Genomic DNA, 288,358 nt, shown 5'->3' with positions numbered 1-288,358 from the left:
CTCACAGACCTCTAGCACACTGCTAGTGTCTTCCACAGAGAAGACAGATGCAAAGTACCATTAAGTTCATCTGCCATTCTTTGTCCCTTATTACTATGTCACCAGCATCATTTTCCAGTGGTCCAATATCAACTCTCATCTCCATTTTACTCATTATATAACTAAGAAAACTTTTGTTATTCTGCTTTATATTATTGGCTAGTTTGCCCTCATATCTCATCTTTTCCCTTCTTATAGCTTTCTTCGTTGTCTTTTGTTGGATTTTAAAAAGCTTCCCAATCATCCAACTTCCCATTCACTTTTCTTACCTTACGTGCCCTTTCCTTGGCTGTTATGCAGTCCTTAGCTTCCTTTGTCAGCCACAGTTGCCTACCTCTACCATTTAAGAACTTCTTCCTCTGTGGGACATACATATCCGGCAACTTGTGAACTATTCCTAGAAACTTCAGCTACCTCTGCTCTGCCGTCATCCCTGCCAGTATCCTCCTCCAATCCACCTGAGCAAGCTCCTCTCTCATGCCTCTGTAATTCCCTTTATTCCATTGCAAAACTGATACATGTGAGTTATGCTTCTCCCTCTCAATCTGCAGTATGAATTCAATCATATTATGATCACTGCCTCCTAAAGTTTCTTTTACGCTAAGCTCATTAATAAGATCTGGGTTGTTACACAACACCCAATCTAAGATAGCCTTTCCCCGAGTAGGCTGAAGCACAAACTGCTCTAAGAAGCCATCTCATAGACATTCAACAAATTCCCTCTCTTGCAATTCAACGCCAACCTGATTTTCCCAATCCCATTGCATATTGAAGTTCCCATTACAATTGTGTCATTATCCTTATTATATGCCTTTTCCAGCTCCCTTTGCAATCTCAACCCCACAGCTTGGCCACTATTTTGAGGCCTATATATGCTTCCTATAATGGTATGTTTACCCTTGCAATTTCTTAACTCCACCCACAAAGATTCAACTTTCTCTGACCCTGTGTCACCTCTTTCTAAAGAAGGAATTCCATCTTTTACCAACAGAGCCACACCACCAGCTACACCTTCCTGCCTGGCCTTATGATACAAAATATATCCTTTGATGTTAAGCTCCCAACTATGGCCCTCTTTCAGCCCATGACTCAGTGATATCCACAATGTCATACCATCCAGTCTCTAATTGCACCCTGAGTTCATTCACCTTATTCCAAATGCTAAATGCATTTAAATACAGCACATTCAGTCCTGCCTTCTTCACTGATTTGAATTTTTTTCTCTGTAGTATAATTTAACTCTTTTCTCTGACTGCATTTGTAACCAGTCATTGGCTTGTTCTTCCTTGCATTCATGTTACATCCATCATCTACTTGTAAACCTGCTGGCTCACCCTCAGTTCTATCATACTGGTTCCCATCCCCTGTCATATTAGTTTAAACCGCTCCCAACAGCTCTAGTAAACCTGCCCACAAGAATATTGTCCCCCTCAGATTTAAGTGCAACCTATCCCTTTTGTACGGGTCCCACCTGCCCAGAAGAGGTCCCAATTGTCTAGAAATCTGAATCTCTGGCCCCTGCTCCAAATCTTCAGCCTCGCATTTATCTGGCATCTCATTCTGTTCCTATCCTCACTGTCATGTGGCAAAGGCAGCACTCTTGAGACTACTACCTTTGAGGTCCTCCTTCTCAGTTTCCTTCCTAACTCCCTATGTTCTTTTTTGAGGACCTCCTCCCTTTTCCGTCCCGTGTCATTGGTACCAATATATACCACGACTTCTGGCTGCTCACCCTTCCTTTTCCGGATATTGTGGACGCATCCAGAAACACCTCAGCCAGTGCCATCACCTATTTCATTTGTCTCTAGTAAGAGCACCGTGCACAGCAGCAGAATGCATTTATAATAATTAATTAAATATTTTCAAAAGAACCGCATATGATGCTGCATATGCTGAAGCAAATATTCTGCTGCTGGCTCCGCTCTATGACTTTGATCTACAGATGTCCTCACATTTCATTGTATTTTCCTTTGCAGGTCACAATCAGAAGCAATACCACTTTTAAATGACACAATAGGGATCTTCTCTTCTTCACTCTACAAATGGCTGCCATAAAAACCAGATTGCCATCTTCTGTTCTCTGCCATAGATTTCACCAACCTTTCCAGGTTTTGGAAATTAACTTGATCCTCCATCAAGTGGAAAAAAGCAATTTCTTTTTCAAAAATTCACTTATATCAAAATCGCACTCATAACGTTGCACTCAGTGCACTGTGGCAACAAACAGATCTAGTGATTGTTGTGACTGAATTGATGAGAGTTGTGCACTATGGCCCAAGTACAGAGGGAGAGATACTGAAGCAGATGAACAGTTCATTGCAGAATTAAAAGAAAAACAATAAGCACCATGCCAACAAGACTATTAATTAAAACTCTCAAACTGAAAGCTAATGCTGACATATGGTTCGGAAGCAGTAACTTAACACTAAATAAATACCGCTCCTTTAAAGTGTCAATCTAGATTGCAGTCTTCTTTCCTGGAACAAGGACAAAGAGGGAGCATTGATGTTGCTGTGCTATTGAATAAGACTCAGCAAGACTGAAACAAGAGGAAGGGAGTTAAATACCACCACAATGAAACACTTATTGGCTGGAACGTGCATACTCAGCGAGCACGATTAACGACACTATTTAACAGCCCATTTGCAAGGGCACCCAGACCCTCCACAACAGAGTCGAATGGACCATGCAGATGTAAATAGTCTTTATTCAGCATGACAAACAAATGTTCTTTTGGTTGTGCGCTCTTAGGACTATAGAACTATAGTTGTGTTTTGTACTTTTTAAACACAAAGAAAACAATAAATGATTAAATAATATTTTGATGGCTATATATTCAACAACATGGGTGTAAATAGATAACATTGCAGGATTACATAATTACAATGAGAACACATCTCAACTGACAGAGCCACGTTGAATATGCAAGTCAGTCGCTGGTCCAAAGGATTCTGAGTACAAAACATTAGATGCCCAAACTATGCTTTATTGGTTACTCTCTTCAATGAGAGGTCCCTGGATACATCAACAGCCAGAACATAAATTGACCTGTCCTGAACTAAGTAGCAGAGATATGTCTTTAATGATACGTTAATAGAAGAGATGGCTATTTAGTTCCTTCCTTGATCTCATCATGGGGCTTTAAGTGAGGGCTGAGTACACAAATGTTGAGTGTTTGTCTTCCCCTGCCCCACACTGAATGGTTATCAATGGATGTTGCACTATGAAAAGTTTTTTTTTAAAAACTGGTTCCTCATTGCATTAGTTGGCCGTCAACCTTATCCCATAGTTCCTAAAAATATCTCATGTAAAATTCAAAGTAACTTTATTATCAAAGTACATACAGTATATGACACCATACAACCCTGAGATTCATTTTCTTGTCAGTATACTCAATAAACCCATAATAGAATAATAACTTTAATAGAATCAATGAAAAACCACACCAACCTGGGCGTTCAACCAGTGTGCAAAAGACAACTAACTGTGCAAATGCAAAATGAAAGAAATAATAATAACTAAGCAATAAATATCAAGAACAGGAGACGAAGAGTCCTTGAAAGTGAGTCCATAAATTGTGGCAACATTTCAATGATTGGGCAAGTGAACTTGAGTTGGATACTGCATACATACTCCTTTGGTTCAAGAGGGGTAAAAACTGTTCCTGAACCTGGTGGCGTGAGTCCTGAGGCACCTGCATCTTCTTCCTGATGGTAACAGTGAGAAGAGCACGTGCCCTCAGTGGTTGGGATCCCTGATGGTGGATTCTACTGTACTATGTCCAAGTTTCACGTAGATGTGCTTAATGGTAGGGAGGGCTTTACCCGTGATGGACTGGGCTATATACACTACTTTTTGTAGGGTTTTCCATTCAAGGGCATTGGTCTTTCTATAGCAAGCAGTGAAGCATCCAGTCAATATCCTCTCCACTACAGATTTATAAAAGTTTTTCAAAGTTTTAGATGTCATGTTAAATCTTTGCAAACTTCTAAGGAAGTAGAGGTACTTCATAATTGTACTTACATGCTGGGCCCAGTACAAATCCTCCAAAATAATAACAGCAAGGAATTGAAAGTTACTGGTCCTCTCCATGAGAATGATTTATGGAGCTTCGGTTTCCTCAGCTTGGTCAATGGTCAACTTCTTGGTCTTGTTGACATTGAGTAAGAGGTTGTTGTTATGGCACCACTCAGCCAGATTTTCAGTCACCTTCCTATATGCTGATTCATCACCACTTTTGAGTCTTAGGTTCAAAGGTTCATTTGTTATTAAAGTATGTATGCAGTATCCAACTCTGAGATTTGTCTTCTCCAGATAGCCACAAAACAAACAAAACCACAAAATGTGCAAAACAAAACAACACTGTTGGCCTACAGTGTTAGCCTGATTAGGGTTTGAAACATGTCATGTATATCAATTCCTAACAGTGATGCTGATGATGAAGAAGAATGTGGAAATTTTATGTGTTCTTTCAAGAAATATGTGGTATGGCCTATTCACTCATTGCAAACTCCAAGCTAGATACCACACACATTGTTAAGGCCCTCTCTATGGTTTGATTACCAAAGATCCAGTTCTATGTATAGTACTCACATTTGCCTTCACAAATATGTTAATATCATAAATTCATTTAATAAAAAAGAACAGGGGTAAAAGAAGTATTTTTAAACAACATTGTAGGGAAGCACACAGGTATCTTCTCTGATGCTGATTGAAGTTCATTGCCATTGCTTATGTATTGTATAAAATTATTCATACAGTCTATTTTGTGCAGTTTTAATCACCTACTCACAGGAAAGATGTCAACAAGGTTGGTAGGAGTAGGCAGTTTAAATGGTTTCAGCATGGACTAGGTGGAACAAAGGGCCTAACTGTGCTATAATTCTCTATGACTCTAACAACAATGTTGTTATTGCTCACTCATTTAGTAAAAATATCAACAATGGCATCATACAAAGGATTACATTTATCCTCCAAATATCTCTCCCAGTCATGACATGGGAAATGATAAAGTTGGTAAATTTTCATTTTCTAACCACAAAGTGATTATTGTCACATGCACCAAAGGACAGTAAAAATGGTTTTGCAAGCCATCCATCCAGATTATTTCATTACATCAGCACTTTGAAGTAATACAAGTGAAAACAGTAACAAAGTGCAGAATAAAGCATTACCATTACAGAGAAAGGGCAGTACAGGCAGGTGCAAGGCCAGTAAAAGTTAAGTTGTAAGGTCAAGAATCCATCTTATCATACTGGAGACTATTCAGTATTCTTATGGCAGTGGCAAAAAAAGCTATCCTTGAGCCAAATAGTACACACTTTCAGAATTTTGTATCTTCTGTCTGATTATAGGGAGCAAAGGGAGAATTCCCATGGTGGGTTGGGCTTTACCATGGCCAGAAGAAGTGTAGACAGAGTCTATGGAGGAAGACTGGTGCCTGTGATGTGCTGTGTTTCCTCTATAACTCTCTGCAGTGTCTTGTGGTCATAGGCAGTTGCCATATCGAGTTTGGATGTTTACTATGGCACACCCATAAAAATTATTGAGGGTCAAAGGGGAGATGCCATATTTCTTTAGCTTTCTGAAGAAGTAAAAGCACTGGTGAGATATTTTTGGCAGAGGCATCTACGTGATTGGTCCAGGTGAGGCTATTGGTGATGTTCACTTCTAGTAACTCAAAGCTTTCAACCCTCTAAAGTCATGACTAGTTCTTCTGTTTTACTGATTTGGAGGGAAATGTGCCATATCACTAAGCTGTCTATCTCCTTCCTGTTCTCCAACTCAGCATTATTTGAAGTTCAATTCACTACTGTGGTATCATTTGCAAGCTTGGAGATTGATTTAGAGCAGAATCTGGCCATGCAGTCTGTGAGTGTCTAGGGAGTGGAGTCAGGGGCTGAAGATGCAGGCTTGTGGGGCACCAGTGTTGAGCATAACTGTGGTGGAGGTGTTGCTGCCTCTCCCTCCATGTTAAAATTTGTTCATAGCGTATGGACTCAATACAAAAACATTAATATGTTTGGCAACAGTTTCTATAAGACCATTATTAAAGTAATATAAACAACCATCTGTAATATACAATGAACATAGTATTATTAAGATCAAAAAACAAACTAGAGTTCTATATATATATATAAAATTTGAAAACCTTTTTTCAGAGATGCCCTCTTATGACTATGCCTCTGGCAAGTACAGTAACAAGACAGTATGAGTTCATCTTCAAGGAGAAAACTGATGAATAGAACTTTGTTACTTAAAAATACTTTATTCTCTTCTCCTGCTCCAATAATGAAAATTTAAAAGGCAAATCTGTTTTAAGATAACTTACCAAATCCTATCTTCTTCATTTCATTTCATGAACTTCCAGACATCCATCAGACTCAGTTTTAAATGAAATAAAATGACTAAGGCTCCACTGCTACCTGCAGTAAAGAATTTCAAAGCCTCATCATTCATCCATGGAAAAAAACACTGGAATTTTTTTTCATTTACTATTAAGTATACAACTCTGAAATTCTTCTTCTCCAGCTAGCCATGAAACCAAGAAAGTAAAGAAGGCAGCCTGATCATCAAACCCACACCCCCTCAAATCCCCCCCTCCCCACACAAAAAAAAAACCAAAAACAGAATGGGCATATCGACCCCCAAATTCTCCTCCCTCCCCACACAAAGAACTGTAAGTGAAAAATGTCTATTGACCAAATCCAAAGCACAGAAAACTTGGGTAGCCTTCTCTGAGCACAACAGCAGCCTCTCCTCACTTGAATAGCAGAGCGATTCCCCAGTGACCAAACGGCAGTCTCCTCTCTCCGGGAGCAGAGCAATCAAAAGGCAGGTAGCCCGCACTCCCCTTCTGCATTCACCTTGATGTAAAGTGCTCAGCAAAAGTTACAGAAGTGGGTTGGGGAGGAAAGAAAAGCATTTCAGCCAATTAATGGACTTCAAGTATATTGTTTAATAGAGATGAAGATCGAATAGTCATCTTCTTTTCATCAATATCTTGGGATTGAGGATGACTTGCTTCCATTCTGGTTTCATGTGTTCTCAGGTGATGTGAGGCTAAGATGGAGACTGCAGGCTCTTCCATAGATGGATCAGGAGGTGAGTGACTGGCATGGGTGGGTAGGTCTCTGAGATGGGCTGCTCTTTCTGTCATTTATGCAGAGCTTCTGTATGTTTCTCAATTCACTGCCCTAACTATTTCAGCTCCATGGCAAACACTGTTCCACTTTCATCCATCATGGGTAAAGGCTCTGTGAGTCACTGCGTTTCTTCAAGGAAGATTTGTGCACATCCTTGAATCATCTACTCTCCCTCCCTGCTTACTCTTTTCAAGGTTGTCCTGAATCTTTCTTTCTGTCACATGAAAGAACAGTGTGCCAGCTTCAGGAATGTGGTAATATACGTGCTTTCAACATTTCTTGCCTAAGGTAGCTGATTGAGAGTGCCTAGCACCTCAGTTCTGGGGAACTTGGGCAGGGAGAGGTCGCTTATCCTTCCAGTCAATTTAGAGCATTTTGGGGATACAGCATAGGTGATACTTTTCCAGTATCTTGAGATGTCTGCAGATTTTGAAAGCATATAGGAGCACAGGGAACACAGCTGTCCAGCAGAGCATATGTGTTTGAGCAAGTCTTAGCAGTTCCCAAATGAATACTAGGAGGAAAATTACTGGATATGTAACTTGTAAGAACAAGCTGTAGAAGTAAATGGCATGAATTGCAAAACTGTTTGCATACACGCTGGGTTAAATAGCTTCCCTTTGGTACAAATAACATGGCAAAACCTGGAAAGTCACTGGGGGTAACACACACGGGAAAGTGGAATAGTTTTTGCAAAGCATCTTCACTGGCTCAGTCACACGGCTCCGAGATGCTAGGGAGAATTTTGTGGTGCATTTCAACTGTCGATTCAAAGCAAGACCTAACAATTTGCTCAGAGCAGAGAGCAGATGCAGAGGAAACATTTGTCGGCAATAAAGTAAGAAAGAGGCGCATGAGTTTTGCAAATGGCTTGTAGAGGGGGAAAGATAAAGGTAAAGGAAAGAAAATTCTCTGACTGTTCTTGTTAGCAACAGAGGGAGTTCAATACGTTTGACTAGATGCAGTCTCAATAGTAGCATTCAACATCAGCTTACATGTGGTTGAGTGTCATTGAAGGGGCATCTTTGTGGGTGCAAATGAAGATGAATATCTAAAGCACAGAACCATTAAAGTCACTGTTTTTTAAAATATTTTGCACTAAACGCACCTAAATCTGAGATCTAAAATGGAACAACTCTATCTTTGGAGAATAAAACATCTAGGTAGTTGTCAACGTGTTACAGACCTCAAATATTTATAAATAGTTATGATGTAAATAGCTAAAATACAATCACTTCATGTAGCAGATTAAGCCTAAAAATATCTTTAATGTCACTGAAACAAATCAGCTGAACTGGTTGTGAGCTGCACACAACCATTTCCATTGCGAATCGGGTTTGCTGTTTCTTCAGCAGAACTTGAACAAGCCCGAAGGCATGTTGCAAGAAAACTTCAAAAGGCAAATTGACTAAGTTCCACATGCAAAGTAATTCGTTCAGCCTGAAGTTGCAAGATTCAAATTATACCTTAGGAAAGGAAATTATCAGTAAGAGAGGAAAAGAAGTTGTTGTTTGTTATGAGAACGTGGGGTGAAGATGACACCCAAGGATCTGAGGAGGGAAACATTAATGATAATGCTAAGCATGTGGCATACTGTGACTGAACATAGCCACAAGTTACGCTCAGAGAGAAAGAGAGAGTGGAGTATTGTTGCAACAACAACACACTCAAAATGCTGGTAGAACACAGCAGGCTAGGCAGCATCTATAGGGAGAAGCGATGTCGACGTTTTGGGCTGAAACCCTTCGTCAGGACTAACCGAAAGGAAAGATAGTAAGAGATTTGAAAGTAGTGGGGGGAGGGGGAAATGCGAAATGATAGGAGAAGACTGGAGGGGGTGGGATGAAGCTAAGAGCTGGAAAGGTGATTGGTGAAAGTGATACAGAGCTGGAGAAGGGAAAGGATCATGGAACGGGAGGCCTCAGGAGAAAGAAGGGGGGGGGGGGCGGAGGGGAAGCACCAGAGGGAGATGGAGAACAGGCAAACAACTAAATATGTCAGGGATGGGGTAAGAAGGGGAGGAGGGGCATTAACAGAAGTTAGAGAAGTCAATGTTCATGTCATCAGATTGGAGGCTACCCAGCCGGTATATAAGGTTTTGTTCCTCCAACCTGAGTTTGGATTCATTTTGACAATAGAGGAGGCCATGGATAGACATATCAGAATGGGAATGGGATGTGGAATTAAAACGTGTGGCCACTGGGAGATCCTGCTTTTTCTGGCGGACTGAGCGTAGGTGTTCCACGAAACGGTCTCCCAGTCTGCGTCGGGTCTCGCCAATATATAAAAGACCACACCGGGAGCACCGGACACAGTATACCACACCGGCCGACTCACAGGTGAAGTGTCGCCTCACCTGGAAGGACTGTCTGGGGCCCTGAATGGTGGTGAGGGAGGAAGTGTAAGGGCAGGTGTAGCACTTGTTCCATTTACAAGGATAAGTGCCAGGAGGGAGATCGGTGGGAAGTGATGGGGGGGACGAGTGGACAAGGGAGTCGCGTAGGGAGCGATCCCTGCGAAAAGCAGAAAGGGGGGGGAGGGAAAAATGTGTTTGGTAGTGGGAGCCCGTTGGAGGTGGCGGAAGTTACAGAGAATTATATGTTGGACCTGGAGGCTGGTGGGGTGGTTGGTAAGGACAAGGGGAACCCTATCCCGAGTGGGGTGGCGGGTGGATGGGGTGAGGGCAGATGTGCGGGAAATGGGAGAGATGCGTTTGAGAGCAGAGTTGGTGGTGGACGAAGGGAAGCCCCTTTGCTTAAAAAAGCAAGACATCTCCTTTGTCCTGGAAAGAAAAGCCTCATCCTGAGAGCAGATGCGGCTGAGACGGAGGAATTGTGAGAAGGGGATAGCATTTTTGCAAGAGACAGGGTGGGAAGAGGAATAGTCCAGGTAGCTGTGAGAGTCTGTAGGTTTATAGTAGATATCAGTAGATAGGGCGTCTCCAGAGATGGAGACAGAAAGATCAAGAAAGGGGAGGGAGGTGTTAGAAATGGACCAGGTAAATTTGAGGGCAGGGTGAAAGTTGGAGGCAAAGTTAATGAAGTCGACGAGCTCAGCATGTGTGCAAGAGGCAGCGCCAATGCAGTCGTCAATGTAGCGAAGGAAAAGAGGGGGATGGATACCGTATAGACTTGGAGCATGGACTGCTCCACAAAGCCAACAAAAAGGCAGGCATAACTGGGACCCATGCGGGTGAACATGGCTACACCTTTAGTTTGAAGGAAGTGGGAGGAGCCAAAGGAGAAATTATTGAGAGTAAAAACTAATTCCGCTAGACGGAGGAGAGTGGTGGTAGAAGGGAATTGGTTAGGTCTGGATTCCAAAACGAAGCGAAGAGCTTTGAGACCATCTCGGTGGGGGATGGAGGTATATAGGGACTGGACGTCCATGGTGAAAATAAGGCGGTGGGGGCCAGGGAACTTAAAATCATTGAAAAAATTCAAAGCATGAGAAGTGTCACGAACATAGTTGGGAAGAGATTGAACAAGGGGGGATAAGACAGTGTCAAGGTATGCAGAAATGAGTTCGGTGGGGCAGGAGCAAGCTGAGACAATAGGTCTACCTGGACAGGCAGGTTTGTGGATCTTGGGTAGGAAGTAGAAACGGGAAGTGCGGGGTGTGGGAACTATGAGGTTGGTGGCAGTGGATGGGAGATCCCCAGAGCTAATAAGGTTGGTGATGGTGTAGGAGACAATGGCCTGGTGCTCCTTAGTGGGATCATGATCAAGGGGTAAATAAGAGGTGTTATCAGAGAGTTGTCACTGTGCCTCAACCAGGTAGAGGTCAGTACGCCAGACAACAACAGCTCCCCCCTTATCAGCAGGTTTTATAGTGAGGTTTGGATTGGTGCGGAGGGAGCGGAGAGCAGAGCGTTCGGAAGGGGTGAGGTTAGAATTGGAACAGGGTGTGGTGAAGTCAAGATGGTTGATGTCCCGTCGGCAATTAGCAATAAAGAGATCCAGAGCAGGTAGAAGACCAGAGCGGGGTGTCCATGAAGAGCAGGAGGGTTGATGACAGGAGAAGGGGTCATCAGTGGGTGTAGGAGAGTCCTTGTCCAAGAAGTAAGCTCGGAGACGGAGCCAGCGGAAGAAGAGTTCAGCATCATGGCGTACGCAGAACTCACTGAGGTGTGGGCGAAGGGGGACAAAGCTGAGGCCCTTACTGAGGACAGAGCGCTCTGCCTCAGAGAGTTGAAGGTTGGAGGGAATGGTGAAGACCCAGCACAGATGAGAGATGGGATCAGAGGAGGGAGGGAGGCTGGTAGTGTCAGTGGAGAGGGAAGGGTTGGGGTGAGAGGAAGATGGAGCCTCTGAGGGCCCAGGTGCTGATGATGGGATCTGAGGGAGAGGGGATTGCAGAGTGGTGGTGGGGGAGGGGGAGACGGGAGACACAATCGCAGCACATGAAGTCCTGGCCTGGAGTTCAAGGCTGGAGTCGCAGTCAGTGGTTGCGCAATCGCTTTGAAGCTGTCCATGGTCGTTGGAACACGCGGTGATGGTGCTGGAATCCGGAGTTTCAAAATCCCCTGGGTCGCTGGGGCAGCCCAGATCGACAGCCGGGGCGAATCCATGGCCGTTGGAACCTGCGTTGATGGTGCTGGAGTCCGGAGTTTCAAAATCCCCTGGGTCACTGGGGCAGCCGAGATTGACGGCTGAGGCCAATCCATGGCTGTTGGAACATGCGGTGTTGGCGCTGGAGTCCGGGTTATGAACATGCCCTGGGTCGCTGAGGCAGCCGAGATCGACTACCGGGGCCGGGGACGCGATACGAAGACCATGCTCTGGGGTTTGCAGATGGAAGATCTTGCGATCCTTGCAGGATGTGATAAAGTCAAAGAAACGGCGACTGCATAAATGGATCCGACAGAGGATGAAATAACGGACAGGTCCATTACCAACGGAGAAAAAGGTGTCTCGGAGGCATGGAAGGGATTGTGATAGGGACACCAGGTAACTTCACATAGCGGAGAGTGTCGCCCTCAGAGCTCGACGGGAGAAACAACAGGAGGCAGAGTCAATTAAATGTGAGTACCTGGGATCCTCTGAAGGTCCAAATTGAGAAGCTCGAAAATGGATCCTGAAGCCAACTGGAGTCAGTTGGCGTCGGAGACACGTTCCAAGGAAGGATATATGGCTGTAATAGCAGGTCTGGGTCAAAATATGATCAAAAAGTTGAAGGGCTGAAGGAATTATAGATGGGGAGCAGCGAGAGAGGGTTTCACTGAACCATCGAAGAGAAGATTTAAACTTCTTCAGCGTAGGCATCACTGGCAGAAGCTTCGCAGTAGTGAATTTAAAGAGCAAACACGAGGAAATCTGCAGATGCTGGAAATTCAAACAACACACTCAAAATGCTGGTAGAACACAGCAGGCTAGGTAGCATCTATAGGGAGAAGTGATGTCGACGTTTCGGGCCGAGACCCTTCATCAGGGCTAACCAAAAGGAAAGATAGTAAGAGATTTGAAAGTAGAGGGGGGAGGGGGAAATGCAAAACGATAGGAGAAGACTGGAGGGGGTGGGATGAAGCTAAGAGCTGGAAAGGTGATTGGCAAAAGTGATACAGAGCTGGAGAAGGGAAAGGATCATGGGACAGGAGGCCTCAGGAGAAAGAAAGGAGGGGGTGAGAAGCACCAGAGGGAGATGGAGAACAGGCAAACAACTAAATATGTCAGGGATGGGGTAAGAAGGGGAAGAGGGGCATTAACGGAAGTTAGAGAAGTCAATGTTCATGCCATCAGGTTGGAGGCTACCCAGCCGGTATATAAGGTGTTGTTCCTCCAACCTGAGTTTGGATTCATTTTGACAATAGAGGAGGCCATGGATAGACATATCAGAATGGGAATGGGACGTGGAATTAAAATGTGTGGCCACTGGGAGATCCTGCTTTTTCGTCGTGTTTTTCCTGTGTTTGGTCGTGGGATCCCGTTGGAGGTGGCGGAAGTTACGGAGAATTATATATTGGACCTGGAGGCTGGTGGGGTGGTAGGTAAGGACAAGGGGAACCCTATCTCGAGTGGGGTGGTGGGTGGATGGGGTGAGGGCAGACGTGCGAGAAATGGGAGAGATGCGTTTGAGAGCAGAGTTGGTGGTGGACGAAGGGAAGCCCCTTTGTTTAAAAAAGGAAGACATCTCCTTCATCCTAGAAAGAAAAGCCTCATCCTGAGAGCAGATGCGGCGGAGACAGGAATTGTGAGAAGGGGATTGCCTTTTTGCAAGAGACAGGGTGGGAAGAGGAATAGTCCAGGTAGCTGTGAGAGTCTGTAGGTTTATAGTAGATATCAGTAGATAGGCCGTCTCCAGAGATGGTTGTGTGATGCAGTGTGTGTAGGTATATACATCCCTGTGTACATGACCTGGTTGCTTAAATTGTTTACAATATAGTCAAAGAAAAAATGCAGCATGCTAACAGGCACTTCAGCCCATCTAGTCCAGCCAAACCACTTAAATTTCTTACTCCCATCAAACTGCCAGGCATAGTTCAAGTGCCATCAATAAATTTGCTGATGATCGAACCATTGCTGGCAGAATCTCAGATGGTGATGAGTGGGCGTACAGGAGTGAGACATACCAACTAGTTGAGTGGAGTCACAAAAACAACCTTGCACTCAACGTCAGTAAGACCAAAGACCTGATTGTGGACTTCAGAAAGGGTAAGATGACGGAAGACACATGAGTCATCATAGAGAGATCAGAAGTGGAGAGAGAGAGCAATTTTAAGTACCTGGATGCCAATATTTCTGAGGATCTAACCTGGTCCCAACACATTGATGCAGCTATAAAGAAAGCAAGATAGCAGCTGTATTTCATCAAGAGTTTAAGGAGATTTGTTTTGTCACCTAAAATGCTGAAAAGCTTTTACAGATGTACTGTAGAGAGAATTCTGATGGCCCTATCACTGTGTGGTATGAGGGGGGGGGGGGTGTGGGAGTGGCTACTGCACAGGATCGTAGCAAGCTGCAGAGAGTTGTAAAATTAGACAGCTCCATCATAGATCCTAGCCTCCATAGCATCCAAAACATCTTCAAGGAGTGGTGCCTCAGAAAAGTAGCTTCCATCATCAAGGACCCCCCACCACCCGTGACATGTCCTTTTCTCACTGTTACCATCTGGTAGGAGGTACAGAAGCCTGAAGGCACACACCCAGTGATTCAGGAACAGCTTCTTCCCCTCTGCCATCTGATTTCTAAATGGACATTGAACCCATGAACATTACCTCTCTACTTCTTATTTCTGTTTTTTTTTTGCATGACTTACCTTAAATTAACTATTTCACATACATATATAGACTTAATGTACTGTAATTCATTTTTTTGTTTATTTATTATGTTTTGCATTGCTGCTGCAAAGTTAACAAGTTTTATGACATATGCTAGTAATAGTAACCTGATTCTGATTTGGATGTGCATTGTAGTCTGTTTCTGAAGTCCAGCTCCATTGAAGAGTTTGGGTTACATCTATAAACTGCTTTCAAATATCCTTCTTTTGTACCCTTCTTTAAGTAGAGGTACTCCTCTGTAAGTAGACTGGTTTAATTTACTGCCCCATGCATTACAACATGACCATACCCCTATGAGCTCCTTTTACAGATCGAACAGATGAAACTCAGAATTTAATCCTGAGAAGTGCCAAGAAATGCATTTTGGGAAGTCAGATAGGGGTAAGACATAAATAGTGGTTTTGAAGGACACCAAAGAATGTTGAACAGAAAGGCTTGTGGTTCAATTTCCTAATTCCCTGGAAGTGGTTACACAGACTGCTATGCCGTTGGCCCCCTCCTTTGTGAAAATCGCAAGAACTCTAGTTAAGGGGGGTCAACTGACCCAAGAGAGAGAGACGTGCGAAAGACCACGTTCTCCCAAGAAGCAGAATAAAGGTGACTTTGACTATTGTCTCATGGAGACCACGTGAAAAGCCCTCGGGCAAAGTGGGCTGGTTGAGAGAGAGATCGCATTACCTGCAACTTGATTGACACCTGCGATCCCGTGAAGAAGTATAAAGGCGGGTCTGAGGGGAGGACCCTCAGAAGCACCCAGACGCACCCAGTAGACACGAGATCGATTCCCGTGGGAGCGGGACGCCATTTTGAAGGAAGCCACGTGCGGTAGATTCCGAATTTGAATCTGTGGCTAAAACCAACGAAAGACTGCTTTTAAACAACAACGGGGAAGTCTGCTCCCCTGGTTCCAAGGATTTGCTCTGCCAAGACGACGGGCAAGTGTGTATCTTTTCTAAGTCGTCTCTCTCTCTCTCTCTACAACGTGAAAATCCCAGCGGTTCCCAAAAGGAAAAGCCGGCAAACTTCTGAGTGACTCTTTATATTTCCGTTGGACTCAGTATTAACCCCTAGACAACTGTAGAGCTTATTTCTGATTGCTTATGGTTACACCGGTGTTTTAGATTGAGTTTTGACGACGTGTATGATCTGAATGTTTTGTATTAACCATACGTTTGTGCCCTTGTTGAATAAAACGTTTGAAAATAGTAGCATCCGACTCAGCTGATCCATCTATCTTTGCTGGTAAGTTACCTGGTTACGGGGTTTTCATAACAAGATTTACGATCATGAAGGTGCTATATACTTCTGGGGCGCCTAAGCGCAACTTGACTAGCAGCAGTACTCTCAATGGATACGATTCAAAATACCCGTTTTAGCCTGATGCGGCTAAAAAGCACAACTACTTCCAAGGTCAGTACAATCAACAAAGATGTGTTAATTTGTTTAAACAAGCTATAACTGCTTGAAACCGATGGAAACAACAGCGATTGTGGTCATAAGTGCCCACGGAGGAGGACACCTCAGAGGAAGCTTGGGAATCGATCGGGTTACAAGTGCGTTTAAGGAAATTGGGTTTTAATCTCCCTATACTGACTATCTTGCTGGCGAACATGAAGTCTCTGGTGAATAAAATCGATGATCTCAGAGCTAGGGTGCTGAATCAGAGGGACATTAGGACCGTGTGTGTCCTTTGTTTCATGGAATCCTGGTTAACCCCTTCCGTACTGAATGCAGCGATCCAGATCAACGGGTTTACTATACACCATCGGGATAGATCTGTAGAGTCTCTCAAAAGCAGAGGTGGAGGAGTAAGCCTCATGATCAACTCTTCCTGGTGCACAAATATATCAGTGCTGTCCTAATCCTGCTCACCAGACCTGGAATATCTAGCAGTTAAGTGCCATCCTTTTTACCTACCACGGGAGTTCACTGGGGTCATTTTGGTAGCAGTTTACATTCCACCTCAGGCCAATGTCAAGCAGGCTTTAGATGATCTGAGTAATGGGATCAACAGACATGAAACAGCGCACCCTAACACCTGTACCATCGTTCTGGGAGATTTTAACCAGGCCAGTCTGAAAAATCACTAAGCAACTACCATCAACAGATCACTTGCAATACTAGAGGAATCAAAACACTGGACCATTGCTACATTACCATCAAGAAAGCCTACCGTGCTCTTCCACGCCCTCGCTTTGGGAAGTCTGATCACCTGGCTATACTTCTACTCCCTGAGTACAGGCAGAGACTGAAGACTGCAGCACCAGTAGTGAGGACCAAGAAGATATGGACAAGGGAAGCAAAAGAGCGCCTACAGGACTGCTTTGAATCGGTGGACTGAACTGTATTCAGGGATTCATCTTTGAACCTGGATGAGTATGACACAGCTGTCACCAAATTCATATAAACCTTTGTGGATGAATGTGTGTCCAGAAAGACTTACTGTACATTCCCAAACCAAAAACCGTGGATGAACCAGGAGATACGCCGTCTGCCGAAGGTTAGATCTGTGGCTTTCAAGTCTGGCAACTGAGGGCTGTACCAGAAAACCAGGTATGATTTGCGGAGGGCTATTTCAAGGGCGAAGAGACAATTTCGAATGAGGTTGGAGGCGACATTGGATACATGGCAACTCTGGCAGGGTTTGCAAGACATTACTTCCTACAAAGCAAAATACAATAGCATGAATTGCAGCGATACTTCACTACCAGATGAACTCAACATCTTCTATGCACGCTTTGAAAGGGAGAACACAACTACAGCTGTGAAGCTCCCTACTGCACCTGATGACCCTGTGATCTCTGTTAGGCTGTCTTTAAAGAGAATGAACCCTCGCAAAGCAGAAGACCCGATGGAATACCTGGAAAGGCTCTGAAAACCAGTGCCAGTCAACCAGTGGGAGTATTCAAGGACATTTTCAACCTCTCACTGCAACAGGCGGAGGTTCCCACTTACTTCAAAAAGGCAACAATTATACCATGCCTAAGAAGAATAATGTGGGCTGCCTTAATGACTATCACCCAGTAGCACTCACATTGACAGTGATGAAATGCTCTGAGAGATTGGTCATGACTAGACTGAACTCTTGCCTCAGCATGGACCTGGACCCATTACAATTTGTCAATTGCCACAATAAGTCAACAGCAGGCACAATCTCAATGACTCTCCACACAGCTTTAGACCACCTGGATAACGCAAGCACCTACGTCAGGATGCTGTTCATCAACTATAGCTCAACATTTAGTTCCATCATTCCCACAATCCTGATTGAGAAGTTGCAGAACCTGGGCCTCTGTACCTCCCTCTGCAAGTGGATCCTCGACTTCCTAATCAGAAGACCACAATTTGTGCGGATTGGAGATAACATATCCTCCTCTCTGACGATCAACACTGGTGCACCTGAGGAGTATGTGCTTAGCCCACTGCTCTACTCTCTATATACACATGACTGTGTGGCTAGGCATAGCTCAAATACCATCTACAAATTTGCTGATGATACAACCATTGTTGGTAGAATCTCAGGTGATGACGAGAGGGCATACAGGAGTGAGATATGCCAAATACTGGAGTGGTGCCACAGCAACAACCTGGCACTCAATGTCAGTAAGACAAAAGAGCTGAATGTGGACTTCAGTAAAGGTAAGATGAAGGAATACATACCAATCCTCATAGTGGGATCAAAGGAGGAGAGAGTGAACAGCTTCAAGTTCCTGGGTGTCAAGATCTCTGAGGATCTAACCTGGTCCCAACATATTGATGTAGCTACAAAGAAGGAAAGACAGCAGTTATACTTTATTAGGAGTTTGAAAAGTTTTGGCATGTCGACAGATACAGTCAAAAACTTCTATAGATGTACTGTGGAGAGAATTCTGACAGCTGCATCACTGTCTGGTATGGAGGGGCTACTGCACAGGGCCGAAAGAAGCTGCAGAAGGTTGTAAATCTAGTCAGCTCCATCTTGGGTACTAGCCTACAAAGTACCTAAGACATATTCAAGCAGCAGTGTCTCAGAAAGGCAGCGTCCATTATTAAGTACCTCCAGCACCTAGGGCATGCCCTTTTCTCACTGTTACCATCAGGTAGGAGGTACAGAAGCCTGAAGACACACACTCAGTGATTCAGGAACAGCTTCTTCCCCTCTGCCATCCAATTCCTAAATGGACATTGAACCTTTGAACACTACCTCACTTTTTTTTCAACATACAGTATTTCTGTTTTTGCACATTTAAAAAAAAATCTATTCAATATACATAATTGACTTACTTGTTTATTTATTCATATTTTTTCTTTGCTAGATTATGTATTGCATTGCACTGTTGCTGCTAAGTTAACAAATTTCACGTCACATGCCAGAAATAATAAACCTGATTCTCATTCTGATTCTGATTTTTGGCATATTTGCTTTCAAAGGCCAGGGCAGAGTATATAGAACTGGGATATTATCTTTCAACTATTTTGCACGGACACTGGTTGATATCTGTAACACACTGCAGAGGAAGTGGTGGAATCAGATACAATTTTATATTTAAATGACATTTAGGCACACACTCAGATAGATAGGACATAGAAGTTAGAGTCGGAAGGGGGAAAACAGGATTAATGTAGATGGGTATTGTTGTGTTTGTTCTTTAACAAAAATAAACTTACGTGGGTAAAAATGTTAGAAATATTTTATTTACAGATTTACGAAATGGCTTCAGTTCAACCTGCCCAGAGCATGAGTGACCCATTCACTTCACATTCTGGGTGAACCATTCACATTGGACGCTGGGAACTGAGGTTCTTTATTAGGTACAAACATAATAACATATTTTCCTCCTTTAAAGAAAACAAACACTATGATATATCCTCATAAACTTACAAAATGCAACGATGCTTTTCTACAAAGATATTTACATTGACTTCAATTGTAATGAGCAAATACAATCCCTTTTTCACTCAACAACTCTCAATTCATCTCTGTGGTGGCTTAATGATACCTTTTGCACTCATATATGTTTCCACAGATGTCTTGTTTTCACTCATTGCATTAACACCAGTGTCCTTTTAAGAATTTTGACCTATGTGTATGTTTCTTTCATATCCTTCTGCCAAAATCCTATCTGTTCTTGTTCTTGCTGTGTGACCGTAATTTACTCCATGTGTATCATAATGGAGTCCTGGACTACATCCATGTAATCAGTGAGTCTTTGCACAGGTTTCAACTGAGTCTGTCTCAATTCACTGAGCACCTGTTGGTTGCATATCGTAAATAGCAACTTCTGTTTGTTTGTGTTAAACTGGTGCTGTTGTTCTGACCTTGGTGGTCTGTGTGTTCTTCCTTTTCATTTTGCTGTTTCAACATTGGAGAGGATCGTGGAGATATTTTTGTTCTCTCCAGTATTGCCTGTCACTTTGAACTTCACTAGGTAAACCTTGCTCTTTACTTTGAGAGTCCTGTAATCATCCACGCAAAGCAGATTTATCTGGCCACCAGTGTCAAACTTGGATGGAATTACCATCTCATTCACAGTCATTGGAACAGTCGATTCTGTTTTACCAGCATCAGCAGTCTGTAGAGAATTTACAAAGACTCCCTGACTTCCTCCATTTCCTCAACAACTGTGTGCACCTTTCTCTTGGTAGCCTTGAAGCAATTTGCAAAACAATTCCTCTTCCCACAATAATTGCAGGACTTTCCATAAGCAGGACACTGCTTTGGGATGTGCCTCACTCCAGATTTGCTGCATTTACTGTTTGAGCCGACCTTTTTGCTATGCTGTTGCTTTGGGAAACACATTGTGCTCTGCCCCGCTGTTTTCACAGCATGCACTGTTGTTTCAGCTCTGTACAGCTCCTTAGCATGTGCTCATATGGTCTTTGCTGTCCTACACATATTCACAGCCTTTTCTAGCATTAAATCTTTGTCACGTAGCAAACTTTCTCTAAGTCCATTATCTGGGATTCTGCAGACTATTTTATCTCTGACTAATGAGTGTCTCAATCTCCAAACTCACAGGACTTACTCAATGTGTGAAGCTCAGCTCAAAGTTAACACCTCGTTTCTTTTCACAGAAGAAGAGTTTATATCTCTCAAGCATGACGTTTTTACCTGGGATAAAATACTCGTCTAATTTTGCCATCAGTGTGTCCAACATCAAGGTCGTCTCATCCATTTGAAAGCTGTTATAGGTGTCCAAAGCATCTTTGCCAATTATGTGCAGGAAGATTGACACCTTCAATTTTTCATCTGCCCGTCCAGCTCTACTCGCTACTAAGTATATGTCGAATCACCGTTTGAAGTGCCTCCAGTTATCGGTTAAATGGCAGGTGAATTGTATAGGTGCAGGAAGACAAAGATTATCCATTGAGGGGATTTTAAGGCTCACACCTCAATTTCTTGGTGAACTTCAAGACATTGTGCTCTCTTGCCAATAGATAATAGACAATAGACAATAGGTGCAGAAGTAGACCATTCGGCCCTTCGAGCCTGCACCGCCATTTTGAGATCATGGCTGATCAATTCCTATCAATACCCGGTTCCTGCCTTGTCCCCATATCCCTTGATTCCCCTATCCATAAGATACCTATCTAGCTCCTTCTTGAAAGCATCCATAGAATTGGCCTCCACTACCTTCCGAGGCAGTGCATTCCAGACCCCCACAACTCTCTGGGAGAAGAAGTTTTTCCTTAACTCTGTCCTAAATGACCTACCCCTTATTCTCAAACCATGCCCTCTGGTACTGGACTCTCCCAGCATCTGGAACATATTTCCTGCCTCTATCTTGTCCAATCCCTTAATAATCTTATATGTTGCAATCAGATCCCCTCTCAATCTCCTTAATTCCAGCATGTACAAGCCCAGTCTCTCTAACCTCTCTGCGTAAGACAGTCCGGACATCCCAGGAATTAACCTCGTAAATCTACGCTGCACTTCCTCTACAGCCAGGATGTCCTTCCTTAACCCTGGAGACCAAAACTGTACACAATACTCCAGGTGTGGTCTCACCAGGGCTCTGTACAAATGCAAGAGGATTTCCTTGCTCTTGTACTCAATTCCCTTTGTAATAAAGGCCAACATTCCATTAGCCTTCTTCACTGCCTGCTGCACTTGCTCATTCACCTTCAGTGACTGATGAACAAGGACTCCGAGATCTCTTTGTATTACTCCCTTACCCAACTCTATACCGTTCAGATAATAATCTGCCTTCCTGTTCTTACTCCCAAAGTGGATAACCTCACACTTATTCACATTAAACGCCATCTGCCAAGTATCTGCCCACTCACCCAGCCTATCCGAGTCACCCTGAATTCTCCTAACATCCTCATCACATGTCACACTGCCACCCAGCTTAGTATCATCAGCAAATTTGCTGATGTTATTTTCTATGCCTTCATTCAAATCGTTAACGTAAATGGTAAACAGCTGTGGTCCCAGTACCGAGCCCTGTGGCACCCCACTAGTCACCACCTGCCATTCCGAGAAACACCCATTCACCGCTACCTTTTGCTTTCTATCTGCCAACCAGTTTTCTATCCATGTCAATGCCTTCCCCCCGATGCCCTGAGCTTTGATTTTACTCACCTATCTTCTATGTGGGACCTTATCAAATGCCTTCTGAAAATCGAGGTACACTACATCCACTGGATCTCCCCCGTCTAACTTCCTGGTTACATCCTCGAAAAACTCCAACAGATAAGTCAAGCATGATTTACCCTTGGTAAATCCATGCTGGCTCGGCCCAATCCTATCACTGCTATCTAGATATGCCACTATTTCATCCTTAATAATGGACTCTAGCATCTTCCCCACCACCGATGTCAGGCTGACAGGTCGATAGTTCTCTGTTTTCTCCCTCCCTCCTTTCTTAAAAAGTGGGATAACATTAGCCATTCTCCAATCCTCAGGAACTGATCCTGAATCTAAGGAACATTGGAAAATGATTACCAATGCATTCGCAATTTCCAGGGCCACCTCCTTTATTACCCTAGGATGCAGACCATCTGGACCTAGGGATTTGTTAGCCTTCAGTCCCATCAGTCTTCTCATCACCGTTTCCTTCTGAATGCCAATCTGTTTCATTTCCTCTGTTACCCTATGTCCTTGGCCCATCCATACATCTGGGAGATTGCTTGTGTCTTCCTTAGTGAAAACAGATCTAAAGTACTCATTAAATTCTTCTGCCATTTCTCTGTTTCCCATAACAATTTCACCCAATTCATTCTTCAAGGGCCCAACATTGTTCTTAACTATCTTCTTTCTCTTCACATACCTAAAAAGGCTTTTGCTATCTTCCTTTATATTCCTGGCTAGCTTGCGTTCGTACCTCATTTTTTCTCCCCGTATTGTCTTTTTAGTTAAGTTCTGTTGTTCCTTAAAAACTTCCCAATCATCTGTCCTCTGTTATGAATGTACCACAGCTCTGAGGGGCCGAACAGTGCGGGGGTAGCCCCCTCCTTTGTGAGAATCGCAAGATCACTATTGAGTCAATTCAGGAGACCCAGGAAATGAGAGAAAGTCATGCCGAATCCACGAGGCATTGGAATGTGCCTTGGCCTCCGAGAGGCAGACCCATTGATGCTGGCTATTGTCTCTTGGAGACGGACTTGTGTATTGCATCCTGGACGATGCATCAATGCCCCAGGCAATGAACCGAGGGGGAGGCTGGTGGAAAGATTGCATCATCATCTCAACCTGATTGACATCTGAGACCCTGTGAGTCAGGATAAAAGAGGGTCTGTGGGAACAGCCCCTCAGATGCACCAGAAGAAACGCTAGTGATCCCGTAATAGCGAAAGCCGGTGGAAGGCCACGTGCATCCCCTTCCATTTGCCCGGAATCGGTGACCTTTGCCACGGAAAAACGGTTTTTAGCTAACAATGGGGAACTCAACTCTCAACGACTCTCGAAGGATTGACATCATAAACCGAATGGGCAAGTTTTAACCCGTCTCTCTCTTTCTCTCTCTCCAACAATTGCCACACAGGGTCCCCAACGGCGGCAGCCTGTATGAACTGAACAAACTATATATTTCCATCGGACAATTCATTATCCCCTAGACAACGATACAGCTTATTTCTTATTGATTATTATTATACCCGCGCTTTTAGATTTAGTATTGACAACGTATATTAACTGTGTGTTTGCATTGATATTATTTTTGTGTATTTCTATCAATAAATACTGTTAAAAATAGTACCATCAGACTTCAACGGACCTCTCTATCTTTGCTGGTAAGTGACCCAGTTACGGGGTACGTAACACCTCCAACTCACCTTAGCTCTGTCATATTTCCTTTTTTTTAATGCTATGCAGTCTCTGACTTCCTTTGTCAACCACTGAGGCCCCTTTCCCCCCTTTGAATCCTTCCTTCTCTGGGGGATGAACTGATTTTGCACCTTGTGCATTATTCCCAAGAATACCTGCCATTGCTGTTCCACTGTCTTTTCTGCTGGGCTATCTGTCCAGTCAACTTTGGCCAGCTCCTCCCTCATGGCTCCATAGTTTCCCCTGTTCATCTGCAACACTGACACCTCTGAGCTGCCCTTATCCTTCTCAAATTGCAGATAAAAGCTTATCATATTGTGATCACTACCTCCTAATGGCTCCTTTACTGCGAGATCGCTTATCAAATCCTGTTCATTACATAACACTAAATCCAGAATAGTCTTGTCCCTGGTCGGCTCTTGTACAAGCTGTTCCAAGAATGCATCCCATAGGCACTCTACAAACTCCCTATCCTGGGGTCCAGCACCAACCTGATTCTCCCAGTTCACCTGCATGTTGAAATCCCCCATAACTACTGCGACATTACCTTTGCCACATGCCAATGTTAACTCCCTATTCAACTTGCACCCAATATCCATGCTACTGTTTGGTGGCCTGTAGACAACAGCCATTTGGGTCCTTTTGCCCTTACTGTTCCTCAGTTCTATCCACACAGACTCTACTTCTCCTGACCCTATGTCCCCCCTTGCAAAGGACTGAATCTCATTCCTCACCAACAGGGCCACCCCACCCCCTCTGCCCACATTTCTGTCCCTACGATAGCACGTATACCCTTGTACATTCATTTCCCAGGTCTGATCTCCCTGCAGCCATGTCTCCGTTATCCCAACAACATCATAGTTACCCATTCACACCTGGGCTTCAAGCTCATCCGCCTTATTCCTGACATTTCGTGCATTCAGATATAGAATTTTTAACCCATTTCTCCTCTCTCTGTTTGAATTGCTGCCTATTGTGCTTAACCCAGCTCCCCGAACTCCCATCGGGCTATACGCCCCTAGAATTTTGTTGTCCGTCCTACATTTACTTATTCTTTCAACACATTTAACTCCATGTTCTGTCAGACCATCCCTCTGTACACGAGTCCTCCTTATCACTTGTTCCGCCCCACCTTCCTCTACTACACACTTAATATTCCGGAACCGTGTAGTCCTCACCTGTCCTTTATTCTTCCTCTCGCTATCCTCTCTCACATTCTGGATCCCTGTCCCCTGCAAATTTAGTTTAAACCCCCCCCCCAAGAAGCTCTAGCAAACTTCCCTGCAAGAATGTTAGTACCGCTCCAGTTCAGGTGTAAACCGTCCCTTCGGAACAGATCCCACCTTCCCTGGAACAAGGCCCAATTATCTACAAACCTGAAGCCCTCCCTCCTGCACCATCCTCTCAGCCACGTATTAATCTTTATAATCCTCCTGTTCCTTGCCTCACTCGCACGTGGCACAGGTAGCAATCCTGAGATTGTTACCCTGGAGGTCCTGCTCTTCAGTTTCGCACCTAACTCCCTGAACTCCCTACGCAGGACCCCCTCACTCATCCTACCCATGTCATTGGTCCCTACATGGACCACAACATCTGGATTCTTGCCCTCCCTCTTGAGAATAACCTGCACCCGATCTGAGATGTCTCAGACCCCGGCACCAGGGAAGCAACATACCATCCGAGACTCCCGATCTTCCCCACAAAATCTCCTATCCGCCCCCCGACTATAGAATCCCCTATCACTACCGCTCTCTTCTCTTCCCTCCTCCCCTTCCTAGTCGCGGGTCCAACCTCAGTGCCGGCAGCTTCTCTCCAGCATCTCTTTCTTAGTTGCTCGCGATATTGAGTTATGCTTCATATTTAGACCTCACCTGACTTCTGATACCATGTTATGTTTGTTCTTTAACAAAGACAAACTTGCAAGGGTAAAAACGCTAGACCTATTTAATTCCAGATTTACAGAATGTGTTCAGCTTGACTACATTTTACTTGGAACACTTCAGCAGGCCCAGAGTGTGTGTAACCCTGTCCACCAATGTCACTTCCAGTTCCGGGTGAACGATCCACCTTGCACATTGGGAACTGAAGTTATTAAGACCAGAGGACATCGCCTTAGAATAGAGGAGTGGCCTTTTAGAATGAAGAATTTCTTCAGCCAGAGAGTGGTAAATCTGTGAAATTCTTTGCCAAAGGCAACTGTGGAGGTTAAGTTTTTATGTATATTTAAGCAGAGGTTGATAGATGCTTGACTGGTCAGGGCATGAAAGGATATGGGGAGAAGACAGGAGACTGGGCCTGAGAGGAAAATTGGATCAGCCATGATGAAATGGTGGAGCAGACTTGTTGGGCCAAATGGCCTAATTCTGCTCTTATATCTTATGGTCTTCTGGTCTTTATTATGCACATACAAATGAGCCCAACAGGTAAGGTCAGCAGTTATACGATAAGTTAAAGGACTTGTTTCAATGTTATACAACTCTGTGACAACCTCCCCAGGCCTCAGAAGATGCACTGCCAGAGAATGAAGTGACGTGTCACTGTATCTGATTCACACAGCCTATGGTTCAGATCCTGGGACATCATAAGCAAGAGCGGCAGTCTCTGTTGATTGTGTATCACTGACGACATTGTCTGATGTTATATTGCTGTAGGTGAAGACCAATCCATTTCTGCAGAGGAGGATGATACAATAGCTTTTCCCTAGATTATTCAAGAAAGTATTAAGATGGATAAGCTAAAGATGAAGACAGTGGATAATGCAGATGGAACATTACCTGACCTGCATGTATTGTGTTTTGCACATTGATCCCAGAGGAACATTGGTTTATTTAGCCACATCCATAAAGGATAACAATAAACTTGAGCCTGAATTTGAAATGTCTGGGGGGGGGGGGGGGGGAATCTTCTGCTTCAACCTTACACGCAGATATGTTTCAAGCCTGTTGTCAACCCTTTCCAGCATAGTGATTTTCAGCTCCAGTTTAAAAGTTCATTTCAAAACTTAGTTCCCAACGATGGTGGCCTTCACCTATACAGACAGAACATTGGACAGCTGGGTATCTGAAATGGCAGTGGAACCAGGAGTCAGTCATTGAAGCTCCTCACAAAGGGAGGATGATGGATTACTGAGCTCCTTTTTGCTAATGCCTCAAGTAGCGGAAATATTGCTATTGGCCCCTCTCCTCCAGCTCCTTGTGGTGCAGCTCACAATTCACACACCCATTTTGTTATCAACGGATAGGAGGTGTCAACCTTCAAAATGCTCAGGACGCTAACATTGTTGCAGTTCGAAGTTTCTACATGCTTCCCTCCAACCAGCTCAAAGGATCATTTTACATTATAGATATGAAGGTATGACTTTGCTACATGGACCTGGTTCCCTTTTGTGACTGGGACCATTTGTTGGCAGCCTATGGATGAATTAGCTTCACAGGGTGCAGCTAGGTAGCTAACTTTAAGTACATACTTTATAATGAGTAATGTAATCACCATGAGCTCTGAATGCTCCAGGCATATGCATGTGATGCACATGCAGAAGTGTTATCCTGGTCTGTTATAAATTACAGATAAAGTTTACAGTACAGTTTATACCAGGGGCACAACTGAAGTTCTCCAGACATGAATCAGTGATGTCACAATGCTATTGCTAAGTTGTTCTAGTTTCATGGGTTGTAAATATTTGCCACTTCTTCACTTCAAATTCTACTACTAAGTATTATTTTAAAATAAATTAACTCAATAAGCCAAATGTTGAGACTTTATAAAGCACTGTTGAGGCCTCACTTGGAGTATTGTAACGGGTTTGGGGTACTCTCTCTTTATTCAATGAAGAAGTGGGACAGAGTTGATAGTTGCTCTGCTGGCTACAGAAGCCCTAGAAGAGGTATTGAATCAGATTTCTGAATGGACATTGAACCAATTCATAAACACTACCTCACTATTTTGTGCTTACTTTTTGCATTACATTTAATTTAATTTTAATATACTGCATATGTTTATTATTGTAGCTTATAGTTTTTTTTTAATGTATTGCACTGTACTGCTGCTGTAAGACAGCAAATTTTACAACATACACTTAGTGGCCACTATATTAGGTACACTTATACTCCTGAAAATACCTAATCAGCCAGTCACGTGGCAGCAACTCAGTGCATAAAAGCAAGCAGATATGATCAAAAGGTTCAGTTGTTGTTCAGACCAAACATCAGAATGGGGAAGAAATGTGAGCTCATTGACTTTGACATTGAATGGTTGCTAGTGCAAGCTGGAATGGTTTGAATATTTCAGAAACTGCTGATCTCTTGTGATTTTCATGCACGGCATTCTCTAGAGTTGACAGAGAATGGTGCAAAAACCCAAAAAAAATCCAGCGAGCACTAGTTCAATGGGTGAAAAGACCTTGTTGATGAGAAAACTCAAGCTGACGGAAAGGCAACAGTAAGTCAAGTAGCCATGTGTTGCAACATGGTGTGCAGAAGAAATTCACTGAACGCACAACATGTCGAATCTCGAAGTGGATGGGCTGCAGAATGAAGCAGAGTGCAGAATGACACTCAGTGTCAGCTTTGTTAGGGACAGGGGGCCAGTGAGTGTATGTCAGTGATATGAAACCAGGTCCTGATTTCCTTCAGTCAAGAGTGGAGGAATCAAGCACTGTTACATACTGCTGAAAGAGGAGCAAAAATTGAGACTATTTGCTGGTTCATTCATTTTGTGCAGAATAATTTACTCAAGGGTTGTTATGCCCTATGAGCTCAGTCAGAATATGGAAAGCCAACCTGGTTGGCCCAGTGTATCCTGGAGTCCAGCAGCACGGACTGAATTGTGGTCAGGTTTCCGCCAGTACAGTGAAGAGAACCTGTCATCAAAATCCCCGCTGGCAGCCCATGACAGTGAACAGATTTCCACTTCACTTCACAGAATATCAAAGTTTGATTTTTAACAGCTTTTAAATGTCTCCAGCTGAGGCCTCGGCTTGAGAAAAAAAAAGAGGTGCAAAGCAATTATGAAGTATAATGAATGCAAGAACTTCATGGACCCCGTACAGATTACAGAGGAGGAGGTCTTTGCTATCCTGAGGCAAATCAGGGTCTGACCAAGTGTTCCCTTCGAGAGGCAAGTGCAAAAATTGCCAGGGCCCTAGCAGAGATATTTAAATCATCTAGTGACAGGAGAGGTACCAGAGAGAAGTTGCAGAGGACTGGAGGATAGCCAAAGTTATTCCACTATTTATAAAGGTTCTATACAAAAACCAGGAAATTATAGGCCAGTAAGTCTGACATCAACTGTGGCAAAGTTATTGGAAGGTATTCTAAGGGACGGGATATATAAGTGTTTGGATAGACATGGACGGATAACAGATAGCATGGTTTTGTGTGTGGTAGGACATGTCTCACAAGTCTAATAGAGATTTTTGAGGATGTTACCAGGAAAGTGGATGAAAGCAAGGCAGTAGGTGTTGTCTACATGGACTTTCGCAATGCATGTGACCAGGTCCCACATGAGAGGTTGGTCAAGGTTCAATCACTTGGCATTAATGATGATGTATTAAATTGGATTAGAGAGGCCAGAGAGTGGTAGTAGGTGGTTGCCTCTCTTACTGGAGGCTCATGACTGGTGGTGTGCTGCAGGGGTTAGTGCTGGGTCTGTTGTTTTCCATCTATATCAACAACCTGGATGATACTGTGGTCTCTCCAACCCTTCAAGCCATGCCACTCCAGCAACGCCTGACAACCCCGGTTAAACCATAACCTAATCACAGGATAACTTACAATGACCAATTAACTTACCTGGTACGTGGACTGCAGGAGGAAACCTGATGGAGCTCCTGGAAAATAATGCACATATTTCACAGGGAGGGCTTATTTCACAGACACTCCTTACAGATGACACTGGAAGGAATTGAACTCCAAACTCTGACGCTCTGTATTATAATAGCGTCACTCTATCTACTACACTACCATGGCACCTAGTCAAATGCTAGTGGCATTTCAAAATAGTTTCTGGCAACGCAGAGGGAGGAAATGATACTCAGCCCCTTTCAAAAGAAGTTATTTTCACAAATTGCAACTGTTGTGCAGATGATATAAAACACGCATTCTGTCTCACTTAAATTGGACAGTCTGCTGTATTAAGCAATGTCACTGCTAAAGTACATCCAGCGTACACCTTATGTACAGTTGGCCTAATGTGCCATCTGTTTGATACCATTTCCTCACTACTTCAGTATTCTGATGCTGATGATATTCTGGTTGAATATAACTTTCAAAGCAATTGGTATCCAGTGGTTAGTCAATCTTTTCAAGTTTTGATCATGATAAGTGCATTCTGATTGCCAGATGCACTCAGGGACTTGGGCTATATTATATTTTTCTGTGTGTGCTCACTTATATGTGCTATATGTGCCTTGTGCTGTGTGTGATTGTTGGTAATGTGTTTTGCAACTTGGCCCCGGAGGAATGCTGTTTCATTTGGCTGTGTTCATGTGTGGTTGAATGACAAACTCCACCTTGAACTTGAATACCACCCTCAAGGATACGTAACAAATTAACATTAACATACTGGACAAGTGAGAGAATCCAGCAGAGTGCAAGTCCCGGAGACTTACCAGCCAAGCTTTGATCAACTTTTTGGAAAAATGCCCAGATATGTGCAATTCATAAAAAAGCAGAACAAATCTGATCTAACTCATTAATGCACAATCTGTCTACTTTCAATCATAAATCAACGAAAAATGTCATCAACAATACTAACAAGCAACGCCTCTTCATCAATACTGAGCTTGTGTTTTGCAGGGATCAAGCCCAAACCTCATCGTGGCCTTAATCCAGAGGTGTGCCAAAAGACAACAGGACAGCAGATGAATGTGTTTGTGCCTTCCAGGAACCATGGAAAAACTGAAGTTGAAAGGCCATCATGATTAAACACATAAGCGTTTTGAATCAGATGCTGAACACAGAATGATGGTTGTAATTGTCACAGGCTAATGATTCCAGTCCTTGGCACCATCAGCAATTTATTCCTTTCTCTCACTTAGCCAGTAGAAACATTAGAGTTTACCTTGCCTCATCAACTAAACATCAAAGGATCAGAGATTAAATGAACTTTTGGGGAAAATGGAAAAGTTTACTGATCATCAAAATCTTACTGAATGGTTGGGCAGGCATAGCTGATGGTAAAATTTGCTCCCACCTCTAATACTTACATTATACTTTTGGAGTCTTTTTCAGTCCTGGATTTTAGAATGTACAGTATCTTTCCAAATTCAGTAATGGCATTTCCGCATCATAAACAGATGATTCATGTGGCAGCGATCACGTAATCTGTACATAGCTGCAAATACATATTATTCATGAGCCTATACTTGTGAATAGTTCTCCTTTTCATGACAAGGTTACTCTGCAATGTCACAGCCATGGTGATCTTCTACTATAAATTACCTCCAACAGATACCCAGGATGTAGCAAGACTGGTTTTCCATAATGTACATAATTCAGGTTTACTCTATCACCCTGACCTCATTGTATACTTCCAAATGATTTCACCCCTTCCATGTTGTCCTCCACCAGTTGCATGAATCCAAACTAGCAGAGGATGGACAGAGAATTAAGGCTCCACCCCCAATCTCTGTGAATCTTCTTATTCAGCTTCTCTTTCATCTTCACTTTGGTGAAAATAGAAAGTGCCATGATTGCCATAATTGGTAAATGCATTGAAGTCACAGAGCTAAAGAATACTATACAGCCCTGCACAGAAATACCGCTTTAAATCTGATAACCATTAAATCTCTTCAGTAACCACACATAAATATTTGTATTATATACACACACATTCAGCAGACCACTTAAAAACCTTGGCAAACTTCTATAGATGTCTGGTGGAAAGTGTGCATTATGGTCAGGTATGGGAAAACCAATGCTTTTGAGTGGAAAATCCTATAAAAGGAACTGGGTTCGGCCCAGAACATCATGGGTAAAACCCTCCGAATCATTGAGCACCTCTACATGAAACATTGCTATAGAAAAGCAGCGTTCGTTATCAAAGATCCTCACAACCCAGGCCATGCTATTTTCTCGCTGCTGTAATCATGTAGAATCCTACCCAATGGAAAATCCCGGCAACTCTGGACAATGTTTCTCACCCTCTGCATGCTACCTTGGCTGAACAGAGGAGGACTGTTCATCTGTTCATCTGACTTCCAATATAACTCGGAGTCCTGCCATGTGCAGAAGTTCGCTGATGACACGGCCATAGTGGGGTGTGTCAGGAATGGACAGGAGGAGGAGTATAGGAAACTGATACAGGACTTTGTGATATGGTGCAACTCAAACTACCTGCGTCTCAATGTCACCAAGACCAAGGAGATGGTGGTGGACTTTAGGAGATCTAGGACTCATATGGAGCCAGTGATCATTAATGGAGAGTGTGTGGAGCAGGTTAAGACCTACAAGTATCTGGGAGTACAGTTGGACGAGAAGCTAGACTGGACTGCCAACACAGATGCCTTGTGCAGGAAGGCACAGAGTCGACTGTACTTCCTTAGAAGGTTGGCGTCATTCAATGTCTGCAGTGAGATGCTGAAGATGTTCTATAGGTCAGTTGTTGAGAGCGCCCTCTTCTTTGTGGTGGCGTGTTGGGGAGGAAGCATTAAGAAGAAGGACGCCTCACGTCTTAATAAGCTGATAAGGAAGGCGGGCTCTGTCGTGGGCAAAGTACTGGAGAGTTTAACATCGGTAGCTGAGCGAAGGGCGCTGAGTAGGCTACGGTCAATTATGGAAAACCCTGAACATCCTCTACATAGCACCATCCAGAGACAGAGAAGCAGTTTCAGCGACAGGTTACTGTCGATGCAATGCTCCTCAGACAGGATGAAGAGGTCAATACTCCCCAATGCCATTAGGCTTTACAATTCAACTGCCAGGACTTAAGAACTTTTTAAAGCTATTATTAATGCTTTTTGAGCTAGTGATTTAGATGCATATCATATTATTACTGAGTTAAGTATTGTATTGTATGTAATGAGTTTTTGCTACAACAAGTGTATGGGACATTGGAAAAAAATGTTGAATTTCCCCATGGGGATGAATAAAGTATCTATCTATCTATCTATCTATCTATCTATCTGTTAGTGATAGACTGAGACAACTGCTCTACTCCCAACAGCGCTATATGAGGTCCTTCTTACCCTCGGCCATTAGGCTCTATAATGAGTCAACCTACAGCTGGGGAAGTGATGACCCTCTCCTGTTAAACTAGTTGAGGTAACTTATTTTTTATTCTTTCTTACATCTTTTCTAATATTTGTATATTTGTATATCTGTGCACTTGTACTGCTACAGTGACACTATTTTTTCTTGCGATCAATAAAGTATCATCTATCTACCTAGAAGGTACAGGAGCCTCAGGACTTGCACCACCAGGTTCAAGAACAGTTACTATCTCTCAACCATCAGGGTCTTGAACAAAATGGACTAGCTTTTGGAGGAGCATTTAAGGACTCTGTTATATTGTTATTTCATGCTCATTATTTATGGCTAATTGTTTAGATCTGCATTTGCCTACTCACTTCTCAATTCGGACATGAAGTTTCATAAGATGTGGGGACCTTTTCTTGAATATTTTCATAACTCCTCTTTAGCTTAAGTCTTTTTTTTCAGTCCCTTACTTTCAGCTCTTTTTTCTTTCTTTGGTAGTAGGCATTATTATTTTTTGTTCTTATTTTCATTTACAGTTTTGGGGGTTTGAATGCTCCGATTAATATTTCCTACATCTTGTAGTGGTTGGTCTGGAGTTTTTTTCTTTTGCGGTGGGGGGGGGGGGGAGGATACTAACTTTACATGACAACACACACAAAATGCTGGTGGAACACAGCAGGCCAGGCAGCATCTATAAGGAGAAGCACTGTCGACGTTTCGGGCCGAGACCCTTCATCAGAACTAACTGAAAGGAGAGATACTAAGAGATTTGAAAGTAGTGGGGGGAGGGGGAAATGCAAAATGATAGGAGAAGACCGGAGGGGGTGGGATGAAGCTAAGAGCTGGAAAGGTGATTGGTGAAAGTGATACAGAGCTGGAGAAGGGAAAGGATCATGGAACGGGAGGCCTCGGGAGAAAGAAAGGGGGAGGGGGGAGCACCAGAGGGAGATGGAGAACAGGCAGAGTGATGGTCAGAGAGAGATAAAAAACAAACAACTAAATATGTCAGGGATGGGGTAAGAAGGGGAGGAGGGGCATTAACGGAAGTTAGAGAAGTCAATGTTGATGCCATCAGGTTGGAAGCTACCCAGCCGGTATATATGGTGTTGTTCCTCCATCCCAAGTTTGGATTCATTTTGACAATAGAGGAGGCCATGGATAGACATATCAGAATGGGAATGGGACATGGAATTAAAAATGTGTGGCCACTGGGAGATCCTGCTTTATCTGGCGGACCGAGCGTAGGTGTTCAGCGAAAAGGTCTCCCAGTCTGTGTCGGGCCTCACCAATATATAAAAGGCCACACCGGGAGCACCTGACACAGTATACCACACCAGCCGACTCACAGGTGAAGTGTCGCCTCACCTGGAAGGATTGTCTGGGGCCCTGAATGGTGGTGAGGGAGGAAGTGTAAGGGCAGGTGTAGCACTTGTTCTGCTTACAAGGATAAGTGCCAGAAGGGAGATCGGTGGGAAGGGATGGGGGGGACGAGTGGACAACGGAGTCGCGTAGGGAGCGATCCCTGCGGAAAGCAGAAAGGTGGGGGGGAGGGAAAAATGTGCTTGGTAGTGGGATCCAGTTGGAGGTGGCGGAAGCTATGGAGAATTATACGTTGGACCCGGAGGCTGTTGGAGTGGTAGGTGAGGACAAGGGGAACCCTATCCAGTGTGGAGTGGTGGACAGATGGGGTGAGGGCAGATGTGCGCGAAATGGGGGTGATGCGTTTGAGAGCAGAGTTGATGGTGAAAGAAGGGAAGCCCCTTTGTTTAAAAAGGGAAGACATCTCCTTCGTCCTGGAATGAAAAGCCTCATCCTGAGAGCAGATGCAGTGGAGACGGAGGAATTGTGAGAAGGGGATAGCATTTTTGCAAGAGACAGGGTGGGAAGAAGAATAGTCCAGGTAGCTGTGGGAGTATGTAGGCTTATAGTAGATATCAGTAGATAAGCCATCTCCAGAGATGGAGACAGAAAGATCAAGAAAGGGGAGGGAGGTGTCGGAAATGGACCAGGTAAATTTGAGGGCAGTGTGAAAGTTGGAGGCAAAGTTAATGAAGTCAACGAGCTCAGCATGCGTGCAGGAGGCAGCGCCAATGCAGTCGTCGATGTAGCGAAGGAAAAGAGGGGGACGGATACCCGTATAGACTTGGAACATGGACTGTTCCACAAAGCCAACAAAAAGGCAGGCATAACTGGGACCCATATGGGTGCCCATGGCTACACCCTTGGTTTGGAGGAAGTGGGGGGAGCCAAAGGAGAAATTATTGAGAGTAAGAACTAATTCTGCTAGACGGAGGAGAGTGGTGGTAGAGGGGAATTGGTTAGGTCTGGAATCCAAAAAGAAGCGAAGAGCTTTGAGACTGTCCGGGTATAGGGACTGGATGTATTAACTTTACATAACTTTATTTTGGGTACTTTTTCATCATTATTTTGAACTATATTATTGTATGTTTATCTTGCACTGTATTAATCCTTATTTTGTATTTGGGCTTTTGTCGTAGTAATTGTAGAAATGCATTAAAAAATTTATTTAAAAAAAGATCTGCATTTGCACAGTTTGTTTAGTTTATAGTTTCTGATGTTTACAGTTACTGTTCTATACATTTACTAAGTATACCTAGAGAAAAAGAATCTCAGGGTTGTATGTGTGTGTATTCTAACAATAAATTTTACTTTAAGCATTTTACTTTGAACTTTATACTTGGTACACCTGCTCATTAATGCAAATACATAATCAAGTGGCAACAACTCAATGCATAAAAGCATAGAGGCATGCTCAAGATGTTCAGTAGTTGTTGGATTGATTTAAGTGCTGGCCCTGTTTAGAAAGGTCCAGTATGGGCCAGAATGTGGTTGCGGCCACAGGCTGGGCCCACAGTGTATCGCTGCGGCCACGGTCTGGGCCCACAGTGTATCCCTGCGGCCAGGGGCTGGGCCCACAGTGTATCGCTGCGGCCACGGTCTGGGCCCACAGTGTATCGCTGCGGCCACGGTCTGGGCCCACAGTGTATCGCTGCGGCCACGGTCTGGGCCCACAGTGTATCGCTGCGGCCAGGGTCTGGGACCACAGTGTATCGCTGCGGCCAGTGTCTGGGCCCACAGTGTATCGCTGCAGCCAGTGTCTGGGACCACAGTGTATCACTGCGGCCACGGTCTGGGCCCACAGTGTATCACTGCGGCCACGGTCTGGGCCCACAGTGTATCACTGCGGCCACTGTCTCGGCCCACAGTGTATCGCTGCGGCCACGGTCTGGGCCCACAGTGTATCGCTGCGGCCACGGTCTGGGCCCACAGTGTATCGCTGCGGCCAGTGTCTGGGCCCACAGTGTATCGCTGCGGCCACGGTCTGGGCCCACAGTGTATCGCTGCGGCCAGGGGCTGGGCCCACAGTGTATCGCTGCGGCCAGGGTCTGGGACCACAGTGTATCCCTGCGGCCAGGGTCTGGGACCACAGTGTATCACTGCGGCCACGGTCTGGGCCCACAGTGTATCGCTGCGGCCACTGTCTGGGACCACAGTGTATCCCTGCGGCCAGGGTCTGGGACCACAGTGTATCACTGCGGCCACGGTCTGGGCCCACAGTGTATCAATGCGGCCACGGTCTGGGCCCACAGTGTATCGCTGCAGCCACGGTCTGGGACCACAGTGTATCGCTGCGGCCAGTGTCTGGGCCCACAGTGTATCGCTGCGGCCACGGTCTGGGCCCACAGTGTATCGCTGCGGCCAGGGGCTGTGCCCACAGTGTATCGCTGCGGCCACGGTCTGGGCCCACAGTGTATCACTGCGGCCATGGGCTGTGCCCACAGTGTATCGCTGCGGCCAGGGTCTGGGACCACAGTGTATCGCTGCGGCCAGGGGCTGTGCCCACAGTGTATCGCTGCGGCCACGGTCTGGGCCCACAGTGTATCACTGCGGCCAGGGGCTGTGCCCACAGTGTATCACTGCGGCCACTGTCTGGGCCCACAGTGTATCACTGCGGCCACTGTCTGGGCCCACAGTGTTTCACTGCGGCCACGGTCTGGGCCCACAGTGTATCACTGCGGCCACTGTCTGTGCCCACAGTGTATCGTTGCGGCCACTGTCTGGGCCCACAGTGTATCGCTGCGGCCACGGTCTGAGACCACAGTGTATCGCTGCGGCCAGGGGCTGGGCCCACAGTGTATCGCTGCGGCCACGGTCTGGGCCCACAGTGTATCGCTGCGGCCACTGTCTGGGCCCACAGTGTTTCACTGTGGCCACGGTCTGGGCCCACAGTGTATCGCTGCGGCCACTGTCTGGGCCCACAGTGTATCACTGCGGCCAGGGGCTGGGCCCACAGTGTATCACTGCGGCCACGGTCTAGGCCCACAGTGTATCGCTGCGGCCACTGTCTGGGCCCACAGTGTATCGCTGCGGCCACGGTCTGGGCCCACAGTGTATCCCTGCGGCCAGGGGCTGGGCCCACAGTGTATCGCTGCGGCCACGGTCTGGGCCCACAGTGTATCGCTGCGGCCACGGTCTGGGCCCACAGTGTATCGCTGCGGCCACGGTCTGGGCCCACAGTGTATCGCTGCGGCCAGGGTCTGGGACCACAGTGTATCGCTGCGGCCAGTGTCTGGGCCCACAGTGTATCGCTGCAGCCAGTGTCTGGGACCACAGTGTATCACTGCGGCCACGGTCTGGGCCCACAGTGTATCACTGCGGCCACGGTCTGGGCCCACAGTGTATCACTGCGGCCACTGTCTGGGCCCACAGTGTATCGCTGCGGCCACGGTCTGGGCCCACAGTGTATCGCTGCGGCCAGTGTCTGGGCCCACAGTGTATCGCTGCGGCCACGGTCTGGGCCCACAGTGTATCGCTGCGGCCACGGTCTGGGACCACAGTGTATCACTGCGGCCACGGTCTGGGACCACAGTGTATCGCTGCGGCCACTGTCTGGGCCCACAGTGTATCACTGCGGCCACTGTCTGGGACCACAGTGTATCGCTGCGGCCAGGGGCTGGGCCCACAGTGTATCACTGCGGCCACGGTCTGGGACCACAGTGTATCGCTGCGGCCACTGTCTGGGCCCACAGTGTATCACTGCGGCCACTGTCTGGGCCCACAGTGTATCACTGCGGCCAGTGTCTGGGCCCACAGTGTATCGCTGCGGCCAGTGTCTGGGCCCACAGTGTATCGCTGCGGCCAGTGTCTGGGCCCACAGTGTATCGCTGCGGCCAGTGTCTGGGACCACAGTGTATCGCTGCGGCCAGTGTCTGGGCCCACAGTGTATCGCTGCGGCCAGTGTCTGGGCCCACAGTGTATCGCTGCGGCCAGTGTCTGGGCCCACAGTGTATCACTGCGGCCACTGTCTGGGCCCACAGTGTATCGCTGCGGCCAGTGTCTGGGCCCACAGTGTATCACTGCGGCCACTGTCTGGGCCCACAGTGTATCACTGCGGCCACTGTCTGGGACCACAGTGTATCACTGCGGCCACTGTCTGGGCCCACAGTGTATCGCTGCGGCCAGGGTCTGGGACCACAGTGTATCGCTGCGGCCAGGGGCTGGGCCCACAGTGTATCGCTGCGGCCACGGTCTGGGCCCACAGTGTATCACTGCGGCCACGGTCTGGGCCCACAGTGTATCGCTGCGGCCAGGGTCTGGGCCCACAGTGTATCGCTGCGGCCACTGTCTGGGCCCACAGTGTATCGCTGCGGCCACTGTCTGGGCCCACAGTGTATCGCTGCGGCCAGGGTCTGGGCCCACAGTGTATCGCTGCGGCCAGGGTCTGGGCACACAGTGTATCACTGCGGCCACGGTCTGGGCCCACAGTGTATCGCTGCGGCCAGGGTCTGGGCCCACAGTGTATCGCTGCGGCCAGGGTCTGGGCCCACAGTGTATCGCTGCGGCCAGGGTCTGGGCCCACAGTGTATCACTGCGGCCACGGTCTGGGCCCACAGTGTATCATTGCGGCCACTGTCTGGGCCCACAGTGTATCGCTGCGGCCAGGGTCTGGGCCCACAGTGTATCGCTGCGGCCACGGTCTGGGCCCACAGTGTATCGCTGCGGCCAGGGTCTGGGCCCACAGTGTATCATTGCGGCCACGGTCTGGGCCCACAGTGTATCGCTGCGGCCAGGGGCTGGGCCCACAGTGTATCGCTGCGGCCAGGGTCTGGGACCACAGTGTATCCCTGCGGCCAGGGTCTGGGACCACAGTGTATCACTGCGGCCACGGTCTGGGCCCACAGTGTATCGCTGCGGCCACTGTCTGGGACCACAGTGTATCCCTGCGGCCAGGGTCTGGGACCACAGTGTATCACTGCGGCCACGGTCTGGGCCCACAGTGTATCAATGCGGCCACGGTCTGGGCCCACAGTGTATCGCTGCAGCCACGGTCTGGGACCACAGTGTATCACTGCGGCCAGTGTCTGGGCCCACAGTGTATCGCTGCGGCCACGGTCTGGGCCCACAGTGTATCGCTGCGGCCACGGTCTGGGACCACAGTGTATCGCTGCGGCCACGGTCTGGGACCACAGTGTATCGCTGCGGCCACTGTCTGGGCCCACAGTGTATCACTGCGGCCACTGTCTGGGACCACAGTGTATCGCTGCGGCCAGGGGCTGGGCCCACAGTGTATCACTGCGGCCACGGTCTGGGACCACAGTGTATCGCTGCGGCCACTGTCTGGGCCCACAGTGTATCGCTGCGGCCACTGTCTGGGCCCACAGTGTATCACTGCGGCCAGTGTCTGGGCCCACAGTGTATCGCTGCGGCCAGTGTCTGGGCCCACAGTGTATCGCTGCGGCCAGTGTCTGGGCCCACAGTGTATCGCTGCGGCCAGTGTCTGGGACCACAGTGTATCGCTGCGGCCAGTGTCTGGGCCCACAGTGTATCGCTGCGGCCAGTGTCTGGGCCCACAGTGTATCGCTGCGGCCAGTGTCTGGGCCCACAGTGTATCACTGCGGCCACTGTCTGGGCCCACAGTGTATCGCTGCGGCCAGTGTCTGGGCCCACAGTGTATCACTGCGGCCACTGTCTGGGCCCACAGTGTATCACTGCGGCCACTGTCTGGGACCACAGTGTATCACTGCGGCCACTGTCTGGGCCCACAGTGTATCGCTGCGGCCAGGGTCTGGGACCACAGTGTATCGCTGCGGCCAGGGGCTGGGCCCACAGTGTATCGCTGCGGCCACGGTCTGGGCCCACAGTGTATCACTGCGGCCACGGTCTGGGCCCACAGTGTATCGCTGCGGCCAGGGTCTGGGCCCACAGTGTATCGCTGCGGCCACTGTCTGGGCCCACAGTGTATCGCTGCGGCCACTGTCTGGGCCCACAGTGTATCGCTGCGGCCAGGGTCTGGGCCCACAGTGTATCGCTGCGGCCAGGGTCTGGGCACACAGTGTATCACTGCGGCCACGGTCTGGGCCCACAGTGTATCGCTGCGGCCAGGGTCTGGGCCCACAGTGTATCGCTGCGGCCACGGTCTGGGCCCACAGTGTATCGCTGCGGCCAGGGTCTGGGCCCACAGTGTATCACTACGGCCACGGTCTGGGCCCACAGTGTATCATTGCGGCCACTGTCTGGGCCCACAGTGTATCGCTGCGGCCACTGTCTGGGCCCACAGTGTATCGCTGCGGCCACGGTCTGGGACCACAGTGTATCATTGCGGCCACGGTCTGGGCCCACAGTGTATCGCTGCGGCCAGGGGCTGGGCCCACAGTGTATCGCTGCGGCCACGGTCTGGGCCCACAGTGTATCGCTGTGGCCACTGTCTGGGCCCACAGTGTATCGCTGCGGCCACTGTCTGGGCCCACAGTGTATCGCTGCGGCCACTGTCTGGGCCCACAGTGTATCGCTGCGGCCACTGTCTGGGCCCACAGTGTATCGCTGCGGCCACTGTCTGGGCCCACAGTGTATCGCTGCGGCCACTGTCTGGGCCCACAGTGTATCGCTGCGACCACTGTCTGGGCCCACAGTGTATCGCTGCGGCCAGTGTCTGGGCCCACAGTGTATCGCTGCGGCCACTGTCTGGGACCACAGTGTATTGCTGCGGCCAGTGTCTGGGCCCACAGTGTTTCACTGCGGCCACTGTCTGGGCCCACAGTGTATCACTGCGGCCACTGTCTGGGCCCACAGTGTATCACTGCGGCCACTGTCTGGGACCACAGTGTATCACTGCGGCCAGTGTCTGGGCCCACAGTGTATCGCTGCGGCCACGGTCTGGGACCACAGTGTATCGCTGCGGCCACGGTCTGGGACCACAGTGTATCGCTGCGGCCACGGTCTGGGCCCACAGTGTATCGCTGCGGCCACTGTCTGGGACCACAGTGTATCATTGTGGCCAGGGGCTGGGCCCACAGTGTATCGCTGCGGCCACGGTCTGGGACCACAGTGTATCGCTGCGGCCACGGTCTGGGACCACAGTGTATCATTGCGGCCAGGGGCTGGGCCCACAGTGTATCGCTGCGGCCACGGTCTGGGACCACAGTGTATCACTGCGGCCAGGGTCTGGGCCCACAGTGTATCATTGCGGCCACTGTCTGGGACCACAGTGTATCACTGCGGCCAGGGTCTGGGCCCACAGTGTATCGCTGCAGCCAGGGTCTGGGCCCACAGTGTATCGCTGCGGCCACTGTCTGGGCCCACAGTGTATCGCTGCGGCCAGGGTCTGGGCCCACAGTGTATCGCTGCAGCCAGGGGCTGGGCCCACAGTGTATCGCTGCAGCCACTGTCTGGGCCCACAGTGTATCGCTGCGGCCACGGTCTGGGCCCACAGTGTATCACTGCGGCCACGGTCTGGGCCCACAGTGTATCGCTGCGGCCAGGGTCTGGGCCCACAGTGTATCGCTGCGGCCAGGGTCTGGGCCCACAGTGTATCGCTGCGGCCACGGTCTGGGACCACAGTGTATCACTGCGGCCAGGGTCTGCGCCCACAGTGTATCCTTGCGGCCACTGTCTGGGACCACAGTGTATCACTGCGGCCAGGGTCTGGGCCCACAGTGTATCGCTGCGGCCAGGGTCTGGGCCCACAGTGTATCGCTGCGGCCACTGTCTGGGCCCACAGTGTATCACTGCGGCCACTGTCTGGGACCACAGTGTATCACTGCGGCCAGTGTCTGGGCCCACAGTGTATCGCTGCGGCCACGGTCTGGGACCACAGTGTATCGCTGCGGCCACGGTCTGGGACCACAGTGTATCGCTGCGGCCACGGTCTGGGCCCACAGTGTATCGCTGCGGCCACTGTGTGGGACCACAGTGTATCATTGCGGCCAGGGGCTGGGCCCACAGTGTATCGCTGCGGCCACGGTCTGGGAACACAGTGTATCGCTGCGGCCACGGTCTGGGACCACAGTGTATCATTGCGGCCAGGGGCTGGGCCCACAGTGTATCGCTGCGGCCACGGTCTGGGACCACAGTGTATCACTGCGGCCAGGGTCTGGGCCCACAGTGTATCATTGCGGCCACTGTCTGGGACCACAGTGTATCACTGCGGCCAGGGTCTGGGCCCACAGTGTATCGCTGCGGCCAGGGTCTGGGCCCACAGTGTATCGCTGCGGCCACTGTCTGGGCCCACAGTGTATCGCTGCGGCCAGGGTCTGGGCCCACAGTGTATCGCTGCGGCCAGGGTCTGGGCCCACAGTGTATCGCTGCAGCCAGGGGCTGGGCCCACAGTGTATCGCTGCAGCCACTGTCTGGGCCAACAGTGTATCGCTGCGGCCACGGTCTGGGCCCACAGTGTATCACTGCGGCCACGGTCTGGGCCCACAGTGTATAGCTGCGGCCAGGGTCTGGGCCCACAGTGTATCGCTGCGGCCAGGGTCTGGGCCCACAGTGTATCGCTGCGGCCAGGGTCTGGGCCCACAGTGTATCACTGCGGCCAGGGTCTGGGCCCACAGTGTATCATTGCGGCCACTGTCTGGGCCCACAGTGTATCGCTGCGGCCACTGTCTGGGCCCACTGTGTATCGCTGCGGCCACGGTCTGGGACCACAGTGTATCATTGCGGCCAGGGTCTGGGACCACAGTGTATCATTGCGGCCAGGGGCTGGGCCCACAGTGTATCGCTGCGGCCACGGTCTGGGCCCACAGTGTATCGCTGCGGCCACTGTCTGGGCCCACAGTGTATCACTGCGGCCACTGTCTGGGCCCACAGTGTATCACTGCGGCCACTGTCTGGGCCCACAGTGTAACGCTGCGGCCACTGTCTGGGCCCACAGTGTATCGCTGCGGCCACTGTCTGGGCCCACAGTGTATCGCTGCGGCCACTGTCTGGGCCCACAGTGTATCGCTGCAGCCATGGTCTGGGCCCACAGTGTATCGCTGCGGCCACGGTCTAGGCCCACAGTGTATCGCTGCGGCCACTGTCTGGGCCCACAGTGTATCGCTGCGGCCACGGTCTAGGCCCACAGTGTATCGCTGCGGCCACGGTCTGGGCCCACAGTGTATCACTGCGGCCACTGTCTGGGCCCACTGTGTATCGCTGCGGCCACAGGCTGGGCCCACAGTGTATCGCTGCGGCCACTGTCTGGGCCCACAGTGTATCACTGCGGCCAGGGTCTGGGACCACAGTGTATCGCTGCGGCCAGGGGCTGTGCCCACAGTGTATAGCTGCGGCCAGGGTCTGGGACCACAGTGTATCGCTGCGGCCAGGGTCTGGGACCACAGTGTATCGCTGCGGCCAGGGGCTGTGCCCACAGTGTATCGCTGCGGCCACTGTCTGGGACCACAGTGTATCGCTGCGGCCACGGTCTGGGCCCACAGTGTATCACTGCGGCCAGGGGCTGTGCCCACAGTGTATCACTGCGGCCACTGTCTGGGCCCACAGTGTATCACTGCGGCCACTGTCTGGGCCCACAGTGTTTCACTGCGGCCACGGTCTGGGCCCACAGTGTATCACTGCGGCCACTGTCTGTGCCCACAGTGTATCGTTGCGGCCACTGTCTGGGCCCACAGTGTATCGCTGCGGCCACGGTCTGGGCCAACAGTGTATCGCTGCGGCCAGGGTCTGGGACCACAGTGTATCGCTGCGGCCAGGGTCTGGGACCACAGTGTATCGCTGCGGCCAGGGTCTGGGCCAACAGTGTATCGCTGCGGCCAGGGTCTGGGACCACAGTGTATCGCTGCGGCCAGGGTCTGGGACCACAGTGTATCGCTGCGGCCAGGGTCTGGGCCCACAGTGTATCGCTGCGGCCACTGTCTGGGCCCACAGTGTATCGCTGCGGCCACGGTCTGGGCCCACAGTGTATCGCTGCGGCCACTGTCTGGGCCCACAGTGTTTCACTGTGGCCACGGTCTGGGCCCACAGTGTATCGCTGCGGCCACTGTCTGGGCCCACAGTATTTCACTGTGGCCACGGTCTGGGCCCACAGTGTATCGCTGCGGCCACTGTCTGGGCTCACAGTGTATCACTGCGGCCAGGGGCTGGGCCCACAGTGTATCACTGCGGCCACGGTCTAGGCCCACAGTGTATCGCTGCGGCCACTGTCTGGTCCCACAGTGTATCGCTGCGGCCAGGGGCTGGGCCCACAGTGTATCGCTGCGGCCACGGTCTGGGCCCAGTGTATCGCTGCGGCCACAGTCTAGGCCCACAGTGTATCACTGCGGCCACGGTCTGGGCCCACAGTGTATCGCTGCGGCCACGGTCTGGGCCCACAGTGTATCGCTGCGGCCACTGTCTGGGCCCACAGTGTATCGCTGCGGCCACGGTCTGGGCCCACAGTGTATCGCTGCGGCCACGGTCTGGGCCCACAGTGTATCGCTGCGGCCACTGTCTGGGCCCACAGTGTATCGCTGCGGCCACGGTCTGGGCCCACAGTGTATCGCTGCGGCCACGGTCTGGGACCACAGTGTATCGCTGCAGCCACTGTCTGGGCCCACAGTGTATCGCTGCGGCCACGGTCTGGGCCCACAGTGTATCGCTGCGGCCACGGTCTGGGACCACAGTGTATCACTGCGGCCACGGTCTGGGCCCACAGTGTATCGCTGCGGCCAGGGTCTGGGCCCACAGTGTATCGCTGCGGCCAGGGTCTGGGCCCACAGTGTATCGCTGCGGCCAGGGTCTGGGACCACAGTGTATCGCTGCGGCCACTGTCTGGGCCCACAGTGTATCACTGCGGCCACTGTCTGGGCCCACAGTGTATCACTGCGGCCACTGTCTGGGCCCACAGTGTATCGCTGCGGCCACTGTCTGGGCCCACAGTGTATCGCTGCGGCCACTGTCTGGGCCCACAGTGTATCGCTGCGGCCACTGTCTGGGCCCACAGTGTATCGCTGCGGCCACGGTCTGGGCCCACAGTGTATCGCTGCGGCCACAGTCTAGGCCCACAGTGTATCGCTGCGGCCACTGTCTGGGCCCACTGTGTATCGCTGCGGCCACGGTCTGGGACCACAGTGTATCATTGCGGCCAGGGTCTGGGACCACAGTGTATCATTGCGGCCAGGGGCTGGGACCACAGTGTATCATTGCGGCCAGGGGCTGGGCCCACAGTGTATCGCTGCGGCCACGGTCTGGGCCCACAGTGTATCGCTGCGGCCACTGTCTGGGCCCACAGTGTATCACTGCGGCCACTGTCTGGGCCCACAGTGTATCACTGCGGCCACTGTCTGGGCCCACAGTGTATCGCTGCGGCCACTGTCTGGGCCCACAGTGTATCGCTGCGGCCACTGTCTGGGCCCACAGTGTATCGCTGCGGCCACTGTCTGGGCCCACAGTGTATCGCTGCGGCCACTGTCTGGGCCCACAGTGTATCGCTGCGGCCAGGGGCTGGGCCCACAGTGTATCACTGCGGCCAGGGGCTGGGCCCACAGTGTATCGCTGCGGCCACGGTCTGGGCCCACAGTGTATCGCTGCGGCCACAGTCTAGGCCCACAGTGTATCACTGCGGCCACGGTCTGGGCCCACAGTGTATCGCTGCGGCCACGGTCTGGGCCCACAGTGTATCGCTGCGGCCACTGTCTGGGCCCACAGTGTATCGCTGCGGCCACGGTCTGGGCCCACAGTGTATCGCTGCGGCCACGGTCTGGGCCCACAGTGTATCGCTGCGGCCACTGTCTGGGCCCACAGTGTATCGCTGCGGCCACGGTCTGGGCCCACAGTGTATCGCTGCGGCCACAGGCTGGGCCCACAGTGTATCGCTGCGGCCACTGTCTGGGCCCACAGTGTATCGCTGCGGCCACGGTCTGGGACCACAGTGTATCACTGCGGCCACGGTCTGGGCCCACAGTGTATCGCTGCGGCCAGGGTCTGGGCCCACAGTGTATCGCTGCGGCCAGGGTCTGGGCCCACAGTGTATCGCTGCGGCCAGGGTCTGGGACCACAGTGTATCGCTGCGGCCACTGTCTGGGCCCACAGTGTATCGCTGCGGCCACTGTCTGGGCCCACTGTGTATCGCTGCGGCCACGGTCTGGGACCACAGTGTATCATTGCGGCCAGGGTCTGGGACCACAGTGTATCATTGCGGCCAGGGGCTGGGACCACAGTGTATCATTGCGGCCAGGGGCTGGGCCCACAGTGTATCGCTGCGGCCACGGTCTGGGCCCACAGTGTATCGCTGCGGCCACTGTCTGGGCCCACAGTGTATCACTGCGGCCACTGTCTGGGCCCACAGTGTATCACTGCGGCCACTGTCTGGGCCCACAGTGTATCGCTGCGGCCACTGTCTGGGCCCACAGTGTATCGCTGCGGCCACGGTCTGGGCCCACAGTGTATCGCTGCGGCCACGGTCTGGGCCCACAGTGTATCGCTGCGGCCACTGTCTGGGCCCACAGTGTATCGCTGCGGCCACGGTCTGGGCCCACAGTGTATCGCTGCGGCCACGGTCTGGGACCACAGTGTATCGCTGCAGCCACTGTCTGGGCCCACAGTGTATCGCTGCGGCCACGGTCTGGGCCCACAGTGTATCGCTGCGGCCACTGTCTGGGCCCACAGTGTATCACTGCGGCCACTGTCTGGGCCCACAGTGTATCGCTGCGGCCACTGTCTGGGCCCACAGTGTATCGCTGCGGCCACTGTCTGGGCCCACAGTGTATCGCTGCGGCCACTGTCTGGGCCCACAGTGTATCGCTGCGGCCACGGTCTGGGCCCACAGTGTATCGCTGCGGCCACGGTCTAGGCCCACAGTGTATCGCTGCGGCCACTGTCTGGGCCCACAGTGTATCGCTGCGGCCACGGTCTAGGCCCACAGTGTATCGCTGCGGCCACGGTCTGGGCCCACAGTGTATCACTGCGGCCACTGTCTGGGCCCACTGTGTATCGCTGCGGCCACAGGATGGGCCCACAGTGTATCGCTGCGGCCACTGTCTGGGCCCACAGTGTATCACTGCGGCCAGGGTCTGGGACCACAGTGTATCGCTGCGGCCAGGGGCTGTGCCCACAGTGTATCGCTGCGGCCACGGTCTGGGACCACAGTGTATCGCTGCGGCCAGGGGCTGTGCCCACAGTGTATCGCTGCGGCCAGGGTCTGGGACCACAGTGTATCGCTGCGGCCACGGTCTGGGCCCACAGTGTATCACTGCGGCCAGGGGCTGTGCCCACAGTGTATCACTGCGGCCACTGTCTGGGCCCACAGTGTATCACTGCGGCCACTGTCTGGGCCCACAGTGTTTCACTGCGGCCACGGTCTGGGCCCACAGTGTATCACTGCGGCCACTGTCTGTGCCCACAGTGTATCGTTGTGGCCACTGTCTGGGCACATAGTGTATCGCTGCGGCCACGGTCTGGGCCAACAGTGTATCGCTGCGGCCAGGGTCTGGGACCACAGTGTATCGCTGCGGCCAGGGGCTGGGCCCACAGTGTATCGCTGCGGCCACGGTCTGGGCCCACAGTGTATCGCTGCGGCCACTGTCTGGGCCCACAGTGTTTCACTGTGGCCACGGTCTGGGCCCACAGTGTATCGCTGCGGCCACTGTCTGGGCTCACAGTGTATCACTGCGGCCAGGGGCTGGGCCCACAGTGTATCACTGCGGCCACGGTCTAGGCCCACAGTGTATCGCTGCGGCCACTGTCTGGGCCCACAGTGTATCGCTGCGGCCAGGGGCTGGGCCCACAGTGTATCACTGCGGCCAGGGGCTGGGCCCACAGTGTATCGCTGCGGCCACGGTCTGGGCCCACAGTGTATCGCTGCGGCCACAGTCTAGGCCCACAGTGTATCGCTGCGGCCACGGTCTGGGCCCACAGTGTATCGCTGCGGCCACGGTCTGGGCCCACAGTGTATCGCTGCGGCCACTGTCTGGGCCCACAGTGTATCGCTGCGGCCACGGTCTGGGCCCACAGTGTATCGCTGCGGCCACGGTCTGGGCCCACAGTGTATCGCTGCGGCCACTGTCTGGGCCCACAGTGTATCGCTGCGGCCACGGTCTGGGCCCACAGTGTATCGCTGCGGCCACGGTCTGGGACCACAGTGTATCGCTGCAGCCACTGTCTGGGCCCACAGTGTATCGCTGTGGCCACGGTCTGGGACCACAGTGTATCACTGCGGCCAGGGGCTGGGCCCACAGTGTATCGCTGCGGCCACGGTCTGGGCCCACAGTGTATCGCTGCGGCCACAGTCTAGGCCCACAGTGTATCGCTGCGGCCACGGTCTGGGCCCACAGTGTATCGCTGCGGCCACGGTCTGGGCCCACAGTGTATCGCTGCGGCCACTGTCTGGGCCCACAGTGTATCGCTGCGGCCACGGTCTGGGCCCACAGTGTATCGCTGCGGCCACGGTCTGGGCCCACAGTGTATCGCTGCGGCCACTGTCTGGGCCCACAGTGTATCGCTGCGGCCACGGTCTGGGCCCACAGTGTATCGCTGCGGCCACGGTCTGGGACCACAGTGTATCGCTGCAGCCACTGTCTGGGCCCACAGTGTATCGCTGTGGCCACGGTCTGGGACCACAGTGTATCACTGCGGCCACGGTCTGGGCCCACAGTGTATCGCTGCGGCCAGGGTCTGGGCCCACAGTGTATCGCTGCGGCCAGGGTCTGGGCCCACAGTGTATCGCTGCGGCCAGGGTCTGGGCCCACAGTGTATCGCTGCAGCCAGGGTCTGGGCCCACAGTGTATCGCTGCAGCCACTGTCTGGGCCCACAGTGTATCGCTGCGGCCACGGTCTGGGCCCACAGTGTATCACTGCGGCCACGGTCTGGGCCCACAGTGTATCGCTGCGGCCAGGGTCTGGGCCCACAGTGTATCACTGCGGCCACTGTCTGGGCCCACAGTGTATCGCTGCGGCCACGGTCTAGGCCCACAGTGTATCGCTGCGGCCACTGTCTGGGCCCACAGTGTATCGCTGCGGCCACGGTCTAGGCCCACAGTGTATCGCTGCGGCCACGGTCTGGGCCCACAGTGTATCACTGCGGCCACTGTCTGGGCCCACTGTGTATCGCTGCGGCCACAGGCTGGGCCCACAGTGTATCGCTGCGGCCACTGTCTGGGCCCACAGTGTATCACTGCGGCCAGGGTCTGGGACCACAGTGTATCGCTGTGGCCAGGGGCTGTGCCCACAGTGTATCGCTGCGGCCACGGTCTGGGACCACAGTGTATCGCTGCGGCCAGGGGCTGTGCCCACAGTGTATCGCTGCGGCCAGGGTCTGGGACCACAGTGTATCGCTGCGGCCACGGTCTGGGCCCACAGTGTATCACTGCGGCCAGGGGCTGTGCCCACAGTGTATCACTGCGGCCACTGTCTGGGCCCACAGTGTATCACTGCGGCCACTGTCTGGGCCCACAGTGTTTCACTGCGGCCACGGTCTGGGCCCACAGTGTATCACTGCGGCCACTGTCTGTGCCCACAGTGTATCGTTGCGGCCACTGTCTGGGCCCACAGTGTATCGCTGCGGCCACGGTCTGGGCCAACAGTGTATCGCTGCGGCCAGGGTCTGGGACCACAGTGTATCGCTGCGGCCAGGGGCTGGGCCCACAGTGTATCGCTGCGGCCACGGTCTGGGCCCACAGTGTATCGCTGCGGCCACTGTCTGGGCCCACAGTGTTTCACTGTTGCCACGGTCTGGGCCCACAGTGTATCGCTGCGGCCACTGTCTGGGCTCACAGTGTATCACTGCGGCCAGGGGCTGGGCCCACAGTGTATCACTGCGGCCACGGTCTAGGCCCACAGTGTATCGCTGCGGCCACTGTCTGGGCCCACAGTGTATCGCTGCGGCCAGGGGCTGGGCCCACAGTGTATCACTGCGGCCAGGGGCTGGGCCCACAGTGTATCGCTGCGGCCACGGTCTGGGCCCACAGTGTATCGCTGCGGCCACAGTCTAGGCCCACAGTGTATCACTGCGGCCACGGTCTGGGCCCACAGTGTATCGCTGCGGCCACGGTCTGGGCCCACAGTGTATCGCTGCGGCCACTGTCTGGGCCCACAGTGTATCGCTGCGGCCACGGTCTGGGCCCACAGTGTATCGCTGCGGCCACGGTCTGGGCCCACAGTGTATCGCTGCGGCCACTGTCTGGGCCCACAGTGTATCGCTGCGGCCACGGTCTGGGCCCACAGTGTATCGCTGCGGCCACGGTCTGGGACCACAGTGTATCGCTGCAGCCACTGTCTGGGCCCACAGTGTATCGCTGTGGCCACGGTCTGGGACCACAGTGTATCACTGCGGCCACGGTCTGGGCCCACAGTGTATCGCTGCGGCCAGGGTCTGGGCCCACAGTGTATCGCTGCGGCCAGGGTCTGGGCCCACAGTGTATCGCTGCGGCCAGGGTCTGGGCCCACAGTGTATCACTGCGGCCACGGTCTGGGCCCACAGTGTATCATTGCGGCCACTGTCTGGGCCCACAGTGTATCGCTGCGGCCACTGTCTGGGCCCACTGTGTATCGCTGCGGCCACTGTCTGGGCCCACAGTGTATCGCTGCGGCCACTGTCTGGGCCCACAGTGTATCGCTGCGGCCACTGTCTGGGCCCACAGTGTATCGCTGCGGCCACTGTCTGGGCCCACAGTGTATCGCTGCGGCCACGGTCTGGGCCCACAGTGTATCGCTGTGGCCACGGTCTAGGCCCACAGTGTATCGCTGCGGCCACTGTCTGGGCCCACAGTGTATCGCTGCGGCCACGGTCTAGGCCCACAGTGTATCGCTGCGGCCACTGTCTGGGCCCACAGTGTATCACTGCGGCCACTGTCTGGGCCCACTGTGTATCGCTGCGGCCACAGGCTGGGCCCACAGTGTATCGCTGCGGCCACTGTCTGGGCCCACAGTGTATCACTGCGGCCACTGTCTGGGACCACAGTGTATCACTGCGGCCAGGGGCTGTGCCCACAGTGTATCGCTGCGGCCAGGGTCTGGGACCACAGTGTATCGCTGCGGCCACGGTCTGGGCCCACAGTGTATCACTGCGGCCAGGGGCTGTGCCCACAGTGTATCACTGCGGCCACTGTCTGGGCCCACAGTGTATCACTGCGGCCACTGTCTGGGCCCACAGTGTTTCACTGCGGCCACGGTCTGGGCCCACAGTGTATCACTGCGGCCACTGTCTGTGCCCACAGTGTATCGTTGCGGCCACTGTCTGGGCCCACAGTGTATCGCTGCGGCCACGGTCTGGGCCAACAGTGTATCGCTGCGGCCAGGGTCTGGGACCACAGTGTATCACTGCGGCCAGGGGCTGGGCCCACAGTGTATCGCTGCGGCCACGGTCTGGGCCCACAGTGTATCGCTGCGGCCACTGTCTGGGCCCACAGTGTTTCACTGTGGCCACGGTCTGGGCCCACAGTGTATCGCTGCGGCCACTGTCTGGGCCCACAGTGTATCACTGCGGCCAGGGGCTGGGCCCACAGTGTATCACTGCGGCCACGGTCTAGGCCCACAGTGTATCGCTGCGGCCACTGTCTGGGCCCACAGTGTATCGCTGCGGCCAGGGGCTGGGCCCACAGTGTATCGCTGCGGCCAGGGGCTGGGCCCACAGTGTATCGCTGCGGCCACGGTCTGGGCCCACAGTGTATCGCTGCGGCCACAGTCTAGGCCCACAGTGTATCACTGCGGCCACGGTCTGGGCCCACAGTGTATCGCTGCGGCCACTGTCTGGGCCCACAGTGTATCGCTGCGGCCACTGTCTGGGCCCACAGTGTATCGCTGCGGCCACGGTCTGGGCCCACAGTGTATCGCTGCGGCCACGGTCTGGGCCCACAGTGTATCGCTGCGGCCACGGTCTGGGACCACAGTGTATCGCTGCGGCCACTGTCTGGGCCCACAGTGTATCGCTGCGGCCACGGTCTGGGCCCACATTGTATCGCTGCGGCCACGGTCTGGGACCACAGTGTATCGCTGCGGCCACTGTCTGGGCCCACAGTGTATCGCTGCGGCCACGGTCTGGGCCCACAGTGTATCGCTGCGGCCACGGTCTAGGCCCACAGTGTATCGCTGCGGCCACTGTCTGGGCCCACAGTGTATCGCTGCGGCCACGGTCTGGGCCCACAGTGTATCGCTGCGGCCACGGTCTGGGCCCACAGTGTATCGTTGCGGCCACTGTCTGGGACCACAGTGTATCGCTGCGGCCACTGTCTGGGCCCACAGTGTATCGCTGCGGCCACGGTCTGGGCCCACAGTGTATCGCTGCGGCCACGGTCTGGGACCACAGTGTATCGCTGCGGCCACTGTCTGGGCCCACAGTGTATCGCTGCGGCCACGGTCTGGGCCCACATTGTATCGCTGCGGCCACGGTCTGGGACCACAGTGTATCGCTGCGGCCACTGTCTGGGCCCACAGTGTATCGCTGCGGCCACGGTCTGGGCCCACAGTGTATCGCTGCGGCCACGGTCTAGGCCCACAGTGTATCGCTGCGGCCACTGTCTGGGCCCACAGTGTATCGCTGCGGCCACGGTCTGGGCCCACAGTGTATCGCTGCGGCCACGGTCTGGGCCCACAGTGTATCGTTGCGGCCACTGTCTGGGACCACAGTGTATCGCTGCGGCCACTGTCTGGGCCCACAGTGTATCGTTGCGGCCACTGTCTGGGCCCACAGTGTATCGCTGCGGCCACGGTCTGGGCCCACAGTGTATCGCTGCGGCCAGGGGCTGGGCCCACAGTGTATCACTGTGGCAGGGCCCAGGTCGTAGTGTGGGGAACAACCTTCAGTTTGGACATTTTAAATGCCAGAGCAGATAGACTGATAGGGCATGGTGTTGGGACTGGAGGTAAGGATGGGACTGATTCCACTCACTCTCCCATTACATTTACTCCTCTTCCCACGGTGCTGAGGCTTTGTGACTGCTCCAGCTGCTCCAGGCCTCATCTGCACAAATTTCACAGCAATATGCCCTGTTGTGTGATGAACTGAGACAGAGGCTATGGGCTTCGGGTGTATGGATTTAATTTGATTCTGAATGCTGTTGCTTGCTTTTATTGTTTGCACATGAAGCACCATCAATAACTCTCTCTGAGACGTGAGGCAAGATATCAGCTTTTATTGACTGGAAGAAAGAACAAGCAGTAATTGACCACCATACTACATCCTGGAGACTGAGGGCAGGGCTCAGGCCTCAATCGCCTTTATACCGGGGTCAGTGGGAGGAGCCACGGTCAGTGGGAGGGGCCACAGGAGCCATCAGCAGGGGGGCGTGTCCAGACAGGTATATGTAGTTCACCACATTCACCCCCCCCTTTGTTTTAAAAGGGAGTCCCCATGGGGTGAAGTTTCTTACAAGTATATTTACAGGTTAAGTCTATCAGGTGGTCGAATCTGTCGCTGCGATCTACGTAGCACCGGCTGTGATTGTACAGGTGCCGGTGGTGATTGCACCGGAGACGGTGGTTGTGCTGGTTCCGGCCTAACTGGAGGTGTCAGCACCGGTGCCGGTGGTGATAAGCGGATTTCAGATCTATTGTCGAGTACACCTTGTACTGAGCTATCTGGTTGACCATATCCGCGATGCGGGTTAGGGGGTACGCGTCAAGCTGCGTGAACCTATTGATGGCTTGACTATAGCCCACGACCATCCTATTATTCTGCCCGGTCTGAACAACAACCACCTGGGCCCTCCAAGGGCTTGTGCTTGGCTCAATGATCCCCTCCCTGAGCAGCCGCTGCATCTCCAACTGAATGAAGGCCCTGTCCCCCGCACTGTACCTCCTGCTTTTAGTTGCCACAGGTTTACAGTCGGGGGTCAGGTTGGCGAACAGCGGTGGGGGAGGGATCTTGAGGGTGGAGAGGCTGTAAGTGGTGTCAGTAGCGCAGCTGTCGGCATGGTGCTGGGTGGGATGTGTGGTTCAGTGTGTGTGTTTGTGGTCAGTAGCGAGGTATATGGTAAGTCCCACAAAACTGAGGGTTCCTGACAGTGAGTGGTGGGAGGGGCCCATCATATGCCACAGTCCCATTTTCGAGGTGGCTCTGGAAGTCCAGCCCCAATAGCACAGGCGCGCACAGTTGAGGCATGACCAGTAGTGCAAAATTCTGATATTCTGTGCCCTGCACCACCAATGTCGCTACACAACCGACCCGGATGTCTGTGGAATACGACCCGAAGCCAAGGTGACCCTCTGGCTTACCGGCCGTGTCACGAGTCCGCAGCATTGCCCCGTGTCCGGGTCAATAAAACTCTCAGTGCTGCCCGTGTCAAACAGGCAGCTAGTCCTGTGCCCCTCCACCAGGATGTCCATCATTGACCTTGCAAGTTGGTGTGGGGCGCTTTGGTCGAGGGTTACGGAGGCCAGAGTTGAACCGCCGTCTTGGTGCCCGGTAAGCACCGGTGGGTAGGGGGCGGGGCATGTTGGCACCAACAAAGATGGCAGCCCCCATGCCTCGCACGAGGCGGGCAGGCAAGATGGTGGCCCCCATGCCTCGCACGCGGCGCTGCCCGACCCCGCTCGTGGTTTAGACTTACAGACCTTGGCGAAATGGCCCTTCTTCCCGCAGCTGGAACAGGTCGCTTCTCGGGCTGGGCAGCGTTTTCAGGGGTGGTTTTCGAGACCGCAGAAGTAACATTGCACAGGCTTGAGACTGGCAGCAGCTGTGGTCGGGTTTGGGGAGTTCATGGAATCGCGACTGGCAGCGGCGTTGGCGAATTCGCTCGCGGGAACCGGCGGCTGCGGGGTCTGAGGTGTCCACGGAACCGGCGGGGGATCGCGCGGCTGGACAGCATCAGCGTTGTGCAGAGCAGCCTCCAGCGTGTTGGCCGTCTCGATCGCCGAGCGTAAGGTAAGATCGGCATTTTCCAGCAGCCGCTGGCGCACCTACACTGACCTGATCCCTGTAACAAAGGCGTCTCGTACGAGGAGCTCCGCATGCTGTTCCGCCGTGAGAGTTTTGCAGTCGCAAGTTCGCACGAGTGTTTGTAGGGCTCGGAGAAACTCGGCACTCGACTCTCCAGGCCGCTGTCATCGCGTAGCTAAGCGATGTCTTGCGTAGACGGTGTTCACCGGCTGCAGGTACTGTCTTTTGAGGGCGTCCAGTGCCCCTCGGTAGGTCGACAGGTCTCTGATAAGTGAGTAAACTTTCGGGGTGACCCTCGAGAGGAGAATTCTGTGCATAACAGCGGGTTCAGTTGCACTAACCTCCTCCAAGTATGATTGGAAGCATGCAAGCCAGAGTTCAAAGGCAAGAGCTGCTTCAGGGGCTTGGGGGTCCAAATCCAATTTTTCCGGACGTAAAATACTTTCCATGTTTTAAAACTTCCAGTCAATAAAATTGAAGCACCATCAATAACTCTCTCTGAGACGTGAAGGCGAGATATCGGCTTTTATTGACTGGAAGAAAGAACAAGCAGTAGTTGACCACCATACTACATCCTGGAGACTGAGGGCTGGGCTCAGGCCTCAATCGCCTTTATACTGGGGTCTGTGGGAGGAGCCACAGTCAGTGGGGGGGGCCACAGGAGCAGTCAGCAGGGGGCGTGTCCAGACAGGTATATGTAGTTCACCACAGCACAATTTGTGTTTTTTAAATCTCGCTCTCTGTGTATGGGTGTTGGTGGTTTTTAAACAGGGTTCTGTTAGGTTTGGTGCTTTGCGGCTGTCTGTAACCAGATGAATCACAAGATTATATAAATTATATAGAAACATAGAAATATAGAAAACCTACAGTACAATACAGGCCTTTTGGCCCGCAAAGCTGTGCTGAACATGTCCCTACCTTAGAACTGCCGAGGCTTTACCCATAGCCCTCCATTTTTCTAAGCTCCATGTAACCATCCAGGAATCTCTTAAAAGACACTATCGTTTCTGCCTCCACCACTGCCAATGGCAGCCCATTCCACGCTCTGCATAAAAAACTTACCCTGACATCTCCTCTGTACCTACTTCCAAGCACCTTAAAACCGTGCCCTCTCGTGGTAACAATTTCAGCCCTGAGAAAAGCCTCCAACTATCCACATGATCAATGCTTCTCATCATCTTAGACACGTCTATCAGGACACCTCTCATCTTCCATCGCTCCAAGGAGTAAAGGCTGAGTTCACTCAACCTATTCTCATAAGGCATGCTCCCCAATCCAGGCAACATCTTTATAAATCTACTCTGCACTCTTTCTGTGGTTTCCACGTCCTTCCTGTAGTGAGGCGTCCAGAATTGAGCATAGTACTCCAAATGGGGCCTGACCAGGGTCCTATATATCTGCAACATTACCCCTTGGCTCTTAAAATCAATCCCACGATAGATGAAGGCCAATGCACTGTATGCCTTCTTAACCACAGAGTCAACCTGCGTAGCAGCTATAAGTGTCCTATGGACTCGGACCCCAAGATCCCTCTGATCCTTCACACTGCCAAGAGTCTTGCCATTAATGCTATATTCTGTCATCATATTTAACCAACCAAAATGAACCACCTCACACTTATCTGGGTTAAACTCCATTTGCCACTTCTCAGCCCAGATTTGCATCCTATCAATGTCCCGTTGTAACCTCTGACAGCCCTCCACATCATCCACAATACCCCCAATCTTTGTTTCATCAGCAAATTTACTAACCCATCCCTCCACTTCCTCATCCAGGTTATTTATAAAAATCACAAAGAGTAGGAGTCCTAGAACAGATCCCTGAGGCACACCACTGGTCACCGCGGTGCCTCCATGCAGAATATGACCCGTCTACAACCACTCTTTACCTTCTGTGGGCAAGCCAGTTCTGGTTCCACAAAGTAATGTCCCCTTAGATCCCATGCCTTCTTACTTTCTCAATAAGCCTTGCATTGGGTACCTTATCAAATGCCTTGCTGAAATCCATATACACTACATCTATTGCTCTTCCTTTATCAATGTGTTTAGTCAAATCGTCAAAAAATTCAATCAGTCTCATTAGCCATGACCTGCCTTTGACAAAGCCATACTGACTATTCCTTTTTTTAATATTATTTATTTATTAAATTTTAGAAATTACAAAGAATAAATGTGATGATAAAATAGTAAGAAAAATAATATTAACCCTCCCCCCCTTAACCCTTATCTAAAGAAAGAAAAAAAGGAAAGAAGAGAAAGATTGCCTGGATATCGGAGGATCCCATGGAGTTCAAATAATTTTGATATTTATTTTTACTTTCCCCCATTACTTTATAATTTTATCTTCAAAGGACCTATGTATTTAATCCTATCTTTTGTAAGTATGGGAACCAAATTTTCAAAAATATATCATATTCATTTCTTAGATTGTACGTAATTTTTTCAAGTGGAATACAACTATGTATTTCATTATTCCAACGATCCATAGTTAAATATAAATCAGATTTCCAAGTAACTGCGATAACTTTTTTGGCTACTGCCAATGCAATTTTTATAAATTTTTTCTGATACTTATTCAATTTAAGTTTCGGTATTGTCCCTTCAATGTCTCCTAATAAAAATAATAGTGGACTATGTGGGAGTTGTACTCCAGTAATTTGTTCCAATAAAAGTCTTAAATTTATCCAAAATGGTTGAATTTTAAAACAAGACCAAGTAGAATGTAAAAAAGTACCAATTTCTTGATTACATCGAAAACATTGGTCAGACATATTTGAATTTAATCTATTTATTTTCTGTGGTGTTATATATAATTGATGTAAAAAATTATATTGTTTTGAAGGAGGTATATTGATGTCATTTGATCAATTAAAAAATAAATATAAAATATCAAATAACACTCTTTTCTGTTATTTTCAATTAAAAGCTTATTTACGAGAAAAGCTGGGTCAAACAATGTTGATACCAAAACCTAGTGAAATAGAAATATTAATTCAGAAAGGAAAAATTTAAAAAATTACATCTTGTATGTATAATTTGATTCAAAAACAGACAATTAAATCAGGAATTCATAAATCAAGACAAAAATGGGAATCTGATTTGAATGTTAAAATTGATGGAAAAAACTGGTCAAGATTACGTTCTGATAGTATGAGAAATACAATAAATGTTCGACTTAGATTAATACAATACTGACTATTCCTAATCAGATTATGCCTCTCCAAATGTTCATAAATCCTGCCTCTCAGGATCTTCTCTATCAACTGAAGTAAGACTCACTGGCCTATAGTTTCCCAGGCTATCCCTACTCCCTTTCTTGAATAAGGGAACAACATCCACAACCCTCCAATCCTCCTGAACCTCTCCTGTCCCCATTGATGATGCAAAGATCATTGCCAAATGCTCAGCAATCTCCTCGCTCACCTCTCACCTGGGTCCCGGTGACTTATCCAACTTGATGCTTTCCAAAAGCTTCAGCACATCCTCTTCCTTAATATCTACATGCTCAAGCTTTTCAGTCCACTGCAAGTCATCCCTACAATCATCAAGATCCTTTTCCATAGTGAATACTGAAGCAAAGTATTCATTAAGTACCTTCGCTATTTCCTCCGGTTCCGTAGACACTTTTCCACTGTCAAACTTCTTTGGTCCTATTCTCTCTTGCTTTTTCCTCTTGCTCTTCACATACTTGTAGAATGCCTTAGGGTTTTCCTTAATCCTGTCCGCCAAGGCTTTCTCACAGCCCCTTCTGGTTCTCCTAATTTCATTCTTAAGCTCCTTCCTGCTAGCCTTATAATCTTCTAGATTCCTATCATCTAGTTTTTTTGAACCTTTCATAAGCTTTTCTTTTCTTTTTGACTAGATTTTCAACAGCCTTTGTGCACCAGGGATCTTGTACCCTACCATCCTTTCCATGTCTCATTGGAACCTACCTACACAGAACCCCACGCAAATATCCCCTGAACATTTGCCACATTTCTGCTGTACATTCCCTTGAGAATAACTGTTTCCAATTTATACTTCCAAGTTCTTGCCTGATAACTTCATATTTCCCCCTACTCCAATTAAATGCTTTCCTAACTTGTCTGTTTCTATCCCTCTCCAATGCTATGATAAAGGAGATAGAATTGTGATCACCATCTCCTAAATGCTCTCCCACTGAGAGACCTGACACCTGACCAGCCTCATTTCCCAATACCAGATCAAGTACAGACTCTCCTCTTGTTGGTTTATCCACATATTGTGTCAAGAAACCTTCCTGAACACACCTAACAAACTCTATCCCATCTAAACCCCTCACTCTAGGGAGATGCCAATCAATATTTGGGAAATTAAAATCTCCCACCACAACAACCCTGTTATTATTACTCTTTTCCAGAATCTGTCTCCCTATCTGCTCCTCGATGACCCTGTGTTGGGTGGTCTATAAAAAATCACCCAGTAGTGTTATTGATCCCTTCCTGTTCCTAACTTCCACCCAGAGATTCAGTAGATTATCCCTCTATGACTTCCTCCTTTTCTGTAGCCATGACACTATCTCTGATCAACAGTGCCACGCCCTCACCTCTTTTACCTCCCTCCCTGTCCTTTCTGAAACAGCTAAGGTCTGGCACCATTCCTGCCCTTGAGCCATCCAAGTCTCTGTAATGGCCATAACATCATAGCTCCAAGTACTGATCCATGCTCTAAGCTCATCCACTTTGTTCATGATGCTTCTTGCATTAAAATAGACACATCTCAAATCATCAGTCTGAGCACATCCCCTTTCTCTCACCTGCCTATCCTCCCAATGATCCAGAAATCTCAATCCCTGCCCCCGCTCCAATCCCTAAACTAGGCATTTATTATCCACTTCACTCTATTCCTATACTCACTGTCATGTGGCACAGGCAGAAATCCTGTGATTACTACTTCTTCTTAACTCCCTGTAGTCTGTTTTCAGGACCTCCTCCCTATGTCTTTGGTACCAATATGTACCATGACCTCTGGCTGTTCACATTCCCACTTCAGGATATCGTGAACGCGATCAGAAATATCCTGGACCCTGGCACCTGAGACGCAAACTACCATCCATGTTTCTTTCCTGCGTCCACAGAATCACCTGTTTGACCCTCTAACTATAGAGTCCCCTGTCACTGCTGCCATCCTCTTCCTCTCCCTACCCTTCTGAGCCACAAGGCCAGACTCTATGCCAGAGGTGCAGCCACTGTTGCTTCCGGCAGGTAGGTCGTTCCCCCCAACAGTACTCCAACAGGGGTACTTATTGCTAAGGGAGAGAGCCACAGGGGTGTACTCTAGTATCTGACTCTTGCCCTTCCCTCTCATGACTGTTACTTATCTGCCTCCTGAGGACCCAGTGTGACTATTTGCCTATAGCTCCTCTCTTTCCCTGACCAGATGAAGGTCATCCAGCTGCATCTCCAGTTCTTGAACCTGGTCCCCAAGGAGCTGCAGCTCCTCAGTTTTGTATAACTTTGTTTTCCTTTTCATTTATACTCTAATACCCTTTTAGTGTTGCTTTTCCCTCATTTTGATTCAAATACTCAAAATTCATTCAACTTTCCATTACAATAGATATTTAATTAGTTTTTTAATTATTTTCATGCAGCAGTGATAGCTATGTCATTTATATATTCTGTCTATAGTTTAGAATTTGAAGTCCAAATTAATTAGAGTTTACATTTGGGCCTCTAGATTATTAGCTTGGTAAATTAACATGTGTACCACACCTTATCCTCCAGAGTAGTAAATCTAGTAACAGTTCGTCTCTTGGTTCACCAGATAAATACATGGCTGCATCTGGAGTGCAATTTGCAATTTTGGTCTGATCCAGAAGTCTATTCGTCAGAAGAGGCAGCTGTATTCTGAGGAAAGATTTATGAAGAATTACCTAAATTTGTTAGAATTTAGAAATACAAGGTGATCATGTTGGTATAAAACTCAGGTAGGAATTGGCACAATGGATGTCAGCCATTTCCCCTAACCTGGATATTTAGAATTGCAGAAATTCCTTCATGCCTACAGAAACAAACCTTTGAAATCCTATACATTCAAGGACTATGAATGCTTAGGTATAATTTAGGGTGACATTAATGGAAAGTTGAACCAACTATATATCTAAATATACAGGATTAGCCATGATCTTGTTGAATGACAACAGGGCTCAGGGTGGCCTACTACTGTTTTTATTTCTTATGCACTTCCAGGCCCACAGGAATAATTCTAAATAGCTTACTGAAATGCCTAGAAAGGCGCACAACTCAAATAGTAATTAGAGATGAACAAATGCAAATTTGACCAATAGTGCAAATTTCAATACAGGAACTGATCTTACAAAGAAAGAACAATCGATAATTGTCATTCTGAATTATATGCCAAAGAATAATGGCAATCTGATTCTGAGAATTTTGACAGACACCAAAAATCACTTGCAGTAGTCAGTCCGAATAAATCATTAGAGAAAAAATTCCAAAGAACAGAATGTAAAATTCATAGTCTGAGCTAAAGATTAGGGATTATAGTCAATTCCTATTAAAGAAGATTTGAAGAACAATTCTCACAATTCTGGTCTGGTTTTTGATGTTTTACTAATTATTAGTTCCTTTAGAACCAGCCTTTTGCAATAGGATTACACATTGCTTTAAAGATTAAAACTTTATTTCTCACCTCTGTTCTGCTGTTCAATTAGTACCAAGCTTTTATCCAAATACTTACTTAAATGTTCTATTAACTGTTAAAAACCTCATTGCTGAAATATCAATGCTTGGGGTGTACTGCATTCCTCTATTATGGAATATCAATGTAAAATGACATATTTTTGTCACTTTCCCTTGGTAGTTAAGATGTTTTAATAACAATTAAGTCCAAATTCTATAGATCCTTTCATAAGCTCAATATTCCATGGCATTTTAAACTAATTATAAAACCTACGGTATATTGCAGAAAACATTAATATCTTGCGGAAGAAAAACCAATAAGTGTTTTCTTGGAATGAAATTGTATGATAAATCTTAGTACTGCCACATTGCTCCTGCAGTCAGAGACTGATTTTAAACAATGCAAGATGCACACGCTACATGTTTAAATGTTTATTTCAAAATTCTGAAATTCTTTTACAATACAGTAATGTTTATACTTAAAGGTTTTACAATGGTTAATGTACAAGAGAAATAATTTTTTTAAAACTGAATGGAACACTGGTCACCAAGATGAAACAATATATTAAATTTACTCCAGCTTTAAGTTGCTGGGAAGTTTTTATATCATGTTATCTGTAAACAGATTCCTCCCTTCCAATGTGTATACACAATCAACAATTTTTGCAGAAATGCATCTCAAGCAACTGATGGAAATTTCAGTCCTATTCATTCATTGCACTGTTCTTCACTATATTGGGCTAGATCTCTACATTTCTAATAAACCTCAGTATATATGCAGATTAACAGCAAGAATGAAAATTCATCAAGTAAAATTATGACCAAACTTTACATGGGATTTTTGCATGCTAGGAACACAAATGTTTAAATAATTAAATACATATGGTAAAGTTGTTTTGCTCATAAGTTACTTTGATAGCAATAAGTTGACACATATGCTGGTAATAATGATAAGTGATTTAACATCTGAATATTCAGTAAAATCTTTTGAACAGGCATTTAACAGGGCTGCTATGCCATAATGTACAAGTCATGCTCCAATGCTCCATGAAAAGAAAGTATTTGGTATACATTTCCCAAGTCTTCAGTGTAAGATTAAAAGCAGATTAATGAATGAGACTAAATACAGTTTATGATTTGGACACAGTTGAATTCATTACACATTTAATGGGGAGTCGCAAATAAAGAATCATTACTCCAGCAAGTTTCCACTCATATGAATTACAATTGTGTCACCTTTTCCAAACAGAAATTCTTCAAGATTGCATAATAAGCTATAAATGAATCACATGAGAAGGGAAAGGATGAACTATTAACAGTTTATTTAATATCACTGTTGAACTTTCTTGTTCCAGGGCACTGCTTTCACTCTGTAGAATTTTGTTCCCAGCGGCACCTTAAATCTATTTTGAGCCTGAAAAACAATTACAAAATGGTTTCAGTTTAGTCAAAATTCAATCAGCACAACTACAGAAACAATTAATTCTGTTAACACATCTTAGAAAGGAGTCAGTTCATAAAATTTGGGTCTAGTTATTTTCTAAAAATAATTACCACGTGCTTTCAAGAACTAAGTGGTATAATTTTTTTCTAAATTTTATACAAATAATTATAATATTGTAGTCTTTTTATTTGTCACTAAACTTTTTTGAGGGGTGATTGATAAGCTTGTGGCCTAAGGTAGAAAGAGATGAGTTATACAGCTCTCGTTACATGCACATGCAGGTCAACTCTGAGTGATTATGCAGAAAGTTTGAAGTTAATAACTCATCTCCTTCTACCTTAGGCCACAAACTTATCAATTATCCCTACTGTGGACATTTTCTGGAGGTCCAAGATCCATATTCTCCGCGACCGCTGGACTAAGTGTGTAAACGAAGGAGAGGACTATGTTGAAAAATAAATGTGCTAGATTTTCTAAAATTGACCCCTCGTATCACACATGTCCACAATAAAATGATTTAATTTTTTCCAGTAGATTTGTATAGACCAATTAAAAAAAAATCTGTAAAATTACTGGCATTAACTAGATATATCAATTCATGGTCATTATAGTTAATTGACCTGCCCATGGCAAGATTACAAGTGGCTGAAAACAGCTGAAAATACTGTTCAAAAAGAAATAATGCAACACTAATCTAACTGTTGTATCAGACCACCAACTGCTTTCCAACAGAACCATTTTACAAGGATATATCTAATTGTTTTGCTTTCAGCAAAATCTGACTTCTGCAGTCAACTCAGCTTTCTGGAAATAAAAAGCTAGTGGTATGTCATTTATCCCTGAATGGAGATTGACATGTTGCCTTGATGAATGCCAACACCATCTCCCGAACCAATTGTTTGAAGTTGCTAACAGTACTGATCAAATCAAAAGCAATTAAACTGGAGGCATTGAAGTTCATTCAAAATTACTCTGGTACTGGCCACAGGATTTCAGGAAGGAAGACAAAGCTTTGTCAAAAAAGACTTCTTTACAAAAGAAATCCCAGAGCCACCTCACCTGAAGGTACAGATAGCTAACTAGTGGTGAAGATTGGCGAGGACAATGATTGCACAAATAAACACTGTTATAGGATTGAAGTACAGCAGAAATCAAAAGGTTGACAGAAGTAACAAGGCAGGGAAGAGTAGGCTTCAAAGTTATTTTAATCTGGAGGGGTTGATTCTACATTGTGGGTTAGCAAGAATTGGCATGAACAGAAATTGGTGGCAAACAACAAGTTGGAAGCTGAAGTTTACAGTGGGCAGAAAATGGAATCCAAGCTAGATAGCAAACACGAGGAAATCTGCAGATGTTGGAAATTCAAACAACACACACAAAATGCTGGTGGAACACAGCAGGCCAGGCAGCATCTATAGGAAGAAGCACTGTCGACGTTTCATCAGGGTCTTGGCCCGAAACGTCAACAGTGCTTCTTCCTATAGATGCTGCCTGGCCTGCTGTGTTCCACCAGCATTTTGTGTGTGTTGTCCAAGCTAGATAGTATTGGAACATACATTGGGGGAAAAAAAATCACACGGATTGAAACTTCTATATTAAACTTATAGTATTTGCTGCAAAAGATTGGTAATGCTAGTTAACAAGAGATGAAAAGAATGCACTGAGATCTGCCTCCACAAAACTTCTCTCCCAATCCTTCTAGAATCTCAAAATAGTCAAATTGCTTGTTGGACATCCAGTATTTTGATAGCTGGTAATCTCTTTCTACGGGTGTGGGGGGGGGGGGGGGGGGTGGAGATATATCTCTACCAAAGGAGGTGCAAGACATTTCTCCTTTCAACCAGCCGCTAGCTTGCAGGTCACCCCGAACCCCGATCAGGGTCATGTGAAGCCATGGGAGCAGGTGGTGGATGGTATGAGTAGCTGCTGTATATCACAAATCCTGGTTATGTGAGCACCGATGCCAACAAGACAATCTCTAAAGAGTACAGATAATGGCTGTGGTCATCGTCTTGTCTTACAACCCTGGAATCATACAGCACACAGACTCTTCAGGCTGTCTTGTCTATGTCGAACCATTTGAACTGGTTAGTGTCATCGACCTGCACCCAGAACACATCCCTCCATACTACTCCCATCCATGTACCTAACCAAAATCCTCTTAAACGTTGAAATCAAAATTGCATCCACCATTTGCGCTGGCAGCTCATTCCACACTCTCATGAGCCTGAGTGAAGTTTCCCCTCAAACATTTCACCTTTCACCCTTAACCCGTGACCTCTAGTTGTAGTCCCACCTAATTTCAATGAAAAAAGGCTGCTTGCATTACTTCACATTTTTATACCCCTTTCAAATCTCCCCTCAATCTTCTACGTTCCAAGGAATAAAGCCCAAACCTATACAATCTGTGTCCCAGCAATGTCCTTCCCGTAGGTAGGTGACCAAAACTGCAAACAATACACCAAATTAGGCCTCAGCAATGGCCTCAACATAATACCCCATCTCCTGTACTCAATACTTTGATTTATGACGGCCAACATGCCAAAAACTTTCTTCTCAACCCTATCAATCTGTGATGCTACTTTTAATGAATTATGGATCTGTATTCTCAGATCCCTTTATTCTACCATATTTCCCAGAGCCCTATCATTCACTGTGCAAGACCCACCTTGGCTGGTCCTCCCAAAGTGCAACACCTCAAGCTTGTCTGCATTAAATTCCATCTGCCATTTTTCAACCCATTTTTCCATCTGTTCCAGATCTCGCTGTAAACTTGGATAAATCTCCTTTGCTGTCCACTATACCCCCAATTTGATGTCATCTGCAAATTTGCTGATCCAGTTAACCACATCATCTAGACTGTTGATATAGATGACAAACAACAATGGCCTACGCACTGATCCCTGCTGCACTCTACTACTCAGAGGCCTTCAGTCAGAGAGGCAGCTATCTACTACTACTCTCTGGCTTCTCCAATCATTTCCTGGTTTATGTTTTAAGAGCCCATCTTAAAAAGTGAAACATTAACTATCCTCCAATACCTCATCTTCTGCTAAGGATGATTTAATTATCCCTGCTAGTCTGTACTTGCCCCCCGCAGGGTCTGAGGGAACACCTTGTCAGGCACTGGGGATTTATCCACTCTTATTTGCCTCAAGATAGCAGACACTTCCTCCTCTGCAATCTGTATAGTGTGCATTAATTTGCTGCTGCTTTGCCTCACTTCTATAGATTCTGTGTCCATCTCCTGAATAAATAGATGCAAAAAGTCCATTTAAGATCTCCTCCAACACACACAAAATGCAGGAGTAAGGCAGCAGGCCAGGCAGTATTCATGGAAAAAGAGGATAGTCGACGTTTCAGCTATACTTGTGGGTAGGGGGAGCATGTGGTCAAAGAGTTGAAAGGCAGCAGAAATCACAGAGATGGAGCACTGGAGAGGGTTTCACCGAACTCCCATCAAAGGGAAGATTTAAACTTCTTCAGGATAGGCCCCTGGAAGAAACTTCACAGTATAGTAGTCCAATCACAAACGAGAGAAAATTTGCAGATGCTGGAAATCCAAGCAACACACACAAAATGCAGGAGGAACTGAGCAGGCCAGGCTGTGTCTATGGAAGAGAATATAGTTGACGCTTTGGGCCGATACCCTTCATCAGGACTGGAGAAAAAAAGATGAAGAGTCCGAGCCAGAAGGTGGGGGGAGGGAGGGAAGTCTCCCCTCATCTCTTTTGGCTCCACACATAGATTACCCTTCTAATCTTCCAGAGGACTGATTTTGTCCCTTGCTCTCAAGATATCTGTAGAATCCCTAAGGATTCGCCTTTACCTTGTCTGCTAGGGCAACCTCATGTCTTCTTTTAGCCCTCCAGATTTCATTCTTGAATTTCTCTCTTCTTATACTCTGCAAGTACCTCACTTGCTCCTACCTGCCTATACCTACTATGTATCTCCTTTTTTTCCTATCCAGGGCCTTTATCTCTTAATTTTTTAAATCTTTACCTTTTATTCTGACAGGCACACAAAAGCTTTGAACTCTCAAAATTTCACTTTTGAAGGTGTCCCACTTACTAAATACACCTTTGTCAGAAAACCACCTGCCCCAATCCACTCTTTCCAGATCCTTACTGATACTATAAAGATTAGCCTTTCTCCAATTTAGAATCTCAACCCACAGAGCAGACTATCCGTTTCCATACTTGCTTTGAAATCAATGGCATTTTATTCCCTTGCAAAAACTCCTATCATCTGCTCTGTTTTACTCCCTAACAGGAGATCAAATATTACACACTCTCTCACTGGGACTTCTACATACTGATTAAGAAAACTTTCCTGAGCGCATTTGACAAGCTCTATCCCATCTAGACTTTTCACAGTATGGAAATCCCAGTGAATATGTGGAAAGTTAAAATCTACCATAACAACCTTATGTTTCTTGCATCAGTCTATGATCTCTCTACAAATTTGTTCCTCTAAATCTCACAGACCATTATGCGGTCTGTAATATAGTCCCATTATTGTGGACTATTATTATAGTCCCTTTCTTATTCCTCAGTTCCACCCATAAGGCCTGGGGTTTGCCACTGCCTTATTTTTTGGGCAGTGTAGACTACTTCTGTATAACAATTTGCCAAGAACAATCATGGTCATAAGACCATGATCGTTCATGTTATATGACACAGCACGTGATGATGATGAATCTCTTCCTAATTACAGCATCTTCTCAAGTCATTTAAAACTGATCATAATCAATTGGGTTGTTTTGGAAGACATACTTCTACCTCAATAATACTTGATTTCATTTTTATGCCAGATTATCCGATGTTGAAACCTTCACCTGAAACTTTGACGAATATCCACCTGGTCAACTTCTTCCTTTCTTTATAAACCTGAAGTAATCCAAAAATCCTCTATGCACAAACCATATTACCTTGACCATAATATCTAACTCATTTGACTCTTCATCAAATTCTAGCTGTTTAATTGTAAATTCATGTAACTGCCAATTTAATTTAATTTTAAAATTCATGAGGACTATGCCTCCCTAGTCTAAATGCATCTCTAATACTTCCGGTACAAGACTTAAATTCTCCTTCAATTCTGGCCTCTTCATTATAACAGAATTTAATTAGTGACAGCCCCACCATCTATAAATATATCCCTAAATTTCTGTAATTCCTTCTTTAATCAGATAGAATGGAGAGGTTCCAAGATTTTGGTCATTCATCCTAATACAAATCTTATTGCCAATTTAGTTATTCAATAATTCTGTAAAGTGTTTAGGACATATTGTTACCAATTAGGCACTATTGAAATATACGTCACGGCTACTGATTCATACATAATATTTCTACAACTTTCTTCACTCTTTGACATGGTGCTAGATTAATGCTATTTTATTTTTCAGATTTACATGCCAATAATTTCATGCAAACAGTGAATAGCCCAATTTATTAATTTTAGTGATGTTATTATTGGTCTGTTAAACCTAAATTGAAATGTTCAAAGTAAATGTTGTTATATATGTCACCATAAACAACCTGGAGGTATATTTTCTTGTGGGCATACTCAGCAAGTCTATAGAATATTAACTATAGTAGGATCAATGAAAGATCAACTAGAGCGCAGAAGACAACAAACTGCCAATGCAAATATAAATAAATAGCAATAAATAACAAGAACATGAGATAATGACATGAAGAGTCTTTAAAGTGAGAATATCAGTTGTAGGAATGTTTCAATGATGAGCGAGTAGTTATCCCTTTTATTCAAGATCATCATGGTTGAGAGGTAGTAACTGTTCTTGAACCTGGTGATGCTAGCTCTGAGGCTCTTGTGTGCTTTCTTCTCGCTGCTGCCATCAGGTAGAAGTATCTTCAGTTAATTAATGGATTAATATATTGCACTGGCTGTCATTAGGTGTTAATTCCACAGTTATTTTAAGTAACTACTTAAAATAATAGCAAACTGGGAGTTTTTGAAATGTTTGCTGTACTTGTCACATTACTCATTTCTATTGGTAGGTTGAAATGAAAATTCTTACCTTCTTAGCCTGGCAATATTCTTTTTCCATTACTTTTCCAAGTACCCACGGTCTCCTAGAAGAACCTGGAGCTAACAAACAAGCAATTATTTTCTCTCATGGCAAAATGAATACTACAGAAGTCAGGTAAAGAGTGCTTTAAAGAAAATGCACACATAGTTTAACAAAAGGCTTAAGCTTGGGGGATGAAAAGTACTTTCCAAGGCTCAATGAACCCTCAGCTGGAACTACTAAAACAACGGGCTATTTTCTTCCCCTAATATGAAAAGTATAAAAAAGACTGCAGATTTGTACTGAACTTAAAAGACATACTCATACTCAAAGTTATATAAACTGAGAAATCAGATTTCACGTGCTTATTTGAGTTATTATATAAATAGGTAATATAAATAGATTATTTTTTCTTATTCGCTCATAATAGTTTGATGGAAAGTTTTGATGTACATCAATAAAAAGGACCAAAGTATACCACCAAATAATATGCCAGAAATAGACATGAAGTCTTCTTCCGGGTAGTGACAAATATGCGAGAGAGAGAGAGAGCGAGCGAGAGCGAGAGCGAGAGAGAGAGAGAGAGAGAGAGAGAGAGAGAGAGAGAGAGAGAGAGGGAGAGAGAGAGAGAGAGAGAGAGAGAGAGAGAGAGAGTGTGTGTGTGTGTATTAAACAAAAACACAGGATCGATTTATACGCTCTGTGGCCACTTTATTAGGTACTTCCTGAGCTTGTGGTGTTCTGCTGGTGTAGCCATTCTACTTCAGGGTTGGACAAGATGTGTGCTCAGAGATGCACACCACTGTTGTACCACTTGGTTACTTGAGTTACTGTAACATTCCTGTCAGCTTAAACTGGTCTGGCAATTCTCCTCTGACTTCTCTTGAAAAACCTTGAAAAATAAGACGTTTTCGCCCACAGAAATGCTGCTCACTGGATGTTTTTTTAAAAATTTTCTGCAACATTCCCTGTCAACTCTAGAGACTACTGTGCATCAAAATCCCAGATTGGCAGATTCTGAGATAGTCAAAACACCCTGTTTGGCACCAACAATCATTCCATTGTCAAAGTCACTTAGACCACATTTCTTCCCCATTCTGATGTTTGGTCTGAACAACAGCCTCTTGACTTTGTCAGCATGCTTTTTTGCATTGAGCTGTTGCCATATGATTGGCTGGTATACAAGGTATACAGTTGTGCCTAATTAAGTGGCCACTGAGAGTACCAACTGAAAAAGAAAGATATCATTAAGACTGAAAAAGTAGAGAGATGATTTATAAGGATGTTGAAGGAACTTGAGGACCAGTTACAGATTTGGTGGAGACATACAAAACTATGAAGGGAATAGATAGGATAAATGTAAGCTGGCATTTTCCACTGAGGTTGGGTGAGAATAGAACTAAAGATCATAGGTTAAGAGTCAAAGGTGAATACTTAAAAGGAACCTGAGGGGGCGAACTTCACTCAGAAGGTGGTGCAATGTACGGTATGAGCTACCAGCAGAAGTGGTAAATGTAGGTTCGATTGCATTAGATTTGAATTAGAATAGGAAGGGTAAAGAACTAAGAACAACCAGGTTTAAAAATTAGTAAATAGCAACTACGTGTACAACAGGAATCCATTAAAAAGGCCATGTTTAGGTAAGAGGAGATTCCAAAGAGAAGCAGTGTCCAAAACTTAAAAATTTATGGATGGCATTAAGATTGCCATTTAATGTCTACCCCGCATCTAGAGGAGGGGATGAATTTCCAAAAAATTTGTTGGTTTGGAATTAAAAGATTAATAGGAGGATGGAAACATAACAGACTAAAGGAAATTCCAGGGAGCCAATACTTAATGTTTAGTGTTTGGCATGTTATTTATTGATAAATGTTAATGGACTGAATTTGCTATTTACTAATTTTTAAACCTGGTTGTTCCAGTTCTTCACAGTTCCTATTCTAATTCAATTAATATTCCCCAAGTGAACTTCAGTGAAATAACTTAATTCTGAAGAAGGGTCTTGGCTCAAAACTTGCACTGTTTATTCATTTCCATAGATGCTGCCTGGCCTGCTGAGTTCCTCCAGCATTTTGTGTTTGTTGCTTTGGATTTCCAGCATCTGCAGATTTTTTCATGTTTCTATAATATACTATGTTACTCTTTTTCCAGAGCTACATTAAGGACCTACTTGCTTTTTCAAATCAAGGAAGTTATCCTGTAAATGCAAAAATTATCAATAATCTTTGTAAAAATATATTATAGAAGCTGTGGAGAATAAACAGACAGAACAGGCTTTAACATGCAGGTGAATTTTAATACATAAAATTGTGCAATGATCAATGTTAAGATCAGAAGAAAAGCTAAAAACATACAATTTCAAAGGAACTGCAAAAGAAAAACCTTGCAGCTTCGTGCACAAATCTTTCAAAATGGAGGAAAATTGAGAAGGCTTACAAGACTTTTGCTTTTTCAGAAAGCTAATGAACACAAAAAATTGGTAAAATTTTATGGGCTCAGTATGTTCATTTCTGAAGATTATGCTTTAAATATATTTCTTGTGACTCATTTTTAAAAGATGCAGTTGCATTTGCAAGATACAAGAGTAAGGCCCGATACAAGTAGAAAGACAAGAAAAGGTGGATCATTATCCTCAGAGAAAAGGAAATTTAGAAATTTCAAAATTGTTCAAAAATCAACACTATTTTTCAGGGGAATATAACTTGTTCAAGAGGAGACATTTAAGACAATAGGGAAAAGCGCTAAAGGCAGCACCAAGATTTAATAAAAAAAGGTGTGCAATATATTGATCTAAGGAAAGCAGATTCAACAATAACATTCAAGAGGGAGATGAGGGGAAAAAGGGAGAAGAGGGAGATGAGGGGAAAAAGGAGAAGAGGATAATTTTACCATAGAGCCACTGAGCTAAACGGCTTCCATGGTACTACAGCTTTATCACAGTAAGATGCAATATCGTTTCCCACAGATCCTCTTAATTAAAATAGAGTTAAAGATAAGCTGAGAAATGGGTTCTGCAGGCAATAAACTGAAGTGCAAATTAAAGGTGGGCAAGCTGAACTGTCATGGAGTCATATAAAAGTACAATACAGAAACAGGCTCGTCAGCCCATCTAGGCTGTGCTGAATCATTTAAACTGCCTATTACCATTGAACTTCACTGGCACCATTGCCTTCCATATCCTGATCATCCATATACCTATCCAAACTTATCTAAACGTTGAAATCAAGTTTGCATGCACTGTCTCCCCTCACTCTTCTACGCTCCAAGGAATAAAGTCCTAATCTATTCAATCTTTCCTTATAACACAGGTTCCCCAGACCTGACAACATTCTCGTAAATATTCTCTGTACTCTTTCAATCTTACTTACATCTTTCTTGTTTGCAGATGACCAGAACTGCACACAGTACTCCAAATTAGGCCTCAGCAATGTTTTATACAACTTCAACATAACATCTCCTCTCCTGTACTCAATACTTTGATTTATGAAGGCCAATGTGCCAAAGCTGTCTTTACAACCTTATGCCTCCAGTTTCAATGAATTATGGACCTGTATTCTCAGATCTATTTGTTCTACCAGACTCCTCAGTGCCCCACATTATTAAAGCTTCTCAAACATTTAAAAATATTTAGATTACCACATAATCATACAGGCACTAACATACACAAGCCGGCCAGTGGCGCAGTTGCATCAGCATCTGACTTTGAGTCAAATGGTCCCGAGTTTGAATCTGACCCACCCCTTGCAAGCTTTCCATCCATGCTGGGTTGAGCGTCAAGCTAGCAACTAGGCCTCATAAAAAAAAGTCAAAATGCTACAGAACCAGCAAGAAAGCTGCCTCATGCACTACAAGGTGTGAAAAGGAACATCTAATATAAACACACTTAAGAGTGTATTCAGAACATACACACAATTAACTAGATTTATTACAGTTCTAATAAGTAAAACGCGCAAAAGTAAATTAATACAACAATGCTTCTCAGGTTAAAGTGCATTTTGTTTGCCTTCATATGACACAGTCACCAAGTAGTAATATAACATGAACAACAGGCATAAAACACCCTCGCAGAAGGAGGGCAGATAAACAGAATTTTATGTTCACTTGTCAAGGCAATAAGTAATTGTGGATTACTGATGCAGTTATTGCATTAGCACCTGAAGCCCTTATTTGACAGTGTTTATCATAGCATTTAGATTGCTTAAGCCTGTATGATACTCTGCTACACCCACTCACTTTTCGCTTTACTTCTGTTTCACAAATGCTAGGGATTACATGCCTGATCTCTACTACATTATAAGCATCCCCTTCACTGTTCTCTTTTCTGTAACTTTGTTTTTCCACTCTTCCAGTTTGGAAATGTTAGCTCTAAATTTTCTCCTCAATGCTGCTGCTTGTTCTGCTGTGTACCTCCGGAATCTTAACTTTTTACTTTAATACATACTTCTGTATTCATTAATTTAAGACATTACTATTTTCTCTTTACAGCTACTGCCTACGGATTTTGAGCATTTTATTTTTATTCCAAGATTTGTCAGAATCAAAGTTTTGATAAGTTAGAGATAAGCAAAAATTGGGAGTTCAGGCAATTAGTTTTAAACTTTTAGGAAAATATGTCAACTAACCTCCCATATTTGGAGATGGGGATGCAAAGAGAGTGCAGAATACAGAAAATAAATACGAGTTTTAATATTTGTTACAGGATGATCCCAATAAAGGAGACAGTTGTGGAAAACAAGGCATAATGCTCATCACGGTGAAGTCAGATTTAGAGATTAAGAACTGTTTTGACACCTGAGATTCTTAAAATCTGTAGTCTGCACATGTGGAAGTTGTACAGGAAAATGAGAGCAATGGGAGATGAGTGAATGAACAATCAACGGAAGTATCTGCAGGTCAAGAACAGCAATGATCTTGAAGATCAGAAGAGTGTAAGTTAATTGATGAATGTTACATTAAACGAAGAACGATAAAAAAGGGCAATTTTTAGATGATCTTCAGGATGGGGAATGTGAAAAAAACTCTCCCCATCAGAGACTGAACTCTGAAAGGTATCAAGCTTGAAAGTGCAAGCACAGGTTTGGTGGGGAAGATGACAGTTTGTACGTGGAGAATGACAACAATCAGTAGAAATGGAACAGGAAAAGCATGTAAAGTTTAAATTCTGGACAATTGCACAAAGATGGAAATCAGTAATTGTGAGGTCACAGTTAGGAAAAACAACATTACAGAGTAACTGCTTCTTCCACAGTGAGAGCTGTGCACATGCATATTTAAAAGCATATACAGAATTGCTCTAAACTAATAAAATGCAAATGGAAACATTACATTTAACTGTTCTTTAAAAATTTGCCCAAATCTACATGGTGCTCAAATAGCTGCACATCTGTAAATTGTTTGACACCAGAAAACATAATTGAACACACTAAAGCAATCTTAATATAATGGAATTTGTTTAACTCAACACTATATAAAAATATATATAAAATAACCACTGCAAATTAAGATGCTACGATATACATAAGATGGTCTTTCAACGTAATATTCTTCTATTCATTATTTGTAATGTAGCACCGAGTTAAACAAACGAGTATAAAACAGTAAGATATAGGAGCAGAATTAGGCCAGTTGGCTCATTTCGTCTGCTCCGCCATTTTATCATGACTGATCCAATTTTCCTTAGCACCAATCTCCTACCTTTTCCTAATATCCCTGCATGCCCTGACCAATCAAGAATCTATCAACCTCTGCCTTAAATATACACACCTGGCCTCCACAGCTCACTGTGGCAAAGAATTCCACAGGTGCATGACCCTCTGGCTAAAGAAATTCCTCCTCATCTCCGTTCTAAAAGGACACCCCTCTGTTCTGAGGTAGTGTCCCCTGGTCTTAGTCTTCCCTACCATAGGAAACATCCTCTCCACATCCACTCACTCCATCAAGGCTTTTCACTATTCAATAGGATTAATTGAGGGCACCTCTCATTCTTCTGATTTCCAACGAAAACAGGCCCAGAGCCATCAAACACTTTTCATATGACAAGTCATTCAATCCTGGAATCATTTTTGTGAACTTCCTTTGAACCTTCTCCAACTTCAGCACATCCTCTCTAAGACAAGAGGCCCAAAATTGATCACAATACTCCAAGAGAGGCCTCACCAGTGCTTTATAAAGTCTCAACATTATATCCTTACTTTATATTCTGGTTTTGTTGAAATCAATACACATTGCATTTGCCTTCCTCACCACATACTCAACATGCAAATTAACCTTTAGGGAATCCTGCACAAGGACTCACAAGTCCCTTTGCACCTCAGCTTTTCTGTATTTTCTCTCCATTTAGAAAATAGTCTAGCCTTTTACTTCTTCTACCAAAGTTCATGACCATACACTTTCCAAGACTGTATTACATCTGCCATTCCTTTGCCCATTCTCCTTATCTATCTAAGACCATCTGCAGCCTCTCTACTTCCTTCAAACTAACTGCCCCGCACCTATCATCATATCATCGGCACACTTTGCAACAAATCCATCAATTCTATTATCCAAATCATTGACAAGTAATGTACAAAGAATCAGTCCCAACACAGACCCCTGTGAAACACCACTAGTTACCAGTAGCCAGACAGAAAAATCTCCCTTTATTCCCACTCTTTGCCTCCTGCCAATCAGCCACTGCTTTATCTATGCTAGAATCTTTCCTGTAATATCATGGGCTTGTGGCTTGTTATGCAGCCTCGTGTGACACCTGGTCAAAGGCCATCTGAAAATCCAAGTACACAACATCAACCAATTCTCCTTTGTCTATCTTGCTTGTTATTTCTTTAAAGAATTCCAACAGATTTGTCAGGCAAGACTTTCCCTTGAGGAAACCATGCAGACTATGGCCTATTTTATCATCAGCCTCCGGACCACTTACTCAATAATTGACTGTGAAGTGCTCAATGCAGCTGTTTAGACAGTATCTGTTCACATTTTCTCAGTGGCAAACATAGGTTTTTATCTACTAAAACTGATCTTTGAAGGAGTTTTTCTTCTTCAGCTACAAGTATATAAGATTTGAAGTTATTAAACTAAAATTTAAAAAAAGGACCCAGAGCTTCAGAAACAAACATTTCCACAAATATTAAAGTTACCAATGCACTTATATTGCAAATAAACCACAACTTCTGAACTGATAAGGTGTTTGCAACTGCAATAATTATTGATTGAAGTCATATATTTTAAAACAGAAATCAATAATTTCAAAATAATTCTTCAGTATGGATATTGCTTCTTGTTGTACAGGTAATAAATATGTTTGGTAAACAAATGCTTCAAAAAATTCCTAATTCCCAATGAGAGTTCCATAGAAACAATCCATAAATATATTTTTAGTACATTTATTGAAAACAACAAGCTGCTAGAAGGCATGCAGCTGGTTTCAGTGCTATCTGCAATATTATTTTGATTTAGACTGCAGTAGATACTCAATGGAAATAGACTTAACCACATCTGGTGGACAGCCTTCTGCTGTACAACAAGAAATATTCATACTGAAGAATTGTTTTGAAATTGGATTTATTAAAAATCGATATTCCCATTTTAATATTCATCATTTATTAAATGTTATTTATTCTCCTTCTAAAGAGATATCGGAATGTGTGATATCCTTAGACGCTGAGAAAGCCTTCGATCGGGTTGAATGGAATTATTTAAAACCTTAAGAAAAATTGAATTTTGGGCCCGATTTTATTCAATGGATTAAATTACTTTATTTATCTCCCTCTGCTCGGGTTCTCAGTAACTCTCAGAATTCCAAACCATTTAAACTTCAACATGGAACTAGACAAGGTTGTCTCTTAAGTCCTTTGCTTTTTGATCTGGCTTTAGAACCCTTAGCTATTGCTTTCTGAGAATCTAATGATATCAGTGGTATTTTAAGGAGAGGTATTACTCACAAAGTTTCACTTTATGCTGATGACCTTTTGCTTTATATTTCTAATGTTGAGACTTCAGTACCTTTCGTACTTTCCTTACTCTCCTGTTTTAGTCAGTTTCCAAGGATATAAACTAAATTTTCATAAGAGTGAACTTTTTCCTTTGAATAATTTGGCATCAATTAATACTAAACTTCCTTTTAAAATTTTAAGAAATCAATTTACTTATTTGGGTGTAACAATTACTAAGAATTAAAAAGTTATTTGAAGAATTTTTTTTTACTTTGCTGAATTATGTAAAAAGGGCACTATCAAAATGGTCACCCTTTTCATTATCATTGATTGGCCAAATTAATTCTATTAAAATGAATATTTCGCCTAAATTTTTTATACCTTTTTCAGGCCTTACCTGTTTTTATTCCTAAATTCTTTTTTGATTCTCTTGATTCTATCTTCATATATATGGAAAAATAAACACTCTTAACTAAATAAAGTTCATCTTCAAAAAGCTAAAAAGAATGAAGGTTGAGCTTTACCAAATGTTAGGTTTTATTTCTGGGCAGTCAATACACGGAATCTCATGTTTAACTGAGAGGACTGCCCTGTTTGGGTTTCTTTAGACGCTAACTCTGTTAATATATTTTCTATCATCTCTCTTCTCAGATCCTCAATTCCTTTATTTTTAAGTGAACTGCTAGTTTTGTAGTTAAACATACTTTGAGGATTTGGGTACAATTTAGATAGTATTTTGGCTTATTGAGATTTTCTCTTTCAAGTCCCATTTTTTCTAACTACTTTTTTTAAACCTTCTATGACTGATGTAATTTTTAACGATTGGGATAAATTGTGTATTCAATGCTTCCAGAATTTATTTGTTGGAGGAAGTCTCTTTTCATTTGAGCAGTTGTCAACTAAATATAGCTTACCACAAACCCACTTTTTTCGATATTTACAAATTAGAGACTTTCTGCAGTCTCAATTACATACATTTTGTAAAAGTCCTGATAAGAATTTATTAGGTGTTCTAATTTTCTCTAAGACACAGCATCACTTGAGAGAACAATTGTGACAAAGTAGGAGCTGATATATCCTTCCATTTCAACAAGATGGCCCTTCTAGCTATCAATGTAACAAACACAATAACTTGTTCATCAGACACAGAAATACCATGCATATTTTGAGGAATTATTCCAAAAAGCACAGTCAACTTATTAGGTTGTAAATTGATTCTGAGTGCTTTAGAAATTGTCAAAAAGACCTACTTCCAAAAATGTTTTAATATAGAACATGACCAGAACATATGTGTCAGTGTAGCTATCTCAGTTTTACATCCACCATAATACTTTGATTTTGAGAAGAGATGGGGCTCATTTGCTCGTTATTATCATTTCAGTTAACTGATAGGTTTCCTCCATGATCCAAATGTAAATTTTTTTGATATATCTTTTTTTCTTGTTGGCGGTTTGATGTTTATTTTTAGAAGCTTTTTGTATGACGCATGGCTCCTGGGTTGTAGCTCCAAAGGGTTTCTTTTTTGTCCCCCCCTCACTTTTCTTGATCAGTAGGGTTTTTTTTTTATTCACAAAATGTTCAACTTTAAGATAATTTCCTCTTTTATGAGGCATTGTAAGTGTTGTTACTTTGATGTACTTGTGCTATTTTTGAATAATAATAAAAAGATTTGAAAAAAAGAATTTATTAGGTGTAATTTTTAACTTTAAACCTTTTCATAATGGATCAATATCTAATATTTATGGTATGTTGTTGGGAATGAGAAACATTCCTCTAGACAAAATTAAAAATCTCTGGGAACAAGATTTACAGACTTCAATTTCTGAGGAAACTTGGAATGAAATTTTTAAATTGGTTAATACCTCATCGTTGTGTGCCTGTTACTCCCTCCTACAATTTAAAGTGGTCCATAGGGCCCACATGACTAAAGATAAGTTGTCTCGTTTTTATTCGGATATATCTCCCTATTGTGACAGATGTAACAATGGAGAGGCTTCATTAATTCATATGTTCTGGACATGCCTCAGTCTTGAAAAATACTGGAAGGAAGTATTTCAGACTTTTCCTGTACTTTTTAAAGTAAATTTTAAACCAAACCCTTTGACTGCCCTATTCAGTATTGTTGGAGGAAAAGATATTATCTTGGAGACACTTGACTTGCACATTTTGGCTTTTATTTCTCTTACAGCTAGGAGGGCACTGTTGCTCAGGTGGAAGGATGTTGCTCCGCCTACTCATGTTCAATGGCTAAGCGATGTCATGTCATGCTTAAATTTAGAGAAGATTCGTTGTTCAATTTCTGAATCAAGACAAGACTTTTTAACATTGTGGGGACCTTTTTTTGAATTATTTTCAAAGTCTTTGATTTGTTATCAAGTATTGATCTTGGCTAATAATTTTTTTTTACTATGATAAGGATTTCTTTTTCCTTTTTCTTTCTTTACCAAACAGCTTTTTTTGGTAGTGGGTTTAGATTTTTTTGTATAATAAAATTATTACTTCTCAATTATGATTCTATTTAACTTACATGAATATGGGGTAATGAGACTATAAGTGTGATTCACATATATTGTACTTGATATATGATATACATCATATGTGTCAAACATAAGGCCCGCGTGCCATATCCGGCCCGCGAGATCATTTTAGATAGATCTATTATTTTAATTATTAATGGCCCGGTGATATGAAGCGCTGATAACACACAAACTACAGATCCCATAATGTAGCGCAACAGCTGCCGATAGGCTACCCGGGAACATTCCCGCGTCAAGTGTCTGTTGCTGTATACAACGCTATTCTGAAGTCAAAGCTAACCCCTAACAATGGCAAAGAGAAAAGTTGATTCTGAAAAAAGAGTCTTGCAAAACCGATGGGTTGCTGAGTATAGTTTGTGAGATAGCCACTGATTTAAGAACACAGTTGATTGAAAGAAGCAACCCATTTATTGCATACTCGCTTGCTGTGGATGAAAGTGCTGATATGACGGACACTGCACAGCTGGCTATCTTCATCCGAGGAGTGAACTCCAATTTGTGCGTTACAGAGGAAATATTGAACATTAAATCGATGCATGGGACAACGACAGGAAAAGACATTTTTGAAAATGTATGTCAAAGTGTAACCGACATGAAATTGCCCTGGGACAAACTTATTGGACTTACAACAGATGGAGCACCGGCGATGTGCGGTGAAAAAAAGTGGACTAAGTGGGAAGGATGCGGGTAAAGATGCAGGAGGAGAACTGTACTGGTGAGTTAACAACATATCACTGCATCATACACCAAGAAATGCTGTGTGGTAAATTCCTAAAGATGGAACATGTAATGAGCACTGTAACACAAGCCGTAAACTTTATCCGAGCTAAAGGTTTAAATCACCTGCAATTTCAGTCTTTTATGCGGGAAATAGATTCAGAGTTTGCCGACATTCCTTATCATACAGAGATGCGTTGGCTGAGTCGGGGAAAAGTTCTCAATAGAGTTTTTAAGCTCAACAAGGAAATCTGTCAGTTCATGGACAGTAAAGGAAAAGTCTCCACAGTTTTGCGGGATGAAAAGTGGAAATGTGAGTTGGCGTTTCTGGCTGACATAACAACACATCTCAGCGTCTTAAACCTTCAGCTCCAGGGACGTGACCGCATGATCACTGACATGTATGATGCAGTGAAGGCATTTCAAGTGAAGCTGCTCTTATGGGAGACACAAATACACCAGTGCAACTTGCCTCATTTTCCCTGTTGCCAAGTAATGTTGAACCAGGTCGGCGCAATGATGTTCCCAAATGAGCACTTTGCTGATAAACTGAGCGCACTTCGCACTGAGTTCGCACGGCGCTTTGGTGACTTTGAAGCACAAAAAATTAATTTCGAGCTGCTTCGCAACCCATTTGCCGTCGACGTGGAAACTGCACCTGTACCGATTCAGATGGAGCTGATAGAGCTGCAGTGTAATGGGACACTAAAGGCTAAGTATGACACTGCAGGACCCGTACAGTTTATTCGCTCCATTCCTGAAGCAATGCCTCAGCTCCGTCTACATGCGGCTCAAACCTTGTGCATGCTTGGTAGCACATATCTGTGTGAGAAGCTTTTCTCAGTGATGAAGATTAATAAAACATCACACAGGAGTCGTCTCACTGATGAACACCTGCAGTCCATCCTGAGAATCTACACAACACAGAACCTTACACCAAACCTAAACAAACTTATTGCCAAGAAAAGATGCCAAGCATCCAGCTCTGACAAAACGGCATAAGAGCAAAGAAAACTGAGTGTTTTGATTTGTTGTTGTTGTAACTTTTGCTGAAAAGCACAAATTTTATTTATATTTTCAGGGTTTTTTTGCAGCATGCTCGTATTTCTAACTTGTATAATACTGACAGGAGATATTTTTATGGAGAGCAAAATATTTAAGTTTATTTAAAGTTTTAGTTTATTTTTTCTGGAATAATATTCCTGTCTGTTTTTATTCATATTTATGTTCAAAAAATGTTTAGTTTTAGTGTGTTCAATAAATGTTTATCCTGTTCAGCCCGCGACCTAAAGTGTGCTTTGAGTTTTGGCCCCATGTGCAATTGAGTTCGACACCTCTGATATACATCTTCCTGTATTCTGTATTCTTTTTTGTAAGAAATCAATAAAAATATTGAAAAAGAAAAAAGGAACAGAGAAAAAAAAACATAGAAAACCTACAGCCCAATACAGGCCCTTCTGTCCACAATGCTGTGCCGAACATGTACTTAGTTTAGAAATTACCTAGTTTTACCTATAGCCCTCTATTTTTCAAGCTCCATGTGTCTATCCAGGAGCCCATTCCACATACTCACCACACGTCAAAAAACTTACCCCTGACATCTTCTCTATACCTACTTTCAAGCACCTTAATGTTAGCCATTTTGGCCCTAGGAAAAAGCCTCTGACTATCCACATGATCAATGTCTCTCAGCAGCTTATACACCTCCGTCAGGTCACCTCTCATCCGTTGCTCCAAGGAGAAAAGGGCGAGTTCACAATCTATTCTCATAAGGTACGCTCCCCAATCCAGGCAACATCCTTGTAAGTCTCCTCTGCACCCTTTCTATAGTTTCCACATCCTTCTTGCAGTGAGGTGACCAGAAATGTGCACAGTACTCTAAATGGGTCTGACCAGAGTCCTATATAGTGGTTAACATTTCCTCTCGGCTCTTAAACTCAATCCCACAATTGATGAAGGCCAATGGCACCGTATGCCTTCTTAACCACAGAGTCAACCTGCAGAGCAGCTTTGAGTGTCCGATGGACTCGGACCCCAAGAACCCTCTGATCGTCCACACTGTCAAGAGTCTTACTATATTCTGCCATCATATTTGACCTATCAAAATGAACCACCTCACACTAGCGCTTACTGTTAGGGGAGACAGCCAGAGGGGTACTCTCTAATATTTAACTCTTGCCCTTCCTTCTCGTGACTGTTACCCATGGCTGATGTCTCGAGTCCTCGGTGTGACTACTTGCCTATAGCTCCTCTATATCACCTCACTTTCCCAGACCAGATGAAGGTAATCAATCTGCATCTCCAGTCCGCTAACGTAGACCCCAAGGAGCTGCAACTCGACGCAGAACTGGCCGCCTGGGAGGCTGGGAGTCCCTCAGACTTCCCACATCTGACACCCAGTGCAGAACAGCAGTTTAACAGACAAACTTCCCAAACCTCAGAAGTAATTTACCTTGCCTCAGCCTGTCATTGCCGAAGCCCTGTTGAGCCAAAGCCCTCCTACTCCGACTCCCTCTACTCTCTCACCCACTCTATAAAGCTGTCTTCTTTTTAAACTCATCCTGCTGGTCTAATTTGCTGACGTCCACGTGCTTGCGCAATGGTGTCTCGAACAAACTGCTGAAGAAAAAAAAGTTTCCTTTTAAACTCTTCCTGCTGATGTCCGGCGCTTGGACCAGATAAAGATGAGGCAGGGAAATAACAACTTTTAAAAGATGGATCGATAGGTACAGAGATCAGAAATGCTTGGAATGTTATGGCAATTACCCATTTCTATGCTGAATAACTATGTCTGAAAGTAAGCAAAAAATGTTATACTCTACTTTGCAAAAGTCTTTGGCATATATACAGTATATATATTTGCATAGAACTGTAGTAATTTTATGACATTTGTGTGTGATGATAAACCTGATTCTGACATGAGTCTCTGTTGTGGACTGAGACTGGGAAGGGAGGGAGAGGAGAGAGAGCAGGATGTGCCAGAGAGGTATTCTGCAATGACCAATAAACCAATTGTTAGGAATCAAATGATCTTGTCTGATGTTTCACGGCTGGTTGCCTCAGCACCGAGGCTGATCTCCCGCTACCTGGCACTCCTGTTCTGCCACCTATCCCACACCCCTCCAGCTGCAGTCCATCCTCACCATTCCCAACATCCTTTTCTCCTGCCAGATTTACAAACTCACTCCCTGCTTCACATTGAGAAATACAGTCCTGTGAGGCACCCTATATATCTACCTATGACTTTTGTATAGTACTGCATTTTTTTTTGCAATTTATGTGGTAGTGCTCGTCAAAATTGAAACAAAAACTAACATGTAAGGAAACAAAATGTTGTTGAGTAAAATAATACAAAATTCATTCTACTCAATTAAAATAGAAATTAAAACTGTATCATTTATTTTAAAGCTCAGTAAAGACAAATGACAGCAACCTGACATAACATCCATTGAAAAATCCCATGACGAAGCTTTAGATCATAGCACAAATCCATCAGCCTAAGTAACATCTTTTCTATACAATATTTTCCAAAATTACAGCAAATGTAATGTTGACAAATTAACTTCATGCATGCGAATTTCCACATCTCTCAATTTTCATGTATGACTTTTATCCACAATTTGGCTAATGTTATACCTTGCTTTAATGCTCTTTTCACAGCTATGTAATGATCTGATTACTCTTTCTTTTCCTGAAATTACAACAAATTTGATCAATGCAACGTTTGAAATGCATTGATTATTTTGAGCTTTAAATGACAGGAAGAAAAATCCCTCAAATGAACTTACAATATAATTTTGCTAATTTCCAAAGTAGGATTTCTGGGAGGACTTTGAAAACCAAATTCTCATCCAGTTCACATTAACAAAATTACTTAGAAGTTAACTTGGAAGAAACTCTGAGCATGACAAAAGGTTTCTGGTTATTCCACTTTGGCAGTACTGATTTTAGGTTTCACAAGAATAACCTGACTTATCTGGTCCAAACATAAATCAAATATCTGAATTTCTAATTCAAGATTAGAGAAACCATCCTCTTTATAGAAAGCTATCAAGGTAGTGTTTATCTAAGTAAACATCAATTTCCAGCAGCAACTAGACTTTAAAATGAAAGCATATGTGGTTAGAATCACAACTTGACCAAAACTGGACACTCAAGATTATGGGAAAGTCAATCATTCCAGTACCAGGACATCATTCTTTGAGGGCATTTCCTCAGGGGAGTGTCCTAATCCTAACCATTTTCTGTTTCTCACTGTCAAAAAAAGGATTTCCCTTTCATCATAGGATTACAGTGGGGGAAGGGAAGAATGTTTGTGCATGATTTCACAAAGCTTAATTCCATTTGTAATCACTCAGGAAAAGCAAACCATGCCTGCATGCAGCAAGACCTCAACAAAATTTCAACAGAATGGTTTAATAGCAAACAATCTGTCACAAAAGTGGCAGGAAATAAATGTTTCTAATAGAATAGAGTCTAACTGCTTCTAAGTCCTAATACAGGGTCTTGCCCTGTAATGTGGACCATCCCTGCAACTCACAGACATCGCTTTACCTGCTGAGTTTCTCCAGTGATATATTATTTTTGCTCCAAATTCTAGCTCTTGCAATCTTTTGTGAATCTAACAAACTAACCTTTATATACCAGTAATCAGAACCTCCTGATCAGCCAATTAAATGCCATAAGGTAAGAGCAGGTAAAAGGCTGTGCTAGTAACAATGAGTAACTTGCCCCTGACATTTGAGAGCCTTTCACTGTACATAACACTCATGACATGCGCAGGATGGAGAACCACCCAACAGAACAGCCTAGTTAAATGTAACTCTTACCACACTAATGCAACTTTATTAAAACACAAGCTTGATTTGCCATAACCACTATGCCAAATCTGAAGCCTTCCAAAAGACAAAAATGTACATGACTACAGTTACATACCATCTACATAATGTACTTCAGTTACTCACTAAAGAGCCGCTTCCAAGGTTGTGACCTCCACCTCTAAGGGCAAAGACAATAAGTGCACAGGAAAACCACCAGCTTTAGGTATCATTTCAAGCCATATGCCAACCTGATCTGAAATATCACTATTTCTTCATTCTCAATAGAATTACTTACCTAGCATTACTATAGCCAAACATTTATCAGAAGGAAAGCAGTAGACTAAGGTAGCTTATCTCCAAAGGTAAAAGGACCTAGATGGCAGTTATATAACAGGCCTTCCAACAATACCTTCCACAGATTACAACATGAAATAGAAAAGGCCTGTAAAAGTGCAATGTTATGAAAGTCATGGAATATTTCAACGTGCAGGTCGATTAGGAAAATCAGTTTGGTAATGAATCCAAAAGAATGAGTTTGTTGAACATCTATGAGATGGCTTTTCGGAGCATTTTGTTGTTGAGCCTACTGGGGGATCAGCTATACTGAATTGGGTGTTATATAATGAACAAAAGGTAATAGAGAGCTTAAGGTAAAAGAACACTTGGGAGACAATGATCACAATACGATTGAGGTCAACTTGAAAGTTGATAAGGAGAAAGTAAAGTCTGATGTAGCAGGATTTCACAGGAATAAAGGAAATGTCAGTGGTATGAGAGAGGAGTTGGCTGAAGAAAATTGGAAAGAGATGCTGGTAGGATGACAGCAGAGCAGCAATGGCTTGAGTTCTGCGAAAAATGAAGGAGCAAGATAGATATATTCCAAAAATGAATAAATACTCAAATGGCAAAATAGTACAACCGTGGCTGACAATGGAAGTGGAAGCTAGTGTAAAAACAAAAGAGGCCATACAACAAAGCAAAAATTAGTAGGAAGATAAGGGGATTGGGATGCTTTTAAAAACTTACAGCTTCATGAGGAAAAAGATGAAATGAAAGCAAGTTAGCAAACAATATCAAAGTGGATAGTAAAACTTTTTCAAGTATGTTAAAAACAAGAGGAAAGAGGATATAGGAATGCTAGAAAATTAGGCCGAGAAATAATAAAGGGGGACAAGGAGTTGGCAGATGAACTAAATATGTACCTTGCATTAGCCTTTACTGTGGAAGACACTAGCAGTGTGTCAAATGTTGAAGGGTGCAAGGGAAGAGAAGTGAGTGCAGTTACTATTACAAGGGAGTAGGTGCTCAAAAAGCTGAAAGACGCTGCAAGTCATCTGGACCAGATGAACTGCACCTAGGGTTCTGAAAGAGGTCGCAGTTGAGATTATGGAGGCATTAGAAATGATGTTTCAAAAATCATTGGACTCTAGCATGGTGCCAGAGGGCTGGACAATTGGAAATGTCACTCCACTCTTTAAGAAAGGAGGGACACAGCAGAAAGGAAATTATAGGCCAGTTAGCCTGACCTCAGTGTTTGGGCAGATGTTGGGAGTCAATTGGTTATGGAAGATGAGGTTATGGAGTACTTGGTGACACAGGACAAGATAGGACAAAGTCAGTACGGTTTCCATAAGGGAAAAATCTTGCCTGACGAACCTGTTGGGGAGTTCTTTGAGGAGATTACAAATAGGGTAGACAAAGGGATACGGATACAGTGGATGTCATACATTTCAAAAGACCTTTGACAAGTTGCCACACAAAGCTGCTTACAAGTTAAGAACTCACGGTATTACCGGAAAGTTACTGGCATGGTTAGAACATTAGAACATTGGCTAATTGGTAGGAGGGAATAAATGGGAATAAAAGGATCCTTTTTCTGGTTGGCTGGCAGTGAGTAGTGGTGTTTCTCAGGGGCCAGTGTTGGGACCATTTCTTTTTATGCAGTATATAAATGATTTAGATGATGGAATAGATGACTTTACTGCCAAGTTTGCAGATGATACGAAGATTGGCGGAGGAGCAGGTAGTGTTGAGGAAACAGATTAGGGGAATGGGCAAGAAAATGACAAATGAAATACAATGTTGCAAAATACATGGTCATGCACTTTGGTAGTAGAAATAAATGTGCAGACTATTTTCTAAATGGGCTGAAAATCCATAAATCTGAGATGAAGAGCAACTTGGGAGTTGTTGTGCAGAACGTTATAAAGGTTAACTTGCAGGTTGAATCAGTGGTGTTGAAGGCAAATGCAACATTAGCATTCATTTCAAGAGGTACATAATACAAGAGCAAGAATGTGATATTGAGGTTTTATAAGGAACTGGTGAGGCCTCACCTTGAGTACTATGAACAGTTTTGGGCTCCTCATCTAAGAACAGATGTGCTGGCATCGGAGAGGGTTTAGAGGAGGTCAACAAGGAATGATTTTGTAAATGAAAGCCTCATCATACCAGGAATGTTTGATAGCTCTGGGTCTGTACTCGTGGAATTTAGAAGGATGAGGGTGGATCTCAATGAAACCTTTCGAATATCAAAAGGCCTAGACAGAACAGATGTAGAAAGGAAGTTTCCCAAGGTGGGGGAGTATAGGACAGGAGGGCACAGCCTCAGGATAGAGGAGCATCATTTAAAAACAGAGATGTGAAGAAACTTCTTTAGCCAGAGGGTGGTGAAGCTGTGGGAATTGTTATTGTAGGCAGCTGTGGAGGCCAGGTCATTGGGTGTATTTAAGACAGAGCTTAATAGGTTCTTCATTGGACATGGCATCAAAGGTTATGGGGAGAAGGCTAGGGAGTGGGACTGAGAAGGGGAAAAAATAGGATCAATCATGAATGAATGGTGGAGCAGACTCAATGGGCTAAAATAGCCTAATTCTGCTCCTATGTCTTATGGTTTTATATAGTCTTATTATCATTCTCTGAAGATCAACTAGAATGTACAATAATTGCTGACCTTGCAGTAATACAGTACCAAATGATTAAAATTGTTACAATGATCACAATTATGGCATTTTCCATTTTGCTGTTTGTCCAGTATCATTGAAATTAAATCAAGCAATGTTTATTTTTTTGTTGATCTGAAGGCATGACAGAAAAAATCAAGAGAAAAATAAATGAGGTTAAAATACCGTCTTGAGAAGCAGCAAGTGGTAAAGAATAAAAAGAAAAACTAGAAAAGTGAATAATGCAAAATTGAATCAGTAACTACCAATTTTTTAAAGCATGTACAATGTAGCTGTAATGAATCATTTTAAAATCAGACCGGCTTGAAAATAGTCTACAGTTTTAGAATAATGGAAGAAACAGTGATTAGGACAGAACAATTATTAAAACTCCTGTCAATTCTGTTTTTAGAGGACATTAAAGGGAGTTGCCTTGAAATATTACCTAAATCAATAAATTGAAGTGGGGAATTGAACTGACATCTGTAAATTAAAAGTACGATAGTGGGATGTGATAGCCATTTGAAGATAATTAAGACTGATATTTAAAGATAAAGGAATAGTAGTGAGTGTACTGAACTCCGTGAGGAGAATTAAAGCATCCGTAAGTATTAAAATAGTGAAAAAGATACCATGTTTCTTTTAGGGAGAACCTTTGAAAAACCTGAAAATTAACTGAATAAAATTAAAACTAACCAGGAAGCATTAAAACATAGTTTTCTAGACCTAACTGAACTGAAATTAGCTTTACTAATTTTGTTCTGTTTACCATTTTCGTAGTATAGAGAAAGCACGTGAATTTCACTAGAAATTTCTCATGTCCTTACAATGCAAGATTAAGATAATCTTTTCTGTACAGAATACTAAAAATATATAAAATGCAATTATATGACGACAAATGGTAGACACCGTTAATAAGATGAAAAATCTAAATATACTTAAGTACAAGTCCCATATGTGCACATTCATTTAAAAACAATTACAGTATCTATCATAACCAGCAAATAATTCCACTTTTCCTTTGAATCATTTCCAGCTGTCTAAAATTGGGATATTTATTCATGACAGATTATGGATTAAAAATGCAAAATTTGCATGAAATCTATTTTTGACTGCAAGCCGCATAGAAGTTACTCAATGAAGCATGGCCTGATTCATTGTAGTTTGTTTTAAAATTTGGCAACATGCAAAACACTGAGCATAAAGTTGAAAGAAAGAAATGACAATTCTCAAAATGAGAGCACCTGGTTGTAATTTGCACTGGGATCCCTGAATGAGGAACAAAGTAGAAACTTACAACTATTAGGACACTTTTGAATAAAATAATTTATTTAAAGCAAAAATTTTCTCACCAGGTTTAAGATCTAATGCTCCCAAAGACTCTGAATGCAAGAAGTAAAGTGTTGGGCCAACAGTAAACAGAACATAATTATCGTGACGTTCATCCAAGATTATGAGCACCAAATCCCCAACTTGGAAACTGGAAGAGAAAATAACAATATTAAATCGTAAAATTGAAGATCATTTGTTTAATTTAAATACTACATGAGACACTGTGAGCAGCAAGAAGAAATATAGTCCACTATAATCTATAACCTGAAGATCTACCAAATTTCTCACACTACCATCACCATCAAGTCATAAACCAAATTTGGCTTATTCAGCAATGTATAAGCCACGGACATGTTAGAACAAGTTATATTTCAACAAAAGATGCCAGCTAAGCACAACCGGAATACAGCATAAAATGCTGATTGAAACAAAACTTCACAGACATAAACAAATAATTCTACATCAGATTATTGTGGTATTAAAAGGTAGATAAGACTGTAAAGAAAGATTTTGGCATATTGGTTTTCATAAATCAGAATACAAGTACAGGAGTTGGGATGTTATCTTGAAGTCCTATAGGATGTTCGTGAAGCCTAATTTGGAGTATTGTGTGCAGCTTTCCTTACCCAACTGCCGAATAGATATCAATGAGATTGAAAGAATGACAAGAGAATGGATGCATACAAATTTCCTTCCAAGATCTTCAACTTCATTTGGAAATGTACCAGTCATTAATTGGTAATTCTTGAACTCCCTTCTGAACTACAAACATTTAATTAAATAATTTTGCTGGAAATACTTTCATTAAATATTTGTACAATTCAAGGAAATGGCTCACCAGATTTTTTTTTAATACCTCTAGGAATGGACAACAGAGCCTATCATTATTAATGTCCACGGCAAAAAGAAATACTCACTACCAAATTCTATGCCTTATGTGAACTGCATATCCTTGTTACATTTCAACATAACATACAGTACATTATTTTGGTCTTTCAAAAAAAAACTATCAAAATAATTTAAGATGCAAGTGTTTCAATTATTTGTTAAAAGGGTGCAACAAAAAGTATTTTCCTTTTTGGTCAGTTAACTAGACCAGGCTAATAGAGTAAAAATGTTGGTTGGACCCTCGAAAGGGAATTGGAATGCACCCAATCAGTGAATGAAAGCACAAGAAGCAGCAGCGACTTTACGCAGGTCCGCAATTGAAGATTAAAAAATGCAGTGCTTCGTGGCAGTTTTCAGAGTTGGACTGTGTCCAATCAGTGAATGGGATTCATTAGGAAGAGCGCATAAAAATAAGGCAAGGGCAAGCGGAGTGGCCATTGTGTGAGTAGGCCAGTGTTACGAGTGGCTTTGGTTAATCAGGCTTAGCAGAGTTAAGTACCTGGGTTCTTTATTCTTCATTCCTCATCTGTTAGGGCACACTTAGTGCAGTGAGAATGATGGCTCTGGGGCAGTGTTACAAGAACTTAAGAAATAGGAGGAGTAAGCCATCTGGCCCGTTGAGCCTGCTCCGTCATTCAATAAGATCATGTGGCTGATCTGACCATGGACTCGTCTCCACCTACATGCCTTTTCCCCATAACCCTTAATTCCCCTACTATGCAAAAATAAATCCAACCTTGCTTTAAATATATTTACTGAAGTAGCCTCTACTGCTTCACTGGGCACAGAATTTCACAGGTTCACCACTCTTTGGGAAAAGCAGATCCTCCTCAACTCTGTCCTAAATTTACTAAATTTATTGGTTAATGACCGATATCCTTGTGAGCACATTTGCTAGAGTTGTTCAGGAGGGTTTAAACTATTTTGACAGGGCAATGGGAACTGGAGTGATAGGGCTGAGAATGGGGTAGTTGGTTAAAAGACAGAAGCAGCATGTAGTGAGACTGCTAGCAAGGACAGGCTGATGACAGGATGAAATTGCAGTCAATGGGTTGAATAGCAAAGTAAAAGGGGGACAAAAATCAAAAAGGGTGATAAATACTGAACTGATGGTGTTATATTTCAATGCATACAGTATATGGATTAAGGTAGATAAACATGAAGCACAGTTACAGATTGGCATGTATGACATTCTGGGCATCTTTGAGTCATGGCTGAAAGAAGATTATAGCTGGGAGCTTAACATCCAAGGATATACACTGTATCGAAAGGACAGGCAGGTAGGCAGAAGCGGTGGGGCAGCTCTGTTGGTAAAAAATGAAATCAAACCATTAGAAAATGATGATATAGGATTGAAACGTGTAGAGTCGTTGTGGGTAGAGCTAAGATTACTACAAGGGTAAAAAGATCCTGCTGGAAGTTATACACAAACCTCCGAACAGCAGCAAAGATGGGCTAGAAATTACAACGGGAGATAGAAAATGCATGACAAAAAAGCAATATACTGATAGTCATGGGGAATTCCAATATGTATCCAGATAGACGGAGAAAGATAGGTTGATGCTGGATTCCAAGAAGGAGACTATGTAGAATGTCTACGAGATGACTTTTTAGAGCAGCTTACGTTTGAGCCCACTAAGGGATCAACAGTTCTGGAATGGGTGTTGTGCAATGAACCGGAATTAAAGAGCTTAAGGTAAAAGAACCCTTGGGGGAGGTGATCATAACATGAAAGAATTCACCCTGCAATTTGAAAAGGAGAAGCTAAAGTCTGGTGCATCAGTATTACAGTGGAGTAAAGCGTACTACAGAGGTATGAGAGAGGAGTTGGCCAAAATTAGCAATGGCTGGAGCTTCTTGGAGCAATTCAGGAGCAGGATAGATACATCTCTAAGAAGTAGTAGTATTCTAAAGGCAGATGATGCAACTGTGACTGACAAGGGAAATTAAAGCCAACATAAAAGCCAAAAAGAAGGCATATATAATAGTGCAAAAATTAGTGGGAAGTTAGAGGATTGGGAAGCTTTTAAAAACCAGCAGAAGTCAGAAAGAAGGAGAAGATGGAACACAAAGGTAAGCTAGCCAATAATATTAAAGAGGTTACCAACAGTTTCCTCAGATACATAAAATGCAAAAAAAAGGTGACATTAGATATCAGACCACTGGAAAATGATGCTGATGAGGCAGCAAAGGGGACAAATAAATGGTGGCCGAATTGAATAAGTATTTTGCATCAATTTTCACTGTGGAAGACACTAGCAGTATGCCAGAAGTTCAAGAGTGTTGGGGGCAGAAATGAGAGAAGTTGCCATTACTAGAGAGAAGTTGCTTGTGAAAATGAAAGGTCTAAAGGTGGACAAGTTTTCTAGACCAGATGGTCTACACCTCAGGGTTCTGAAAGAGATGGCTGAAGAGATTGGGGAGGCATTGTTATTGATATTTCAAGAATCAATAGAGTTTGGAATAGCTCTGAAGGATTGGAAAATTGCAAATGTCACTCGACTCTTCAAGAAAGAGGAAGGCAAAAGAAAGGAAATTATAGGACAGTTGGCCTGACCTTAGTAGTTGGGGAGATGTTGGGAGTTGAGGATGCTGTTTTGGCATACTAGGAGGCACATGGTAAAACAGACTGTGGTCAGTGTGGTTTCATCAAGGGAAAATTTTGCCTGACAAATCCATTGGAATTCCTTGAAGAAATAAAAAAAGATAGAAAATAAGAATTGGTGGATGTTGTGTAAGTGGATTTTCAGAAGGCTTTTGACTAAGTGTCACACATGAGGCTGCTTTAACAAGTTAAGAGCCGTGGTATTACAGCAAGACATTAGCATGAACAGAACACTGGCTGAATGGCAGGAGGCAAAGAGTTGGTTGACTGCCAGTGACCAGTGGTGTTACGCAGGGGTCTGTGTTGAGACCAATTCTTTTTATGTTATATGTCAATGATTTGGACGACAGAATTGTTAGCTTTGTGGCCAAGTTTGTAGATGAAATGAAGATCCATGGAGGGACAAGTAGTGCTGAGAAAACACAGAAGCTATGGAAGGACTTAAGAAGATTAGCAGAGTTGGCAAAGAGGTGGCAGATAGTGCAGTATTGGAAAGTGTATGGTAATGCACTTTGGTAGAAGAAATAAAAGCATAGACTATTTTCTAAATGGAGAGAAAATTCAAAAATCTGAGGTGCAAAGGGACTTGAGAGTTCTTGTGCAGGATTCCCTAAAGGACAACTTGCAGGTTGAGTCAGTGGTGAGGAATGAAAATGCAATGTTAGCATTCATTTCAAGAGGACTAGAATAGAAAAACAAGGATGTAATGTTGAGGCTTTATAAGGCACTTTTGAAGCCTCATTTGGAGAATTTTGAGCTATCTGGGGCACCTTATCTAAGAAAGGATGTTGTGATATTGGAGTGTTCAAAGGAGCTTCATGAAAATGATTCTGGGATTATGAGGGGTGTTTGATGGCTTTGGACCTGTACCTACATGAATTCAGAAGAATGGTGGGGGGGCGGGGGGGGGGGGAGGAGAAATCTCATTGAAACCTCATTGAATACTGACAGAACTTGATAGAGTGGATGTGGAGAAGACGTTTCCAATGGTGGGGAAGTCTAAGACCAGAGGACACAACCCCAGAATAGAAGGGTGTCCATTTAAAACTGAGATAAGAAGGAATTTCTTTTGCTAAAGAGTGGTGAATCTGTGGAATTCATTGCAGAGGTGGCTGTGGAGGCCAAGCAATGGTATATTTAAAGCAAAGGTTGATAGATTCTTCATTAGTCCAGGCATGAAGGGTTATGGAGAGAAGGCAGGAGACTGAGGTTGAGAGGGAAATGGATCAGCCACGATGAGCAGGTTCAATGGGTCAAATAGCCTAATTCTGCTCGAATATCTTATGGTTTTATATTATAATCAGGATTTTTAGTATCAGACAAAGTCACAAGATTTTTTCATTCTGGAAATCTTTGATCAATACAAGAGATCCCAAGGTGTGCAATGTCACTAAATTTAATTCAGGAGATACTTTACCCAGAGATGGTTAGAATGTAGATCCCATTACAAAGCAATAGGTTGGGTTCATTTAGAGTAAATCTAGATTAACACACGGAGTAACAGAATAATAGGCCAATGGGAGAAATTTAAGTATAATTACCAGCATAAACTAATGTGTTATAAAATCCTATACATAGTGCAATAATACTAAACAAAATAGCAAGTGAATGACTAATACAATTCATCATGAATATTAGATATATCATTGAAGCTAAACCTTGCTGCCATATTTCTACAAGTATACCACACAAGGTCAGTGCCCCCAATCAGAAAAAAAAACATCAATACTTTAAACAGGTTCCTAATGAAATTCTAGTGTCCATGTCAGACAGAGGAACAGCAGACACTCTGGGAACAAAATCTGACAATAAATTTATATAATAATTTGCTTAACCATATACTACAATTCTTTAAGAAAAAAAGAGATTGATGTGTAAAATGAGAGAAGATCCATTTAGACATTTGTTTCCTATAACAACTGACAAAGGCACTTGGTGACGGACGGTACCGATGAAGGCAAGATCAGATCCTGAAGACCATCGCTGAAGCCATCAGCACAGGAGTTGAGTGGGTGAGGTGGTCCCGACCCTCCAAGCAGACCATTGCCTTTGTCAGAGCTGGGGAGCAGCCAATACCCACCAAAAGAGCAGCTGCAGGTATCTTGACCTCTGCAAGAGACTGGAAGCTGTTGGTTGACCTCGAACGGCAGCTGAAGTTCCCCAACCATATCGCAGCCACCACCCTGCAACCAGGCATTGTCCTTGTGCCTGAGTCTACCAAGCAAGTGGTGCTGCTGGAGCTGACAGTCACATGGGAAGATCGCTTGGAAGAGGCCTTTGAAAGGAAGCTCTCCAAGTACGTAGGACTGGTCAGCAACCGTCAGCAGGCTGGGTGGAAAGCGAGTTGTCTCCCAGTGGAGGCTGGATGTAGGGCAGGGGTCACCAACTTTTTTTGCACCGCGTACTGGTTTAATATTGACAATATTCTTGAGGACCGGCCAACAGGGGGTGTTAATCACAAATGGAATAAAGGTGATAAGTCAACTATAAGTCACTTATAAGTGGCTAATACACTCAATTTTGTTTCTAAAAGGGTTTATCTAACAAATTTAATATTAAACACACAGCGTATATTTTCCTCGCATGAAGATAGTGATAAGTCAATTATAAGTCAACAGCATAATATTTTAAGCAACGTTTGGATATTAAACACACTGTGCTTTTTTTCCTCGCATGAACATATAAAATCATTGGAACACACCAATTATCACTGAATCAGTGGGAGCCCTGGGCTTGTTTCCCTGCAACAAGATGGTCCCATCGAGGGGTGATGGGAGACAGTGATACAGTGATACTCGAAGGGTGCTCCTTATGTCCAATCTATTCTGCAATTTAGTTTTCGTTGCATTCAATGCAGAAAACCACGCTTCACAGAGATATGATATTGGAAATGGAAGCAACGTTTTCAGTGCTTTCATGGCTGCCTCAGGATATTCAGCCTTGACTTTGATCCAGAATGCCGGCAGAGATGTTATGTCAAACATACTTCTCAGCCCACCGTCATTTGCAAGCTCAAGGAGTTGATCTTCTTCCCGCGCTGACATGGATGATTCACCGGGGACATTCACAAATGGGTCACGGACCCACTCTTTTGCACATCTTGTGTCATCTGCGGTTGGGAAGTAACGCTCGAATTCTGTCGACAGCGAAGATAGGTGATCGCGCACCAGCTGCGAGAAGGACGGTGCAGCCTCAGTCCCTCCCAAAATCCCAGCTAATGTTGGGAACATGTCAAATATGCCCCTGTCCACTCGCCGTCCCCACAGTTCCAGTTTGGCTTTGAAAGCAGACACTTTGTCTGTCAACTTGAAGACAGTTGTCATTTTCCCCTGAAGTGACAAATTGAGTTTACGGAGCAGGTTGAAGATGTCACATAGATAAGCGAGTTTTGCTATCCACTCCTCATCACTGAAGTGTGCTGCCAGTGATGACTTTTTCCTGAGAGAAATCTCTGTAGCGGCTCTCTTAACTCAAAAACCCTGGCCAGGGCTCTCCCCCTTGATAGCCACCTGACGTCAGTGAGTAAGTGAAGGCGTTTGTGCTCTGCATCCATTTCCTCGCAAAGCTGCTCAAACAGACGTGAGTTAAGGGTTTTTGCTTTGATGTGACTGATAACTTCAACAATGTCACTCAATAAGCTGTAAGATCAGGTGACATTTTTCGGCTCGCCAGCATTTCCCTGTGTATGACACAGTGTGTAGACTGGCATTCAGGAGCAACCTCTTTGACTCGGGTAGTGAAACCAGACAGCCGTCCAGTCATAGCTGCAGCCCCGTCTGTGCATATTCCAACACAGAATGACCAGTCCAGTTTGCCTGACATGTAGTCATTCAAAGACTTGAATAGTTCTGCCCCAGTTGTGTTAGTTGGCAGTGGCAGTGCACACAACATATCCTTGTGCACATCGTCTTGAAATATATATCGCACATAAACCAGCAGTATTGCCTTGTTGTCAACATCAGTAGACTTGTCGACCTGGATAGCATACCATGGTGACTCGTTAATCCATTCGAACAGCTGTGCTTCAATGACCTCCGCTATGTCCTCCGCTATGTCATCGATTCTCCTTGAAACTGTGGTAGCTGAAAGAGAAACCTGTGCCATCTTGTTAGCTGCAGCTTCTCCGAACAGTTCACGGCACATGTCCTTAGCAGCAGGCAGAATCAAACTCTTCACCAACAGTGAAAGGCTTCTTAGTCTTAGCAGTATGGCTAGCCAAGTACGACGCTCTCAGAGCAGCAGCATTTGTGGAGGTGGTGGCTCTCAGCATTTGCTTCTGTCCCGCTTGTTCGTGTTTCTTCTGCTCAAAAAAATCAATGGGTTTGTCTTTAAGTGCAGGGTGCTTGGACTCAAGGTGCTGAAGCAGTTTTGAGGGCTTCTTTGCCTCAATAGACAGCTTGTCTCCACATAACACTCACAGGGGGCTTGGAGCGTGTGAGTCACCGGTTGCATTAAAACCAGATTTTATGTACGACTCGTCATATTTTCTGTTGAAGGAAGCTTTCTTTTTTTTTTGTAGTCTCGGCCTCAGCTGTCTCCGCGTTATTATCATCGCTAAGCCTTTTATGTTCCCTACCACCTCTTCCAAAGAAACTTTCAAGTGACGTTTGTTCTTTACTCATCGAGTGATTGTAGGTTAATGACCGACTGATGACCTCGCATGCGTTCAAGTTCAACAATGCGCATGACAGGGAATGAGAAAAGGTGCAGCTGACTCATATCGTTTCATATCGTTTCCTCGTGGCCTGGTAGCACGTGCTTCGCAGCCTGGTGGTTGGGGACCATTGATGTAGGGGATTCACAGCCCGTTCTTTAACCAGAGCCTTCAGCAATTTGGGCAACGAGGGAGAGAGGAAGAGGAGAGCCATCCGCAGTACCACTGATGCAGCAGAGAGGGCCTCAAGATGGCTGTGGCTCAAAAGAGGGGAGCCATGGAGTCAGAAGTAGCTAGCCATCAGGACACAAGAGGCTTGGTCACCTGGAGGAGGGTGTATGATGTTGAAAGACACAAAACATCCGATGATTCCAGGAACATCGCTGAAGATGTGTCCAGAGGCATCAGAAGATATATGCACAGAACAAAGAGCATTTAGAATTTAGACAATAAAAAGAGAAAAGCACAGGATTTCTCTCATTACAGTGATAATCAAGGCTACAACTGAACAGAGTAAAGAGTAAGAATGACAAAGCTATTCTAATAGAAGTGAAAATTTAATCTATTTGTGGAAAATATCTAAGAGAAAAGGCTCTGAGAAAAAAACCTACTCGCAGAAGGAGATTGAGATTGCCAGCAGCAAGCAGTAGATGGCCATCATTACAACTTGGAGCAAGTTGTAGAAGAGCAGAGGCTTGCCTGCAAGTTTGTCAAGAATGATCTTATGACAAAAACATTGTAATCTCCAAATTAGGAAAAAGTTACCGTAGATGCCGGATTATAAGCCGCTACTTTTTTCCCACGCTTTGAACAGCTTTGAACACTGCGGCTTTTACTACGGTGCGGCTAATGCATGGTTTTTTTTCATGCCGCCAAAAACATTTTGCCTCGTAACAGTAGACCAATGAAATTGATGAGTAGTTCACAGAGGTCCAATGAAATTGTATGATAAATCAAGTGCACTTTCACAATTAAATTATTGTAAATCAGTCATTTGTACTCACCCTCATCAACATGGAAAACACTCGAAGAAAAGCATTGTGCTGCCTTTATGGCAGTTATTTAGTTTATAATATTTTCGCTTAGTAATTCAATTGTTAGTATATTCTAGTTAAAGTTAGAAGTGTTTTAACTATATTTGTTTTCTGTACTACATCCCGGGATACTATGACGTCACATCCGGTTTCGCCGCGTCTTGTGGGAAATACCGGTTTGCGATAAACGGGAAGGTGGGGGCGAGCGGCATTAGACCCGCGCGAGAACGCTGCTTTTAAGTTAAAGGCGATCAATAACTTTTCCTGGTAGGCTGCAGTATATATATTTTTTTACCAGTCGTTAGGAGATATTGGAATGTTGTTCGTGCACTGTTCAGTAAAAAAGTATACGCAACGTAATTTGTGTGTTACCGATACGTATGTATATTTAAAAGTAGCCGTGTTACAGGCACGGTTCGAAAAAAAGCATTTGCAATATGTATTTGTTTATGTTACCATACGGATTTAATTAAAAGTTAAAAAATCCTCACGTGTAATATCTTTCTGTGTAAATATCTCATATTACAACGTGGGACACCTGCGGCCTAAAATCCGGTGCAGCTTGTACAAGTACAAAATTGATTTTCTTTCTAAAATTAGAGCCTGCGGCTTTTAATCAGGTGCGCTCTGTAGTACGGAATCTACGGTAATTATATAGGTTTGTTTTTAAAAATCTCAAGAAACATTTTATTTCTCCACCGATGGTTAAATTGGTACAGTGAAGCTAGCATACAGTACTGATGAAAACATTCTCAGATTTGATTTTAAAACAGACTAATAACTGGAAGTACAATGAAAGCAGTTCGGGACCATGTAAAGAATTTGATTATTTTGGTTATAGGTGAAAGCTTGTCCAAGTCACTATGAACATTTATTTCAAGTCTCAGTAAAATCAAGATCTGCACATTTAATATTTATATGGAGGGCAAATCTGTTATAGATGACTCAATGTTAACTTCAGCTTTCACAATTTTTTATAAAATGATTAATTTGGAGTATAAACTTGTCTACTCTTTTAGTAACTGCTTTAAATTTGAACCAGTTTCAAGTTTAAACAAAACGTTCCTAAAAGCCTTGTCAATTTAATAATCTCTAGAATAGTGTGACTCTTCTCAATTTACAACACAAGTCTTGCTTGCAAATTACACCCTGGTCTTGCCTGGAATGAAACACTCCATCTGGTGGTTGAACTGAGAACTGATCAAACTAGCTCAATTAAATCACATGCAAATTCAAATGACAGATGGTACTGGAACTTGAATTCCTGGTTGGGGCTTGTGAGGGCACTTACTATTTGAGTGTAGCACAGCTTTAAATAAATTTAGAAAGGTTACAAAAATAGAATTACTAAATACAGACACAAGCAAGAGAAAAACTGCAGATGCTGGAAATCCAAGCAACAATGCTGGAGGAACTCCACAAACCAGACACCATGTATGGAGAAGAGTAAAAGTCCAAAACATAAATTTTAGCTGGTGACTGCAACAACTTCTTAGTAACATTAGAAATCGAAGTTTTTGTCACATTATTATGCTTACAACATGCAATGTGCTCTGGTAACCTGGATCAAAGCTGAAAGACTAATACATAATTTTGTTGAAAGACTGGTACAATTAGATGATAACGTTCTTAAAAATCACAAACGTTTTTAGTAGAAAAATAAACACTTTTAAAAATGGGGTAGGGTGGTTTTAAAAAAAAAAGCAAAGCTGCTCAATTGCTTCAATAATTAGAACGTAAATTGGGAAAAGAAAAATCAATTATGCTTTTATTCCTACAAACAAATCAAAAACCCATATGATACAGTTGAAATTACTATACCGTAGATTTCGCACTACAGAGCGCACCTGATTAAAAGCCGCTGGCTCTAATTTTAGAAAGAAAATCAATTTTATACTTGTACAGGCCGCACCGGATTTTCGGCCACAGGTGTCCCACGTTGTAATATGAGATATTTACACAGAAAGATATTACACGTGAGGATTTTTTAACTTTTAATTAAATCCATATGGTAACATAAACAAATACATATTGCAAATGCTTTTTTTCGAACCGTGCCTGTAACGCGGCTACTTTTAAATATATGTTGCGTATACTTTTTTACTGAACAACATTCCAATATCTCCTAACGACTGGTAAAAAATATATATACTGCAGCCTACCAGGAAAAGTTATTGATCGCCTTTAACTTAAAAGCAGCGTTCGCTCAGATCCAATGCCGCTCGCCCCCCGCCTTCCCGTTTATCGCAAACAGGTATTTCCCACAAGACGCGGCGAAACCGGGTGTGACGTCATAGCATCCCGGGATGTAGTACAGAAAACAAATATAGTTAAAACACTTCTAACTTAGAAATTACTAACAAATGAATTACTAAGCGAAAATATTATAAACTAAATAACTGCCATAAAGGCAGCACAATGCTTTTCTTCGAGTGTTTTCCATGTTGATGAGGGTGAGTACAAATGATTGATTTACAATAATTTAATTGTGAAAGTGCGCTTGATTTATCGTACAATTTCATTGGACCTCTGTGAACTACTCATCAATTTTATTGGTCTACTGTTACGAGGCAAAATGTTTTTGGCGGCATGAAAAAAAACCATGCATTAGCCGCACCGTAGTAAAGGCCGCAGTGTTCAAAGCTGTTCAAAATGTGGGGAAAAAGTAGCGGCTTATAATCCGACATCTACGGTAATCTTTTTTGTGTAAATTTATTAAACCAGGTTAGGTATTTCCAGTCTTCATACAATCAAATAAATGCATTCCCAAAAAAATAACTACAAACTGCTGTTCAAGGTTCCCACATCTTGAGATGCTTTATACCAGTAACTCATCCAGAAATCATGGAATGCTATTAAGCTGGATACTTAAGTGATGCGCTCTCATTAAATACATTATAAGTTAGGGTCTATTTACTTTTAAATTGTTCCCTCCCTCAACCCCAAAGTTAGCCTATAAATAAATTTGTTTTATAGAAACTAAACATTCCAATCAATAATGAAGCAGTTTCTCTTTTTTTTTGCCAAAATATACTTACTCTCGAATGGCTATTTTGTCAGAATGTCTGGAAGAAACTGAGGACAAGCTCTGAGACATCTGAAAAATCAAAGCCAAACAATTAGCCAAAGAAGGGTTCAAATATTTTATAAAAGTAATAATAAAACAGTTAACAAATCACAAAATCTGATACACATTTCTCTAAATTTAATGTCATTGGATCAGAAGATTTTGGTTGGTAGCTGATTGCACTACATATATAGTTGAAAATAAGTACGAAGAAAAACTAAAGCACAACTGAACTTAATATACAATAAGTTTTATAGAAAGACCCTTGTTTGGTAGATCAAGAAAACTTGAGTGTTGCATGCAGCATTAAATGCTTAATAAAGTTGTACAGAGCACTTTGAATTGCAGCATTTCCACTAATAGGCAAAAAATTCATTCTGAGTCATTAGCAAAATAAGAAAATAACCAGATAAAAATTATAGAAACTATAACAACTTGAATTGTAAGTTGCAAAGTACATTTAGTTTTAAAGTATAATCAGTGTCTTTTGCACATGTTAAATTCCACTCTCCAAAAACGCTTGTTTCTTTTTCACTACTATAGAGGTCAGATTCCTCTCACTTTTGCAGCTCTCTTTTTACATTTAAATGTCCATGGGATTTATTTTGCACTCATTGAATTTGCTGGCACGTCAGCAAAACAGCTGGAGGTAACCTGGTGAAAAACAGCAGCGTAAATGGTAATAGAGGGAGAAAGTGTAAATCTACCACAGCTTGCTTCTGATGATATATTTTTTGGGAGGATGTGGTGATGGAGGAAGAAATAGGGCATTACTATTTTACAGGATCTCTCAGCAACCATGCCTTAAGGTCCCTTTTAGAATTATTTTGATCAATCATGTGTGGAACAATTCCTTAAGCTAATAGGTTGAGGATAAGCTATTTTATAGATCCAATCTTTGCAAGTTCACAGCTATTTGAGTTCTGGACAAACAGTACTAAGAACTATGGGTAAAAGTTCTGGGATATCTTTCTGATAGGGTTGAGCTACCAACCCTATAACTTCACAGTAAAAGGTTCTTGCCCATTATCTTTATTTCCCTTGTTTTGAACTAAGTACAACATAAAAATACCAGAGGATTATTACACAAATGAATTTTGAATCTGACATAAGCATGACTGTGCTGCTAATGAATGCAAACTCAAGGTGTTGACACACAATCAATTTTTGCCACCTTATCTTGAGAGTTTTATGCAAAGCTTTCTGCTTTCATATTATTACAACACAAACATTTACGAAGTGGAGTTTAAAATCAAAATCTTAGTTTTTGCAAACATGGATGAAAATATTTTCAAATAATAATACATGCTCTTTTCAAATACTTTCAGTTCAGTCCAGTCCACAATAAAATTGAATACTGCCAGAATTACTTTACATGTTCCATTTTGTGCATACAACATTGTAACAGCTACAACAAGCAATATGATGCACTGGCTCAAATCACAAAGACCATGCACTGTTAGTCACAAATTCTAGTTCAACATCGAGTTATTTATTAGGAGACACACACACACACAATTAAGCAAATAAATAAATAAATAAATAAATAGCTACTCCTCATGGAAACAAGGACACTGGTAATTTTAACAAATAAACTCTTCTCAGGCTTCCAACTGGGTACAGATACAATTTTAACCGATGTTTCGATGACAAACTCTGCCAGCTTCATCAGGGATAATGCCTGGTCATGCCCAGTCCGGTGGTATTTATACCGTCTTCTGTCCCTCCTAATTGGTTAGTCCTCATCCAAACAGGTTTCCACTGTCCCACCTTGTTTACAATCAAATTCTTGTTCTTATTTGGAGCAAGACCTTTGTCTTTGTTAAAATTCTTTTCTTCCAGTTTTATTTCAATAGATTCCTCCATCAGGCAGTCTCAAAAGCCACTGGCGTGGCACAGTGGTCTTGTGCCAAAGTCAATTGTATGGCCATTGCAAATGTTCTGCTACTCCGGGAAACGCAAACAGTTACGCATCCTGTGCTCCTTGATGAAGATGGCAGAGTTTGTCATTGAAATGTCGGTTAAGATTGATACCTTAACCCAGCTGGAAGCCCAAGAAGAGTTTAATCATCATATACACCAGGAAGACACTAGATCGTGGTAATTTTAAATTTAAAAAATATCAAAATGCTACTCAAGAGAAATTTAAACCATTTGCAGAAAAAAAATAATAAAGCATGCAATATTCCTTAAATGAACAAACTGGACTATCAACCATGCATTCCACAGAGACAGCATTTCAACTTTCACTTTTGAAAGCATTCCCCCCCCCCCCCCCCACCGGCCAATATTCCAAACTAAAGGCAACACAAGGATAATGAACTTCTGTACAAGCAAAATAATTCCTGCAGATACATGCATGCATTTTGAAATCAACACCTTAGATGAGAAATAGAAACTTCAATTGTTAATTATTTCCAAGTTCCATACAAATATTCTTCAAATATTTATTATTATGTCTCCAGTTAAGAAGATGCAGTTAATATTGATATTATTCCTTGCTCAAAATAAACCAGCAAAAATGGCTAACAAAATTAAGAACACCTCAATGAAAGTTAAAGCCTTTGGGTTACTATTATTATAAATGTTATTTTCTTTTGATCTTTAAAATTAAAGTACATAAACTACTGATACATTACAACAACAGCATATTCTTGCTGATTTCCTTGCTCTGAAAGCTTTGTCAGCAATACTAGCAATATCAAAATAATTATTTACTAATGTACATTGACTAATCTTGAATATTCAGAATTCTGCAGTTTGAATAAACATTGTATTACAACACTTCACCAAGTGCCACATGAAATCCACTAAGAGATTTTAAAAAAATAAACATTTTCCAAAATGGACTTTTCTCTATAATTTATTAATCTTTGTCTATATTTAACGATGATTTGAAGCCAAATGATTGTGAAAAGGATGAAATCGCAGAAACATTTAAAAAAATGATTAATAAGTGCAAGTTTTCTGTATTCCCTCTAAACTGAAAACATGCGAATTTAAGATATTCAAGCTAAAATTCTCTTCAAAATGCACAAGACATTCCGTTTGCTTGGAAAACAAACATTGCTTAAGATAACACAAGAAAAACATTTTTACCATTTCACTATTTTAGCATTGCACAGAACCCTGCATTTCCTAAAGTGAAATATAGTATTTGAAACTGGATATTGCCACTATATTTTCCACCAATTCCTTCATTCTCTCCAAGCTTTAACAGTATGAGAATTAAGATAAGTTTCTGTAAGATTATTATTCCAACTGTAATAATATGAACCAAATAAAGTTCATTTGCTTTGTGGCAAAAGCAGAATACATACCAATCTTTGATTTAATCGTTTATTCTCCTCTTCTTTCATTTGTAATGTCTACAAGCAAGCAAAATAAAAAAAACAATCTAATGTTTAAATTCATAGCACTATTAAAATGCAAAATGAATTGTTATTCAACCAGCTGCCAAGAGAAAAGTACTAGAGAGAATAGATAAAATGTCACCAAGTAGAACCAAAAATGTTTATAGATAAACATTAATTTTAATTGTTATTAATAATTTTTCATCTTTGTCCTTTCACTACCTGTTGAAGAATCATAAAATTTGTCAGAGCATTCCTGGACACAGATGAGAGCTAACAAATTATTAAGTATGATACAACCAAACATGACAGCAAATTTGTGAAGAAGTTCAAGGTGACTGTCAGATCAAGTTTATTGAGGGATAAAGTTGATCAAAGGAACTTTTCTCTTCTAAACACTTAAACTACTTAGCTTTCTCTTTGTGGGATCTATAGCATGTTAAAATAAAGTATCACTATTGTCTTTGTTACTAAGAAAAATCATAATTGATATCCTAATTTTTCTACATACTTCACATGGGTCTGATGTTATGCCCTGCGTAACTAACACTATACAAGGACTCCGTGAACAGGAAAGTTATAACACCACCACAATGCAAATATCAAAGTATTTCATTGACAGTGAAGTGGAGAAAAACATGAAACAGTACAGGCCCTTTGGCCCATATTGTTGTGCCGATCCCTTTATATACTCAAAGTTCTAACCCTTGCTTCCCACATAACCCTCCATTTTCTAATGTCTGTCCAAGAGTCACTTAAATTCCCTAATGTAGCTGCATCTACCACTCCCCTGGCAGTGTGCTCTACACACCTACCACACTGTGTAAAAAAAACTATGTGCCACTAACATCCCCTCCCCCAATGCCTTCCTCCCAGCACATTAAAGTTATAGTTCTGCCCAGGGAAAAAGTCTCTTGTCTTATGCTTCTTATCATGAGACCTAGGAGCAGAATTAGGCCATTTGGCCCATTAAGTCTGCTCCGCCATTCCATTATGGCAGATTTATCATCCCTCTGAAGCTTATTCTCCTGCCTTCTCCCCATAACCTTTAACACCCAGATAAATCAAGAACCTATTAACCTTTGCCTTAAGAATTCCACAAATTCACCACCCTCTGTCAAAGTGCATTAGGGTTTTCTGACATTATATTCCAACTCTGTCCAGTATCCACTCTCACCTCTCTTTTGCTTCTCATATCTGAAAAAACTTTTGTTATCCCCTTATACATTATTGGCTAGCTTACCTTCATATTTCTTCTTTGCTTTTTTTTTATTGCTTCTTCAGTTGCCTTCTGTTGGTTTTTACAAAGTTTCTCAATCCTTTACCTTCATGCTAATCTCTGCTACATTATTAACTCCTTTTTTTCCTTTCATACTGTCTTTGACTTCCCTTGTTAGCTACAGTTGCCTCATCCTCCCTTTATAGTACTTCTTCATCTTTGTAATGTACGTATCCTGCGCCTTCCGAATTTCCCTCAGAAATGGCAGCCATTGCTATTCAGCTGTCATCGCTGTTAGTGTCCCCTTCCAATCAATTTTGGCCAACTCCTTTTTCATGCCAGCAATGTAATACTGATACATCTGACTCCAGCTTCCCACTCTCAAACTGCAGGGTGTACTCTATCATATGATCACTGGTTCTTTTATCTAAGCTTCCTAATCAGATCTGGGTCATTACACAATATCCAATTCAGAACCATTGCAAAGCAACCTTATAGTCAGCATTCAAATTTTCTCTCGTGGTCCAGTACTAATAAGATTGTCATCAATCTATTTGCATAATGAAATCCCTTATTATTATCGCAACATTGTCCATTCTACATGCCTTTTCTATCTCCCATTATAAATTGTAGCCAACAGCCTGGCTACTGCTTGGAAGCCTGTACCTAACTCCCATCAGGCTCTTGTTACGCTGGAGGTTCAACTCTACCCACAAGGATTCTACATGTCACCTCCTTCCAAAGATCTGATTTCATTTTGTTACCAACAGATCTAACCTATCCCCTCTGCCTACCTGCCTATTGTTTCGATCTAAGTTGTATTCTTGGATGTTATGGTCCCAACTATGATCTTCTTTCAGCCATGACTCAGTGATGCCCAAGTCATACCTGCCAATCTCTAACTGGGTTACAATATCATCTACCTTATTGCATATACTGCATGCATTCAAATATAATACCTTCAATTGTGTATTCATCACCCTTTTTAATTTTGGCCCTCCATCACGCTTTAACTTACGGCACTGACTGAAAATCTGTCCAATCTTCTACGTGTCCTTCCTCACAGTCTCACTGCACATTGCATCTACTTTTATGCAAACTGCTCATCACTGCAGTTCCCATCCCCCAACTAATATAGCAAACTTGCCTGCAAACTGAGGTGCCCCTCAGTTTCAGATGTAACCTGTTCATTTTGTACAGGTCATACCTTCCCTAGAATAGATCCCAATGATCCAGAAATCAGAAGCTCTGCATCCTTTACCAGGTCCTCAGACACTCATTCATCTGTAGCATTATCCTATTCCTATCCTGACCAGGATGTGGCACTGGGAGTAATCCTTAGATTACAAGAGGTTATCCTCTTTATCCCCTTCCCCAAATCCATATAGTGCTGCACAGGGTTTCTTTCCCCTTTCTAGTTATAGCATTGTGCCAATGTGCACCATGACCCTTCCTCGAGTATATTCTGCAGCTGCTCTGAGACATCCTTGACCCTGGGACCTGGGAGTCATCACACCATTCTGGCATCTCTTTCGCGGTCAAAGAATCTCTTGCTGTCTGTCTAACTAACTATCGAGTCTCCTATCACCATCATTCTACCTGACTTTATCCTTCTCTCCTGAGTCGCAAAGCCAGCCATGATGCTACTGGCCTGGCTACTCCTTCTGTGCCCTGTCAGATCATCTCCTCCAGCAGTAAACTTGTTGCTGAGGGGATTGGTCACGGGGGACTAAAGGGTGCTAACTTCCCTTACTTCTCTGGTGGTCACCCATTTACCATCTGAAGCCTGCACTATGGGTGTCATCACCTCAATAAAAGTCTTCTCTATGAGGTTTCCAGTCTCTTGGATTGTCTGGAGTGTGGTCCTGGATTATCACTCCGTAATCTCCCACTCTGCAGACAAGTCCCAACAGATCCAGGTTGCTTTTAAATGGTGCATAAAGACCACACAGTCAGTATACTTTGTATTGAGCAGAAGTTATGCTAGTTATGAAAACCTCTGGCAGACAATGCAAAAAGAGGTTTAAAAGAACTTCTGAGAACCATATCTTACTGGAAAGATGTTGGCTTTAGAACAAATACGCTCAGATATACGAGAAGGATTTGTGGACCCAATGGGCAAAATTATAAACAGGAATTACAGAAACTTCAAAGTAAATTTATTATTAAGGTACTTATGTCACCACATACTACACTGAGATTCATTTTTTTGTGGACATTTACAATAAATACTACGAAATACAATGGAATCAATGAAAAATTGCATACAAACATGAACAACCAATGTGCAAAAGGCAACAAATTGTGCAAATAAGAAACAATAATAAATAAATATTGAATGCATGAGTTGTAGAGTCCTTGAAAGTGGGTCCATAAGGTTGTGGAGTCAGATCAGTGATGGAGCGAGTATGGTTATCCATTCCGGTACAGGAGCCTGATGGTGAAGGGGTAATAACTGTTCCTGATTCTAGTGGTGTGGGACCCAAGACTCCTGTACTTCCTTTCTGACAGCAGCAGCAAGAGAGCATGACCTAGATGGTGGGAGCCCTTGATAATAGATACTGCTTTCCTGCAGCATTCTTTGTAGTTGTGGTCAATGGTGGGAAGAGCTTTACCTGTGGTGGACTGGGCCGAATACATAATTTTTTTGCAGGCTTTTGCAACCAGTCAATATACTTTCCATCTGGCATCTATCAAAGTTCATCAACGTTTCAGATGACGTGCCAAATCTTCTTTCTAATGGCATGTGCTGGACCCAGAACAGATCCTCAGAAGTAATAACACTGATGAATTTAAAGTTGTTGAACCTCTCCACCTCTGATGAGGACTGGCTCATGACCTGTGGTTTCCTCCTTCTGTTGTCAATAACCAGCCCTTTAGTTTTGCTGATGTTGTGAAAGGTTGTTGTTGTGGCAGCACCATTCAGCTAGATTTCCAATCTGCCTCTTATATGCTGATTAGTTGCCAGCTTTGATTCAGCTAATAACAGTGGTGTCATTAGCAAACCTAAATATGGCATTAAAGCTGTACTTAGCCTCACGGTTATAAGTATAAAGAGTACAGCAAAGGGCTAAACACACATCTTTGTGCTGTATTTGTGCTGATAGTGATGGCAGAGATGTTGCTAATCAGAGCTGACTGATGTATGTAAGTGAGGAAAGAGAGAATCCAATTGCACAAAGGGGTATTGAGGCCTAGGTTTTGGAGCTTATTAATTAATTTCGAGTGGATGGTGATGTTGAACGCAGAGCTGTAGTCAATGAAGAGCATTCTAATATATCTTATAACTTCACTGTCCAGATGTTCCAGGGTTGAGTGAAGTGCCAGTGAAATGGCATTTGCTGTTGACCTGTTGTGACATTAGGCACATTGTAGAAGTTCAAAGCACCAAATTGAAGATTAATAATGGATGAATGATTGCCACCTTTGTTGGCAATGCACCAATGCAAAAAAAACAAGTAAATAAGTCTGTTTAATCAACCCAACCCTTACCCCTTTTTACTATCTAACATTTATGGATTTTAGCATCAGCATAATATGAATGCCATGCACTGGGATTTTTCAAGGTTTTCTCACAGCTACCTTTTCATCTCTGCCAGATCACAATCCTTAGCTTAGCTTCAAACAGGTTTGTGAAGAAGTTTTGATTATACACATTACAAGAATTCAACAAGGTTTCTTTCTCTGAGAAATTAAAAATCAGTAATAAATTCTTGCCAGCACCCATGTATCTAGTGAATGAATAAACCGATCCTTGAGGTGAAAGGACCAGCAAATATGTAATTTCGAATGTTACTTCTGACTGGCAAAACAGTAGTGGAGAATATCAAAATGTTCTTTATTTTTCATATTCCTCATTGTAGCCATTTATTTTTCTTAACAACCAAGGCTAAATTATGATGACAGATGCATTCTTATATAATTAAGGCTTTTTTTTGTGTAGTCCTTCCAAATAATAGTTCAGTACAGGAATATTTTGTATTTTTTTTAAATACTGTAACCAAATTGAAATACTCTTAAATACATAAAACACTAAGCAAGCTTTGTAAGAATGTATTCAATGTGTCATTAATATATTTTAAAATTCCATGTATATTACATTAAGTGCATATGTTTATGCAGATAATGCGTAAAAGTATGATTCAAAAATCCCAAGAGCAATTTAATTACAGTACCATACTTACAATCAAAATGAACAGGAAAATGACAAACAGACTCTGCACTCTTTCCTCCCTTCTTTCTTTTAAGAACCTGGGATACATATCACCTTGTCATGGTAATCTTCGAAGATGCTAGACATAATTTGTTTTAAATTTTAATACTGGCCCTAAAGGGAAGGTTAGAACCTTTCCTATTACCTTTATGTTAGAACTAATTTAGGATAGGCATGTACCAAAACTTTATAGTTTTGCATTCTACTCTGACACAACAGGGGTAGCTGAAAGAATTAATCTTTTATTTGTGTGGTACTTTATGCTCTTTGGAAACTCCAAAGCTCTTCAAGTTGACTTATAAACAAAATACTATGAACATATATGGCCAAGTTATGCAACCCAAATATGTGCACAGCAATCTAGTGCTTCAAAATTAGACACCCCAGTCCTTTGATTTTTAAAAAAAAATACATTTGCTCCTTTAACCAATATTTAAGCATCAGCAAGTCTGGAAAATACCTATTTTAACATCAATGCTTTATTTATTAATGTCTTCCAATCATCTAGCATTAGAAACAACAGCTCGAAGGGTCAGAAAATTAACAGAAACCCAGATTTCAAAGTTTTGTGCCCTCTAAGCTCCTGCAGCAGTACACGAATATAATTTTGGAGACACCAATTGCAAGCAAATCAAAGAGTCAAACTGCATACACGTAAATAAAATACATGCTCAATAAATTTGTCTTTGCTGATTGAGGTTGAATGATTAACCTGGGCACAGGGAAAATAGTATTTGAATCATAAATAGCATTATGTACATACAAGTAAATTGGTAGGAGTTATTCTCTCATTTTAAAGGTGGCACTTGCTAGCATGTTCTCAGTACTGCAATACGTTCAAAGGTGACAGGCTCAAGAGAAGCAAGATTTAAAATCAAAACCACATGACTCTAAGACAAATATCCTATGTTGGCACACAAGTCAACTGAACACCGAGGACAAATTGTTTGAATTGTACTTTGTTCAGTGCCTTAATTGTATGCCATACATGCAAGACCCAAGTCATTCATATATAATGGATTAAGTATCTCCCCAGTGAACTTCATATTTTTTTAAGATACAAACATGTACTTACTCTTTCTAAAATCATAATCCGATGTTTTTCCTCAGACATGTGGATGGTTTCACTGGAATAAATTAAAGTGATAATTAGGGTATTGAAAAAGTATAAATATTTGTGTTCTCTGAACGAACAAATTTTAAGGAGCTCCACAAACCACTGCCATACATACAAATTTAGAGATAGCTGCAGAACCCTTTAATCCCATAAACATTGGTACATCTACCCTCTCATTAACAATGTTAAGAATCATAAACTAGGGGTAAGTGTAGCAATGGAAGGGGAAAGAGGGTGTGAAAAAATCCAGTAAGCAAGGATGAAAAGAAATTGGATCAAGACTCCTCCTTCCTGCCTGTTATGCTGCAGCCGTTTAGGGCAGCAATGAAGCTCTGGTGGTACTCAGGGCTTCATTGCGTCAGTAGCTTCCTCTCAGTTTTTACTAATGTCAGTCATGCAAGTCCCAGCTGAAGACTCGGGAATACCATCGCACTCAGATGCAGAAAGATTGTTCATCGCTGTTTCTGTAACAATTTTGTTTTACCAGTCAGGGATGTTAGCCCTGAGCTGAACCCCCGAACCTGGAGGACCAGTGGACCACTTTTAATCCGGTCACTACCTTTTCATCTGTTTGGCCTGCCAAGACCCAAAGCAACATAGTTTTCCAGGTCATTGAGGCATGCAAGCCTCCAAACCCTACAAGGTTTTGGTCCTCTTGGAGGGGAACAAGGCTCAGGTGGGTAAAACAAAAGTATAGATTTAAAACAAAGAGTAAAAAAGAAATAAACTCATTTAGCAGCCTGCTTCATTATAACCAGTAAGTAGAAAAAATAAAGTTTATCAATGGAGAGTAATAGTGCATCAATGAATAAAGTCAATTAGAGAAACAAAAATAGGAAAAAAAACTATAGCAGGAGATGATGTATCCAAATATATTGGCTTAAAAATGGTCTTTTAAGAGACTCCTGGATAGGTACATGGAGCTTAGAAAAATAGAGGGCTATGGGTAACCCTATGCAATTTCTAAAGTAAGTACATGTTCGACACAGCATTGTGGGCCAAAGGGCCTGTATTGTGCTGTAGGTTTTCTATGTTTCTATTATTTTCAATGCTGAAATGAAAGGTACAAAACATGACACTGCACTTTGAAAAGGAAAGAAACAAGAGCCTATAGCAGACTGGTTAGCCTAACATATTTGCCTGCAGAATTATATGAGTGACAGTACTCCTACAAAATAATACTATTTTATCAAACATTTTGTAATTACTTAAAAGCTTTTTGATACAAGCAGCGGGGTAGATGGTGGGAGGGGAATGAAATCAGTAAATGTAATAGTAAACACGAGTCTGTAAATTCTGGAAATCTGGAGCAACACACAAAATGCTGGAGGAACTCAGCAAACCAAGCAGCATCTACGGTAATGAATAGCTTTTCAAAAGACATTTGAATAATAATCATTAATATGGTATCCTATGCAATGTTTATGGGATTGAAGTTAGCATGGACAGAAGGTTGGTTAAAGAACAGAAAATCAGTGAATAAATATGCTGTTCTAAGGTGAAATATTATTATTGTTGTACAATAGGGATAAAGTACAGGGTCTTCAGTTAGTCACAATTTTAATTTATGACCAAGATGAAGAGACTATTCTCAGCTACTGGCAGAACTTTAAATGTTTCTAGAAGCTTATTCAGATCCTGTTAAAAGTAATTTGTTCCACCTGTTGACCATCCCCAAACTTCTCACCTTTAAGAGGACAAGAAAATTCATGAAAGTTTCTTAATCTGAACTAGGAACTAAAGAGTACATTATTCAGTGTAACCGAGTATATAAGAATTCTAAGTACCTGAAATACAAATTCCTCTGAAAACTCGAAGTTATCATGATTCCTTTACACACTCAAAGAGCTTTACAGTTACTGGAGGTGATAGAGGTTCTTCTGAGTAGTATTTATTTATTTAGAGATGCAACGCATTACAGATCCTTCTAGTCCAACAAGTGCATGCCCAGCAACCTACCTATTTAACATGTGCCTAATCACAGAACAATTTACAGTGAGCAATTAACCTATTAACCAGATGTCTTTGGACTGTGGGAGGAAACCAGAGCACTCAGACAAAAGACACACTGATGGTACAATATACCAAGGGACACTTATGGTAATGAACATTAACAGGTAGTTGGCTGAGCAAGATAAATCCTTTTTAACAAATGGAATTGAATAATGGAAAATTACTATCAAGAATCTTTTCAAAGGTTTTATTTTCTCAGGAGCTACCATATACCTGAACTAAAACATTAAGAATATGACATAATTAGATCTTAAAACACTAAATATCACTTTATGAGTAAGCAAATTACAAATGTTTGTATTTGTTTGGAGACTCTTGCTTATGAGTTTATGCCTGGGTGAGTATTCCCCTATTATGGAGAAGTAATTCAACTCCTGTAAATCATAAAAATTAGTTCTCTATTTTAATTATAAGTAGAGGAATTTGTAGCAGTAATCTCCACATTAGATGAAAAAATGTTTGGAATTAGTATTGGTTTATTATTGTCACATGTACCAAAATACAGTGAAAAAGTTGACATGCAAACTGTTCATACAGATCTAATCATTACACAGTGCATTGAGGAAAACAAGGTAAAACAATGACAATGCAGAATAAAGTGTAACGTTACAGAGGAAGTACACTGCCGGTTTGCAATAAAGATCAAGATCATAACCTATTAAGGTTATGAGGTCAAGAATCCAAGATAGCTGGTTTTCTGATGACTACTTACTGTACAGTCATGGTGCTTGCCTCCATTGCAGAGTCAATTCTTCCATCATCCCCAACCGTAGTAACAGATGCTAACCTTTCCGAATCAAATGGAACATCAGACCCAGAAGTAGTAGCGATCTCTTCACCAGGTGGTCCAGGTGATGAAAAGCCAGAGCACACTAGTACATTACTTCGTATGCGGCTGAATTCTTCATCAAGCTTTTTCTTTTCTTGTAATAAAGTTGCTCTGTCTGCAGAGAGGGTTTCTATCAAAACTAAAAAAAATAGTTTATGCAGGACATTCCAAATAACAAAAAATATTTGAATATGGCAGTTAATGTAACTTTAAACTGTTATAATTATAAAATGGCTTATATTGAAAAAGGATCGTATGCATTCCCGACGTAAATGACGAATAAACTCATCTCGGGCTTCCAGATGGGTACAGGTATTGATTTTAACTGAGGTTGCAATGGCAAGCTCTAGCATTTTCATCAGGGATCTCTGATGAAGATGGCATCATTTGTCATTGAAATGTTGGTTAAAACTAATACCTGTACCCAGATGGAAGCCAGAGAACAGTTAAATGGCTAATATTGTTAAAATCAGTCAGTTTTAGCACCATGGCTATTTTATTAAATGAAAGTGTGCAGACAATAGCATTATATTTGGATGTTTATGAAACATAAAATAAATCAAATAATTAAAATCATTCAATTTATAACCCTATTTATGAATATCCCTTCAAGAATCCCAAAACTGGATGCAACTTACTAATCAGGCTCTACCCATAAGGTAAATTAAGCAAGCAGCAGATTTCTCTTTGTACATTGCAGGCAATGAATGAATAACAGGGGGGTAGGCTCTTAAGTCACTAAAAGTCAAATTTATTCCCCTGAATACTAATTGGTAACCAAGGTGAAAAGAAAAAGACAATTAAAAAGTTTGATTAAAATGTAGCAATTGGACTCTCAAAGCAAACAGTGCCAAAATCATGTTTATTCTGCGAGAATACAGGTTTACAAATCCAAGGGTTGCTTCCACCTCTAAATTCCAACAGCATTCTTAAGATATTTGGCACATTGATTTGAAGTGTGTGCAGGATGCATTGATACATTTCAGTTTATTGATTTACATCAAAGTACTGAAATATATATCTAACAATATGAAATTTACAATTTCTGGATCTTTTGTTCCAGAGTTTGTTTCAAATGAATGAACAAAGGGCATAGCTATACAAAGTACTAATCAAGCCAGATTGCTAATTCAACATATTTTTCATTTATAGATTGTTGTGTCACATTCAGATTCAACAGTCCTTTATAAATCTTGTATTGGGTCTTCAGATACAGAAGTTTGGATCATTGAATTTACAGAGCAACACACTCAAAGTACAGAAGGAACTCAGCAGTCAGGCCGCATCTATGGAAATGAATAAACAATCAGCGTCTTGGGTTGAGGCTCTTTTTCAGGGCTGGGAAGGAAGGGGAAGATACCAGAATAAGGTGGTGGGGGAGAGGTGAAGGAGGATAAGCGAAAAGCTGATAGGTGAAGCCAGGTGGATGGTTGAGTGAGATAAAGTAGAGCTAGGAGACAAGTGGAAAGGCAAAGGGTTAGAAGAAAGGAATCTGATGGAAGAGAGTGGATCATGGGAGAAAGGGACGGGGTGGCACCGGGGGAGGTGATAAGCAGGTAAGAAGAGGTTAGAGGCCAGAGTGGAAAAATGAAGAGAAGAGAAAGGGGGAGGGGGAAAAAAATACTGGAAGTTGAAGAAATCAAAGTTCGTGCCATCAGGATTGCAGGCTATGTACCGGCATTTTGGAACTGGAATGGGGATAGGAATTGAAATGATTGGCCACTGGGAAATTGTGATTTTTACGGATGGAGCTGAGGTGCTCAACAAAGCAGTCCCTCAATGTACGTCGTGTCTCACCAATATAGATGAGGCTACAGTGGGAGAACCTGAATGAAGGTGAGGGAGGTGGTGAATGGACATGTGTAGCATTTTTGATGCTTGCAAGGATATGTGCCAGGGTGAAGGTTAGTAGGGAGGGATAAATGGACAAGGGAATCACAGAGTGATGCCTGCAGAAAATGGAGAGTGAAGGAGGGATGTAAAGCTGTGCTTGATGCTAGGAAATTGAAAATGGCAGAAGCTGTGGAGAATGAAGTTGTGGTTGTTGAGGCTCATTGGTTGGTCAAGCAGGACAAGAGAAACTCTATCCCTGCTAGTGGGGAGGATGGGAGTGGGGAGGAGGAGACAGTGGGAGGATGGGTGAGTGAGGATATCCAGAAAATGAAGGAAACATGGGTGAGGGTAGCATTAACAGGGGAGGAAGACAAACTCCATTCTTTGAAGGAGGTCCCCTTCGACTCCTGGAAAGGAAAGCCTTATCCTGGGAACAGATGTGGTAGAAATGAAGGAATGAGAAAAGTGAATGGTATTTTTACAGGAGACAAGGTGGGAAGAGGTATAGCCATTAGCCTTGGGAATTGGTATATTCATAAAAGATATTGGTGGACAGCATGCCTCAGTGATGGAGACAGCAATGAATAAAAGGGTCAGAAATGGACAAGTGATTTTAAGGGTGCCTGCCCTTACACCTGCTCATACACTTCCTTCCTTACCTCCATTCACAGCCCCAAACATTCCTTCCAGGTGAGGCAACACTTCACCTGCTGGGATCATCTACTGTATGTGGTGCTCCTAGTATGGCTTCCTCTAAATTGGGATGGGGGGCGGAGGGGCCGCTTCTTTGTTGAGCACCTCAGCTCCATACACAAAAATGCAGAATCTCCTGGTGTTTAATCATTTCAATTCCTATTCTCATTCCTGTTCTGACACATGATCTCCTCTTCCGCTACGATGAGGCTACTCTCAGGTTGGAGGAGGAACACCACACATTCTGTCTAGGTAGCCTCCAACCTGATGGCATGAATGTCAATTTCTCCAACCTCTAATAATTCCCCCCCCACCTTCCATTTCCCCACTCTGGCTACTCTTCTCATCTCCCCTTGGTGTCCCTCCTTCTTCCCTTTCTCCCATGATCCACTCTCTTCTATTAGGTTCCTTCTCCTCCATTCCTTTGCCTTTTGAACTCATTTTCCAGCTCCTTACCTTATCCCCTTTCATCACCTACCTGGTTTCATCCATCACCTTCCAGCTTGACCTCCCCCACTTTCTTGATCTGGCACCTTCCCACTTCTATTCCAGTAAGTGTTTCGTCCTGAAACATCAACTGCTTATTAATTTCCATAGATGCTGCCTGACCTGGTGAATTCCTCCAGCATCTTGCATGTGTTCATCTGGATTTCCAGCATCTGCAGGATCTTGTGTCAGTAAAATTAAGTCTGTTTTGTCACTCGGCAACATTTAAAGGCCTGCAATTTTGTTATCTGATGTGATCCAGCTTACCTCTATCCTTTTCCTGTTGTTGAGTTAGCTTATTTAATTTGTCAGTCAGCTCATTTATAATTTGTTCTTTCTTTATTTTTTCCCTGGTTAGAACTGTGTTGAAATTTGTCTGTAAAAGAAGTCATTAGAGTAAGTTAACCAAAGTTGACAAAAAAAATCATACATTGGTAACTCATCTTTTAAAGGAGTTTCTGCAGATGACCATGCTTCTTTTCAAAAATAGCATAAAAAGCATTTCTTCCAAAACATAAATGTATCTGTAGCAACAGTTGAGTCGTAGAAGCAAATTTTTCTCTTCAGAATTTTAAGTATGAAAAAGAAATCAAAAGTTCAATCTTCAAACTCAGAACAAAAATATATCTTACCAATGCAAATAAAAGACAAACTTGTGGTCATAACTTATTACATATACCAACTTAAAAATATACAGGATTTGCTTTAATTTCTGTACCCAAATATATAATCCCATAAAGTTTTATAATTAACAGGGAAATATATTTTGCACTTAATTTAAATTTGGTCTCAGCTCTCTTTAAACATGCAACTTTGCATATTCTTCAGTAAGAACTAATCTCTCAGTTTTATTCCTAAAAATCAGTGCCCATTTTCACAACCTAATTACACTTATACTGTAAAGATTTACATAGAACTGCTATTTGTAATTATACTTAGTGCTTTGACCAGTATCTAACTTCAGACTAATTACTTTGCATTACCCGAGAGATAGGCAAAGACAAAGAATTCCTGTAATTTCCCCTTATCCTTTAAAGTTGTTAATTTTATATTACCCTTTTCTAGGACCATGTACACAAGCTTAATAAGTTTACAACTAGATTATTGCTATTCTTATGCATTTTAAAAATATGACAATCCACACACTAAATCCATTCACCATCCCCCCCACAAACTTCACTTTTGCAACCCCCAAATAATCTTTGTATTTCACATTCTCTACTAATAATATTTATTTTATAAAAGCTATGCTTACTGATAACTATGGCCTATAAATTTACCTTCAATGAAGAGGCAATGATTATATTCAACTTGGCAAATTGATGAACGATTAATCATAGACTGAGTCTATACAAGTAGAACTCAAAAATAAGAAAGGTGCAAGCACTCTGATGGGATTATACTAAACGATCTCTCCAACAGCTACTGGAACATTGAGAACAGATATGCAGGCAGATTAGGGAGAGGTGTAAAACAAAAGCATTGTTGTAGAAGCATCTTCAGCTTCCAGAACATAGACTGGGATCTTCTTAGTAGAAATGGGCAAAAAAAAATCAGTTCAGTGCATTCAGGAGTGTTTTCTTAAATGACTCTTTAGATAGTCAGCTAAGAGGAGGGACCATACAGGACCTGATGTTGAGTGATGAACATGGCCAGGTGACTGACCTTTCAGTGGGACAACAGTGATTACAACACTTTTAGGTTTTAAGGCACCAATTGAGAAGGACAAGAATGTACTTTGTAGACGTGTATTAAATTGAAGCTGGGAAAATTACAAGATTATTAGGCAAGAACAAAGGAGAAACAAATGAGGAACAACTGTTTTTAGACAAGTCCACATCTGACATGTGCAGAGTATTTAAAGACAAATTGCACAGAGTATAGGACAGGTATGTTCCAGTAAGAAGGAGATATGGATGACAAGGTAAGGGAACCTTGATAAGAAAGCTGGTGAATTGTTAAAAATTAAAAATATGAACAGTATCTAAAGTTTAGATGCTAAAATCAAACAGGGCCATTGATGATTACAAGGACTGAAAAGAACTCAAGGGAATTAGAAAAGTTAGGAGGAGCCAGAAGAAATCCTTGGCAAGTAGGATTATAGAGAATCCCAATATATTCTATACATACATCAAGAGCAAGTGGGTAACAAGGGAGGGGTAGAACCAGATAAGTGTGAAGTGGTTCATTTTGGTAGAACAAATATGATGGCAGAATATAGTTTTAATGGTAAGATTCATGGCAGTGTGAAGGATCAGAGGGATCTTGGGATCTGAGACCATAGGACACTCAAAGCTGCTGTGCAGGTTGACTCTGTGGTTAAGAAGGCATACGGTGCATTAGCCTTCATCAACCGTGGGATTGAGTTTAAGAGCCGAGAGGTAATGTTACAGGTATATAGGACCTTCGTCAGACCCCACTTGGAGTACTGTGCTCAGTTATGGTCACCTCACTACAGGAAGAATGTGGAAACTATAGAAAGGGTGCAGAGGAGATTTATAAGGATGTTGCCTAGATTGAGAAGCATGCCTTATGAGAATAGGTTGAGTGAACTTGGTCTTTCCTCCTTGGAGTGGTGGAGGATGAGAGGTGACCTGATAGAGCTGTATAAGATGTTGAGAGGCATTGATTGTATGGTTAGTCAGAGGCTTTTTCCCCAGGGATAAAATGGCTTGCACAAGAGGGCACGGTGTTTGGAAGTAGGTACAGATGAGATGTCAGGGTAATTTTTTTTTATGCAGAGCGTGGTAAATGCATGGAATAGGCTGCCAGCAACAGTAGTGGAGGCAGATATGATAGGGTCTTTTAAGAGACTCCTGGAAAGGTTATTGGAGCTTTGAAAAATAGAGGGCTATGAGTAACCCTAGGTAATTTCTAAAGTAAGTACATGTTTGGTACAGCATTGTGGGCTGAAGGGCCTGTATTGTTCTGTAGTTTTTCCATGTTTTCTATGATATTGGAGAGGTCCAGAGGTGGTTTGCAAGAAGGGTTAATATATGAGGAGCATTTGATGGCTTGAAGGCCTGTACTCACTGGAGTTTAGAAGAATATGGGGTCAGGGGATCCTATTGGAAACCTATAGAATTATGAAACAGCTAGATAAAGTATATGTGGAGAGAATATTTCCTATAGTGGGAGATTCTTGACCGGAGGCACAGCCACCATTTAGAACAGATATGATGAGAAAGTTCTTTTATCAGGGGGTAGTGAATTTGTGGAATTAATTGCCCACATGCTTGAGCAGGCCAAGTCATTGGATATTCTCAAGGCCGAGTTCAATAGATTCTCGATTAGTCAGGGTGCCAAACGTTATGGGAAGAAGGTAGAAGAATATGTTTGAGAGGGATAATAGTTCAACCATGAGGGAATAGAGAGCTGACCTGATGGGCCAAATGGCCTAATTCTGCTCCTATCGTATTCCACCGCCCCCCTCCCCCCAAGCGTTCATGTTTTATTGTTTTACAACATTGAATCACAGCGGATTTAATTTGGCATGTTTTTTTTTTAGTGATCAACAGAAAAAGACTTTCATGTCAAAGTGGAAACAGATCTCTACAAAGTGATGTAAATTAATTCAAAGTATAAAACAAAATAATTGATTGCAGAAGTAGTTGCACCTTTGGTGCCAGTTAGTCTTAAGTCTGTGTGGACAGGTCTCCATCAGCTTTGCAGGTCTGGGCACTAATTTTTCTGCATTCTTCTTTACAAAACTGCTCAAGCTCTGTCAGATTGCATGGCAATTGTGAGTGAACAGTCCTTAAGTCCAGCCACCAATTCTCAATTGGATTGAGGTCTGGACTTGGCCCCACCACCACTTTAACTTAGTTGTTTTTAAGACATTCCTGTATAGCTTTGGCATTATGTTTGGGGTCGTTGTCTTCCTGAAAAATAAATCTTCTCCCATATCACAGTTCACTTGCAGTCTGCAAGAGGTTTTCCTCCAGGATTTCCCTGTACTTTGCTGCATTCATTTTACCTTCTACCTTCACAAGCTTCCAGAGTCTGCTGCAGTGAAGCATCTTCACAGTCTGATGCAACCACCCCCATGCTTCACAGTAGGGATGGTGCGTGTTTTTGATGGTGTGCAGTTTGGCTTACGGCAAGCATAGTGTTTAGTCTGATAGCCAAAAAGCTCAATTTTGGATTCATCAGACCATAGAACCTTCTAGCTGACTTTAGAGTCTCCTGTGTGCCTTCTGGCAAACTCTAGCTGAGATTTCATGTGGGGTTTTTTTCCCCAACAGTGACCTTTTCTTTGTCACTCTCCCGTAAAGCTGCGACTGATGAAGCACCCGGGCGACAGTTGTTATATGTGCAGACTCTCCCATTTCAGCCACTGAAGCTTTAACTCCTCCAGAGTTGTCATGGGTCTTTTAGTGGCCACCCTCACTAGTCCTCTTCTTGCACAGTCACTGTTTTTGAGGACGGCCTGTTATACGCAGATTTACAGTTGTGCCATATTTTTTCCATTTTTTGATGATTGACTTAACTGTATTCCAAGGGATATTCAGTGATTTGGAATTTTTTTCGTATCCATCTCCTGACCTGTGCTTTTCAATAACTTTTTCATGGAGTTGGTTGGAATGTTGTCTTCATGGTGTAATTTTTGCCAGAATTCTGACTCACCAGCAGCTGAACCTTCCAGATACAGGTATATTTTTACTACAATCAAATGAAACTCCTTGGCTGCACCAGTGATGATTTGCTGATTCAAATTTAAGGGGATGAATACTTGGGCAATTAATTGTTTTGTGTTTTTATATTTGTTATTAATTTGGATCACTTGAAGAGATCTGTTTTTCTCTTTGACACAAAAGTCTTTTTCTGTTGATCGGTCTTAAAAAAAAAGCCAAATTAAATCCATTGTGAAAGCTTCCAAGCTGGATGAATACTTATGTATGTCTTATGGTCTTATAACAGGTTTAGGGAACCTTGGTTTTTGCGAGATATTGAGGCCCTGGTTAAGAAGTTGCAATGCGGGTATAGGAAGGAGCAAATGACTGAGTATAATAAATGTAAGAGATCAATTAAGAAGTAAAACAGGAGGGCTAAAAGAAGCCATGAGTTTTCTCTAGCATACAAGAGGAACGAGAATATCAAGGGCTCGTACAGATATATTAAGAGCAAATGGATAGCAAGGCACAAAAATTTTCCTCTGGAAGATCAGAGTCTGCATTTATACATGGAGCTGAAAGATGGGGAAGAATAGATTTTTTTTACATCTGTATTTACTCAGGAGATGGACCTACAGTCTATGGATGTGAGGCAAAGCATCAGTAAGGTCATGTACTGTATATAGATAACAGAGGAGGAAGTATTTACTCCAGCGATGCTGACTGTTTATCTATTCCTCAATCTTATAAAACAGCTATCATAACTCTCCTCAGCCTCTGCTGCGCCAGAGAAAAGAGCCCAAGTTTATCCAACCTCGCATCATTGCACATGCTTTCTAATCTAGGCAGCATCCTGGTAAATCTCCTCTGCATCTTTTCCAAAGTCTCAACATCCTTCCTATAATGGAGTGTACAAAACTGAATGCAATGCTCCAGATATTGCCTAACCAGAGTTTTATAAAGCTGCAATATAACTTTCAGATTCATGAATTCTGTTGCTCGACTAATAAACGCAAGCATGCCATTTGCTTAACTTACTACTCTATCAACTGTGGAACTACTTTAAGAGGGCTATGTGTTTGGATTCCAAAAGCCCTCTGCATCTCAATACAGTTAAAGCCTTACCATTAACAATCTACTCTCCCTTTACATATGAACTTGTTATGAGGATTACCTCTTAGTAATAATGGTCAGTTAGGCACAGAGAAAATCTGTATTTACTGACAAGTAACTTTATTGCCTGAACTAAAAATTATGTGAATTTACACAACTGAACTCCTTTGGGCACACCTAAGTTTCCCTGACCCTCTATAAACAGTCAAATAATAGAAATGGTAATACCTGGGAAAGGAGTCTACGCTGGCCAGATGTTCCTGAACTAATCTCCACGTGTCTGACATGGGATTATTTACTTCAGCAAACTTCAATGGTTCGTCTCCAGAGTTGCTGCAAACATTTATCAGTTCCAGTGTTGCATTTTACTCATTGGCTCAAGGCTATCTGACTGACCTCTGTCACAACCTTATTGTGCCTGGTCAAAGCCAGCATCCATTTTGCAAGTAACACCTGCAAACACCTTATGGCTCTTTGTTGTAAATCTGTTACCAAACCAGTAACCATTGAATCATTCAAGACAGACACAGAGTCCACTATTCAGATACAATATGCAGGTTTAATACCAAGGAACACCTCACAAATAACTAACGGGAGAAAATCTGCAGATACTGGTAATCCAAGCAAGTGACCTGATGAAGAGTCTTGGCCTGAAACATTTCATTCTTTCCCATAGATGCTGCCTGGCTTGCTGAGATCCTCCAGCATTCTGTCTGTGTTCGTCACAAATAACTTCTTATTTGGAAATAATCTCTAGTCCAGCAGATTAGCTGGAGCATCATTGTCTCTAACAAATTAGTTCAGCCGACCAAGACCAGTTATAAAAATGAAGGATACAAAGCAGCTTCACTAAATGGCAGCCTCCATTCCTTCTCAATCGCATGGCAAAATCAACACCAATTGGTTTGTCTACCTCCACTGTCCTTGATTCATTCAAATTCACTGATTTGTGGCCAACAAATTTCCAAAGTGCAACACTTCACATTTAGCCTTGTTAAATTCCATCTACTATTTCTCCATAATATCTGCAACTGATCAATATACAGTGTATCCTTTGCCAGACTTCAACACAACAAAATACCAATCTTTGTATTGTCCGGTCCGGTCCCGGAGACTTATCCAACTTGACGCTTTCCAAAAGCTCCAGCATATCCCTTCTTAATGTCTATATACTCAAGCTTCTCAATCTTGAGAAGTCATCCCTCCAAATGCCAAGATCCTTTTCCGTAGTGAATACTGAAGCAAAGTATTCATTAAGTACCTCTGCTATCTCCTCCAGTTCCATACACTCTTTTCCACTGTCATACTTGATTGGTCCTATGCTCTTGTGTCTTATCCTCTTGCCCTTCACATACTTGTAGAATGCCTTGGGGTTTTCCTTAATCCTGCTCGCCAAGGCCTTCTCATTGTCCCTTCTGGCTCTCCTAATTTCATTCTTAAGCTCCTTCTTGCTAGCCTTATAATCTTCTAGATCTCTATCATAATCTAGTTTTTTTTAACCTTTTGTAAGCTTTTCTTTTTTTCACTAGATTTTTATCAGCATTTGTACACCACAGTTCTTATACCCTACCATCCTTTCCCTGCCTCACTGGAACATACCTATACAGAACATTACACAAATATCTCCTGAACATTTGCCACATTTCTTCCGTACATTTCACTGAGAACATTTGTTCCCAATTTATGCTTCCAAGTTCCTGCCTGATAGCCTCACATTTGCCATTACTCCAATTAAACGCTTTCCTAACTTGTCTGTTCCTATCCCTCTTCAATGCTATGGTAAAGGAAATAGAATTGTGATCACCATCTCCAAAATGCTCTCCCACTGAGAGACCTGACACCTGACCAGGTTCATTTCCCAATAGCAAATCAAGTACAGCCTCTTGTCTTGTAGGCTTACCTAAATATTGTGTCAGGAAACCTTCCTGAACACACCTAACAAACTCCACCACATCTAAAACCCCTTGCTGTTAGGAGACACCAATCAATATTTGGGAAATTAAAATCTCCTACCATGACAACCCTGGGCGCAAAACTGCTTACAATACCCCAAGGGCAATGTGAACAAAGCCTTATAAAGCCTCAGGATTACATCCTTGCTTTTGCATTCTGTGCTTTTGAAATAAATTCTAAAATTGCATTTGCCTTCCTCAAATTTTATGTAGAAAATCGTCCATACCTTTACTCTTTTTACCGAAGTGCATGACTGTGCATTTCCCTACACTATATTCAGTCTGCCACTGCTTTACCTATTCTTCCAATCTAATTCTTTCTGCAGACACCCTGCTTTCCTCTGCACCATCTTCCCCTACACCCATCTTCATAACGTCCACAAACTTGGCAACACAGCCATTAATTCCTTCATCCAAATCACTGACATACTATGTGAAAAAAGCTGCCCTAACACAGACTTCTGCGGAACACCACTGAAATCCAACCAGGAAAAGCCCCTTTATTCCCATTCTTTGCCTCCTGCCAGTCAACCAATCTTCTATCCATGCTAGTATCTTTCTAGTAATACCATGAACTCTTATCCTGTTCAGCAGCCTCATGTGTGGAACCTTGTCAAAGAACTTCTGATAATTCAAATAAATAGCATACACTAACTTCCCTTTGTCAACCCTGCCTGTTAATTCCTCGAAGAATTCCAACCAATTTGTCAGGCAAGATTTTGCTTAACAAACTCTTGCTGACTTTAGCCTCTTTTGTCATGTGCCTCCAAATACCCTGTAAAAAAAACCTAATAGACTCCAACATCTTTTCAACCAATAAGGTCAGGCGAACTGGCCTCAATTTCCTTTCTTCTGCTTTCCTCCCTTCTTGGAGTGACATTTGCAATATTCCATTCCCCCGGAACCATTCCAGAATCTAATGATTCTTGGAAAAATCATTACTAATGCATCCACAATCTCTTTATTACCACTTTTAGAACCTTGGAGTGTAGTCCATCTGGTCCAGGTGACTTATCTACCTTCAGAATTTTCAGTTTTCAAAAGCACCTTCTTCAAATTTCAAAGTAAATTTATTATTAAAGTACATAAATGTCATTAATATACAAGCCTGAGATTCATTTTCTTGTGGGGATTCTCAATAACTTGAATAACCATAATAAAAACCATGAAAGACCACAAAGCGCATAATCAGTTTGCAAAAGGTAAACTTTTTGTATTTGCACTGTAAGAGAATAAGAGATGCAATCCTTGAAAGACAATTGGTTGTGGGAATATATCAGTGATAGGGCAAGTGAAGTGAAAATGAAAGGGTGCAAGTGAAAGTGGAGTAACAAACCATAATGTCGCAATGTCATACAGCAAAAAACAGGGTCTTAGACCTTAACGAGTTATTGATTCCACCCACATAACCCCAGTTATTCTATCTCAATACCTCAATTAAATAAATAACCCACAGGTTCTGCTGCTTAACTACAGACTTGTAATAATTTATAGTGGTCAATTAACCTACCAACCCACACACTTTTGGGATGTGGGAGGAAAACCAGAGTACCCAGATATACTGGAGAACAGGCAAATTCCAAACATACAGCACCTGTTGTCAGAACTGAACTTGGGTCGCAAGAACAAAGTTTACAGGGGGGTAAAAAATGAAAGTGATTAAATAATGAGGGAGTCAGTGCAAGGTGAAAGGTAGCAATGTGGGAAATGCAAAAAAAAAGTCAATTTAAAAAGGAACTGTGGCGACCCACTTCCCAGCACACTCGAACCAGCTCACAAAGTGGCGCGTGCCGGCATTGAGGCCGGTCCCAAAGAGGGCGCCAAACCTGCTTCACCAGCAAGGGGAAAAGCCCGCGCGCGGGACGGGACTGTGAATATGCGCCCTCTATGGCATTCCCACCCGGGGAGGGCAGGAACAGGAAGGCTTTAAAGCGAGGCCGTGAAGTTTGAATAAACCTCTTTGCAAATGCAGCTCACCGACTACGTGTCGTTATTTCAGTGCTGTGTGTAGCACACCGCTACAATTGGTGACCCCGATGGCCCAAACGATATTTGGACCGGAGATGAACGACGCTGCATCTGTTCATGTAGTTTCATTAAAACTGCCAAGCCTCTGGAAGCTGCAACCTCACCTATGGTTCCAGCAAGCAGAAGCCCAATTCCACATTCAGCAGATAACCTCGGATGCCACATGTTACTACTACGTGGTGAGCTCCCTCGACCAGGAGACAGCCGCCCAGGTTGAGGAGTTCATACAGTCGCCCCCGGAGCATGGCAAATACACAGAATTCAAAGCCTTGCTCATAAGGACTTTCGGACTCTCACAGCGCGAGTGAGCTGCCTGCTTAATGCGCCTGGATGGTTTGGGGGACAGGCCACCGTCGGCTTTGATGAACGAGATGCTGTCCCTGGCCGGAGGTCACAAGCCCTGCCTCATGTTTGAGCAGGCGTTCCTGGAGCAGCTGCCTGAGGACATACGCCTGCTGCTGTCCGACGCGGATTTCAGTGACCCCCGGAAGGTGGCGGCCCAGGCGGACGTGCTGTGGAAAGTCAAGAAGGAGAGTAGGGTGTCCGTCGCACAGATCACCAGGCCACGCTCCCAGCAGCAAACCAGACCAGGCCCGGCTGCAGAGCCCGCTAACCCCAGAGGCAGGGGCGAGGAGACCAACGAACAATGGCGCTTCTACCACCAGCGGTGGGGCGTAGAAGCCCGCCGCTGTAGCCCGCCCTGCAAGTTCCTGGCAAACGCCAGGGCCAGCCGCTGCTGATGTCTACGGCAGCTGGCCATCGGGATAGCCTCCTGTATGTCTGGGACAAGCAGTCGGGACGCCACTCTTTGGTCGACACCGGAGCCGAGATCAGCGTCTTAACTGCGACGAGTTACGACACCTGCAACAGAGAACCGGGTCCCACCCTGAGGGCCGTGAACGGCAGCACAGTAAGGACCTACGGCACCCATACGGTGCGACTACAGTTCGGCTCCAGCCAGTTCATGTGGGACTTCACACTGGCCGCCGTAGCCCAACAGCTCCTGGGAGTGGATTTTTTGTGAGTTCACAGCCTACTGGTCGACCTGCCAAGGAAGAGACTGGTCCACGCCGAGACCTTTCAAACGTTCTCCCTGGGTGAAGCCCAGTTGCCGGCCCCACACCTAGACTCCATCACGCTGTCCGACAACGACTTCACCAGAGTCCTGGTGAATTTCCCATCGGTTCTGGCACTGCAGTTCATGGCAGCCATGCCCAGACACAACGTACAGCACCACATCCCGACACAGGGACCACCCCTCCACGCCCGTGCTCGAAGGCTTCCCCCGGACAAGCTCCAACTGGCAAAGGAGGAGTTCAAGAGGATGGAGGAATTGGGGATCATATGGCGGTCCGACAGCCCATGGGCCTCCCCCCTGCACATGGTGCCCAAAGCAACAGGGGGCTGGAGACCATGCGGTGACTACCGCAGGCTGAATGAGGCTACAATGCCGGACCGCTACCCTGTGCCGCACATTCAGGACTTTGCAGCAAACCTGTACGGCGCACGGATCTTCTCCAAGGTAGACCTTGTCCGGGGATACCATCAAATCCCGATGCATCCGGACAACGTCCCCAAAACGGCACTCATCACCCCGTTCGGCCTTTTCGAGTTCCTCCGCATCCCGTTCGGCCTAAAGAATGCCGCACAGACGTTTCAGCGGTTAATGGACGCGGTGGGACGCGACCTGGACTTCGCTTTCATCTATTTGGACGATACCCTCATAGCCAGCAGCAGTCGTCAGGAGCATCTGTCCCACCTCCATCAACTCTACGCCCGACTGAGTGAATACAGCCTGACAATCAACCCTGCAGTCCTGCCAAATGCCAGTTCGAGCTCGACACCACTGACTTCCTGGGCCACAGGATTACTAAAGACGAGGCAACCCCCCTGCCCGCCAAGGTAGACGTGGTCCGCCATTTCCCCCGACCCAACACAATCAAAAGCCTTCAGGAATTCGTGGGTATGGTGAATTTCTACCACCGCTTCCTCCCTTCAGCTGCCCGAATCATGCACCCCGTTTGCCCTGATGTCCGGTAAGGGCAAGTACATTACCTGGGACGAGGTGTCCGCCGCCGCTTTCATTAAAACCAAAGAAGCCTTGGCAAACGCTGCAATGCTAGTGCACCCAGGAAAGGACGTCCCTACTGCCCTCACAGTGGACGCATCTAACACGGCAGTCGGTGGAGTGCTGGAACAACTCATCGAGATTTGCTGGCAACTCCTGGCGTTTTTCGGCAAACACCTACGACCACCCAAGCTCAAATACAGTGCTTTCGACCGGGAACTGTTGGCGCTATACCTGGCAATCCGGCATTTCAGGTACTTCTTAGAAGGTAGGCCCTTCACCGCGTTCACAGACCACAAACCTGTTTGCGTTCACGAAAGTATCCGACCCCTGGTTGTCCCGCCAGCAGCGACATCTGTCCTAAATCTCCGAATACATGACGGATGTCCGGCATGTCTCGGGAAAGGACAATGTCGTGGCGGATGCCCTCTCCTGCCCTAACATCCAAGCCCTGTCCCGGGGGTAGACTATGAAGCGCTGGCGGAGCAGGCAGACGAGGAGATCCTTAGTTACAGGACTGCAGTCTCCAGTTTGCAGCTCCAGGACCTCCCCGTAGGCCCAGGTGAGAGGACCCTACTCTGTGACGTCACCACTGGCCAACCCCGCCCTGTCATCCCGGCAGCCTGGCGGCGGCGTGTCTTCAACTCCATTCACAATTTAGCGCACCCCTCCATCAGGTCAACCGTCTGGATGGTAGCCAATAGGTTCATTTGGAACGGACTCTGCAAGCAGGTCAGTGAATGGGCCAGAACGTGCATGCACTGCCAAACAGCCAAGGTGCAGCGGCACACCAAAGCCCTGTCGTAGCAATTTCACCCCACCCGCCGGCGTTTCGACTACATTCATGTGGATATCGTGGGCCCCCTGCCAGTGTTGCGAAGAGCGTGGCACCTCCTGACTATTGTGGACCAGTTCACAAGATGGCCAGAGGCGGTCCCGCTCACCGACACCACCTCCAAATCTTGCGCCCGGGCACTGATTGCAACCTGGGTATCTCGCTTTGGTGTACCAGCTCACATTACCTCCGACAGAGGCGCCCAGTTCACCTCCAGCCCGTGGTCAGCTATGGCCAGCCTTTTGGGGACACAGTTGCACCACACAACTGCCTACCACCCACAGTCGAACGGACTAGTGGAACGTTTCCACCGTCACCTGAAGTTGGCTCTCATGGCCCGCCTCAAAGGGCCTAACTGGGTGGACGAGCTTCCCTGGGTCCTGCTCGGAATTCGCACGGCACCCAAAGAGCATCTGCACACTTTGTCGGCCGAGTTGGTGTACGGCGCACCCCTGGCCGTCCCAGGAGAGTTCATACCAGCCCCAATGGGGCAAGAGGAAGAACCCACAGCAGTCCTGGGCAGACTACATGAGAGGCTCGGTAACCTGGCCCCCATACCCACTTCACAGCATAGACAGAGCCCGACCTGCATACCCAAAGACCTGCAAAACCGTAAGTTCGTTTTTGTACGACGGGGTGGACGTCAGACACCGCTACAGCAGCCCTACGAGGGGCCGTTTACGGTGATCAGAAACAATGGGTCCACATTCGTGCTGGACATTGGGGGGAAAGAGGAGGTTTTCACAGTGGACCGACTCAAACCGGCCCATGTGGACTTGGCGCAGCCGGTCGAGATTCAGGCACCACGGTGCAGAGGCAGACCTCCCAAACAGAGTCCGACCCAGACTGTGGACATTGGGGGGTGTATCGCCGGTTCTGGGGGGGTGGGGGTTATGTGGCGACTCACTTCCCAGTGCACTCAAACCGGCTCACAAAGTGGCGCGCACCGGCACTGAGGCCGGTCCCAAAGAGGGCGCCAAGCCTGCTTCACCAGCAAGGGGAAAACCCCGCGCACGGGACGGGACTGTGACTATGCGCCTCCTACGGCATTCCCACCCGGGGAGGGCGGGAACAGGAAGGCTTTAAAGCGAGGCCGCGAAGTTTGAATAAACCTCTTTGCAACTGCAACTCACCGACTACGTGTCGTTATTTCAGCGCTGCGTGTAGCACACCGCTACAGAACAATAAATATAAAATAGTTAACTAAAATTAGCAAATTACTGAATATTAAGTGAATAAAACTACTGCAAAGTTGAATAAGGTATATGGAGGAGAAATGAAAAGGAAAATAAGGGTTACAAAGAGATTATGGAAAAGAAAGGCAACTCATAAAAGGTAAGCCCAAGTCTTGACTGGTGCATAAAAAGGGGCTAGAACGAGAAAAAAATGAGGGATAAAGAAACTGTAATAAATAGACAGGCCATATCTGCAACAGAATATCAGAGCTTTGTACAAGAGCAAGCTAAAAAAAATTCAGTCCAAGGCAGGGTGCAGATGATTAGGGGAAAAAGATAAGGAAACCCTATAACCTTAAACCCCAACCCTGGATAAAAGGGTGAAATGTATTTTAGATTCAAAAGCAGATAAGCAACTGAAGAAAATGTTTGGTGTGTGTTCTATAGCAGTGTAAAATAACTGGATTTAATAAAGGACCATTACAAAGTTGAGAGGACAAGCAGCATTTTAATTAACTCAAGTAGTATAGAAGTTTTGAAGAAAAAAAAACTTCCTTCTGTCAAACCATAAACACATCTTGATGTTTCTTAAAATCAGGAATACATCTTCTGGACAAATATGTTGCTTAATGGGGTGACTATCTGACAAGGATTTTTAAATGAAGACAATAATTTTCCACAGGAGAAAAACATTTGCCTTCAGTAAATAAACATTTTTAACTTTTCTTTGAAAAGCCATCATACTCACATTTTAAAAAATGTTTTCATGGCTTAATATAGCAAAGCCATCCTCATTTTACAGTACTATTTTTGGATGCAAAGTCATCTTTGGATCCCCTGTTGTACTTTTTTCTTTCAGCTTTGAACTGCAAATATTCAGGGAGCTAAGCAAAGTAACACTTCATAACCGGTTAGATGGCAGCATGCTCAGATGCAGTGGTTTCTCTGGGATCAATCAAAGGGTATTATTGTCTTTTTTAAAAAAAAATGTACTTTTTACAATTGTCATGAAGGACTTAAAAGTACTGCAGATGTATCCCAGCAGAGAGTTGCTGATTGGCAGAGTAACTGAAGTAGCTGGTCTTTATGCGAACTGCCATGCTGCCTGCAACAGAAAGGCACTGGTGCATGAAGGAGGTGTGCAGTCTAACAGCGAATGATTGACTTAGTCACTTTTCTTGTGATCGCAAAACCTTGTTGGACACTGGTGGTGTGGAAAGCTGCAAGTCCAATTCATTGGTTTATTGGCAAATGGCAGGGAAGCTGTGGGCCTCAGTCGTAGCAAGAACTAGGCCTCAAGCCGCAGTATTGCCTGTTTGGAGTCACCCAGGAGTGCTCCACCAGAGCACTGGAGGTGGTGTGGCATGGCATCCACACTGTAGTTGGTGTTGCTCCCCAGTGTTTGCTAGTAATCTAGCATGCTTGCTAGGCAAGCGCAAAACAAAAATCACTGAATGTTGATATTTTCCTGCACAGTTCAACAATGGAGATTCATGCCTTTCTAGCAATCTCAGCCTTGTTGCCAATGACTCTTCATTGCTGACTTCACCTTTATCCTGCTTAACTTAATGCCACCATTCTTTTCACTATTTTGAGTATGTAAAGCACAAGCATTTTGGGAAATATCTACCTCCATTTGCTAAACATTACTCCTCTTCATAAACCTTATCACATGCCTACTAGCTGTTAGAATACATTGAGGTAAAAGGTATACGAGTTTGCAGATGATAATACTAAATAGCTTCATGCAAGTCATAAAAGGTTACAGTTGCTGTAAATATCTAACCATGGGGATTAAAGCCCATCACTGCCAAACACATCCAAATTTTTAATACGTGGACTAACTTCGACAGCTGTGCGGTACAGTGTATAATGACTGGTATGGGAATGGGAACACCAACATCCCTGAATGAAAAACTTTCAAAAATACTGGATACAGCTCAGTCAATCAGAGGTAAAGCACCCCCCTTCAACTATAGAGCACATTTACAAGGAGGGCTGTCGCAGGAAGTCGGTACAGAAGCCTTAAGTCCCACACCACCAGGTTCAGGAACAATTCTCAATGGCTGAGTACCACTTAACCATCAGGCTCTTGAACTAGAGGGGATAACTAGTCACCCTAACACTGAACTGATCCACAAACTATGGACTCACTTTTATAGATTCGGCAACTCATGCTCTCAATATTTCTGGCTTATTTATTCATTATTATTTTTCTTTCTTTTATTTACAGTTTGTTGTCTTTTGCACATTGTTTGTTTGCCTGTCTCTGTCGTGTGTGTGTGCGTGTTTTTATTGATTCTATCATGATTCTTTGTATTCACTGTGGACACCCACAAGAAAATGAATCTTAAGGTAGCATATGGTGATATATACAGTATGTACTTTGATATTAAATTTACCTTGAACTCTGAAACACAGGAAACCACCATTGGGTATGGCATTTTTCATTACTTCGCAATATTCTAAAACACAGCACAATTGCTGTTACAACATGAAAATAGTTAAAATTAATACACAACCAGTTTTCACAACAATAATTGTATAATTTCTAAGCTATTGATTGATAAATATGAGCCAGGAGAGAAAAGTCTCTTTTTCCAAGCAGAGCCATGGTATTTTTCACATCCTCCCAAGACAGTGGAACAGAAAGTTAGTAACACATGCAAAGCTCACATGCCAAGCAATACATCGCAGCTGACATGACAACAGAGTACTGTACTTAATTGTCAGCTTAAGTCTTACACTCAAATAATTGAGAAATCATAATACTCCTAAGTCAAACTACTATAAGGTTTAACGTTGAGTATTTGTAATTCCATTGCTACAAAATACACAAAATATGGACATTTACCTGCTGTTCAGCTATGAGTGATGTTTTAAGGAGTTTAAGTTCTTCATTCCTTTTTTCCAGTTGATCTATCAAACTGGCCCTTTCTTCTTGAAACTTCCCTCTAATATCAGCAATATCATTTGGTGGAATGAAACTTTCTGATGCAGATGAAAATGGAATTTCCCTGTATTAGACAAAATAAAAAATAGGGGTTGGGCACAGGAAAGTAAAACACACAATTTATCTGAAGAATTTAAAAAAAAATTACTTATACATTTCAATTTTTCACATAGCATAACTGTAGTTTAGAAATGACAATCTTCATCTAACTGTTACGAATGAGGAGCAACTCTGATGGGCAGAAGGGTGCAAAGTCGCACACCCCCTTTTTGAGAATCGCAAAATCGCTATTATTTTGGGTCTGATACCCAGGAAATGAGAGAGATAAACAGCTCATGTCAGTAATGAGAGAGAGACAACGCAGGGATACACACAGATTGTAATGTCTCCTATTGACAAAGAGAGAGATTACTGCTATTGTCTCTTGAAGAAGGAATTGTGTATTGAGTACTGTTCTATTCATTGAAACCCCTCAGGGGGCAACCAGAGTGGTCTGGTTGAGGGATTGCATCAGCCCAACCTGATTGACACCTGAGACCCCGTGAGTGGGGATAAAAGTAGGGTCTGGGGAACACCCCTCAGACGCACCAGGAGAGATGCTACGAGACCGGTGGGGGCTTCTGTGTGTGTCCACCCTTGCCTGGGTGACGAGTCCTCCATGGAACGGTCTAGCTAAAAGACGGAGGGGTCATACATGAATGGCCACAAAAACAACGCATCGACGGATCAAGATCGTAAAAGGAAAGTCGGCAAGTTACTCACTCTCTCTCTCTCTCCAACAATTGCAACACCGTGATCAGCAACTACCGCAGCTTGCATGAACTGAACTTTATATTTCCATCGGACAATTCATTACCACTAGACAACGATAGAGCTTATTTCTTATTGATTATTATTATACCCGCACTTTTAGGTTTAGTATTGATGACGTATATTATCTGTATATTTGCATTGATATTATTTTTGTGTATTTTTACTAATAAATACTGTTGAAAATAGTATCATCAGACTTCAACGGATACTCCTATCTTTGCTGGTAAGATACCCAGTTACAGGGTTCGTAACATAACATACCTCTTTTTTATTTGAGGCACTATTTAACAAATTAGCGTCATATTGCACCATGAATATTCCACATGAGTAAAATAAAAGTGTAAAGTACCATTCGGCCAACAGCATCGCCCAATGGTGTACAATATGTATGTGAACATCAGCAAGGTCTTTGACAAAGTTCTGCATGAGAGGCTGGTCATGATGATTAGGTCACTTGGTATTCAATATGAAGTAGTCAAATGGATTCAACATTGGCTTAGCTGGAGAAGCCATAGAGTGATAGCAGGTGGCTGTCTCTCTGAACTGATGCCTGTTATTAGTGGTGTGCCACAGCATTGAGAGTTACCTATATTAATGATTTAGATGATAATGTGGTAAACTGGATTAGCAAACTTGCAGATGACAATAAGATTTGCAGTGGAGTGGAGAGTGAGTAAGGCTATCAAAGTTTGCAATGTGATCTGCACCAGCTGGGTTGAAAAATGGCAGGAAGAATTTAATGCAGACAAGTGTGAGATGTTGCAATGGGAGGACAAACCAAGGTAAGACTTACACAGTGAATAAATGGGCACTAAGGTGTGAGGGATCTGAGAATAAAGATTAATGATTCCATGAAAGTGGCATCACAGTAATAAGAGTTTGGCCTTCAGGATATTGAGTACAGGTTTTGGTCACCTACCTACAGGAAAGATACGAATAAGTTTGAAAGAGTGCTGAGAAAATTTACAAGTATGTTGTCAGGACTTGAGAACCTGAGTTATAGGGCAAGATTGACTGGGTAAGGACCTTATTCACCGGATCACAAGAGAATGAGTGGAAATCTTAAAGTAGTAATCAAAATTATGAGGCATATACAGAAGATAGAGTGAATGCATACAGACTTCTTCCCCTTAGGTTGGATGAGACCAGAACTAGAGGTCAAGTTCAAGTTTAATTATTATTTTTGAATGCAGCCAAATGAAGCAGCGTTCCTTCAGGGCCAAGTTGCACAACACAGTGGCAAAAACACACACAGCTGCAATTACAGAAAAAGTCAATAAAAAACATAGCCCAAGTCCCTGTGTGACATGGCCAGTAGATAGATGGTGCACGAGAAGTCGTCCTAATTCAACTTGTCTTCCACTGAGCAAACAGTGGAGGCCAGTCCCCAACACAGTACGGATTCCAGAGCACCCACAGAGGCCTCTGCTCTCTTCCATATCACCTCCGATGTCTCCTCTCCTGGACAGCTCAACAAGTGACACTGGCACAAAGGCCAGGTCTGTGCAACAACTGAGGCAATGCAGCATGCTCACTGTTGGTCTCACCAATGAACAGGACTAGCAGTATTCTAAATTACCAGTATCCACCAGGGTCTTACAATCACAATAAAAACATCCAAAGACAATCATTTGCACCGTTTGTTGGACCGCACACTGCCTTTCGCACAACGGTACGCAACAAGTTCAGGCAACCACATGGTACACAAGAAGTCCAGTTCCATCGCTACCAAGGAACTCACTGATGGGTTAGACCTTCAGCACTTAAAGTTCTTAATATCCAAGCACTATCTTGCGATCGTAAAAAAAAAAAGCTGTAAAAGAGCAATTACACCTCTGGCTGGAACTGGGAAAGTTGCTACGACCATCCACACCACCATCTTACCAGAAACACAGGTTTAGGGAGAAAGATTAAATATTCAAGGGGAACACAAGGGGGAACATCTTCAGTCAGAGGGTTGCGTGAGTGTGCAATGAGCTTCCAGCAGAAGTTATAAACACAGGTTCAACTGCAACATTTAAGGAAAGTTTAGATAGGTTCATGGATAAGAGGGGCTGAACTGCAGGTAGATGGGATAAGGCAGACAGTTTGTCAAGGACTAGATAGGTCAAAAGGCCTGTTTCTGTCCTGTTGTGCTCTATGACTCTACAATGAGTTTCAGACCTGAAATGTTAACTGTGTTCCTCTTTCAGCTGATGCTAGATGTAGAATGTTTTCAGAATTTTGTAATCTCAAATACAGGAAAGAACAAATTGAGCAGAATATTTCAATAAGATTTTAAAGTTACAATATATAAAAAAATATACAAAACTAACAATTATAAAAAATAAAAGCAAAATAAAAGAGGACCTGGTGAATTAATTATACTGCAGAAAATATCAAAAAATCCCATTACAAAATGTAGCACTACAAATCATACTCTCATTTTTGATAGAAATATAATCAGTCAGTATTCCCAACAGTGAGGGAGCTCATTTCAAACACCAAAGTGACAGATAGTGGAGACAATTGTTTTTGTACAAATCACCAATTGAATATAACGCTTCTTGAAAATGATCACAAGTGCAGCAGCCCCTAGATTCTCTAATAAGAGGTCTTCATCTCACAATGTCATCAGGTCTGCAGTGCAGCTATCCCAGACCAAAAGAACTCAAAAAGGCCAAATATTGATGAAAAATTAGGTTAAAAGCTGAGCATCAAATGGAGAGTCCTTTTGGGAAAGCACCAGCTTGCTGTCTTGGAGTTCTCATCCATTTTCAGCTCTAAAGGTTTTGATAATAAAATATATATAGCCTTGACAGTAGCTTAAAAAAACAAGATGCTCTTGTTCAGTATCTGCACAAGAGATTCTGCAGATGCTGAAAATCCAGAGCAACACATACAAAATGTTGGAGGAACGTAGGTCAGGCAGCATTTAAGGAAATTAATAAACAGTCAACGTTTGAGCTGAGAGCCTTCATCAGGACTGTAAAGGAAGGGGGAAGAAGCCAAAATAAGTTGGGGAGGAAGGGGAGTACAAGCTAAAAGATGATATGTAAAGCTAGCTGGGAAGGGGAAAGAGGAAAAATACTGTAAGTGTGAGAAATCGACATTCACACCATCAGATTGGAGGCTACCCAGACTGAATATGAGGTGTTGCTCATGCAACCTGAGAGTGGCCTCATACCAACATGTCGGAATGGGAATGGGGATTGGAGTTAAAATGGTTGGCCACCAGGAAATCATGCTTGTTGGACATGGAGCAAAAGCAAAAGTGCTCGGCAAAGTGATCCCCCAGTCTACGTCGGGTCCTGCATTGGGAGCATCAGATACATCAGACAATTCCAACAGATTCACAGCTAAGCACTGCCTCACCTGGAAGCCCTGAATGGAGGTGTAGGAGGAGGTAAATGGGCAGGTGTGGCACCAGTTCTGCTTGCAGGAATAAGTGCCAGGAGGGAGATTAATGGGGAGGGACAAATAGTTAAGTGAATCACGGAGGCAGCGATCCTTACAGAAAACAGAACTGGAGGTGGGGAGGGGGGGGGGGCGCAATGCAGAAGGGGGTAAAGACATGTTTGGTATTAGGATCCCTCTGAAAATGGTGGAAAATTATGTGCTGGATGTAGAGGCTCCTGGGGTGAGAGGTGAGGACAAGAGGAACTCTATCCCTATTCAGGCAGCAAGAAGATGGGGTGAGTCGGCAGATGTCCAGAAAATGGAGGATATGCACTGGGGGAGGAAGGTAAACCCCATTCTTTGAAGGACATCTCTGAAGGGAAAGCAAAGCCTCATCCTGGGAACAGATGCAGTGAAGATATAGGAACTGAGTAAAGGGAACAGGAGACAGGATGAAGAGGTATAGTCAAGATAGTTGTGAGTTTATCAAGTAGGTTTATAAAAGATAATCGGTAAACAGTTTGTCCCTAGAGATGGAGACAAGAGATCAAAAGGAGAGAGGTCTCAGAGACTGACCAAGTGAATTTAAGGACAGAGTGCAAGTTGCAGACAAAGTTGATGAAATTGGTAAGCTCAGCATGGTTACATGAAGCAGCACCATTGCAGTTATCAATGCACCACAAAAAGAGTTGAGCAGCATTAGCTTGGAACATGGGCTATTAACGTAGCCAATGAAAAGTCAGGCATAGTTGGTCCCTTAGCTACACCTTGGGTTTGGAGTAAGTAGGAGCCAAAGGAGAGATTGTTGTGTGTGAAGGCCAGTTCAGCCAGGTGGAGGAGGGTGGTGGATAGGAACTGGTTAGGTCTGTTGTCAAGAAAGCAAAAAGCAATTTCTCTTTTGGCTCCTCCCACCTTCTCTAAACTCAAGGTGTAGCTATGGCTAAGCCTATGGCGGAGCGATGCCTGTCTTTTCTAATTCCCCTCCATCCATCTTATCCTGTCTTCTTCCCAATTAAAAAACTACAAGGTTTTCTTAAATATACACTAAACTAAAACTACACTAAGCAAAGCAAACTTTAAAGAAATAATGCAGGAGCCCAGTATAGTAGATTAGAAAGTTACATTAAATGTTATCAAAATAAACACACATAAGTTAACAGCTAAAGAATGAATATACAGTTTGCTACATACATTTCTACTTGAGCCACAAAGCACCAACAAGAAACACGGCACGCTGTGGCCAAGAGCAATTATGGAAAGCACCAGAAGGAAGGGAAAGTTTACACTATCAAAAAGAGCAGCAAACCAGTGACTAGAAAAGTTTCAGAATCTAGCAAAGGAGCATAAATATGGAAGATAAATTGAAAATACAAGAATAATCTTGAGAGAATCACAATGTAGCTTGGTTTCTAGTAATATAGATGATAAATTAGCAAATATTAATGCAAAATTCTTACAGACTGAGGTAGGATGAATTGTTATTCTGTCCTTTATTCTTTATTGCAAACTGTTGTGTCCATCTTCATGGAAGAAATAGTGGACAAGAGTTAATGAGAAAAGGGAAAAAAGAGCATCAATAAACTAAAGAAATTAGTGGGACTGAAATGTAATACCTAGGATTAAATGACTGGCATTCCTAAGTTTTGAAAGCAGTGACTACAAAGATAGTGAACATACCAGCTGTCATCTTCTAAAATTCCAGATATTATTCCCAAAGAATGAGTTAAATTTCTAGTCTTCCTATTGAAAAGGTAAAGAAAACAAGGAACTACAGACCAGTTAGCCCAACATTAACAAGGAAAATGCAAGTTAGAGTCATGGAGTTACACAATACAGAAATAGGCCTTTTTGCCTAACTGATCCAAACTAGTCCAATTTGCCTCCTAGCCTTTCTTATCCATGAACCTATTCAAATATCTTAAACACTGTAGTTGTATCTGCCTCAACTATGTCTTCTGGAAGCTTATTTCAGATATCCATCACCTTCTGTGCTGGAAAACATGTTCCTCAGGTCCCCTTTAACTCTTCTCCTTTTTACCTTAAAACATTGTGTTCTAGTTCTATATTCTCCTACTCTGCATAAACAACCTTACCCATGTTCCTCATAATATTGTATACCCCGAAGGTCATTCATCTGCCTTGTCTGCTCCTGTCCAGTGTCTCTTCTTAATTCAAGGTCTTCAGTTCCAGCAACATTATGAATCTTTTCTAAAACCTCTTTAGTTTAGTTATATCCTTCTTATTAGTATGGCAACAAGAAATGCATGTAGTATTCCAGGATGCAGTCTTACCAATGTCCCAGACAGCTGTAAAATGACATCTTACCTCTTGTACTCAATACCTCATCTGATAAAGGCAAGCATGCCAAACACCACATTCACCATCTTGTCTTCTTTTGTCACCACTTTCAACAAATTATGTACGTGTATTCCAAGGTTCCTTAACACTCTCTCCACTCTTATCATTTACTGAGCAAGTCCTGCCCTAGTTTAACTTCCCAAAATGCATCAATTAACACCTGTCTAAACTGGATTCTATCTGCCATTCCTTGGCCCAATTTATCAAGATCTTGCAACCTTGAATCTTTTCTCACTGTCCACTATACCACCGGTTTTGGTGTCATCTGCAAAATTACTAAAGAGGCCACCTACCATCCCACCCAAGCCGTTAATATACATGACAAATAGGGAACCAGCCCTGATTCCTGTGGCACACTCTCCACTACCACCCTCTGACTTCTTCCATCAAGCCAATTTTGAATCCAATTGGCTAGCTCATGCCAGATCTAGTGAGATTTCACCTTCCAAACAGGCCGACCAAACAAGTTCTTGCCAAGAGACTTGCTAAAATCCATGTAGACAGCATCTACCACAATACCCTCATCAATCCTCCTGGGTGCCAATTCAAATAATTTATTTAAACTTGTGGGCCACGATTTCTTATGTACAAAGCCATGCTGACCACCCCTAAAAAGTATTTTTTTCCTTTCCAAATGCAAATAGATTCATCTCTTAGACCCTTTTGGGTAATTTAGCAACTACTAATGCAAGGCTCACTGACCTTTGGGTCCTGGCTTAACCTTGCAGCCCTTTCTTAAATAAAGGCACATTAGCATCTTCAAGTGTTGAAAGGGCACAGCAATTTCTTCCTTTGCTTCCTACAATGGTAGACCCTGGGAATTTATTTACCTTTATGCTGTTCAAACCTGCCAACATATTCTGTGTTCTTAATGTTGGTATGGTTCAAGAATGTTAAAGCTCTTTATTAAGGAACTGGTTTTTGAGCTCTTGGAAAGGAATGAGTAGGGCTGTGGCGAGTAAACATAGATTATAGTGCATCTCATGTCAATCCAGATATTGTAAACTTTGATTTAGAAAAACAATTTTTTTAATGGGACTTTGAGATGCAAGATATTGATTTTCTTGTGGCAGTCTTTCTGTTGTTGCCACTGATTCTGACTTGGATTAAGTGGTCAGTGCAGCAGAGACAGCCATTCATCATGGACAGTACAATGCCAATATCTATGTGGTTTCAGTACTGGAATTGCACTGCTTAGTACATGACTTAGTACTGCTACCTCAAGGCACCAAAGACTTGGGTTAGATTCTAACCTTGTGTTTGTTTACATGGAGCATGCACATTTGTCATGACCACATGGTTTTCATCCCAATGCTGCATTCCTCCCAACATGTCAGTTAATGGGAAGGCAAGAGAATAAATATAGAATTAGCATAGATGGGTACTCTATAGTCAGTGCCTTCATAGTGGACATGTTTCTAAGTTGTCTGTCTCTCCTTGTCTGTCTTACACTTTTCCCCTATATGAAACAGAAGTCCAAAATAGCCTCAATGCACTGATATGAAATTATCTGTATGAATGGCATGTAAAACAAAGATTTTCATTGTATACCAGTGCATGCAACCATAATACACCAAAATTTACCTACCACAGAAATGAAAATGCCTAGGAAAATTATCTTTCTGGGGCACAAATCTATGCTTTCTCAAGGTCAAAGTAAAAATCCCCTTTGGCCTCATCCAGGACTTCCAGAATTGGGGCATATGCACCGGTGACAATTATACACAGATTCCACTTTGAACTGACAGGGTAATGAGATATTCACTTATCCACAGGGGAAAAATAACTAATATATCACTTTTGATGAAACAGTGCTGTATCTTTGAAAGAGCATCACAATCGATTCTCCTGGGCCCCGATGGTTATTGAAAAAGGCAAGAGAAGAAACTGCTGAGGCATTGAAAAATTTTGTATCTTACTAGTAATGGGTGAGGTCTCAGAGTGGAGAGTAGCCAATGTTGAAGAGAGATAATCCAGGAAATAAAAAGACCAGTGTGGCTCACATCAGTGGAGATCTACTGGAGATTCTCACCAACGCTGCTCGACCCACTGAGTTATTCCAGCAGAGTGTGTTGCTCCAAATCCTAGCCTCGTGTCTCCATTGTAAAACCACTGCCTGATAAGGAAGTTAGCAAGGTTTTGTACAGTGACACTCACCACCTTACCGTAGCAAATACTTAAATAATCTTTCCAATATACTAGCTGAATCTTTCCAGAGATAAAGATTTCTTGTGAAAGGACTGAAGGATAGTACAAAACTGAACATTAATAATTTGGATTCACTTAATGCAGTTCCAGACAAAATAAATCATGGCTTTCAAAAGGGAGTTAGATACACTCATTAAAAAAGGATAGTGGAAAAAGGAGTGGACTAGTTACATTACTTATAGAACTGACATGGACTTGAGCTGAATGGTCTTGCATTAGTACCATTCTATGACTAGTACTAATGTAAAAGGTACTACTGGATTCACCATTAACATTGCACACAAATAGCTAACACCAAATAATTGTTTTCTTTTCCCATTTACTTTTTATCCTCTAAATTTTTACATTCTTCTTCTTTTTCATCTAGTTTCCTACTTTGTCTATTGTACTTGATATTGTTGGGAAAAAAACTCCTTTCCCTATGTCTTGACTTTTTTTCTTTAAAAAAAAGAGCAGAATATGTTTGTTCCAAATTTCAAGAACAGAATAAGAGCACAGAACATCAAAAAACACATGATATTTGCACGTATTTGCTGCACAAATCACTCTCTCACCTAGAGGGGGTCAGTTGTGCTGTGAGGATTACATTCCTTGACTTCTCTAGTGCCTTTAACACCATCCAGCCCAAGATCTTAAGGCACAAACTAACGGAGATGGGAGTAGACTCTCACATGGTGGATTGGATAGTGGACTACTTGACAGATAGACCTCAGTATGTGCGGTTGGGAGACTGTAGGTCTGACACGGTGGTCAGCAGCACAGGGGCGCCGCAGGGAACCATACTCTCTCCGGTCCTGTTCACCCTGTACACATCAGACTTCCAATATGACTCAGAGTCCTGCCATGTGCAGAAGTTCGCTGATGACACGGCCATAGTGGGGTGTGTCAGGAATGGACAGGAGGAGGAGTATAGGAAACTGATACAGGACTTTGTGATATGGTGCAACTCAAACTACCTGCGTCTCAATATCACCAAGACCAAGGAGATGGTGGTGGACTTTAGGAGGTCTAGGCCTCATATGGAGCCAGTGATCATTAATGGAGAATGTGTGGAGCAGGTCAAGACCTACAAGTATCTGGGAGTACAGTTAGACGAGAAGCTTGACTGGACTGCCAACACAGATGCCTTGTGCAGGAAGGCACAGAGTCGAATGTACTTCCTAAGAAGGTTGGCGTCATTCAATATCTGCAGTGAGATGCTGAAGATGTTCTATAGGTCAGTTGTGGAGAGCGCCCTCTTCTTTGTGGTGGCGTGTTGGGGAGGAAGCATTAAGAAGAGGGACGCCTCACGTCTTAATAAGCTGGTAAGGAAGGCGGGCTCTGTCGTGGGCAAATTACTGGAGAGTTTAACATCGGTAGCTGAGTGAAGGGCGCTGAGTAGGCTACGGTCAATTATGGATAACTCTGAACATCCTCTACGTAGCACCATCCAGAGACAGAGAAGCAGTTTCAGTGACAGGTTACTATCAATGCAATGCTCCTCAGACAGGATGAAGAGGTCAATACTCCCCAATGCCATTAGGCTTTACAATTCTACCTCCAGGACTTAAGAACTTTTTAAAAGCTATTAATGCTTTTTGAGACGGTGATTTAGATGCATATCATATTTTTTTTTACTGAGTTAAGTATTGTATGTAATTAGTTTTGCTACAGCAAGTGTATGGGACATTGGAAAAAAAAGTTGAATTTCCCCATGGGGATGAATAAAGTATCTATCTATCTATCTATCTATTTAAAGACAAGGTACAGTTTTCACAGCAAACCTCTCAGGCTACTGCTTGCACTTTGACTTTTTAAATCGAAGGAGGTAAACTGATCAGATGGTGTGAAAGTGGGTTTGCAACCACTTCCATGGGTCACAGAATGTTTAAAGAGAGTTGAGAAATAGGTCAAAGGCCAGTGGCAGGGCCCCAGTGAAGGCAGATAACTAATCAAAAAAGAGCCAACAGAGCTTGGACAGGTCAGCCCGAGGGAGGAGATTAGAAATGAAGAGCACTGGAAAGGTCCTGCTTCTGTTTAGATCCATCCATAATTACAAAAGGCAAAGGTAAAATATACACAAAATATCATTTTATGATCCTGACTGTTAAAGTTGAATCATAGCAACACAGACAAAATGCTGGAGGAACTCAGCAGGCCACGCAGCGTCTATGGAAAAGTGTAAACAGTCGACATTCTGGGCTGAGACTCTACATACAGCAAGTCTTATATCCTAGCTTAGTTGCACTCACAATTACAGTTAGCTATCACTGGAACTTATAGCATCTCTACTGGGACACGTGAAAAGAAAACCTCAGATACAGATGTCAGTGAAAAACAAAGCTGAGATATAACACTATTATTAGAATTCTAAAAACACAAAAATATTTTGATCATAGATTAATCTATAAACAGAATGAACATTCAGATACAAGAGCAAGGCAAAAACAAAAGGATTCAAACTGCTGCAACATGACACAATATAAATTACTTATACAATCAGAAAACTTAAGAGGAATAGTTAACTATCACTGTTGCATGATTGGAGAGAAATATCCAGTTAAATCAAGGGACACCAGCTATTCTGCCTTTAAAGATCTATTACAAATTGTTTTACTCTTAAACTACAGTATTCTATACAAACACAGAACTGTAATTCATTAACATTGTATAGTTCAATATATAGTTATAGAAACAGTATTTGGCATGCTTGCCTTCATTTGTCAGAGCAAGAGCTGGGATATCCCTTTGATGAGACTAAATTAAGCATTATGTGCAATTCAAGGTGCCTAACTATAGGGAGGATGGCATTATGCTGATAAAGATACAGGAAAAAATGTAAGGGTGAAACTGTGACTGGAGGGCTTGAGTCACAAGGAGAGATTGGATAGGCTAATGTTTTCCTCTGGAGCTTAAGAGACAGAGTGGTATAATAAACTATGATAGGCATAGAAGAAGTTTATTTCCCCAAAGGTAGAGAAGGATAAAACTAATGGGCATGTTTAGGCTGACAGGAGAAAGATTTAAAGGGGAACTGAGGGGTAAATTTTTTCAGAGCATGGTGGGTACATGGAATGAACGGCTAGAGGCAGGTACAATGACAATATTTAGTAACATTCTGACAGGTACATATACATGAATATAAAAGTTCGATAGAGAATCAGGCCAAATGTAGGCAGAAGAGATTAGCTCAGGTAGGTAACTTGTTAAACATGGATAAGTTGGACCAAAGAATCTATTTTTGTACTGTATAAAAATGACTATGATCAGACAACAGTCACACCCACTTGCAAGTCAAAAATAAACACAAGAATGCTGTTGCTTTAGTGAAATACGGAGGAAATGCAGAAATATCAGAGGTGCTCTCAATTGGACATTTTATCAAGGACCCATCTATTTTCTCAGACAAAAGTAGGCCAGGAATAAATACTGGACAAAACATGAAAGATGTTCGGCATTATTTTAGAATTTAATCCGTTATCTAGAAGAAAAACACGGAACACAAAACTTAAGATATTTGATACTTCTACCAATGAATGTGAAGATAACAGCAATGTTTGCATACCTCTCAGCTCTACATTGCTCAAGTTGACTTCCAATTACTTGCTTTTCTTGCTCAAGCGCTTGTATTTTTTTCTCACAATCCTCATGTATTTTATTTCTATCCTCTTCTTTCCCCTCCAGGCTTAGTGTGTTCAGCAACTGTTCTTTCTCCTCCTGAAGACCACGAATAGTAGCTTCATATTTTGTTTCAATTTCAAAGACAAGTCTCTCTTTTTCAGAAACCATTTCCTCTTTTTGTTTATCCATGGTTTTCAAACATTGTTTTAACTTGCTACTGAGCTCTTCAACCTGTCCCTTTAGCACTATTTCTGCATCAACCGCCTGTTGTCTCATTGCATCCAGTTTGCTTAGTTCAGCTTTGAGGGCAGTCATCTCCTTTTCATGCCTATCCATTATTTCAGAAATGCACTGTTTTCTCTCTATAGCCATTTGTGTTCTTTGTTCTGCAAGTTCCACATCATATTCTTGCCTTTGAAGCTGCATTTGCTGTTTCAAGTCTGTTATCTCTTTGCTGCATTTCTCAGTTTCTTTCATTACCTCACATTTTATAATCTCTTCTTGTTGGACTTGGTTCTCTTTTAAAAGTTCTTTTAATTCCTCAGTATCAGCTTCCCTCAAAGCCAATTCAACTTCCTGCTTACACCTCAAGTCAGAAAGTTCAGACACTTTAAATTTACATTCACTGAGTTCTTGCTCTTGCTCCTGTAGCTTTAGGGTAAGGGCCTTCTCCACATTTTCTAATCTTGCTTTATTTTCCCTTTGAGTTTCATTTTGCTGATTACAGTGATCAGTTGTCAATTTTTCTATCTCTTGCTGATGTCTAGTTTGGCAATCTTTCATATCTTTCAAATGTCTTTGTTCAAGATTCTGAAGTTCTTCCCTTAACTTTGCCAATTTCTGATCCGCCTGTATTTTAAGTGTGTTTAATTCTTCCAATAAACTCTCTTGTGAGTGATTGAGTTCTTGGATTTGAATCTCCTGTTTCTTCCTCTCTTCCATTAGATTCTGAATTTCTTTTTCTTTACTAATTTGTAAACATACAAAGGTTTCATTTTTAGTTCGTGTCACAGCAATTTCATCATCTTTCTCTTTTATACTATCTTCAAGTTCAAGTATTTCCTTTTTCAACTTCTCCACAATTTGCCGAGTCGTCTCAGCCTCAACAATCCACTTGCTCAATTTGTCTTCATAATCCTTACATAAAGCCTCTAATTTTTGCTGATAATTTTCTTCTGCTTCTGCTTCAACTCTGCATTTGACAGTTTTGATTATGCTTCTTAATTCTTCACCAACACTTTTCATGGAACTATTAAAATCACATTGCTCCTTCTGGACAAGTGCCCGGAAATGGTTAAGATCTTTCCTAATGCTTGTAAAATGCGACTGGGACATTTCAGTGATAAATCTGTATCTTTCTATATGCACTTTTAAATTTGCAACTTCATTAGAGTCTTCCTTTTCACCGAGAGTTGTATCCTGCATGCGTCTATTATCAATAGCATTAATAACAGAAGAATAAAGAGATTCAAGCATCATTTCTGGACTTTGTGGATCACTGTTTAAATTTGGTGATGACAAATTCTCTTCAATCACAAACTCATTTACAGCTGAAACAAAATCGGATTCTGGACTTTCTGCCAATGAATCCATATCTACCGAACCCTGTTTGAGAACCTGTTCCAAACCTGGATGAGGAATTGTTTCAAAATCAAATGTATGGGCATCAATGCTATCAGGAGATAACTCTTCTAGTGAGGCAGGAACATTTGCTGATGGACATATTGGACCCTGAAGGCTAAGAGTGGGTCTGACTCTAGGAGAGGTAGTTTTAGTTTCGGTTGCGCTTTCAAGCCTGTGTGCTGTTGGTGTTGCTAACGTTGGCTGATCAAGCGAAGCCTGTAAGATTAAACAATGATGTTAACAAAATCATCTATAAAGAGTCAAACTGAATAACTTGGTACTTGTACACCAAAACTTAAGCAAAGTAACTGGAAGTATGAAAATTTAGTTGTTTATTTTATAATTTACTCAATTAATCCTTTTACTCCTGAACTGTTGGAATGACCAACATAAAAAACACTTCACAAACAATTGATACTAAAATAGCAACATTTCAGCTGAAACCAATTCTATGATGAAAGTGACAAGATACAAGTTTCCAAAGATTGAGTTCAAATGAGAAATATCAATTAATTCAAGTGAAGTGATTCCAAATAACTATATACATTTTTGAACCCAAGATTATACTCAAACTACCCTACAATAACATTCACTTGCCTGCAATGAAAAAAATGAGTTAAGTTTATTTTCAGGTATAAGGAAATTGGAAGAGTAACTACTCAAAGCATCTCAAAATCTTCAGTGGACTCACTAAAGACCAAAAATCTATTAATCTTGGTTTTCACTATTCCAAACATCCCTTTATTCTGAGGCTGCCCCCTCAGATCTTAGCCTCTAAGTTGACCAGAAGATGCCAAATAAAATTACATCATTTAAGATGCAGTATAGCTTGTCACCTATAGTTGAGAGGGGTCAAATCTAGTAGTGGGTCCGTTTTTGGAAACAATAAATCAGGGTCAAAAACAAATGCCACCTGGAGAAACTTGACAATAAATGAAAGCCAGCAATGGGTAATTTTTTTCAGGAAGAAGTAAAGATTAGGTAATCAAGATCAGAAGCTAGGCTGCTGGCCATGTAGCTAATATTAAGAAGAAATTTAACAGAGATGCATACAATCCATTTTGAGTTTATATAATTTAGCTACAGACTTTCCCATCATAAGATTGTTCAGATTTAGATAGGAAAAAGAAGATTAAGGACTTTCAGTCTGCAGGGATAATTGAAACAATCAGGACTTTGAAAAGGGGATTGTGGCTGGCACTCAAGTTAATATAGCATGGATCATTACAAGGAAAAGAGTGAGGAAATGGGAATGACTGGAACTAGCCAATATCAACTCAGTGGGCTGATCGGCCTTATAGTGTACCTTAATATTTCTATGAAACACCCTGGCTGCATTAAGTAATTGTCTATTAATGTGGTTCCTTTATGTTGATTTTCGGTCAATACAGTAGCATCTAGGAGATCTACTGCCTAACTGTTTCAGTGATCAAAGTTCATTTTTAACCTCTGGTGCAGTACATGTGGAGTTTAATTGTTCTCCTTATGACAGTGTGGGTTTCCTTCCAGTGCTTCAGTTTCCTCCCACATCCCAGACACATTGGTTGGTAGATTAATTGGCCACTGCAAAAGTGCCCCTAGAACTTGAGTCAGTTGAGGGGGATCTGGAGAATAAATAGGATCAGTGTATGAGTAGTATATGCATGTATTATCTATATTAACAATTTATTTTATTTGAGGCAACACACACAAAATTCTGGAAGAACTCAGCAGGCCAGGCAGCATCGATGGAGAAGAGTACAGTCGACATTTAAGGCCGAGACAGCATGAAACAGGCCCTTCCGGTCCAACAACCCACCTATTTAACATTAGCCTAACCATAACACAATTAACAATGATCAATTTACCTACTAAGAAGTGCACGTCTTTGGTCTGTGGGAGGAAACTGTAGAACCCAAAAGAAGCACAAGCAGTTCACAGAGAGACATACAAACTCCTTACAGACGGCGCCAGGATTGAACTCAACACTCTGGAACGCCTCAAGCTCTAGTGTTGCACTAACCACACAACTACTTAGGGTGATCTGGTTGATAATGCAGTATATTGGATCAGCAAATTTGCAGACACCAAGACTGGGCGCATTGTAGACAGTAAGGCGGCTACCAAAGCTTACAGCAGGATTTGGACCAGCTGGGATAATGGGCTGTAAAATGGCAGATGGAATTTAATGCAGACAAATGCAATGTGTTGCACTTTGGGAGGTCAAACCAGGGTATGACTTGCACAGGGAGCAGTAGGGAACTGAGGAGTGCAGCACAGAGGGATTTGGGAATATAAATCCATAATTCCTTGACTGGGTTAAATAGAAAGGTTTTAGCATATTGGCCTTCATAAATCAAAGAATTAAGTTTAGGAGTTAGAATGTTCTGTTCAAATTCCAAAAGACATGGGTGAGGCCTAATTTGGAGTATTGTGTGCAGTTTTGGTCACCTACCTACAGGAAAGATGAAAACAAGGTTGAAAGAGTGCAGTATGGAACGAGCTGCCAACTGAAGTGGCAGATATGGATTCAATTTACTATTTCAGAGAAATTTGGATAGGTTACGGTCTGGATGCAGATCAGTGGGTCTGGGCAACAATAGTTCAGCATGGACTAGATGAACACTACAGCACAGAAACAGGTCTTTCAGCCCATCTGGTCCATAATGAATCATTAATCTACCTAGTCCCATTGACCTGCACCCAGACCATAGCCCTTCATATTCCTTAAGGAGTTTTAAGATACATTTAGATAGACACATGAATGTGGGGAAAATGGAGGGATATACACATTGTGTAGGCCTAAGGGATTAGTTTAGCTAGCTATTTGATTACTAGTTTATTTGGTTCAGTACAACAAGGGTCGGTACTGTTCTGTGTTCTAAGATAGGCTGACTAAGAAAATTAGACCACCATTTATACACGATCTAGAGATACATTTTACTGCCATTTCAAATACTTGGCTAACAATGAAAAAAGGTAGCATAATGGCACAGATATGCTCATTTTTGTCTGTATGGTGTTTGCACATATTCCCTGATACTATATAGGTTTCTCCAGTCTTCTCTTTCATCCCAAAGATGTGAGCCTTGATAAGTTAACTGGCCACTCCAAATTGCCCTTCATGTGCTGCGTGACAATGGGGACAATTAGTGCACAGGGCATTTGACGGTTAGTTTGGACTTGGTGGGCCAACTCGCCTTGCTTCCATTCTATATAATTTTTTAGTAGTAACAAGCCCTACAAATTAAAGTACAGTATTTACCTTTTGCTCAGTGAGCAAGTCTGTAATTGTTTGGGACATTTCATCCAAACTCTGGGCTGTTTTGACCAAGTTACGTAGAATTTGAATATGTTGATGTAATGGCTCAAAGTCACAAATGGTAGGAACCCTTTAAGGAAAAAGAACCAGAAACAAAAATTAACTTAACCAAAATTATTTTTCATATACTTAAATCAAAATAATTAGGACAACCAAATTCTCTAAAACAATTTTTTGTATTTTTATTTAACAAATTAAATTCTTGACTATAGGGTCAACCCTTTGCCAACCCTGCTAAAAGACAGCATTTTTGTGAAAGCAACCAGGAAATAATGAAAATCACATCAAAAAATGCAAAAATGCTCATTAAAAAATGCTTCACCAGGCCTACTAACACATCCAACATTCTTCATGAAACCTACATGATGGTTCTACAAAGTCAACTACTTTACAGAAAAAAAGATGAACCTCCTTTCTACAGGAGAAAAGACAATTTAGGGTGAGGAGTTAGTCAACCTACTTTCTTAAATTGAACCATACTTCTAACAGATGACAAGGGGAGCAAAAACAAAACGAGTTGCCAGGCAGCTCACCTTTAAACTGATACGTGGCTGTTGAACTAAACTGATATGAATTGAAGTTTTGTAGCTTTTCTATTTAAATGTTACTCACCTTTGAAAGCAGTTGCCACTTCAGGGACCAAGATATCCTCAACATACCATGGTTAAGGTCAGCATAATGGCAATGGAAAAATAAAAACAAAACTCTAAGACCTTCAGCCAGAACTGCACAACAATGTTAGAGATGCAAAATGTGTCCCCTTGTGGTCATTTTAGAATATTCAATCAGAGAGGCTAACAAAACAGAAATCCCATCCCCCAACTGGCAGCGAAATTTGACAATTAAGCAAATGTTAGCGGTTCAGAATGTCTAGTTGGAAGTTTAATCCAATTACATTTTGCAAGTGTATTAAGTGTACAAAACTGAAGGCACAAAAATGTAAAGCTCTGACATATAAAACAATAAAGGCAGAATATTTGGTATGTGGTTAACTTCATTTGAAGAATGAGAATTACGGCACCTCAAGGCGAGTAAATCTACCTTTCTTCATTTGTTATCCTCCACATACCACAAAGATCTTTGCAAAATGCTTTTGGTCGAAAATAAAACTTTTTATAATGATCAGTAGTTAGTGAAATGGATCAGATACATTGACTGAATTTAAAGATATTTAAGATGCATCATCTCTCCTAAATATAGAAAAGTCTTAACATGGTCATTGCCTGCAATTGTTAAAATATTTTATAGTTTGTACATGCTTGGGGTAAATTGCCCTTCATTCACTTTTGTAGATGTTAAGATTATTACCAAAAAGTTAAAATTAATGGTTAAGTAATTCTTGGTCTGTTTTAAACAATTTCAATACATTGCTTATAGCATGAAAGTTAATTGAAAATAAGTCCCAATTTTCAAAATGTTTTGATCTTCAAATTGGGATTTTGCTCAACAAGGCCCTAATTTGTTGTATTAAATACACTATCTTTCATTCCAAGGCTAGAGACATCCTTCAGCATTTGAATTTGTATGAAGAAAGTGATATCACTTCAGAGGATGAATAAAGAAGATACATTTCAAAAACTATTTCTGACCAAACACAAAAAAAAAGAGCCAATTACAAAAAAAAATCTTGCAGTCAAAGGTAACTTTGATGCATGGAAATGGTATGGTTCCAATTTTGAATCCACTTTATTCTGACCCAAACATTCAGCAGTAAAACACCGAAGTCACTGTCTTTCCCCTCAAAAGTATTATGTCCGTTGGTCATAGAAAACATTTTAAATCACAATACTGTAAACCACAATTAACAGATTGTACTGCAGAATATTTGTAGAATATGAAGGGAAAGTTGGTTGGTTCTGGCTGAAAAAAGTCTTTAAAAGAACATTGGTCCCCATTATGCTGATTTTACCTGTGGTATGTGGAGGATAGTATCAGATGTAACAATTCTGTATCATTTAAAATATTATTTCTAAGTGTTAAGCACTTTATACCTACCTTTTCCTCTTGTTTAAATATATCCCGTTAGAAATGATTAAAGTCACGGAACACTGATTATTGCTTTTATGCAGATTTACCAACGTAGTGCTATTCTATCAGTCATATGAAGACAGTTTAGGACTACTTGCAATTCCAATTTTAATTAACTCTTGTAGCCTTTCCTTTCAACGTGTCTAACCATCTTTAGGTAAGTTCCAAGACACCCACTAATCAATTTTGACTGATCTAGATCTTAAAAGAACAAACAAGAAATAAACTGTTATCTAACATAACTGAATATGGCTTTCTATTGACTTGACACTGTCCTTATATCAAAGATTCAAGGTAGAAGAGGTAGAGCAATGAACATCTCAAATGTCACTACTGACAACATTTGCCCAAGTAATTGCATGATGACAGCATGAGTAATGGTCTCATGAACAAATCTAGTCAGTGTAAGGCAATGGTTGCTGTTACTCAGATTATTTGTGAGATCAGTCATTAATCTATAATTTCAGTTAGTAACTTCTGGGTGAAAGGCTTATTCAATACCCTACTTCTATACCTGAAATAGAAATGTTAACCAATGCAAACATATTAAGCATGCACATTAGAATCACATCCATGATTCTTTTAACATGGTCCCAAGTCCACTTGTAAGGATCACCCTTCTGAAATGTGTCAACAACCTACCTGCTTCATTCTCATGGTTTAGATGAATTAATATTGAACTTGCTGTAAAAACCTTATCTTTACAAGTTTTGCAGGTGAAGGTAGACGAGATAATTCCAGTCTTTAAGGAAACCACATCCTCAGGGCACGTAACCTGAAGTTACAAGAGTGCTTCCTTAATGCCTAGAGAAATTGTGGGTGGGTATTTGTCTCATCAGGATTTCAGGAGAACTTGGAGTATACTCCACATTTTGGTATTAACTATTCACATCAGTCCTCACATTTTCACTGCACTGATTAAATGTATCAGCTCCAGCCATCAACATAACTTAGTTACAAAATTTCAAGACAATCTGAAGTAGATAGTTTGATAACCTAGTGTACGGAAGGCAAAGGTCAATTAAAGATCATGTTTAAACCTACAGCTTCCAAAATGTTAAGTTTCAGAGAAAAAAAAACAGCAGAGCATTTTAAACCAGAGCTAATGTTGGCAATAGATGAAAACTAAATGCTCATGACCAAATATTCTAGCTAAGCTAAGAAAATAGTTCAGTACTGATGGAGTGCTATACTATCACAGATCTGCAAATGAACATCACTTAGTTGAACTACAAAGAACAATTTTTCAAAGTCCTCAAAAAAATGCAAAATGCAAAAGCATGCCTGCGGTTTCATACCAAGCACAATAGTTAACAGATTTAAAATGTGATACATAGAATAGTACAGCACAGATCCTTCGACCCATGATATTGTGCTAAACAATGTAGATCCTCACTACCCTAAGTCTACCAGCCAAAGCTCAAGGTATGCAGTTTCTTCCAGCAGGTCCAAGGACAGTGTTTCATTTTCAATGGGAGACTGGCTCCCAGCACATCAGCAAGGAACAGGACAGTTTGCAATCTTCCCAACACTAGTGGCTGGCTATAGAACAACTTGAACATTGATCAACTCCACAGCCAGCTGTTAAAATTTACTGTTTAATATTTCAGTCAGCTGTCAATTTACCTTTATGAAAATGTTTCAAATTATTGAAAGCACAAACTTTTTTAAAAATGTATTGATACAGCATAGTAACAGGCCCACTTAGCCCAATGAGTAACTTAATTAAATCAAAAAAAAAGCATCATCTCTTCCCTCTAAACCCATGCTCATTACATTGTGTCAGGCAACCTGGATCAAGTTCAGTGTGTGGATTTCCCGCCAAGACAGATGAAGAATATTGAAAACTACATCACCCTATTAGACGACGAAAAGGAATGCCAAAATCTCAGGAATTGCCTACTAATGGGCACAACTATTGACAGATCTGTCACTGAAATTTCAAAAAAATTATAGACCAACGTGAGCTTGGAAGCTTGCTCTGTAACTCAAAGTAAAGCTATATTAAAGTTAAGGGAAGTATTCTCCATGTTCAATGATTTCTCCAAATAGCTGAAAAGATGGTTATTTAGTATCTTGTTCACTCCCAAGTATAACCATATAACATATTGTTACGTTCCCCAGTAACCGGGTAATTTTCCAGCAAAGATAGATGGATCCCCCGAAGCCTGATGCTACTATTTTCAAACGTTTTTATTTATAAAGGGGCACAAACGTATGGTTAATACAAAACATTCAGATCATATACGTCGTCACAACTCAATCTAAAGCACAGGTATAGTAATAATCAATCAGAAATAAGCTCTACAGTTGTCTAGGGGTAATGTAGATATATATTGTTTACTGGATATTTAAAAGTCTTTTTGCGGTCACTGCAGTTCCACCAGCCGCCGTCGGTTGTGGTGTCGCGTTGGTGCACTTTTGTCAGAAAGAGAGAGAGAGGGGGGATGACAGAGTTACCCAACAGGTTTTCCAACCTGGAGGAGTTCAGTTTGTCGGAGCCTCGTTGGGGGAATGAACGCTCATCTGTGGCCTCCCCTGTAGCTAAGCCGTTCTTCCGCTGTGGGGTTGCCAATCCCAGGCAAGGAAAAGACGCACACGAACCCCACCACCGGCTGTCGCTCTCTAAACGCTGTCACAGGATCTCAAGCGCGTCTTCTGGTGCGTCTGGCGCCCCGCCTTGGCAGCCCACCTTTTATCTGGACTGGCAGGGTTGTAGATGTCCATCAGGGTGGGGGGGCGAGGCAATCCTTCCCCCTTAACCCATCTCACATTGCCCTGAGATTTTGCACGTAGGCCAGTTCCTTATCCCATAAAGGTGTCTCCCAAGACAATGGCTATGTCCGAGGCTTTTGTCTTGTTGAGCGACCAGCCCACTTTGCCCGAGGGCTTTACACGTGGTCTTCATGAGACAATAGTCAAAGAGTCGCTTTATTCTGCTTCCCGGGGGAACGTGGTCTTCAGCACGTCTCCCTCTCTCTCTTGGGTCATTTGACCCCCCCTTGACTAGGGCTCTTGCGAATCTCACAAAGGCGGGGGCTGGGGTCATAACAATATAACCATATAACAGTTACAGCACGGAAACAGGCCATCTTGGCCCTTCTGGTCCGTGCCGAACGCTTACTTTTACAGAGAAGCTCACAAGTAGCAGAGGAGAAATTAGAACATTAACAATATGATAAAGCAAAATTATGGACCATTAAAATACAGATCAGATACAAAGAATTATCCATTTGTCTTTAAAATTCTATACAAGTAAAACAATAATCAGACAAAGATAGGTAGAGGAACAGGGAGTGTTGAGGAAACAGAGAGACTGCAGAGAGACTTAGATAGTTTACAGAAATAGTCAAAGAAGTGGCAAATGAAATACAATGTTGGAAAGTGTATGGTCATGCACTTTGGTGGAAGAAATAAACGGGCACAGACTATTATTTTGAATTCAAAATGCAGAGATGCACAGGGACTTGGGAGTCCGTGTGCAGGATTCTCTAGAAGTTAACCTCAAGGTTGAGTCGGTGCTGCAGAAGGCAGATGCAATGTTGACATTCAATTCCAGAAGTATATATTATAAGAGCAGGGGTGTGATGTTGAGGCTTTATAAGGCACTCATGAGATCACACTTGCCGAGTATTGTGTGCAGTTTTGGGCTCATTATTTTAGAAAGGATATACGGACATTGGAGAGGGTTCAGAGAAGATTCACGAGAATGATTCCAGGAATGAAAGGGTACCATATGAGAAATGTCTGGCAGCTCTTGGGTTGTATTCCCTGGAGTTCAGGAGAATGAGGGGGGATCCCATAGAAACATTTCAAATATTTAAAGGCCTGAACAGATTAGATAGGACAAAGTTAATTCTCATGGTAGGGGAGTCTAGGACAAGAGGGCACAACTTCAGGATTGAAGGGCATCCATTTGGAACAGAGATGCAGAGAAATTACTTCAGTCAGAGAATGGTAAATCTGTGAATTTGTTGCCATCAGCGGCTGTGGAGGCCAAATCATTGGGTGCATTAAAGGCAGAGATAGATGTGTTCTTGATTAGTCAGGACATCAAAGGGTATGGGGAGAAGGCAGGGGAGTGGGTATGACCAGAAGAATTGGATCAGCCCATGATTGAATGGCGGAGCAGACTCGATGGGTCAAATGGCACACTTCTGCTCCTATCTCTTGTAGCTTTATGGTCTTATAAAACATAGGAGCAGAATTAGGCTATTCAAAAGGCAACAGGCAGTAGGTGCAGGAGTAGGCCATTCGGCCCTTCTAGCCAGCACCGCCATTCACTGTGATCATGGCTGATCATATACAATCAGTACCCAGTTCCTGCCCTCTCCCCATATCCCTTGACCCCGCTATCTATAAGAGCTCTATCTAACCCTCTCTTGAATACATCCAGAAACTTGGCCTCCACTGCCTTCTGGGGCAGAGCATTCCACACATCTACCACTCTCTGGGTGAAAACATTTTTCCACATCTCTGTTCTAAATGGCCTACCCCTTATTCTTAAACTGTGGCCTCTAGTTCAGGACTCACCCATCAGCGGGAACATGCTTCCTGCATCCAGCGTGTCCAATCCCTTAATAATCTTATATGTTTCAATCAGATCCCCTCTCATCCTAAATTCCAGTGTATACAAGCCCAGTCGCTCCAATCTTTCAACATATGACAGTCCCGCCATTCCGGGAATTAACCTTGTGAACCTACGCTGCACCCCCTCAATATCAAGAATGTCCTTCCTCAAATTTGGAGACCAAAACTGCACACAATACTCCAGGTGGGGTCTCAACAGGGCCCTGTACAGCTGCAGAAGGACCTCTTTACTCCTATACTCAATTCCTCTTGTTATAAAGGCCAGCATGCCATTAGCTTTCTTCACTGCCTGCTGTACCTGCATGCTTGCTTTCATTGACTGATGTACAAGAACACCTAGATCTCGTTGTACTTCCCCTTTTCCTAACTTGACTCCATTTAGATAGTAATCTGCCTTCCTGTTCTTGCCACCAAAGTGGATAACCTCACATTTATCCACATTAAACTACATTTGCCATACATTTGCCCCCTCACCCAACCTGTCCAAGTCACCCTGCATTCTCATAACATCTTCCTGACATTTCACACTGCCACCCAGCTTTGTGTCATCAGCAAATTTGCTAATGTTACTTTTAATCCCATCATCTAAGTCATTAATGTATATTGTAAACAGCTGCGGTCCCAGCACCGAACCTTGCGGTACCCCACTGGTCACAGCCTGCCATTCCAAACTGGACCCGTTAATCGCTATTCTTTGTTTCCTGTCAGCCAGCCAATTTTCAATCCATGTCAGTACTCAGCCCCCAATACCATGTGCCCTAATTTTGCCCACTAATCTCCTATGTGGGACTTTATCAAAAGTTTTCTGGAAGTCCAGGTACACTACATCCACAGGCTCTGCCTTGTCCATTTTCATAGTAACATCCTCAAAAGGAGTCAGCGGGAGACGCTCATGGAGTGAGTACTGTTTCAGATCCGCTCCATAACCTTTACTTTTTTTAACCTTTGATCACCCTTATTCAACTTATTGTTACCTACACCAAAAGATTTTTGCTACTTTCTCGGGCTTATCGTTAAGATTTTATTGTGAATTTTGGAAGATATGCAAACAGAAATGGCTCTTAGATCCAAAGGACGAGAACCGGGGCGAAACCCGAATGGTAATGGAAAGAAGCCAGCTCAACCGCAAAGCACCGAGTTAACTTATGAACTGCTTATGGAGCTTTTGGATAAAAAATTTGAGGAACAACATCAGGCTTTTCAACGAGATATAAAGGCTTTTCAAGATTATATGGTTAAGACGGATTCAGTAATTAACCAGCAGCAAGCGCTTATCGCGTCTTTGCAACATGAAGCGCGGAAACGAGATTTGACAATTGAAAAATTGCAACAGGATTTAATTTCGACCATTAAACTGGTGGAGACACTTAAAGCCAAGAGTGTCGATTTGGAGAATCGGTCCAGAAGACAGAACCTACGCATACTTGGTCTCCCAGACGGCATAGAAAAAGGCGATCCTTCGAAATACTTTGCTCAATTTCTAAAAGATGCGTTTCCGTCGGTTTTTCCAGAAAACCCTCCGCTACTTGACCGAGCACATAGAATTTGGAGTCGTTCACCGACGGTTTCAGATAAGCCCCCGGTGGTAATCGTCCGATTTCATTACGTACACGACAAAGAACAACTCATTCGTGAAGCTCGAAGGGTTGGGATGATTAAATTTCATGATTATTGCTTTCGTTTGGTGCAAGATTTTAGCCCAGAAGTTATGAAAAAAAGGCTGCTTTTTAAACCTCTGATGTCTGAATGTTATGAGAAAAATCTAAAACCTGCGCTCTTATACCCGGCGAAGCTCAGGATCTCCCCCCCGAATGCTCCGCGTAAAGTTTTTCTGTCTACCTTTGAAGCGAAAAAGTATTTGGAGGAGAACTTCCCTACTGATACAGTTACTACTCTCCATTAAATGAGTGATTCTGATCGTGAAAGATGGTTTTCGATTCCTTAAACCAGGGTTAGTCTCTGGTTATTGGTGTAGGTTTATCCTATACTTCATATTTAAGTTAAAGTGTGTTTTCGTTATATTAATCGCTTTGTCTTATACACTTTAACTACTATACTATATTTTTGTTCCCTTGAAGGTATATTTTTAACCTTTCGAAGTGAATTTTTTGTTTAATATCAAGATAATGGTTTTTTGCAAAGTATTGGTTTAGTTTAAGATGGCGTTATTGTTTCTTTTTTCGTCTTCTTCCTATAATGCATCGCTTATCATAGTTTAAATACTTCTTGATTTGTTTGGGTTATAACCCGATTTATAAACTTTTAGTGATTATATTCCCTTTTTCTTTACAACTCAGCATATTAAGAAGCGTAGTTTTTAGTACTGCGATCATAATTCTTAAAGTTCGGGTGTTTTTTTTTTATATATATCCTTTAAACACGGAGTGGTCTGCCGCTGATATGGGGGTAGAGTTAGTCTCATTTTTTCTTTTTTCTAGCCATATTTTGGCTTTTTTTCTTTTTCATGTGGGGGTGGGGGTTGGTCTGTTTTCCTTTTTAATTTTTCTCTTATCAATTTGTTTTAGTTTTTTTACTTGGGCTGTTCTTGAACTACAAATATGTCTACGATGTCGTCACTTCCGGGTCCGCTCTTTATTTTTGTTCCTCTTCCGGGTGCATGAGTTTATAACATGGTTAACCCTTTATATACCAAAGAGATGACTTTAGAAACATGGCTCAAACCATTAACTTTGTGTCTTGGAATACTAATGGATTAAACCATCCGATTAAACTAAAGAAGATTTTCAAAGTATTCCAAAGACTTAATGCTCATATTATTTTTGTACAAGAAACTCATGTGAGGAAGGAGGACAAATATCGCTTTTTTAGGTCTTGGCGGGGTCAACAGTATCATTCGAATTCGAATGCCAAAGTTAAGGGAGTTTCAATTTTTATTGACTCCTCTATTGCATTTGTTCAACATGATATCCTTTCGGATCCGAATGGTAGATTTTTGTTAATTACGGGTTTACTCGGTAATAAAAAGGTTGCTATGGTTAATGTTTATGTCCCAAATGTGGATTGTCCTGATTTCTTTAAGTCCTTATTTACTTCTTTACCTAATTTAAATGAATATAAGTTAATAATGGGTGGTGACTTTAATTGTTGTCTAATTCCTTTGATGGACAAATCTACACCTATTCAGATTCTACCCAATAAGTCGGCCACTTGTATTAACTCCTTTTTGACTGATAATGGAGTTTTTGATATTTGGAGATTTCGTCATCCTAATGACAAAGAGTTTTCTTTTTTCTCACATGTTTATCACTCCTATTCGAGAATTGATTATTTTTTTATTGACTCTTGTTTTATTCCATCGGTAATTGGTTGTAATTATGATATTATAGCTATTTCCGACCATGCTCCATTAAAACTTTCTATTAATTTTACGGATACAGCTTTAAGTGCTAGACAATGGCGATTTGACTCTACCTTATTGCAAGAGCCGGACTTTATTAAATTTATGAAGGAACAGATCGATTTCTTCTTTTCAACTAATTCCACGGAGGATATCTCTTGCGGAATACTTTGGGACACTTTTAAAGCGTATATACGTGGACAGATTATCTCTTATTCTGCTGGTCTGAGAAAACGCATTAAGAAGGAAACTCTTTTATTGGTTGATAAAATTAAAGAGATTGACAAGAAATATTCGACTACTCCTAGCAAGGAGCTTTACAAACAAAGGGTTGAACTTCAAATGGAACATAGTTTATTACTTACATCTCCGATTGAAAATCAATTAATGAAAACCAGATCTGATTTTTATATACATAGTGATAAATCGGGAAAACTGTTAGCTAGTCAGCTGAAGAATGTTTCAGTTAAACGGCAAATCACTATGGTTCGTCAGCAGAACGGGGATTTGACAGTTAACCATGATGAGATAAATAAGTCTTTTCAAGACTTTTATACCTCCCTGTATCAATCTGAATTCCCTCAGGATCATAATATCATGTGTGATTTTCTTGGGAAATTGAATTTTCCAAAACTATCATCTGATGATCTTTCAGTAATAGATACTCCGTTTACGGATGCGGAAATTAAAGGGGTCATTTCCTCAATGAATTCTGGGAAAGCACCAGGTCCAGATGGGTACACAGTAGAATTTTTTTAAATGTTTTTCTGCTACTCTATCTCCTTGGCTATGCAAGGTTTTTGAAGAAGCAATTAGATTGGGGAATTTGCCTCAATCTTTTTATAGAGCTTCCATTTCCTTAATACTGAAGAAAGATAAAGACCCTACTGATTGTGCATCTTATAGACCAATATCTTTATTGAATGTGGATTCTAAGATTTTTTCCAAGTTACTGGCTTCCAGGCTGGAGAAGGTACTACCCCAAATTATTTCGGAAGACCAAACCGGTTTTATTAAAAATCGCTATTCTTTTTTCAATGTTAGGAGATTATTGAATATTGTTTATACTCCTTCACACAATACTTCAGAATGTGTTATTTCATTAGATGCGGAGAAAGCATTTGATAGAGTTGAATGGCCTTACTTATTTTATGTGCTGGAGAAGTTTAATTTCAGTCCGACCTTTATTTCTTGGATTAAACTGATATATCAAACTCCAGTAGCCTCGGTGTTTACTAATAATCAAAGATCTCCATTTTTTCGTTTATTTCGGGGCACTAGACAAGGTTGTCCTCTTAGTCCATTACTATTTAACATCGCTTTAGAACCTTTGGCAACTGCCATCAGAGAATCACAGGATATTTTGGGTATTAATCGTGGAACAGATATTCATAAGGTATCTTTATACGCAGATGATTTATTATTATTCATCTCTAACCCTGAGAAATCTATTCCAGCAGTCTTATCATTGTTGGCTCAATTTAGTGAGTTTTCTGGGTATAAGTTAAATCTTAATAAGAGTGAATTGTTTCCTTTGAATAGACAGGTCCCAAACTATGGTATTTTACCGTTTAAATTAGTTAAAGACTCTTTTACTTACTTAGGGATTAAAATTACAAAAAACCATAAAGAATTATTTGGGTTTAATTTTCTACCCTTAATTGATCAGATTAAAGGCTTGTTTACTAAGTGGTCACCATTATCTTTGTCTCTGATAGGTAGGATTAATGCTATTAAGATGGTTATTTTACCTAAATTTTTATATATTTTTCAAGCGGTACCAATTTTTATTCCGAAATCCTTTTTTACTAATATTGATTCAAAAATTTCCTCATATATATGGCAGAATAAAAATCCCAGGTTAGGTAAAATATACTTACAGAAGACAAGGAAGGATGGTGGGTTGGCATTACCCAATTTCAGATTTTACTATTGGGCAGTTAATATTAGATATTTGATATGTTGGTTGAAAGAATGGGATGGTCCTTTTGGTCCTCATTGGGTGAGTTTGGAAACTAAATCGGTATCTGCTTATGCTCTGGGTTCTATTTTAGGGACATCTCTCCCTTTTGCTCTTTCTAAATTGCCGAATCGAATCGACAACCCGATAGTTAAATATACCTTACGTATATGGTTTCAAGTGTATCTAATTGTTTTTTCCACCCCTCAATTATAGATCAAGCTTTTTTGGCTTGGAAAACTACGGGATTATTAAGATTTTCTGACTTATTTTTGGACAACTGTTTTATGTCTTTTGAGCAATTAGCAAATAAATATAATTTGCCTAGATTTCATTTTTTTAGATACTTACAGGTTAGGCATTTTTTAAGTACGGTACTTCCTTCATTCCCAAATTTTGTGTCTTCAGATATTTTGGAGAGTTTGTTTGAATTAAACCCTTTTCAAAAAGGGCTTATATCAAAACTTTATAATATAATTATGAAGATACGTTCAGTGCCCTTTGATAAGACCAAAAATGATTGGGAAAGAGAGCTTAATCTTATTATTCCTATTGAGAACTGGGATAGAATTCTTCAATTAGTTAATACATCATCTATATGTGCCAAACATTCATTAATACAATTTAAGGTTGTGCATAGGGCCCATATGTCCAAGGATAAATTAGCTCATTTTTATTCTCATATAAACCCTATTTGTGATAGATGTCAATCAGAAATCGCGTCTTTAACTCATATGTTTTGGTCATGTCCGATTTTGGAAAAATATTGGAAAGATATTTTTGATATTATTTCGGCAGTACTGAACATTGATTTACAATCCTATTACCGCAATTTTTGGTTTACCGATGATGGGCTCACTTCACTTATCTTCTTCCGCCTGTCGAATGATTGCTTTTCTCACTTTGATGGCTAGAAGATCTATTTTGTTGAATTGGAAGGAAATTAATCCTCCCACGGTATTTCATTGGCTTTCTCAAGCTATGTTATGTCTAAATTTAGAAAAAATTAGAAGTGCTGTATTTGATACTTCTATTAAATTTGAAAAGATATGGAGACCATTTATTCAATATTTTCATATGATGTAATGGCCCTGTGCCAGGCTTATTGTTTTTTTCAGCTTTAATCGTATGTATGTTGAGAGGATCGGAGTTGACGACATTGATGTTTATGAATGCTTGTGAGATATTATGAACAGCCCTTTTTTTTTCTTCTCTTCTTTTTTAGTTTTTTTTTAGTTTTTTCTTCCTTTTTTGTTTTTTTTCTTAGATATTAGATTAGTAGATTAGTTAACTTTCATATATAGATTTATATTTTTTTTTCTCTTTTTTTTATATTATATATTATGGAATATCCAGACTTACCTTGTTCATATATACACTATATGGTTTATGTTTAGGAAAGCTTACTTATACTGTATTCATTGTTTATGTATTCCTTCATGTGTAATGGGAGTTTATATGTTTGTAATCCATTATTAATATTTTAATTGTATTTTGTTCATAATATTTTTAATACTAATAAAAAGATTAAAAGAGAACATCCTCAAAAAACTCCAGAAGATTAGTCAAGCATGATTTTCCTTTCATAAATCCTTGCTGACTTGGACTGATCCTTCTACTGCTATCCAAATGTGTCGTAATTTCCTCTTTTATAATTGACTCCAGCATCTTTCCTACCACTCTCGTCAGGCTAACCGGTCTATAATTCCCTGTTTTCTCTCTCCCTCCTTTCTTGAAAAGTGGGACAACATTAGCCACCCTCCAATAAGCAGGAACTGTTCCTGAATCTATAGAACATTGGAAAATGATTACCAATGTGTCCACGATTTCTAAAGCCACCTCTTTAAGTACCCTGGGATGCAGACCATCAGGTCCCGGGGACTTATCAGCCTTCAGACTCAGTCTATCCAACACCGTTTCTTGCCTAATATAAAATTCCTTCCGTTCATCCTTTACCCTAGTTCCTTTGGCCACTATTACATCTGGGAGATTGTTTGTGTCTTCCCTAGTGAAGACAGATCCAAAGTACCTGTTCAACTCATCGGCCATTTCCTTGTTCCCCATAATAAATTCACCCATTTCTGTCTTCAATGGCCCAATTCTGGTCTTAACTATTTTTTTGCTATTCACATACCTAAAGAAGCTTTTACTATCCTCCTTTATATTCTTGGCTAGTTTATCTTCATACCTCATTTTTTCTTGGCGTATTGCCTTTTTTGTTATCTTCTGTTGCTCTTTAAAAGCTTCCCAGTCCTCCGGTTTCCCGCTCATCTTTGCTATGTTATACTTCTTCTCTTTTATTTTTATACTGCCCTTTACTTCCCTCATCAGCAACGGCCGCCCCTTACTCCCCTTAGGATCTTTCTTCCTCTTTGGAATGAACCGATCTTGCACCTTCTGCATTATTCCCAGAAATACCTGCCTTTGTTGTTCCACTGTCTTCCCTGCTAGGGTATTGTTCCATTGAACTTTGGCCAGCTCCTCCCTCATAGCTCCATAGTTCCCTTTGTTCAACTGTAATACTGACACATCCGATTTTCCCTTTTCCTTCTCAAATTGTAGGTTAAAACATATTCACCCCATCCAGTCTTCCATCCTATTATGGCCGATTTATTACCTCTCTCAATCCATTCGCCTGCCTCCACCACTTGACATTTAACACCCTTACTAATTCAAAACCTATCAACCTCTGCTTTAAATATACCCAATGACTTGGCCATATGCAGCAATGTATTCCACAGCTTCACCACAGTCTGGCTATAGAAATTCCTCCCCATCTCTGTTCAAAAAGGATGTCATTCTATTCAGAGGCTGTGCCTTCAGGTCCTAGACTCCCCCATTATAGGAAATGTTCTCTCCATGTCCATTCTACCTTGATCTTTCAATATTCAATAGAGTACAAGAAATAATGTGGATGATCTTCTAGTACTACTACAGATTGTAAGATATGATGTTGTGGCCATCACCGAATCATGGCTGAAGGATGATTGTAGTTGAGAGTTAAACATCCAAAGTTACATGTTATATCAGAGGGATAGGAAGGTAGGCAGGGGGTGGTGTGGCTCTGCTGGTAAAAAATGGTATCAAATCAGTGGAAAGATGTAACATAGCATTGGAAGACATTGAATTCTTGTGGGTTGAGTTAAGAATACAAGGGTAAAAAAAACCCTGATGGCAGTTATATACAGGCCTCCCAACTGTAGCTGGGATGTGGACCACAGATTACAACAGGAAATAAAAAATGTGTGTCAAAAGGGCAATGTTATGATAGTCATGGGAGATTTTAACATGCAGATCAATTGGGAAAATCAGCTTGGGAATGGATCTCAAGAAAATGAGTTTGATGAATGCCTATGAGGTGACTTCTTAGAGCAGTTTGTCGTTGAGCCTACTTGAGGATCAACTATACTGGATTGGGTGTTACGTAATGAACCTGGGGCAATTAGGGAGCACAAGGTAAAAGAACCCTTAGGAACCAGTGATCACAATATGATTGAGTTCAACTTGAAATACGATAGGGAGAAAGTAAAGTCTGATGTAGCAGTATTTCAGTGGAGTAAAGGAAATTACAGTGGTGTGAGAGAGGGGTTGGCCAAAGTAAATTGGAAGGAGATGCTGGCAGGGATGACAGCAGAGCAGCAATGGCATCGATTTCTGGAAGAAAAAAAAATGAGGATGGTGCAAGACAGGTGTATCCCAAAAACGAAGGAATACTGAAAAGGCAAAATAGTACAACCATGGCAGATGAGGGATGTCAATGCTAATGTAAAAGCAAAAGAGAGAACATTCAAGAAAGCAAAAAATCAGCAGGAAGACAGAGGATTGGGAAGATTTTAAAAACCTACAGAGAGCAATTAAAAGAATCATTAGAAGGGAAAAGATGAGATATTAAAGCAAGCTAGCAAATAATATCAAAGTGGATAGTAAAAGCTTTTTCACTTATGTAAAAAAATAACAGATGAGACTTGATATAGAATCACTAGAAAATAAGGCTGGAGAATGATAACGGGGACAAGATGACAGATGAACTAAATGAGTATTTTACATCAGCCTCCACTGAGGAACACACTAGCAGTGTGCCAGATGTTATACTGTAAGCATAGTTACTATTACAAGGGAAAAGGTGCTCAAAAAGCTGAAAGACCTAAGAGTACAAAAGTCACCCAGTCAAGATCGACCATACTCTAGATTTCTGAAAGCAGTATTGGTAGAGATTGTGGTGACATTAGCAATGATCTTTCAAAAGTCATTGGACTCTCATGTGATGTCAGAGGACTGGAAAATTGCAAATGTCACTCCATTCTTTAAGAAAGAAGGAAGGCAGCAGAAAGGAAATTATAGACCAGTTAGCTTGACCTCTGTGGTTGGAAAGATGTTGGAGTCAATTGGTAAAATGAGGTATGGAGTACTTGGTGACACAGGACAAGGCAGGACAAAGTCAGCATGCTTTCTTTAAGAGAAAATCTTGCCAGACAAACTCGTTGTAATTCTTTGAGGAGATTACAAGTAGGATAGATAAAGAGGATACAGATAGAGTGGATATTGTATATTCGGACTTTCAGTAGACCTTTGACAAGGTGCCACATACAAGGCTGCTTAAGATCCCATGGTATTACAGGAAAATTACTAACATGGTTAGAGTATTGGCTGATTGGTAGGAGGCAGCAAGTGGAAATAAAAGGGTCCTTGTCTGGTAGGCTGCCAGTAACTAGAAGTATTCCACAGGGGTCGGTGTTGGAACCGCTTCTTTTTATGCTGTATATCAATGATTTAAATGATGGAATAGATGGCTTTGTTGCAAAGTTTGATCACTTAATTACAGGAAGGATATTAATAAGGTTGAAAGAGTGAAGAGAAGCTTTACAAAGATGTTGCCGGGACTTGAGAAACTGAGTTACAGAGAAAGGTTGAATAGGTTAGGACTTTATTCCTTGGAGTGTAGAATAATGAGGGGAGGTTTGATAGAGGTGTATAAAATTATGATGGGTATAGATAGAGTAAATGCAAGCAGGCTTTTTCCATTGAGGACAGGGGAGAAAAAAACCAGAAGACATGGGTTAAGGGTGAAAAGGGAAAAGTTTAAAGGGAACAATAGGGGGAGCTTCTTCACAGAGAGTAGTGGGAGTGCGGAATGAGCTGCCAGTTGAAGTGGCGAATGCAGACTCACTTTTAACATTTAAGAAAAACTTGGATGGTACATGGATGAGAGGGGTATGGAGGGATATGGTCTAGGTGCAAGTCAGTGGGACTAGGCAGAAAAATGGTTCGGCAGAGCCAAGAAGGGCCAAAAGGCCTGTTTCTGTGCTGTAATGTTCTATGGTTCTATGATACGAAGACTGGTGGAGGGGCAGGTAGTGTTGAGGAAACAGGCTGCAGAATGACAGATTAGAAGGATGGACTAGAAAGTGGCAAATGAAATACAATGTTGGAAAATACATGGTCATGCACTTTGGTAGTAGAAATAAATGTGCAGACTATTTTCTAAACAAGAGAAAACCCAACAATCTGAGATGTAAAGGGACTTGGGAGTCCTTGTGCAAAACACCCTATAAGTTAACTTGCAGATTGAGTCAGTGGTGAGGAAGGAAAATACAATGTTATCATTACTTTCAAGAGGTCTTGAATACAAGAGCTGGGAGGTGATGCTGAGTGTTTATAATGAAATAGTGAAGCCTCATATTGAGTATTATGAGCAGTTTTGGGCTCTTCATCCAAGAAAAGATGTGCTTGTATTGGAGAGGGTCCAGAAGCAGTTCACAAGAATGATTCCGGGAATGAAAGGGTTATTATACGAGGAACGTTTAATGGCTCTGGGTCTGTACTCGCTGGAAGTTGAATGATGGAGGATCTCACTGAAACCTTTCGAATGTTAAAAGGCCTGGACAGTAGATGTGGAAAGTATGTTTCCCATGGTGGGGGGGGGGGGGGGGGGGGGGGGGTTCTAGGACAAGAGGGCACAAGCCTCAGGATAGAAGGATGTAGTGAAAAGATGCAGCAAAATTTCTTTAGCCAGAGGATAATGAATTCTTGTAATTTTTACCACAGGCAGCTGTGGAGGCCAGGTCGTTAGGTGTATTTAATGCAGAGATTGATAGGATCTTGATTGGACACGGCATCAAAGGTTATGGGGTGAAGGCTGGGTAATGGAGTTGAGGAGGGGAAAAATACGGATCAGACATGATCGAATGGTGGAGTAGACTCAATGAGCCCAACAGCCTAATTCTGCTCTTATATCTTATGGTCTTATGGAAATAGTGATGATTCCACTACAGCAGAATCCAGAACCAAAAGGGACATTATTGCGTCAATCACACAAAAGCAATCATATAGAAGTCAGGTGTTGGTTTTCCTACAATTTTTACTATAATTACATTATATTCTTTTAATAAATTTAATCCCAAAGCACTGAAAATTGTAGCCTTCTGAAAATAATGAATGCATATAAATGACAGCACATTGCCATTAAGAATACATGGCTTACTGAACTCATATACACGAGATTCATTTTTAAAACCTATACTTTTGTTTTTTCCTTTCATCTGTTAGATTTATCATGCTCTATGGTTTGTTCCAATTCTAGGCCTGGCCTAGAAATTTAAATAATTCAACCACTTATTGACAGGGAGATGGTAGAAAGCTTAAATGCTAGTTAAACAAAACCAGGTTACCAAGCAAAGGAAGAAAATGTTCTCAGACTTAACATTCTCAATGATTTTAATTTTGCAAGAGAAAGATGCCTTTTAAAAATAATGCAATCTATTTTCAAATTGAGCAGAGTGATTACGGAACAAGTAGTATTAGGTAAAACATGAATGCCTAAGAATAAATACAGTCAGCCCTCCTTATCCGCGGATTCAACCAACCGTGGATCGGGAAAACCCCAAAGTTCTCTCTTCAGCACTCGTTGTTTGAGCATGTACAGACTTTTTTCCCTTGTCATTATTCCCTAAACAATACAGTATAACAACTATTTCCATAGCATTTACATTGTATTAGATACTATAAGTAATCTAGAAATGATTTAAAGTACCGGCAGTCTTTAAGTTGGATTTGTACGCAAGTCGGAACAGGTACATCTGGTATTATTTAGCCTCAGTCAGTCAAACATTTGTCCTAGTATATAGCATATATTTTACCTTTCTATGCATATAAAACACTGAAGAACTATATGTATTTTAATAATTAAACCACTGCATTGCTTAGTAATAATTGTAGTTTTCATCAGGGCAGGGCCTTTCACATGCTCCATTATTCTCACTTTATCCTTTAAAATTGTTCCGATCATTGACCGACTGTAGCCTAAAGTTTTTCCAATGATCGATGGCATTTCACCTCTTTCCGATCACTTTATTATTTCCACTTTATTTTCAATTGTGATCATTTTCCGTCAACGGAACAGAAACACTGCAGATTCAGCAGCAGGTGAGGTGGCGGGGCTGAGCTCCCCCGGGTCCTAAAGTCCACCCGCATTAAGACAGATTAAATGCAGTTCGGAGTTCCCCTGGGTCCTAAAATCCACCTGCACCGAGACAAGTTACATAAGGGACTTGAGCATCCAGAGTTTTTGGTATCCATGGGGGGTGGGGGTGTCCCAGAACCAATCCCCTGTGGATAAGGAGGGCCGAATGCACTACTACTGAAGTTGCAACACAACTCTCATCCCAAAACTAATATATTTAACGCTCTTCAAAATTATACTGTATGCAATAATATAATCATTTCATAACTGCCTATATCCAAATAAATTGCAACACAAGCAAAACATTCCTTTCATCCTGATTAGCAGAGTGCTGGCGTGGGGGGGGGGATGTTGGCATATCTAAAAAATATCCCAATACTGCAAATAGTCAGAATTGAGAATTCAGATACTATTATGCTCAAATGCGAAGTTTTCTGCCCCATTAAAAAATTACTACTGTAACAATTCTCCTTTAAAATTCTCCTAAAGAATACAATTTTATAAAATGCACTCATGACTCAGGGTACTTAAGAGGCCTGTCATATTCAGCTGGTAATGTTAGAGCTTTTTTTCATTAAAGTCACAGTTCAATCAAATCAGATAGGACCGCATTCTTCAATGGCTTCAGTTACAAAACTATTTTTAAAAAGGAAATTTCCATTTCTATCACACTTTAAAGATAATCTGAACTCATTCAAGTACCTTGAACGCTATAAAAGAATAAAACTGGTGCATATAATCACAGTATGTATATGAAAGTAATATTTTGTTTCTAAGGTTTTATACAAAGGATCAACACTCTAGGTCTTCATATTTGGATTGTTTTGCATCAAGCTCGAAGTACTCAATGTGCAAGTTACCTGAGAAATGGCTGAACTTCTGAGGGGCAACACGACTGCAGAAACTGCAAATCAGTCAAGGATACATCAGGAAGCTCAAAATCAAACATACGAGGCTTGTGAGTCTGCAACAGTTAAAGTTAATAACTTAAATTAATAATTTAGTGCTGTTAATGATTCATAGAACATAGAACACTACAGCACAGTACAGGCCCTTCAGCCCTCCATGTTGTACCGACCCATATAATCCTTAAAAAAAAGTACTAAACCCACACTACCCCATAACCCCCCATTTTTCTTCCATCCATGTGCCTGTCCAAGAGGCTCTTAAATACCCCTAATGTTTTAGCCTTCACCACCATCCCTGGCAAGTCATTCCAGGCACTAACAACCCTCTGTGTAAAAAACTTACCCCTGATGTCTCCCCTAAACTTCCCTCCCTTAATTTTGTACATATGCCCTCTTGTGTTTGCTATTAGTGTCCTGGGAAACAGGTACTGACTATCCACCCTATCTATGCCTCTCATAATCTTGTAGACCTCTATCAAGTCCCCTCTCATTCTTCTACGCTCCAAAGACAAAAGTCCCAGCTCTGCTAACCTTGTCTACTGCCCTAGGAAGTTATGCCACTGCTTTCTGCACCTGGGTTGGGTTTTGAATCTTGCAAGAAGCATTGGGGAACTCTGTTAATGTCATGAGGGCATGACTTTTGTTGCTGGGGGGGAGAGTGTAAGGGATTTCTTATGTTACTGTGTATGTTATTCAAAATGGCTTCTTTGTTAAGTAAAAGTAGGAATGCTTCTTTGTTATGGTAACTGGTGAGAGAGTGCTTTCTCTCGCAGAGCACTCTCACAGCTTGTTTGGGTTATAATTACTGATAATGAGAATTGTATTCATTTGTTAACCAATTGGGATAGATGTTATTCTTTCTTGTGGGCCTGTGAGCGGTTGTTGTGTGGGCTTTTAGGGAGTTGGAGAGGAGATGGCGAGGAAGGTGGAGGGTGCTGGATGCGCTCTGGTCGACCACCGAGGGTGGTCTCAGGCACGCGGGTCGTGGAGGTCGGAGGAGATCAAATAGCGGACCGAAGACTTCGGTGGTTGAGCTCCAATGATTGTGCACTACCGTAGATTCCGGACTACAGAGCGCACCTGATTAAAAGCCGCAGGCTCTAATTTTAGAAATAAAATCAATTTTTTAATTGTAAAGGCCGCACCGGATTTTAGGCCGCACCGCTACTTTTAAATATACATACGTATCGGTAACACAAATTACGTTGCATATACTTTTTTACTGAACAGCACGAACAACATTCCAATATCTCCTAGCGACTGGTAAAAATATATATACTGCAGCCTACCAGGAAAAGTTATTGATCGACTTTAACTTAAAAGCAGCGTTTTCGCTCGGGTCTGACGCGCTTGCGTAACGCGATCGGGTCTAATCGGGTCTGACGCGCTTGCGTAACGCGATCGGGTCTAATCGGGTCTGACGCGCTTGCGTAACACGATCGGGTCTAATCGGGTCTGATGCGCTCGGGTCTGACGCGCTTGCGTAACGCGATCGGGTCTGACGCGCTTGCGTAACGCGATCGGGTCTAATCGGGTCTGACGCGCTCGGGTCTTGCTTTTCTTCGAGTATTTTCCATGTTGATGAGGGTGAGTACAAATGACTGATTTACAATAATTTAATTGTGAAAGTGCGCTTGATTTATCGTACAATTTCATTGGACCTCTGTGAACTACTCATCAATTTTATTGGTCTACTGTTACGAGGCAAAATGTTTACGAGGCGGCATGAAAAAAAACCATGTATTAGCCGCTCTGGATTATAGGCCGCAGAGTTCAAAGCTGTCCAAAATGTGGGAAAGAAGTAGCGGCTTATAATCTGGAATCTACGGTAGTTGACTGAACCCTGTTAAGTTCTGGCGCCTTTCCTTTCTTTTCTTTCATATATATTGTATCGCTATTAATCACTTAGTTCTAGTAAGATTTATAAACAGTATTCTGTAAACGTACATGGTGTGCGGTTTGATACTGTGTGTGAGAGTTTGTATTAGTGTATGAGTTAAGTATTGTATGTAATTAGTTTTGCTACAATAAGTGTATGGGACATTGGACAAATGTTGAATTTCCCCATGGGGATGAAAAAAGTATCTATCTATTTCACAGAATCCACGTATATGGGAGGAGCGGTTGGGCGGGTGGACTAATTTTCCCCTAGACATACACCAGCCAATCACGTGAGCATTACACTTGCTTCATATGACTTGTTCTCCAAACCAAGCAACATCCTGGTAAATCTCCTCTGCACCCTCTCCATAGCTTCCACATCCTTCCTATAATGAGGTGACCAGAATTGAACACAATATTCTAAGTGCAGCCTCACTCATGAGCTAACTATGATGGCTTCTTACATATGGAGTTTTTTTTAAGTGGAAGAAATGGGAGTATCTTAATCTGTGCTAGAATTGCTGTAAGTTTTATAAAACACTTTTCGGAAGAGAAATAATGTAATTTCTAAATAAAAGACAAAAAGTTAAGCTACTGTCACATAGAAAAATTTAAAGACTTGTTAGGTGTAGATCTGCTAGGGATGAGATCTCATATTTTGTCTTAACAATCTTTGCCAAGCTCCCAGCAGTTGACGAGATAACTAGCCTCCATTAACACTGACAATCAGAGACTGGCCCTCATGGTCTGCAAGATACATGTAGAAAGCTTTTAGGCTGCAAGATACAGGAGAAGTAGTATGCCATTTAGCCCATCAAGTCTGCTCCACCATTTTATCATGGCTGATCCATTTGCCCCCTCAACCCCAATCTCCTACCTTCTCCCCATACCCTTTCTTATCAAGAATCTATCAACCTCTACCTTAACTATACCCAATGACTTGGCCTTCACAGGCACCCGTGGCAACAAATTCCAGATTCACCATTCCCTGGCTAAGGAAATTCCTCATCTCTGTTCTAAAAGGACGCCTCTCTCTTTGGAGGCTGTGTTCTCTGGTCTTAGACTCCCTCACCCCAGGAAACATCTTCTCCACATGCACTCTATCGAGGCCTTTCACCATTAGATAGGTTTTATTGAAGTTACTCCTCACTCTTCTGAATTCTAGTGAGTAGAGGCCCAGAGCCATCAAACTCTCCTCGTATGAAAAATCTTTTAATCCAGGAATCATTTTTGTTATCATCCTTTGAACCCACTCACGTCAACAAGTTGTTTCTTAAATAAGGGCCCAAAACCTCTCAAACAGTCCAAGTGAGGCCTCACCTGTGCTTTATAAAGCCTCAACATTACATCTTGGCTTTAATATTCTAGTTCTCTCAAAATGAATGTCAACATCACATTTGCCTTCCTCAACACCAACTCAACTTGCAAATGAACCATTAGTGAATCCTGCACGAGGATTCCCAAGTCCTTTGCACCTCAGATTTTCGAATTTTCTCTACTTAGAAAATTGTATACCCTTTTATTTCTTCTATTAAAGTGTATGACCATATACTTCATGACACTGTATTCCTTCTACCACTTCTTTGCGCCCATTCTCCTAATCTATCCAAATCCTTCTATAACCGCTCTACTTCCTCTAAATTACCTGCCCTCCACCTATTTTTGTATTGTCTGCAAACTTAGCCAAAAAGCCACAATTCTGTCATCGAAGTCATTGACATATTATGTAAAAAGCAATCCCAACAGAAACCCCTGGGGAACACCACTAGCAGCCAACCAGAAAAGATTCTTTATTCCCAGTCTTTGCTTCCTACCAATCAGCCAATGCTCTATCCATGCTAGTGCTTTTCCTGTAATACCATGGGCTCTGACTTGGAAAGTAGCCTTATGTATGGCACCTTGTCAAAAGCCTTCTGAAAATCCAAATACATAACATCTATTAATTCCCTTTTCACTTTTCTGCTTGTCATTTCTTCAAAGCATTCCAACAGATTTGTCAGGCAAGATTTTCTCTTAAGGAAACCATGCTAACCATGACTCATTTTATCATGTGCCTCCAAGTAACCCAAAACCACAACCTTAACAATAAACTCCGACATCTTTCTAAACAATGAAGTCAGACTAACTGGCAAATAATTTCCTTTCTTCTACCTCTCTCCCTTCTTGTGACATGTGCAATTTTCCATCCTCCCAGAACCACACCAAGATCAATTGCTTCTTAAAGGATCATTACTAATTCCTCCACAATCTCTTCAGCCACCTTTTTCAGAACCTCATGACATATACCATCTGGTGCAGGTGACTTATCTACCTTCAGACCAGTTTTCCAAGAACCTCTCCCTAGTAATGGTAACTTCACACATTTCAGTCTGCTGACCCACTTGAACTTCTGGTATACTGCTAGTATCCCCCACAGTGAAGACTGAAGCAAAATACTTATTCAGCTTGTCTGCCATTTCCATGAACCCCGTTACTACCTCTCCAGCATCGTTTTCCAGTGGTCCAATATCTACTCTCGCCTCTCTTTTACACTATATCTGAAGAAACTTTTGGTATCCTCTAATATTATTGGCCAACTTACCTTGGTATTGCATTTTTTTACTTCTTTATGACTTTTTTTATGTTGCCTTCTACTGATTTTTTTTTAAAGCTTCACAATCCTCCAACTTCTCCCCAATTTTTGCTCTTTTATAGGCCCTCTCTTTGGCTTTTATTTTGGCTTTGACATCTCTTTACAGCCACAGTGGTGTCATTCTGCCTTTAGCATACTTCTTCCTCGTTGGAATGTATATATGCTGCACCTTCTGAATTGCTCCCAGAAATCCCAGTCATTGCTACTCTGCTATCATCCCTGCCTGTGCTTTTTTCCCCTATCAATTTTGGCCAGCTCCTCTCATACCTTTAATTTCCTTTACTCCACTGTAATACAGATACACATCTGACTGTTGCTTTGCCTTCTCAAACTGGATGGTGAATTTCACCATATTACGATCACTTGCCCCAAAGGGTTCTTTTACCTTAAGCTGTCTAATCAATTCCAGTTCATTGCACAACACCCAATTCAGAACAGCTGATCCCCTTGTGGGCTCAATCATGAGCTGCTCCTTAAAAGTCATCTGATAGGCATTCTAGAAATTACCCCTCTTGGGATACAGCACCAACCTGATTTTCCCAATCTACCCACATATTGAAATCACCTATGACTATTGTAACATTGCCCTTTTGGCACGCATTTTCTATCTCCCATTGTAATTTGTAGACCACATCTTTACTACTGTTTGGAAGTCTGTATTTAGCACCCCTCTCTTCACACTTGCAGTTCCTTAGCTCTACCCACAACAACCGAGAACCCTCTGACCCTATGTTATTCCCTTCTAATGAATTGATTTCATTTTTTACTATCAATTACACCTTCCCCTCCGCCTTCCTGTCTGCCCTTTCGATACAATGTGCATCCTTAGACATTAAGCTCCCAACTATAATCTTCCTTCAGCCACGATTCATGGTGCCCACAACATCATGCATGCCAATTAACTGTGCTACAAGTTAATCTCCCTTATTCCGGATACTTCTTCCTTTGTAACAGAGAAGGCAGAGTTGTCTTGGTGAATTAAGTGTCATTTACTCACAGCACATATAAGGAATTGAGAGCAGTACCAACACTTATTGATATTGTTATAAATGTTCAATTTCAGAACAATTTAACACACAAAAATTATACTTCAGCAACACACCCAAAATGCTGAGTACCTCATATCTATACTTCAGTAACAAAAGCTTAGGAAGGAAATACCATCCAAGGGGGGCATATTCTTAGCATAATTAACACTACTAGCGAATAGTAGAGCTGAGAATGCGGAGTCTTATTTAATTTAAAGGAAAAATAAAATAGGTAGTAATTTTCCCAGATTCCATGATAAATAAAGAAAATGCTTCTCCAAATTGTTGATTAGCTTAAGTACTCATTTAGGATCTACATAACCCATTCTGTATTCATTAATGCCTCTATGACTAAATATTAAAAAGCTCAACTTGCAAGTTGAGGGAAAAAATTCTTAAATAGTCTTAAATTATGACATTAAAAGTGAGTACTTAAATGGTTATAATTTAAATATATAAATCATAAAAATCACTGAAAGGAGGTAGCGATATAATAAATGCAATATTTTATACATACACAAAATGATGATGGTGGCCAAGAGTCAAGTCCCTTAAACAAGCGATTTCTAAGAAATGATCTTCCTGCAGAAAAAAGCCTCAGTATAAATATACAGTTTACAGATAATAACTTTCGAAGAGGTGCAGTTTATGTAAAAGGAAACAACCATAGGCCAAGTTGCCCTCAATAGTAAAATAATTCATGGTACTTCATTGAAATATTATCAAGTGCAAGTTAAATTTGTGATTAAGAGAGATGGCAAAAGATTTTAAAAAAGATTACCCTAAAAGAAGAATGAAGCATAGAGAAGCAGAGGTGTAAAGGGGGGTATATCAGATCATTCTATTATATCAGTGCTTTTGTAGTTGAAGAATCCATTAACATCAATCAATTAGGACGTTCAGAGCCACATTTAAAATACATGCCAGTACCTTAAAAATTATATACTGTAAAAAAGTAAAACCTAGAAAGTGAGAGTAAAGAAAAAGCCAAGAATGAAGTCTGTGGCTAGAGAATAAAGTTTACCAATTGGACTGAGTGTAATGATTGCCATCTTTTCCAAGTATAACGTAAATTTACCAAACTGCATATACGTCGCTATATACAACCGAGAGATTTGTTTTCTTGCGAACATATTCAGTAAATCCAATAAACATAATAGAATCAAATAAAGACCAATAGGATAGACAAAACAACCGACATGCAAAGGACAAAAAAGAAAAAGGTAACAACAATAATAATAAATAAGCAAAAATATTGAGAATATGAGATGAAGAGCTGTTGAAAGTGAGTCTGTAGGTTGTGGGTACAGTTCAGTGACGGGATGAGTAAAGTTCAAAGTAAATTTATTATCAAAGTATATAATATATATATCACCATATACTACACTGCACTTCATCTTCTTGTGGGCATACTCAAATTCATAATAATAACCATAATAAAGTCAATGAAAGACCACACCCCAACTTGGGCATTCGAGTGTGCAAAAACAACAAACGCTGCAAATGCAAAAAGAAATAATAATAAATAAGCAACAAATATTGAGAACATGTGATGAACAGCCCTTGAAAGTGAGTCCATTGGTTGTAGGAACATTTCAATGATGTGGCAAGTGGAGTTACCCCCTTTGATTCAAGAGCCTGATGGTTGAGGGGTAATAACTGTTCCTGAACCTGGTGCTGCAAGTCCTGAGACTCCTGTACCTTCTTCTTAATGGCAACAGCGAGAAGCGAGCATGTCCTGGGTGGAAGAGGTCTCTGATGATGGGTGCTACTTTCTTGTGACAGTGTTTCACGTAGATGTGCCCAGTGGTGGGGAGAGCTTTACCCATGATGGATTGGGCCATATCTAGTACTTTTTGAAGTATTTTCTGTTTAATGATATTGGTGTTTCCACACCAGGCTTTGACGTTGCCATTCAATAAACTCTCCACTACACGTCAATAGAATCTAGTCAAAATTTTAGATGTCACACTGAAACTTCGCGAACTCCAAAGGAACTAGAGGCGCTACCATGCATTCCTCATAACTGCACTTGTGTGCTGGCCCCTGGACAGGTCCTCTGAAATGATAATGCTGAGAAATTTAAGTTTGCAGACCCTCTTCACCTCCGATTCCCCCAACGAGGACTGGCTTATGGATCTCTGGTTTCCTCCTCTTGAAGAGAATAATCAACTCCTTGGTCTTGCTGACATTGAGTAAGAGGTTATTGTCGTGGCACCACTCAGCCCAGATTTCCAATCTGCCTCCTATATGTTGATACATCATCCTTTTGATTTGGCCTACGCAGGGGTGTCACGAGCAAACTCGAATATGGCATTGGAGCTCAGCTTAGCCTCAGAGTCATAAGTATAAAGTGAGTAGAGCAGGGAGGTAAGGACACAGCCCTGTGGTGCACCTCTCCCAATAGAGGTTGTGGAGGAGATGTTGTTGCTAGCCCAAACTGACTGGGGACTGCAATGAGGAAAGCGATGATCCAATTGCACAAGGAGGTACTGGGATCAAGGTTTTGAAGCTTATTGATTATTTTTGAGGATATTGTTGTATTGAATGCTGAACTGCAGTCTATAAAGAGCATCTTGATGTATGCACCTTTGCTGTCAAGATGTTCCAGGGTTGAGTGAAGAGCCATTGAAGTGGCACTTGCTGTGGACGTGTTGCTCTGTTGGGCAAATTGGAGTGGATGGGTCTGAGTTACTTGTCAGGCAGGAATGAATATGCTTCATCACTGTGGATGTAAGTGCAACCAAATGATAATCATTGAGGCAGGTTACCATGTTCTTCTTAGGCACTTTTACAATTGAAGCCTGCTTGAAGCAGGTGGATATCGCAGAATACTAAAGCGGAAGGTTAAAGATCTCAGTAAACACTACAGCCAGATACCCCATCTGGGCTGAATGCTTTTCATGGGTTCGCCCTCCTGAAAGCTGCTCTCACATCAGACCCAGACTGAAATACAAGATTATTGTGGGCTATAAGAGTTTGTGATGGTTCCTCCATGTTTTGATTGTCAAAGTAAAGCATAGAAGCTCATCTGGAAGTGAAGCCCTGTTGTCGCACAAGTCATTTGATTTAACTTTATAAAAGGTACTAGCATTCAAGCGTGGCTTTAACCAGTGAGTATCCTTCGTTGATTCATGTTTAGTCTATGGTGCCACTTTGCCCATGAGATGGTTTTCCAGAGATTGTAGCTGGACTTCTTGTAACTTTCTTGGTCACCAGACTGGAATGCCTCTGATCTGGTCTCCATGAAATTGTGGATTTCATGGTTCATCCAGGACTTCTGTTTGGGGAAGACAATGATCTTGTGGGGACACACTCTGTGTTATCCCCTCTGGTTCAAGAGTCTGATGGTTGAGAAGTACTAACTGTTCCTGAACCTGGTAGTGTGGATCCTGAGGCTTCTGTACCTTCTTCCTGATGGCAGATTACATGATGGAAGAACTTAAGGTGGAGGGATATATGGGAGGCAGGGTTTAAGGGTCGGCATAACATTGTGGGCCGAATGGCCTGTACTGTGCTGTATTGTTCTATGTTCTATATGATGAAACTAATCCCATTTACCACTAACGCTACTGACAAAAGTGGAACAAATTAAGCAAAGGACCATGTAGCTGAACAACACACAAGTACAATAGCAAGCCAATGGAGAAAAGGGAGCTAGTGGGATGCTGGTTGCAGGATAAGTTGGAGGGAGTGAAAATGTCAAATAGCATTTCTGTTGCTATTATTCACAAAATCTTGGTGGAAGTGCTCTATAAAATTCTCCAACTCCATTCATGCAAATAACCATTTGGCAAAGTAACACAGGCTAAACGGTCTTCATATGTTGCCATTTACACTGTCTCCTGCTGCATCTTGTCTGCAAAGTTTAAAAGAGGCGAGTGGGAGCAATCAGCACATTTTTGCAAGCCACAGATCCAAGATGCTGGATTGCGCAAAATTAGGTACTTGGCAAAGGCCAATAGAAAAACAAAGATTAGATTTAAGTGGAGCAGTCATTTTGTGAATGGAGTGGGGAGACTGTGGCTAATCAAGGCTTCAGCAAAGAAACGCACAAGCCTTAGGTAGATATTTTTGTTATTCATTCTTTCTTCCTGTTTGCACATTTAGAGCAGAGGAAATGTCAGACAGCATACTGAAATGTTTCTCTTGCGGAATGTGAGAATGCAGATACCTCCAATATCCCTGATGACTATAACTGCAAGAAGTCCATCCGGCTGCAGCTTCTACATATCCTGACAAGGAGCTGGAGATGGAATTGGATGAACTCCAGATCATTCAGGAGGCTGAGGGGTTGATAAAAGACAGGAACTGCTATTGAGGTAGCTACACCCAAGGTGTAGGCCATAGCTAACTTGGTGACTGTCATGAGTAGGGAAAAGAGGATAGGCAGCCAGTGCAAGATACCCATGTGGCCATTCCCCTCAACAGGTATACTGCTTTGGATCTATGGGGAGGGGGTAAGGGGGGAGATATGACCTCAAAGGAAAGCCACAGTGGTCAGGTCTCTGACTGAGGATGAGAAAGGGGGTGGGTGAAGAGGCGGCGAACTAGAGCAACAGAAAGAAGGGTTGTGGATGAGAATGAGATTACTGGATGGTTTGTTGCCTCCCAGTGCCAGGGTCACAAACGTTTCGGATTGAGATATGGGAGGTTGAGCAGCCAAAGGTCATGGTCCACATCGGTACCAATGACATGGGTAGGAAGTCCTGCAAAGAGAATTCAAGAAATTAGGTGCCAAGATAAAGGTCATAAACCCAGGATCGTGATCTCAGGTTTGATACCTGTGGCACATGCTAGTGAGACCAGAATCTGAAAATCATGGCTAAGGAGTTGGTGTAGGAGGGACGGCTTCAGATTTTTGGATCATAGGGCTCTCTTCCAGGGAAGGCAGGACCTGTACAGAAGGGATGGTTTGCACCTGAAATGGAGGGCTCTAACATCCTGGCAGAAAGGTTTGTTAATACTGAATGGGACAGGGTTCAAGCTAGAGTTGCGGTGGGGGAGGGAGGGGTGGAGGTAGGAATCAGAGCACCAGAATAGATAATGGAGTGGTTGTGGAGAAATATGTTATTAAGCCTACATGCAATGTCAGAAATCAAAACGTTGAGCATAGTGGGACTAATGTTCTGAAATGTGTAAATTTCAATGCAAAGGATATTGCAGGAAAAGGCAGATGAGTTCAGGGCATGGAATTATGACATTGTAGCCATTAGTGAGACTTAGTTGCAGGAGGAGCAGGATCGCCAGCTCAATGTTCCAGGGTTCCATTGTTTTAGATGCAATGGAGCGGGATGGATTAAAGGGGAAGGTGTGGCATTTCTAGTCGGAGAAAATGTCACTGCAGCGTTCAGACAGGACAGACTGGAGAGCTCACCTATTGAGACTTTATGAGTAGAAATGAGGAATAAGAAAGGTATGATCACATTTCCAGGATTATATCATTGACTACTCAACAGTCCATGGGATTTAGAGGAGAAAATTTGTAGACAGATTGCAGACTGTTGCAAGAAACATAAGGTTATGATAGTAGGCGATTTTAACTTTCCTCATATTGGCTGGGACTCTAATACTGTAAAACTGCTGAATGAGACAGTGTCAAGTCTGTTTAGGAAAGTTTCCTTAATCAGTACATAGACATCCCAACGAGAGACGGTGCAATGCCAGATCTCATGTTAGGGAATGAGACAAGGCAGGTGACAAAAGTTCGTGCAGTGGAACACCTTGCAACTAGTGATCACAAAGCCATTAGTTTCAATACAATTATGGAGAAGGATAAATTAAGATTCTATATTGGAGAAAGGGCAATGTTGATGGTATCAGGATCTGGCAAGTGTGGATGGAGACAGCTTGTTTTCAGGCAAAGGTGTACTTAGTAAGTGGGAAGCCTTCAAAAGTGAAATATTTAGAGTACAGAGTTTGTTTCTGTTAGAAGAAATAATTTCTGCTATTCTGTTAGAATAAACAAAAGGTTTATGGAACCTTGGTTTTAATGAGATATTGGTTAAGATTTTTTAAAAAAGGAGTTGCATAGCAGGTATAGGCAGGTAGGAACAAATGAGGTACTTATGGAGTACAAGAAATGCAAAAAAACACTTAAGGAGGAAATCAGGACAGCTAAAAGCATGAGGTTGCTCTAGCAGACAAGGTGAAGGAGAATCCTAAGATATATTAAAAGCAAATGGATGGTAAATGACAAAATTGGTCCTCTGGAAGATCAGAGTAGCAATTTATGCACATAGCTGAAAGAGATGGGGGAGATCTTAAATGGATTTTTTAGCATCTATATTTACTCAGGAGACAGACAACGGATCTATTGATGTTAGCAATGCAGCAGTGGGGTCATGGACCCTATACAGATTACAGAGGAGCTGTCTGCTGTCTTCAGGCAAATTAGTGTAGATAAATTGCTAAGGACTGACAAGGTCTTCCCTCAGACCCTGTGGGTAGCTAGTGCATAAATTTCTGGGGCCCTAGCAATGATACTTAAAACCTTTTTAGCCACGGGTGAGGTGCCGGAGGATTGCAGAATAGCAAATGTTGTTTCGTTCTTAAATAAAGGCTCTAAGAATTAGCCAAGAAACTGTAGATGGGTGAGCACGACATCAGTAATGGGAAAGTTATTGGAAGGTATTCTCAGAGACCAGATATACAAGTATTTGGGTAGGTAGGGACTGATTAGGAACAGTGAACATGGATTTCAGCTTTCTAGCTTATATGAATACTCTCAGGTAAGGAAATTCTACTACAGTGCAAGACAATAACAACAGAGATTAGAGTCTGCTTAAGTAAGGAAGTTGCAATGAGAGATTTGTCATCCATAAATATATCTCACCTTTTAGCAGGAAATTATGGATCATTGTTTGCAGAAGGGAAAAGAGCATATTTATGGCCTCAATCTTCTCTTGGCAAACAGCAACAAAAATTATAAACAGCTTAGCTCTCAATTAAAATTCTTCACTATCTGAAGTTGTACCACTGCAATAACAGCTAAGTTTGTCAATAACTAATTGCTCTTATATACTATTATTAATAAAAGTAAGATACCGAAGGACATTTCCCCAAAAGTATTATCAAACTAAACAAAAACCATAATAAACAAGCTGTGATCAGGTGACCAAAAGCTTGATTGAAGAGGATCTTTTAAAAAGAGCCTCCTCTGAAGAAATGTAAGCAAAATCCAAGGAGCTTGAATAAGGGAATTCCAAAGGTTACAGCCTGTACAAATGTAGTTACAGAAGATCAATGAAAATTAGGGCTGAGCATTAGATTTGACAAAGTGTGAAATCTTGGACGACTTCAATTAAAGCAGTTTCCTCCCCACTGCTGAAAAGACCTCATTAAGACACTGAAAAAAGAAACATTCAAGAATCAACATATTGCCACGTCAAAAGCTAATTAATACATGTCACTCAACAGAAAAGATCTATTAATTTCTTTAATGGGGTACATAGTAAGGGGTCAGTTGTAAACACAGGCAATTTATTTTTTGCAGGATACTGCGGAAAAGATAAGTGTTGAGCTGCATTTTTCAATCTAAATGCATGTTAAAGCTGTACAAAAACATTCAGAAACAAGGTCAAAAAAATTGCACGCAAAATTGTAATCAAGTTTAAAGTCACAGAAATAAGAAATCATTACTAAATGATAGCTGTCTGGCACAAATTCAATTAATATGGGTAATAACAAAACAAACTTACTAAATAGCTTTCCAAATGATTCTCTCTTAGCTCGCTCTGCTTCATAAAGCTGTTTTCCTTCTTTAACTAGAGCTCCAGCCCACTTTCAAGGAAAAACAAAATTAAGTCATTTTCAAATTCTGTATACACGTGTCAATATTACCTGGCAACTGAAACCTAGAACTGTTCAACATACCTCCCTGTAATGTGTAGTGAACATTTTCCGCCTTACTACTTCCACAACAGCTAGGCAGTACATTTGAGGAACAGTGCTAAGCGCCTCAACGATTCGCACTCTCTCTTGCAGTTCTGTCAGAAGCCGTAGTAAAGCTTGGAGTTTTTCACCATTTTGATCTGCATGCAGCATTACATAACAGCACCACCTGACAAATACATTAACAGAATCAGATTTAATCATTATGTACTTTAAAAAAAATCAAGGGGACAGACCTGTTTGCAACAAGAATGAAGTTAACAAACCCTTCTGGAATGGAATTTCAAACCTAGCTTTCTGTACCGCAAAAATTAAATACCAATATCAGCTACTGTATTGTTCATGTTTTTAGGATTTAAAATATTTTTTGAAGGGTAAAGTGCCAGCTATAACATCAGATCAAGCAAAAGAAGACATTTCTATTTTGTATCTATTTTGTAGATTGGTTAAAATTAAGCAAAAATTATCTTGAAGTACAAGTAAAACAAGATTAGGATTAATGCTTAAAAATTAAAAATGGCAACAATTAGATTCTGCATAGAGTTTTACAACTGTAATGGTCAAGATTCAGCAGCAGGAGGGGATGTAATTACTGGCAGTAATTGACGTTGTTGATACAAGTAATTAACTGAACAAAACATCTTGCTGTGCAAGCTTAGTTTTCATCTGGAATTCTTGTACTTGCACAATAAATATGAAATAATGTGTGCAGCAGGTTAAATTGCTGTAGTACAGAGAAATACAATTAATGCTTCTGGTTCCAATGAAAGGTCATGCCCCGCACTACGACTCCAACCCCACTGCATCAATATGCCCTGGACATGGAACCCACCGCCATCTTCCAGTCCATACCCGACCTTTCCAAATCAGCACAGTGCTTAGATCAATCCACCCTCCCTCAGTTTAGGTGGATGTGCTCCAAACTCCTCTGTTCCAACCTTCCTCCACTTCGCTTGCTCTAACTCAGCCTTCATCTTAAACATGCCTGGACCTCACTCCGGTTTTGCATTGCACCTGCACACCTCAACCTTCAAGTCAGTCTTGCCTTCATTTGCTTCTTTATTGTTTAAGGTGATAGCTTGCCACAATTTTCCATAGAAAAGGTGTTATTAATAAAATATAAAGTTGTATTTGTTTTATAAACTGCCAGTAAGCTATCTTCAATAGCACTATCTTTAAACCACAAGGATTTGGAAGACAGAATTAATGGACAATTTAAAAGCCAGGCCAGATGGACTGAAACGGCAGTTTGTTGGGACTGCAGAGAGGGTCAGTCCGGTTCTGCTCACTGCTCCATGATGTTTACTCCGTGGAATTGAGACTGAGGCTATGTCCTGCTCCAGTCTTCCTGTCTGCAAACTGTACAACGATTTGCCTCGCTATATGATGACCAGAGGCTGAGGCTATGGGCCTGCTCTGGCAGCTCCAGGCTTTGGAGCTGTGGACTCACTTTCACTCTGAATGCTATTGTCTTTATTGTTTACGCAAACACTTGTCTTTATTATAGTTTGCATGAATTGTTTTTTTCTCTCTGGGCATTGCATACTTGTTGGCCTTTTTTAAAATTAGGTTCTTTCAGGTTTCACGTTTTGTTGCTGTCTATAAGCAGACAAATCTCACTGTTGTATAATTTATACATACAGGTGTCCCCCATTTTTCAAACGTTCGCTTTACGACAACTCGTTGTTACAAAAGACCTACATTAGTACCTGTTTTCGCTAACCAAAGAGGATTTTCGCTTTTACGAAAAAAAGACACCCGCCTTATGCGTGTATTTACCCCGAGAAAGACTACAATGACCGTGAAGCCTTGTGTGGGTAGATGTTTGCGCATGCATGTATGTATGTGCGTACGTATGCGTGTAGATTTTTTTCTCCAAATTGATTTTGGCTCGCTGTCTTCCCGATATTGATCAGTGAAACTACACTGTACCTACAATATTTCTACTTTATATAGGGTGTATATTTATCATATCATTCCTGCTTTTACTATATGTTAGTGTTATTTTAGGTTTTATGTGTTATTTGGTATGATTTGGTAGGTTTTTTTTGGGTCTGCGAATGCTCAAAAATTTTTCCCATATAAATGAATGGTAATTGCTTCTTCGCTTTATGACGTTTTGGATTACAAACAGTTTCATAGGAACGCTCTACCTTCAGATTGCGGGGGAAACCTGTACTTTAAAAATAAATGTATTTTGAACTTTGAACAAATCATTGATGTACAACATGAAAAGAAGCAATCCCAACACCAACCCCTGCGGAACATCCTTAGTCACCAGCAGCTTGTTAAGCAGACTTATGTGTGCCATCTTGTCAAAGGGCTTCTGAAATTCCAAGTAAACAACATCCAATGTCTCTTCTTTGTTCATCCTGCTATTTATTTTCTCAAATAATTCCAACAGATTTGTTTGACAAGATTTTTCCCTAAGGAAACTATATTGACTTTGGTCTATTTTATCTTGTGCCTTCAAGTACCCCAAAAGTTCATCCTTAATAATGGAGTTTTCACATCTTTCCAACCACTGAAGTCAAGTTAACTATAATTTCCTTTCTTCTGCCTCCCTCCCTTCTTAAAAAGTGGAGTGATATTAGCAGTTTTCCAGTCCTTTGGAACTAATGCCTCCACAATCTCTTCAGCTACCTCTTTCAGAACCCTTTTGCATAGTTCATCTGGTCCAGGTAATACATCTACCTTCAGAACTTTCAACTTCCCAAGCACCTTCTCCTTATTAATAGCAACTACACTCATTTCTGCCTCAATACTCTTGAATTTCTGGCATACTGCTGGTGTCCTCCACAGTAATTGATGCAATATGCTTAAGTTCATCCACCATCTCATTGTCCCCCATTACTAACTCTCCAGTGTCATTTTCCAGCAGCCCGATATCCACCTTTGCCTCTCTTAACTTTTATATCTGAAAAACAGTTGGTATCCTATTATTTTATTGGCTTTATAGTTCGTCTTTTCTCTTCTTAGATTTTTTTTTAAAGCTACCTTCTGTTGATTAAGATTCCCAATACTGTACTTACTAAGTTTTGTTATATTTAATGTCACCTCCTTTGCTTTTATGCTGTCTTTTGACTTCCCTTGTCAACGACGAATGCCTCATCCTCCCTTTAGAAATCTTTGGGATGTATCTATCTTGCACCTTCCAAATTGCCTCCAGAAACTCCAGCCATTGCAGTTCCGCTGTCATCCCTGCTAGTGTCACCTTCCAGTCAACTTTATCCTGCTCCTCTCTCATGCCCCTGCAATTCCCTTTACTACACTATAATACTGATGTATCTGACTTTATCTTTGCCCTTTCAAAATGCAGGGAAAATTCTATATTATGAACAGTGCCTCCTAACGGTTCCTAATCAGGGAAGCACCCTAATCAAATCTGATTCACTGTACAACACCTGATCCTGAATTGCCTTTCCCCTAGTAGGCTCAACCACAAGCTGCTATAGAAAGTCAACAGTAGAATAGTAATCTTTGGCAGGTAACTTTTAACTACTATGAAAATCCACAAATGTCAAAAGCAGCTATGTGATTTATCACTACTCTGACAGCAAATCGTTGCTCATGATAGGAAACACATCTGAAAATATTTTAGTTTATGGGAAATTTCAACTCAAAACTAAGAAGATTTGAAAAAACTATTTCACAAAACCATTTTCAAAAAAAACCCTGAGACACGTGGAGATCAGTATTCACAGCAGTATAGTAGCTTCACTTATAAAGCTACTGATGTACCAGTGAGAAAAACAATTACGGAAATGTAGGGGTTACTCAAAATGTTTTGGAAAAAAAACTTTCCTACCATGCAGACAGAAAAATCAATAATGGTATAATATTGAACCTAAGGCAATAATGTATAGCCAAGGGCATTAGCATTACTACCTTGTGGCATTCAATTACTTGGTCCACCCTTTCACTTACACCACCCATCTCACTTCCTGATAAAACTGACCTGAAATGTTGATGGTGTTTTTCTGCCCACAACAATTGAGTCACATATCTAGATAATTTGTATCTGGCAGAATAAATATTCCATGATCATAGCCATAAATATCTTTTTCCTGCTCTGCCATCAGATTAAACTACCAACCCACCCATCTGGAATGTGGAAAGAAACCCATGTGGTCATAAGGAGTTCATACAAATTCACACATACCTGAAAAGTTATATAACCTGCCAAAAAGAAGATTGAAATAAGCTCATCTCAGCTTCTAGCCAGATAAGAGTTTATTCATCATATATGCCAGGAAAGCACTCGATCCTGAAGAAGATTCAATTATACCATTCTTTGCTTTGTATCTGATAACCATTTCTCAATCTATATCAACATATTACTTCCATGACTACACCCTCATTGTCACACAAATAATAAATACCCCTAACTTTTCTCCCTCCTCCACACCTACCATCTGCAGGAGCAATGTACACTGCTGTAAATAATTGTACAATGCAACTTAAATAATTATAGAATGGAACTATGCAATACTGTTTAAATTATTCTATCTAGCTGTAATGATGCTGCAAGCTTTTCATGGCATCTGTGTATACAACAATAAACTTGACTTTGGGTTGACTTTGTTCCCTGCAAATAAAAAATGTTTCATCATTTCCTTTGGTACGAAGTCCTTCCATTTCCTAGATTGCAGAAGAGCCTGAAACTTGAACTGAACCAGATACGTAGTTTCTACCATAATCTAGACAACAGTTTGCAACTTCACTTACAGATCATTAATACTACCTATATAGATTCACTTTCCTTTGCTACCAGAACTCTCAATGTCTTTTATATTGTGAAACCTCAACATCTTAATAGCTTTCTAACCTACTTCACAATATCTGAATTATATAGCCTGATATCGTTTCAGTTATGTCTGGTGCAAGGCTCTTGTTCCTTCAATCAGCTTATTTAACTCCCTCAAGCCTCGTCATAATCCTACCTAATTATGCACTTTAAGCAAATTTAGAAATGTGACATTTGCCCCCTTCAGTTAAATCACTGATAAAGATCATGAACAATTGGAGTCTAAGTACTGATCCATGCACTACAAGTTATATAACCTACCAAACTGAGGTAACTTCATTTATTACCATTCATTGTTTTATAATGAAGACCATTTCTCAATCCATATCACTATATTACTTCCATTATACATGTATATCCTCCAACCTTATTGACCAGCCTCTCATGTAAAAGCTTATCAAATATATTTTAAAGATCCAAAAAACCACATTCATTAATTCAAGAGGCTATACACCAAAAAGCAGCGACTAGTGATTAACAGTATCAGCCAAATACAAGGAAATGCAGTGCACACTTGGCAAATCAGCTTTAACGATGTCAGCAAAACAACCCCACTGAGTTCCTCCAGCAGCAACTGTGGGTTAAAAAGAACTGTTAATATTGAGTCGAGACCATGTTTCAGAGTGGTGTCAGCCTCTCATCAAATGTACTAGATTTCCATTTTGTCTACTTAAAATATTCTTACTTAAAACATTTTAAGGAATAAAAATTAGGAACGAGTTTCCTGCTCTCCTCTGATCTCTTAGAGAATTAGTTTCTAGGATTACGAATTCTATCTTTTTAAAAATAAATACATTATTCTGACAGCAAGACCAAGAAAAGAACTAGATAAGCAAAGAAAACATTCAGTAATTAGGTTAAGAGTTCAATACTGATTGATGCCTACTCTGGTCACTGGCTTCCACTTTTTTTTTAAAAAAAAGCCCTTATAAACTAATCTATAAAGGTCTGGAATAAAATGCATTTTCTGCCAAGTAAAGAAAGTCTCTGAGCTAAGGTCATCAACCTGAAGTGGCAGCAGCTTGTTGCTCCATAGATAACCTTTAACTTGCTCAGAATTTTTGCATTTTGCATCAAATTAAGATGTGGAACATTCATGAGAAAAAGTTGTTTTGCACCTTACTTTTCCAAGTTGAATTCTAATTCTTTAACCTCCAAGAGTATAGAACATATTCCCATAGAAAAACTACATGAAAATCACATCCTTCTAACTTTGCAAAATAATTTCACTTTCACACTACCACACTCACAAACTTTCAGAAAATAGACAAAAGAAAACGTCAACACCTGCAGGACTTACTTTAACCGGACTTGCAAGTTGTTTGCAAGTTCCTGCTTAGCAGTGGTACATTTCTGCTTAATATCCAGCAGCTTCTTGTGGTTTGTTAACATGATCATTAACTGATTTGCATGACTCAGGCATAAATCAGGAAGAACAGATGGGTCTTTCAGGTTTTCAGCTCTCTTCTGATTAGCTAAAAATCCCTGTTGGTATAAAATAATGCATTATTAATACAAAAACACTGACATTAAGTTTCATTTGGTTTTTTTTGGTTTGCTTTTCATTCAACTTGGGTATATATTTTTGGTTATTAAAATACTACACTTCAGATGCATCAACATTTTATCTATATAAACTGTGGAGGGGGTGTACGGAAGGGTGTAGAATTTTTCAGTCTCAGGGAAGCTTTGTGATCTTTACAAGATCTTCAAGATTAATAGCCCTAATCTATTTAGATGGGAAGGGAATGCAATAAAACTGATGTGAACTTTAACCATGCTAGAGAGCTTTTAAAATGTTAACAGTTCCAACTTAAGAGCACAGAAATGACAGGCATCAAACTAGATTGCAGTAATTTGCCATTCAGAAAAATCCTAATTAAACACTCATTCAAATTACAAAATAAATCCAGCCCTTTATGTTGAACAAACCGAAAAATAAAGGACACCATTTGTTAAAGGAAACTAGCTCAATGGTTCAGGTATTGCTTATATGTGATCAAGGACTGAATGGACTTCTCTTGTGGACACTCTGCAGTCAGGTTCATTTGTTAGGGGTAGGCTCTTCAGCATTCGGTTCAACATTCAGTCAAGTCTCTGTAATGGCCACAACATCATAGCTCCAAGTACTGATCCACACTTTAGTTCATAATACTCTTTGCATTAAAATAGACACACCTCAAACCATCAGTCTGAGCATGTCCCTTCTCTATCACCTGCCTATCCTCTCTCTCACACTGTCTCCAAGCTTTCTGTATTTGTGAGCCAACCACCTCTTCTTCTGTCTCTTTAGTTTGATTCCCACTCTCCCCAATGGCCTTAGCAAACCTCCCCACCAGGATATTGGTCTCCCTGAGATTCAAGTGCAACCTGTCCTTATTGTACAGGTCACTCCTGCCCAAAAAGAGGATCCAATAATCCAGAAATCTGAATCCCTGCCCCATGCTCTAAACACTCAACCACACATTTATCCTCCACCTCACTCTATTCCTATACTCACTGTCACGTGGCACAGGCAGTAATCCCAAGATGACTACCTTTGTGGCCCTGCTTCTCAACTTCCTTCCTAACTCCCTGTAGTCTACTTTCAGGATCTCCTCCCTTTTCCTGCCTATGTCATCAACACCAATAGGTACCACACACTTTGGCTGTTCTCCTTCCCACTTCAGGATATCGTGGACGTGATCATCCCCGGACTCTGGCACCTGGGAAGCAAACTACCATCCGTGCTTCTTTCCTGCATCCACAGAATCGCCTGTCTGACCCCCTATCTATAGAGTCCCCTATCACTGTTGCCATCCTCTTCCTCTCCCTTCCCTTCTGAGCCACAGGGCCAGACTCTGTGCCAGAGGCGCGGACACTGTTGCTTCCCCTAGGTGGCACCCCCCACGTCACCCCCGCCAATAGTACTCCTCAAGCAGGAGTACTTATTGTCAAGGGGAACAGCCAAGGAGTACTCTCTAGCCTCTGACTCCTGCCCTTCCCACTCCTGACTGTTACCCACTTATCTGTCTCCCCAAGCCTCGGTGTGACTATCTGCCTGTAGCTCCTCTGTATCACCTCCTCACTCTCCCAGACCAGACAAAGGTCATCGAGCTGCAGCTCCAGTTCCCCAACACTGTCTCTAAGGAGCTTTAGCTCGATGCACCTGGCACAGATGTGGCCGTCCGGGAGGCTGGGAATCTCCCAGACTTTCCACATCTGACACCAAGTACAGAACACCAGCCTCACACACATTCTTCCTCTCTGTATTCTACACAGGCAACTTACCTCGCCTTGACCCATTATCGCCAAAGCCCCTTTGAGCTAAAGCCTCCCTACTCTGTCTCCCTCTACTTGACACTCACTCTGTAAAGCTGTCTCTTTTTAAAACTCGTCTCGCTGTTCTCACTGGCTGACATCCACACACTTGCGCAGTTGTGCCCCGATCAAACCGCTGAAGAAATAACATTTCTTAAAGTCAGAGACACGCAGAACATTTGATCACTGTGCCAGCTCTTACAGTCCAAAGCCTTTACCAGCTGTGACTAACCAAGCTCTGCTGTAAATAGTAAACACGAGGAAATCTGCAGATGCTGGAAATTCAAGCAACACACTCAAAATGCTGGTGGAACGCAGCAGGCCAGGCAGCATCTATAGGAAGTACAGTCGACATTTTGGGCCGAGACCCTTTGTCAGGACTAACTGAAAGAGATAGCAAGAGATTTGAAATTGAGAGGGGGAGGGGGGGGGGAGATCTGAAATGATAGGAGAAGACAGGAGGGGGAGGGATGATGCTAAGAGCTGGAAAGTTGATTGGCAAAAGGGATACACAGCTGGAGAAGGGAAAGGATAATGGGATGGGAGGCCTAGGGAGAAAGAAAGGGGAGGGGAAGCACCAGAGGGAGATGGACAGCAGGCAAGGAGTGTCTGTGAGAGGGGCAGAGAGAGAGGGAAAAAAAGGGGGGAAATAATTAATAAGGGGTCAGGTATGTTCATGCCATCAGGTTGGAGACTACCCAGATGGAATATAAATTGTTGTTTCTCCAACCTCAGTGTGGCTTCACCTTGACAGTAGAGGAGGCCATGGTTTGACATATCAGAATGGGAATGGGACATGGAATTAAAAAGGGTGGCCACTGGGAGATCCTGTTTTCTCTGGCGGACAGAGCGTTGTTGTTCAGCGAAACAGTCTCCCAGTCTGCGTCGGATCTCATCAATATATCAGGATAGCTTTTAATTTCTCGCTCACTCCCTCTCACAATCACTCATGGCCTGCTCTCCATCTTGCTCTGGTGCTCCCCTCCCCCTTTCTTTCTCGCTAAGCCTCCCGCCCCATGATCCTCTTCCTTCTCTAGCCTTGTATCCCTTTTGCCAATCAACTTTCCAGCTCTTGGCTTCATTCCTCACCCTTCTGTCTTCTCCTATCATTTCGGATCTCCCTCTCCCCCTCTCAAATCTCTTACAATCTCTTCTTTCAGTTAGTCCTGACGAAGGGTCTCGACCCGAAACTTCGACTGTACTTCTTCCTATAGATGCTGCCTGGCATGCTGCGTTCCACCAGCATTTTATGTGTGTTGCGCCACTTTAAATATACCCAATTTCTTGGCCTCCACGGCTTCTGTGGCAATGACTTCCAGAGATTCTCCACCCTCTGGTTCAAGAAATTCCTCCTCATCTCTGTTCTAAAGGGACATCCTTCTATTCCAAGTCTGGAACCAGAGGGCACAGCCTTGCCCACTATTAGAAACATCCACTCCATATCCACTTTACTGCGGTCTTATAATATTCAGTAGGTTTCAATGAGATCCCCCATTCATTCTTCTACATTTCAAAAACAACAGAGCCAGAGCCAACAAATTCATTAACCCTTTCATCCCCGGAATCATTCTCATAAATATCCTTTCTTTGATAGTGTGAAAATATCCAAATGTGGTCTAATCAAAGCCTTAAAGCCTCAGCAGTACATCCTTGCTTTTATGTTCTATTCCTCTTGAAATGAATGCAAACATTGTATTTGCCTTCCTTTCACTAACTAAGCTTACAAGTTATTAAACTTCAGGGAATTCTGCGCTAGGATTCCCAAATCTTTTTGCACCTCCAATTTCTGAATTTGCTCACCATTGAGAAGATGGCTTATGCCATTATTCCTTCTACCACAGTGCATGAATATATATTCTACCTCCCTTCACTGTATTCCATCTGCTACTTCTTTGCATTCTCTTAATCTGTCCCAAGTCCTTTTGCAGACTCCCTGCTTTCTCAACACTACCTGCCCCTCCACCCGTCTTCATATAATCCACAAACTTCACCACAAAGCCATCAATTTTGTCAACCAAAGTCATTTACATACAACTCACTTCTTCCACACCAATTTTTAAGACATGAATTCAACTCTGACCTCATTAGCCCGGTGCCAATTTGCACATGGCTCAGTTAACAATCCACAGATAATTACTTTTTTGGTTGTGTTTTAGCTGGATCCCCAGCTGCTCCAATTCCCTCAATACAACCTCTTTCCTAATTCTTTCTACATTGTTGGTACCCACATGGCTACAACAACTGGATCTTTCCCCTCCCACTCCAAATTCCTTAAGATGTCCCAAACCCAGGCACCAGACAACACAGCCTTTCCAAATAATTGAGACAGAGAATTGTGTCTATTCTCCTGACTACACTATCACAATTACATAGAACATAGCAATCTACAGCACATTACATTTGCCTCTCCTTTTTAAATGGCTCAACAAGTCAACAAACAGGGCACATCAGTAAATTAATCTCTTTTCTAACTTAGCCACTGATTTTTTTTAATCATCCAGTGCTACGTGCCAAGTCACGCTACCAATTTATTTCTCAAAATAATTACCACATATTTATAGTTTGATTGTTAAAAATAGATGATTTTGATCAAACAAATTTTAGTTTTCTAATTCACCTATACAATTGTCAACCTACTAACATTACTCTTTATAGTGGTTAAAACTTTTAAAGGAACTTTTGAACAATTTCTAAAAGTTCATGGGAAGTCTCAGAGAGTTATGTCATCTGATATTGATGAGAGTGAGATCATGCCAAGGGCTAGCCAGCTAGCAAGCAGATATATACAGAGATCTATTAGCTAGCTGAGGCCTGCACAACTTTTTTCAGGTCCTATGCATGAACATTGCAGTAAATGTGTGCTAAAAACCAAATGTGGGAGATCTCTGGTCCTCGTGTCACCATCAAATCCAAGGACATTCAACAAATTGTGAGACGCTAAGGAACAAAGTTATCAATGGTGAGAAATGCAAATAGAAGTGCAATGAGCATGGATGACTTGCTACTCAGTGAGTAAAGTATCTCTATCTACACAGTGTCCTACATCAAGGGGCCAATACAAGAAATTAAGGCAGTCATGAATTCAAGTCATTCAATCCAGAATTATTTATCACACACACACACACGTACGTGACTTGGGAGAATCACCCCAGTGTACAAACCTCCAACACGGGACTCACTGACCTCCTCAATGTCTGCCACTCAACCATTGGGACTGATAACCTTGGACTGCAAAGCACTCCAACTGACTAGAGACATCCGACTTCCTCTTCCTTGATATAAACGGGCTCCTAACTCCCCATACTATACCCAAAACCATAAAAACCTAAAAAAAAAAATCCAAATCTGAGCACTGCAGACAATGCAGTGTGGCATCATCTTGACCAGAAAATCTAGGTCCCAAAATTAGGTATCCAATCAACGTGGTCTGAACATCTAACATACAAATAATATTTTTGGTTGGGTGTAGGGATATAGGGAGCATCACCTCAAGAACTACAAGCCAAAATTCTTCACCTTTACTTAGAACAGGATTTTATATATATATAAAAATAAAAAATTGGACCAGTAAACAGTTCAAAACAAATGAAAGGATGAAAAACATTGCATAAGTTAAATAAATTTTCTCTCCATGTCAAAAATATTTGCAGGAACATTGGTAAAATCCAACACATCATTCTCTGCAACTTCTGCCATTTTGAATGGCATCCTACCACCAAACACACCTTTACCTTCCCCCACTCTCTGCCTCCCTCTGTGATCCCCTTGTCCATTCATCCCTCCCCACGAATCTCCCAGCTGGTACATATCCTGGCAAGCGACAGAAATGTTACACCTGCCCATTCACCTTCTCCCTTGCCTCCAAGCAGTCCTTCCAGGTAAAGCAACATTTCACCTCAGAACCCGTTGCGGTAATCTATTGTATCCAGTACTCCCAATGCCACCTCCTCTGCGTTGGTGAGACCCAAGAAAATTGGTGGACTGCTTTGTTGAATGCCTCTGCTCCATCTGCCAAAAGTGGAATTTCCCAGGGGTCAAACATTTTAATTCCAATCCTCATTCCCGTTCTGACAAGTCAATCTATGACCTTCTCCTTTGCCATACTGAGTCCACTCTCAGGATGGAGGAGAAGCACCTCATATCCCATCTTGGTAGCCTCCAACCTGATCGCGTGAACACCAATTACTCTTTCTGATAATTTTTTTTTCTTCTCTCTTCCCTCTTCTAGTCCCCACTCCGGCCTCTTACCTCTTTTCCTCACTGCCTATCACCTGCCCTGCTTCATCCCTTTTTCTAATAATCCACTCTGCTCTCCTATCAGATTCTTTTTCTGACCACCTAGCTCCACCTATCACTTTCTGGCTAATCCTCCTTCACCCCCCCACCCCCCCCCCCACTTTTTGTTCTGGCATCCTCCTGCTTCCTTTCCAGTCCTGAAGGGGGATCTCTGTCTGATATGCTGACTCAGCATTTTGTGCGTGTTGCTCTGGATTTCAAGCATCTGCAGAATCTCTTATTTATTGGAAAACTCTTGCAGTAAATTCCATTTTCCCTACTTGCTAAGCACAACAATTACAGCATTTGTCAAATCAAGCAGACAGATCACAGAATTTCATTAACACAACTACTTGTTTCAAAAACAGTATCTGTTAACAACTATCGTATCCAATTATTCCAGATAGAGAGTCACACAAACAAGTACCCTGGAATTTAGTAACAATGATAAAAAGCTGTTAACTCAAGTCATTATTACAAAATAATGGCAGCAATCTCAGTACATCCATGCACCATTAAACCTGAAAATTCAGAATTTACTGATAGTATTCCAATGGATCAGGAAGTTACTATTTTGGAACATCCTCCCATCAATTAAATCAAGCAAATAAGAATTAGAAGTATTAATAGACAATAGGCGCAGGAGTAGACCATTCGGCTCTTCTAGCCAGCACCACCATTCACTGTGATCATGGCTGATCATACTCAATCAGTACCCCGTTCCTGCCCTCTCCCCATATCCCTCGACCCCACTATCTATAAGAGCTCTAACTCTCTCTTGAATGCATCCAGAGACTTGGCCTCCACTGCCTTCTGGGGCACAGCATTCCACATATCCACCACTCTCTGGGTGAAAAAGTTTTTCCGCATCTCTGTTCTAAATGGCCTACCCCTTATTCTTAAACTGTGGCCTCTAGTTCTGGACTCACACATCAGCGGGAACATGCTTCCTGCCTCCAGCGTGTCCAATCCCTTAATAATTTTATATGTCTCAATCAGATCCCCTCTCACCCTCCTAAATTCCAGTGTATACAAGCCCAGTCGCTCCAATCTTTCAACATATGACAGTCCCGCCATTCCGGGAATTAACCTTGTGAACCTACGCTGCACTCCCTCAATAGCAAGAATGTCCTTCCTCAAATTTGGAGACCAAAACTGCACACAATACTCCAGGTGGGGTCTCACCAGGGCCCTGTACAGCTGCAGAAGGACCTCTTTACTCCTATACTCAATTCCTCTTGTTATAAAGGCCAGCATGCCATTAGCTTTCTTCACTTCCTGCTATACCTGCATGCTTGCTTTCATTGACTGATGTACAAGAACACCTAGATCTCGTTGTACTTCCCCTTTTCCTAACTTGTCTCCATTTAGACAGTAATCTGCCTTCCTGTTCTTGCCACCAAAGTGGATAACCTCACATTTATCAACATTAAACTACATTTGCCCACTCACCCAACCTGTCCAAGTCACCTTGCATTCTCATAACATCTTCCTGACATTTCACACTGCCACCCAGCTTTGTGTCATCAGCAAATTTGCTTATGTTACTTTTAATCCCATCATCTAAGTCATTAATGTATATTGTAAACAGCTGCGGTCCCAGCACCGAACCTTGCGGTACCCCACTGGTCACAGCCTGCCATTCCGAAAGGGACCAGTTAATCGCTACTCTTTGTTTCCTGTCAGCCAGCCAATTTTCAATCCATGTCAGTACTCTGCCCCCAATACCATGTGCCCTAATTTTGCCCACTAATCTCCTATGTGGGACTTTATCAAAAGCTTTCTGGAAGTCCAGGTACACTATATCCACTGGCTCTCCCTTGTCCATTTTCATAGTTACATCCTCAAAAAACTCCAGAAGATTAGTCAGGCATGATTTTCCCTTCATAAATCCATGCTGACTCAGACTGATCCTTCTACTGCTATCCAAATGTGTCATAATTTAATCTTTTATAATTGACTCCAGCATCTTTCTCACCACTGACGTCAGGCTAACCGGTCTATAATTACCTGTTTTCTCTCTCCCTCCTTTCTTGAAAAGTGGGACAACATTAGCCACCCTCCAGTCAGCAGAAACTGTTCCTGAATTATTCTCAATCGCATACCAGTCTTTATTCTGCACTCCAAAATATTCAATGCCAGTTATAAACTGTCATAATTGTACAGCACAAAAACAGGCCCACCAGCTGACCATGTTCATGCCACCTTTTTGCCCATCTGAACTAATCTCATTTCCCCACACTGGTACTCTATACTTCTGTTCTTGCCTGAAGTATCTGTATAAATGTCTCAAATATAATAATTCTATCAAATTCCACCATCTCATCTGGTAGCAAATTTCAGATATCAATAACCATACAAAACAAAATTTAGCCCTCAGATCCCCCTTAAAATTTCTAACTCACCCCTTAAATCTACGGCCACTTGTTTTTGATACCCCTATAATTGGCGAAAGATTTTGACTAACCGCTTAATCTACTGTACGTCTCTCAATACTTTTATCAATTCACTTAAGCTTCTCCATTTCTGTATAACAAGCCCAGTGTATCTAATCACACCCCATAATTCAGGCACTATAATTAAGGCAATATCCTTTGAATCTCCTCTGCACCCTCTTTAGGACACTACATCATTCCTATATAGTGTGATAACCAGACTACACTCAATAACTGTAGGTTAGGCCTAATGAGCACTTGATAAAATTGCAATATAATATTAGAACTCATTCTACACACTACCTTGTGAGGGAAAGCATGTCAACCGCCCCTCTTCACCACCATATCTACCCATGTTGTCGCTTGCAGGGAACTGTAGCCTTGGAATGTTACATCTATTTATCAACTTTCCATGGTGCCTTACCATTTACTGAACACAGGTAATTTCCAGGTTCCGTTAATGGTTCCATTCTGATAAAAGTCGATGATTTCCAAGATGGCAGTGCGACGCAGCTTGCAGCGGCCACTCCGGAGCTGATTATCTGTTATTTGTGAAGTGGGGTGCCGTGCGCAATCATAATCGATTGCAAACGGACGTGGGAGCACGGAGGAATATCAGGAAATCTCCAGGAAGACCTTCTTCGTTGCTGCTGCTGCTGGGAAGAACAGGCCCCCAGTTCTCGGGGTCACATTGCCGATGGCCATTGGCGGGGCCGTCTTAATACGCTCGGCAGAGGATGGTGCTCGGAGAAGCTGTGCCGGAGGCTCGGAGGTTCGACGGACTCGGAGTCCGCGGCGGTCAGGTCGCTTTCGGTGTGTACTGCGTCTGCAAGGCTGAGTCGGGAGGCGCCGTGGAAGTCCAAAGCGGGGGTATTCCCTTCTGCCGCCGGCGTGGGATGGCGAGTCTGTCGGGACCCTCGGGACTTGTGGAAACTGTGGTGATTTCTTTTGAACTTATAGTCCTTTAACATCTTTGGACTATTTTTACTGTGCCCATGGTCTGTTTTTTATCAATTATGCTATTGTTTGCACTGCTGTAACTATATGTTTTAACTATGTGGTTTTGTGCAGGTCTTATAGCTTTAGTTTTTGGTCTTGTTTGTCTGGTGGATTTGGAGCTCCTTTCCGGGGAACGCGCTAAGACGGTAGCGCGATATTAATACGCATCAGCCTCTCCAGACTCTGGATTGGAGATTGCCGAACGTTATGTGGATTTTCTAGTGTAGTCTGTTTTGTCATATGCTTTTGTGATGTCATTCTGGAGGAACGTTGTCTCATTTTTTAACTGCATTGCATTTGTGCTTTCTAATGACAATAAACTGAATCTGAATCTGAGCTGTTTTTCCTCAAGTCATTTAATTTTACTTTACATACACTTACTATACTTTTTTGACTAATTATTCTAAGACCAAGCATAATTAAACAAGTGGAATACATACCACATCCAGTCATTAATGATCATCATTAAATAATATTTGTGCATTGGAGCATTTGAATAAAATTGTCTTTACATAACTTTGATCACCCATAGAGCACATAATGTTGTGCTGAACTAATTAGATTAGTAATTACAAGCCTAGTCCCTTTTGCTTACACAAATCTATACCCTTCCATTCTGGCATATTCATGTGCCGAAGAACCTCAAACACCTCTATCACATCTACATTCATTTCCACCCCTGGCAGTGCACTTCAAGCACACACTACTCTGTGTAAAAAGAAAATTTGCCACATGCATCTCCTTTGAACCTACCACCTCCTAGCTTTAATGTATGTTGTCTGATATGAAACGTTTCCATCCTGGGAAAAACATGCCGTCTACCGTTGCTCAAAACCTTATAAACCTCTCAGGATACCTCTCAGCCTCTGCTACTCTAGACAAAACAATCCAAGTTGTCCAACCTCTCCTCATACCACACGCCATCTAATCTAGGCAGCGTTCTGGTAAATCTTTCCTGTAGCCTTTTCCAAAGCTTCCACAACCTTCCAATAATGGGGTGATGAGAATTAAATGTAATACTCTAGATATGGCCTAACCAGAGTTTTATAAGGCTGCAACCCAACTTCCTGACTCTGTAACTCTATGCATCAATTATAAAGGAATGTTTTCTTACTACCCTGTCAACTTTTGCAGCCACTTTCAGGAAGTTATGGACTTTGACCTCATGATCCCTCTGTGTCATGTCTTGTCCATACTGTACCAACTGCTGCCACCGAGCCATAAACGTGCAGGAGCACTGTGTGGTTAAGTGCCTTGCTCAAGGACACACACGCTGCCTCGGCTGAGGCTCGAAATAACGACCATCAGATCACCAGCCAAAAGCCTTAACCACTTGGTCACATGTGTGTGAATACTAGTAATGGTTCTGCTATTAACAACATACTATTCCTTTACATTTGATCTCCCAAAGTCCAACACCTCACACATGACAACCCAGGAAGCCTTTGTGTATCCTTTCCTTTTTTTAAAAAACTTCCCAAAATCAAATCGTCACTTTTATTATCATTTCGACTATAATTGCTGGTACAGTACATAGTAAAAATGAGACAACGTTTTATCAGGACCATGGTGTTACATGACACAATACAAAAACTAGACTAAACTACATAAAAATCAACACAGAAAAAAAAACTACACTAGGCTACAGACCTACCCAGGACTGCATAAAGTGCACAGAACAGTACAGGCATTACAATAAATAATAAACAAGATAATGGGGCAGTAAGGTTCTGGGCATTGAGGAGTCTGATAGCTTAGGGGAAGAAACTGTTACATAGTCTGGTCGTGAGAGCCTGAATGGTGCCAAGGAGATGGTGGTGGACTTTAGGAGATCTAGGCCTCATATGGAGCCAGTGATCATTAATGGAGAATGTGTGGAGCAGGTTAAGACCTACAAGTATCTGGGAGTACAGTTAGACGAGAAGCTAGACTGGACTGCCAACACAGATGCCTTGTGCAGGAAGGCACAGAGTCGACTGTACTTCCTTAGAAGGTTGGCGTCATTCAATGTCTGTAGTGAGATGCTGAAGATGTTCTATAGGTCAGTTGTGGAGAGCGCCCTCTTCTTTGTGGTGGCGTGTTGGGGAGGAAGCATTAAGAAGAGGGACGCCTCACGTCTTAATAAGCTGGTAAGGAAGGCGGGCTCTGTCGTGGGCAAATTACTGGAGAGTTTAACATCGGTAGCTGAGCGAAGGGCGCTGAGTAGGCTACGGTCAATTATGGAAAACTCTGAACATCCTCTACATAGCACCATCCAGAGACAGAGAAGCAGTTTCAGCGACAGGTTACTATCGATGCAATGCTCCTCAGACAGGATGAAGAGGTCAATACTCCCCAATGCCATTAGGCTTTACAATTCAACCGCCAGGACTTAAGAACTTTTTAAAAGCTATTATTAATGCTTTTTGAGATAGTGATTTAGATGCATATCATATTTTTTTACTGAGTTAAGTATTGTATGTAATTAGTTTTGCTACAACAAGTGTATGGGACATTGGAAAAAAAGTTGAATTTCCCCATGGGGATGAATAAAGTATCTATCTATCTATCTATCTTTTCCCAGACGGCAGGAGGGAGAAGAGTTTGTATGAGGGGTGTGTGGGGTCCTTCATAATGCTGTTTGCTTTGCGGATGCAGCGTGTAGTGTAAATATCAGTAATGGCAGGAAGAGAGACCCCGATGATCTTCTCAGCTGACCTCACTATCTGCTGCAGGGTCTTGCAATCTGAGGTAGTGCAATTTCCAAACCAGCCAGCGATGCAGCTGCTCAAGATACTCTCAATACAACCCCTGTAGAATGATATGAGTGGGAGATGGACTTTCCTCAGCCTTCGCAGAAAGTAGAGACGCTGCTGGGCTTTCTTTGCTATGGAGCTGGTGTTGAGGGACCAGGTGAGATTCTCTGCCAGGTGAACACCAAGAAATTTGGTGCTCTTAACGATCTCTTACCGAGGAGCCGTCGATGTTCAGCAGGGAGGGGTCGTTCCATGCTCTCCTGAAGTCAACAACCATCTCTGTTGTTCTGTTCACATTCAGAGACAGGTTGTTGGCTCTGCACCAGTCCGTTAGCCGCTGCACCTCCTCTCTGTAAGCTGACTCGTCGTTCTTGCTGATGAGACCCACCATGGTCATGTCATCAGCGAACTTGATGATGTGGTTTGAGCTGTGTGTTGCAGCACAGTCGTGGGTCAGCAGAGTGAACAGCAGTGGACTGAGCACACAGCCCTGGGGGCCCCCGTGCTCAGTGTGATGGTGTTGGAGATGATGCTCCCGATCCGGACTGACTGAGGTCTCCCAGTCAGGAAATCTAGGATCCAGTTGCAGAGGGAGGTGTTCAGGCCCAGTAGGCTCAGCTTTCCAATCAGTTTCTGAGGGATGATTGTGCTGAATGCTGAACTGAAGTCTATGAACAGCATTCGAACATATGTGTCTTTTATGTCCAGGTGGGTTAGGGCCAGGTGGAAAGTGATGGCAATGGTGTCGTCTGTTGAGTGGTTGGGACGGTACGCAACTGCAGGGGGTCCAGTGAGGGGGCCAGCAGGGTCTTGATATGCCTCATGACGAGCCTCTCGAAACACTTCATGGTGATAGATGTGAGCGCAACGGGCCGGTAGTCATTTAGGCAGGACACACCAAAATGCATCAACTTCAAGATTATTGTATGTCATTTCCAGTACACAAGTGTAAAGGACAAAAAAAATGTTACTTCAGATTCAATGCCGCACAAAAAAAAACACAATAGGACAAAGAAAACAATAATAAAATGAATACAATAAATATCAATACGTAAGATAGCTTATATACTAGAATGGTTGTACTGTTCCATATTCTATATATGTACATAGTGACTGTACACAAGATGACTGAAAAGAAATGGAGTATGTGGTGGGGTGGGTTAGTGGCTGAAGGTGTTGATCAGCCTTACTGGTTGGGGGAAAAGTAACTGAGTCTGCTGGTCCTGGCGTGGTTGCTACATAGCCTCCTCCCTGATGGGTATGGGAAGCAAACAGTCCATGAGCAGGATGGTTTCATGGATAGGATACTTCATATTGCTGGCCTTTGTCAAGCACCTTTCTGTATATTTGTCCTGATGACTGGCAGGCTGGTGTCACAGGTGCATTGGGCACCACCAGGATTAAAATCCACCTGACTATTCTGCCCAAGAACCAACTGTCCTCAATTTCCACAAGACCAATTTTTGCATCATTCATAATTTACTGATCATACCTCCTATATTTACATGCAAATTGTTAATATCAGGAGCAAAGGACTCAGCACTAATCCCTATGGTACAACTTTCAGTCACAGAAATATTCTACCACCACTACCCAAAACAATTTTGGATTATTAGACAGCTCCTTTCGTACCTTGGTTCTTGGCTTCTTGAACCAGCCATGCAGGACCTTGTCAAAACCCTTACTGAAATCTATACAGACAATATCTATTGCCAATCTCTGTTACCTCTTCTAAAACCTCAAATTAGCGGAACAGGATTGCCACCCCCCTCACAAAGCCATGCTGCCTAGCCCTGATTAATCCCTACTTTTCAAATGTACACATATCCTGTCTCTCAGATTGTTCTCCGCTAATATGCCTACCATTGACTGACCTGTTTACCAGCCTGTGGTTACTTACATTATTTGAGAAGGGCAGCAGGATTAAGAAAAAACATTTGCCATTCTTCAGACTTCTAGAACCTCGTCCACAGCTAACAAAGATACAAAAGTCTCCACCCTTAATTCTTATAGCATTCTGGGATAGATCTTACTCCGCCCTAGTGACTTAAGAGTCAGAGGAATACAGCATGAAAACAGGCCCATCAGCCCAACCTGCCAGTACCATTTGCCCACATTTTATTTAAATTCCCCTAAACCCCATCTATCCACGTACATATCCAAATTTATTCATTTTCAAACATTTTATATACTAGTTAACAAAGCACTTAATGTGAATAGTTGTTCATTAAAAGTTCTGAGCATTGATGCTCTGACCAACTGATATCAGAAAAAAGTCTTTAAACACAAAGCTCCCCAATCTCAGTTTGCTAATTTCAGCATCAAGCAACATTGGCTCAGATACCGTAAATACAGGAAACAACATTCTATATTAATAGATGATACAAACATGGACTGGCCATAACATCTGTTCGAAATGACATTAATAAACAGTGTAAACTTTGCAACATCTCAATCCTCTTAAATACTCTACATGATATGTTATCCTGTATTAACCTATATTTTTGTGATGAAGACTTACCTGGGCTAATTCTTTTTGTTCATTCACTAGTCTATTACAACTGGCTATCATTTGATCCAGGGCATACAATCGGTCCTCAAGTCCTTTAATTGCCTTCATGTTCTGATTATCAAGTTTTGCAATAGTTTCGCGACACTCTGTCAGAAATGGCTTAAGCATTTCTGGATCAAGCTGAAAGGAAGGGCAAAGTTTCATTATTTCTCTTCCAACATCTATATTTTGTGGTCATTTTTTTGTCCAATTTGCTGCCCCATAACCCAAAATGTTTTCCTGTTATACAAATATACAATGGAATGAGAATCAGCAGGCTGTAGAAAATAAGTATCAGAAAAAAATAACAATCTACTTTGGCTTCATTCAACAAATTGCTGAATATTTTGAACTTTCAAACAACCATTAAAAATATTCTAATTCTTAAGAATAATGACAAAATTCATCATCAGACCTCATATATCAACATTCAAGTCCAGGGCTCTATGGAAGTGATCGCACAAGGGTAGTATGGATGGGGTATGGCATGCTTGCCTTAATTAGTCAAGACACTGAGTTGAAAAGTCAAGAATTATGTTACAGCTTTATAAAGTTAATTATTTATTTTGAGATACAGTACGGTACAGGCCTGTCCAGCCCAATAAACCCACACCAACCAATTACAATTAATCTACTAACTCATACCCTTCTGGAATGTGGGAGAAAACCAGAGCACCTGGAGGAAACCGCGCAGTCACAGAGGAAATGTACAAACTCCTTTCAGATAGTGACAGAATTGCACCCAGGCTACTAGTGTTGTAATAGCATTACACACTACAATGCCACCCTAAAAAATACTACTTCTTTCTCTTATCCTCTCCATGATCCACATCCATACAGGGATCAATTCTGATTACCCTATGGATGTGGGTCAAGGAGAGGATACAGATGCTCTCTAAATCAGAAGGCACAGAGAAGACAGACAAAAAGTAGCTGTTTTAAATGGAGCAGCAGAGGCTGAAGGGAGACCTTCTACAAGTTTATAAAATGAAGGGACAGACACAGTATTCAGCAGGGTATCAGGGTAGAAATATCTAACACTAGACACATGCATTTAAGGAAAGGGGGGGGAAATTGTTAAACAGGGTGTGGGTGCCATTGAGCAGAGGCAGACGCAGCTATGATAGAGGTGGTAAGAGAAAGTTAGGTATGTGAAGGTTCCTTAAGCAACAGGAACATTCCCATGTGGGTCCAACAAAGGGCTTGAAAAAGCAGGAAGTTTTTCTATGGAAGTCGTTGGAGTATTACACAGATGCAACAGAAGCGTTCCTGCGCAGGTCCGACAAAGAGCTTTTAAAAACCCCTGTCTCTACGAGAGAGGTACCGCCTAGCAGAGTGGTCATCGTAAGAGCGGTCGTCACTGGAATAGTCTTGGTTCAAAATAGTAAGGATTTGTCTCAACAAGGCTTCAGTGAGAACAGGCAGAGGCTCAGTAAGTTCATTCCTTATTTAATTCTAGAGAGAATAGGGGGTATGTCTACAAAGCTAGTGTTCTATTCTGGGTGTCAGATGTGGGATTTCCAGGAGACTACCAGCCTCCCCAGTGACCACATCTGCACCAGGTGCATTGAGATACAGCTCCTTAGAGATCATGTTAGGGAACTGGAGCTGCAGCTTGATGACCTTTGGCTTGTTAGGGAAAGTGTAGCAGTGATAGACAGAAGCTACAGGGAGGTAGTCTCCCCCAAGGATACAGGAAACAGATAAATGGATGACTGTCAGGAGGGGGAAGGGAGAACAACAGATAGTCAAGAGCATCCCCTGTGGCTGCCCCCCTCAATAATAAGTACTCCATTTTGAGTACTGTTGGGTAGGGGGGAAATAGCGTGACCTACCTGGGGGAAGGAACAGTGACCGTGCCTCTGGCACTGAATCCAGCCCTGTGGCTCAGAGAGGCAGGTAACTGAAGAGGATGGTAGCAGCAATTGGGGACTCAATAGTCAGGAGACAGAGGCAATTCTGTGGAGATGTGTCTATATGCAAGGACTATCATGAACAAACTGGATGAGCTTAAGAGCGTGGATCAGTACTTGGACCTGTGATGTTGTGGCCATTAGAGAGACTTGGATGGCTCAGGGGCAGGAATGGTTACTTCAAGTGTCAGGCTTTAGATGTTTCAGAAAGGACAGGGAGGGAGGCAAGAGGTGAGGGTGTGGTACTGTTGATCAGAGATAGTGTCACTGTGGCAGAAAATGAGGAAGTCATAGAGGGGTTGTCTACTGAGTCTCTGAAGCTGGAAGTCAAGAAAAAGAAGGGGTCAGTAACTCTACTGAGTGGCTTCTTTTTTTTTTTATAAACCACCCAATTGTAACGGAGACATCAAGGAGCAGATAGCGAGGCAGATTCTGGAAAGGTGTAATAGTAATGGTTGTCATGGTGGGAGATTTTAATTTCCCCAATATTGACTGGCATCTCTATCCAGAGTAGGAGGGTTAGATGGGGTGGAGTTTGTTAGGTGTATTCAGGAAGGTTTCCTAACACAAGATCTAGATAAACCTACGCGACAAGAGGCTGTACTTGATCTGGTATTGGGAAATGAACCTGGTCAGTTGTCAGGTCTCTCAGTGGCAGAGCATTTTGAAAATAGTGATCACAATTCTATCTCCTTTACCATAGCATTCGAGGAGGATAGGAACAGACAAGTTAGGAAAGTGTTTAATTGGAGTAAGGGGAAATATGAGGCTATCAGGTGGGAACTTGGAAGCATAAACTAGAAACAGATGTTCTCAGGGAAATGTACGGCAGAAAAGTGGCAAATGTTCAGAGGATATTTGCTTGGTGTTCTGCATAGGTACGTTCTAATGAGACACGGAAAGGATGACAGGGTACAGGAACCGTGGTGTACAAAGGCTGTTGAAAATCTAGTCAGGAAGAAAGGAAAATCTTACAAAAGGTTCAAAAAGAAAAAAAGGTAATGATAGAGATCTAGAAGATTATAAGGCTAGCAGGAAGGAGCTTAAGAATGAAATTAGGAGAGCCAGAAGGGGCAATGAGAAGGCCTTGGCGAGCAAGATTAAGGAAAACTCCAAGGCATTCTACAAGCACGTGAAGTGCAAGAGGATCAGACCTGAGAGAATAGGACTGATCGAGTGTGACAGTGGAAAAGTGCGTATGGAACCGGAGGAGATAGCAGAGGTACTTAATGAATACATTGCTTCAGTATTCACTATGGAAAAGGACCTTGGAGATTGTAGGGACGACGTACAGTGGACTGAAAAGCTTGAGCATATAGACATTAAGAAAGAGGATGTGCTGGAGCTTTTGGAAAGCATTAAGTAGGATAAGCCACCGGGACTGGATGAGATATAACCCAGAGGGCGGAGATTGCTGAGCCTCTGGCAATTATCATTGCATTATCAATGGGGACGGGAGAGGTTCTGGAGGATTGGAGGGTTCCAGATGTTGTTCCCTTTTTCAAGAAAGGGAGTAGAGATAGCTCAAATTATAGATCAGTGAGTCTTACTTCAGTGGTTGGTAAGTTGATGGAGAAGATCCTGAGAGTCAGGATTTATGAACATTTGAAGAGGCATAATATGATTAGGAATAGTCAGCGTGGCTTTGTAAAAGGCAAGTCAAGCCTTAATAGCCAGACTGAATTTTGAGGATGTGACTAAACTCACTGATGAAGGTAAAAGCAGTAGATGTAGTTTATATGGATTTCAGCAAGACATTTGATAAGGTACCCCATTAAAGGCTTATTGAGAAAGTAAGGAGGCATGGGATCCAAGCAGACATTGCTTTTTGGATCCAGAATTGGCTTGCCCACAGAAGGAAAACAGTGCTTGTAGATGGGTCATATTCTGCATGGAGGTTGGTGACCAGTGCTGTGCCTCAGGGATCTGTTCTAAGACCCCTTCTCTTTGTGATTTTTATAAATGACCTGGATGAGGAAGTGGAGGGATGGGTTAGTAAATTTGCTGATGACACAAAGTTTGGAGGTGTTGTGGATAGTGTGGAGGGCTGTCAGAGGTTACAGCGGGACATCGATAGGTTACAAAACTGAGCTGAGAAGTGGCAGATGGAGTTCAACCCAGATAAGTGTGAGGTGGTTCATTTTGGTAGGTCAAATACGATGGCAGAATAGTTTTAATGGTGAGACTTTTGGCAGTGTGGAGGATCAGAAGGATCCTGGGGTCTGAGTCTATAGGACACTCAAAGCTGCTGCGCAAGTTGACTGTGCGGTTAAGGCGGCATATGGTGCATTGGCCTTCAACAACCATGGGATTGAGCTCAAGAGCCCAGAAGTAATGTTACATCTATATAGCACCCTGGTCAGACCCCACTTGGAGTACAGTGCTTAGATCTGGTCACCTCACTACAGGAAGGATGTGGAAAATATAGAAAGGGTGCAGAGGAGATTTACAAGGATGTTGCGTGGATTAGGCAGCATGCCTTATGAGAATAAGTGAGTGAACTCGGCCTTTTTTCCTTGGAGCAACAGAGGATGAGAGGTGACTTGGTAGAGGTGTACAAGATGATGAGGGGCATTGATCGTGTGGATAGTCAGAGGCTTTTTCTCAGGGCTGAAATGGCTAACACGAGAGGGCACAGTTTTAAAGTGCTTGGAAGTGGGTACAGAGGAGATGTCAAGGGTAAGTTTTTTTTTTAAAAACCGCAGAGAATGTTGAGTGCATGGAATGGCTGCCAATGACAGTGGTGGAGGCAGATACAATGGGGTCCTTTTAAAGGTTCCTAGATAGGTATATGAAGCTTAGAAAAATAGAGTTATGGATAACCCTAGGTAATTTCTAAAATCAGTACATGTTCAGCACAGCATTGTGGGCCGAAGGGCCTGTATTGTGCTGTAGATTTTCTGTGTTTCTAATAAGGTGGTAGATAAAGGATTGGAGCAGGGGGCAGTGGCTCAGATTTCTGGATAATTGGGACCTGCACAAGAGGGACAGATTGCACTTGAATCAGAGGGGGACCAACAATCTTGCAGGCAGATTTACTAGAGCTGTTTGGAGTGGTTTAAACTAACATGGCAGGGGGATGAGAACCAGGATGATGGAGCTGAGGATGAGCCAGCAGGTTTACAAGTAGATCATTGGTGTAACATGAATGTAAGGAAGGACTGGGTACAAATACAGACAGAGCAAAGTGTTAAGTTTTACCACAGAGGCAAAATTCAGAAGGACGAAGAATGCAGGACTGAAGGTGCTGTGTTTAAATGCGCGTAGCATTTGAAATAAGGTGGATGTACCTGTGGTACAGTTAGAGATTGGTCTATATGACATTGTGGGCATCATTGAGGCATGGGTGAAAGGAAGACTCTGTTGGGAGCATAACATCAAAGAGTATACTTTGTATCAAAAGGACAGGCAGGATGGCATCAGTGGTGGTGTGGCTCTGTTAGTAAGAGATGGAATTACACCTTTAGAAAGAAGTGACATAGGGTCAGAGAATGTTGAATCTTTGTGGGTGGAGTTAAGAAACTGCAAGGGTAAAAAAAAAAAATTATGGAAATAAGAACATAATAAATAGGAGGAGCAGGCCATCTATCCCGTCGAGCCTGCTCCGCCATTCAATAAGATCATGGTTGATCTGGCCGTGGACTCATCTCCACCTACCTGCCTTTTCCCCACAACCCTCAATTCCCCTACTATGCAAAAATATTTTCAACTTTCTCTTAAATATATTTACTGAAATGGCCTCCACCTCTTTATTGGGCAGAGAATTCCAGAGATTCACCACTCTCTGGGAAAAACAGTTCCTCTTCATCTCCATCCTAAATCTACTCCCCTGAATCTTGAGCTTATGTCCCCAAGTTCTAGTCTCACCTACCAGTGGAAACAACTTTCCTGCCTCTATCTTATCTATCCCTTTCATAATTTTGCTTCTTTCTGATCTCCTCTTATTCTTCTTGTATCATATACAGGCCTCCAAATAGTAGCCAAGATATGGGGTTGAGATTGTAAAGCGAGCTGGAAAAGTCATATAATAAGGGAAAGGCCACAAATGCAATGGGAGACTTCAATATGCAAGGGGATTGGGAAAATCAGGTTGGTGTCAGATCGCAAGAGAGGGATTTGTTGGAATGCCTTCTTGGAGCAGCTTGTGCTTGAGCCTACTCAGAAAAGCCATCTTACAGTGACCATATGATTGAATTCATACTGCAATTTGAAAGGAAGAAGCACAAGTCACATGTATCAGTATTTCAACAAAATAAAGGGAATTACAGACGCATGAAAGAAACTTGCCCAGGTGGATTGGATAAGGATACTAGCAGGGATGACAGCAGAACAGAGGTGGCTAAAGTTTCTGGGATTCGTTCATAAGGCACAGGATAGATATGTCCCACAGAGGAAGAAGTTCTCAAATGCTCAAATGGGAACAGACAAAGAAAGTTAAGGACTGCATAAAAGCCAAGGAAAAGGCATAAAAGATAGCAAAAGTGAGTGGGAAGTTGGATAATTGGGAAGCTTTTCAAAAAACAACAAAGGCAACTAAAAAAGCTATAAGGGAAAAGATGAAATACAAGGGCACACTAGCCAATAATATAAAGCAGAATACCAAAAGATTTTTCAGTTGTATAAAGAGTAAAAGGGAGGCAAGAGTTGATATTGCACCACTGGAAAATGATGCTGGTGATGTAAAATGGGGGACAAAGAAATGGCAGATGAACTTAATGGGTACTTTGCATCTGTCTTCACTGTGAAAGACATTAGCAGCATGCCAGAGGTCTGTGAGTGTCAGGGATCATGGGTGAGTGCCATTGCTATTACAAAGGAAAATATGCAAGGCTAACGTAAAGGTTTTAAGGTGAATAAGTCACCTGTACCATATGGCCAACATCCCAGAGACCTGACAGAGGTTGCTGAAGAGATAACAGATGCATTGGTCATGATTATTGAAGAATCATTTGATTCTGACATGGTCCTGGAGGACTGGAAGATTGCAGATGTCACTCCACTCTTTAAGAAGAAACGAAGGCAAAAGAAAGGAAGTTATCAGCCAGTTAGCCTAACCTCAGTGGTTGGGAAAGTGTTGGAGTCTATTATTAAGAATGAGATTTCAAGGTGCTTGGAGACTACTGATAAAATAAGTCAAAAGTCAGTATGGTTTCTGTAAAGAGACATCTTGCCTAATAAATCTGATAGAATTCTTTGAGGAAGTAATAAGTAGGGTGGACAAAGGAAAGGCAGTGGATATCATTTACTTGGATTTTCAAAAGGCATTTGGTAAGATGCCACACATGAGGCTGCTTAACAAGATTAAATTTTACGGTGTGACAGGAAAGATACTAGCATGGACAGCAGAATGGTTGACAGGCAGAAGGTAGTGAGTGGGAATAATAGGGGTCTTTTCTGGTTGACTGCCAGTGACTAGTGGTGTTCCTCAGGGGTCAGTATTAGGACCACTATTTTTCACATTGGAAAACAATGATTTAGATAATGGAATTGATTGTTTCGTGGCAAAGTTTGCGGATGATAAACAGATAGGTGGAGGGGTAGGTAGTGCTGAAGTAGCAATACAATTGCAGCAGGGCTTAGACAAAAATGGAAGAATGGACAAAAAATGGCAGATGGAATAATGTCTGGAAATGTACAATAATGCATTATGGTAAAAGGAAAAATAGTGCAGACTTATATAAATGGGGAGAAGGATCAGACATCAGAGGTGCAGAGTGGCTTAGGGTTCCTTGTGCAAGACTCCCCGAAGATTAAATTACAGGTTGAATCTGTCATAAAGAAGACAAATACAATGTTAGCATTTATTTCAAGAGGAATAGAATACCATGGTTAAGAAAGCATATGGTGCATTGGCCTTCATCAATCGTGGGATTGAGTTTAGGAGCCGAGAGGTAATGTTGCAGCTATACAGGACCCTGGTCTGACCCCACTTGGAGTACTGTGCTCAGTACTGGTTGCCTCACTATAGGAAGGATGTGGAAACCATAGAAAGGGTGCAGAGGAGATTTACTAGGATGTTTCCTAGATTGGGGAGCATGCCTTATGAGAATAGGTTGAGTGAATGTGACCTTGTTTCCATGGAGCAACGGAGGAGGAGAGGAAACCTGATAGAGGTGTATAAGATGAGAGGCATTGATCATGTGGAGAGTCCCAAGGCTGAAATGGCTAGCACAAGGGCACAGTTTTAAGGTGCTTGGAAGTAGGTACAGAAGAGATGTCAGGGGTAAGTTTTATACGCAGAGAGTGGTGAGTGCGTGGAATGGGCTGCCAGCGACGGTGGTGGAGGTGGATACGATAGGGTCTTTTAAGAGACTCCTGGACAGGTATATGGAGCTCAGAAAAATAGAGGGCTATGGGTGACCCTAGGTAATTTTTCAGGTAAGGATGCATTCGGCACAACTTTGTGGGCCGAAGAGCCTGTATTGTGCTGTAGGTTTTCTATATTTCTGTGTTACTATAAAAGCAAGGAGGTATGCTGAGCGTTTATAAGACACTAGTCAGGCTGCACTTGGGAGTACTGTCAACAGTTTTGGGCCCCATATCTCAGAAAGCATGTGTTGTCATTGGAGAGAGTCCAGAGGAGGTTCACAAAGATGATTCTGGAAATGATTGGCATTTGGCAGCTTTGGGCTTGTACTCACTGGAATTTAGAATAATGCAGGGAGATCTCATTGAAACCTACTGGATGTTGGAAGGACTAGATGGGGTGGATGTGGAGAGGATATTTCCTATGGTGGGGGTATCCAGAACTAGAGGGCACAGCCTCAAAATTAAGGAATGACCCTTTAAAACAGAGGTAAGGAGGAATTTTTGTTAGTCAGAGTGTAGTAAATCTGTGAAATGCTCTGCCATCAACTGCAACTGAGGCAATTCAATACGTATATTTAAGGTGGAAATTGATCATTCCCTGCTCGGTCAGGGCATCAAAAAATATGGTGAGAAGGCAGATGTATGGGAGTGGGATCCGAGATCAGCTATGATGGAAAAGTGGAGCAGACTCGATAGGCTGAATCGCCTAATACTGCTCCTATGGCTTATGGTCTTAAAGTAATTACAACCACAGGTGGTATTGGGGATAAGGTCCCACTACCTATTAAATGCTCCTAATGGCATGCATCTCAAACAGCCAAGTTTAGCCTCCACTTGTGGCATGTGGCTTAGTCACTAAGCCCAAGGGAACCATTTCTACTGACAGGAGAGGAGGCAAAGGCAGGTTACTAGTGCCTTAAAATCAAATGCTTCATGCAGATGGGTCATATAAGCAGTGGTTGTCAGCTCTTTTAAGAGAAGGTAAACTCTAATCTCAAACCTCCGCTGCCTTGCGACTATACTTGCTCTTGGAGAAGGTTTTGAGGGTAAACGTCAAGAAAAATCTGGAGCTGGAGTCCCTACATAAGTCCTACATTGAGTTCAACACTGTCTGGCATTCCTTTGGATTCATCAGCTGCGTGGTGAAGGGACGCCTGCTGCATCAGTAACAGCTTGCTCTCCAAATCACACTGCCCTGGCTTGCATATTATGTCAACAGTTGGAATGCAACATCCATGCTCAAGTCCAATCAACGGAGGGCCTCAAGGTACATGAACATGCAAAGAATGATGAGATACGGACCATATCTTGGAGGCAGGGATTAGGTGTCATTAGTTAATTATTTCAGCACAACATCATGCAACAAAAGGCCTTTTCCTTTGCTATACTGTTTTATGTTCTATAGTTAGCATAGTTTTGTGAGGTATATCAGATTCAAAACAAAATGAGAATACCAGAATTTGCTCCCTTAGGGCTAAACCAAGAAAGGGGATTGTAAAGGACCAACATTAAACTTCTAAAGAAAAATCAACTCACTGCAAATAGATAATATAAGAAATGCAGTTTCAATTTGTTTTCAAGACACCAGATGGGATAGACATGTTTAAAAAGCTGTATTTCACTTTGAAGCAGGAGTTCCCAACCCTTTTAATGCCACAGACTCCTACCATTTACCAAGAGGTCCATGAAGCCCAGGTTGGGACCCCTAAATCGTAACTTAAATATACACCCATTTATAATATCCTGTATTGCAATTTTCAAGCAATCTTCTTAATTTCAAATCTCACTTACTCGGTTCATTGAATCAAAGCACTTCCTGACTAGTGACTCCACATCGTTTGGTCTGTCTTGTACATTAATCCAGTCCAGTAAGGAGACATTAAACAAAGCTTGGTCATTCATTTCTTCATTTAATTCATTTTCTACTATGGTCCTCTGAGTGCTCCCCATGCTGTTCTCAACGTCTTTCTCTTCTTGCAGAACACTGTTCTGAGCAGAATGTCCACATGACACAGAACTGGAAGGCGACTTCCTGCAAACTGCAGGTTTAACAGAACAAAGTACTGAATTGTTGGACTTCTCACCCAGCTCTTCTTCAACACTTTCACTTTCTGCAGGGAACTTGAGTTTCTCCTGACACTCACGGTAGCTATGCCTGGTCAGGCACTCCAATAGTGGCATTTTAGCCATAACTGAGACAGCTGTGCCTAAGCTTGATTCAAATTAAAGACAACACATTAGTACAACTTGAAGTAACTGAACAGCCTGGAACATTTACAACATCACTCTTCTCCCCCACCCCCAAAAAGATAGCAAAGATCAAACATTAAATCATAAATATTAAATAGGTTCTGAAGACACATGCCACTTCAGCTATACATTCAAAATGCAGCAGGAGTTTCTGCCAGCACACTTGCCAAGCTAGAACTTTGTAGAATACATTACATTAGGACATGCATCAGAGCTGCTCCCATGATTGTGCACTTGTATAAATGCCATAATTTTGTGCATTTCTATGTTTTTCCTTTCAATTAAAATAGTACCAATACTTAGTTTGAACAGATTATGACTATCAGCTTTGAGATTTGCTTTAAAATTATTTTAAAACTTATATTTTTACAAAATATTTAATCACAGTATTCTAAGTATCTTATGCAGTTTCCCCAAAATTATTCACTCAAAGTGGAGGCAATCTTTAGGCTTTACACCCAAAAAATAGCAAAATTCTGATTCATTAACAACATAAAGGAAAACTTGTATAACTAATACCAACTAGATGCATTAATTATTTTATTGCCAGACACAGGACAAATACAAGTATAGCAGCCCTATGGAAACAAATAATGAGAACATCAGTTTGACAGAAAAGACCAGTAACCAGATTCACAAAACAAAATCAAAGGATATGAAGATGCAACACATAAAACGCTGAAGGTAATCAGCGGATCAGGCAGAATCTATGGAGGGAAATAAACAGTTGATATTTTGGGCCAAGACCCTTCAACAGGGCTGGAAAAGAAGGTGGAAGAAGCCAGAATTATAAGGGGAGGGTAGGTAGGGGAAGGAGTACAAGCTGGCAGATGATGGGTGAACATGAGGAAATCTGCAGATGCTGGAAATTCAAACAACACACACAAAATGCTAGTGGAACACAGCAGGCCAGGCAGCATCTATAAGGAGAAGCACTGTCAACGTTTCGGGACGAGACCCTTCATCAGGACTAACTTTCAAATCTCTTAGTATCTTTCCCTTGTTAGTCCTGACGAAGGGTCTCGGCCCGAAATGTCGACAGTACCTCCTCCTTATAGATGCTGCCTGGCCTGCTGTGTTCCACCAGCATTTTGTGTGAGATGATGGGTGAAGCTACATAAGGTCAGCAAATGAGGGAGGGGCTGAATAGTGGATTGAAAGAGGAAAAGTGCTGAAGAAGAAAGAATCTGATAAAAAAGTGGATCATGGTAAAAAGGAGAGAGGAGTGGCACCAGTGGGAGGTGAGGAAATGGGTTAAGAGGGGGAACCAGAATGGGAAATGGAAAAGAGAGAAGGGGAGGGAGGATAAATTACTGAAGTTAGAAAAATCAATGTTCATGCTGTCCGATTGGTAGCTTCCAATCCGCCTTCAATCACCTGCCAGCTTGTACTCCTTAACCTACCCCCACATCCTTCTTCTGGCTTCTTCCCCCTTCTTTTCCAGTCTTGGTGAAGAGTCTCAGCCCAAAATGTCAACTGTTTATTCCCTTCCATTGCTGCTGGAACTGCTGAGTTCCATCAGCATTTTCTCTTTTGCTCTGGATATCCAGCAAATGCAGAATCTCGTGTGCATATGAAGGATTTAGCCTCAAACTGAGGGCCAAATGATAATTTCAAGCTTGACTGACTGCAATAAACAACTTTGAAAACAGTGCCTTGTAGAAGGTCAGTTAATGTGATGTGGGCAATTAGGAGAAATAGCAGTGCCATCTAGTGTGAAAGCTAAACATTTTTTTTTAACAGTGGATGATTAAATCTAAATTATCACCACTTATGACCAGGCATCGCACAGTTGGATATAAGTATTGCTAACACTTGATCAAGACTTGTAGAATAACAGAAAATGCAATTGGTAACCTTTAAATATCTGAGTGTTACATAATACATTATTAGTCATCTGCCTAGGTTAAGAGAGAGAGAGAGAGAGAGAGAATTTCAGGTAGGGATGGTAAGAGAGTAAACAATAACCAAGCCTTAAGGTTAAATCCCAGTTCCCATCAGATGTTTTTCTTTTCCATACATGCATCACATTCCTAGGTTCATGCTTATAATGATACACTTCATATTACATTAACCTCTCATTAGTAACAATACAATTCATTCATTGGAAGGAGGGTGGGCATCTTAATAGAAACAGTGAGCTCTATCTGCTGTTTCCAAGAATGTAGTTATAGAAATTATAAATAGAAAACTCAAGTGCATGCTGATGCAAATTATAAACACAATAACTGAGTAAAAATAAAAGCATTTGGAAACATTGTGTTCTCGTAATATAGGAGGGCATTCAATCCACTGAGCCTATGCTAATTCTCAAAGCCGCCCCATTAATCCCAAACTCCACTTGCTCCACTGTTACATGTTCTTTATTATATCAGTTCCAACTTATTCTGCTATACTTGAGGTTAGGGTAAAAAAAATACTACTTTCAAGATAAATCAAAATATCAAAGTAAATTGTGTGACAAAGTTTTGGTTAATGTTCAAAGTTTATTATCGATGTACATATGTATCATCATATACAACCCTGAGCTTCATTTTCTTGTAGGCATATTCAATAAATCTATAATAGAATAATAACCATAAATGAATCAATGAAGGGATAGAACAAAATAATATTCAATTCCTTGACTATTATAGTCCAACAATGTGTCTGCAATGCCTTTCTCAGAAGAAATTAAAAGACAAAATAGCGACAGTGGAGGCTGAAGGAAGGATGAGCAACCTAACCATGGCACCATAGTTCAGGGAACCACTCAAGAGGGAGGAAAGACGAAAAATGTAGTGGTAATTGAGGAGAATATAGTCAGGGGAATACACAAGAGTTCTTTGTCGTGAGGATAGAGCATCTCGAAGGCTGTGTTGCCTGCCTGGTGCCCAGGTTCAGGACATCTTATCTGACCTGTAGAGGAATTTGCAGAAGGAGGGGAAAGATTCAATTGTCATGGACCATGTGGGTACCAATGACATAGGTAGAATGAGGAAACAGGTTCTGCTGAGGGAATTTGAGCACCTAGGAACCAAATTAAAAAGCAGAACCAAAAAGGAGGTAATCTCTGGATTACTACCTAAACCGCGTGCAAAATGGCAGAATGTCAAGAAGATTAGAGAGTTAAATGCCTGGTTCAAGGATTGGTGTGGGAGAAGTAGGCTTGAATTCATGGGAAATTGGCACTAGTATTGGAGAAGGAGGGAGCTGTACCAACAGGACAGGCTCCACCTGAACTGTGATGGAACCTGGATCCTAGCAAATTGCATAAATGGTGCTGTGGATAGGGCTTTAAACTAAATAGTAGGGGGGCGAGTTCAACATATTGGAGAAGTATGGATAAAGTAAAAAAAGAAAAGCGTGGATAAAGATAAAGAAAAAATAAAAGTGAAAAGTAAGAGTGGAGTGAAGAAAAGTCAAGTGCAAAAGAGTAAAAGATTACAAAATTTTAAAAGCACAATGAGTACAAGGGCACTTTAGTTGAATGCCCACAGTATTCCAAATAAGGTCAGTGAACTTGTGGCTCTAATCTGTACAAAAAGAGACCTGGTTACAGGGTGGAAACGATCGGGAATTAAATATCCAAGGATATCAGGTAATATGAAAGGATAGGCAGGAAGGCAAGGAAGGTGGGGTAGTGCTCTTAATTAAAGATGAGAGCAGGGCGATCGTGAGAGATGGTACAAAATCTAAGGAGCAGAATATTGAATCCATTTGGGTAGAGATTTGGAATAATAAAAGAGGAAAAAAAATCACTGGGAGTTGTCTATTGACCACCGAATAATAACATTTATAGTGGCACAGGCAATAAACAGAGAAATATCTGAGGCACGCAAGGATGGAACAGCAGTTATCGTGGGGACTTTAGCTTGCACATAGACTGAGTGAATCAAGTTGGTCGAGGCAGTCTAGAGGAGGACTTCATAGAATGTATCCATGTGGCTTTCTTGAACAGCATGTAACTGAACCTGCAAGGGAATGTGCCATCTTAGATCTGCTCCTGTGCAATGAGTCAGCAAGAATTAGTAATTTTGTAGTTAGAGATCCTCTAAAGAGTGATCACAGTATGACTGAATTTCTCATACAAATGGAGGGTGCAATAGTTCAGTCTAAAACCAGTGTATTATGCCTAAACAATGGAGACTACAATGGAATGAAGGAGGATTTGGCTCGTGTAGGCTGGAAACACAGGCGATATGGTGGGACAATTGAGGAACAGTGGAAGACTTTCAAAGAGATTTTTCACGGTGCTCAATAAAAGTATATTCCAGTTAAAAGCAAGGACAGTAAGGGTGAGGAGAGCCAGCCTTGGAGAACTAAGGAAATAAAAAGAAATCAAACTAAAAACTCGTGCATACAAAGTCGCCAGGAGTAGTGGGAAACTGGAAGATTGGGGAAAACTTTAAAAAGCAAGTAGGTAGCACTAAGCAATCAATAAAGGGAAATAACTAGCACAAAAGATAAAAACGGATAGTAAAAGCTTCTATGATTATATAAAGCGGAAAAGGGTGGCTAAATTGAATGAAGGTCTCTTGGAGGACAAGAAGGGGGAATTGATATTGGGTAATAGGAAATGGCCAAGGTTTTGAATTACCATTTTGTATCGGTCTTCACGGTGGAGGATCTATCTAACATACTGAAGAGAGCTGTTATGGATGCGATGGAAGGTGAGACCTCAATATAATAGCTATCACTAAAGAGGAAGTGCTGAGCAAACTTGTGGGCCTGAAGACAGACAAGGCCCAGGTCTTGATGGAATGTATCCCAGGGTACTGAAAATAGTTATAGTAAAGACTTTGGTGATGATTTACCAAAATTCTCTGGACTCTGGGCAGGTCCCGGGGGACTGGAAGATGGCAAATGTCATGCCACTGTTCAAAAAAGGATGTAGGCAAAAGGCAGGTAACTATAGGCCAGTTAAGTTTAACATCTGTAACTGGGAAAATGCTTGAAGCTATCATTAAAAAAAAGCGAGCTATCGGGAAAGAAATCAGGCAGACACAGCATGGATTCAGCAAAGGCAGGTCCTGTTTGACAAACTCACTGGAGTTCTTTGAGGATATAATGAGCGTAGTGGGTATAGGAGAACAGATGGACATTATTTACTCGGAATTACTGCCGCTGTCTGGTTCATTCAGGCAGAGGCCCAGCTCGCAGTGCATGGATCTTACAAGCCAACACAAAATATTACTGTTGTCACAGTGTTAGACAGCTCTACGGCAAACCAGGACAATGAGTGCCCTACAGCACCCTCTGGAAGTCAGCGGCTACAAATCTCTTAAGCAGCTCCTTCTAGAGAATTTCAAACTTGCCGGGTCCGACCACACCCGTTGGCTCTTCTCACTGCCTGGGTTAAGCGTCTCCAATCAGTTCAGATCGATGGACCACATGTTGTCCCTCCTTGGCGGGCATCATCTTCAGAGAGCTTTTCCTGCTACAACTACCAGGCAAGGTGCAGTCGGCTCTGGCTCACTCTCCCCTCAGAGACTTTGAAGCTCTAGTGAGGGATGCTGACAAGGTGTTTTCCATCACCAAGGGGGCTTGTACAACCACGCAGCAAGATGGCTTCACCACCTCGCTGCGGCTTGATAACGTTTCTACCACGCGAGCTTTGGTCCTAGAGCTAAGAAGTGTCGGTCACCCCGCAGGTTCAAAGAGTTGGGAAAGCAGAACGGCTGGTACCCATTAACTGCTATGGGCATCAGCAGGTCAGGCAGTTTGTTGTTCATTACAGACTGTTTCTAGGCGCCACTTCCTCTGTGACACAGGCACTCAGTTGAACATCCTGCCCGCATCTAGATTAGACATACGAACCTGGAAATAAGCACTATCTCTTGAGACTGCAAACAGCAGCGCCACCCGGACTTTTGGTAAGCATGAGATGGCATTGTGCTTTGGCAAGCAGAAGTTCTGCTGGAATTTAGTGTACATACACACACGTGTACACATTTGCTTTGCCATTTGTTTGTGGGGCAAAATAAAACTTACATTAGAAGTAATTACAGTCGTGTCAATTTGCAGTCGTGTCAAGGTCTTGCAAGAGATAATTAATGTCTGAATATCTGCTCTAAGAGATTCTATCATAACATTCCAAAAGCATCATTGCCATCTGCAACATATCTGGCAATATTGCAAGAGGAACAAGGATAGCTGATGAATGGGAACACTACTACCTGCAGGTTCACTTCTAAGTATTACACTGTCTTGACCTGGAAATATATCACTCTTCCTTCATTTTCACTGGTCCAAAGCCACTGTGTGCAAGTTCCTTCAGCAAATCTGCAGCAATTCAAAGTGCTAGTTCACCACCACTTTGTCAAAGACAATTAACAAATGGTAATAAATGTTAGCCCTGTCAGCAATTTCCAAATCTTAAGAAATAAATTTTTAAATATGAAAGCCTGGTATTGGATTTTCAACACAAAAGCTTTTTTAAAATACTTCAACAGTACTTTTCCTGCTTCATTTGCAGAGATTAGTGAATCCCAATTACTCCAAGTTCACAAAAACATAAATATCAACGGAATACTACAATATGTCAAGCATTAGATCATAAACAATGCAAGTGCAATACTTAAATGATTCTGCACAATATAAAAAGCATATGCACAGTATTGGCCATTCATAAATAGTTCAATGATTCTGGGATGCAGAATAAATCAAAAAATTGAGTTTTTCTTCTCAGGTGAGCTCAAGATACACAGAAGTTTCACTCGTGTTCAGCTGGCAGCAATAGAAGAGAGAGAGGGGTCAGTGAAGGGTTCACATAGTTACTTATGTTGCAACAGCTTCCGGAAAGAAATGGCTATTGTATATTTCTCCCCCAAGAGAATTAATGGAATGCAACAAAACAATTTGCAAAAGCCATGGCAGTAGTACACCCCCTAAACACCCAAATATTATAAATGAAGTACTTTTGCATGTACTAAACCTTAGTGTTCCCAAAGAAACAAATCAAAGATCCAACACTATTCATTGTGGAAATTAAAGCATTCACCCAAACCTACTTTGTGAGTTTTTGCTTAATATCTTCCACAGAATGTTCATAATTGCTGTATGCGTTTTCAAACTTTGTTAGCAGCCTTTGAAAAGAATGCGTACAGTCTTCCAAATTGGCCATAATGGCAGCCCAACCTTGATGCTGGAGGTGTTCATCATGGACCAGTCTTTCACAGAATGAGCACAGTTTCTTTGCAACTTCATACATCTCCTACCAAAGAAAACAAAACAAAGATTAAAAATGGCATCGGAGGAGTGGAGCGAAGTCAAGATGGTGCAAAGCGGTGACTCCTTTGCTTGCATCTTCGGAAACAGCTTTACTTTTATCTTTGGTATCTCGTTTTTTTCCAAGGTTCTTTTGAAGAGTGTGACCTGGAGTTACACTTTGACTCCAATTCTTTGCAGGAATGGGGCCCGCTCTCAGGGCCTCACGACTGGCTGCTTTTTGATATCCCAAGGGCTCAGCCCGGAAGGTGAGCGTGCCTTCAGGGTGCCGGACTTTTGCGGCTTTGGAGACGTGTCGATTTTAGTCCAGTGCACCTGACTGCATCACGGGAGCACATGGAACATCGAGAGCAGGTGCCGGTGGTTGCATGTCCTGAGAGCTGCATCTTTCTGGGGCTGACTCTCTGGTGCAGAGCTTAGAAAAAGTGATGCAACAGACTTTTAACATCATAAATCAGTGAGTTGTTTGTTATGTCTCCCCTCTCACTGTGAAACATGGACACCTCTTTTTCCCTTTATTAGGGAGAGAAAGAGCCAGTGGTATGTCAAATTACTGGGTGAACAAGTAGTTTTTGGGTACTGCAAGTCTGTGTCTTTATTGATACTAGCTGCATGTTTGAGTGCTCGGTGGAGGGCGCAGATGCTTTTTTGCTAGTGGGGTGGATCATTGCTTTGCTGCTGCTTCTGCGTGGGAAAGGGAAGCTTGGAGGGAGGGGTCTGGGGTTTTCATCTGCGACTCATTCATTCTTTGGGGCGCTCCTCTGCTTTTGTGGATGTTGGCGAAGAAAAAGAATTTTTGGATGTATATTGCATACATCTCTGGCATTAAATGTACCTAAAAGGTTTCATATGATATTGTTTTCTTAGGGCAGCCAATGGTCAAAACCAAGGGGGCTCTTGTTTAATGTGCGTGGAGTAAACTTTAGGGGAGATATTAGATGTAGGTGTTTTTTAAAACTAGAGAGTGTGATATGTAGCTGGAATACATTGCCAGGAATGGTGGTAGAGGCTGATACAATAACGACTTTTAAAAGATTATTAGTTAAATGATGTAATAAAAAAATGGAGGGTTATGGGCCATATAGAAAGAAGTTAAATTGATCATGGAGTAGCTTTCCATTAGTCAGCACAAGATGACTGAATGAAGGCCTAACATGTTTCTATATTCTATGTTGCATGTTCTATGATCTTATCAAAAAAAAATGACAAATTGCTGATCAAAACTGGAACATCTTGGCAAATTCAACCTCATGCTTTCAATAATAATAATAATTTGTAAGTTTTCAAGAACACAACACAAGTGTTTTACATTAATACATTTGAAAAGCAAAAACTGTTTTGCAGACTATAACATCAATGCCAATTCATCAGTTTTTTTACCATGTGAAGGACAGATTCTGTATAACCATATAACAACTACAGCATGGAAACAGGCCATCTCCGCCCTTCTAGTCCACGCCGAATGCTTACTCTCACCTAGTCCCACCTACCTGCACTCAGCCCATAACCCTCCATTCCTTTCCCATCCATATACCTATCCAATTTTTTTTTTTAAATGACAAAATCGAACCTGCCTCTACCACTTCTACTGGAAGCTCGTTCCACATAGCTACCACCCTCTGCAAAGAAGTTCCCCCTCGTGTTACCCCTAAACTCTTGCCCCTTAACTCTCAACTCATGTCCTCGTTTGAATTACAAGAGTACATCCACCATTCACATAAATTCCATAAGGCTTTGATCTAATACACATCTCAAAAGCCTGTTGTCCAACTAGAATGCCACTGTGTCAAAATTCAGCCAAGATCATCTGTTTTGTTTGAACCAGAGCAAGATCTATATCTGATCACCATATTTATCCTTAATTGCTTGCATCTTTTTTTATTACCTGCTTACTAGTCATTTATAGAAGATTTTTAAATGGCCTTTCATGTTAACTGCAATTGTATTTCCAATTTCCTGGGTGTCAACATCTCAGAGGATCAACTATGGGCCAAAAAAATTGATACAATTATGAAGGCAGCATCCCAGTATATCCACTTCATTAGAAGTTTGATGAGAGTTGTTATGTCAGCAAATACTCTTGCAAATTTATTTCGATATATGGCAGAGAGTATTTTCTGGTTGCATCGCAGCTTGGTATATAGGTTCTAATGCACAGAACCGCAGAGGGTTGTAGATTCAGCCAGCTCTATCAAGAGCACAACATCAAGGACATTGTAAGAGGCAATACCTCAAAAGGGTAGCACCCATCACCAAGAGACCCCACTATCCAGCACATGCTCTCTTCTCATTACCACCAGGGAAGCAGTACAGGAGCCTGAAGACCAACACACAACAATTCAATCTCTCCTTCATCAATGATCCTAGCACAATGGCTTACACTCCCTTTCCTTTTTGCACTATTTATAGTAATTCTATGCTTTGCACTGTACTGCTGCCACAAAACAAATGTTATGTCACATACAGTAAGACAGATGACAATAAAACCCATTCATTCTCTTTTCACTTCTGATTTCTGAATTTTCCCCATTAAAAACAACTTACATCTTTATTCCTCCTACCAAAATGCATTATCACACATTTTCCCATGTTGTGTTTGATTTGTTACTCCTTTGCCCATTCTTCTAACCTGTTCCTACACCTATCTTAGAATTGGCTGCAAACTTGGCCAAAATACTACCAGTTCTGCCATCCAGATTACCAACATACATGAAAGTTCAACATGGCAACCTGTCCCTTCAGCTCACCGACTATATCCACCAGACTTTACATATTTATGCATATACAGTCTAAGTTGATGTAATTCTTACGGTCTCACTTAGGAGACTAGTAAAAGATGACTATAAATGCACTGCAGTGTTACCTGCCACTTACAATCCTTTTTGTGCTTTATCCTGCTCTACAGTTACTGCAGGTAGGTTCCCATGCTTTGCCAATTCAGTTTAAATCCTCCCCCAAACACTTGGCATCAGGTTGAAAAGGACCAAATTACAACTAATCTTTGTGAGAGCGAGACAATTCACCTCTCTAAAATGCTTAGAGACCACAATTATTATGCTGGCACAGTTATGACATCATCTTGCAAGACATGTACCAATCAGACAAAAGCAGATCAAAATAAACTGTGGTGATGAAACATTCAGTGTTATTGCTACAAGTGTGTATTTCAAGAATAATTATATAGGGCTACAATCACACGCAGTAGTAAAGTTTATTGGAAAAGGCTCAGAATTGGGCAATAATGAAGAGTGTACAAGAGTCAAAGTAGGATGAGAGCAATATATTAACATTAACTTCAAGAACAAATCATGACCATTTACAGTCCAAGCAGGCATCTTAGAAAATATTAGTTGTCAAGAAAGGTAGTTTAATAGCTGTCAGCAACACATGCATTAATCTTACCACTGCGAGTTGAGTTCTAGAGGCTACTGTGTGAAAGACAGCTGGCATCATAAGAGATTCCTCCACTTTCAATCCCATCTCATTTTCTGCAGAGAATGTTGTCTTGGGAATCGTTGGTGCACGGTCACACAGAATCATTTCTTTGTTGTATAGAAAAATGGGATTTGTATCCTACAGTTCATAAATTTTAAAAGAGCGAAGTTTAAAACATACCCAAATTTGTTCAAAAGAATCTTACTACTAGGCAACAACGCTATTTGTGATTAGTTAGCAGAACACCCCTCTATTCTCAAAGCATGCAAGATCCTTTAAGGCCATTATACTTTTAATAAATGCACATCAGTTACAGAGAAAACAAAGGTGACATCTCAGTTGTAAACCAGTCCATGGATCCAAAGTTTACTGCTCCAAGTACTGAAATATAGCTGCAGTTTAGAATGCAAAGGCAGAAAAGTGCCATAAGCTAGCATTATTAAAGATTGGACAATTTTTAAAATGGTACTTTCTATTTTAAGAAATGCATTGAAACATTAGTGAGTTTTTAACCAAAAACCTTTAGGATTAACTTATCTGGACAAATCTGTCACTTACCGTTCCAGCACTGTAGCTACAAACACGCCTATCTGCCACCATGCATTCACCTCCATTGACAACCAATACTTGATGGTGAGTTGCAATCTTATATTTAGCCTGGATAGCATGTTTAAGGTCTGCAACACTGAAGTTATACAATTACCATACTTAACAATATATCTCCATTTACACTATACTACTTCAATTAAAAGCACATTATGTAATGTATTATTTTTCAACGTCCTCAATAGAAGGTCATGAAAAAACTTAAACGTCATTCCAAAAATTATAAGGGAAAATACAAAAGCTGGCTAATACCAGGTCTACCCTAGTCTTTTTCTAGATCTCAGACTCAAAGGTATTAATGAACAGAAATAATTAAGAGTAAAATGCAACTCATGCAATTTAAAGATACTAAAAAAGGTGTTACAAGTCATATACAGAAATTATTCTAAAACTTCCCGATTTTAAAGAAAATAAAAAGCTGCTGTGACAGAACTTCCAGAAGATAAATTTGATTGATGGTAAATACTGAAAGCAGCAAAATTAAAAATGCTTCATCTAGATTAGTAGAACATTTTTCTTGAATTGACAATTCAAGCTACAAATTAATCTTAAAAATATTTTCCTTTGCAAAGGATTATGAAAATGAACCAAGAACTGGTCTGGAAAAGCCTTCTTTCAATATAGGTAAGGAAGCTTGGGGAGGGCAAGGGTGAATGGCTAACTTTAGTTAAACTGCAGCTCTCAATGTGAAGGACTCCATTGACTGATCCAAGCAGGAATCATGAAACGTCTGCAAAAGTATGATAAACTTAACTTTACTTCAATTTTTATACTCTTTTTTTCAAGCCTCTGTTAGGTGCAAATCTATGCGTGTATCAGCTAATTTATTTCTGTAGCCAAAAAGTTTTTGTTCCTTTCATTGTTTAAATACAGACAATAAACCATCAAAATATGTACATTGTTAAATAATATACACACACACACACTACTGACCAAGACAGAACGCAGATGGAAACAACAGAACAACAGTAAAATTCTGAACATTTGTACTTACGTCTGTACAGCAAGCTCTGTGTCAAATGTAAGGGTAGTTCCAGTATTCACCAAAAATACATACAGCTTCATGTTGGCACCACTTCTTCAATTACTGTCTCACTTCAATCATTTATCTCCTATCCAGACAAAAAATTGAAAATAGTGCATTAAATAATGGTGTACTATGAGTGAACTGCAAGTGACTCAAATGTAAAAATATACAATCTGCTGCCAAATCAAAATTTGGATACAGCATGCACTTAATACTTCCGCTGCAGTTTTCAGTCCCATCAATGTTCTTCACTGTTACCTATGAATTCAGATCACTTATTTCACAAAGAAAGCAGCCAACACATAATGTACATTGTCTGACCTAAAGCCCTCCACAAGTTTAGGCCTTGCATGGTCCCATCTCCCATTGTAGTCTTGTTGAATTCATTGCATCAATGAAACCTCAACCCTAATCACACTTCAGACAGATTCCAAATTATGTAGTTTTGGGACATCATTGACACATTTAAAACATCTACAAGACATAGGAGAAGAATTAGGCCATTTGGCCCATCGAGCCTGCTCTGCCATTCAATCAGAGCTGATCCTTTTTTGACCTCCTCAGCCCCACTCCCCAGCCTTCACCCCATAACCTTTGATGCTGTGTCCAATCAAGAACCTATCAAGCTTTACCTTAAATGCACCCAATAAACTGGACTCCACAGCTGCCTGTGGTAATAAATTCCAGATTCACCAGCCTCTGGCTAAAGAAATTTCTCTGCATCTCTGTTTTAAATGGATACTCCTCTATCCTGAGGTTGTACCCTCTTGCCCTAGACTGCCCACCATGGGGGAAATTTTCCACATCTACTTTCTAGGCCTTTCAACATTCGAAAAGTTTCAATGAGAATCCCCCCTCCCCCCCCCCCCCCCCATCATTCTAAATTCCAGCAAGTTTAGACCGAGAGCCATCAAACGTTCTTGGTATGATATCCCTTTATCAACTTTACCTTTCCCTTTCTTTGCAGCTTATTATACGTCACCTACCATATACATCGTGTTTATGAACTTCTAAGACTTGACCCATTGCACTGTTCAAAACATCTACATTACCATTTGCAAATATCTCAGCTTTAATTTCCAACTCATCTTTAGGTACCCGCTGAATTTACACATCTTGCACAGATTTTAATTCCAATATTAACTAAATTTTGTTTTCTCCCTGCAAACTTGCTCCTCCTGTTCCCTCATATCAATATAGAAACATAGAACATTACAGCACAGTACAGGCCCTTCAGCCCTCCATGTTGTGCCGACCCATATAATCCTTAAAAAAAAGTACTAAACCCACACTAGCCCATAACCTTCTATTTTTCTTTCATCCATGTGCCTGTCCAAGAGGCTCTTAAATACCCCTAATGTTTTAGCTTCCACCACCATCACTGGCAAGTCATTCCAGGCACTCACAACCCTCTGTGTAAAAAACTTACCCCTGATGTCTCCCTTAAACTTCCCTCCCTTAATTTTGTACATGTGCCCTCTGGTGTTTGCTATTGGTGCTCTGGGAAACAGGTACTGACCACCCACCCTATCTATGCCTCTCATAATCTTGTAGACCTCAATCAAGTCCCCTCTCATTCTTCTGCGCTCCAAAGAGAAAAGTCCCAGCTCCGCTAACCTTGCTTCGTATGACTTGTTCTCCAAACCAGGCAACATCCTGGTAAATCTCCTCTGCACCCTCTCCATAGCTTCCACATCCTTCCTATAATGAGGTGAACAGAATTGAACACAATACTCTAAGTGCGCTCTCACCAGAGATTTGTAGTGTTGCAACATGACCTCTCTATACTATTGTCTACTAACCTACTAATTCACCTTCTTTATCAGTTCTTCCCCTTTCTTGCTCCTTAATGACTATTTTAATCCCCGAACAGATATTCTTTTGGATGCCCTGATACAATGTCAAGCCTGAACAGCATGTGTTTCTAGCAAATTACTTAACACAAGTCCTTTAGTATGCAGACAAGTACAACAAAACAAGCTGTGAGATACCCTCTCCTTTTACATTTTTGCCTGTCCTAAAATATGCTGTACATACCAGAAACAAACTGATGCCTCATTTAATGTTCCCTATGGTATCCTTAATAATCTTAACATTCATATTCCAATTTTTCCAAAAGCTATTGTGCAATCGTGCACAATCTTTTTGACAAATCACCCAGGTCATTTTCAATGTTCATGAAACTGGGTTTATTTAAGATCATACAAAGATCATACAGATCCAGATATAAATATTTTAGTTGTGAACTAATACACAAATTGTAAAACAGTAGATGTTTCTTTTATATTGTTACCAAAGAAGAAAATAATAGTTTCCTAATTTAAAATGAAAAGGATGGCCAGCAGCTTTGAGTGACAGTTGCGTCATCTTGCTCGAACTATTTTTTTTGTACTAGCTTAGGAAAGAATACTTACTGTAATGGATAAATTCTTTAAACACTATAACCTATCACCGTCAACATATTTTTTGAAATTCCACCATCTATCACTTACAACTTGCCCCTCTCTCACTCAGGTGTAAGAGAACGCTGAACTAAACACCGAGGTAAACCGTAGTCAATGAAGACAAGATCGCAGTAAGATTAACCGTTTACTGTTCACTCTTCCGCATTAACGTATGGTGAAAACTGTTGATAAAACAATACAAATGTATACAGTATTTATTTCCTTCTTGATATCACATTTACATCGTAAATACTTGCAAAAATAAACTACAACAACTACATTACATTAAAATGCAGCATACAGTCAGAATCTACCTACGCCATTGACTGCTTTAAATACAATTCAACACAAACTATTCGCAACTCTTTAACTAACGAAAACATAAACCTTATCAACCATCATTACTTTTAACAGAATCAGCGTTAACATTTTTAATTCAACACATCGATTATCTCATGAACTTACGGCGTTGCTTCACTGATGTTTCTAGTGCGTAAAAAGAAAACTTTTCTCGCGCTGATCCTGCACGTGTGAGCCCCCTCCTTCCCATTTCTCCAAACCGGTATTTTCCCACAAGACGCAGCGAAACCGGGTGTGACGTCATCGCATGCCACGATATATCACAGACAACGAATTTACTTTAAACAATCCTAACTTTAAATTAAAAATGCTAACAAACGAATTACTAAAGCGAAAATATTATAAACTAAACAAATGCCATAAAGGCAACACAATCTAGCTGCACAGATTCAGGAACTTGCACCATACACCAGGGTGCTCTCTAGAGTTACCTGATGAGGTAACCATAGTCTTTGGCCAGGAGCAGATGTCGTCAGGTGGTGCTCAACCTCCCTAGAGTGTTTCTGCCTTAATCACTATACTGTCTAATTGCCAGGTCAGCAGTAGTAGCCAAGTCACTGCCCATCTGTTCCAGACTTCCACCTCAATTCCTCTCGCCTGCTCCATATCCAGCAAGAGGTTCTTTCTGTTTCCTCCCCCATCCTGCAAGCTGCTTGATTCTTGCTCTTTTCATCAAGGCCCAGCACAGACTGCAATCTCCATGCAATCTTGCTGGGGACTCTCTACAGCTGATATTCACAGGGAATAGCCACGTCAGCCATCTTTTGTCTCTGCACTTCTTGACTAAGAACTGGTACTTCTGGGCCTCCCTCTCGTGAGTTTCCTTGCATCCTTCCTCCCATGCTACTGTGAGCTCTACCAGGATGATTTTCTTGTCTTTAGTAGACCACAGTATGATGCCTGGTTGAAGTGTGGTTTGCACAACCTCCAGGAACTGCAGCTTCCTCCCCACATCAACCCTCATCTCCCATGATTTGACAGGTTGCAGATTAGATTTAGGCTTCTTTGATATGACAGGTGTGGCCCTCTCCTTGATGAAAATGGCTGCCAGGTTAGCCCCTTTGCAAGATGGTCTCTTTTTACAAGTTGCATGCCATCTTGGGCAATGTCTCCCATCCATTCTGTAATGTACTGGTTAGGCACAGGAGAACATTCAGCCAGAGACTCATTCTACCGAGATGCAACACTGAGCGTCATAGGAAGTCATTCCTGCCTGTGGCCATCAAACTTTACAACTCCTCCCTCAGAGTGTCAGACACCCTGAGCCAATAGGCTGGTCCTGGACTAATTTCCACTTGGCATTATTTACTTACTATTAGTTAATTATTTATGGTTTTATATTGCTATATTTCTACACTATTCTTGGTTGGTGCGACTGTAACGAAACCCAATTTCCCTCAGGATCAATAAAGTATGTATGTCTGTCTGTCTGTCTGTTTACACCTCTCCCTCTCCAGTGAGTCAGCAAGGAACAGCAGGACAGATGGTAAGAAAGGCAGAAGAGATGTAGTCTCTAATGCTCTGCCCAAGTGATCTTGCACTTGAGAAGATTCCATTTCATCCAGGCACTGTGACCCCAACTCTACTGCCTTTGATATCCACCTTTCATCTTCATGGTTCTGTACCTCTGCCTGGATCACATTATGCCTATCCCTCCCCCATCATTGGAAGTGTGCTGAGCCGAGGCCTTGCCATCTCAAACATGGGTTACCAATGATGTCTCTCAATCTCAGGGAGTTCACTGCTTGGTCTATGGCCAAGTTGGCAGCCCACTTTCAGCCCAATCTTGTTATGACTCCTACTTTGTTTATTAGTTCTTTCATTGGAGCCCCTCAGTGTTAACACAATTCTACACTTTACCACCCTGAACTCCTCCACTACTGATGACACTGGGAGTTGTAGCTGACCTGATCTTATGCCAATTTTGTCGTGGTTTCTCATGCCCCACAAACGACCAGGAGACGCAGAAGATTCTTCAAGAAGTGTTAAGCTTTAATTTGCAAATCAAAGCTGAGACAGTCATTCAGCTAGTCGCTGACTGCCCACCGATCCTTGTACATAGCATTTTTTATAGCAATCTCCTGGTTTAGTTGCATTAGCATATCCAATCGGTCTACAGTTGGGTATCACAAGTACATCCGCCACTATTGTTTCTACCCATTGACTTAATCATGTTCTAATCTACATCTCTTAGCTACCTCTCATTAACACACCATTATAATCTACATCTCTTAGCTAGCCTCTCATTAACACCCCATTATCTTCTACATTAAGATTTCATTCTCCTACTAAATTGGATACATGCATAGCAAATAGCAAACTCAAAGCTGACTACATAGTTTTGGTTACACAGCAAACAATGCAACTTTTATACTCCAATACCACATCATGCCTATCCCTCCCCCATCATTGGAAGTGTGCTGAGCCGAGGCCTTGCCATCTCAAACAAGAGTTACCAATGATGTCTCTCAATCTCAGGGAGTTCACTGCTTGGTCTATGGCCAAGTTGGCAGCCCACTTTCGGCCCAATCTTGTTATGACTCCTACTTCGTTTATTAGTTTTTTCATTGGAGCCCCTCAGTGTTAACACAATTCTACACTTTACCACCCTGAACTCCTCCACTACTGATGACACTGGGAGTTGTAGCTGACCTGATCTTATGGCAAACCCCAGCCACCTCCACAAGTGCTTGTTGACTCTCCTCTCAATGCTTTCTAAATGATCATGGGAAACATGTACACCATGAAAAGCCAGAGAAGGCTTGGTAGCAGACCATGTTGGTACTGCCTAATCTTAAATTTGCCAGGGAGTCCAGTTTTGTTGATTTTTTTGAGCCACTCTTCAGTCTCTTTTACTGGTTGTAAGATTCAAAATTAAGATGTGCGTTTCTGACAGGTCTGGGTTAAAGTCAAAGGACAAATGTGATTTAATTATGTCTAGGGACAACTGTGATTTAATTATGTTTAGGGACAAATGTGATTTAATTATGTCTGGGTTAAAGTCTGTAAACAAGTGTGATCTAATTATGAATGCAGAAGCCTTGACAAAATTAACTGTTTGTGGAATCATTGAAGTCCTGAGATATGGACTATTGTTTTACAGAAACGTGTAAAAAAACAACTCCAAATATGGAATGGGAAAACACTATGTACCTCCCGAGTCAGGGAGGAGGGGTGGTAAGGAAGAAGGATAAAACCTGCTGCCCTGTAAGGTTCAGGGTTCCCTTCTCTGAGGGGGCCCAGCTCTGCAGAACTGTTAATAAACTTTGTTTCCTTGAATTTGTCTTGAAGCCATTATTCGGGAGCGTGGCTCGTTTCTGACACTGGTGATGTTGACACTATCTGCCATTGCTGCATTAAACCACTTTCCAAGACACTTTACTGGGTTGTCCTCTATGGACGGAATTACTTCTCCCTGTACTTGAAGACCGAAACTTGCTAGTAACCTTGCCCTTTTTGATCACCATGCATCTGGACTTCCTGGCCATGAAGGTCAGTCTAGCACAAGTAGTACATTGGCCAGGGTTTCCAATACCCATCCTGCTTGGACATGGGTTACAGTGGTTACTCTGATGTCATCTATGAACCCCCGTATTGCAGGTTGTCAAGATGCTGGGCTCCAACAATGGGCCTCAGATTACATCTGCTGCTGCTGATATGAGGTTCATACCCATGACAAACAAGATGGGGGAGATGGTACAGCGGTACCATCTTTTTGAAGGTCTTGCCGCCTGTATTGGAGTATAAAAGTTGCATTGTTTGCTATGTAACCAAAATTCATTTTTCATCCTTGATCACCTGTTCCAGAGGTTCTCAACTTGGGGTCCATGGACCCCTTGGTTAATGAATGGTAAGGCTCCATGGCACAAAAAAAAGTTGGAAACCCCTGCTATAGCACACCTCTGACAAAAAAGATTCAGGGCAAGATCTTAGAAAATATAGACTGCCTACCATACCAAGATGTCACAACACAAAAGCAGGTACGGATAAAATTCACCTACACCACCTGGCACAAAACTCAGTCTACTAAGCAACGATAACCCCAGTATTCCAGTACCCAAGTCCTACCCTCACTGTGCGCTATTAGGTTACTCTAACTGTGTCAGAGCATGGCAAAGCGAATCTGTTTGAGATTATCAAGCATAGGAAAGAATTTAAATCACAAGTTCAAAACCTCCATGGGAAAAAGAAATACAACATTCCCATTGACTCTTTGCAAATTCTAGCCCACAAGTACACAAAGTAACATTCAGAATAGCATTGAGAATTGAAGTCAGGCATCAGAAGCCAAAATAAAATGGAGGGTAAGCATCACCTTCAAAGCCATCCACTTACCCACTCTGTCGGGCACCCCCTGTTCATCCCTCGAAGGGTGCCTGTCACCTCATTACATAAAGAACCATAGTCGAAATAAGTCATGCATTATTTCAAGAGACTGCCAAAAAATGATGCTATGATACAATGCATCTGTTAGTTCTTTTCAATTACTTCCCCTTGCCTTGCAAGACTACAATTAGTGGGACTTTTGTGGTAAATTGGTTAACCACAAAAGAAATATCACTGTCCTGCAAAAGAAAATAGGCATCTTAAAATAAAACCTTCAGTGAAATCTGCTCCAGATCCATTTGGTCAGCTCCTACTCCAACAAAGCAGAATACAGAAGTTTCCAGCTCTGCTTTATATCATGTTATAGAACCTTTCACATTTATTTGAAGATCAAATGAGTCTCATCTAATAAAGCTAGATATTACATTGCTGCACCCTCAATATGTGCTGACCTCAATGAATGGAATGTGTAACCACAACATTTAGACTTGAGCTAATACAAAAATTAAGCAAATTTAAAGATGAAAAAATATTCCAAGAAGCACTTACTAGCAGTTAACAATCACACTTAGTATATATTAACAACATGCCTAGATTAGAGCATGTCTCATAAGATAGGTCAAGCGAGCTTGGGCTTCTCTCTTTGCAGCGAAGGAGGATTAGAGGTACTTGACAGATGTAAACAAAATAATAAGAGTATGGATTGAGTGAATGGCTAGAGACTTCCCCCCACCCCTCCACTGCCCACTCCCCCCAAGAGCAAAAATGGCTTTGGAGGAAAGTATAGGGGGATGTCAGAGGCAAGCTTTTTTTTAAATGCAGAATGGTGAGTGCATGGAATGCCCTGCCAGGGGTGGTGGTAGAGACAGATATATTAGGAATATTTCAGAAACTCTTAGATAGGCACATGATGATAGAAAATTGGAGGACAATATAGGAGGAAAAACTTGGTACAACATCATGAGCTGAAGGGCCTATACTGTGCTGTAGTTCAGTATGCTCTAAACTCTGATTCCGCATTGTGTGGTCTGGCACATTTTGAACCTTAGCACAAGATTCGTACTAATTATCCAATTAAGATTTGTTGTGTTCTTGTAAAGATGTTTCTCTTGTACATTCTGCTTGTATGATGCCATGTGCCTATGATGCTGCTGCAAGCAAGGTTTTCCATTGTGCTTATGCATACATGTACTTAACATAAGAAATAGGAGCAGGAGTAGGCCATCTGATCCGTTGAGCCTGCTCCGCCATTGAATAAGATAATGGCTGATCTGACAATGGACTCCTCTCCATCTACCCACCTTTTCCCCATAACCCTCAATCCCCTGCTATGCAAAAATCTATCCAACCTTGCCTTAAGTATATCTACTGAAATACCCTCCACTGCTTCATTGAGCAGAGAATTACCATTCTCTGGGAAAAGCAGTTTCTCTTCATCTCCATCCTAAATCTACTCCCCTGAATCTTGAGGCTATGTTCTCAAGTTCTAGTCTCACCTACCAGTGGAAACAACTTTCTTGCCTCCATCTTATCTATCCCTTTCATAATGTTATGTGTTTCTGTAAGATCCCCTCTTATTCTTCTGAATTCCAGCAAGTACAGTGCCAGGCGACTCAATCTCTCCTCACAGTCTAACCCTTCATTTCTGAAATCAACCTGGTGAACCTCCTCTGCACTACCTCCAAAGCCAGTATATCTTTCCTCAAGTAAGGAGACAAAAACTGGACACAGTTCTCCAGGTGCCACCTCTCTAGTACCCTGTACAGTTGCAGCACAACCTCCTTGCTCTTAAATTCAATTCCTCTGGCAATGAAGGTCAACATTCCATTTGCCTTCCTGATAGCCTGTTGCACCTGCAAACCAACCTTCTGTGATTCATGCACAAGCCCTCCCAAGTCCCTCTGAACAGCAGCATGCTGCAAATTTTTTTACCATTTAAATAATCTGATCTTCCATTTTTCCTTCCAAAATGAATGACCTCGCATTTACCAACATTGTACTCCATCTGCCAAACCCTTGCCACTCACTAAACCTATCTATATCTCTCTGCAGACTCTCCGTATCTTCTGCACAATTTGCTTTTACACTCAATTTAGTATCATCAGCAAACTTAGATACACTACACTTGGTCCGCTCCTCAGAATTGTTAATGTATATCGTGAACAGTTGTGGGCCCAGCACCGACCCCTGCAGATCACCACCCACTGCTGGTAGCCAACCAGAGCAACAACCATGTATCCCAACTCTCTGCTTTCTGTTAGTTAACCAATCTTCTATCCATGCTAAAACATCACTCTCAACCCTATGCATTCTTATCTTATAGGTAAGTCTTTTAGTTGGCACCTTATTGAATGCCTTCTAGAAATCCAAGTAAATAACATCCACCTGTTCCCCTCTATCCACTACGCTTTTTATACCTTCAAAGAACTTCAGTACTTGAGGATATAACAATAAACTTGACTTTGTGACATAACTAAGATGTAAAAATAAGATCTGTAGCCAACTAATCTATCATGCAACTTCAACAATCTCAGCCAACAGCTGTCTCAGCATTTCCAACTTAAGGAAACTTTGGGTTATGGTCAATTCCTAAAAGCATTTATACTTAAAAACAGTTCTCCTGTGTGAAGGAAGCTGATTGGAGGAAACTTCAGTGGTCCAGCATCACTCATGATTCCAAGGGTGCTGTGGACTAGACAGCTTCAACCAGTAGCTACTTACAAGAACTAATCAGTCTAGCAACACAAATGTTTTATCCTGTATCTCATTTGGAAGCCAACTGATTCTAAGATGGCACCGTGTATGGCAGCAGTGTTGCAAGCTCCGTTCCAACTTTACAGTATACTTTTGATTTCTGCGATTTCCTTCACATTTCTTGTTCAATCATCGGATACGATAGATTGACCCTTCTGAACATCAGGAAGACAGCATTTACCCACTACACTTTTCTACACTAGGATCCCCTACTTGCACGATCGATGGGAGACACACCTACTACACCACCACTACCTCGGAATCGGCGTCAAAGGTGAGGGAGAAGAGCCAGCATCCTGGTGAGGTTGAGATGGCATACTAATCGGCCTCTGCTCCCTAGCATACCCCTCGTTAACGTTCAGTCCCTGGACAACAAGCTGTCTGAACTGTGAGCCAGAATCTCCTATCAGTGAGAAACAACAAGGAACACAAAGTTCTGTGCTTTATGGAGACCTGGCTGACGGAGGAGATACCAAATCACGCCATCGAGCCCTCTGGTTTCTCCCTGTTCTGGGTGGACAGGTGTAAAAATCTCCCTGGGAAGAGTAAAGGAGGTGGAGTATGCTTCATGGTATGACCCCCAGAATGTGCATGCCCTCAAATCCTTTTGCTCCCTGGATCTGAAGAACCTGGTGCTGCTGTGTAGACCTTACCGGCTGCCTAGGGAGTTCACGGCTGTTATCATCGCAGCTATGTATATTCTGCCGCAGGCTGATACTGACCTGGCTCTCAAGGAACTGTATGAGACCATCAGCACCCTGGAAACTGCACACCCGGAGGCTGCCTTCATCATCGCCAGTGACTCTAATAGAGTGTCACTGACTAAAGTCTTTCCGAAGTTTTGCCAACACATCCAAGTGAGCACATGAGGAGATAGCATAATCGACCACTGCTACTCTCCCTTCCACAATGCTTACAAAGTGCTCCTCCATCCCCCCCTCCATTTGGAAAATCAGATCACTCCTCCATTTTACTTATGCCAAAGTACAAGTAGAAGCTGAAACAAGAGGCGGCCATAGAACCATAGAACATCACAGCACAGAAACAGACCTTTTGGCCCTTCTTGGCTGTGCCGAACCATTTTTCTGCCTAGTCCCACTGACCTGCACCTGGCCCATATCCCCTCATACACCTCTCATCCATATACCTGTCCAAGTTTTTCTTAAATGTTAAAAGTGAGCCCACATTTACCACTTCATCTGGCAGCTCAGTCCACACTCCCACCACTCTCTGTGTGAAGAAGCCCCCCCCATGTTCCCTTTAAACTTTTCCCCTTCACCCTTAATCCATGTCCTCTTTTTTTTCGTCCCCTAGCCTCAGTGGAAAAAGCCTGCTTGCATTCACTCTATCTATACCCATCATAATTTTATATACCTCTATCAAATCTTCCCTCATTCTTCTATGCTCCAGGGAATAAAGTCCTAACTTATTCAACCTTTCTCTGTAACTCAGTTTCTCAAGTCCCGGCAACATCCTTGTAAACCTCCTCTGCACTCTTTCAGCCTTATTAATATCCTTCCTGTAATTCCGTGACCAAAACTGCATAAAATACTCCAAATTCAGCCTCACCAATGTCTTGTACAGCCTCACCATAACATTCCAACTCTTATACTCAATACTTTGATTTATAAAGGCCAATGTACCAAAAGCTCTCTTTACTACCCTATCTACCTATGACGCCACTTTTAGGGAATTTTGTATCTGTATTCCCAGATCCTTCTGTTCTACTGCACTCCTCAGTGCCCTACCATTTACCTTGTATGTTCTACCTTGATTTTTCCTTCCAAAGTGCAATACCTCACACTTGTCTGTATTAAACTCTATCTGCCATATTTCAGCCCATTTTTCCAGCTGGTCCAGATCCCTCTGCAAGCTTTGAAAACCTTCCTCACTGTCCACTACACCTCCAATCTTTGTATCATCAGCAAATTTGCTGATCCAATTTACCACATTATCATCCAGATCATTGATATAGATAACAAATAACAACGGACCCAGCACTGATCCCTGTGGGCCACTAGTCACAGGCCTCCACTCAGAGAAGCAATCCTCCACTACCACTCTCTGACTTCTCCCACTGAGCCAATGTCTAATCCAATCTATTACCTCTCCATGTATACCTAGCGACTGAATCTTCCTATCTAACCTCCCACTCGGGACCTTGTCAAAGGGCCTTACTGAAGTCCATGTAGACAACATCCACTGCCTTCCCTTCATCCACTTTCCTTGTAACCTCCTCAAAAATCTGTAACAGCTTTGTTAAAGCCGTGTTGACTCTCCCTCATAAGTCCGTCTATCTAAATACTTGTAGACCGTATCTCTTAGTACTCCTGCCAATAATGTACCTACTACCGATGTCAAACTAGACCTTTAACAGTATGGGAGTCCCAATCAATAAGTGGAAAATTAAAATCCCCTACTATCACAACTTTGTTTCCAGTAGTTGCCTGCTATCTATCTCTCTGCAGATTTGCTCCTCCAATTCTCGCTGACTATTGGGTGCTCTATGATACCACCCCATTAATGTGGTCATACCTTTCCTGTTTCTCAGCACCATCCATATGGCCTCAGTAGGCAAGCCCTCTAATCTGTCCTGCCTGAGCACTGCTAAGGCAGAAAGATCAAGAAAGGGGAGGGAGGTGTCCGAAATGGACCAGGTAAATTTGAGGGCAGGGTGACTTCATTGACTTTGCCTCCAACTTTCACCCTGCCCTCAAATTTACCTGGTCCATTTCCGACACCTCCCTCCCCTTTCTTGATCTTTCTGTCTCCATCTCTGGAGACGGCTTATCTACTATAAGCTTACAGACTCCCACAGCTACCTGGACTATTCCTCTTCTCACCCTGTCTCTTGCAAAAATGCTATCCCCTTCTCACAATTCCTCCGTCTCCACCGCATCCGCTCTCAGGATGAGGCTTTTCATTCCAGGACGAAGAAGATGTCTTCCTTTTTTAAACAAAGGGGCTTCCCTTCTTCCACCATCAACTCTGCTCTCAAACGCATCTCTCCCATTTCCCGCACATCTGCTCTCACCCCATCCGCCCGCCACCCCACTCGGGATAGGGTTACCCTTTTCCTTACCTACCACCCCACCAGCCTCCAGGTCCAACGTATAATTCTCCGTAACTTCCGCCACCTCCAACGGGATCCCACTACCAAGCATATCTTTCCCTCCCCCCCCCCCTGCTTTCCGCAAGGATCGCTCCCTACGTGACTCCCTTGTCGACTCGTCTCCCCTATCCATTCCCACCGATCTCCATCCTGGCACTTATCCTTGTAAACGGAACAAGTGCTACACCTGCCCTTACACTTCCTCCCTCACCACCATTCAAGGCCCCAGACAGTCCTTCCAGGTGAGGCAACACTTCACCTGTGAGTCGGCTGGTGTGGTATACTGTGTCCGGTGCTCCCGGTGTGGCCTTTTATATATTGGTGAGACCCGGCGCAAACTGGGAGACTGTTTCGCTGAACACCTACGCTCAGTCCGCCAGAGAAAGCAGGATCTCCCAGTGGCCACACATTTTAATTCCATGTCCCATTCCCATTCTGATATGTCTATCCATGGCCTCCTCTACAGTCAAAGTGAATCCAAACTCAGGTTGGAGGAACAACACCTTATATACCGACTGGGTAGCCTCCAACCTGATGGCATGAACATTGACTTTAATTTCTGTTAATGCCCCTCCTCCCCTTTCTTACCCCATCCCTGACATATTTAGTGTTTTTTCTCCCTCTTTCTGCCCATCACTCTGCCTGTTCTCCATCTCCCTCTGGTGCTTCCCCCCCTTCTTTCTCCCGAGGCTTCCTGTCCCATGATTCTTTCCCTTCTCCAGCTCTGTATCATTTTCACCAATCACCTTTCCAGCTCTTAGCTTCATCCCACCCCCTCCGGTCTTCTCTTATCATTTCGCATTTCCCCCTCCCCCACTACTTCCAAATCTCTTAGTATCTCTCCTTTCAGTTAGTCCTGACGAAGGGTCTCGGCCCGAAACGTTGACAGTGCTTCTCCCTATAGATGCTGCCTGGCCTGCTGTGTTCCACCAGCATTTTGTGTGTGTTGTTTCAACAATAAGCAAATGCTTTGAGAGGCTGGTCAAAGACTACATCTGCAGCTTGCTGCCAACCCACACTAGACCCCTTACAATTCACTACCGACACAACCGATCGACAAGACGATGCAATAGCCACAGCTCTACACACCGTACTTAAGCATCTGGAGAAGAGGGATGCTCATATGAGAATGCTGTTCTTGGACTACAGTTCAGCATTCAACACCACAATTCCCTCCAAGCTCAACAAGAAGCTCAGAGACCTCGGCCTTCACCCTGCCTCGTGTAGCTAGATCCTGGACTTTCTGTCAGATCACCGGCAGGTGGTAAGAGTGGGCTTCCTCACTTCTGCCCCTCAGGACTGTGTACTAAGCCGCCTCCTTTACTCTCTGTCTACCTATGATTGTGTCGTCACCCTCAGCTCCAATCTGCTAATTAAATTTGCTGACAACAGTACACTGATTGGCTTGATCTCAAATAATAATGAGGCAGCCTACAGAGAGCAAGTCATCACCCTGACACAGTGGTGTCAAGAAAACAACCTCTCCCTCAACAGAAGGAATGGAGACAGGCTAACCCCTATAGACATCAATAGATCAGGGATTGAGAGGTGAAAAGCTTTAAAGTTCCTCGGCATAAACATCACTGAGGATCTCACATGGTCTGTATATACCAACTGTGTGGTGAAAAAGACAACAGCACCTCTTTCACCTCAAACGATTGAAGAAGTTTGGTATGGCCCCACCAGATTCTGAGAACTTTCTATAGGGGCACAATTGAGAGCATCCAGACTGGCTACATCACTGCCTGGTATGGGAACTGTACTTCCCTCAATCACAGGACTCTGCGGAGAGTGGTGCAGACAGCATAGAGCATCTGTAGATGTGAACTTCCCACTATTCAGGACATTTACTAAGACAGGTGCATAAAAAGGGCCTAAAGGATCATTGGAGACCCGAGTCACCCCAACCACAAACTGTTCCAGTTGCTACCACCCAGAAAACTCTCTTCGTAATTTTTATCAATGACATAGATGAGAAAGTGGACAGCTGGGGCAGTAAACTTGCTGATGACACAAAGGTTAGGAGTATTGTGGAAATTGTGGAGGGCTATCAGACTTTACAGCCGGACATCAATAGGATACAAAACTGGGCTGAGAAGTAGCAGATGGAGTTCAACCCAGATAAGTATGAGGTGGTTTGGTAGGTCAAATATGATGGCAGAATATAATATTAATAGTAAGACTCTTGGCAGAGTGGAGGATCAGAGGGATCTTGGGGTCCGTGTCCATAGGACACTCAAAGCTGCTCCACAGGGTGACTATGTGGTTAAGAAGATATACTGTGCATTGGCCTTCATCAACCATGGGATTGAGTTCAAGAGTTGAGAGGTTATGTTACAGCTATACAGAACCCTGGTCAGACCCCACTTGGAGTTCTTTGCTCAGGAAGGATGTGGAAACTATAGAAAGGGTACAGAGGAGATTTACAAGGATGTTGCCTGGATTGGGCAACATGCCTTATGACGATAGGTTGAGTGAACTTGGCCTTTTCTCCTTGGAGAGATGGAGGATGAGACCTGATAGAGGTGTATAAGATGATGAGAGGCATTCACCGTGTGTATAGTCAGAGGCTGTAGTCCCAGGGCTGAAATGGCTACCACAAGAGAGAACAGTTTTAAGGGGCTTGGAAGTGGGTACAGAGGGATGTCAGGAGCAAGTTTCTTTTTTATATAACGCAGAGAGTGCAGAGTGCATGGAATGGGCTGCCAGTGACTGTGGTGGAGGCAGATACAATAGGGTCTTTTAAAAGGCTCCTGGATAGGTCCATGGAGCTTAGAAAAATAGAGGGCTATGGGTAAGCCTAGATAATTTCTAAAGTACGTATATGTTCGGCACAGCATTGTGGGCCAAAGGGCCTGTATTGTGCTGTACATTTTCTATGAAATGGTACTGCAGCGTTAAAGCCAGGACCAACAGGCTGCAGGACAGCTTCCACCAGGTCATCAGACTGCTTCATTCATGCTGATGCAACTATATTTCTATGTTATATTGACTATCCTGTTGTACATAATATTTATTATAAATTATAATTGCACATTTGAACGGAGATGTAACAAAGATTTTTACTCCTTATGTATATGAAGGATGGAAGTAATAAAGTCAATTCAAACTAGGTGCAACTGGGTATTGAGCTTCCCAATTGACAGACCTCAGTCAGGATGCACAATCTCTCCCTCCTACCCATTATCCTCACCATGGGTGTCCCCCAGAGTTGTGTGTTGAGCCCATTGTTGTACAGTCAGCTCACACACGACTGCCCAGCCAAACACCCAAATAATCCCATTGGCAAGTTCGCCAAGGACATGACAGTGGTGGGCTCAACACCAACACCAATGAGACAGCCTACAGGGAGGAGGTAGAAGAGCTCGAGGCCTGGTGCCAGGCAAATAACTGCTTTCTTAATGTCAACAAAATATACATAGATGGTCACTGACCAGGAGAATTTGCACCACTCACACCCACCTTTATATTGGATCTACAGCAGTAGAAACTGCAAGCAGTTTCAAACTCCAAGGAGTGTACATCTCACACAACCTAATGGTCCTAGAATGCATCCTATAGTCAGGAAAGCTAATTAATGCCTCTTCTTTGAGAAAACTGATGAAAGCTGGATTTTGCACATCTATACTCATGTCATTTTACAGATGCACAGTTGAAAGCATCCTAACAAGCTACATCACCGCTTGGTAGAGTAACTGCACTGCAACAGACAGGAACATTCTACAATAAGTCAAAACTTCCCAATGCTTCACCAGCACCAGCCTGCACCATCAAGGTCATGTAAACAGAAAGGTGCCAGAAAAGGGCCAGTAACATCATGAAGGATCCCACACACACTGCCCTTGCATCGTGTGTCCCACTCCCATTAGGGAGGAAGCTATGCCTCATCTACGCCAGGATCACCAGACTCAAAAGCAGTTACTTTCCCCAGGCAGATTAACACACTCACCCACCCCTCCACACTCCCAACCAGCACTACTTGATTATTTCCTGTCAGTCACTTTATGTACAGACACTCCTGTGCCCAAGCATCACCTTATGGACATACAATCAAATCTATGTTTATAGACTCTGCCATGTATTTATTGTGGTTTTGTTATTATTAAGTGTTCTTTATCTTCTATTTTTTTGTACTACGCACAATCCAGAGTAACAATTATTTTGCTCTCCCTTACACTTGTGTACAGGAAATGACATTAAACAATCTTGAATCATGAAGAGAATTGTTATGTAGAAGAACTATATCCATGAAGAACTATATCCATAAAGATTTATATCTATTTCAATTAACATTCTGATCAGATGAATATTCAAAAAACTATTACATCCTACTCAAATTCAATATACATAATAATTCAATGTTGCTTGTATTCTTATTAAACATACAAAATGTGTTTGGTTGATGGAAAATGGCTCGGCTACATTTTGAGAAAGAAATGAACCACCATGAAATGGAGAAGATGAAAGAGCAGATTAAGAAGATGTGAAAGGATTGGGCCTTTTGGAATGCTAAAAAGTGAAGGAAGAGGAAGACATTTCAAGTGGTGAAAAGTCATTGCAAGTTGCAGAAACTAAAGGAGGATACATCAGTGAGTGATAATTCATTTGCACTTCAAATCTATTGTACACCATATCAGTGAGTATCAGGCATAGTGAGTTTAGTTAATATTGGAATTATTGATAAGTACAAGCCTTCAATGAACTTCCAAAATGTAATTGATTTTTGAAGTTAGAAGGTACAGCTATATTAACAAATACACCTTCTATTGAAAATTTCCACAGCAAGAACAGTGCAGGAAGTTATTTAAGAACTAATGTGCTGACATTTAAGCAGGTCCATCAGAGGTGCATGAGAATGACTGGGTTAGTGTTCTGTATGAGTACCGTACAATGTACTGTGGCTCTGAGCCCGAACTTGCTACAATTTCGAAGAATGAGGGGGAAAACAAATTGAAACCTATTCAATATTGAAAGGCCTGCATAGAGTGGATGTGGAGGAAATGGGGAGTCTAGGACTAAAGGGCACAACATCAAAATAGAGGGATGCATTTAGAACAAAGGAGGAGGAATTCCCTTAGATGAGGGTGGTGAATTTGTGTTGTGGAATTCATTGCCACAGGTGGCTGTGGAGACCAAATCATTGGATATAGTTAAAGTGGAGGTTGACACAGATTCTTAAACAGTAAAGGCATCAAAGGTTATAGGGAGAAGGCAAGATAATGGGGTTGAGGGATAGTAAGTCAGACATGATCAAATAGCGAAGCAGACTCAATGGGCCAAGTAGCCTAATTCTGCTCCTATGTCTAATGGTACGAGTTTCAGAAAGGTTTTTCTCCCAAATCTCCATTGTGTCTGCACAGATCTACACTGTAGATTCCAAGTGCCATAGTACTGTATTCAGTATTTATCATGTGGTCTTCATCACATTGGAGAAACAACAGATTTGGAGACCATTTTTATCCACAAGAACAACCTTGTGCTTCCTATGTAGGGTTGAAGATTACCATGTCATTTTCCTTTGTAACAAACTGTTTTATTTTCCAGTTCTAGCATGCTTTTAATTGAAACATTCACAACTTCGCTTCCCATAGATTCTGCTGTTTTCTGCATTTTCTGTTTTCTCTAATTACACACATTTTATCTCAAATTCAAAAGTTTTTTTTCATGCCACACAAAAAACATACCGTAGATTCCGGATTATAAGCCGCTACTTTTTCCCTACATTTTGAACAGCTTTGAACTCTGTGGCCTTTAATCCAGAGCGGCTAATACATGGTTTTTTTTCATGCCACCTCGTAAACATTTTGCCTCGTAACAGTAGACCAATAAAATTGATGAGTAGTTCACAGAGGTCCAATGAAATTGTACGATAAATCAAGCGCACTTTCACAATTAAATTATTGTAAATCAGTCATTTGTACTCACCCTCATCAACATGGAAAACACTCGAAGAAAAGCATTGTGCTGCCTTTATGGCAGTTACTTAGTTTATAATATTTTCGCTTAGTAATTCATTTGTTAGTTAAAGTTAGAAGTGTTTTAACTATATTTGTTTTCTGTACTACATCCCGGGATGCTATGACGTCACACCCGGTTTCGCCGCGTCTTGTGGGATATATACGGGAAGGTGGGGGCATTACGCGAGCGCGTCAGACCCGAGCGCGTCAGACCCGATTAGACCCGATCGCGTTACGCGAGCTCATCAGACCCGAGCGCGTCAGACACGATTAGACCCGATCGCGTTACGCGAGCTCATCAGACCCGAGCGCGTCAGACCCGAGCGCGTCAGACCCGAGCACATCAGACCCGATTAGACCCGATCGCGTTGCGCAAGCTCATCAGACCCGAGCGAAAACGCTTCTTTTAAGTTAAAGGCGATCAATAACTTTTCCTGGTAGGCTGCAGTATATATATTTTTACCAGTCGCTAGGAGATATTGGAATGTTGTTCGTGCTGTTCAGTAAAAAAGTATATGCAACGTAATTTGTGTTACCGATACGTATGTATATTTAAAAGTAGCAGTGCGGCCTAAAATCCGGTGCGGCCTTTACAATTAAAAAATTGATTTTATTTCTAAAATTAGAGCCAGCGGCTTTTAATCAGGTGCGCTCTGTAGTCCGGAATCTACGGTAATTTGCCTGTATCATCATCTCATTCTCTCGAGTGAAACTTTTGGAACAAAGATCTTGCACAATCTACTTATCCAAGGAAAACAGAAAACATTCCAGAATATTATCTCTAATCTTTCAACAGATTAAAGTTCACAGCAACAAGCCATATTTATTTTTCCACTGCAATTTTGTTCAGAACCATTTCTTTTCAATGGTAACTACCTATATTTCAGTAAGATGATTATGATTTTCACAATTCTATAAAACAACACTACATCATTATTGATGTACAAAATGTAACTAAAATAATCACCTTACTGCAGTTAATTTCAGGCATTTGGTATCTATTATAAATGATTAGCATTCTAGAAGTCACTCATTTTTATCTACAGATCTCAAGCTAAGACCAAAGCACATTACTAACAAGGAACAAGAAATAATTAAACAACCTTGTAAATATATCTTAGGTTCTATTAAATAGAATAGAATTAAACATTGACAAGACTACAAAAGATATACTCCTGCCTTTTCTGCTGTTCACTAAAATTTAAATTAAGGCTTATCCTGTGGGTTCTGACTGTATAGAGGGGATGTTCATTTTTTTTATGCAATTCGTTTAGTACAAACATCACTTCCTGTCTGTAAACTGTTTCTTTGTTTCCTGCATGTGTTAATTCGGATTTCAACTTGAAGCACTCATGGTAGAAAAACATCCATCTCCATCCACTCTTTATTTGCCTTGAAACAATAATATGGGTCTTAAGCTTTCTTCATATTACTAAACAACTAGTAGATGTTCTTTGAAGAATAATTGATAGTAGTGTATTCAGGCATGCGACAAATCCGTATTGAATCTAATACATGTTTTACTTGACTTCCTGCAGGATCACAAAAGTTTCCTCATGAAAAACTCCAAAGAAAACTTCCGGCTCATGTGATTTGAGACAATGTTAATTCCCTGCCTAGCTTTATACACAATACACAGCAAGGGTAGTAGAGTGAAAAGATAACTTGTCTTCGAAGGCATCACCACAGATTGGAGAGGTGTCTGAATGCCTCAGCAACATCGATGGCCGAGCCCTGGTAGTCGGGTCAAAATGTGGCACATCAATTGCATCCTCATGACGCTCATGCAAAACCACACTGCAGCACAAGCCCGCGCCAGAGTGAAGCAACACGAATGAGAGCAGTGTATACCAGGCGCAAAGCTGATACACTAATTGAAAGCTTGTGTAAACATGGTGAAAGCAAGCACAGAAATGGAGAAAGCTCATGTAGAAGCTACACTGACTGTACTCAGGAAGGATCATGAAGCTGACACTGCCTTAACAGAGGCAAAGGTGTATGATGCAGCAGCCAACTTAGACACTCTAGGAGAGTGACTGAAGAACCAACCATTGGTGCAAACTCCCTAATATGACAAGGTCGCTCAACAGAAAAGGAATTCAAAGCAGCAAAGACAGGACCCAGATTCTTGTCATGATTCATGCCAGATTTTTCCACAGTACTCTGCTTCAGATTCAAACCCAAAAATGGAAGCCCATTTAAGGTACAAATTGAGAAGTGCCCAAAGTCACCAAACTTGGAAAAATATGGAGGTTTACCACCTGAAAAGAGCAGACTAGGGCTGTACGGTGCACCAAGTGCATCAGTGGCTCACCTTTCAACAGAAGCTACCACAGAACCTCACTCGCATGGTCCTCACTCGCTGTACCAGGCTGTGGTGATAAATCACAGTTTGAGTGAGATGCTGAGACTGGCCAGAGTCAGTCCAAATGTGGACAAGGCAGTCATCCATAAAGTGGTTGAGAATGTGGAGAGAAGCAAGGGAAACTGGAGAAACAGTAGCAATATATTGCAGAATACAGATGGACACACAGTGCAGCAAGCACCAGTGGTCTCCAACAAACTCTGCCAAGGACACACAACACACACAAAATACTGGGGGAACTCATCAGCCAGACAACATCTATGGAAAAAGAGTAAACAGTCAGCGTTTCAGGCTGAGAACCATCATTGAGAACCTATTGACACTTCAGTAGAAATAGACCCAGACACAGCTGTAAATTCAGGGCTGGCACCTTGGGCGACTGATTCCAGTTCACTCACAGTAGAGCACAGTGGGGAGCCAGCTGAGCATCCATTAGATGCAGTTACTTCCCTGGACATTCTAAAGACATGTTCTAGAACATCAGAAGTTACCAGAAGCAGAGCCGGTGGATTTGTCATGGAGTCAATAGGAGGGGAGATAGCTTACCCCTGCCAACTCTCGTTGACTGTGACCATATTCGCAGCAGGGATGAAATCACAACTTCTGAAGTGGCACATGGCCATTCACGTCTCAAGGACATTGCTGACAAGATCCCCCACTTGACTTTAATGCTGAGATTCTCCCATTGCTGAGCAGAGACGCCATCTGTACACACAAGTTACGTGAACAGCGCAAAGGTCGGCACAATGCACCTTATGCCTAATGACCGGACGTGGGTGAAGTCTGACTTGATGGTGCTCGTCAGCCCACTGTGAGTGCATTTAAGGCTAATGGCCCAAAGAACACATCATTTCAGATCCTATGAGAGTAGCCAAAGACAGCCTCTGCAGTGGTTGGCACATTTGTAAGCAACCTCTCAGCACAGAGTAACTGAATTAGGCAAAGGAAGGAGTCCTTGTTGTTCAAAGACAGGTGTATGCAGAGGATGTGCTGCACATCACAAAACAGGAACCTCTCCCAATCCAATATTATCTTAATTATCTTTATACCTTTCTTGACTCGAAGGAGCTAAATCAAGTTGGAGGATGTATCAAAAAGGCACAACTGACTTCAGAGGTACCTCACCCGATCATCAATCTGGTGAGCACCATGTCACCAGTCTGCTCATCAGTATGTCGTCAAGAACAATATTTTCAAAGTGAGAATGGTTAAATACGGTGCAGTTTCAAGACAAATCTTTGAGACTTTCATTTTGGCAAAGATGTAATGAAATGGTTAAATTTGACATCTTGGATGTCAGGCAGGGAGAGTTCAGAATCTAGAGGCACAGTTCATTTTGTACAAACATCACTTCATTCATAAGCTATTCATCATTTCCTGCGTGGACCAATTCAGATTTTGACTTGAAGCACACAGTTGAAACCCATCCATCTCCATCCACTCTTTATTTGCTGTTGAAACAGCAATATCTGAGTGTCAAGCTTTCTCAATGATGGTAAACATTTAGTAGGTGTACCTTGAAGGAGGTATTGTTTATCCTTCATCACTATTACGCTATTGTAGTGCCAGAAGCTCACTTTGTCCATGACAAAGCTATAAAATGTTGTTTTGTGTGTTACCTTGTTTAATGCTAATTGTAAGAATAATCAATAATAGCAGTATATTCAGGACTGAGACAATTCTATATTGAATCTAATGCAGGTTTTACTTAACTTTCTGTAGTTCCACAAAGTTTTTCATTAAAAACCCCCAAGAAAGTTTCTGCTCAGGTGACCTTTGAAAAGATGTTCAACTCCCTGCTTTGCTTTCTATGCAATGCATTGCAAGAGCAGTAGATTATGCCTCAACATTTTCTTTCCGAACACCTACAAACTTTTATTCTCCAAGTGATGCAAGGTCTATTAACTTCACCCCTAATTACATGCAACAATCAATGACTGAAGCGGAAGAGAATCTGCATGAGGAAATTTTTCCACATTGGGCCTAGGAAAAGAATCAGGCTTTCTAGTTCTAAACTTCCTACCCTAACAAAATAATCTGACAGTATCCAACCCAATGAGATCATCCATTATTCTTTAAAACACCACTAAGCACAGGCCACTATTTCTTAATCTCATAGGGTAAATAGTTTGAGATAACCAGCCTAATGTTCCATTGGTATGGAAAACAAAATTGTCTTGTGTGTTCAGAGGAAATCTTCCTGATTCCTGCATTTCAGTTTTACAGTAAAGATAACTATAATATCTTCCTCCCACTATACCATCTGGCTCCTGATCCAGCGTGGATAACTTCACTCACCTCAACACTAAACTATTTCACAACCTAGGGATTCACTTTCAAGGACTCTACAACTCTTTCTCAGTTTTGTTTCTTATTTATTATTGTAATTCTTCTGGAATTTCAGTTTGTCTTTTCTTTGCACATTGGTTGTTTGCATGTTTGTTTTTCAATGATTTTATAGTGTTTTGTTGTAACTACTGTGAAAGCCCACATGAAATTAATCTCAGGGTGACATATATACTTCGATAATAAATTTACTTTCAACTTTCCTTTCTTGTTTGCTGTACTGAATGTTTACTTACTGCATTTTATGAATCAACATAACTAAATTGCTCTTTAAACCACTCAAATGTGCATTTTTACATTCTTCCTACTAAACAAATTGTAATATTAAGAAGTTAGCAACTCGTAGGCCACTTGTGACCCTGGCTTTTTTTTTTTAAAAAGGTCATAACAGCTATGAGCTTGAGGAAAAGAGTATAAATGCACAAACGCTTTCTCATGAGATAAGCTGAGCTTGAGAAAAAAAGTATAGACTCACAAATGCTTTCCCATAAAATAAGCTGAGCGGGTGACAGCATCCTTGGTATGTGATCTGCGCTTAACTTTAGTTTTGTTTAGGGTAACTTGTATTATTATCTGATTAATTGCTGTGAGAAATTTATTGAGCCTTGTATTCCTTATGGCACCTGCAAGATAAGCATAAAAAAGGTCTGACTATTTCCAAGGGCAGGAGGCTTTGGATGGTAAGCCTGTGCCTGTCAGCATCCAGACATAGTAGCAATTAAAACTGTTATACGAACAATTTATGACTGATAAAGTTAACAACACTCATCTGTAGAGAAACTAAAGGGGGGTGAACCCACATGTATCTGTGTATGTGACGGCATGATATAAAAATAACTATTTGCTTCAGGAGACAGAGACCCTCAAAGCAGCCTCCGAGAGAGAGTGCTTAAGGAGGGTTCTCTCGAGTAGCTTGCTAATAAAGAGTTAAAGTTACTTTCACCGTATTACGTGGTGTCTTTGCATTGGGTACTCAAATGTGCATTTTTACATTCTTCCTACTAAACAAATGAACACCAGTTTCCCATATTGTACTCCATCAGCCAATTTTTCACCCACTTGCTTAACCACTCTCCCTTTCAGTTTGTGCCCACTTACAAAGCTTCAGTTCATTTGTAGGATAGGATAGATATTAGATGAAAATTAAATAACAACTTAATCTTCAAAAATTGCATGTTCTAAGCAAGATGGAAAAAAGATTGTTCCTGTATTCATAACAGACAGGTATGTCAAAAAGAGATCACTTATCTCCTTTTATCATCATCCAACCTTTTCACAAGACATGCACTGAGCCAAGTACCAGGCCTCTCAAAGGCTTTTGAAGTAAACAGCTGCTTCATTTCCTTACTCAAGTAGCTATGCCAGTTCTAATCATAAAAATAAATACAACATGCTATAACATTTAAATGCACAAGCATTTTGTTGAAAACATTTATTTTTAAATGCTTGGCTAAACACAATTCCCTTACAGACAAGAACTTAGTAACTATTCCTGTTGCATCTCACTAACACTTTGCAAAATGAATAAAACCAGTTTATTCTCCCCCCCCCCCTCATCTTTTAGTCATTCGTCCACTCATGTTCATTGAGCTACTCAAAGCCTGTGAACTTGACTTTTAAGTAACAACCTGCAAATAGCACCAGAGCAAAACTTCAAAAGTCAAATAGGTCTATTCACAGTTATGAGTTTTAAATGGATGCTTAACTAACATTGTAACACATTTAAACATTAGAGCCATTTATACTATATTAAGCATAAGAAATGCAGAGTTTCAGGTATTGCTACAAAGTACCATGTCAAGTGAATGATTTTTTTCAATTTGCACTGTAAATACTATTACAAAAGTTTGCATATTGGTTCAAATTATCTGCATTCCTTAAGCATCACTGGTCAAATTAAAGACAAATTCTATTCCATTGAATTGTTAAATATGATGTGCAAGAGTAATGAAATATGAAAGGCTTAATAGCATGCTTGTACAATGACAAAACCAGTCTGAAGATTGGGGACGTCAAGGAAACAATTTTTTTTAAAAGTGAGTATACTGTATGAAATGACTGATTATTATTAGGCCACTCTTGTTCTTCCACCCCCCCCCCCCCCCACCCGCCACCGAGTAACAAGGTTATGCAATGTGTTGGCAGCTTCCTGTCTGCAAGAGGGAGCTGAAATGCTCCTTTTTAGTGGCAAACAATGAAAGTGGATTTTCATATATTGCATTGTCACATGGAATAATGCTGAATGCGCAAGAGTTTGAGGATTTTTTAATGCATTCTTTTTCTCTAGACTGAACTTTTGTAGCAGCGTTTTCTATTCTTTGTGTTACCAACTTTTAACATGGCACCAAACCTTGTAGGAAGTGTCTAGGTGAATTTCACCAACTTTCAAGAGTATGGGGCTGGAAACACACTTGATAACCAAAAGTTCTTTTTCCTTTGATCTTGCAAATGATCATTAATTTTTATGTGTATCCCCAAAATTTGAGATATCACACAAATTACTGACACTTCAAGTTATAAAGGACAGCCTTCTCTTGATAACCAAAATAAAATTACCAAAAAGATCGCTCAGGCTAATGCAACTTCTAACCCAGACCCACAGACATATAACAACATCCAGTTACTTGTTAGCCTTCTATATCATATTTCACATGAACGCCATTCAAATATACTTTAAAGCTGAAAATTACCACGTAAGTAAACCTATAAAGTCTACACTGTAACAAGTGAAACAGAGCAACTCATTAACAGGCTGTTATATTAATGAGGCAAAAATAAATCGAAATGTTAATGTTTAATTTATTCAAGCCTTAATCTATACTTGCATAAGCAACACCACCACAAAATAGCTGTTTACGAGAAATTCGTTTCTGCTAAACACCAGACTACAACCGCATTCATTCAAGGTGACAAACTTTGACTGTTGTTGGAAATAGGTAAGAGTATCCGCTGAGAGGCTGAGTCATTCCTGCCTGTGGGACTAAAGCGATTACTTGTCCTTCCCAAGTCAGGAGGGTTCTGACACTTAATGTCTCCATTTACTCAGAACGCCCGATGTAGGACCCGATTGCCGCTGACGGCTTTGTACCCACAACACAGCCAAGTCCGGAGGCTGAGCTGTCGGATCTCAGGTCCACTTTCTGAGCGGCGCTGCCAAAGCCCAGGCCCGACGCCCGGCTCGGCGGACTCCTGTCCCTGGGGTCGAGCTCGGATAAACCCTCACCGCCCTGCGCCACACGAGGACAGGACACTCACCTGAGCCGACGCGGCTGGACATGGATCCGCGGCAGCGCCGGCCACAGATGGACGCGGCTGTTCCCTGTTTGTTTTTTTTCTGTTTTTGTTTCGAGTCAACACCCCGACGAACGGCTGTGACGTCACCGCGTTAAACCGCGCGGCATTGTGGGTGCTCTCGCGCACGGTCGCGAAACGAGCGGGAATTCCTTTCGGGGTGGTCTCACATTCATTCATTAATTCATTCATTCATTCATTCATTCAATTCGCGGACCTGCTTTCCCCGCCCCGCGGTTTGTTCCCAGTAGACTCTGATAGCAAGGTTAGGGACGGGCTGTACTAAAGAAACAATCACCCTTAGCAGTTTTTGCAGAGGAACCATAGAAAGAATCCTATTCATATAGTATGGCGACTACTGTGCCTGTGACCGCGAGAAACTGTACAGAGAATACAGCCTGGCACATCGTGAAAACCAGCCTTCCCTCCAGGGACTCTGGCCACACTTCTCACTGGCTCGGTAAAGTAGTCAGCAAGATCAAATATACCACCCTGCTTGGACACTCACTCTTCCCCCGGCCCCACCCCTACCTTCCTCCCGCAAAGCAGATCAAACAAAAGCCTAAAAGGACGTACCACCGGGCTCAACGACAACTCTATCCCGCTGTTATAAGAATGTTGAATGGACTCTTATTGTATTATCATCCCGTGTTCTCGATATTAATTGCTTATTTATTTATTACTATTAATTATTTTTATTTTTGTATTTGCACAGTTTGTTGTCTTGCACAGTGGTTATCCCCCCTGTTGGTGCGGTTTTTTATTGATTCTATTATGGATGTTGTATACCCACAAGAACATTAATTTCAGGGTTGTATATGGTGAGGTATGTGCTTTATTAATAAATTTACTTTGAACTTTGATTCTTGAACTCGCAATCTACCTCATCATGGCCTTAACCTATGTTGTCTACATTCACTGAACTTTCCCTGTAACATAACACTATGTTCTGCATTCTGTCAACTGGTCTTCACTTGAAAACCTGGATGTATTGATGTGGTAAAATAATCTGTATGGATGATGTGCAAGACAAAGCTTTTAACTATATCCCAAGGTTTTCCAACCGGGCACTGTTACTTTTTGTAACTCCAAAACTACTGTAATTGAAAGGAAAACGTGTCTAGTTTGTTTTTCTTTATAGAGGCACTCACATGTAACGTGGTGGCGTAATGATGTACCCTAGTCACACACTTCTTACACGAACCCATAATGAATGATGTGAATAAAGAATGCTTAATTAAACAATGTTTTTATAATGCTACTCAGATATTACTGAAATATTAAATACACGACACTCCTCCCTACTTAGGCATAAACTCCAACACAATATATCATGCATCTCAACTTAAATATATACCATATTGCTCTCGTCATATATGTGTGTGTGTGTATAGAACACTGTATAGTACAACTACTATAGACATCCACAACATAGTAAGTTCTAAATTCTCCCATTCAGACCTACATATTTAATCGCTGTGGAGGGTTTTGTACTCTAGTGGCATAACCTCTTTACTGATGGGGGTGGGGGGGAGTCACTCTACTTGGAAAGGGAGGCTGGAGGCTGATAAGCAGTCTCAGGTTCAGAGACCCCCTCCATGGTGGATGGAGAAGTTGACTCTGCCTCTGCAGGAAGTGGTTCTGAGGGTTCTGGACACCCTTCTCTGACAATCGACTGCTCCTCTCAACTGATCGAAGTGTTGATTCCAGATGATATCCGATGCAATCTCCAGTTCTGACCTTAATCTTTCCAAGTCCCACTGTAGTCCCTCACCAGGACACTTGTGTTCTGCTGACATTGCTCACAGCGTGTTCCTTAGACGCTGGGCAAACTTTTTCACCAAGCCAATTGAAGCTGGGTGGTACAGAGCAGATATAATATGTCTGATTCCATTCACTTTCAGGAATGATTGAAAATGCTCCGCAACAAACTGTGGTCCTTTGTAACTGACGAAGTGCTCTGGAAGACCCAGTCCCTGACAAAAGGCTTCTCAACACATCAACAGTATGCAAGGCTATTGGGAGCACCTCTAGCAACGTTGTAGCTGCATCCACTGCTACCTAGAAATTTGTGCCCATGAGTGGTCTGGCAAATCTACATGAATCCTCTGCCAGGGCAACGCAGGCCATTCCCGAGAATGGAGTGCTGCTGTTCTTCATTACACAACACCCAGTCCAGAATAACTGTTTGTCCAGTGGACTCAACCACGAGCTGCTCTTAAAAGCCATCTTGTAGGCACTCTAGAAATTCTGCCTCCTGTAATCCAGCGCCAGTCTGATTTTCCCAATCTTCCTCTGTATTGAAGTCCCCCATGACTACTGTAACATTGCCCTTTTGGTGTGCATTTTCTATCTCCCATTGTAATTTGTAGAGAACATCCTACTGTGTAGGGGCTGGTACATCAGTGTCTTTTTACCTTTGCAGCTCTATCCACAATAATTCAATACCCCTCTTCAGTATCCAAAATGATATACCTGTTATTGAGGGGGATGGCCACAGAGGTACTCAGCCTTGGCTCCTTAATCCCTTTCCCCTTCCTGACTGTCACCCAGTTTCCTGTATCCTGCACCTTGGGTGTCCCTACCTCTCTATATGTCCTATCTCTCACCCCTTCAGCCTCCCGAATGATCCGGAGTTCAACCAGTTCCAGCTCCAACTCCTTAACACAGATTGATAGAAGTTGCAGCTGGATGCACTTCTCACAGTTGTAGTGGTCAGAGTTACTAGGGGTCTCCCTGCGTTCTCACATCCTGCAAGAGGAGCATTGCACTATCCTGCCTGTCATCTCTACCTAGCTGGGCAGATATAAAGAAGAGAAGGAGAAAAACTTGAGCTTTGGTTTGCTGTTATAGTAACTGACAAATCCTAAAAAGGACCACAATTGTAACATGTCCTTCACTGCTTGAATTTTCTCAGCATACTTGTGTAATCTTGTGCATCAAAGGTGTGATCACAGTAAGTAATGCCTAGTTTAAAGAATCCACATTTGTCGCATGGTGCTCTGAGCCCAAAGTTCAAAGTGTATTTATTATCTAAGTACGTATACTATATACAACCTCGAGATTTATCTCCTCACAGGCAACCACAAAACAATGAAATCCAAAAGTACCCATTAAAAAAAGACCTTCAAATACTCAATATGCAGAAAAAAACAAATCATGCAAACAATAAAAGTAAGCAAGTAGCATCCAGAACTGAATTTGACAAAATTGACTCCATGGCCATGAAGCCAGCAGCTGATTTATGTCTGTTAGTTGCAAGCCACAACCTTAGCTCAGTGCAGAGACAAGTACCGTAGATTCCGGATTTTAAGCCGCTACTTTTTTCCCACATTTTGAACAGCTTTGAACTTTGCGGCCTTTAAAACGGAGCGGCTAATACATGATTTTTTTCATGCCGCCTCGTAAACATTTCGCCTCATAACAGTAGACCAATAAAATTGATGAGTAGTTCACAGAGGTCCAATGAAATTGTACGATAAATCAAGCGCACTTTCACAATTAAATTATTGTAAATCAGTCATTTGTACTCACCCTCATCAACATGGAAAACACTCGAAGAAAAGCATTGTGCTGCCTTTATGGCAGTTATTTAGTTTATAATATTTTCGCTTAGTAATTCATTTTCTAGTTAAAGTTAGAAGAGTTTTAACTATATTTGTTTTCTGTACTACATCGCGGGATGCTATGACGTCACACCCGGTTTCGCCGCGTCTTGTGGGAAAAATGCCGTTTGCGATAAAACGGGACGGAGGGAGGGAGCGCATTACACGAGCGGCTTTGGATCTGAGCGAACGCTGCTTTTAATTTAAAGGCGATCAATAACTTTTCCTGGTAGGCTGCAGTATATATATTTTTTACCAGTCGTTAGGAGATATTGGAATGTTGTTCAGTAAAGAAGTATACGCAACGTATATTTAAAAGTAGCCGCGTTACGGGCACGGTTCGAAAAAAAGCATTTGCAATATGTATTTGTTTTTGTTACCATATGGATTTAATTAAAAGTTAAAAAATCCTCACGTGTAATATCTTTCTGTGTAAATATCTCATATTACAACGTGGGACACCTGCGGCCGAAAATCCGGTGCGGCCTGTACAATTAAAAAATTGATTTTATTTCTAAAATTAGAGCCAGCAGCTTTTAATCAGGTGCGCTCTGTAGTCCGGAATCTACGGTAATCCTTGACAATTTGCTGCTAATACTCCCTCTTCATTTCACCAAATGTGTCCTTATGAATCCATGAAGTGTTTGATTTAATTAATCTTTGGGTGCAAATTTATGGCTCCTTGAAAGTAACTTTGAGCTACTTTTTAATCAGGAAGGCGGTTAAGATTTTGAAAGTAGAGTTTTGCAGCTGTTTTTGTGATTTGAGGAGGAACTAATCAGTAAGAGGCAGTGTGTAAGTTGAGCTGTGTTCAAGGTTTAAAAATCAGAGCTACGTGCCAGTTCTCTCTGAGTTGGACAATCAGGGATGTGGTGAAAAGAGCTACTTTTTAATCAGGGTGGCGATCAAGATGTTGAAGGCAGAGTTTCGCGGCAGTTTTTCTGAGTTGAATAGCAACTGATCAGCAAGAGGACACAGACAAAATGCTGGAAGAACTCAGAAGGGCAGGTAGCATCTATGGTAAAAGGTACAGTTGATGTTTTGGGGCAAGACCCTTTGGCAGGACTGGAGAAAACAAAGATAAGGAGTCAATTTAAAAGGTGGGGAGATAGAGAGAAACACAAGGTGATAGGTGAAACTGGGAAAGGGTGAGATGAAGTAAAGAGCTGGGAAGTTGATTGGTGAAAGAGATACAGGGCTGGAGAAGGGGGAGACTGATAGGAGGGAACAGAAGGCCATGGAAGGAAGAAAAGGGGGGAGGAACACCAGAGGGAGGCGATGACCAGTCAAGGAGATGAAGTGAGAGAGGGAAAAGGGGATGGGAAATGGTGAAGGAGTGGGGGACATTACTGGAAGTTCGAGCAATCGATGTTCATGTCATCAGGTTGGAGGCTACACAGATTGAATATTAGGTGTTGTTCCAACAACCTGAGTGTGGCCTCATCACAACAGTAGAGGAGACCATGGATTATCATATCGGAATGGACTGGAAAATGGAAATAAAATGGGTGATTACTGGGAGATCCCACTTCTGGTGGACAAGAAGGTGCTTGGCAAAACAGTCTCCCAATCTACGTCAGGTCTCACCGATATACAAGAGACCGGACCTAGTATATGACCCCAACAGACACACAGGTGAAGTGTTGCTTCACTTGGAAGTACTTTTTGGGGCCCTGAATGGTAGAAAGGGAGGAGGTGTAGGGGTAGGTGTAGGACTTGTTCCGCTTGCAAGGGAATCTTAGAGGGGGTTTCTTCACACAGAGAGTGGTGGGAGTGTGGAATGAGCTGCCAGATGAAGTGGTAAATGCGGGCTCACTTTTAACATTTAAGAAAAACTTAGACAGGTACATGGATGAGAGGTGTATGGAGGGATATGGTCCAGGTGCAGGTCAGTGGGACTAGGCAGAAAAATGGTTCAGCACAGCCAAGAAGGGCCAAAAGGTCTGTTTCTGTGCTGTAATGTTCTATGGTTCTAAAGAGATCAGTGGGGAGGAACGAATTGTCAAGGGAGTCTTATTGGGAGGCAACACTTCATTAAATCATTAGAAAGAGATGACATAGGGTTGGAAGGTGTTGCATCGTTGTGGATAGAGCTAAGGAGGGCAGTGTTGATAGGAGCTTCGTTAGTCAAAGGAATAGAGACAAGGTTCTGTGGGCATGATAGAGACACACAGATAGGATGCTGCCTCCCTAGAGCCTGGACCAGAGATGTCTTGGATAGTGTTCATGGCATTCTCAATAACCGGGGTGAACAGCCAGAAGTCTTGGTACATATCGGCACCAATGACATAGATCGATAAGGTGAGGAAGTCCTGAAGAGAGATTTTACAGAGCCAGGTAAAAAGTAGTGACGCCTAGGGCAGTAATCATTGGGTTGCTACCTGTGTCAAGTGCCATTGAGGTTAAGAATAGGATGATTTGGCAGGAGAATGCATTGTCAAGAAACTGGTGCAGGGGGCAGAGGTTCAGATTTAAGGATCATTGGAATCTCCTCTGGGGAAGTGAAGGTATGACCTGTACAAAAGCGATGGGTTACACTGAACAAAAGGGGTTACAACATCCTTGTGAGCAGCTTGGCTAGAGTTGTTTGGGTGGGTTTAAACTAATTTGGCAGGGGCATGGGAAGCCACGATGCTGGCAGCACCATAACGTTTGGCTTTGAAGTCTGCAGACTTTGCCACAAGTCACGTGTGCTATTTGTTGTGAATTTTGACTCAGTCTTGCCCCTGTATTGGTGTTTTGCAGCCTCGATAGCTTTGCATAGATTGTGGCTGCTTTTCTCGAGCTCCTGCTGATTGCCAGCAATGTCAGCTCTATGTCACACTGTAAGTGCTGCTCGCACAGAACCATTGACCCAGGGTTTCTGGTTCGGGAAGACCCTGACCGACTTCCAGGGGACAACATCGTCAATGCATTTCTGGATAAAGCACTTGACTCCATCCATGAGCTCAGACACATCCTCATCGTGGAAGACATTCCAGTCGACATCATCGAAGCAGTCCTGCAGCATGGAGGCCAATTGGCCGGACCAACAGTGGATGGTTTTAACTGTGGCGCCTCTTGTTTCAGCTTCTGCCTGTACATTAGGAGAAGCAGGATCAAAGAGTAATTTGATTTTCCAAAAGCTAAGCAAAGGAGGGCTTTGTAAGTTTTGCGGACGGGAGTGAAACAGTGGTCAAGTGTGTTATCTCCACGACGAGCGCTCACCTGGATGTGCTGACAAAACTTCGGAGAGACTTTCATCAGCGACACTCGATTAAAGTCACTGGCGACGATGAAGGCAGCCTTTGGGTGTGCAATCTCCAGCACGTTGATGGTCTTGTACAGTTCCTTGAGAGACAGGTCAGTATCAGCCTGCAGTGGAATGAACGCCACTGTGATGATAACAGCCGTGAGCTCCCTAGACAGCCAGTAGGGTCTGCACAGCAGCACCAGGTATTCCAGGTCTGGGGAACAAAAGGACTTGAGTGCATAAACATTCAGGGGGACGCATCAAGCATTGCTGACCATGAAGCATACCCCACCTCTTTTACTCTTCCCAGAGAGGTTTTCACACCTGTCTGCCCAGAACAGGGAGAACCCAGAGGGCTTGATAGCATGGTCCGATATCTCCTCCATCAGCCAGGTCTCCACGAAGCACAAAACGTTACATTCCTTTGTTTCCCGCTGGTAGGAGATTCTGGCTCTCAGTTCACACCTCTTGTTGTCCAGGAACTGAATGTCAGCCAGGAGTATGCTACACAGCAGCGACAATTTGCACGCGTCTCAGCCTCACCAGGATGCTGGCCCTCCTCCCTCACCTCCAGCGCTTCTTCCGAGGTAGTGGCAGTGTAAGAGATGAGTCTCCCGTGGATCGCGCAAGCAGGGGTTCCCAGTGTAGGAAAGGTGTCACATAGTAGGTAAATGCCATCTTTCTGATGTGCAGAAGGGCCAGTCTGTTGTATCTGATGCGACTATCAGCTACTTGAACAGAAAATGTTAAGAGAATTGTAGAAGTTAGTAGTATTCTGTAGATTTGGAATGGAGCTCGCAACATGGCTGCCGTACGCAGCACCATCTTGGGACCTCGGCATGGATAAAGGAATGGCTGACAGGCAGGAGGCAGCAAGTGGGAATTACAGGGGTCTTTTCTGGTTGATTGTTAGTGACTAGTGGTGTTCCTCAGGGGTCTGTCTAGGGCCCGCTGCTATTCACATTGTTTGTCAATGATTTAGATAAAGGAATTGATGGTTTTGTGGCAAAGGTTTCAGATGATACAAAGAGAGATGGAGGGCTATGTAGTGCTGACGAAGCAATGTGATTGCAGCAGGACTTAGACAAACTGGAATACAGTGTTGGAAAATGTATGATAATGCATCTTGGTAAAAGGACCAATAGTGTGGATTGTTATCTAAGTGGGGAGAAGGTTCAAACATCAGAGGTGCAAATGGACTTAGGAGTCTTTGTGCAAGACTCCCAGAAGGTTAATTTACAGGTTGAGTTTGTGATAAAGAAGGCAAATGCAATGTTGGCATATATTTCAAGGGAAATAGAATATAAAAGCAAGGAGATAATACTGAGCCATTATAAGACACTAGCCAGGCCACATTTGAAGTATTGTCAATAGTTTTAGGCTCCATGTCTCAGAAAGCATGAGTTGTCATTGCAGAGGGTCCACAGGAAGTTCACAAGGATGATTCCAGGGATGAAGTGGTTAACATTTGAGGAGTATTACTCACTGGAATTTAGGAGAATGTGAGGGGATCTCACTGAAACCTCCTGAATGTTAAAGTGACCAGATAGGGTGGATGTGGAGAGGATGTTTCCTATGGTGGGGGCAGTAAGAACTAGAGGGCACAGCCTCAAAATTGAGGTACGACCCTTTAGAACAGAGGTAAGGATAGAATGCTCTAGCACTGACTGCGGTGGAGACGAAGTCTGTGTATATATTTAAGGCAGAAGTTGATTGTTTTCTGATCGGTTAAGGCATCAAAGGATATAGCGAGAAGACAAGTGTATGGGGTTGTGTGGATCCGGGAACAGCCATGATGGAATGGTGGAGCAGGTTCAATGGGCTAAATGGCCTAATTCTGCTCCTATTTCTTATTGTTTTATGGTCTTAAAGAATGGGCATAAAGAGAGCCTTTTCTGGTTATCTGCTGGTGCCTAATGGTGATCCACACGTGTCTGTATTGGGACCAATTCTTCTTATGTTATATGTCAATGATTTGGATGATGGAATTGATGGCTTTGCAAATTTGCAAATTTGCAAATGATATGAAGATAGGTAGAGAGGCAGGCAGTTTTGAGGAAATAGGGAGGCTACTGAAAGACAGATTAGGAGAATGAGCAAAGAAGTGGCAGATGGAATAGTGTCGGAAAGTGCATGGTCATCCACTTCGGTTGGTCTAAGAAGTGAAAGGGTTGACTATTTTCTAAATGGAAAGAAAATACAAAAATCTGAGGTTGAAAGGGACTTGGAGTCTTTGTGCAAGTTTCCCCAAAGATTAATTTGCAAGTTGAGTTTGTGATGAGAAAGGCAAATGTGATTTTAATAGTAATTTCAAGCGGACTGAAATATAAAAGCAAGGTTGTAATGCTGAGACATTATAAAGCACCTCTGATGCCTCACTTGGAGTATTGTGAGTAGTTTTGGGCTCCTTATCTTAGAAAGCATGTGCTGAAACTGGAGAGTGTTCAAAGGAGGTTCACGAATATCATTCCAGGATTAAACAGCTTGTCATATGAAAAACATTTGATGGCTCTAGGCCTGTAGAAGGGGTGACCTCATTGAAACCTATTGAATGGTAAAATGCCATGACCGTGGATGTAGAAAGGATATTTCCTGTGGTGGGTCTGTCTAAGACCAGAGGACGCAGTCTCAAGATAGAGGGGCATCCATTTAGAATGACAATGTGGAGGAATTTCTTTAGGCAGAGTGCAATGTATCTGTGAAATGCATTGCCACAGGCAACCGTGGAGGCTAAGCCTTTGTATATATTCAGGGCAGAGGTTGAAAGATTCTTGATCAGTCAGGATGTGAAGGGATACGGAGGATGGGGGGTGGTGAAGACAGGAGATTGGAGTTGAGCAGAAAAATGGATCAGCCCTGATGAAATAGTGGAGCAGACTCGATGGGACAAACTTAATTCTGCTCCTATATCTTATGGTTTTATGGTCTAATAACAGAAGTGGATAATGTTGTGAAGAGAGTGTACAACATTTTGCCTTTATCAGTTGGGTCATGGACTATAAAAGTTTCCGAGACATGTTGCAATTGTATACAATTTTGGTTGGGCACATTCAGAGTATTGTGTGAAGGCTTAGGAGAGGATGTAATGCAGGGTCTCTGGAGTACAAAGCAAACCATAAAAGATTCTGCAGATGCTGGAAATCCAGAACAACACACATCAATTTCAGGAGGAACTCAACAAGCCTTGCCCTGAAATGTCAACTGTTTATTCCTCTCCATAGACGCTGTCTGACCTTCTGAGTTCTTCCTGCATTTTGTGTGTGTTGCTCAGGTTCTCCAAGGAATTGGCTAGATTGGAGTGTATTAGCAAAAGGAACATCTGGAAAAACTTGAAACCAGAGAAAATCTGCAGATGCTGGAAATCTTGAGATGTTGTATGTTTGGAAAAACTTGGTTTGCTTCATCTTTGCCTCTCATAATTATATATAAGACCATAAGACATTGGAGCAGAAGTAGGCCATCTAGCCCATTGAGTCGGCTCTGTCATTCAATCATGCTGATGCTTCCCCTCCCCCCCCCAACCGCTGGTCAGCAGGAGCCATCTCTGCTCTTCAAGACTGCTCTGAGCACACTGACCGGCACATGTTCAGGGAGGCTGCAACCGATGGTGACTCTACCAACTTAGAGGAGTACACAGCATCAGTGACCAGCTACATCAGCAAGTGCATTGATGATGTTACTCTGTCCAAGACCATCACTATACGTGCCAACCAGAAGCCATGGATGACCGCAGAGGTGCGTGCGCTGCTGAGGTCCCGTGACTCCGCCTTCAGAGCAGGTGACAAGGCAGCTCTAACAACAGCAAGGGCCAAACTGTCCCGAGCCATCAGAGGGGCAAAGCGTGCACACGCCCGGCTAATCCTCAGCCACTTCCAGGACAGCAGTGACACGCGGCGCATGTGGAAGGGCATCCAGGACATCACCAATTACAAGACAACATCATCTGACTGTGCAGGTGATGCTATTGGAGTATAAAATTTGCATTGTTTGCTGTGTAACCAAAACTATGTAGTCAGCTTTGAGTTTGTTATTTGCTATGCATGTATCCAATTTAGTAGGAGAATGAAATCTTAAGAATGTAGAAGATAATGATGGAGTGTTAATGAGAGTAGCTAAGAGATGTAGATTAGAACATGATTAAGTCAATGGGTAGAAACAATAGTGGCGGATGTACTTGTGATACGCAACTGTAGACCGATTGGATATACTAATGCAACTAAACCAGGAGATTGCTATAAAAAATGCTATGTCCAAGGATCGGTGGGCAATCAGCGACTAGCTCAATGACTGTCTCAGCTTTGATTTGCAAATTAAAGTATAATACTTCTTGAAGAATCTTCTGCGTCTCCTGGTCGTTTGTGGGGCACGAGCAACCACGACAATGCCTCCCTCCCAGATGCGATGAGTAACTTCTACGCCCGGTTTGAGGTGGAAAATGACGTGGTGGCGAGGAAGTCCACCCCTCCTACAAATGACCAGGTGCTGTGTCTCTCCGTGGCCGACATGAGAAGAACCCTGTGCAGGGTCAACCCACGGAAGGCTGCTGGACCAGACAACATCCCTGGTAGAGTGCTCAGAGGATGTGCAGACCAGCTAGCAGATGTTCTCACTGACATCTTCAACATCTTCCTGAGCAGCGCCACCATTCCAACATGCTTCAAGGGGACAAGCAACCATCGTCCCCGTGCCGAAGAAGTCTTCAGTGTCCTGCCTAAATGACTATTGTTCCATTTCACTTACATCCATCATCATGAAGTGTTTCGAGAGGCTCGTCATGAGGCACATCAAGACCCTGCTGCCCCCCTCACTGCAGTTTGCGTACCGTTCCAACCGCTCAACAGATGACGCCATTGCCACCACCCTCCACCTCACCCTAACCCACCTGGACAAAAAAGACACATACATTCGGATGCTGTTCATAGACTTCAGTTCAGCATTCAACACAATCATCCCTCAGAAACTGATTGGAAAGCTGAGCCTACTGGGCCTGAACACCTCCCTCTGCAACTGGATCCTAGACTTCCTGACTGGGAGACCTCAGTCAGTCCGGATTGGGAGCAGCATCTCCAACACCATCACACTGAGTACAGGGGCCCCCAGGGCTGTGTGATCAGTCCACTGCTGTTCACTCTGCTGACCCACAACTGTGCTGCAACACACAGCTCGAACCATATCATCAAGTTCGCCGATGACACGACCGTGGTGGGTCTCATCAACAATAACGATGAGTCAGCTTACAGAGAGGAGGTGCGGCAGCTAACGGACTGGTGCAGAGCCAACAACCTGTCTCTTAATGCGAACAAAACAAAATAGATGGTTGTTGTCTTCAGGAGGGCACGGAGCAACCACTCCCCACTGATCATCGACGGTTCCTCGGTAGAGATTGTAAAGAGCACCAAATTTCTTGGTGTTCACCTGGCAGAGAATCTCACCTGGTCCCTCAACACCAGCTCCATAGCAAAGAAAGCCCAGCAGCGTCTCTACTTTTTGCAAAGGCTGAGGAAAATCCATCTCCCACCCTCTATCCTCATCACATTCTACAGGGGCTGTATTGAGAGCATCCTGAGCAGCTGCATCACTGCCTGGTTTGGAAATTGGATCGCAAGACCCTGCAGCAGATAGTGAGGTCAGCTGAGAAGATCATCGGGGTCTCTCTTCCCGCCATCACAGACATTTACACTACACGCTGCATCCACAAAGCAAACAGCATTATGAAGGACTCTACGCACCCCTCATACAAACTCTTATCCCTCCTGCCGTCTGGGAAAAGGCTCCGAAGCATTCCGGCTCTCATGACCAGACTATGTAACAGTTTCTTCCCCCAAGCTATCAGACTCCTCAATACCCGAAGCCTGGACTGACACCTTGCCCTACTGTCCTGTTTATTATTTATTGTAAATGCCTGCACTTTTTTGTGCACTTTATGCAATCCTGTGTAGGTCTGTAGTCTAGTGTAGCTTTCTCTGTGTTGTTTTTTTTTATTACGTAGTTCAGTCTAGTTTTTGTACTGTGTCATGTAACACCATGGTCCTGAAAAATGTTGTCTCATTTTTACTATGTACTGACCCAGCAGTTATGGTCGAAATGACAATAAAAAAGACTTGACTTGACAATTCCCAGCCTTCTCTCCCTAACCATTGATGCCACATCCAATCAAGAACCTATCAATCTCTGCCTTAATACCTGGCTTCCACAGCATGTGTGGTAATAAATTCCACAAATTCACCACCCTGTGGCTTAAGAAATTTCTCCACATCTCTGTTTTAAATGGACACTCCTCTATACTGAGGCTGTTCTCTCTTGTCCTAGACTTTCCCTCTATCATTTTCACATCTACTCTGTCCAGGCATTCCACATTTGAAAGGTTTCAATGAGGTCCCCCTCATGCTTCTAAATTCCAGTGAGTAAAGAACCAGAGCCATCAAACGGTCCTTGTATGATAACCCTTTCATTCTTGTATCATCCCTGTGAACCTTCTCTGAACTCTCTCCAATTCCAGCACATCTTTTCTTAGGTGAGGGGCCCAAAACTGTTCACAATACTCAAGGTGAGGCCTCACCAGTGCCTTATAAAGCCTCAGCAACACATCCCTGCTCTTGTATTCTAGACCTCTGAAAATGAATGACAACATTGCATTTGCCTTCCTCACCATCAACTAACTCTATCTGCAAGTTAAGCTTTGGGGTGTTCTGCACAAGGACTCTCGAGACCCTTTGCATCTCAGATTTTTGGATTTCCTCCCCATTTGGAAAATAGTCTGCACATTATTTCTACTACTAAAGTGCACAACCATGCATTTTCCAACATTATATTTCATTTGCCACTTTCTTGCCCATTCTAATCGGAGTCTTTCTGCAACCTACCTGTTTCCTCAAAACTACCTGCCCCTCCACCACTCTTTGTATCATCTACAAACTTGGCAACAAAGCCATCTATTCCATCACCTAAATCATGGATATACAACATAAAAAGAAGTGGTCCCAACTCCGACGCCTTTAGTCACTGGCATCCAACCAGGAAAGGATCCTTTTATTCCCACACACTGCCTCTCACCAATCATCCAATGCTCTAACCATATTAGTAACTTTCCTGTAATACCATGGGCTCTTAACTTGGTAAGCAGCTTCATGTGTGGCACCTTGTCAAAGGTTTCAAAAGGTACATTTAATGTCAGAGTAATGTATACAATATACATCCTGAAATTCTTTTTTCTTCACAGACATCCACGAAAACAGAGGAGTGAACGACAGTTAAATGTTAGAACCCCAAATCCACCCCCAGCTCCCCCCTCCCATGCGAAAGCAGCAGCAAAGCCATGATCCCCCCCCCCCCCGCCCCACTGGCAAAAAAGCATCTGCACCCTCCACTGAGCACTCAAGCATACAGCAAAGCATGAATAAAGACAGAGACTTGCAGTACCCCAAAGACTAATTGTTCACATTGTGGCGACCCACTTCCTAGCGCACTCGAACCGGCTCACAAATAGCCAGCGCGCCGGCACAAAGGCCAGGTCTGCTTCACCAACAAAGGGAAAAGCCCGCGGGGGACTGTGAGTACGTGCCCCCTACAGCATCCGCGCCCGGGAAGGGCGGGATCAGGGAAGCTTTAAAGCAAGGCTGTGAAGTTCGAATAAAATCTTCTTTAACTGCAGTTTACCGACTCCGTGTCGTTATTTTAGCACTGCGTGTAGTACACCACTACAATTGGTGACCCCGACGGTCCAAACAATTTTTGGACCGGAGACAGACCTCCATCGGCTTTAATGAATGAGATGTTGTCTCTGGCCGGCGGACACAAACCCTGCCTCATGTTTGAGCAGGCATTCCTGGAGCAGCTGCCCGAGGACATACGCCTGCTGCTGTCCGACGCGGATTTCAGTGACCCCCGGAAGGTGACAGCCCGGGCGGACTTTCTGTGGAACGCCAAGAAGGTGAGTGGGATGTCCATCGCCCAGATCACCAGGCCACGCTCCCAGCAGCAAACCAGACCAGGCCCGGCCACAGAGCCCGCTAACCCCAGAGGCAGGGGTGGAGAGTCCAACAAACAATGGTGTTTCTACCACCAGCGGTGGGGCGCAGAAGCCCGCCGTTGTCGCCCACCCTGCAAGTTCCCGGGAAACGCCAGGGCCAGCCGCCGCTGATGGCTACGGCGGCTGGCCATCGGGATAGCCTCCTGTATGTGTGGGACAAGAGGTTGGGACGCCGTTTTTTGGTTGACACCAGTGCCGAGATCAGCATCTTACATCCAACGAGTTACGACACCCGCAACAGATAGATAGATAGATAGATACTTTATTCATCCCCATGGGGAAATTCAACTTTTTTTTCCAATGTCCCATACACTTGTTGTAGCAAAACTAATTACATACAATACTTAACTCAGTAAAAAATATGATATGCATCTAAATCACTATCTCAAAAAGCATTAATAATAGCTTTTAAAAAGTTCTTAAGTCCTGGCGGTAGAATTGTAAAGCCTAATGGCATTGGGGAGTATTGACCTCTTCATCCTGTCTGAGGAGCATTGCATCGATAGTAACCTGTCGCTGAAACTGCTTCTCTGTCTCTGGATGGTGCTATGTAGAGGATGTTCAGAGTTATCCATAATTGACCGTAGCCTACTCAGCGCCCTTCGCTCAGCTACCGATGTTAAACTCTCCAGTACTTTGCCCACGACAGAGCCCGCCTTCCTTACCAGCTTATTAAGACGTGAGGCGTCCCTCTTCTTAATGCTTCCTCCCCAACACGCCACCACAAAGAAGAGGGCGCTCTCCACAACTGACCTATAGAACATCTTCAGCATCTCACTACAGACATTGAATGACGCCAACCTTCTTAGGAAGTACAGTCGACTCTGTGCCTTCCTGCACAAGGCATCTGTGTTGGCAGTCCAGTCTAGCTTCTCGTCTAACTGTACTCCCAGATACTTGTAGGTCTTAACCTGCTCCACACATTCTCCATTAATGATCACTGGCTCCATATGAGGCCTAGATCTCCTAAAGTCCACCACCATCTCCTTGGTCTTGGTGATATTGAGACGCAGGTAGTTTGAGTTGCACCATATCACAAAGTCCTGTATCAGTTTCCTATACTCCTCCTCCTGTCCATTCCTGACACACCCCACTATGGCCGTTTCATCAGCGAACTTCTGCACATGGCAGGACTCCGAGTTATATTGGAAGTCTGATGTGTACAGGGTGAACAGGACTGGAGAGAGTACGGTTCCCTGCGGCGCCCCTGTGCTGCTTACCACCGTGTCAGACCTACAGTCTCCCAACCGCGCCAACAGGGCACCGGGTCCCCCCCCCCCGAGGGCCGTGAACGGCAGCACGGTAAGAACCTACGGCACCCGTACGGTGCAGCCACAGTTCGGCTCCAGCTGGTTCACGTGGGACTTCACACTGGCCGCCGTAGCCCAACCGCTTCTGGGCGTGGATTTTTTGCGGGCTCACAGCCTGCTGGTCGACCTGCCGAGGCAGAGGCTGGTCCACGCCGAGACCTTTCAGACGTTCTCCCTGGGTGCAGCCCAGTTGCCAGCCCCTCACCTCGACTCCATCACGCTGTCCGACAACGACTTCACCAGAGTCCTGGCGGATTTCCCATCGGTTCTGGCACCGCAGTTCACGGCAGCCATGCCCTGACACGGCGTACAGCACCACATCCTGGCCCAGGGACCACCCCTCCACGCCCGTGCTCGGCGTTTTCCCCCGGACAAGCTCCGACTGGCGAAGGAGGAGTTCAAGAGGATGGAGGAATTGGGGATCATATGGCGGTCCGACAGCCCATGGGCCTCCCCCCTGCACATGGTGCACAAAGCGACAGGGGGCTGGAGACCATGCGGTGACTACCGCAGGCTGAACGAGGCTACAACACCGGACCGCTACCCTGTGCCGCACATTCAGGACTTTGCTGCAAACCTGCACGGCGCACGGATCTTCTCCAAGGTAGACCTCGTCCGGGGATACCATCAAATCCCGATGCATCCGGACGACGTCCCCAAAACGGCTCTCATCACCCCGTTCAGCCTTTTCGAGTTCCTCCGCATGCCGTTCAGCCTGAAGAATGCCGCACAGACGTTCCAGCGGTTAATGGACGTGGTGGGACGCGACCTGGACTTCGCTTTCATCTATTTGGACAACATCCTCATAGCCAGCAGCAGTCGTCAGGAGCATCTGTCCCACCTCCGTCAACTCTACGCCCGACTGAGTGAGTACGGTCTAACAATCAACCCAGCCAAATGCCAGTTCAGGCTCGACACCATCGACTTCCTGGGCCACAGGATTACTAAAGACGGGGCAACCCCTCTGCCCGCTAAGGTAGACACGGTCCGCCATTTCCCCCGACCCACCACAATCAAAGGCCTTCAGGAATTCGTAGGTATGGTCAATTTCTACCACCACTTCCTCCCTTCAGCTGCCCGAATCATGCGCCCCCTGTTCGCCCTGATGTCGGGTCCGGGCAAGGACATTACCTGGGACGAGGAGTCCGCCGCTGCTTTCATTAAAATGAAAGAAGCCTTGGCGAGCGCCGCAATGCTAGTGCACCCCAGAACGGACGTCCCTACCGCCTTCACAGTGGACGCATCTAACACGGCAGTCAGTGGGGTACTGGAGCAACTCATCGCGGGTCGCTGGAAACCCCTGACTTTTTTCAGCAAACACCTGCGGCCACCCGAGCTCAAATACAGTGCTTTCGACCGGGAACTGTTGGCGCTATACCTGGCAATCCGGCATTTCAGATACTTCTTAGAAGGTAGGCCCTTCACCGCGTTCACGGACCACAAGCCGCTTACCTTTACGTTCATGAAGGTGTCCGATCCCTGGTTGTCCCACCAGCAGCGCCATCTGTCCTACATCTCTGAATACACGATGGATGTCCGGCACGTCTTGGGTAAGGACAATGTCGTGGCGGACGCACTCTCTCGCCCTAACATTCATGCCCTTTCCCAAGGGGTAGACTTTGAGGCGCTGGCAGAGGCATAGCTGGCAAATGAGGAGATCCCGAGTTACAGAACCGCAGTCTCCGGTTTGCAGCTCCAGGACCTCCCCGTAGGCCCAGGTGAGAGGACCCTACTCTGTGACGTCGCCACCGGCCAGCCCCGTCCCGTCGTCCCGGCACCTTGGCGGCGACATGTTTTCGACTCCATTCATAACTTAGCGCACCCCTCCATCAGGATAACCGTCCGGATGGTCTCCAAAGGTTCGTTTGACACGGACTCCGCAAGCAGGTCCGTGAATGGGCCAGAACGTGCATGCACTGCCAGACGGCCAAGGTGCAGCGGCACACCAAAGCTCTGCCGCAGCAGTTCCACCCCACCCACCGGCGTTTCGACCACATTCATGTGGATATCGTGGGCCCCCTGCCAGTGTTGCGCAGAGCGCGGCACCTCCTGACTATCGTGGACCGGTTCACCAGCTGGCCAGAGGCGATCCCGCTCACCGACACCACCTCCGAATCTTGCACCCGGGCACTGATTGCCACCTGGGTATCTCGCTTTGGTGCACCGGCCCACATTACCTCCAACAGAGGCGCCCAGTTCACCTCCAGCCTGTGGTCAGCTATGGCCAGCCTTTTGGGGACACAGCTACACCACACCACTGCCTACCACCCACAGTCGAGCGGACTAGTGGAGCGTTTCCACCGTCACCTAAAGTCGGCTCTCATGGCCCGCCTGAGAGGAGCTAACTGGGTGGACGAGCTTCCCTGGGTCCTACTCGGCATCCGCACGGCGCCCAAAGACGATCTGCATGCCTCGTCGGCCGAGTTGGTGTACAGCGCACCCCTGGTCGTCCCAGGAGAGTTCATACCAGCCCCAAGGGGGCAAGAGGAAGAACCCGCAGCAGTCCTGGGCAAACTACACGAGAGGCTTGGTGACCTGGCCCCCATACCCATTTCGCAGCATGGACAGAACCCGACCTGCGTACCCAAAGACCTGCAGAACTGTAAGTTTGTGTTTGTACGAAGGGGCGGGCATCGGCCACCGCTGCAACGGCCCTACAAGGGGCCGTTTACGGTGATCAGAAACAACGGGTCCACGTTCGTGCTGGACGTTGGGGGGAGAGAGGAAGTTTTCACGGTGGACCGACTCAAACCGGCCCACGTGGACTTGGCGCAGCCGGTCGAGTTTCCGGCACTGCGGCGCAGAGGCCGACCTCCCAAACAGGGTCCGGCCCAGACTGTGGACATTGGGGGGGGTGTATTGCCGGTTCTGGGGGGGGGGGGTTATGTGGCGACCCACTTCCTAGCGCACTCGAACCGGCTCACAAATAGCCAGCGCGCCGGCACAAAGGCCAGTCCCAAAAGGGCGCCAGGTCTGCTTCACCAACAAAGGGAAAAGCCTGCAGGGGACTGTGAGTACGTGCCCCCTACAGCATCCGCGCCCGGGAAGGACGGGATCAGGGAGGCTTTAAAGCAAGGCTGTGAAGTTCGAATAAAATCTTCTTTAACTGCAGTTTACCGACTCCGTGTCGTTATTTTAGCGCTGCATGTAGCACACCACTACAACCTGGTAATTCAACATACTACAGGCTCCCTCTCTCCCTAAGGGAAAAAGAGCTGTTCCGGTTTCACAGTGAGAGGGGAGACATAACAAAACAACTCGCCGATTTATGGTGTTAAATGTCTGTTGCATCGCTTTTCCATGCTCTGAGCCCAAAGAACACAGGTCTCTGGGCACACAGCCAGCTCGCTGCTTTTGATCAACCACGTACCCTCACAACACATCAGGTGGTGGCACCAGCCTTGAATCTACCCGCCTTCAGAGCCCCGAAAATCCGGCACCCTGAAGGTTCGCGTCCTCAGCATATCGGAAAGCGCCAGTCATGAGGCCTTGAGAGCGGGTCCCATTTCCGCAGAGAACCAAAGTCAGCATGTATCTCCAGGTCAGGATCTTCAAAAGAACCATGAAAAGGAAAAAAAGATTATTATAGATGCAACATTCTGCTTTATCAGCTGTGCCAGCATGAATGCCTATTGACTAAACTAGCATCCCTACTCAAGTATAAATGAATTTGTGAACTAGCAAAATCCCAAGGACAATAAAGTACTATTTATTAAATCAAATTAAAACCTGAAGTGGAGGAGTGACTGTATAATTCATTTTTATCCATACTTACAAGAGCAAAATACATATGTTCTGCGTGTCATATCATCTAACTACACCAATGTTTTTTTACACAGAAATGTCTGTTCACTAAGTCACTGAGAAACGGTCTATGCACTGATTTTCTGGGAACAAAATCTTACCAACTATAACAAATTATACATTACCAAAGCATCATTGTAATTGGAGCAAAATATGTAAAACAAATTTCAAGACAGAGAATTGAAAAAAAGAGCAAAGGTGCAATTTCTTTACAATAACCAGCCCTTCTTTGCTATTCATTGCTTCTGTAAATTTTGTCTTTCCTCAAAAATGCATGTAATTGTTTGTTATTTAAACAAAATTCTGAGGGTTACTTCTACTGAGAACATATACCAGAAAATGCAGGCATACCTCACAATTCTCTCCCTCACCACTACCTCCATTTTGCTAACTCATTCCCCAAATATTCCCCAACCCTCCTCAACCAACTCTCTCCCACCTACTCTCCCCTCACTCCACAACCTATCTCTCTCTTTACACACTCTCACATCGCTGTTCCCCACACTTCTCCACCTCTCTCTCTCTCACAGTTCAGATCTCTCCATCACTCCCAATCTCTGACCATTCTTCACCTCACCTCCACCTTCAACACACTCTCTCTCTCTCTCTCTCTCTCTCTGTCTCTCTCTCTCTCCCACTCAATCTCGGTGGAAAAAGCCTGCTTACATTTCTCTTGTCTACCACTCATCATTTTGTATACCTCTATCAAATCTACCCCTCATCCTGCTGCACTCTAGGGAATAAATTTCTAATCTATTCAACCTTTCCTTACACCTCAGGTCCTGTACATTTTCTCCACATTCTTTTATTGACATCTTTCCCATAGTTAGGTGACCAAAACTCCACACAATACTCCAAATGGGCCTCAGCAATGTAATATCCAACTGCAACATAACATCCCAACTCCTATACTCAGTACTTTGATTTTTGAAGGACAATGAGCCAAAGGCTCATTTTACAGAGCCTATAAAAAGTATTTGCCCCCTTGGAAATTTTCATGTTTTATTGTTTTACAACATTGAATCACAATGAATTTAATTTGGAAAAAAAAACTCTTCCATGATAAAGTGAAAGCAAATTTTTACAAATTGGACTAAATTTATTACAGATATAAAACGCAAGACAATTAATTGCATAAGTTTCCACCCCCTTCAAGTCAGTATTTGGAAGAACGTTTGGCAGCAATTACAGCCTTGAGTTTGTATAGATAGATCAGTTTGCACATCTGGACACTGCAATTTTTCCCCATTTTTCTTTACAAAGCTGCTCAAGTTCTGCCAGATTGCAGGGGCTTGTGACTGAACAGCTCTTTTTAACTCCAGCCACAAATTCTCAATTGGACTGAGATCTGTACTCTGACTTAGCCACTATAGGACATTAACTTTGTTGTTTTTAAGCCATTCCTGTGTAGCTTTGACTTTATGCTTGGGGTCATTGTCTTGCTGGAAAACAAATGCTCTCCCAAGTTTCAGTACTCTTGCAGACTGTATCAGTTTTAAATAAGGTTGAAAGAGTGCAGAGAAGGTTTACAAGGATGTTGCCGGGACTTGAGAAACTGAGTTACAGAGAAAGGTTGAATAGGTTAGGACTTTATTCCCTGGAGCGTAGGAGAATGAGGGGAGACTTGATAGAGGTATATAAAATTATGATGGGTATAGATAGAATGAATGCAAGCAGGCTTTTCCCCCTGAGGTTAGGGAGAAAAAAACCAGAGGACATGGGTTAAGGGTGAAGGGGAGAAGTTTAAAGGGAACATTGGGGGGGGGGGCTTCTTCACACAGAGAGTAGTGAGAGTGTGGAATGAGCTGCCAGATGAAGTGGTAAATGCAGGCTCACTTTTAACATTTAAGAAAAACTTGGACAGGTACATGGATGAGAGGAGTATGGAGGGATATTGTCCAGGTGCAGGTCAGTGCGACTAGGCAGAAAAATGGTTCAGCACAGCCAAGAAGGGCCAAAAGGCCTTTTTCTGTGCTGTAATGTTCTATGGTTCTCTGGTTCTATGGAGCCGACTAAATTTATAAGCCTCTGCAGCTTCTTTCAGTCCTTTGCATTCCAGACAGTGATGCAGCCTGTCATAATGCTCTCCATGGTACATCTATAGAAGTTTTTGAGTGTTTATGTTGACATACCAAATCTCTTCAAAGTCTTAATGAAGAATAGACGCTGTCTTGCCTTCTTTGTAGCTGCATCAATATGTTGGGATCAAGTTTAGGTCTTCAAAGATCTTGACAGTCAGAATCTTGAAACTGCTCACTTTCTCCAACTTCTGACCCATGTATGAGGATTGATATGTGTTCCTTCGCCTTACCCTTCCTGAAGCCCACAATCTGCTCTTTTGTCTTACTGACCCTCATTTTCGCTCTACCTTCACAAACCTTCCAGGTCCTGCTGCAGTGAAGCATCCCCGCAGCATGATACAGCCACCACCACGCTTCACAGTGGAAATGGCGTGTTTCTGATGATGTGCAGTGTTTAGTATGATGGACTGTGTCTTTCTGCTGATTTCAGAATCTCCCACATGCCTTCTGTGAGTTTTTTTAACAGTGGTTTTTCCCATAAAGCTGAGACTGATGAAGTACCTGGACAACAGTTGTTATATGTGCAGCCTCTCCCATCTCAGCCACTGAAACTCCTCCAGAGTTGTTATTGGTCTCTTGGTGGCCTCCCGCACTAGTCTCCTTCTTGCATGGTCATTCAGATTCTGAGGACGGCCTGCTCTAGGCAGATTTACAGCTGTGTCATACTCTTTCCATTTCTTAATGATTGACTTAACTGTACTCCAAGGGATATTCAGTGATTGGAAATTTTCTTGTAACCGTCTCCTGACTTGTGCTTTTCAATAACCTTTTCACAGAGTTGCTTGGAGTGTTCTTCTGTCCTTATGGTGCAGTTTTTGCCAGGATACTGACTCCCCAGCACTTGGACCTTCCAGACACAGGAATAGTTTTACTACAATCAATTGAAACACCTTGACTGCAGAAAGATATCTCCATTTAACTAATTATGTAACTTCTAAAAACAATTGGCTGCACCAGTGATGATTCAGTGTATTATTTTAAAGGGGGTGGGTGATTACTTATGCAAACAATTATTCTGTGTTTATGAAAACTTCCAAGAGGGCTGAGTACTTTTTTAGGCACTGTATCTACCCATGACACCACTTTCATGGATCTGTGTCCTTAGATACCTCTGTTGTACTGCACTCCACAATGCCCAACCATTCACCGTCGACACCTTACACTTGTCTACATTAAATTCTACCAGCTATTTTTCAGCCAAGTTTTCGGCTGGCCCAGGTCCCGCTGCAAAATTTGATAGTCTCCCTCGCTATCCATTACAACCCCAATCTTGGTGTCGTCTGCAGATTTGTTGATCTAGTCAACCACATTATCATCCAGATCATTGATATAGATTACAAACAACAACGGACCCAGCACTAATCCCTGCGGCACACCACTACTCACAGGCTTCCAGTCAGAGAGCTAATCATCTACAACCATTCTCTGGCTTCTTCTGCGAAGCCAAGTTCTAATCCAATTTACTACCTCATCTTGAATGCCAAGCGACTGAACCTTCTCGACTAACCTTCCATGTGGTTCTTTTTGAAAGGCCTTGCTAAAGTCTATGTTGACATATCCACTGTCTGCCTTCATCAACTTTCCTGATAACTTCCTGAAAAACTCTATAAAATTGTTTAGACATGACCTACCATGCACAAAGCCATGTTGACTATCCCTAATTGGTCCGACTTAATTACATATCCAGTCACTTAGAATACCTTCCAGTAACCTACTGTATCTATTACTGATGTCACGCTCACTGGCTCATAATTTCATGGCTTATTCTTAGAGCTTTTCTCAAACAGTACAATAATATTCCAATCCTCTGGCTCCTCACCCATTTCTAAAAACATTTAAACTATCTCTGCTAGGGCCCCTATAATTTCTGCAGTAGCCTCCCACAGGGTCTGAGGGAACACCTTGTCAGGTCCTGGGTATCTATCAACTGATTTTGACTCAAGACAGCAAACACCTCTTCTGTAATTTGTATATGGTCCATGACCTCACTGCTGCTTTGCCTCAGTTCTGTATATTCTGTGTCTGTCCTGTGAGTAATGCAAATGCAAAAAAAATCATTTAAGATCTCCCCCATCTCTTTTGGCTCCACTCATGGATTATGCCCTCAATGCCTCCTTGTGCAATTGGATCCTGAATTTCCTCACTTGAAGACCCCAGTCAGTTCGAGTCGGCAAATACATTTCCTCCACAATCCCCATCAGCACAGGAGCACTGCAGGGATGTGTACTTAAGCCCCTGGCTCAACTTGGTTTCCACCTATGACTCTGTGGCTAAGTACAGCTCCAACACCGTATATAAGTTTGTGGGCTATATCAGAGGGAGATTGAAAATTTGGCTGGATGGTATAATAACAAAAACCTCTCATTCAGTGTTAATGAGATTAAGGAACTGGTTGTAGACTTGAGGAGAGGGAAACCAGAGGTTCATGAACCAGTGATCATTGGAGGATCAGAGGTGGAGAGGGTCAGTAACTTTAAATTCCTGGGTGTCATTACCTCAGAGAGCCTGTTCTGGACATATAAATATTATTGTGAAGAAAGCACGACAGTGCCTCTACTTCCTCAGGAGTCTGCAGTGGGTCGGCATGTCATCAAAAACCTTGGCAAACTTCTATAGATGTGTGGTGGAAAGTGTGCTGACTGGCTGCGTTATGGCCTGGATCACCTATCCCTTTGAGCAGAAAATCCTACAAAGGTAGTGGATTTGGCCCAGTACATCACCGGTAAAGCCCTCCCAATCATTGAGCACATCTACATGAAATGTTGGCGTACAAAAGCAGCGTCAGTCATCAAAGATCCTCACCACCCAGATCATGCTCTTTTCTCGCTGCTGTCATCGGGTAGAGCGTACAAGTGCATCAGGACTCACAACACCAGGTTCAAGAACAGTAACTAGCCTTTAACCATCGGGCTCTTGAACAAAAGGGGATGGTTACACTCATCTAAGGACTCTGTTATATTGTTATTTCATGCTCATTATTTATTGCTATTTATTTATATCTGCATTTGCATGGTTTGTTTACAGTTAACATTTCCTGATGTTTACAGTTACTGTTCTATAAATGTGCCAAGTATGCCCACTGAAAAAGAATCTCAGGGTTGTATGTGGTGACATGTATGTACTCTAATAATAAATTTTACTTTGACTTTGACTTTAGAAGCCCTTTGGATTCTCTTGCACCTTGTCTGCTAGAGCAATCTCATGCCTTCTTTTAGACCTCCGAATACCCTTCTAATTCCAAGTATCCCCTTGGATTACTCCTCAAGTACCTGAGTTATTCCCACCTGCCTATACCTGCTATGCACCTCCCTCTTTTTCTTAACCAAGGCCTAAATATCTATAGAAAAACAAGGTTTCTTAAACCTGTAATCCTTTTCTTTTATTCTAACAGGAACATATACAGTAAGCTCTGTACTTTCAAAATTTCACTTTTGAAGGCCTTACCAAGTACACTTTTGCCAGAAACCAACTTGTCCTAATCTAGGCTTGCCAGATCCTTTCAAATACCATCGAAAATGGCCATTCTTCAATGTGGAATCTTGATCCGATGACGAGATCTATCATTCTCCATATTTACCTTTAAACTAATTGCATTATTATCACTAGATGTTAAGTGTTCTCCTCCACAACATTCTGTCATTTGCGCTGTCTCATTCCCTAATAGGAGATCTAGCATTGCACTCTCTCCAGCTGGGACCTCTGGGTACTAATTAAGGAAACTTTCTTGAACACATATGACAGGCCCTGTCCCATCCAGCCCTTTTACAGGTTGGAAATTCCAGTCAATATGTGGACAGTTAAAATCACCTGCTATAACGACCTTATATTTCTTGCAACTTTCTGCAATCTTTTTGCAAACTTGCTCATCCTGCAGACTGGTGAATGGTCCACAATATATTTCCACTAACATGGTCAATCCTTTTTTATTCCTCATTTCCTCTCACATAGCCTCAGTAGATGAGCTCTCCAGTCTGTCCTTTCTGATTACTGCCTTGATATTTTCCATGACTAGTAATGCCACCCCTCTCTCTTTACTCCCTATCACTCTGTCATGTCTAAAACAATGGAACCGTGGCTTTCCTCTTCCCCCTCCCCCAACAGTTTCCAAAGTGCTATACTCGTTGTTGAGGGGATCCATGACAGTGTTACCTGGCACAGGCTGCTTATCCTCTTTCACCCTGCCCCCAACAATCACTGTATCCTACACTTTACATGTAAATACCTCCCTGTATCACCTGTCAATCAACCCTTCTACCTGCCAAATAATCAGGAGTTCATCCAGCTCCAGCTCCAGCTCCGGTTCTCCACGTGGTCTGTAGGGAGCTGCAACTGTATGGATAGGCTTTCACAAACAAAACAAAGTAAGGTGTTTTATGTTCAATGAAACCTGTAACATACTTTATTGAACTCCAAAACCTCTTAAAGTGAAACCTCAACTGGTGGTTGTGGATTATGTACATTTCTCCCAATTACGTTATTCTGCAGAGGACCACCCCCCAACAGAATTCACTAAAACTGGTATTGTGAGCCTGTCTGGAACTCCGATGAGCCTCTCATCTTGGGTCCTGTGTTCCATTGGAGGAACAGCAGGTGCCTCTGCCTCATCCTGAGGTGTGTCGGTATGCTCGTGGCACGACAGCAGAATACTCCAAATCTTGGTGCGCTGGTTTAAGGTGATCTGCAGAAATTCGTTCAGGTTTACCCCTCTTATCTATGATAAGAGTCTTCTCTCCCCATTCCAAAACGTGGAACGAGCCATCGTAAAGGGGCCCAAGGGGATGTTGGTGTGCATCATTGTGGATGAAGACAAATGAGGCAGAACGTAGGTCAACAGGAACACAAGTGCTGTACGCCATGTTTGGAGTACAGGTGAAAAAGAATTGAATTTACTGAGGAGGATGGAATGTTCTTGAGAGGCTGACCAGGCGGTCATGGCATCGGGAATGAAATTACCAGGGACATGATACGGCTGCTCATAGACCAACTCTGCAAGTTCTCTTCTAGAGCAGGTCTGATCCCCAGCAGGACCCATGGGAGATGAGCATGCTAACACTTGTCCATCAGGGAAGCCTCAGACCAGCCTTTAAGGAGCAGAGAAATTGCCTGCATTGGCCATTGGACTGTGAGTGTTACGCTGTGGTGTGATGTAGCCTACACCGAGGTTCTGGGTCATAGCATCCTAGAAGTCTGGAGACCAGGAAATATCAGATGGGGTGCCAAACTGAGCAACCCAGGTGCTGATGAACGCTTGAGCCAAGTCTGCAGCGATCGTTGATGCTAGAGGGATGACCTCTGGCCACCTTGTGGTAAGGTAAGAAGGTGCATGAAACCTTGGGGGGGTTGGAAGAACCAAGAAGGTCCATATTGACATGGTCAAACTGTCGTTCAGGAACGTCAAAAGGTGCCAATGGCGCCTGAACAAGACGGTTAGTTTTTGCCACTGGCTGGCACTCCATACAAGCTGCAGTCCAATTGTGCACGTCCTTTCTGAGGCTGTGCCAAATAAACTTCACTGCAACTATTGGAGTATAAAAGTTGCATTGTTTGCTGTGTAACCAAAACTATGTAGTCAGCTTTGAGCTTGCTATTTGCTATGCATGTATCCAATTTAGTAGGAGAATGAAATCTTAAGAATGTAGATCATAATGGTGTGTTAATGAGAGGTAGCTAAGAGATGTAGACTAGAACGTGATTAAGTCAATGGGTAGAAACAATAGTGGCAGATGTACTTGTGATACGCAACTGTAGACCGATTGGAGATGCTAATGCAACTAAACCAGGAGATTGCTATAAAAAATGCTATGTACAAAGATCGGTGGGCAATCAGCGACTAGCTCAATGACTGTCTCAGCTTTGATTTGCAAATTAAAGTTTAATACTTCTTGAAGAACCTTCTGCGTCTCCTGGTCGTTTATGGGGCACGAGAAACCACGACACAACCAGATTCTGTGACGCCTTCCAACCAGATGTGAGAAGCCATGTATGGAGCCAAAACTAGTCTGTCTCCAGTTTGCGGGCACTGAGGGGACAGGGCGACAGGTTGAGACATTGCACAGGAGAGAAACCCCAACTTCCTCAAATTTAATGTCAGCCAACCATAGGCCCGTGACTGCTGTAGGTAAGCCTAGACCTCTGGGTCAGTAACTTGGTTGGCTGCCGTGTGGTAGTTAATTCCTGTGTGTACGACCTCAGTGGCTGGCCATGAAAGACAATCAGCCACAGCATTATTTTTCCCTTTGATATGCTGTATATTAGTTGTGGTCGGATATGTAGGCCTGGTGTCATTGCTACTATGCAGACCAAGGATCTGATATTTTGCCCATCACGTGCACAAAGGGTTTGTGGTCAGTGAACGGTGTGAGATGGCAACCCCTAGAAGAAAATGAAAGTGGCGGACAGCCAGATATAGATCAAAAACTCATGATCAAATGTGCTGTACTTCCTTTTGGGGAGACAAAACCGCTAGCTGAAGAAGTTGAGCTATGTGCTTCACACCAACTGTTCGGGCACAGCAACCATGGCATAGTCTGAGCTGTCAGTATTATTGGCTTTGGGTGCAATGGGGAGCTGGTGCAATAGTACACGTTAGAAAGAGCTTGTTTTGTATTGTCAAATGCCCTGGTCACATCTGCTGACCAATCAAGCACTGAATTAGGGATATTGCCTTTTAAGCGTGCTATACAGGGGGAGCATAAGTTCAGCAGCCTGTGGAATGAAGCAGTGATAGAAATTTATCATACTTAAAAATTCCTGCAGTTCTTTGCTGTGGACATGGTGGGAATTCCATCACAGCAGCTTTTTTGATGGAAGGGGTTTCACGCCTTCTTTAGAGATGTGATTGCCAAGACAGTCAATGGTTGACAACCCAAACTGGCATTTAGCAAGGTTAATAATCAGCCTATCTCGGCTTAAGCACTCAAAAAGTGAGCAGAAATGAGAATCATGTTCAGACTTAGATGCACTGCTGACAAGTAGGTTGTCCAAGTGAACCAAAAGAAAATCTAAGTCTTTTGTAACCCCCTGGGTCGCCTCAGGCTCGCTCAGCTCGTTCTCGTCTAGGGGGAGCAGCCTTCGGCCCCGCCAAACTGGGTAATCAGCTTGTGTGGATGCTGTGTGATGTTCCCGCCTCGCCAAAAAACAGACAGGACACCATATGCTAATAAATGATTACAATTTATAAAGATTACTATAACTAAGTGATTAATAACGATACAGTATATATGAAGGAAAAGAAAATAAAGAAAAGGCGCCAAACTTATCAAAGTCCAAACCACTTCATGCACAACCGTTGGAGATCAATTACTGAAGTCTTCTGGCCTCCATTCGATCCCCTCCAAACTCCTCGACTCGCAGCTCAGGACCACCCGAAGTGGTCAACCAAGCACATCTATCTTCGTCTCCTCTCCTCGGGGTACCTCCTGGCCTTGGACCCCCACTTGGGGTCCATTCCTCGCCCAGTTTACAGCACCGCATCCTCTCTCTCTCACCCCCTCGCGTCGATCTCCCCAAAAGTCCGTCAACAATAGCTTACAGACTCAGAAGAAAGAACATTAAACCCAATTGGTTTACAAAGGAATACAATTCTCGTTATCAGTAAATTTTAACCCAAACAAGCTTCCAGCACTCTCTCGCAATAAAGAAGCATTCCTACTTTTAACAAAAAAAAAGAAGCCATTTTGATTAACATACGCAGTAACAAAGAAAAAGAAGAAACCCCCCTTTACACTTTTAATACAGAGTCCATTAATACAGAGCTGCATTTTCAGCCCAAACAGCATGTGCAGAAACTTTAGAAGTCCAAATCAAGTCGTCAAGTCAGGACCATATGAAGGGGTGAAGCCCAGGGCTATTTGACCAGCGTAGAATTCTGAGTCTTTCCATGTTGACAAATTTGGCCTTCACAATTGCCAGCTTTGCTGGGTCTAGTCTATGCCCACGGGCATGGACTGGTGGAATAGTTGTGGAAATGTGATGCTCGACCCCATGTTTTGTGACTGTTGTAGAGAATATAGGCTTGGAGAAGTCTGGGATTTTGCTGGCAATTAAGTAAACACATACAGTGAAGAACTGGGTTAACAGAGTTGGTGTGGGGAACTTACTGAGGGAGCAATGTAATGACCAAGCTAGCAGTTCTTAAGATCAATTAACAGTCCTTGGGCACACAGGAAATCTGCACTGAGCGGAGGTCCAGCCACTTTAGCCAGAAAGAAGTCCCATGTGTAACATCACCCACTGAAGCAGAGTGTCACCTGTCATGTCTCATAAGTCTGAAACTTGCTGTTGTTGGTGCCCTCCAGCAAGGTTTCGTCACTCTTTACCTTCTCATCAATAGGCCATGCTGGCACCACACTCACTTGAGCACCCATGTCATACAGGAAGCCCTGCAAGGGTGTCAGTAATGAACAGTAGATTAGGCTGGTAGCTGGAACCCATGGTGTTCACAGGCCTCTGATGGTGCTGTCGAAGCTGGAAGGCGGTTGTTACTTCCTAGCGTTTCTACCAAAGTGAGCATGGTAAAAGCACGGGCCCAGTGTCATCTGTTTCACGTTGAGTGCTTTGCTGACCGGGATATTGAGACAGAGAAAGGAAGAGGTATGATGCATTGCTGCCTGGTTGAGTGTGGACTATCAGCCATTTTAGCAAGCTCCCTATAGTCCATCACAGTTGCATTAGCGAGGGCTATGCAAACTTGCTGCATGAAGAGTTCTTTAAAAATAAAGCAAGGATGGTGATTTCCCAGGAGAGACAGCACGTGGTCCATTAGCTCCAAAGCCCTAGCATTACGGAAACGGGATTAGTGAAAGCAACTGTTTGGTGTGCTCAGACTCCAACAGTCCAAAGGTTTGTAAAAGCTGAGTTTCAGCAATCGGTGTTTATCATGTTCAGGCAGGTGTTCAAGCAGACTCACCACACTCACAGCCGTGGAGTTGCTGAGTGACACCACAACATCATAGAATCTGGTGTCGTCAGCAGAGATTTCTCACAGACTCAACTTGTACAAACAAAGTTACGGCATTTTGTTTCCAAAACACTGAGTATCGGGGTCACTAATGTAGGTTTTCACAAACAAAACAAAGTGGGGCATTTGATGTTTAATGAAACCCATGACACATTTTATTGAACCCCAAAACCTACACACAATAGTGTGCTAAAACTCTTTGCATACTAACATCATCGTGTCAGAACAGCCTCTTCAAGTGAAATCCCAACTTAAAGTCGGTGGTTGTCAATTACATACATTTCTCCCAATTGCATTGCCCTACACGTACACATGCAGGTGTAGTCATCGGGGACAGTGAAGGTCTGTCTGTCTTCCTACATCCTGCAAGAGGAGATCCTTCATCCTGCAGAAGGATCTCAGCCTGAAACATCGACTGTACTCTTTTCCATAGATGCTGCCTGGCCTACTGATTTCTTTCATCATTTTGTGTGCGTTGCTTGGATTTCCAGCATTTGCAGATTTTCTCTTATTTGTGACTAGATATCTATAGGAACTGCCTCTTCTTGCTGAAGCGTCTTGAACAAAAGCTTCAAGTTCTCTCCTCCAACACTGTCCCTAAGACCATAAAAAACAGGAGCAGAATTAGGCCATTTGGCCCATTGAGTCTGCTCTGCCATTTAATCATAACTGATCCTTTTTCCCCCTCCTCAGCCCTACTCCCCGGCCTTCTCCCCATAACTTTTGATGCCATGTCCAATCAAGAACCTATCAATCTCTGCCTTGAATACACCCAACGACCTGGCTTCCACAGCACATATGGTAATAAATCCCACAAGTACACTACCCTCTGACTGAAGACCCTCCGCATCTGTTTTAAATAGATGCCCCTTTATCCTGATGCTGTCCCCACTTGTCCAAGACCCAAGACTCCCCCACTACGGGAAACATCCTTTCCACATCTACTATGTCTAGGCCTTTCAACATTTGAAACATTTCAATGAGATTCCGCCCCCCCCTCCATCCTGCTAAATTCCAGTGAGTACAGATCCAAAGCTATCAAATGTTCCTCCTGTGATAACTCTTTAATTCCTGGAATCATCCTTGAGAACCTCCTCTGAACTCTCTCCAATGCCAACACATCTTTTCTTAGATGAGGAAACTAAAACTGTTCACAATACTCAAGGTGAGGCCTCACCAGTGCCTGAGAAAGCCTCAGTGTCACATCCTTGCTCTTGTATTCTAGACTTCTTGAAATGAATGTTAACATGACATTTGCCTTCCTCGCCACCGACTCTACCTGCAATTTAACCTTTAAGTTGTTCTGCACAAGGGCTCCCAAGTCCATTTGTATCTCAGATTTTTGGAAATTCTCCCCATTTAGAAAATAGTCTGCACAT

The 288,358-nt window shown here is 42.8% G+C and overlaps 1 protein-coding gene and 1 long non-coding RNA gene across 5 annotated transcripts; one reads left to right on the top strand and one right to left on the bottom strand.

The window, feature by feature from the left end:
• Positions 1-62,059: 62,059 nt before the first annotated feature.
• On the bottom strand, positions 62,060-256,058 carry rb1cc1 (RB1-inducible coiled-coil 1). Of its 4 annotated transcripts, none has more exons than XM_073042482.1 (23): positions 255,924-256,058; positions 228,972-229,089; positions 227,930-228,056; positions 227,339-227,509; positions 223,720-223,922; positions 216,269-216,689; positions 206,226-206,396; positions 191,261-191,445; positions 185,136-185,322; positions 184,961-185,042; positions 177,778-177,842; positions 171,672-171,775; positions 151,360-151,486; positions 146,437-148,331; positions 134,037-134,199; positions 117,666-117,774; positions 114,270-114,525; positions 111,503-111,554; positions 104,963-105,010; positions 101,614-101,672; positions 89,415-89,542; positions 69,128-69,198; positions 62,060-63,054 (listed from the first exon to the last, which is right to left on the bottom strand). In XM_073042482.1, exons 2-23 carry the CDS (start codon positions 229,040-229,042, stop codon positions 62,971-62,973), a joined length of 4,779 nt encoding a protein of 1,592 aa, XP_072898583.1. In that variant the 5' UTR covers positions 229,043-229,089; positions 255,924-256,058; the 3' UTR covers positions 62,060-62,970. The 4 variants fall into 4 exon arrangements, with proteins under 4 accessions (XP_072898583.1, XP_072898591.1, XP_072898600.1 ...); XM_073042490.1 differs by having other exon boundaries at positions 69,128-69,192; XM_073042499.1 differs by lacking the exon at positions 104,963-105,010.
• Positions 255,495-259,948, top strand: LOC140726310 (uncharacterized). Its single transcript, XR_012098608.1, has 3 exons — positions 255,495-255,604; positions 256,675-256,785; positions 257,864-259,948. It is a non-coding gene; the product is annotated as an uncharacterized lncRNA (long non-coding RNA).
• The last annotated feature ends 28,410 nt before the right edge of the window (positions 259,949-288,358 follow it).

Source organism: Hemitrygon akajei, chromosome 1 (assembly GCF_048418815.1).
Source record: "Hemitrygon akajei chromosome 1, sHemAka1.3, whole genome shotgun sequence".
In the NCBI taxonomy this organism is placed as follows: Eukaryota; Metazoa; Chordata; class Chondrichthyes; order Myliobatiformes; family Dasyatidae; genus Hemitrygon; species Hemitrygon akajei.
The sequence above is the reverse complement of the archived record's forward strand: the minus strand, read 5'-3'. Positions and strand labels throughout refer to the sequence as shown.

Coding starts and splice junctions, on each gene's coding strand:
- rb1cc1 (XM_073042482.1), bottom strand. CDS start 229,042: ATGAAGCTGTATGTATTTTTGGTGAATACTGGAACTACCCTTACATTT. Junction 185,043..185,135: donor TCACTACACATTACAGGGAG/GTATGTTGAACA, acceptor TTTCCTTGAAAG/TGGGCTGGAGCTCTAGTTAA. Junction 151,487..171,671: donor GAAGTTCAGCCATTTCTCAG/GTAACTTGCACA, acceptor TTTTCCTTAAAG/GGTTCCTACCATTTGTGACT.